This window comes from Dendrobates tinctorius, unplaced genomic scaffold, assembly GCF_039654945.1.
Source record: "Dendrobates tinctorius isolate UK_male_01 unplaced genomic scaffold, ASM3965494v1 ptg000232l, whole genome shotgun sequence".
NCBI classification, from domain to species: domain Eukaryota; kingdom Metazoa; phylum Chordata; class Amphibia; order Anura; family Dendrobatidae; genus Dendrobates; species Dendrobates tinctorius.
Window position 1 is genome coordinate 15,378,539 of NW_027361899.1, and position 243,793 is coordinate 15,622,331.

Below are 243,793 nucleotides of genomic sequence, written 5' to 3' on the forward strand. Positions count from 1 at the left end.
CAGGTGTCTTTTATACAGGTAACGAGTTCATACAGGTGCAATTAATACAGGTAATGAGTGCAGAGTAGGAGGCTTCTTAAAGAAAAACTAACAGGTCTGTGAGAGACAGAATTCTTGCTGGTTGGTCAGTGATCAAATACTTATTTCATGCAATAAAATGCAAATTAGGCTGGTTTCACGCTTGCGTTTTTTTTGCGCTGCATTTTTGCGCATACATGCGCATGCGTTTTTTCCCTATATTTAACATGGCTGCGCATTGGTATGCGTTTGTATGCGTTTTTCTCGCGCTGCGTTTTTTTCCGGTGTGCGTCCATAATTTCCAGACGCTACATGTCGCATTTTTTGGTTCGCCCAACCGCTTTAAAAAAAACGTATGCACACGTTTTGCGCTAAAAATTAACATTATAGTCTATGGGTGCGCATTGGCGTGCGCACGTATGCATTTTTTTGCGCATGCGTTTTTTAGGTCAACATTGTCTAGACACATGATAAACCCCCCCCTCCAAAAAAAACATGTCTATATAAAAGTAGGTGTCTGCCAGAACTGTACCACAACTATAGAGACAGCCTGGAGAGCAGACAGACTGCAAAAGAAGACACTATTTTCAATTCCAGCTTCAGCGGCAAGAATGTGAGTATTATTACATCTAATGTATGCCTGTCCTTTTAAATTGTATATGTACTAATGCTTTGTATTATTTTTACATGCAGTATGTCTTCGGAATCTGAATATTCACCATCCCGGCAGGAACTGGCGCAAGCAGACCGTGAGGTGATTATTTTCGTGTGTTTGGTAAGTATATCTGCTGCTTCTCAAAATATCTAACATTTTTGGTTTTTTATTTTCAGACATCGTCATCTTCAGCGGACGCGACTAGTGAGGCGAACAGCATGAGCAGCCAAGCCAAGTCCCGGTGGTGATACGGAATGTAAGTATCAAATGATTTGTAATGTACTTTATTTTTTATCTTCTATCTTTCCTCTTTTCTGGATCTTTTTTTTAACTTTTTATTCACAAAAAAATTCAAATATTCTAATGAATGTTTTTTCTCTAGGTTCCACATCGGGATGAAGACGTCTACCTGGATAATGAGTACCTTATCTGCCTGGTCCAGGAGCGTGCCCCGTTGTGGGACAGATGTGACCAGCTGTACAAGGACAATGTGGTGACCAGGCAGCTATGGAATGAGGTGGCCGCAGCATTGATGGATGGCTGGCACCGCGCCCCTGCAACCTCCAAAAGGCGTTTAGTAAGTATTTCCCTGCTCTGTTATGCCGCAGTGACTATTGTCCTTGATGGCACTGTTGTGTTTCCTGCTAGATATATTCTAGCAGGAAACCCAACAATGTCATCTGGCTGAACAGTGACTGCTTTGGGTATTGTATTGCTGTATTGTGCCGCATTGACTCTTGCTCGTGATGGCACTGTTGGGTTTCCTGCTAGATATATTCTAGCAGGAAACCCAACAGTGTCATCTGGCTCAACAGTGACTGCTTTGGGTATTGTATTGCTGTATTGTGCCGTGTGATGGTGTGATATGTTATGTGGATATCAATTTTTGTATATTCCTATTTTTAACAATTCCAGTTATTTTCATAGTGTTTTTCTTATTACATTGTAAGTCTACAGCCTCACTGAATCTGTCTCTTGATGACCCCCTGTAGTGCATTAATCCCTAAGGCCCTTTGTTCTCCTCTTGGAGGCCATGAAACCGCCCCAACTGGTTTGACTACCCCTGGACAAGGAAGGGGGTGGGGAGAACAGCAGCTGGACAGTCAGTTCCGGTGTGGACAGGATCGTGTAAAGACTGCATTTCAGAGAGAAGGACCCATTTTATCCTCTGGTGCTAGAGTTTTGGAATCTCGTTTCCCTGGACATTTTATCTTGTTACTGGACTGCATTCTTATTCTGGACTATCTTATCCTTTGTGTGGTTGACAGAATATGGACCTTTTCGTATTTTTGCCTGAATAAAGCTCTTGGAATTGTTCACTCTTCGCTTGCTCTGTTGATTGAGTGATACCAGAGAAGGACCCCGTGACAACTGGTGGCAGCAGTGGGATCAACAGAGCGTAACCCAATGGAGAACCACCCACAGAGTGAGTACAGAAATTGGACTGTATGCAGTTTACAGGAGAGAGCCAGAGACCTGGGCCTGAACTACCAGGGACTGACTAAAGAGGCCTTAATCGATCTACTGGTGGGCGCTAGCCCGGCCACCTCCTCCCAGATGTCTGAAGGACGAGCACTGGAGACAGGGATCCCCTCCCAGAAAAGCCAGTGGTTGGTGTGGTATGAAGAAGAGATGGCGGTTCTGGGCCCTGGCGTCTCTCAGGAGTACAAGGAGGAGGCTGCCCGCCGGGCACAGCGGAGACAGGAAGCAATGGAGCTTGAAAAAGGGAGTAACACAATGTGGAGTGTAACCCCAACAATCCGGGAGCCTGTACGGATCACCTGGACAGAGTTTAAGCCATTTGATGAGGCTTCTGGAGATGTGGAGGGGTTCTTCAAAGACTTTGAGCAGCAGTGTGCTGTGATGGAGGAGCCCCACTCCAGCTGGATGCGTTTGTTAGGCTACTTTCACACTTCAGGTTTTCGGCGTCAGGCGCGATCCGGTGTCGTGCCGGAACGCCGGATCCGGCAAATGTTTAGTAAAACCGGATGTGACGGATCCGTTTTTCTGCCGGATCCGTCTTTTTCTTGACAGACAAAACCGGATCCGTCTCATCCGGTTCATCCGTTTTTCTATCCGTTTTTCGACGGATTACGCCGGATCCGGTTTTTAAAATTGACCCTTGTGGCCTTCCGAACGGGATTGGCTACTGGAAAACTATATATAGCATGTTCCTACAGCCCTTCTTTGACAGGTTGTAGAGGAGAAAGTGCAGGTTGGAGAGAAGAGCAAGTTATTGGCGAAGATGGATGTTGTCATTGGAAATATTTTGAAGAATTTGGCGGATTTTATAGCGGAGGCGAATCGTTTGAGGGTGATTGTTCTGGAGAAGGAGAGAGCGAGACAGCAGCGCATCAGGCATCGTAGACGACGTTTGTGGATCCACCCCATCACAGCCAAGAGAATGACGCGTGGGGTCTATTCTACACTCTGCATGGACCTTCGACGAAACCCGGATAAATTTTTTGGATATGTTAGGATGAAAATGGAGAATTTTGATTACTTGGTGGAGCGCATTGCACACCTCATAAGAAAAGCGGACACCTATTGCCGCTTCTCTGTTTCACCCACAGAGCGTCTGATGGTGACTTTAAGGTAAGCCACATGTATTGGATGTGATCGCATCAGAGCACACTTTCACTGCAATCTTGTTGGTGGTAGTTTGTATCTCCAAGTGTTATAGCTCAGTTTTGGTATGTAATGCTGTGATTTAAAACTAATTTATTGTTTTTTAATTCCCCACAGATTTCTTGCAACTGGAGAATCCCTTTCGTCACTGCATTTCCAGTACAGACTCGGGATTTCCACCATATCTGGAATAGTGAAGTACACATGCCGTGCACTGTGGGACTCCTTAGCTGAAGAGTTTTTACCAGAGCCCACAACAGAGAGGTGGATTGAAATTGCTGACAAGTTTCAACAGATATGTCAGTTTCCCAACTGCTTGGGCGCTGTGGACGGGAAACATATCCGCATTGTAAAGCCAGCTGGATCGGGATCGGAATATTTCAATTACAAGAAATATTTTTCAATTGTCCTCATGGCCATCGCTGACGCGGAATACAAATTTATTGCGGTTGATATTGGGGCCTATGGCCGCTCCAATGACTCTCAAGTTTTCAAACTGTCTGCCATGGGGCGTAAACTGTATGGAAACACCTTCCAGTTCCCACCACCTAGACCGCTGCCGCAAACATCTGGTCCACCTATGCCATTTGTCTGTGTAGGGGATGAAGCCTTCCAGCTGTCAGAACACCTTTTGAAACCGTACTCTAGCAGAGGATTGACAAGACCAAAACGCATTTTTAATTACCGCCTCACAAGAGCAAGAAGAATGGTTGAATGTACCTTTGGTATTCTGACAGCCAAATGGCGGGTCCTATTGACTGCGATCAACCTCAAGACAGAAACTGTGGACGAGGTGATCAAAGCGTGCGTGGTACTCCACAATTTTGTTATCTGCAAGGAACCCATTTCCATTGAGGACACCTCTGAAGAAACCACCTTGCAAGATTACCATGACATTACCACTAGAAGTTCTGTGACGGTTTCAGTAATGAGGGACAATTTTGCACTATACTTTATGTCACCTCAAGGCAGAGTACACTGGCAGGATGACAGAGTGTGAAAGATTTGTGCCCAACCAAACTTGTGTACCTTCTGTACCAACAGTATATACCTTTGCCAACCAAAGTTGGCTATCTTGTCATGGTCTCTATTTTTAGCTTTAGGCCACAGGTGTGTACCTGGTTGTGTTTTATGCAAAGTATTTCACCTTTTAACAAAAGTTGTGTACATTGTTAGGAAATCACCAACAATAAACACAACTTTTTAGGTGAAATACTTTGCTTCAAACACAACCAGGAACACAACTGTGGCAAAAAGCTAAAATTTACCCACAGTTATATACCTAGTTTTGAATACCATTTCACCTTTTAAATACCCTGTATTTAACCTTTTTCGCCGCAGAAAGAAATGACAGACAACCAGTGTAAAATAATTTAACTTTTATTGAAAAATGTTTTTTTTAGTAAACTTTTTTAAAATTTTAATAAACTTGTTTAATAAAGCTTTGAAACTATAAAACTGAAACCATAAAACTGGTCATTTTTATTTAAATACACACATTATAAATCTGTGTAGTGTGTGGTGGAAATACTGCTGGAGGGGCTGCGGGACACTTCGACACTGGGAGTGTGGAGAGAGGACTGGGATCGTGGTGGGGAAGGAACAGTTAGAGGTGAAGGTGTGGAAAAAACTACAGAATGGGTGGACATGTGGGAAGCAGAAGAGGTGGTGGGTGGTGGAGTGGAGGGTTGGGCAGGGACTGTAGGAGCAGATGATGTTGATGGCAAGTTGTATGGGGAAGGAGTTTGGTACGGGGCAGGTTGCTGGAAGTGGGGAGATGTCTGGTACGGGGCAGGTTGCTGGAAGTGGGGAGATGTCTGGTACGGGGCAGGTTGCTGGAAGTGGGGAGATGTCTGGTACGGGGCAGGTTGCTGGAAGTGGGGAGATGTCTGGTACTGGGGAGGTTGCTGGTACTGGGGAGGTTGCTGGTACTGGGGAGGTTGCTGGTACTGGGGAGGTTGCTGGTACTGGGGAGGTTGCTGGTACTGGGGAGGTTGCTGGTACTGGGGAGGTTGATGGTGCTGTGGAGGTTGATGGTGCTGGAGAGGTGGATGGTGCTGGGGAGGTGGATGGTGCTGGGGAGGTGGATGGTATGTAATAGGAGGGGGAGGATGGAAAGTGTCTGGAGGGGGTGTAGATGTAATAGGAGGGGGAGGATGGAAAGTTGCTGGAGGGGGTGTAGATGTAATAGGAGGGGGAGGATGGAAAGTGGCTGGAGGGGGTGCAGGTGGAGAAACTACTGTGGTGGGAGGAGGAGGTTGGGAGGTAACTTGCTGGAGAGCAGCGTGGCATGAATGCATTACATGCATCTGCTGGGCAGGAGAGAGCGTTTCCATGCGCTCCACAACAGACCTGAAAAAGGTGTGGTTTGGCGAAGATCTTGCTTCTGAATGCATGGTTTGCAGAAGTGTCTTCACCTCCAGAATGCTGGAGTTGATCTGCTGATAGCCTGCGGAGATTTGCTCTGACAAGACTTTTAGACAGTTCTGGAAAGATGCATTCAGATGCAAGAACTCTGGCGCATAAGTCTTTTCCTGACCCCTCTGCCGCTGCCGCCCAGTACCCGCAGGTGTACTAGAGGTGGCAGGGGCAGAAGGGTGGGGTAAAGGGAAAGCGATCTCCTCACCAGCAGCTTCATGTAATGTAGGCGGCCACGATGCTCCTGTGCTGGTGGATGGGACTGATGGGTCGAATGTGTGGGAAGGCTGGGAAGGTGCAGATGTACCGGGGCGGTCGAAGTCTCCCTCGGTGCCGGTCTCCTCAGGGATCGCCTCAGAAGGGTCCAATCGTGCAGGCTCCCGAGTGCTGCTCACCGTGCTGTGGAATAAAGAGAAAAAAAAAACAATTAAAATAGTGACATGGTATGGCCCTGGCTGAAAAAAAAAAGTTACATCTAAACATTTTTTTGTCACATGTGGTGTGTAATATTTACCTTCTGGTGAGCATTGTCTCCCGGAGGAACGACAGGGCTCGTGCGTACTTGTACTTGCTCCTGCGTCCTCCAGATCCACTCGGGGCCCGCATCTCTTTATTGAACTCCTTCTTGAAACGATCCCTCACAGACCGCCACCGATTCACAATTCTGTTCCCTGAAACGAGAAAGGACAAAGTGGTTAGTATACAACATCAGTGTTTCCCAAACTCCAGTCCTCATGGTCCCCAGGGGTCATGTTTTCAGGATTTCCAAAGTAAATAGAAATCCTGAACACATGATCCGTGGGGACCACGAGGACTGGAGTTCGGGAAACACAGGTTTAAATCAAGCAACCGGTACTGTATATACTTACGCTCTTTAATCTGGGCCCGAGCTTCGAGGTCCTCCCAGCGGTCCACAAGGAGCGAACAGATTTCCTCCCAGAGTCGTCAGGTAACGATCAGGTCAGCGTGGCGGCGGTCAGCCATATTCCAGAGCGGCTCCCTTTCTCTGACGAGATCGATGAGGCGCTCCACATCAATCCCTCCATCCTCACCGTCAGAGTCGGGAGCACGCTGTGAAGGCTGTTAAAGAAAAAGACAAAAATAACATAATTAGCCTCCACAAAAGAAATGAAATAAAAAGTGCAAAAAAAAAAAAGCAAAAATATTTATACTTACACGCTGGTGACCGCCGCGTTGCTGTCGCCGACGACCCTGGGAGGCACTGCGAGGACCTCTTGGCCGAGCACCAGATTGGGAAGACTAGAGAAGAAAACAAAAAATGTTATGTCTTTGGATGTAGGCATTTGTTTGCTGTGTGTGGTCTGCAGAACATTGTTTTCTATGTGTTGTGTGTAGTGTGATGTTGTGTTTCTGCGTTTGATGCAAAAAACTTACCAATTGTGAGCCCACTCCAAGTGTCTGTCCACCCCTTCCTTCTTCTTCTGGGAGCTCCTCTTCATCTTGTGATTCCTGTTTTGAAATAAAAGGCAATGAATACACATATATTACAGAGATGATGGATTTTGGAAATAAAAACTTACCGTCAAACGCTGACGATGCGAGGGAGGGCTCCCAGAAGATGTGCTGTCTTCCTCATGGCCAGACTCCATGGCTGTGGGTGGTGTTCCAGCTGCTGCCATTGCTGCTGCTGCTGCTGCTGCTGCATCTATTGGGCGGCTGTTGAATAAAGAGAAACAAAGGGCCAATGAATATCTTGATATTCCATAGCCCTAGTTTGGAGGAATGGGGGATTTGATAATTACCGTCTCTCATCTGCTGCTGGACTCCCCTCCCGTTGTTCAGCATGCTGCTCCATTTGGGGTGGTGCTGATGGTGCTGCTGCTGCAGATGTCTGCTGCCTTCTCCTGCTCCTGGTTCTTGGCTTGGGTGGCATGTTGGGTGTGGCTGAGGGTCCCATTGTCTTGCTTTTATATATGTCCTGTGGGCAGAGCTACTGAGCATGCTCAGACCAAAAAAACCGGATCCGGCGCATTGCGGCGCTCATAGGCTTTCATTGTATGAAAAAGCCGGACACGCCGGATCCGTCGTGTCCGGCTTTTTCGACGGATACAAAAAACGTTACAGTCACCGTTTTTTCCAGACGCCGGATCGCGTCACATTGCCGGATCCGGCGAAAATCGGATGAAACGCATGGCCATCCGGCTCGATCCGGCTCTAATGCAAGTCAATGGGGGGGAAACCGGATCCGGCATTGCATTTCGACGGATCCGGTTTTAGTCAAAAGCGCCGGATCGCGCCTGAAGCAGAAAACCTGATGTGTGAAAGAGGCCTAAGTGGGGCTTCTGAACGGAAGCATGGCGGAGGCTTACCGAACCATTGATGCACTGCGGAATCGGGATTATAACATTGTAAAGCGGTCTATCCTGGATTACCATGCTATCACCCCAGACTCATATAGGGCCAATTCCGAGAGCTCCCATGCACCACGGTGGGGATCGTTTAGGATGTATGCACATAAGATGTCCGAGGCATGTCGGAGATGGCTGGAAGCAGAAAACGCCTTTACTGTGGAAGATGTTATACAGGCGTTCCTTATAGAACAATTTCTTGACAAGTGTCCTGCAGAGGTATGGGAATGGGTCCGGGAGCGCACGCCGTGTACCGTGGATAGAGCTGCAGCCCTGTTCGATGAAGCCCTTACTATCCGGCCGCAATGGAGGAGGCTTCTGGACAATGAACCACGGCCTGCTCCCGCGCCCCGTCCCCCTCCAATTATATCTGCCCTTGCACCTAGTCGCAAGCCGATGACAATCACGCCTCACAATCCTAGGCCCCAAAGTGTCAGGATTTAGAGACACGGGGGCATTCTTGACTATCGCTGACCCCCGTGTGGTTCGACCCGAGGCAATTTACCAGGGTCGGGAATTCCCATTGTCCTGGCGGGGGGTGCCCGCAAATATATACAGCGAGCTTCTGTGCGTTTGGATTATGGTTGTGGAGAAAAACTGTGTTGGATTGGAGTTATGGGAGAACTTCCTGCAGATATCCTCCTTGGGAACGACATTGGGGAGTTACAGTGCCAATTTGTGGGAGCAGTCACCCGACTACAGGCCCTTCAAGCACTACGTCATCCGGACCCCACCGGGGAGCAACCACCACGAACCGCATCAGAGTCGGTAAGCAATACTTTCGCTGCTACTTCATTGGGAGAGTCTTGGGACAGAGAGGAGTTTAGGAGAGAAATAGAGGGTGACACTACCTTAGCAGCCCTTAGGTGAAAGGCAGAAACTGGGCACATGGGAGATAATGGGGATGGCTTCACTCGAGAAAACGAACTGTATTATCGTGTAACAAAGGGCAGTGACCAGGGCAACCCTGACGCAACGACCAGGCAACTCATTGTCCCTCAGAAGTACAGGGCACAGCTACTTCAACTGGCCCATGACATCCCCTTGGCTGGGCATTAAGGGAGAAAAAGGACTGAAAAGAGACTCACCCAAAGTTTTTACTGGCCGGGCGTCTCGCAGTCGGTAGCCCATTATCGCCGCACCTGCGATGTGTGCCAGCGAATGTGGCATCCAGGAGCTCGACATAAGGTACCCTTGAAATCCCTGCTTATAATTGAGGAACCATTTCAACGTGTAGCCGTCGACATCATAGGTCCTCTGGCCCACCCCAGCAGGTCGGGGAAAAAATATATCCTGACCGTGGGGGACTATGCCACTAGGTATCCTGAAGCTGTGGCCCTGTCCAGTATTACAGCAGTAAAGGTAGCCGAGGCCCTTGTTACCATCTTTACCCGGGTAGGGTTTCCTAGTGAAATATTGTCGGATCAAGGCACTCAGTTCATGTCAGATCTGGTCCAGTCACTATGGCATACCTGTGGTGTTCGAGTCATTCGCACCACCCCATACCACCCGCAGACCAACGGACTATGTGAACGCTTTAATGGAACCCTAAAAAATATGCTGAGGGTTTTTGTTGACATTGAAAAAGACTGGGAAAAGTACCTGCCACATCTCCTCTTCACCTATCGGGAGGTTCCCCAAGAGTCCACAGGGTTCTCTCCCTTCGAACTACTGTTTAGCCGGAAGGTCCGTTGGCCTCTCACTCTTCTGAAAGAACATTTGGAGGGAGACATCTAAGATACCGGAATGCCCATCGTTCCCTATGTTCTAGAGCTCAGAGACCGTCTCGCCCAGCTAGCTACCTTCGCTAAAGAACATCAGCGAATGGCCCAGTCCAGACAAAAAACCTGGTATGACCGTAATGCCAGGAACCGGGAATTTATGGAAGGACAGCAAGTGCTCATGATTACTGCTTCCCCTGCCAAACAAGCTTCAAGCAGTGTGGGAAGGCCCTTATCAGGTTGTCAAGAAAATTAATGACACTAACTATGTTATTGCCCTGGACTCTAGCGGTCGACGACAGAAAACCGTCCTCATTAACATGCTGAAAGACTACCACGACCGATCTCTGCCTGTTCTAGCTGTCTGCCACCCCCCTAGTGATACCGCCGACGACGAGTATCTCCCAGATCTCCTCCAGGTTGCCCAAGCGGGAGAATCACTGGAACAAGTGCCCCTGGGCCCACATTTATCGGATATACAAAAGGACGATATTGTCGCCGTACTAAGGCCGAGGGCTGCTGCTTTCTCCTCAAAGCCGGGGAAGACTACTCTCACCAGCCACCATGTGTAGAACCCCCGGACAACGCCCCATCCAGCAGGCTGCCTACCGGGTTCCAGAGGCTGTTCAAGGCATGATAAAGAACGAACTGGAGGAGATGAAACAACTGGGAGTTATTCAGCCATCTCACAGTTCTTGGGCCTCTCCTGTCGTCCTGGTCCCCAAGAAGGATGGTACAACACGATTCTGCGTTGATTACAGACGACTAAATGATGCCACCAAGAGTGATGCTTATCCCATGTCCAGGATTGATGATCTATTGGATCGTCTGGCCAGTGCCCAATTTGTTACCACGTTAGACTTGAGCAAGGGGTACTGGCAGATACCCCTAACGGAGGACGCTTGGGAGCGTTCAGCCTTCATTACTCCATTTGGGCTTTATGGATTCCTGGGAATGCCCTTTGGGATGAAAACTGCCCCCGCTACTTTCCAGAGACTGGTGGATCGACTGTTACAACAATGTCAGGACTTTGCCTGTGCTTACTTAGACGACATCGCCATTTTTAGCACAACCTGGGAGGAACATCTTAAACACTTGGGCATAGTGCTGGACTGTATCCTTACTGCAGGACTGACCATTCGCCCTGATAAGTGCCAAATAGGGATGGCTGAGGTGCAGTACCTCGGGCATAGAGTAGGGGGTGGGACACTAAGGCCTGAGCCTGCCAAGGTGGAAGCCATTAGCAACTGGTGTAGACCCCAGACTAAAAAGCAGGTACTTGCATTTTTAGGAACTGCTGGTTACTATCGCAAATTTGTTTCTAACTTCAGCACCTTGGCCAATCCCCTAATCGACCTGACCCGCAAGAACATGCCTAGGAATGTGACGTGGACGACAGCATGCGAGGATGCCTTTTCAGCGTTAAAGACTGCCCTCGTCACTGCTCCTGTCTTGGCTGCCCCGGATTATAAACGCAGGTTCCTTGTGCAGACAGATGCATTCACCTTTGGGATTGGGGCAGTACTTAGCCAAGCGAACGCTGCCGGAGAAGAACATCCTGTTGCTTTTGCCAGTCGGAAACTACTGGATCGGGAAGTTGCCTATGCCACTATTGAAAAGGAGTGCCTTGCCATCGTATGGGCGCTAAAAAAATTGCAGCCCTACTTGTATGGCAGAGACTTTACAATTGTTACAGACCACAACCCCCTCACATGGCTGAATCGCATATCAGGGGACAATGGAAGATTGCTGCGGTGGAGCTTGTCCTTACAACCCTACAGCTTCTCCATCCAATACAAGCGGGGAAGCCAACACCAGAACGCCGATGGACTGTCTCGACAAGAAGAACCATAGGCTCCCCAGGCCGACCTACCCCTGCCACTGTACAAGGAACTATTAATAACTGAGCAATGTGGACTAAAGTGAGCAGGCCAGAGGTCTGTGTAGACCTCAAGGCATGCTCACTTATTATGGGGGGGAGAGGTTGTGATGGTGTGATATGTTATGTGGATATCATTTTTTGTATATTCCTATTTTTAACAATTCCAGTTATTTTCATAGTGTTTTTCTTATTACATTGTAAGTCTACAGCCTCACTGTATCTGTCTCTTGATGACCCCCTGTTGTGCATTAATCCCTAAGGCCCTTTGTTCTCCTCTGGGAGGCCATGAAACCACCCCAACTGGTTTGACTACCCCTGGACAAGGAAGGGGGTGGGGAGAACAGCAGCTGGACAGTCAGTTCCGGTGTGGACAGGATCGTGTAAAGACTACATTTCAGAGAGAAGGACCCATTTTATCCTCTGGTGCTTGAGTTTTGGAATCTCGTTTCCCTGGACATTTTATCTTGTTACTGGACTGCATTCTTATTCTGGACTATCTTATCCTTTGTGTGGTGGACAGAATATGGACCTTTTCGTATTTTTGCCTGAATAAAGGTCTTGGAATTGTTCACTCTTCGCTTGCTCTGTTGATTGTGTGATACCAGAGAAGGACCCCGTGACATGCCGCATTGACTCTTGTTCGTGATGGCACTGTTGGGTTTCCTGCTAGATATATTCTAGCAGGAAACCCAACAATATCATCGGGCTGAACAGTGACTGCTTTGGGTATTGTATTGCTGTATTGTGCCGCATTGACTCTTGTTCGTGATGGCACTGTTGGGTTTCCTGCTAGATATATTCTAGCAGGAAACCCAACAGTGTCATCTGGCTCAACAGTGACTGCTTTGGGTATTGTATTGCTGTATTGTGCCGAATTGACTCTTGTTCGTGATGGCACTGTTGGGTTTCCTGCTAGATATATTCTAGCGGGAAACCCAACAGTGTCATCTGGCTCAACAGTGACTGCTTTGGGCATTGTATTGCTGTATTGTGCCGCATTGACTCTTGTTCGTGATGGCACTGTTGGGTTTCCTGCTAGATATATTCTAGCAGGAAACCCAACAGTGTCATCTGGCTCAACAGTGACTGCTTTGGGTATTGTATTGCTGTATTGTGCCGCATTGACTCTTGTTCGTGATGGCACTGTTGGGTTTAATGATAGCATATATCGTGCATGATATATGCACTCCACAATTGTTAAATGTTGTTTGTTTGTTTTTCCAACAGTGAACAAAGTCCGAACACGTTGGCGCTCGATCAAGGACCGCTTCAACACTGATGTTCGTGCTGAGGGGCAGGGTCGCAGTGGTTCAGCGGCAAGGACCAGAACAAAATACCGGTACTATCAAGCTTTGCAGTTCCTAAGACCGGTCCTTGCCACCAGAGCGTAAGTATTATAACTGTTTGGTTTTTATTTTTATTAATCTGTGTTTTTCTATTCCACAGCTGATGCTTCTTGTAAATGCATGATAGTAATGTTTTTCCTTTCTTCCACAGCACCTGGAGCAGCACCCTGCAACCTGGCCCTGGAGCGGTCCTTCATCGGACGACCTCGGACCCGTTCCACCCATCCAACAGCCAGGAAGCACTTTGCATGTCTGCAACATGGACAGCTGCTGACCAGGAAGCTGGTCAATCAGGTGTTTCCCTGGCCCAGGTCTCTGCCACTGGTTATGCGGACACTACCCGCCAACGGCAGAGGGCCTTGGACAGGAATGTCTTGCCCGAGTTTATGCACTTGAGCGAGGCCTTTAATGCCAGCCTCAAGTCGCTGTCAGAGAGTGGAAAGCGGTTTTTCACTCATGGAACGTGGTTTTAACCACATGGAACACCGCTTCCACTCTGTCGAACAGCGCCTTGACTGTCTGGAGGCCGACCTCAACAGACCAGCACACTATTTTTTTAGTAAAATTGAAAATGGCATGGCGAAACACCTTAGTCCAGAGCAACTGCTGAGTGTGCTGCAGGCCTGCAACAATGATTTTTTGCAGGCTATGCAGCAGAATTGGTACGGCCAGCGGTCAGTGGTGTCATTTCCAACTGTGCCACCATTGACTCGCTTCACCTCACTACCGACTTGTGCTGCATACCACCGCAAGGACACCTCTATTCAAAGCCAGGACACCCACCGTAACACCACCATAAGTTTGCTGCTGGTCAATTCACTGACACCACCATGGCAAGCGCTGCTCCTGTCTGGAGCACCACCGCCACCCCCATGCATGCTTGGAGCACAGCCACCATGACCACTCCTCAAACGTGGAACAGCCCTGCCACCAACACTATAACATGTACTAGCCCTGCCACCACCACTCCGCAAACCTGGACCATCACTGCCGCCACCAGTCCTCCTGCAAGGACGAGCACTGCCACCGCCACCACAGAGCATCAGCAGCAGCCACAGCAGCAGCAGGCACAGCAGCAGCCACAGCAGCAGACGGGGGACCCACATTCCTTATTTGCCTCAAGTTCCAGGCGGGGCCAACAATCAAGGCAGGCATTGGGCCCAAGAGGTCCAGGCAGGCCAGTTTAAGGAGACAAAAAACAGTTAGGACCACTGTAGCTGAACCTCTGTCCTCTCCTCCTAGTGTGTCTAGCTCCATTCCCATCACTGGCCTCCCTTCCCCCACAAGTTTTGTTGCCCCTTCCCCTAGAACACCATCATCCACTATAAGCTGTTCATCTTCACTGAACACCCCAACTTGCAACCATCTGCCACCAGACGCAGAAAAAAATAAAGTTTTTGATAAATTTTTGGTTAAAAATAAATTTAAATTTCTGGTTTAACATAACAAAGCTTGAATAATATTTTTTGCGCCACCTACACACACTGCGCTGTACACACAATGCGCCTTAAAGTTTGCAAGGTGTCATAAAAAATGTTTTGAGGATGGGCTGTTTTTACCATCCTCATTTCACTTATTGTGATACTAGGCCAGGGGGATTATAGATATACCTTGTAATTAACAACATACTCTTATGTGTGTTGAATCAACTGATGGGTAAAATACACATCATATGGCCAATACCCAGGCCTATGGCCAATACCCAGGCCTAGTATCATAAATATTTATCAATCATGGGCTGGTGAATACACATATGATGTTTAACCTGCAGTGTCACTGTGACGCTCAGGGATAGGCAGCGTCTGAGAGTGGACCCTCTGGGTCGCGGATCTGGAGCCCCCGGGCCGAGCGCGCCAGGTGAAAACCGACCCCTATACAGGCATCGTTAGGGGCAGGACCGCAGGGGTCAGAACCGCGACAGCTGGAATCAAGAGGTGCAGCTCGAAGGACAAGCAAGGCTACGAGCGAGGGACCGATATAGGGGAACCTGACGGCAAGTACCCGTAGGGGGTAATAAGAGTAGGGCAAAGAACGCGGAGGGAGGCAGATGTGGTAGCCCTGGAGACAGGTATAGCAATGGACGGGCTGCAGACAGGAGCACCAGGACAGGAATGAGACAGGCACAGGGGCACGTACACCAGGCGAGAGACAGGGAAGACACAGAGAGGAATACAAGGATAAGGCAGGACGAAAGACAGGACGGAAACAGAACCAGTGGCAGAGACGAAACAGGCAGGGTACGGGGAAAACACCAGACAAGAAGACTATAGAAGAACTATAGGCGGCCAGATCAGTGCAGGGAATAGCATACAATAACCAGGTGTCTTCCCCTTACGGGAGATGCCTGAAATACCTCATGCCAGGAAGAGGATCACAGGCCCTGCCCCTCAGCAATGCCCACCGCCAGGTTAAGAAAGCGGTCGGGCGTGCGCCCGTGGCCTAGGGCACGTGCACGGGACCGCAGCAGAGCGGAAGGCAGGATGGAGGAGCGCGGGTAAGAGGAGGGTGCGGCGGATGCCGCCGCTGATGGGATAGTCATGGCTGCCGATGTCATAGTACCCCCCTCCTTACATCCCCTCCTTCTGAGATTGGCCAAAAACTTCTTCAGGATACGAGGGGCATTAATATTTTCTCGAGGTTCCCAGGACCTTTCCTCAGGACTAAATCCCTTCCAATCGATAAGGAAAAGAGTTTTTCCCGACTCTTTTCATGGCTAAAATGTGTTTCACTTCAACGATGTCATCAGTCCCAATTGGCGAGGGAAAAGAAATAGGAGCTGGTTGAAACCGATTGAGAACCACAGGTTTCAGGAGCGAGACATGGAAGGCGTTAGGGACCCAGAGTGAAGCCGGCAACCTCAGTTTATAAGCCACCTCATGGATGCGTCCAAGCACTTCGAAAGGCCCGATGTCTCGGGGACTGAACTTGTAAGAAGGGACTTTCAGATGGATATGCTTGGTTGAAAGCCAGACTTTGTCGCCAGGACGGTAAGGAGGAAGGTCCCTCCGTCTTTTGTCCGCCTGCTTCTTAATCCGGGCACTGGAATTCACGAGGGCTTCCCTGGTTTCCTTCCAGACTTGTGAAAATTCTATGGCAAGGGCATCTGCTGCGGGAACTCCTGACGACGTGGAAATGGGAAGCGGGACACCAGGGTTCTGGCCTGAGACCATAAAAAACGGCACCTTGGCGGATGATTCACTGGGATGGTTATTATGGGCAAATTCAGCCCAAGGTAGAAGTGAGGCCCAATTGTCTTGTGGGCATTGGAAAAGTGACATAGGTAGGTCATCAGGACTTGATTGATCCGTTCCACTTGTCCGTTGGTCTGTGGGTGATAAGCGGAGGAGAAGTCTAGAGACGTGCCCATAAGTCGACAGAGGACCCTCCAGAATCGAGAGGTAAACTGGACTCCTCGTTCAGACACAATCCGTTGAGGAAGACCATGCAGCCAGAAGATCTGGTTGATGACGATTTCGGCCAACCTCGGAGCTGACGGCAGTCTGGGCAAGTGGATGAAATGGGCCATCTTGGAGAAGCGGTCTGCTATGACTCGGATGGTAGTGCATCCAGCTGAGCGAGGCAGGTCTGTCATGAAATCCATGGCGATTTGCCACCAAGGAGCCTCCAGGACAGGTAACGGATGGAGAAGGCCGGAAGGCAGGCTCCTCGGCACCTTGTTCTGAGCACAGGTCGTGCAGGAAGCTACATAGTCCATCACATCTTGGCGAAGAGAGGGCCACCAATAGTAACGGGAGAGAAGCAAGAGGGTCTTCTTGGTCCCAACGTGCCCGGCCACCTTGGTGGAATGCCCCCAGCGCAGCACCTCCGACCGTTTGTTCTGAGGAACGAAGGTTTTGCCTGGCGGGAGAGTAGAGAGATTCACAGGAGCCACGGTGATAACTTTATCAATACAAAAAGGGTGGGGGAACAAGAGGCGCAATAGTGCCCTATCACTAGTGACACTTCAATGTGAGTGGTGTAATGCAGTTCCACTCACCTATTCCAGTTGTGTGACCCACAACTGGCTTGAAGACATGACACAGTATCGGCTGCTGCAGGACTTCCACCGACCACTCCAACGTGGAAAAACTGCCAGAAAATATGGGAAGCAAGGTGTACCACAGTCCGCGCTGCTGAGTCCACAAAATCACCTGGGATGCAAGATGTTGTAACAAAGTACTTCTTTATTCCTTCCTACGCGTTCCGGCGCCCTTCCTGGCACCTTCCTCAGGGATATTACAACAGCCATAGGAGCAGGGAATTTATAGCCCCTTCCATTAGCAATTATGGGTGTGTTATGTTTACATATGATGTCATAATGGTCATCACTGGGGGAGGGGCCAGCATTTTTGGCACAATTTCACACAAATAACATAATAAAACAAGAAAATCCTTCAAAATACTTGCTAAAATGTACATAAAAATCCTACCAGTAAAATGATATGAAGACCTTCATAAAAATTGCAGCGGAAACATTGCCAAAGTATCCAGACTGTCAATGCAAAAACAAAAAAAAAAAAAATTTTTAAAAACATTATCTCCCGACTTTCAGAGTAGTAGAACCCATGTGTTTACTGGTTTCAGATCCACGGTGACTGTGAGCACTAATGAAATTGAGGCAATGGTGAGGAGGAAATAGATAGCAAAGAGGAGTCAAGCCTTTCTCCAGATGAAATATTTGATGATGAGGGTTTCATCTTGATAGAAAAATTACCTAGCAGCATGACAAGATTAATCAATGGGGATATGAATATAAACAAAGAAGCATCCAATAATGAGCCAGCTAGCAGCAATCAAGTCATTACTGTAGCACAAGTACATAATAATGCAGAGGATCCAAAACCTGTTGGAACTGGAACAGTTAATGTTGATGAACATCTTAACAAAATCAAAGAACTCATCGATAGAATCAACAGAGAGAGGCCCCTAGACCCAATCATATTACATGACAATAAGAAGCCATTGAAAAACAATAAAAACCCTGTACCCGACTTAATGATTATTACAGAAACTGATCAGAACCAGGAGGATTTAATCAGTATAGTAACACCAACACCTATAGAAACGGGTAGCAATACCCCTACACAAAAGGTTATACTAGACAACTCAAAAAATCAAAATAATGGCATAGTTCCTTTTTTAGCCGCTGTAAACGTAACAAATCAAAATATAACGAAATTTTTCAGTCCCACTCTTGGAAAAAGAAAAAAAGGGGAAAGAGAGGAAGAGGAAATAAAGAAAAAAGCAAAGATCACTTTCCGGGATTGAAACAGATAACGGTAACTAATAATAATGTCATTAATTTATCAGACTATTCATTGACAGAAGAAGAAAAGGAGCTTCTGAATAAGGGCTTACTTTTCTGCCCCACGAACCAACCAGACGATTTTAAACTTTTTATAGATGTGCATCAGTTTATTAGGAGGTTGACTCTCAAAAGGCATTTCTTATTAAAGCCAGATGACACGAAAGATAACAAAAGTGAAGCACCATCTGACCCTACTCTGAAAACAAAATCCAATTTCTATCCCTTGGAAAGTAGGGGTCATATACTAGAGACGTTCCAAGACTTATTATTAAAAGATCTTAAAAAGGACATCTTATGAAGAAAGCCGGCAACATAAGGGGGGATAAGAATAATCTCACGAAGAAAGAGAGAGAAGCCCTGAAAAATTTGGGTAAGAATAGTAAAATAGTGATTCGGGCAGCCGATAAGGGGGGCGGCATAGTGATACAAAACACCAATGATTATAAAAAAGAAGCATTAAGATTCTTGTCGGACACTAAATACTATGAAAAAGTAAAAAATAACCCGTACCCCACATTAACAAAAATACACAATCAAAAAATAAACATGGCATTCCAACAGGGGATAATCAATAAGGACTTAAAGAAGTTTCTAATAAAAAGGCAACCCCCCATTCCATTCCTATACCACTTGCCCAAGATTCATAAAAGCTTGGACAATCCCCCTGGCCGACCAATAATCTCAGGAATTGATTCCCTGACAAGTAATCTTGCCACCTACATTGATAGAAATTTACAGAAATACGTGGTGAAATTAGAAGGCTATATTAAGGATTCTACGGATATGATCAGGATTTTGGGAGGAATTACATGGAAAAAATCATATAGATTTGTCACCATGGATGTTACATCATTGTACACGAATATAGGTCATGAAATAGGATTACTCTGTACTGAATACTATCTAAAAAGAGACATACAATTGGATATAAGGAACATCAACTTCATTCTGGATGGCCTAAATTTCATATTAAACAATAACTTTTTCACCTTTGATGGTGACATGTACCATCAAAAGTATGGTACAGCTATGGGTTCGAAAACAGCTTGCTCGTACGCTAATCTTTTTATGGGTCTTTTTGAAGACATACATATATATGGAAATAAATACAAGGATGGCTTGGTTTTATATAAAAGGTTTATTGATGACTTATTCCTGATCTGGGACACGGAAGTTGGCGATATGGAGGAGTTTTTCAGTGACATAATTAATAACCACTGGGGGATAAATTTTGAACGAACAATACATGAAGAAAGCATCAATTTCCTGGACCTAACAATTTTCTCTGATGGCACAAGGATACATACAAAAACATACTTTAAGCCTACGGACAGGAATTCATATATTGACTTCAGGAGTGGACATTACACAAAATGGCTGCGTAATATACCGGCCAATCAATTTAGAAGGATAAAGAAGAATTGCACTTCCAAGGATGACTACGCTTCTCAATCTGAAATACTCAGAAAAAGATTCCTAGAGAAAGGATACCCCAAAAAATTGATATCCAGCACACAAAAGCACAGTGGAGAAATCCCGCAAGAAACCCTCCTTATACAGAAAGACAGAAAAGGGACAGAGAAGAACAAAGCATTTAATTTTATAACGACTTATAATAATTGTCACAAGTCAATCAAAAAATGCCTTTATACACACTGGCACTTACTTCTAAGTGATCCAATATTAAAATCCATTGTACCTGATAGACCAGGAATTACTTTCCGCAGAGCGCCAAACATTAAAGGGATAATAGCTCCTAGTAGGCTCAAACAGAAGACAACCACGAATTATGCCAAAGTATTGCAGAAAAAGACATCAAAATGTAGAAAAAATAGATGCCTTTGTTGTCGGAGCATCCAACAGACAAGCAGCTTTAAATCCGCATCAAAGAATGAATCCTTTACCATTAAACATGACATGAATTGCTCTACAGAGTTTGTAATTTACCTACTTGAGTGTCCATGTGGCATGCAGTATGTTGGCAGAACTATCAGACCACTTCATGAGCGGCTAAACAAACATCGTTCAAATATAAAGAGTGGGTATAGAGCACATGGAGTGTCATTCCATTATGACACGTATCATAACAGAGATGCAACAGCAATCAAGATAACCCCGATCGATCATATAGCAGTGAATATACCCAACAGATTTGAGCTGCTCAAAAAACGTGAAAAATATTGGATGTTTAAACTGGACACATTAAAACCGAGAGGGCTAAACATAATTTCAGAACTAATATAAATTATAATCCCCCAACTCCCCACCCTCTCTTGGTCACATCTTGAGTGGGTAAGAAAGGCACACCATAGTAGGAGGAATTCCTGCATCCTTATGTCACACACTTAAGCTAACCTCACTTTATTTTATCTTTTTTCATTTTATTGTCTGACTACTTTCTTGATCACACAGGTATATCTAAACACTTAATGTCTCACATACACCTAATGACACTTTTATTTTGTTTAAATATATATTAAAGTTGGTATCCTATCTAGAATTTCACAATTCCCTAATTTAATATGCATAAGCTCACAAGAATTTATAATTTTTCCTGATTGTCTTTTGTAGTATGTCATTTATGCCTGCATGGAGACCTGCGACTTTCCTGGGGACTAGAACCCAGGTGTGCTAAACTAACAGACACACGTTTTATGGGTGACACCACCACAATTAATATATAAAATAGTGACCATAACTACATGGAAGATGATAGACATTTTTTTCAGGCCATGTTTAATAATACGATTATATAACAGTAATTTTTAGATAATTTTTTATTGATATTAAATAATAAAAATAAAAAATAAAAATGAAAATAAAAATAAAAGTTTTTTAAAAGCAGTTAATCTTAGAAATAATCTATTTTATGGAGTTTACTTAATAGTAGCATCGCTCCTTGATTCCCTCCTACAAAACAAAAATAAAGAAAATTGTTCATTGCAATTTTTTATAATAATTTTTTTAACAAACCATAGTATCACATATTTTAACAGGATAGTTTTGTGAAAAAATAGTTCATAGAACCTATGTTCCAAAAGCACTGATACCAGCAGGACGGTGGCGCTCAACATAAGTCACAAGAGAAAACAATGAAACCAGTAAACACATGGGTTCTACTACTCTGAAAGTCGGGAGATAATGTTCTAAAAATTTTATTTTTTTTTGTTTTTGCATTGACAGTTTGGATACTTTGGCAATGTTTCCGCTGCAATTTTTATGAAGGTCTTCATATCATTTTACTGGTAGGATTTTTATGTACATTTTAGCAAGTATTTTGAAGGATTTTCTTGTTTTATTATGTTATTTGTGTGAAATTGTGCCAAAAATGCTGGCCCCTCCCCCAGTGATGACCATTATGACATCATATGTAAACAGAAGACACCCAAAACTGCTAATGGAAGGGGCTATAAATTCCCTGCTCCTATGGCTGTTGTAATATCCCTGAGGAAGGTGCCAGGAAGGGCGCCGAAACACGTACGAAGTAATAAAGAAGTACTTTGTTACAACATCTTGCATCCCAGGTGATTTTGTGGACTCAGCAGCGCGGACTGTGGCACACCTTGCTTCCCATATTTTCTGACGGTGATAACTTTGGCAGGCTTGATAATATATGCAGGACCTTCTTCCCCCTCAGGCGACTGCAAAGACCTGGAGAGTGCATCCGCTTTGATGTTCCTATTCCCAGGTCAGAAATGGAGCTTGAAATCAAAACGAGAAAAATACAGGGCCCATCTGGCTTGTCTGGAATTGAGTCTTTGAGCGGACGGCAGATAGGCCAAGTTCTTGTGGTCCGTGAAGATAGTAAAGGGGTGCACTGCCCCTTCGAGCAGGTACTGCCATTCTTCCAGGGTCAACTTGATGGCCAGCAACTCCCGGTCTCCAATGGAGTAATTGCACTCTGCAGGTGAAAAGGATTTAGAAAAAACCCTGCAGGGAACCAGACGTCCTGATGGTGTTTGCTGGGAAAGGACCTCCCCAGCTCTGGTGGAGGAGGCATCCACCTCTAGGACAAAGGGCCTACTGGCCACTGGGTGATGTAATATCGGTGCCGATGCAAAGAGCGTTTCAGGGCAAGGAAGGCGTCCTCGGCTTCAGGAGACCAGCAGTTTGACTTAGCTCATTTACGGGTCAGGGCCGTGATGGGCTTGGTCACTGTGGAAAAATGAGGAACAAACTGTCGGTAATAATTAGCAAATCAAAGAAAGTGCTGGATGGCTTTCACTTCAACGGGACGAGGCCACATGAGTACCGTAGAGAGCTTCTCTGGATCCATCTTCAGGCCGGAATCCGTGATTATATACCCCAAGAAGGGTAACGAAGTTTGCTCAAAGAGGCACTTTTCAATCTTAGCGTAGAGATGATTCTCCCGAAGGCGATGCAGGACCAAGCGTACACTTCTCCGATCGGAGGATAGATCGGGGGAAAATGGACTTCATGAAGGACATTATCCGGGTCTGATTTTCTCGCAAGAAGAGCAGTTCCTTCTGCGTAGCGGCCGCAGCACCAGCGGGGTCCATGGCCTGGTTATACTGTGACGCTCAGGGATAGGCAGCGTCCGAGAGTGGACCCTCTGGGTCGCGGATCTGGAGCCCCCGGGCCGAGCGTGCCAGGTGAAAACTGACCCCTATACAGGGATCGTTAGGGGCAGGACCGCAAGGGTCAGAACCGCGACAGCTGGAACCAAGAGGAGCGGCTCGAAGGACAAGCAAGGCTACGAGTGAGGAAGAGGACCGATATAGGGAAACCAGACAGCAAGTACCCATAGGGGGTAATAGGAGTAGCGCAAAGAACGCGGAGGGAGGCAGATGTGGTAGCCCCGGTATAGCAACGGACGGGCTGCAGACAGGAGCACCAGGACAGGAATGAGACAGGCACAGGGGCACGTACACCAGGCGAGAGACAGTGAAGACACAGAGAGGAATACAAGGACAAGGCAGGACGAAAGACGGGCCGGAAGGACGGAAACAGAACCAGTGGCAGAGACGAAACAGGTAGGGTACGGGGAAAACACCAGACAAGAAGACTGTAGAAGAACTATAGGCGGCCAGATCAGTGCAGGGAATAGCACACAATAACCAGGTGTCTTCCCCTTACGGGAGACGCCTGAAATACCTCATGCCAGGAAGAGGATCACAGGCCCTGCCCCTCAGCGACGCCCACCGTTAGGTTAAGAAAGCGGTCGGGCGTGCGCCCGCGGCCTAGGGCGCGTGCACGGGACCGCAGCAGAGCGGAAGGCAGGACGGAGGAGCGGGCGAGTGGAGGAGCGCGGGTAAGAGGAGGCTGCGGCGGATGCCGCCGCTAATGGGACGGCGGCGGACGTGGCCGCCGATGTCACAGTCGCTTACATACCAATATATTTCACGCAGACTAGCGATGCTGCAGTTTAACTCGTATGTGTATTAACCTGTCCAGGTGTGAGAACATCATGAATTCACAGGTATACATGGGAAGTTGTTTATTTTATTGGAGTGTAAAAAGACATAGTGCACTCGTTACTGGTATCAAAACAGGTTTTTTATTAACAAACACACACGAAAACATTTTTACACCATTTCATCTTGCCAGTGCACCCGTCCTACATCAGAGATAAAGTAGGCTGCAAATTGGTCCCTCATTTGGCCAACTTCAACGGATGACCTGAGAGGGTGTTGAGTGAATTTGGGCAATGGGTTAGGAGCAGCATCATCGAGTTCAAAGGTCGGGTGCTCTTTAGCCATCACAAAATTATGAAGAACCACACACGCCTTCACCACCTCATCCACTGTTTCAAGTTTAAGATTAATGGCTGTGCCGAGAATTCGCCATCTGGAGACAAGAATCCCAAAAGAACACTCTACAGTTCTTCTGGCCCTGGTCAGCCTGTAATTAAAGATTTTTTTGGTGTGGTCCAAGTCAAGGCTGGAGTAGGGTTTCAGTAGGTTTGCGCACATTTGAAAAGCCTCATCCCCAACCATTACAAAGGGCAGTGGCGGAGCTTCGGTGAGGGGAAGAGGACGTGGCATAGGGAAATTAAATTGGTTGCCATACAACCTCCGGCCCATGTCTGAGTTTTTAAAAGCCTGTGAGTCATTACCACGGCCAAATGCGCCAATGTCCACTGCTACAAACATACATCCGGCATGCGCAATTGCCATGAGTACTGTTGAAAAGTACTTTTTGTTATTATAGTACTCTGATCCAGTACTTTTGGGTTTGATGATCCGTATGTGTTTACCATCAACAGCTCCCAAACAGTTGGGGAAATTGCAGACTGTCCAGAATTTGTCAGCAATTTCCATCCACTTTTCAGCGGTGGGCAGGGGCATAAATTCTGGACAAAGAACGTTCCAGAGAGCCCGGCAGGTGTCCGCAACAATTCCAGACAAGGTAGAGATTCCAATACGATACTGGAAGTGTAGTGAAGATAGGGTCTCTCCAGTCGCCACGAATCTGCGAAACAGAGAAAGAAATAAAATTAATATTTCTGTATATGGCTTTTTTAAAACAATAAAATAAAAAATTAGTACATTCAAGAAAAATAATTAGGCCAGGTTTTGAATAGTACATGTCACAAAAAAAAAGAGACACCCCTCCTTGGTTTTTAAATATTACAAACCGTAAAGTCACCAGGAGCCGTTCCTCAGGAGGAATCGCACGACGGAGCTGTGTGTCCTGTCTCCGGATGGATTCTTGGACACGAGCAAGCAAATGCCTGAAACTTTCTTGGGACATCCGGATATAATCTGTAATTTCTCCGGGTTTGCCTGGAGCTCGCTGTAGAGGGTATGGTACGCTCCACGGCTCTCCCGGAGTTCAACAATCGGATGTATCCACAAACGCTGCCGCTGCCGTCTTCGCTGTCTCTCTCTCTTCCTTTGTTCATGGCAAGCAACTGCATATGCCATAGCCATCGCGATGTCCAAATCCAAGTTGAAGTGAAAACTCTTCCAGCGCAGATCCATGTTGACACGAGAAAAATCAAGCAAATGTGAAGAATACGGCGGTAGACAGGGTCTATATATTACCATACCACACCGCCACTGATGTCCCATTGGTTGTGACTGTTGCAAGATCGTTATCTTTTTTTTTTTTTTTTTTTTTTTTTTTGGTGAAGACAAACAATGTACAAAAAACCGCAAACGCATACAAACGCTGCGTTTTTTTGCTTCATGCGCAGGAAAATGCTGCAAAAAAACGCAAATGTGAAAGTAGCCTTAATTATGTAAAAATCATACAATGTGATTTTCTGGTTTTTATTTTTCGATTCTGTCTCTCACAGTTAAAGTATACCTATGATAAAAATTACAGACATCTCCATTCTATGTAGGTGGGAAAAGTTGTAAATTGTCAGAGTATCAAATACTTATTTTCCCCACTGTATATACAGCTGGTATAACCTGGGCATCTCCTGTATATAATTATATATGTACAGCCGGTATAACCTGGGTATCTCCTGTGTATAATTATATATGTACAGCTGGTATAACCTGGGCATCTCCTGTATATAATTATATATGTACAGCTGGTATAACCTGGGCATCTCCTGTATATAATTATATATTTACAGCTGGTATAACCTGGGCATCTCCTGTATATAATTATATATGTACAGCTGGTATAACCTGGGCATCTCCTGTATATAATTATATATTTACAACTGGTATAACCTGGGCATCTCCTGTATATAATTATATATGTACAGCTGGTATAACCTGGGCTACTCCTGTATTTAATTATACATGTACAGCTGGTATAACCTGGGCTTCTCCTATATATAATTATATATGTACAGCTGGTATAACCAGGGCATCTCCTGTATATAATTATATATGTACAGCCGGTATAACCTGGGTATCTCCTGTATTTAATTATATATGTACAGCCGGTATAACCTGGGCATCTCCTGTGTATAATTATATATGTACAGCCGGTATAACCTGTGCATCTCCTGTGTATAATTATATATGTACAGCTGGTATAACCTGGGCATCTCCTATATATAATTATATATGTACAGCTGGTATAACCTGGGCTTCTCCTGTATATAATTATATATGTACAGCTGGTATAACTTGGCATCTCCTGTATATAATTATACATGTACAGCTGGTATAACCTGGGTTTCTCCTGTATATAATTATATATGTACAGCTGGTATAACCTGGGTATCTCCTGTATATAATTATATATGTACAGCTGGTATAACCTGGGCATCTCCGGTATATAATTATATATGTACAGCTGGTATAACTCGGCCAGCTCCTGTATATAATATATATGTACAGCTGGTATAACCTGGGCATCTCCTGTATATAATTATATATGTACAGCTGGTATAACCCGGGCATCTCCTGTCTATAATTATATATGTACATTTGGTATAACCTGGGCATTGCCTGTTTATAATTATATATGTACAGCCGATATAACCTGGGTATCTCCTGTATATAAATATATATGTACAGCTGGTATAACCTGGGCATCTCCTGTATATAATTATACATGTACAGCTGATATAACCTGGGCATCGCCTGTATATAATTATATATGTACAGCTGGTATAACCTGGGCATCTCCTGTCTATAATTATATATGTACAGTTGGTATAACCTGGGCATCTCCTGTCTATAATTATATATGTACAGCCGATATAACCTGGGTATCTCCTGTATATAATTATATATGTACAGCTGGTATAACCTGGGCATCTCCTGTTTTTAATTATATATGTACAGCTGGTATGACCTGGGCATCTCCTGTATATAATTATATATGTACAGCTGGTATAACCTGGGCATCTCCGGTATATAATTATATATGTACAGCTGGTATAACCTGGGCATCTCCTGTCTATAATTATATATGTACAGTTGGTATAACCTGGGCATTGCCTGTCTATAATTATATATGTACAGCCGATATAACCTGGGCATCTCCTGTATATAATTATATATGTACAGCTGGTATAACCTGGGCATCTCCTGTATATAATTATATATGTACAGCTGGTATAACCTGGGCATCGCCTGTATATAATTATATATGTACAGCTGGTATAACCTGGGCATCTCCTGTCTATAATTATATATGTACAGTTGGTATAACCTGGGCATCTCCTGTCTATAATTATATATGTACAGCCGATATAACCTGGGTATCTCCTGTATATAATTATATATGTACAGCTGTTATAACCTGGGCATCTCCTGTATATAATTACATATGTACAGCTGGTATAACCTGGGCATCTCCTGTATATAATTATATATGTACAGCCGGTATAACCTGGGTATCTCCTATATATAATTATATATGTACAGCCGGTATAACCTGGGCATCTCCTGTATATAATTATATATGTACAGCTGGTATAACCTGGGCATCTCCTGTTTTTAATTATATATGTACAGCTGGTATGACCTGGGCATCTCCTGTATATAATTATATATGTACAGCTGATATAACCTGGGCATCTCCGGTATATAATTATATATGTACAGCTGGTATAACCTGGGCATCTCCTGTCTATAATTATATATGTACAGTTGGTATAACCTGGGCATTGCCTGTCTATAATTATATATGTACAGCCGATATAACCTGGGCATCTCCTGTATATAATTATATATGTACAGCTGGTATAACCTGGGCATCTCCTGTATATAATTATATATGTACAGCTGGTATAACCTGGGCTTCTCCTGTATATAATTATATATGTACAGCTGGTATAACCTGGGTATCTCCTGTATATAATTATATATGTACAGCTGGTATAACCTGGGCATCTCCTGTATATAATTATATATGTACAGCTGGTATAACCTGGGCATCTCCTGTGTATAATTATATATGTACAGCTGGTATAACCTGGGCATCTCCTGTGTATAATTATATATGTACAGCTGGTGTAACCTGGGCATCTCCTGTATATAATTATATATGTACAGCTGGTATAACCTGGGCATCTCCTGTGTATAATTATATATGTACAGCTGGTATAACCTGAGCATCTTCTGATAAAGATCTGAGTGGACTGGGATTTCTGAACTCTGCATTTTTCTATAAGTAAACTTGCATTTACCATTAATCCAAACAGCAGATTTTCCCATCCACCATATAAAGAGTAAAATATCGTTTTTTCTCACCCAGCCCACTCTCCTTCCTTTATAAAACATAGGGTCATTCTTATTCTGCAGATATCTGTTTATTTAATGTGAGGAAGGTGAATTATGGGAGGAAATGAGATTTTGCCTGTTCATCCAAAATAATGGACTATGGAAACTTTCCCTTCCTTAGACAAGAAATATGTTTGAGGTGAACACTTCAATTTTCCTCTCATTTTCCATGAAGCAGAAGCAGATTTAAACAAATAAAAAATTTCTCACAGTGAATATAACATTTGTCTGGACCAGTTCAATCCGGACGGAGCAATAACATTGCGAGAAATGTTGTTAAATCTCACAGTGTGAAGTCACACAAGCGACTGACGTTAAATAATTCCTAACACACGAGGAAGCGCCGCATAAACACAGGGGCGGCTAATGATATTCCAGATGATTGCTTCCTCCGCTTTCTGGAATTAAAAAAACTCTAGAAGATAAAAATAGGCTTTTCATTTCTCATCATTTCCAATATCTCTGCTTACTTTCAGTTACAGAAAACATTGATTATTACTGTATCTACTTAATTATTGCTCCTGACATCTAGTCTACACAATTTACTTTGAGCCCATCAGCTTAGACTCCAGATGGATACTTTTTACCAGGACTGATACATTGTATACGTGTGTTGTGTAAGCTGAGGCCACCATACCCAGGGTATCTGGATATCATAGGTGATCTTCACATGGAGCAAATCTTATCTAAATTATTCCACGAAAAAAACATTTTAGGGCTATGTTCACATGTTGTGTTTCTGCAGTTTTTTTTATTGCAAATTAAAAGCTGCTTTTTACAATACTAGGATTAAAAACACACATGTGACATGCACAAATGTGAACACGTCGATCAGACAATGCTCACACCACCCACTAACTGAGATACAACAAGAAAACACAGAATGACAGATTTGCAAAAATACTCTGCAATAAAAAATGGCAGTAATCAGCAAGTGCTGGATAACAAATACAGGGTATTTAGTCGATACTTTTTTTTGCGTTTTTTTTCTTCCTTGCTTAGCATGGTTTGAGAGACCCCCACCCCTCTCTTGTGTGACGTGCACATAAGAGCTGTCTCAGACCACAAGCCCATAATAGGGAGCGGCCTGTCTGAATCCTGTTCATATTAGACACTGTTCACATGTTCAGGTTTTTAATACATTAGATAGGGACTGCTTCAATAGGGGTTACTTTGACGTGGTGGAGCAGCTTGGTGTACATTTTTTTTTGCACAAAAAAAGTATCGACTAAATACCCTGTATTTGTTATCCAGCACTTGCTGATTACTGCCATTTTTTATTGCAGAGTATTTTTGCAAATCTGTCATTCTGTGTTTTCTTGTTTTTACAATACTAGCAAGAGCTCTGTGCTGCCCCCATCATCCAGATAATTACACAATTGACTGACGATTAACGAAGGAGGGTGCGGCTGTTTCCACTAAGGCCGGTTATTGGGAAACTAACAGTGAGGCTATGTGCACACGTTGCAGAATTTTCACGGGAATTCTGTAACTCCCTGCCGCGGGAAATACGCTAGAATTCCGCATGTGTAATTCCCGAGTATTTCCCGCGTTTTAACTAGCATTTTGCAAGTGTAATTAGCTTGCAGAATACTAGCGTTTTCCAAGCGATCTGTAGCATCGCTTGGAAAACTGATTGACAGGTTGGTCACACTCATCAAACATAGTGTTTGACGAGTGTGATGACCAACGTTTTACTATTGAGGCTGCCTATGCGGCATCAGTAGTAAAACCTATAAAGTTAAAAATAATAAAAAAATAAAAAATGGTGATATTCTCACCTTCCACCGTCCCATGCAGCATCCCCGATCCTCGCGATGCTCCCGCCAACTCCCATTCCCAGCGATGCCTTGTGACAATGACCTTTGATGACATAGCATCACGCGAGACCGCTACGTCATCACAGGTCATTGTCGCAAGGCATCGCTGGGAATGGGAGTTGGCGGGAGCATCGCTGAGGCCTGGGGAAGCTGCGGTGGATGCCGGAAGATGAGAATATCACGATTTTTTATTTTAATTCTTTTTTTACAGGGATATGGTACCCAGTGCCTGGAGAACAGTCTCCTCTCCTCCAGACCCTGGGTACCATCCGCACATTTTCTGCTTATTTTGCGCATGGTGGCCATAGCCACATGCGGAAAGTAAGCGGAACAATGCTTTCCTATGTGTGCGGAATTCCCGCGATTCCGCACAAAGAATGAGCATGCTGCGTATTTTTCCACGATGCGATTTTGCCATGGAAAAATACGTAGCATTAGCCCAGCATGTGCAGAATGCCATTGAATACAATGGCTTGCTTATTTTATGCGTTTTTGCCCCAAAAAATACGCATAAAATCCGCGGAAATTCCAGACGTGTGAACACAGCCTGAGAATATGGTATATACACCTCCAATTGCAATGCTTGGAACATGTATATACCCCCCGGTACAGTCACTGCTAACTCCACAATTACCCAAGAACTACTCGCTGCCACCACCAGTTGTTTTTATGCAGACTGATTGGACGCCTGGTTTCAGGTAGCATATGGATTCAGAGTGCAGTTTACAGAACAAAAGGAACAGAACTAAATTTTACATTTCATCCAGAATGAAAAGCAGTGTTTATAAAAAGAAATATACAAAAGATTTTACAAAGGGGACAAACAATTCAGCATATACGATTACAGAAAATAAAGAGAATAAACAAAAGAAAGTTACTAAACCTGTCGTTACACCAATGGCTTCATATTCATTGAGGGAGGCACTCCAGGACGATGGACAGCACCCACAGTGAAAAATTTGGCATTTGCCTTTTATTAGCTCCTACGTTACTCCCACACACCTCCCTTGATGACACATTACAGGGTTGGACATGGGATATGGCTTTGGTTTGAGGAAAGTATGAGATCCCCTACATTGACGATATCTTTGCTCCTGAGAGTCGCAGGTGCTCGATATCGACGTCATTTTATTTATCATGATTTTATCTTTATATAGAGACCAAATGTGACAGGTGTGGCCTCGTCTATCAGGTCCTTATTTAATTGAAAGGATTCTGGTCACCGTTTAGCTACGTGAAGCCATGCTTTGCATTCACACTTCATCATGTTTCTGAAAATATGATTTTCCTATCTATTGGAGATCTACACAGTTCATGGGGAAGCCTCCTTTCTTAATTTCTAACAAGCAGACAAAGAGATCCCAGACCATTACAAGTTTTATCTCGATCATAAATCTGTTCCACGTTCCTGGAGTAATGCCCCACATCTGTTAGCCATTAGGAGTTTCCCTTGTTACCTAATTCCAAAGGAGGGGGTCAGCCACATAGAGTAGAGTGCAAGCTCTGTCTAACATCTCTGTAAGCATTTTAATTTTCTCAATGACATTTACTGAATTGGAAAACTCCTGCATTTTTTTTAAACTGCAACATGTCACATTTTTCAGTGTTTTTGCAGCTTTTTTTCACCTACAAAAAGCAACAAGTGTAAAAAAAAGCAGCAAAAATGCTGCCATCAGTTTTTGCTGTGTTTTTGATTAAAAAAAACACAGGTAGAGCAGGTAAAGCAGTGGAACCCATTTATTTTTGTAATTTTTCCAAGTTTAAGCCATAATGTCTTGGTAGCCTCACCTGAGCATGGATGTTAGTATTAGTACAGTTTAATTAAATTAGTGACATGTTTTGAAGTAAACAATGCCCTACCAACTCAATGCCCTATCAATGTGTAAAAGTAAACAATGTCCTACCAATTTCTGAAAATAAATAATACCATACCAATGTATGAAAGTAAATAATACCATACCAATGTGTGAAAGTGAACAATGCTCTACCAATGTGTGAAGGTGAACAAAGCCCTACGAAGTCAATGCCCCACCAATGTGGTAGGTAAACAATTCCCTTCTACTTGCTCCTGCTGTTTTTTACATCTGCATCTATTCATTAATTCATGAACTCATATTAACCTTAGCTCACAGCTGGGCTACATACATGAAACCAACGTGTTTGTTCAGACTAGTCACTATTTTTTCAGACAGTAAAAACATTTTTCTACTCAATAATTAGATCAAATTGCCTTTTTTTCCAAAAATGTTTTATGGTTTCACATCATGTACATCTTGCATTGGTGGCCTAACTCAAAAAAAGCAGCGTGTCAACATAGCCTAGGGATGTTTGGAAAACTGTTGCTATACTATGGAAAATCCACTATGCTTTTCACACAATAATCTTTTTTAGCTTTTTTATTTTCCCATAAAGGGGATATGATATCAGATACTAAAAAAGAACACATGTAGTTGCTAGCAGAGGCAACTACCTGCCTGTTGTACCCGGTGCCGGTCATTGACCACTCCTGCCAGAGATTCAGCTATTCCCTGTCAACAGAGCAGCATTTTCTCTTCCTGTTGACAGGACAGGACTACTGGTGTCATGCTAATTGACAGCCGGCTTCCTCCAATTAGACAGCGGGAGTCGACTGTCAAAGGGATCTCACTGTTGAAAGTTTTCAGTCAGGAGAAGAGTAAAAAAGAATTTGATATGCAATGGAACACTGATAATACATCATCAAAAAGGGACTTACATCTGTCTCTACTGTGACATTGCCTAGAACTGGACGTTCCTTTAAGAATAAATAAAAAGACAAGAAGAATTTTTTCCGGTCGTCTGCCAAGATGCATACAGCAAAATTAAAGCAGCTGCAGGGATTTCTGGCAAGTATTGGTTGCTTACTGCATGTGACAACAATCTCCCAAAATTCTTCATATTTGGGGTAGAGTGGCAAGATGGAAGCCTTCTCTTATAAAAGAAAATGCCTAAACACAGCTATGTTTTGCCAAGACCTACATCAATTCTGACAAAAAAATCTAAAAAACGAATTATCTTCTGAAGAGACCAAGGTTCAACTTTTTGGCCATAATTCCAAAAGTAATTTATTTTGCCTATCACGAAAAGATCGCCATACCCACAGTGAGGCATGGTGGAGACAGCATTGTGCTTTGGGGCTGTTTTAATATAGAATAAACTGGGGCTTTAGTCAAGATGGAGAGAATTATGAACAGTCAATTTTGCAACAAACCCTTCAAGCCTCTGCTACAAAGTTGAAGATGAATTTCACCTTTCAGCACAACAACAATCCTAAGCAATAGCAAAATCAAGAAAACAAGGGCTTTGCCAGAAAAAGAAAACAGTTGTGTAATGGACCAGCCACAGCCCAGACCTGAATCCCAGTGATAATATGTGTATGACGTGAAGTAGGCACTGTACAAAGGAGACACAATTTGACCGGTGTGGAGGTACTGCAAGGAACAGTGAGCAAAGACCGCCAATTCTAAATGTTCCATGCTGATAAACTCCGACCCAAAAAGACAGAATACTGTTGGAAATTCAAAATGGACTTCAGCAAAGTATTAGTGCAAGGGTCTACATATATATGCATCACTATTTTAGTACTTACTTTTCTTTAACCCCTTTCTGCCATCTGACGTACTATCCCGTCCATGGGACCCGGGCCCCTATGCCCATGGACGGAATAGTACGTCACAGCGATCAGCGGCGCTCACGGGGGGGGGAGCGCCGCTGATTGCGGCCGGGTGTCAGCTAATTATCATAGCTGACACCCGGCACTATGTGTCAGGGGTGGTCACGGACCGCCCCCGACATGTTAACCCCTGGCACACTGCGATCAAACACGATCGCAGTGTACCGGTGGTTTAGGGAAGCATCAGCAGGGAGGGGGCTCCCTCCGTGCTTCCCGGAGCCCCCCAGAACAGCGCGATGTGCAGCGCTGCTGCGGGGGTCTCCTTCCCTGCAGGTCCCCGGATCGAAAGCGCCGGCATGAGGAAGCCTCTAGCACTGCCTGTGACAGATTCCTGATCTGTCACAGCGATCTGTGATGTGACAGATCAGCGATCTGTCACATGACACTTATGTCCCCCCTGGGACAGTATAATAAAGTTAAAAAAAAGTGTAAAAATAATTTATAAAAAATCACTAAATAAATTTAAAAAAAAATATTCCCTAATAAATTCATTTTTTGGAAATAAAAAAAAAAACATTAAAAGTACACATATTTAGTATCGCCGCGTCCGTAACGACCCGCCTAATAAAAATAAAAAACAAAGCAAAAAATAATGCTTTATTATCATACCGCCGAACAAAAAGTGCAATAACGCGCGATCAAAAAGATGGATATAAATTACCATGGTACTGCTGAAAATGTCATCTTGTCCCGCAAAAAACGAGCCGCCATACAGCATCATCAGTGAAAAAATAAAAAGTTATAGCTTGCAGAATAAAGCGATGCAAAAATAATTATTTTTTTATATAAAATTGTTTTAATTGCATCAAAGCGCCAAAACATAAAAAAAAGGCATAAATGAGGTATCGCTGTAATCATACTGACCCGAAGAATAAAAGCACCTTATCAATTTTACCGCACGCGGAACGGTGTAAACGCACCCCCCCCAAAAGAAATGTTTGAAATGCTGGTCTTTGTTCTTTCTGCATCACAAAAATCGATCAAAAAATGTCACATGAACGAAAATGGTATCAATAAAAACGTCAACTCGTTCCGCAAAAAATAAGGCCTCACATGACTCGGTGGGTCAAAATATGGAAAAATTATAGCTCTCAAAATGTGGTGATGCAAAAACTATTTTTACAATAAAAAGCGTCTTTTAGGCTACTTACACACTTGCGTTTTTTGCGCACAGAAACGCATGAAAAAACGCATCATGCGTTTGTGTGCGTTTTTTTTTGCCGGTCTTGGTGAGTTTTTTTTTTTTTAAATGCATGCTTTTTTTGCGCATATGTGCATTGTGCATATGTGCATTGCTTGTTTGCTTCCCGTGTATGACCCGGCCTGTTCCCTCACTCTGTACTCCGTCTCTCGCTTTGGTACTATTGTCTTCTCCGGTTCTGAACTCCTGGCTTGGCTATTGTTACTCTGTTACAGTTTGTCCCTATTGTACCGTCAATTGCCAATTCTGGTTTTCTGATCTATTGCTACGTCCTGACTATCCGTTCTGTCTAACCCTTTGGTACTGTCCTGCTATCTCGTGCTTTGACCAGGCTTGATCTTTTCCAGGAATTTTCCGGCAGCTCCTAGCTCTGTGGAGCTTAGGTCACGCCCCCAGCAGTCACGTGCTTCAGGTCCTGATAGTCTGAAGCACGCATCGTCACCGCTGCTGCCCTGCTCCACAGGTATCTTTGAGCACTGTTTTTGTACTCAGAACACGAGCACTGGCTCAGTGAGCAAGTGCAGTGCGGGGCTCCTGACATTAGGCACATCGGAGGCTCTCCAAACGCGACATGACACCCGCAGACCATTCCATCAAAGTCTGCATTCCAAAACATCACTACTTCCCTTCCGAGCCCCGACATGTGCCCATACAGTAGTTTTCTCCCACATATGGGGTATCAGCGTACTCAGGACAAATTGGACAACAACTTTTGGGGTCCAATTTCTGCTGTTACCCTTGGGAAAATAAAAAAAATTGAGGACTAAAAGATCATGTTTGTGGAAAAAATATGATTAAAAAAAGTCAAATGACGCTGCTTCCTTTCCGAGCTCTGCCATGCGCCAAAATAGTTGTTTACACCCACATATGGGGTATCAGCGTACTCAGGACAAATTGCACAATAACTTTTAGGGTCCTGTTACCCTTGGGAAGATAAAAATTGGGGTGAAAAGATAATTTTTGTGGAAAAAATATGATTTTTTAATTGTACGGCTGTACGTTATAAACTTCTGTGAAGTCCTTGTGGGTTCAAAATTCTCACCACATATCTAGATAAGTTCCTTGGGGGGTCTAGTTTCCAAAATGGGGTCACTTGTAGGGGGTTTCCACTGTTTAGGTACATCAGGGGCTCTCCAAACGTGACATGGCGTCCGATCTGAATTCCAGCCAATTTTGCATTGAAAAAGTCAAACGGCGCTCCTTCCCTTCTGAGCCTAGCCATGCGCTGAAACAGTGGTTCCCCCCCACAAATCAGGTATCAGCGTACTCAGGAGAAATTGCACAATAACTCTTGCTGTCCAAATTCTCCTGATACCCTTGGTAAAATAAAATAAAATTGGACCTGAGGTAATTCTTTTGTGAAAAAAAATTAAATGTTCATTTTTTTTAAACATTCAAAAAATTCCTGTGACGCACCTGAAGGGTTAATAAACTTCTTGAATGTGGTTTTGAGCACCTTGAGGGGTGCAGTTTTTAGAATGGTATCACTTTTGGGTATTTTCTATCATATAGACCCCTTAAAGTGACTTCAAATGGTTTTGTAAAAATGAGAAATCGCTGGTCAACTTTTAAGCTTTATACCTTCCTAACAAAAAAAAATTTGGTTCCAAAATTGTGCTGATGTAAAGTAAACATATGTGAAATGTTACTCATTAAGTTTTTTGTGTGCCATATCTCTGTGATTTAAGGGCATAAAAATTCATAGTTGGAAAATTGCAAAATTTTCGCCAAATTTCCGTTTTTTTCACAAATAAACGCAAGTTATTTGAATGAAATTTAACCACTAAAATGAAGTACAATATGTCACGAGAAAACAATGTCAGAATCACTGGGATCCATGGAAGCGTTTCAGAGTTATTACCTCATAAAGGGACAGTGGTCAGAATTGTAAAAATTGGCCCGGTCATTAACATGCAAACCACCCTTGGGGGTAAAGGGGTTAACCATCCAAAAAGATTTCATGGGCGACATTAAAGAAGCACTCCTCCTCCTCCTCCTCTTCCTCCTCCCATCAAATTTTTATTGCAAAAAAGTGCAATCCCATACTTTTTTTTTTTTCACCATGTTCACTAAATGCTAAAACTGACCTGCCATTACAATTCTCCAGGTCATTACGAGTTCACAGACACCAAACATGTCTAGGTTCTTTTTTATCTAAGTGGTGAAAAAAATTCCTAACTTTGATAAAAAAAAAACAATTGCACCATTTTCCGATACCCGCAGCATCTCCATTTTTCGTGATCTCTGTTAGCGTGGGTGGTCAGGAGCTGGAATCTCCAGGAGTGGACCCTCTGGACCGTGGCACCAAGGGGCCCCGGGCGAGCTGCCAGGTGGAACCGACCTATAGTGAAACCTCCACCAGGGGGAGCTGGTGAGGGAAGAGAGGTAACACACAAAGAGCAGCAACCCTGAGCAACAGCACAGGTGCCACAGGTAACGAGAGAGAATAGTCAGACGAACCGAGTCAGAAACTAGCAGGAGCAGACGTACCAGAAGGAGCAGCAATACACGTAGTCAAAATACCAAAGCCAAGAGTCAGAAAACCAGAACATGAGCACGGGGTCCAAAATGTGAGACGAAATACCAAGAGACGGGGTCAGAAATCAGTCTGGGTCATACACGTGAATATCAGTCAGAGGCAGGAGGATCACCAGGGTACAAGGGTCAGCGGCTCTAAACTGCAAGCTTGAGCTATCACTAACACTGGTCAGCAGGCTGTGAGGGATTGAAATAGCCCAGCAAGCTCCAGAACGAGGCTGAGATTAACCCCCGCATGACCGGTCCGGAGTGAAGAAAGCAGAAGATAAACTCCGGACTGGACCATGACAGTACCCCCCTCTCAATGGGGGGCCACTGGACCCCCAGGCTTCCCTGGATGACGAGCGTGAAAGGCCCGGACCAACCGATCCGCATGCACCGAACGCGCCGGCACCCATGACCGATCCTCCGGACCGTATCCTTTCCAATGGACCAAGTACTGAAGTGAACGACGGAGCATGCGAGAATCCACCACCTGTTCCACCTCGTACTCGGTCTGCCCATCTACCATAACAGGCGGCGGGTGCGAGGGAGACTCGTCAGAGGAAGGCACCGACGGCTTCAGAAGCGCTTTATGGAACACATTAGGAATCCGTAATGACGGAGGCAACCGCAAGCGAAAAACCACAGGATTAATCACCTCTAGGATCTCATACGGACCAATAAACTTGGGACCCAACTTAGCCGAGGGAATTCTCAGCCTTATGTTTTTGGAGGATAACCATACCTTATCCCCCACCTGATAAGTCGGCCACACCGAGCGTCGTTTATCCGCAAAAAACTTATATTTGCCCTGAGCCTCCCCAATGTTTCTCTGAACCTCCCTCCAAACCTCCTCCAACCGCAAAAAAGCTGAATCAGCCCCTGAACACTCCGAATCTAGTCTGGAGAATTCACCAAAATGAGGGTGAGATCAGTGAGGGGTTTGACCACTTGAGAGAACCCCTTGATGAATTTTCTGTAATAATTGGCGAAACCCAGAAATCGCTGAAGACCCTTGAGATCTCTGGGTTGCACCCAATCCACAATGGTCTGTACCTTCCTAGGGTCCATACGAAACCCCTCAGCGGACAGGATGACCCCAAGAAAGGACACTTCTTGAGTAAAAAATGAACACTTCTCCAATTTGGCAAAGAGTGAGTTCTCCCTGAGCCTCTGGAGAACCACATGAAGATGACCCATATGACTTTGTCTATCAGAAGAATATATAAGTATATCGTCAAGATAAACAACTACAAAACGTCCAATAAGATCAGAAAAAACATGGTTAATGAAATTCTGGAATACCGCTGGTGCGGTAGTCAAACCGAAGGGCATAACCAAATTTTCAAACAGACCCTCAGAGGTGAGAAACGCTGTTTTCCATTCATCCCCCTCCCGCATACGGATGAGATTGTATGCTCCCCTGAGGTCCAACTTAGAGAACCACCTGGCCCCCGACAATTGATTGTAGAAATCAGGTATCAGTGGGAGAGGGTAAGCGTTTCTTATGGTTATTTTATTCAGTTCTCGAAAATCGAGGCATGGGCGTAAACCATCCTTCTTTTTTACAAAAAAGAACCCCGCTGCCACGGGAGAGACAGATGGCCGTATATGCCCTTTACGGAGGCTCTCAGAGATATACTCTTTCATAGCAGCCCGCTCAGGGCCGGAGAGATTGTACAGCCGGGCTTTGGGCAATTTGGCACCGGGAACAAGATCCACGGCACAATCAAATGGGCGGTGTGGTGGTAGAACCTCAGCCTCCTTTTCGGAGAACACATCCTTAAAAGCCTTTAGGTATTCCGGAATACCCTCCAGGTTGACGGATGACATAGACACAGTAGCAAGACAATTTTCAGAACACCCAGGTCCCCATTTAACAATATCCCGGGACCCCCAGTCAATAACTGGGTTATGCCGTTGCAACCAGGGAAACCCTAACACCAGGCCAGCAGGGAGGTTATCCAAAACAAAGCATGACATGCGCTCCTGGTGTAGGGCCCCCACCCTGAGGGTAAATTCTTTAGAACTGAAATGGAGACCATCCTTAGTGAGAGGTGTAGAATCAATAGCCACAATTTTTAAGGGAGTCCCCAACCTAACTGTCCCTAATCTACAGCGAGCCACCAGCTTAGAGTCAATCAGGTTCAGGGATGACCCACAGTCTACAAGAGCCGAAGTATGGAAAAAGCCGTTCTCAACACCAAGTTCCACCTTTAGCAGTACTCTTGAAAAGGAAGAAAAAGGTACCTGAGAGTCTGGGTGACCTCCACGATTATCACCCAGACTCAGCCGCTTGTTAGTCGGAGGACAGGAGGGGCAGTCTTTTTTCCAATGTCCGGGATCTCCGCAGTTAAAACACAATTTTCCATCACGTTGCCGTCTCCTCTCTTTCTCCTGGGGGTTGGTGGCTCCCACCTCCATAGGTTCAGATGGAAGCAAAACATCAGGGTTAGCAGGGAAAAACGGAAACCCTCGCTGAGTAACACCTCTTTCCCGCAGTCTCCGATCCATACGGATAGCCTGAATCATAGCCTCCTCCAATGAACTGGGAGGTGGATGGAGAGCCAGAGCGTCCTTCAAGCAATCCGACAGTCCCTTCCTGAACAGACATCTCAGTGCAGAGTCGTCCCAGGACACCTCAGTGGACCATCGACGGAATTCGGAGCTGTACCATTCGGCTGAGTGCTTCCCTTGCCCCAGACCCAAAATAGTGTCCTCTGCCACCCTAACACGGTCCGGTTCGTCATAGATAAGTCCTAGGGCCTCAAAGAACCTATCTACCGACATCCGTTCAGGGGCAGTAGGGGGCAACAAAAAAGCCCAGGATTGGGGACCCTCCCTAAGTAAGGAGATAACAAATCCCCACCCGCTGAGTCTCATCCCCAGACGATCGGGGTCTAAGAGAAAACCATAATTTACAACTCTCCTTGAATATATGAAATTTATCTTTTTCGCCAGAAAATGTGTCAGGAAGTTTAACTGAGGGTTCAGGAGAGTGCAAAATAACATCTACAGAGTCACCTGGTGGACAAACAATATGAGAGGTGTTTCCCTGCATGGTCTTAATAGTCTCAGTCAGTTCTCTCTGTAAGTGGGTCTGAGACATGACAAGGGACTGATGATTCACAGAAAAGTCCTGCGCCATCTGCGTCAAACTGGACACTTGATCTGCCAAGTTATGCAGCAGATCCATGGCCAGAGAAAAAAAAAATGCAAAATCCCATTTAAATGTGGGGTTAGTGATAATGTAGTGAAACCTCCATCAGTGGGAGCTGGTGAGGGAAGAGAGGTAACACACAAAGAGCAGCAACCCTGAGCAACAGCACACGTGCCACAGGTAACGAGAGAGAATAGTCAGACGAACCGAGTCAGAAACTAGCAGGAGCAGACGTACCAGAAGGAGCAGCAATACACGTAGTCAAAATACCAAAGCCAAGAGTCAGAAAACCAGAACATGAGCACGGGGTCCAAAATGTGAGACGAAATACCAAGAGACGGGGTCAGAAATCAGTCCGGGTCATACACGTGAATATCAGTCAGAGGCAGGAGGATCACCAGGGTACAAGGGTCAGCGGCTCTAAACTGCAAGCTTGAGCTATCACTAACACTGGTCAGCAGGCTGTGAGGGATTCAAATAGCCCAGCAAGCTCCAGAACGAGGCTGAGGAGATTAACCCCCGCATGACCAGTCCGGAGTGAAGACAGCAGAAGATAAACTCCGGACTGGACCATGACACAACCCCTATACAGGGACTGTTAGGAGCAGGCCCTGGGGTTCGAGTACCACGGTAGCCGGTACCGAGAGGGGCGGCTCAGGATGGACTGGAGTAGGACAGTGGGACTGAAGTGTAGATGACAGAACAGGGCTGGCACACAGGAGACAGGAATGGAGTAAGACTATAGACTGGAACGTGGAGGAACTGAAGTGTAGATGACAGGACAGAGTTGGAACACAGGAGACAGGAATAAAGGAGGACGGAAGGACTGGAGCAGGATGGAACTGGAACACCGGAGGCAGGACTGGAGTAGGACGGCAGGACTGGAACAGGATGGAACAGGAACAGCGGAGGCAGGACTGGAGTTGGACGGCAGGACTGGAACAGGAGGAAACAGGAACACCGGAGGCAGGACTGGAGTAGGACGGCAGGACTGGAACAGGATGGATCAGGAACACCGGAGGCAGGAGACGGAGGAAACAGGAACACTGGAGCAGGACTGAGAATAACTGTTAGCGAACACGGAAGACAGGCTGCGAGGCTGCTGCAGGAAGACTATAGAGAGCACAGGAGGAAGCAGGGCCCAGTGTGGAAGGTAACAACGATCAGGCGCCTCCCTCAGGGGGAAGCGGCCTGATATAGCCCCATCTGGTCTGCCATTGGTCCGAAGATGCTTCCTGGTCAGGGCACAGCCGAAGCACAAGAAGCAGCAGGATGGCGTGGCCGCGGCCTATGGCGCATGCGCATTGCATGCAGGGATGCCGTCGGCCGTGAGCCCGTCAGAGGTGACCGCCGTGGCTGTCGGGTGGAGAGAGGCTGCGGTGTGGGAGCGGGGGCCGGGTGAGTATGACGGAACGGTGTAACAGTACCCCCTCGCCTAAGCCGCCCTCCCTGGAGATTAGCAAGAAATCTCTTGAGGATATTGATATTCTCCCGAGGCTCCCAGGATCTCTTCTCAGGACCAAAGCCCTTCCAATCAACAAGAAAGAATGTCCTACCTCTAACCCACTAACCCATAGCGAGAATATCCTGCACTTCAAAGACATCATCGGCACCCACCGGCTGAGGACCAGGATCAGGCAAGGAATGGAAGCGATTCAGCACCACAGGTTTCAGGAGGGAGACATGGATGGTGTTCGGGACCCGGAGCAAAGCAGGCAACCTCAATTTGTAGGCGACTTCGATGATACGTCCAAGAATTTCAAACGGACCGATGTAGCGTGGTCCCAACTTGTAGGAGGGCAATTTCAACTGGATGAATTTGGAGGAGAGCCAGACTTTGTCCCCAACACGATACGGTGGGGGATCCAATCTCCTTTTGTCGGCATAATTCTTCATCTGATCAGCGGACCTCTTGAGTGACGTATTGGTCTCGGCCCAAATCTTGGAAAATTCAGAGGACAAGGCGTTGGCCGCGGGTACCTCGGAGGCAGGGGTTATGGGAAGAGGAACACCAGGATGTCTGCAAAAAGCAATGAAGAACGGAGACTTGGTCGGGGACTCGCCAGCATGGTTGTTATAAGCAAACTCTGCCCAGGGGAGTAAGTGTACCCAATCGTTCTGGTGGGCATTGGAGAAATTACGTAGGTACCCCGTCAATGTCTGGTTGGTACGCTCTACCTGTCCGTTGGACTGTAGATGGTAGGCCGAGCAGAAGTCGAGGGAAACGTTCATGTGCTTGCAAAGTAAACGCCAGAACATGGAGGTAAACTGAACCCCTCGGTCAGACACAATGCGTTGAGGTAGTCCATGGAGTCTGAAGATTTGGTGAATGAAAACTTTGGCCAGCTCCGGCGCCGAGGGAAGACCGGGCAGAGGGACGAAGTGGGCCATCTTGGAAAAACGATCCACCACCACCAAAATGACTGTGCAGACCGAAGAGCGTGGTAGGTCGGTGATGAAATCCATGGCGATGTTTTCCCAAGGAGCCGTAGGAACGGGCAACGGAAGCAACAAGCCGGACGGAGGTCTTCGTGGCACTTTGTTTTTAGCACAGGATGGACAAGAAGCCACAAAGTCGAGTACATCTTGGCGAAGCGTGGGCCACCAGTAGTGACGCGTGATAAGATCAAGGTGTAATAATTATAGGGGATAACTCAGGAGTCTCTGTGCATGGAACAAGATGACTACAGGACACAGCTTTATAAGTGATAAAGTCTATATTAACACACGGTGATACAACAGATGCAGAAAGAAACTCAAGTCCATAACACTTGGAGAAAATATAAGAAGCAGCTTAGCAGTCTATAGGAACTTTAGAGGAAGATGCAATCAAGCAAAAAGTTTATGAAGCACAGTTATTTCTTGAGGATACTTGGCATGAATAAATCCTTGTCTTAGTCCAGACACAGATAGGTAAGCTTAAAAGGCAGTTCAAATCTTATTTTAGCTTGACCAGGAAAATAGTCTCAGGCTCTTGCAGAGCAGGAACAGCTTACATGTCCAGAAAATGCAGATGGAAGTGAAACACGAGCAGCAGAGGAAGAAGAGTTCTGGAAACTGGAGTATGCAGCAGGAACTCAGAGCAGAGCAGCAGGATCACCACACAGGTTCACAGGAGACGGTATATAGCCAGGGAGCAATCAGAGGTCAGGAGCTGGATGCAAGGCAGAATACTCAAGCACAGACTGAAGGCTGGGGTGGAGTTTTATAGCAGGAGGACACAATGCACATGAGACCAAGGACACCATCTTGGAAAAGGGCAGTAATGCAAAAAGGTAAAAATGTTCAGAGTCCTGACACAAGGGTCTTCATAGTTCCGGCATGGCCGACCAGTTTGGAGGAGTGCCCCCATAGGAGGACTTTTTGCTTGAGGTTCTCAGGCACAAGTGTCTTGCCTGGAGGAGGAGTAAGCCTGTTCACTGGAGCCACTGTGATTATCCTAGTGGGATCAATGATATGCGAAGGTTCCTCCGTTGTTTCATGTGGCTGAAAGACCCTGGACAGGGCGTCGGCTTTGGTATTCTTGATGCCAGGACGGAAACGGAGCTCGATGTCAAATCGGGCGAAAAATAAGGACCATCTGGCCTGACGAGGGTTGAGTCTCTGGGCAGACTGGAGATTGTCATCTTCTCGGACCACAAGAATCTGGCATAAGGGATGAACAGCTTCTTCCAGGAGGTGACGCCATTCCTCCAAGGCCATACAAAACACAAGCCGCGGAGACACCATCACATGTTTCTCAACGCAAGCAATGACTAGCCAGGTCCTTCCCCGGGAAGGAACAACCACGGGAAGGGCAGTCTCCAATGAAGGAAACCACCTATGCCAAAACATGGTATCCATCCACAGACAGCTGTTTCGGGGTATTGCCCCTCATCAGTGTGGAATAGGAAACTGGCTAGTAGGAGCAATGCCAATGCTATTAAAAGACTGGATGTTGATCTCCATGAGTTCATTCATCCTCATTTTTCACATTCCTCCAAGGCCAACTTGATGGCCAGGAGTTCCCGGTCGCCGATCGAGTAGTTCACTCGGATGGAGAGAAGGCCTTCGAGAAGAAGCCACAAGGATGCAGGCGACCGGAGGCGGTTCTCTGGGACAATACTGCCCCGGCACCTGTCGAGGAAGCGTCCACCTCGAGTACAAAAGGTCGATTGCTCTCAGGGCGATGAAGGACCGGAGCCGTGGAGAAAGCCCGTTTTAGAGTCAGAAAGGCGTCCTCCGCCTCAGGAGTCCAATCTTTGGGGGTAGTCCCCTTACGGGTGAGAGCAGAAATAGGTCTTGTGATCGCGGAGAAGTGGGAGACAAATTGCCGGTAATAATTGGCGAATACGAGAAATCGTTGTATCGCCTTTACTCCGACGGGGTGAGGCCATTTGAGAATGTCAGACAACTTCTCGGGGTCCATCCTTAGACCAGCGTCGGAAATAATGTATCCCAGAAACGGCAGAGAGGTCTGTTCGAAGAGACATTTCTCGATCTTCGCATACAGGCGGTTCTCCCGAAGACGCTGTAGCACCAGGAGGACACTCTTTCTGTGGGACGAGAGGTCCGGCGAGAAGACGAGGATGTCGTCTAAGTACACGACCACACAGGAGTACAAGAGATCCCGGAAGATCTCATTGACGAACTCTTGAAACACAGCAGGAGCATTGCAAAGACCAAAGGGCATGACCAGGTACTCGTAATGGCCGTCTCGAGTGTTGAAAGCGGTCTTCCACTCGTCACCTGCACAGTACGGACCAGATTATAGGCTCATCTGAGGTCCAGCTTGGAGAAGACCCGAGCTCCTCTGAGACGGTCTAACAGCTCCGGAATGAGTGGAAGAGGGTACCTGTTCTTGATGGTAATCTCATTCAAGCCCCTATAGTCAATGCACCGCCGTAGAGTTCCATCCTTCTTTTTGACAAAGAAGAACCCGGCTCCCGCGGGCGAAGAGGATTTCCATATAAAGCCTTTGGCGAGGTTCTCTCGGACGTACTTGGACATGGTGGTGGTCTCTGCGAGAGACAATGGGTAGATTCTGCCCCTTGGAGGGGTTGAACCGGGAACAAGTTCAATTGGGCAGTCAAACAGCCGGTGTGGAGGAAGGACCTCCGCTTCCTTCTTATCAAAAATATCGGCGTAAGAGCTGTAGGCTGGAGGAAGACCCGGAAGGTCTGGAGGTGACCGAGGAGCGGCCGCCAGGTGGACAGGAGTCAGACAGCCAGCTTGGCACGGGTGCCCCCAGCGGAGTATCTCCCCAGAAGACCAGTCGAGAACAGGCTGATGAGTCCTTAATCATGGAAGACCGAGTAGAATGGTGTGAGAGATCTTAGGCAAAACGTAGAAGGCTATCTTCTCTCGGTGTAAGGCTCTGACTTGCAACTCCACTTCTTCAGTGACCAAGGTGACGGTCACCTGTAGCGGTTTGCCATCCACTGCGGCAATCTGGATAGGGTTAGATAGAGTAACCACGGGAATTTGGTATTTGTCCACCTCTTCAGGTCGAATGAAGTTAACTGCCGAGCCCGAATCCACGTAGGTCACCTCGGAACCACATCTCTCCCCTGAAACCAAAAGCACAGAAATCGTAAGAGGTTGAGAGGGATCATCATCACCTAGGGAGGCCTCTCTTACCTGACCTAGGTGGAGAAGTTTCCCTGTCTCTTAGGACAGGTGCGGACATAGTGTGACGAATCACCGCAATAGAGGCACAGACCTTGTGCCCGCCTCTGTCTCTGACGCAACTCAGCCAATTTTAGGTGATCTTTCTGCATTGATTCGACCGAGGAGGGAGAAGAGGACCCGGCTAAATGGGGACTGGCAGAACGGGTGAAAAGGGGAACTGGCCTGGTTGTCCTCCTGTCTCTCGCTGACTCGCGAGCTCGCACCAGGAAGCGTAGGTCAATGCGGGTAGCCAGCAAGATAAGGTCCTCTAAGGTGGACGGGGTATCTCGACCGGCGAGTTCATCTTTTATTCTGCCTGAAAGACAGCGCCAGAATGCCCCAACCAAAGCCGCGTTATTCCAGCCGAGCTCAGAGGAGACAGTGCGAAAGCGAATAGCGTACTGTCTGACCGTGAGAGAACCCTGATGTAAGTTAAAGAGTGACTCAGTGAGAGAGGCTAACCAGCCCGGCTCATCGAAGACCCTGCGAAAAGTATCCAAGAAAACCGGGAGACTCGAGACTACAGGGTCGTCACGTTCTCAGAGAGGATTCAACCAAGACAGGGCCTCCCCCTCCAGATGGGACATGATGAAGGCCACCTTGGCCTGATCAGAGGGATATTGCTGCGGCAACCATTCAAAGTGGAGGCTACACTGATCTAAGAACCCCCTACAGAGCTTGGGATCCCCGGTAAAGCAAGGCGGTTTGGCAAGGCGGGGCGTCGGGAGAGCTGTAGAAGCGGAGGGAGGAGTCGGGGCTGCGGTAGCAGCCTGGAGGGACAACAAGTGACTGTCAAAGGAGGCCATGTAAGACAAAATGTGGGCTTGAGTATCTTGTTTTGACCCAGCTCCTGTTGGAGACTGGCCAGTTGAGTGGCATTTCCAGGATCGGCCACCTGCAGGGCCGGCAAACGGGTGTCCATAAACTTCATAATCGACATAATGCATCCCTGATTCTCCCGCAGGAAGAGCAACTCTTTCTGAGTAGCAGCAGTAGTACCGGCGGAGTCCAGGGCCTGATCGTACCGTTAGCGTGGGTGGTCAGGAGCCGGAATCTCCAGGAGTGGACCCTCTGGACCGTGGCACCAAGGGGCCCCGGGCGAGCTGCCAGGTGGAACCGACCCCTATACAGGGACCGTTAGGAGCAGGCCCTGGGGTTCGAGAACCACGGTAGCCGGTACCGAGAGGGGCGGCTCAGGATGGACTGGAGTAGGACAGTGGGACGTGGGACTGAAGTGTAGATGACAGAACAGGGCTGGCAAACAGGAGACAGAAATGGAGTAAGACTATAGACTGGAATGTGTAGGAACTGAAGTGTAGATGACAAAACAGAGTTGGAACACAGAAGACAGGAATAAAGGAGGACGGAAGGACTGGAGCAGGATGGAACTGGAACACCGGAGGCAGCACTGGAGTAGGACGGCAGGACTGGAACAGGATGGAACAGGAACACCGGAGGCAGGACTGGAGAAGGACGGCAGGACTGGAACAGGAGGAAACAGGAACATCGGAGGCAGGACTGGAGTAGGATGGCAGGACTGGAACAGGATGGAACAGGAACACCGGAGGCAGGACTGGAGTAGGACGGCAGGACTGGAGCAGGATGGATCAGGAACACCGGAGGCAGGAGACAGAGGAAACAGGAACACTGGAGCAGGACTGAGAATAACTGTTAGCGAACACGGAAGATAGGCTGCGAGGCTGCTGCAGGAAACACTGAGGATGGCACCGAGAGACTGTAGAGAGCACAGGAGGAAGCAGGGCCCAGTGTGCAAGGTAACAACGATCAGGCGCCTCCCTCAGGGGGAAGCGGCCTGATATAGCCCCATCTGGTCTGTCATTGGTCCGAAGGTGCTTCCGGGTCAGGGCACAGCCGGAGCACAAGAAGCAGCAGGGAGGCGCGGCCGCGGCCTATGGCGCATGCGCATTGCATGCAGGGATGGCGTCACCCGCGAGCCCGTCAGAGGTGACCGCCGTGGCTGTTGGATGGAGAGAGGCTGCGGCGTGGGAGCAGAGGCCGGATGCGGCGTGGGAGCGGAGGCCGGGTGAATATGACGGAGCGATGTAACAATCTCGGGTTGGGTGAGGGCTTATTTTAGTAACACCGCAGAAGAAATGCTAGTCTAAGGTCAGATTCCTTGTAGGAATGCTCGGACCTGACACCCATAATGTGGTGGTGCACCATCTTGCTGGAAAAACTCAGTTAACGTGCCATCTTCAGTGCATAAAGAGGGCAACACATCATCATGGAGCAATGTCAGATATCCAGTGGCATTGAGGTTTCCATTGATGAAGAATAGCCCCACTATCTTTGTACCCCATATACCACACCATCAATTATGGGTGTCAGGTCCAAGCATTCCTACATGAACAGTTCCTGGAAAGTGGATTGGTCGTCGTGGGCCAGTTGAATGTCCACCAAGGTCTCCCGATCTGACCCCCTTAGACCTTTATCTTTGGGGTCATCTGAAGGCAATTATCTATGCTGTGAAGATACAAGATGTGCAGCATCGGAAACAACGGATACTGGATGTCACGCCGTGCCGATATACTCACCCGGCCTCCGCTCCCACGCCGCAGCCTCCCGCCGCCCGACGTCTACGGCGGTCACCTCTGACAGGCGCGCGGCTGACGGTGTCTCTGCATACAATGCGCATGTGCCATAGGCCACGGCCGCGCCTCCCTTCTGCTTTTTGTGCTCCGGCTATGCCCTGACCCAAAAGCACCTCCTGACCAATGGCAGACCAGACAGGGGCATATCAGGCCGCTTCCCCCTGAGGGAGGTGCCTGATTGTTGTTTCCTAGCACACTGGGTCTCGCTGGTTTGTGTGCTCTCTGCAGTCTCTCTGTCGCGTTCTTGTGTGTTCCCTGCAGCAGCCTCGTTGTCTGGCTATCCGTGTCTCCTGCCGTCCTACTCCAGTCCTACCTCCGGTGTTCCTGTTCCATCCTGCTCTAGTCCTGCCGTCCTACTCCAGTCCTGCCTCCGGTGTTCCTGCTCCAGTTCTGCCATCCTACTCCATCCCTGCCTCCGGTGTTCCTGTTCCATCCTGCTCCAGTCCTGTCGTCCTACTCCAGTCCTGCCTCCGGTGTTCCTGTTCCATCCTGCTCCAGTCCTGCCGTCCTACTCCAGTCCTGCCTCCGGTGTTCCTGTTTCATCCTGCTCCAGTCCTGCCATCCTACTCCAGTCTTGCCTCCGGTGTTCCAGTTCCATCCTGCTCCAATCCTTCCGTCCTCCTCTAATCCGGTCTCCTGTGTTCCTGCTCCAACCATCCCTCTACGCTCGTGTCTACTGTCTTACTCCATCCCTGTATCCTGTGTTCCAGCTCTGTCCTGTCATCTACTCTTCAGTCTACAGTCTCATCCTACTCCAGTCTCCTGTGTTCCAGCTCTGTTCAGTCATCTACACTTCAGTCGCATAGTCCTACTCCAGTCCATCCTGAGCCGCCCCTCTCAGTACCGGCTACCGTGGTACTCGAACCCCTGGGCCTGCTCCTAATGGTCCCTGTATAGGGGTCAGTTCCACCTGGCAGCTCACCAGGGGCCCCTCGGTGCCACGGCCCAGAGGGTCCACTCCTGGAGATTCTGGCTCTAGACCAGCCCCACTAACACTGGAAGCCTGTGCTAGCATTTCTTCTGCGGTGTTGCTATCAGTGTGTAAAGAGTGGGAGAAGAGGGTTGTATTGACAATCCAACACAATGGGCAGCACTATGAACACATTTTATAAGTGGTCATAGACTTGTAAATAACTCATGAAAGAATAAAGTTACATTAAAACCAAACACACCATTGTTTTTCTTGTGAAATTCTCAATAAGTTTGAAAAAAAATAAAGTTGGATCCAAAATGGCCGACTTCAAAATGGCCACCATGGTCACCACCCATCTTGAAACGTTTCCCCCATCCCATATACTAATGTGCATGTATATACTGTATATTAATAAACCAAGCCATTCATATGTCTATCTATCTATCTATCAAATCTATTTGTCTATATACAGGTGCTTCTCACAAAAGTAGAAAATCATCAAAAAGTGAATTTATTTCAGTTCTTCTATACAAAAAGTGAAACTCATATATCATATAGAGTCTTGCCTTCTGGACATCTGTCAGGTCAGCAGTCTTCCCCATGATTGTGGAGCTACTGAAACAGACTAAGGGACCTTTATAAACACTTAGGAAGCCTTTACAGGTGTTTATTGTTAATTATTCTAATTTACTGAGATAATGACTTTTGGGTTTTCATTGGCTGTAAGACATAATCATCAACATTACCAGAAATAAACCCGTGACATAGATCACTCTGTGTGTAATGACTCTATAGAATAGAGGAGAGGCACTTCTTGTATTGAAGAACTGAAATAAATTCACTTTTTGATTATATCATTTTGTGAGAAGCATTTGTATCTATCTACCTATCTATATATATTTAGACACACATATATGTATATATCCCGCCAAAGCTCATAAATGCTACAAGAAGAAATTTCACTCTTAAATAATAATAAAATATATTGTTTATTGAATCATTTAAAAACTTCGACCCTGAGGAAGCAAAATGCGAAACTCGAGTTGGAGCACAGGTACCGGGATTGGAGTGGCTAATTATTAATACTAACTCTGATCTTTAACTGATTCACAGACACTTTTATTCATCTGCTATTGGCTATGTATGTAGCACACCTATTCATCATATGACTAGACTTATACAGATACATATTGGTCTCATACAATTATGGTTTAAACATTTATGCACTTGCACTTTATTTATATAGGATTCAATTCTCTCTGAATATACAGTATATACATGTCATGACCTGCGTTACCTCTATTAGTATTACTCATAGTGGTATTATTTTCCATATGTCCAATCACTTGATACCCAATTTTTTTCTGTTACCCCCTCGCAGGAATATTTTTACATATCACTATGACATGTTATTGTTTTTAAATAATTCAATAAATAAAATATTGCATTATTATATTTAATGACATCACAAAAGACCCATCAAAATATATATGGCACAAAAAAAAACTGATTAAATATACAAAACAAAAGAAAACTCCAGTATACCATGCCAGTATAAAATATACAAATTTTATTAACTCAATCAGAGAAATATACATAAAAATAACACAATTAAGGTGTAGATTAAATTCATTCAAGGTCACTATTTAACCACAATTGGGGTTAGTACTAACAAAAAGCCTGACCTACAGCCATTGTAAACAGTGCTTTAATATTACCCTCAAAATTGCCATCTAGATCTCAAGTACCTGGTATATTACATGTCCAACCATGGCATAAAAATGGGGTATGGTAATTAAATGAGCAGTTACAGAAGAGGTGGTCTGCAGGATGTGGTCCCCCCAAGCGCCCCAACGCGCGTTTCGTCCCTTCGTCCCTGGTTTGCCTCCTGACGAAGGGACGAAACGCGCGTTGGGGCGCTTGGGGGGACCACATCCTGCAGACCACCTCTTATGTATAAGTGCTCATTTAATTACCATACCCCATTTTTATGCCATGGTTGGGCATGTAATATACCAGGTACTTGAGATCTAGATGGCAATTTTGGGATAATATTAAAGCAGTTTACAATGGCTGCAGGTCAGGCTTTTTGTTGGTACTAACCCCAATTGTGGTTAAATAGTGACCTTGAATGAATTTAATCTACACCTTATTTGTGTTATATTTATGCACATTTCTCTGAGTTAATAAAATTTATATATTTTATACTGGCATGGTATACTGGAGTTTTCTTTTGTTTTTGTATTATTATAACTTGTAGGATTTATGATTTATCTGCTTTTACCCACCATTACTGTTGTTTTTCTTCAAATTGGTAATCTAGCCTCACCAAAGGTGTAAACTGGAAACAAAATGTTCTAAGTACAATAAAAGGTTGAAATGAACTTTAGTCATCAGGTATCCTCACCGCAGAAGGGGCGAAAGTGAGCCCGCATAAGTCATTGTGTGTGGGAAGTTCTTGGTGGAAAAGAAGTTTATAGAAAACATCTCAATGTTAGAGAAAGTTGTAACAAAGAAGAAAGTTTTTCCATTTCTGGCTGAAAATCAACGATGTTGATCGGAAAAACAAAGCTTGCTCTGCCGCGTGAGTCCTGTCTTGTGGGAAGATTTAGCGGCAGCACCTTCCAGATGTGGTAATGTGGAAGCCGCTACCAAACACGTTCACTTGAATTAGTGACTTTCTATCAAAGTTCACAAACAGGATGAGATTCCATGTAGAGGATGGGGCTTTCCAGTTTAATAAGTGGGTCACCCGGTCTTCACCCACTGAGATCTACACACAAAACAAGTCCAAATTGTTGATTTCGCAGATAGACCGGACAGAGCGCAGCTCCCACTAAATGACATTACCCAGGCGGATCTCTATCGCCCTCCTTGTGGCTTGGTTTATATTGCACTTGAGCCTTTCATATGGGGTTTCTTATGGAAATACACTAATGGAAGGATCTGATATATGTCACTGGATACATGCATCTATTGTTTACATCAAGTTTTATGTTAAATGTGTTTTTTTTTATTTTATTAATTTTAATGATATATTAAAAATAATCTTGCGACTTTTTCACTCTGACAATTGAGCCTAACAAAAAGCAAAACCACTGGAGGGAAATAACAGAAGATGTGAATCTTATGTAAGTGGCCATTGTAAAAAACACACATGGATGTTCTCAGGATGCTATATTAATATTTAAAATAATATTTTTTTTTACTATCCATTATATTTTTGGCTCTAAGAGTAATTCATAGGCATTTATCATTTTGTAGTACTTGTTTATGCTTTCTATTTGTGGTACCAATTTATTATGGGTCTTTTGGTCTCAACTAGGTTACTACAATTGTGAGTCCACTCCCTTGGATGAGAAGCCCCCACACATAGAATCCCAGAATGTTAAAGTTGGAAGGGACCTTCAGGGTCATCTGGTCCAACCCCCTGCTCAAAGCAGGATTCACTAAACCATCTCAGATCTCTGTCAAGCCTCTGTTTGAAGACTTCCATTGAAGGAGAACTCACCACCTCTCGTGGCAGCCTGTTCCACTCATTGATCACCTTCACTGTCAAAAAGTTTTTTTTCTAATATGTAATCTGTTTCATTCCATTGCTTCTCGTGTTTCCATGTAGAAATGAGAATGATGATCCCTGTACACTGTGACAGCCCTTCAGATATTTGTAGACAGCTATTACGTCTCCTCTTAGCCTTCTTTTTTACAAGCTAAACATTCCCAGATCCTTTATCCGTTTCTCGTATGACATACTTTGCAGTCCGCTCACCATCCTGCTAGCTCTTCTCTGAACTTGCTCTAATTTTTCAATGTCTTTTTTAGGCTGTGTGCCCACGATACGATTTTTAAGTGGTTTTGCCGCGATTTTCGGCATGAAAACACTGCGAAAACGTTTAAAAATCTTGTACAGAACGCCCCCCATGAATTCCTATGGCATTCCGCATATGCTGTGCTAATGCTGCGCTTTTTTCCGCAGCGGAATCGCATCGCGGAAAAAATTGCAGCATGCTCATTCTTTTGTTCGGAATCGCAAAGAATTGCCGCGATTCCGCACCCATAGGAATGCATGAGAATCGCTTACTTTCCACATGTGGCTATGCCCACCATGCGGGAAGTTAAGCGTCTCATGTGTGGTTGGTACCCACGGTGTGGAGGAGAGGAGACTGTCCTCCAGGTCCTGGGTACCATACCCCTGTAAAAAAAGAATAAAAAATAAAAAATCGGGGTGTATTTACCTTCCGACTTCCCGCGCTGCCATCCCGGGCCTCAGCGTTCCCAGTAATGCCTTACGGCAAGGTCCTGTAATGACGTAGTCTCGCGTGACTCTAGCGGTCTCGTGAGATCGCTATAGTAACACGAGACCAACGTCATCACAGGTCTCGCAAGGCATTACTGGGAACGCTGTGGCCCGGGAAGGCAGCGCAGGACGTCGGAAGGTAAATATACCCCGATTTTTAATTTTTTTTATCATTTTTAACATTCTATTTTTTACTATTGATGCCGCATAGGCGGCCTCAATAGTAAAAAGCTGGCCATACTTGTCAAACACTATGTTTGACGAGTGTGACCAACCTGTCAATCACTTTCCAAGCGATGCTTCAAATCGCTTGGAAAGTGCTTGAAAATCGCAGCAAAATCGCGGGAAAATCGCGCGGGAAAAAAACGCGCGATTTCAGGGAAGGAGTCCGGTTTTCAGTGTCCGGATTTAAACGCTACGTGGGCACATAGCCTTAAAATGTGGCACCCAGAACGGGACCCAGTATTCCAGATGAGACCTGACCAAAGAGGAGTAGAAGGGGAAAATGAATCCAGAAGGAATGTTTCAGTGCATTTGAAAGCACAGTGAGGCTTTTGGAGGCTGCATGATGTCAAGAAAGGCAGCAAGAAAGCAGCTTCTCTCCAAGAAAAACATCAAGGACAAACTGACATTCTACAGAAGTTGCAGGGTTTGCAGTGCAGAGAATTGGGAAAAGTTGTGGACTCTGATGAAGACCTCAACAGACTCTTTGGGACAGAATGGTTGTCTGAAAAAGAAAAGGTGACAATACCATGAGTCCTGTGTCATCCAACAGTAAAGCTTCCTGAGACCAGTCATGTGTGGGGGCTTCTCATACTTGGAGGGGGATCACACACAATTTTGCCTAAAAACACTGCCATGAATAAAGAATAAAATCTAAATATCCTCAAAGAACAACATCTCCTATCATAAAGAACCTCATCCACAACTACCACAAAAGACTTCAAGTTGTCATTGATGTTAGAGGGGGCAAAACACGGTATTAAGAAATGGGGTATGTAAACTTTTGATCAGGGTCAGTTGGATGTTTTGGGTTGTCATTATGATTTAAAATGAGAAAACACAGTAGTCTGACAAGAAATGGCTTCACCTAATCACTAACCATGAGTGGAGAAAAGGTTTGGTGTTATCATTCATATTCTCTGAAAAAAGGCCAAGAAAGCAAAAATTCTGCCGGGGTATGTAAACTTTTGAGCACAACTGTATTTGTCAATAACAGTGTAAAAAGTTATGAAGTGCTGATAACTGAACTTCAGTAACCAAAGAAACATCTAACTAAAAGATCTAAAGATACTGAAGCAGCAAAATGTAAAACCCAAAATTTGTATCAGTCTGAAAAGTTTTGGCCATTACTGTTCATCCTCTTTCTAGACAGGCGAGCGCTTGAAGTTGAACACTGATCAGACGCGGCTGATTCAATAATTGCTGCAATAGACTAAATCTAGATTTATAGGCGGAATAAAAACAAAATTTGCCTCTGTAATTTTCAATTCTGAGAGGCATTTACACAACTTCTAAACTTCTCTTGCAGCAAAATTAGTTTTAATGGAATTTCTGAAAATTCCAGATCTTTCCCTACCTCCCCGAACATTTACTGGTGGGATCCATTTTTTTCTGTCTCTTCACAAATCATGTAAAATGACCAAATACTAAAGAAAAAGCATTTGACAATGAGTAATGATATTGACCCTGATGACAGTCTTCAGCCCTAGTCTTCTGTTCCTTTAATAAAAGAGCATATTTCATTTTTATAATTTTCTAATAATTCATGTAACAACTTTGCTTTTTTATTATTATTATTATTATTATTATTATTATGCAGACCAAAAGAAAGAGTTTTACAGTTAAACCATTAAGCGCATCCCAGGAACCAGTACAGGCCACAAAAGGATCACATCTGGGATGTATTAGAAACAGACCCTAGCTGCATGGTTAAAATATTGTCCGGAGGATAAAAAGAAAAAAAAAAAAAAAAGGATTTGAGAACAGATGATAACTTGATCCAAAAATGCAACTGTTTTGGAATGTTATTTCTTCCCTAAGTTAGCATGGAATGTGTAAAATTAACTAAAAAAAGGGATATTTTAGGTCTGGGAGTTTCGGTTACCTGGGAACGGGGAAAATGTTGTTTTTGAGCTATGACAACGCACGGTAGTGAACTTAATGCAGAATCCCGTGAGTTGGAGCGGTGCCATTAAACTGATGAGAAAATGACAAGATCTGTAATCTGAACAGGCGAATGATAGGCAGGTGACTTCAGCCTGAACACTAACGAATGCATAGATTTTGGGCTCCAACCATGGCTATATGGCATCAGTTATGGCCTACTGCCATAAATGTAGTAATCCCCTATCATAATGTTTCTGTCTGTGGTCTTGGATGGATCCCATAATGGTGGCCATCTCAGTCTTTCCATGACTCACATGTGAGCAAATGCTAAGTGTAGATAATTAGGATTCAAGAACGCTGGGCCCAACTCATCAAAGCATTTACGCCAGAGGTCTTAAGTAGAAACTTCGGAAAGTCGCACCTTTTTGATGTAACTCGATGTTGGCACAGGAGTAAGATTACCACAAGGAGCACACCATATGCCTCTTAATGAATCAAGAACCTCCCCACCACCACCTCATCAAGATCAACATAAAGATCTCCAGTCTGGATGAATCAGGGCTCATATTTTTGGTTTTAACTGCAGATTTACAGATTTTCTGTGCAGTAAATCAAAAGGCACTTATAGATTCTCAGAAGACATGGTCCCAAGACACCCAGTAGGTAAGAGCATTTGCCTACAGTCACCTTTGCCATTGGTCCAGATTGACATAGCGTCTAACCTTTCCCTTCAATGATCATACTTATCGATCCGTTACCGGCTGTCCTTGATTGTTTAGTTGTTTACAGATCATCTTTTATGATCGAATGGTTTATATTTTACTGCTGGTGATTCAATATCTAATACCTAATCTAAGTGATCCAGTGATTTAGGGCCCATCTGTAGAGATGCAGTAATTTAGGGCCCATCTGTGGAGATGCAGTAATTTAGGGCCCATCTGTGGAGATGCAGTAATTTAGGGCCCATCTGTGGAGATGCAGTGATTTAGGGCCCATCTGTGGAGATGCAGTAATTTAGGGCCCATCTGTGGAGATGCAGTGATTTAGGGCCCATCTGTGGAGATGCAGTAATTTAGGGCCCATCTGTGGAGATGCAGTGATTTAGGGCCCATCTGTGGAGATGCAGTAATTTAGGGCCCATCTGTGGAGATGCAGTGATTTAGGGCCCATCTGTGGAGATGCAGTAATTTAAGGCCCATCTGTGGAGATGCAGTGATTTAGGGCCCATCTGTGGAGATGCAGTGATTTAGGGCCCATCTGTGGAGATTGAGTAATTTAGGGCCCATCTGTGGAGATATAGTGATTTAGGGCCCATCTGTGGAGATGCAGTAATTTAGGGCCCATCTGTGGAGATGCAGTGATTTAGGGTCCAACCCTGGAGGTCTAGTGACTTTTGGTCCATCTCTAGTGGTTCAGTGTCCATCTCTAGAAGTCCGGAGATTTAGGGTCCGTCTCTGAAAGTTGTGATTTAGGGTCCATCGGTGGTGATCAAGTGATTTAGGGTTTATTTGCGATGAATCAGTAATTTAAGGTCAATCTCTGGTGATCCACTGATTTAGGACTTAGTTAAAGGGGTATTTTCATGTGGTCTCTTGAGCAGCCCGGAGATATGCAGCCTTACTTCCTCATTGCTGGGGGGCTACTCCTTTTTGAATGACAGTTCTGGTGAGCAGCTTTGTTCTGCTACAGTGCATTGATGGCCTGTTAGTGTTTGTTCTGAGTCTACACGGTTATCACTGAAATTATATATAGAGGTAACAGGCACTTTAAACAAGCACACGGCTCAAGAAAGTGAGAGCCTTGATTAAGAAACTGCTCTGGAAACTGCCGATGCTGAGAAGAAGAAGGAGTTCAGTTAACTGCTGCATAGAGATGAATAATTTAGTATATAAATTTCTCCAGTGATTTAGTGTCCATCTCCAGTGATGCAGTGATTTAGTGTCCATCTTCAGTGCTGCAGTGATTTAATGTCCATCTCCAGTGCTGCAGTGATTTAGTGTCCATCTCCAGTGCTGCAGTGATTTAGTGTCCATCTCCAGTGATGCAGTGATTTAGTGTCCATCTCCAGTGCTGCAGTGATTTCGTGTCCATCTCCAGTGATACAGTGATTTAGTTTCCATCTCCAGTGATGCAGTGATTTAGTGTCCATCTCCAGTGATTTAGTGTCCATCTCCAGTGATACAGTGATTTAGTTTCCATCTCCAGTGCCGTAGTTATTTAGTGTCCATCTCCAGTGATGCAGTGATTGTGTCCATCTCTAGTGCCTCAGTGATTTAGTGTCCATCTCCAGTGATTTAGTGTCGATCTCCAGTGATGCAGTGATTTAGTGTCCATCTCCAGTGATGCAGTGATTTAGTGTCCATCTCCAGTGATGCAGTGATTTAGTGTCCATCTCCAGTGCTGCAGTGATTTCGTGTCCATCTCCAGTGATACAGTGATTTAGTTTCCATCTCCAGTGATGCAGTGATTTAGTGTCCATCTCCAGTGATTTAGTGTCCATCTCCAGTGATACAGTGATTTAGTTTCCATCTCCAGTGCCGTAGTTATTTAGTGTCCATCTCCAGTGATGCAGTGATTGTGTCCATCTCTAGTGCCTCAGTGATTTAGTGTCCATCTCCAGTGATTTAGTGTCGATCTCCAGTGATGCAGTGATTTAGTGTCCATCTCCAGTGATTTAGTGTCAATCTTCAGTGATGCAGTGATTTAGTGTCCATCTCCAGTGATTTAGTGTCCATCTCCAGTGATGCAGTGATTTAGTGTCCATCTCCAGTGATTTAGTGTCCATCTCCAGTGATGCAGTGATTTAGTGTCCATCTGCAGTGATGCAATGATTTAGTGTCCATCTCCAGTGATTTAGTGTCCATTTCCAGTGCTGCAGTGATTTAGTGTCAATCTCCAGTGGTGCACTAATTTAGTGTCCATCTCCAGTGATGCAGTGATTTAGTGTCCATCTCCAGTGATGCAGTGATTTAGTGTCCATCTCCAGTGATACAGTGATTTAGTTTCCATCTCCAGTGATGCAGTGATTTAGTGTCCATCTCCAGTGATTTAGTGTCCATCTCCAGTGATACAGTGATTTAGTTTCCATCTCCAGGGCCGTAGTTACTTAGTGTCCATCTCTAGTGATGCAATGATTTAGTGTCCATCTCCAGTGATTTAGTGTCCATCTCCAGTGCTGCAGTGATTTAGTGTCCATCTCCAGTGCTGCAGTGATTTAGTGTCCATCTCCAGTTCTGTAGTGATTTAGTGTCCATCTCCAGTGCTGCAGTGATTTAGTGTCCATCTCCAGTGATTTAGTGTCCATCTCCAGTGCTGCAGTGATTTAGTGTTCATCTCCAGTTCTGTAGTGATTTAGTGTCCATCTCCAGTTCTGTAGTGATTTAGTGTCCATCTCCAGTGATGCAGGGATTTAGTGTCCATCTTCAGTGCTGCAGTGATTTAGTGTCCATCTCCAGTGATGCAGTGATTTAGTGTCCATCTTCAGTGCTGCAGTGATTTAGTGTCCATCTTCAGTGCTGCAGTGATTTAGTGTCCATCTCCAGAGCTGCAGTGATTTAGTGTCCATCTTCAGTGCTGCAGTGATTTAGTGTCCATCTTCAGTGCTGCAGTGATTTAGTGTCCATCTCCAGTGCTGCAGTGATTTAGTGTCCATCTTCAGTGCTGCAGTGATTTAGTGTCCATCTCCAGTGATGCAGGGATTTAGTGTCCATCTTCAGTGCTGCAGTGATTTAATGTCCATCTCCAGTGATGCAGTGATTTAGTGTCCATCTTCAGTGCTGCAGTGATTTAGTGTCCATCTTCAGTGCTGCAGTGATTTAGTGTCCATCTCCAGTGATGCAGTGATTTAGTGTCCATCTTCAGTGCTGCAGTGATTTAGTGTCCATCTTCAGTGCTGCAGTGATTTAGTGTCCATTTCCAGTGCTGCAGTGATTTAGTGTCCATCTCCAGTGTTGCAGTGATTTAGTGTCCATCTCCAGCGCTGCAGTGATTTAGTGTCCATCTTCAGTGCTGCAGTGATTTAGTGTCCATCTCCAGTGCTGCAGTGATTTAGTGTCCATCTCCAGTGCTGCAGTGATTTAGTGTCCATCTCCAGTGCTGCAGTGATTTAGTGTCCATCTCCAGCGCTGCAGTGATTTAGTGTCCATCTCCAGTGCTGCAGTGATTTAGTGTCCATCTCCAGTGCTGCAGTGATTTAGTGTCCATCTCCAGTGCTGCAGTGATTTAGTGTCCATCTCCAGTGCTGCAGTGATTTAGTGTCCATCTCCAGTGCTGCAGTGATTTAGTGTCCATCTCCAGTGCTGCAGTGATTTAGTGTCCATCTCCAGTGCTGCAGTGATTTAGTGTCCATCTCCAGTGCTGCAGTGATTTAGTGTCCATCTCCAGCGCTGCAGTGATTTAGTGTCCATCTCCAGCGCTGCAGTGATTTAGTGTCCATCTCCAGTGATGCAATTGCTTATCTGACACTGTACTTGTATCTAATTAGTAGTTGTATTTGTATCCAATTACATCTGCCCAAGAAGTGATAGAAACTCATAATTGCTATCAAAAAGGACATTTTTAGGATAAGCACAGAACATCGGAAAGTGAGCTGATGCAGTCCTTGCCAATCCAAAGTTTTAATATTTGAAAGTATTGACTGTCGTTTGTTTTTTTTTTTTACTTTTGCTCCTGGTGGTTTAATCATCTGCTGTCAGGTAATCTGATGATATAGGGTCCATTTCTGAAAGTACAGAAGCTTGTAGTCGGGCGATTCTTACACAGCGGTACCGGTCATTATTTTGCATCAGTGTTTAAAACCATTAACAGATGTAAAATACAAACAAATATAAAAATAGACAGTAATGAAATAAGTCCTGGTTTTAGCTGTAGCTAAATATTGGCTAAAGCACACACGTGTTGGAGTAGCCTGGATGGATGTATAATCCTGGCTGCCAGTGAATGTTTACAGTCTCTTCTGCTCCCATAATGTCTACTATGTTGTGCTGTGGCTCTGCTGGATTAGGCTGCGATGTTGCGTTTCCAAAGCAAACAACCAAATATGAGGTCAGGCCTGGCTGCTGACTGTGCTTTATTCCCATTACTGACTCTGGCTCCTTGTGCTATTGCTCCTAAATACACCTGATCTGGACCATTACTTTAATTTCCTAGTTCCTCTACAATGCTCTTGCTTGATATTGGCAGGCACTTCACTATATAAGGAAAGTGCCTCTGACTGCAGTGCCCTCCACCCGCCGGTTACTGCTTATGGGATCCTGGTGTTGGTGCCTTCCTCCCCACCCCTATAGTTCTGGTTGGTGTTAGTATATTCCATGTTTGACCAATAGCAAGCATGATTGGCAAGTACAGCCCCTTCCCTGTGGTTTAAGAGACGGCACTGAGCCAGTGTCCTCCTCTTCCCCCCTTTGGGTCCTGGAGGTGCTCGTCAGGGCCGTTCGGAAAAGATTAATGTCAGATCCACTAATAGAGGTCCTGGGTACCAGATTAGCACTAGCTGCAAGTCCTGATAGCAGGGCTCAGCGCTCATCTCCCTGTCCCTGTGACCGTGTCCCCCCGCTGCCGGTATCTGCTCCCCATCACTCTCGGTATTCGCTCCCACCGTCCCAGATGGCTCTCAACATCCATTACCAGCTGTGGTGCAGTCTGGAGGTCGGTGGTCCACAAGGCGTCCTCCAAGAGAGAGCTCCCCTGCTCCGGTCGGAAGCTCTCACAGGCGCCATGCAGGGAATGTGTTCCCACCCACTCTATCCCTGCACCCTCGCTCATCGCATACTACAGTTAAGAGCAGCGTCCATTTTCAAATTTCGGTGTCAAGGGTACTCTCCGCGCTTCCTCACCATCAGCAGCCATCACTTTGTTCAGGTCCTCCTGCCCATCATACACCCAAACAGTTACCTATACTTGCCCCTCTGGTGCCTGTATTAAGTGCAATGGGTTCTAAAAAACAGTAGCTCCACCTCCTGTTCAGCAGAGGAGCCAATGAACTGCCCTGCCTGCAGAAATAAATGCAACCCAGGCAGTATCAAGTCAGTCCAGCAACAGCGTGCTTACACCAGCACTTGGCATGCACAATGGTGCTCAAGCAGAAGGGGATTTGTTAACCCCTTCTGCTATTATCCCTGCATGTTCACCTATACCCTCAGATAATTTAGAAGCTGTTGCCTCTTATGCTCCTCCCCACAGAGTTAGACAGGACAGGCGTAAACACCACAGATCCTCTTCCATTTCACCATACCACTGCCACAGACACCATCCATCTGGCTGGCACAGGAAATGTACCACGCATACATGCTGGACGTCAAGATCCCATAGGACGTGTCATAGATCTCGGTCGTAGTGATGGCACCATCCATCTTCATCATCATCAGAGTTGTCAAGCCCGTCTGCGAGCCTCGATCGCCAGTCTCATCCTCCTGGTAACAAACGCGAGCCAATGGCATCCCACAGAGCTTCAAGCTTGAAACCCGTTTCCGTCCATCCAGATTGATGTTGGAGTTCCTCAATCTGGTGGAGTTACTCTTCCAGCTGCAGACATGGGTGAGTGTGATTTAATGGGAAAAGGGAAAAATTATGGTTCCAGATTGGTTACTGGCCTTAAGGCATTATTAGAGCAATTATCCCTGCCGGTCAGTCCAATAACGACTAGTAATAACAGAACAGCTCAGTTAAGTAGCATGGCAATCACCTGGAATAATGAACACTTGGAGACAGCCAATGCCTCACAGTCTCAGACTGGATAGTTGAGCTGTCAATCAATACACTGACAGCTCAGCACGCCACTGTACCAGATTGACCGGCCGATCTGTCAGTAACTGCATCCCAGACACACTGACGGGTGGAACCGTGACAACAAGGACCCCGGTGAGTGTATCCACGAAGGGCCTTTAGCTAGACCAATATCTTAAAAAAGTTGGGGCTGGATATCTACATTTTGACTTTACTCACAGTTTTTCATCCCGTCGTCTGAAAAAAATCTGTTGGCCCCCGATACTAATTTGCCTTTCTTAGGAATAGAAATCTATTTTCCGTCTACCTATGGATAAAATTTTAAAACCCTACATTTGATTGAAGGTTTATGCTCCATGTGGAAGGTCACTCTCATGCAGATGCAATCATTACTGGGTTTACTGATTTTTGCCTGTCTGATTATGTGCCAGTCGGCAGAGTTTTCTCCCGCCATCTGTCATTAGCAACAAAAGGTACATCCCCGCCCGGTCACAGAATTAGAAATAAAAGGTCATTACGGGTTGACTTAGAAATTTGGAAGACGTTTTTTTCAATCCTTTAATAGTCACACGTGTTTTGTGTCAGCACTAATTTCAAATTATGAGTCAGAATTATTTTCTTGAGCTGCTGAATTAGGCGGTTTCGTTGCGACTTTCTGTAATCAGATTTATTTATTCGATTTATTCGAAAGCGCAAGGATTGTGTCAATCGCACACCCTTCTTGAATTTTTTTTCTATAGTACCAGCGGCAGGACTTTGGGTACGTACCTGACAAATATGAAATTTTGCTTTCAAGCAGAAAACATCAATATGATGCATTGCTTAAACCATTAGTATTCCTCTTTGCTTCCTGTACTGGGCCTTCCCCGCCGGCTAGCACTGTTGTGTGTAAACCACAATGCATGGTTCTGGGCTCGCCACCCCTGAAGTTAATAACGCCCTTGTTAACTCATTAACACATTTTAATCGGTGATAAAATAGCATCGACTTGGCAAGCTTATGATAAGGCTTGGAATGAGTGGTGCCTCTTAATTGGGCGCACACCCGGTAGACAGTTGATGTTTATTTTACAGCCACCTAATAAGGGCATATCGGGGACATCAGCACAACAGCGATCATTGGGTTTGGCATTTTATTTCAGTTATTAGGATGGCCAGTTACGAAATAATTCATTATTAAACAGGACTTGAAAAGGCGTAAAAAGTCTCAACCTAGCAAGGAATGTAGACGCCTCATTTCTTTATCCTTCTTGAACCGCATTATTTCCAACACGGCATTAATATGCCGTTCCCTATTTGAGTCCACACTCCTGTCTGTCGCTTTTGGGATTGCCTTTTTTAGAGCATTACGTATAAGTGAACTAGTTCCACGATCAAAGAATAGCCTAAGTACCAGGGAGGCCCGGAAAGACCCTGAGGGACGATTTGTGTTTGTGCATGCGCTGATTAACTCTCAGAAATATGTTATTCTTTGTATTTATAATCCCCCCCCCCGGCCAATATGTCAATTATCCAGAAGGCATTGAGCTTTGCCCTGAATTACCCAGATGCACACGTCATTTGTATGGGGGATTTCAATTTGGTCATGAACACTCATCTAGATAAATTGAGATTAGATGATGGAGTACAGAGTGGGGCTCCCCCCCCGGTTGCATCCCGACTGTCACAATTCATGGCGGGTAGTGGGTGGCTAGATCTTTGGAGAATGCGCCATTCTGAGATAAGGGACTATACTTGCCATTCCTCCACTAAACGCTCTCTGTCTCGCATAGACTATATTTTTGGATCCAGCAGTTTGGCGGCATGGGTAGATGATATCAGATCATAGCCCAGTTGTTCTTAAACTTAAATATGGACCATCGACCAATAGAATAACTTGGAAGTTGAACCCTTTTTGGCTGAAGTTGATAACATCGCCTGATAGAACGATAGATCAGTTACGTTGCTTCGTCTCATCCCACCCTGAACCCCCGAAATATTAATGTATTTTGAGATGCTCTTAATGCCTATTTACGGAGTTGTTTATCCTCTACGATCTCTCATATTAAACGGGTGACATCGGAGGAGGATGGCGAGATGGAGCGACGTTTGAAAGATTCGGAGGCAGCTTATATATCCGATCAAACTAACAGTAATAGGGTGGAGTGGCTGACTGCTCAAAGGTTATATGCTCAATATACTGACACCAAAACGAAACTTAAGTTATTTTTTGCTCGACAGTCTTATTTTGAGATGGGGAATCAGGCAAGCAAATTTTTGGCCTACTTAGTACGGCAGCACAATGCAACTAACACAGTTCTACAGATTCGGGACTCGGGTGGTACTTTGGTTTCATCAACAGAGGGGATACTGAAGTGCTTTTCTGATTATTATAGTTCATTATACAATTCTAAGACTGATGTGGATGGCCCGGGATGTTTAAATTACTTGTCAGACATAGAGTTTCCTGTGCTGAGTCCTTCCCAACAGGCCTTTATGGATGCTGAGTTTACTCTAGAGGAGGTAGAGGATGCCATAAAAGATATAGCCTCTGGGAAGGCCCCTGGGCCGGATGGATTCCCTGTTGAACTGTAAAGGAATTACCAGGAGATACTGGCGCCCCTTTTGTTGACGGTGTTTCGTGGGTTTTGGGAGGGGGGATGCATGCCGGAATCCTTTTATGAGGCTAATATAATAGTTCTTAAAAAGGAGGGGAAGGACCCTTTAGATTGTGGATCTTATAGACCCATATCATTAGTAAATGTGGATAATAAGATCTTTACAAGAATTTTGGCTAAAAGGGTGAATTCAGTCATATTTGACCTCATACACTCTGACTAAACTGGTTTTATGCCTGATAAGAGCACCTCCATCAATATTAGACGAGTCCAGTCAGTGGTCCAATATAGCTTTCGGGTACCAGATAATGAATGGGCACTGGCATTGCTGGATGCGGCCAAGGCCTTTGACTCTCTTGAATGGCCTTTTCTCCGTGCATGTTTGCAGAGGTATGGATTTGGTGATAGATTCCAAAAATGGGTTAATGTTATATACATGAAGCCCAGGGCCCGGGTCACCGTAAATAACTCCATATCTGAGTCATTTTCACTGCATAAGGGAACTCGTCAGGGGTGCCCCCTTTCCCCGGCCCTTTTCGCTCTTGCTATTGAGGCGCTGGCAATTCGTATAAGATCTTCCCCTGATGTTGCTGGTATAGAAATAGCGGGCTGGACAGACACCATAGGCTTATATGCCGATGATATGGTGATATTTATGGACAAAGCGGAGGAGACTCTACTATAAATAAATTCAGTAAATACTCTGGCCTATATACTGTATAAATTGGGAGAAATCTGCTTTGATGCCTCTTTCCCACACTCCAATGCCAAGAGACTCTCTCCTTACTGCCCATTGTAACCAATTTTAAATATCTGGGCGTCCATATTTCTCAAGGCAGTAAATTCAATCTGCAACTTAATATACAACCATTGCTGGAGATGGTTAAAGGTAAATTCACGATCTGGGGTAAACTTCCACTGTCTGTAGCCGGACGTATTAATTTAATTAAAATGATATTACTCCCCAAGCTTAGCTATTCCCTCCAACATAGTGCTGTAGTGGTGCCCAGATCCTTTTTCGCTAACTTGAATTCCCAGATCACATCTTTTATTTGGGGGAAAACTAGGCCCAAACTTAAGCTATCCACTCTACAGAGGCCCAAGAGCAGAGGCGTATCTAGGCTTCCTGGCACCCGGGGCAAGAATTTGGTTCGGCTCCCCCCTCCACACCAAGTACATATGCGACTTGCACACTTAGCCATGTACCCACGAGCTGCTCTCCCTAATGCTCTCAATGTTCAGTAAAAAACTGAAAGCAGGAAGAGAAGCTCGTTGTCAAGTATGAAAATTGCATATGAGTGAAGTGTCCATGTGATGACTACTGGAACCTGCAGAGCTGAATCCTGACATTGCAGCTTCTGAATTCTCACAACTAATGCACTGCACACTTAGGCCTCTTTCACACATCAGGTTTTCGGCGTCAGGCGCGATCCGGCGCTTTTGACTAAAACCGGATCCGGCGAAATGCAATGCCGGATCCGGTTTCCCCCCCCATTGACTTGCATTAGAGCCGGATCGAGCCGGATGGCCATGCGTTTCATCCGATTTTCGCCGGATCCGGCAATGTGACGCGATCCGGCGTCTGGAAAAAACGGCTACTGTAACGTTTTTTGTCTCCGGCGAAAAAGCCGGACACGCCGGATCCAGCGTGTCCGGCTTTTTCATACAATGAAAGCCTATGAGCGCCGCAATGCGCCTGATCCGGCGACAGCCGGATCCGGCGGCCGGATCCGGTTTCTTTGGTCCGAGCATGCTCAGTAGCTCTGCCCACAGGACATATATAAAAGCAAGACAATGGGACCCTCAGCCACACCCAACATGCCACCCAAGCCAAGAACCAGGAGCAGGAGAAGGCAGCAGACATCTGCAGCAGCACCACCATCAGCACCACCCCAAATGGAGCAGCATGCTGAACAACGGGAGGGGAGTCCAGCAGCAGATGAGAGACGGTAATTATCAAATCCCCCATTCCTCCAAACTAGGGCTATGGAATATCAAGATATTCATTGGCCCTTTGTTTCTCTTTATTCAACAGCCGCCCAATAGATGCAGCAGCAGCAGCAGCAATGGCAGCAGCAGAAACACCACCCACAGCCATGGAGTCTGGCCATGAGGAAGACAGCACATTTTCTGGGAGCCCTCCCTCGCATCGTCAGCGTTTGACGGTAAGTTTTTATTTCCAAAATCCATCATCTCTGTAATATATGTCTATTCATGGCCTTTTATTTCAAAACAGGAATCACAAGATGAAGAGGAGCTCCCAGAAGAAGAAGGAAGGGGTGGACAGACACCTGGAGTGGGCTCACAATTGGTAAGTTTTTTGCATCAAACGCAGAAACACAACATCACACTACACACAACACATAGAAAACAATGTTCTGCAGACCACACACAGCAAACAAATGCCTACATCCAAAGACATAACATTTTTTGTTTTCTTCTCTAGTCTTCCCAATCTGGTGCTCAGCCAAGAGGTCCTCGCAGTGCCTCCCAGGGTCGTCGGCGACAGCAACGCGGCGGTCACCAGCGTGTAAGTATAAATATTTTTGCTTTGTTTTTTTTGCACTTTTTATTTCATTTCTTTTGTGGAGGCTAATTATGTTATTTTTGCCTTTTCTTTAACAGCCTTCACAGCGTGCTCCCGACTCTGACAGTGAGGATGGAGGGATTGATGTGGACCGCCTCATCGATCTCGTCAGAGAAAGGGAGCCGCTCTGGAATATGGCTGACCGCCGCCACGCTGACCTGATCGTTACCCGACGACTCTGGGAGGAAATCTGTTCGCTCCTTGTGGACCGCTGGGAGGACCTCGAAGCTCGGGCCCAGATTAAAGAGCGTAAGTATATACAGTACCGGTTGCTTGATTTAAACCAGTGTTTCCCGAACTCCAGTCCTCGTGGTCCCCACGGATCATGTGTTCAGGATTTCTATTTACTTTGGAAATCCTGAAAACATGACCCCTGGGGACCATGAGGACTGGAGTTTGGGAAACACTGATGTTGTATACTAACCACTTTGTCCTTTCTCGTTTCAGGGGAGAGAATTGTGAAGCGGTGGCGGTCTGTGAGGGATCGTTTCAAGAAGGAGTTCAATAAAGAGATGCGGGCCCCGAGTGGATCTGGAGGACGCAGGAGCAAGTACAAGTACGCACGAGCCCTGTCGTTCCTCCGGGAGACAATGCTCACCAGAAGGTAAATATTACACACCACATGTGACAAAAAAATGTTTAGATGTAACTTTTTTTTTTCAGCCAGGGCCATACCATGTCAGTATTTTAATTGTTTTTTTTTCTCTTTATTCCACAGCACGGTGAGCAGCACTCGGGAGCCTGCACGATTGGACCCTTCTGAGGCGATCCCTGAGACCGGCACCGAGGGACACTTCGACCGCCCCGGTACATCTGCACCTTCCCAGCCTTCCCACACATTCGACCCCTCTGTCCCATCCACCAGCACAGGAGCATCGTGGCCGCCTACATTACATGAAGCTGCTGGTGAGGAGATCGCTTTCCCTTTACCCCACCCTTCTGCCCCTGCCACCTCTAGTACACCTGCGGGTACTGGGCGGCAGCGGCAGAGGGGTCAGGAAAAGACTTATGCGCCAGAGTTCTTGCATCTGAATGCATCTTTCCAGAACTGTCTAAAAGTCTTGTCAGAGCAAATCTCCGCAGGCTATCAGCAGATCAACTCCAGCATTCTGGAGGTGAAGACAATTCTGCAAACCATGCATTCAGAAGCAAGATCTTCGCCAAACCACACCTTTTTCAGGTCTGTTGTGGAGCGCATGGAAACGCTCTCTCCTGCCCAGCAGATGCATGTAATGCATTCATGCCACGCTGCTCTCCAGCAAGTTACCTCCCAACCTCCTCCTCCCACCACAGTAGTTCCTCCACCTGCACCCCCTCCAGCCACTTTCCATCCTCCCCCTCCTATTACATCTACACCCCCTCCAGCCACTTTCCATCCTCCCCCTCCTATTACATCTGCACCCCCTCCAGCCACTTTCCATCCTCCCCCTCCTATTACATACCATCCACCTCCCCAGCACCAGCAACCTCCCCAGCACCAGCAACCTCCCCAGCACCAGCAACCTCCCCAGTACCAGCAACCTCCCCAGTACCAGCAACCTCCCCAGTACCAGCAACCTCCCCCGTACCTGCAAACTCCCCAGTACCAGCAACCTCCCCAGTACCAGACATCTCCCCACTTCCAGCAACCTGCCCCGCACCAGACATCTCCCCACTTCCAGCAACCTGCCCCGTACCAGACATCTCCCCACTTCCAGCAACCTGCCCCGTACCAAACTCCTTCCCCATACAACTTGCCATCAACATCATCTGCTCCTACAGTCCCTGCCCAACCCTCCACTCCACCGCCCACCACCTCTTCTGCCTCCCACATGTCCACCCATTCTGTAGCTTTTTCCACACCATCACCTCTAACTGTTCCTTCCCCACCACGATCCCAGTCCTCTCTCCACACTCCCAGTGTCGAAGTGTCCCGCAGCCCCTCCAGCAGTATTTCCACCACACACTACACAGATTTATAATGTGTGTATTTAAATAAAAATGACCAGTTTTATGGTTTCAAAGCTTTATTAACCCCTTACCTACAATTGACGTAATATTCCGTCCATGTGACCATGGACCTAATTACCATGGACGGAATATTACGTCATCGCGATCAGCGGCGCCCACGTGGTGAGCGCCGCTGATCACGGCCGAGTGTCAGCTAATTATCATAGCTGACACCCGGCACAATGTGTCAGGGGCGGTCACGGACCGCCCCCGACACGTTAACCCCTTGCACACCGCGATCAAACACGATCGCGGTGTACCGGGGGTTAAAGGGAAGCATCGGCAGGGAGGGGGCTCCCTCCGTGCTTCCCTGAGCCCCCCACGGCAGCGCAATGTGCAGCGCTGCTGCGGGGGGCTCCTTTCCTCCAGGCCCCCGAATCCAAGATGGCGACGGGGGCCTTCGGGGGCCTGAGGAAGCTGGCTTCCTCAGTGCCTGCAAAGCGCAGGCATGAGGAAGCCTTCAGCAGTGCCTGTGTCAGATCGCTGATCTGTCACAGTGATCTGTGATGTGACAGATCAGCGATCTGTCACAGGACAGTGATGTCCCACCTGGGACAAGGTAATAAAGTAAAAAAAAAAAAAAAAAAAAGTGTTAAAAATAATTTAAAAAAAATCGCTAAATAAATTAGTAAAAAAAAGAAAAAATATTCCCCAATAAATTCATTTTTTCAAAATAAAAAAAACCAAAAACAATAAAAGTACACATATTTGGTATCGCCGCGTCCGTAATGACCTGCCCTATAAAACTGTCCCATTAGTTAACCCCTTTAGCGAACCCCTTAAAAAATAAAAATAAAAAACGAAGCAAAAAATAATGATTTATTATCATACCACCGAACAAAAAGTGCAATAACGTGCGATCAAAAAGACGCATATAAATATGCATGGTACCGCTGAAAACGTCATCTTGTCCCGCAAAAAACGAGCCGCCATACAGCATCATCCGCAAAAAAATAAAAAAGTTATAGCTCACAGAATAAAGCGATACAAAAATAATTATTTTTTATATAAAATTGTTTTCATTGCAAAAAACCGACAAAACATAAAAAAACGACCTAAATGAGGTATCGCTGTAACCATACTGACCCGAAGAATAAAAACGCGTTATCAATTTTACCGCACGCGGAACGGTGTAAACGCACCCCCCCAAAAGAAATTCATGAAACGCTGGTTTTTGTTCATTCTGCGCCCCAAAAATCGGAATAAAAAGCGATCAAAAAATGTCACGTGCCCGAAAATGGTACCAATAAAAACGTCAACTCGTCCCGCAAAAAATAAGACCTCACATGACTCGGTGGGTCAAAATACGGAAAAATTATAGCTCACAATATGTGGTGATGGAAAAACTATTTTTACAATAAAAAGCGTCTTTTAGCGTGCGACAGCTGCCAAACATAAAAACCACCATAAATAGTAAATCAAACCCCCCGTTATCAACCCCTTAGTTAGGGAAAAATAATAAAACTAAAAGAAAATGTATTTATTTCCATTTTCCCGCTAGGGTTAGGGTTAGGGTAGGGCTAGGGTTAGGGCTAGGGTTAGGGTTAGGGTTAGGGTTAGGGCTAGGGTTAGGGTTAGGGCTAGGGTTAGGGCTAGGGCTCAGATTAGGGTTAGGGGTGTGTTGAGGTTAGGGTTGGAGTTATAATTGGGGGTTTCCACTGTTTGGGCACATCAGGTGCTCTCCAAAGGCAACATGGCGTCTGATCTCAATTCCAGCCAATTCTGCGTTGAAAAAGTCAAATGGTGCTCCTTCCCTTCCAAGCTCTGCCATGTGCCCAAAGAGTGTTTTACCCCCACATGTAGGGTATCAGCCTACTCAGGACAAATTACAAAACAACTTTTGGGGTCCAATTTCTCCTGTTACCCTTAGGAAAAAAAAAAATTGGGGGCAAAAATATAATTTTGCGGAAAAAAATGTTTTTTTTATTTTCACGCCCAGGCGTTATAAACTTCTGTGAAGCACTTGGGGGTTCAAAGTGCTCTCCACACTAGATAAGCTCCGTGGGGGGTCTAGTTTCCAAAATGGGGTCACTTGTGGGGGGTTTCCACTGTTTAGGTACATCAGGGGCTCTCCAAACGCACATGACACCCGCAGACCAATCCATCAAAGTCTGCATTCCAAAACATCACTACTTCCCTTCCGAGCCCCGACGTGTGCCCATACAGTAGTTTTCTCCCACATATGAGGTATCAGCGTACTCAGGACAAATTGGACAACAACTTTTGGGGTCCAATTTCTCCTGTTACCCTTGGGAAAATAAAAAAATGGGGACTAAAAGATCATGTTTGTGCAAAAAATACGATTTTTTTATTTTCACGCCCGGACGTTATAAACTTCAGTGAAGCACTGGGGGGTTCAAAGTGCTCACCACACATCTAGATAAGTTCCTTGGGGGGTCTAGTTTCCAAAATGGTGTCATTTGTGGGGGGTTTCTACTGTTTTGGTACATCAGGGGCTTTCCTAACGCGACATGGTGTCTGATCTCAATTCCAGCCAAAAACGTCAAATGGCGCTGCTTCCCTTCCGAGCTCTGCCATGCGCCCAAATAGTGGTTTACACCCACATGTGGGGTATCAGCGTACTCAGGATAAATTGCACAATATCTTTTAGGGTCCTGTTACTTTTGGAAAAATAAGAATTGAGGGTGAAAAGATCATTTTTGTGGAAAAAATATGATTTTTTAATTGTACTGCTGTACGTTATAAACTTCTGTGAAGCCCTTGGGGGTTCAAAGTTCTCACCACACATCTAGATAAGTTCCTTGGGGGGTCTAGATTCCAAAATGGTGTCATTTGTGGGGGGTTTCCACTGTTTTGGTACATCAGGGGTTTTCCAATCGCGACATGGTGTCCGATCTCAATTCTAGCCAAAAACGTCAAATGGCGCTGCTTCCCTTCCGAGCTCTGCTATGTGCCCAAATAGTCATTTACACCCACATATGGGGTATCAGCGTACTCAGGACAAATTGCACAATAACTTTTAGGGTCCTGTTACCCTTGGAAAAATAAAAATTGGGGGTGAAAAGATCATTTTTGTGGAAAAAATATGATTTTTTAATTGTACCGCTGTACGTTATAAACTTCTGTGAAGCCCTTGTGGGTTCAAAGTTCTCACCACATATCTAGATAAGTTCCTTGGGGGGTCTAGTTTCCAAAATGGGGTCACTTGGGGGGTTTCCACTGTTTAGGTACATCAAGGGCTCTCCAAACGCGACATGGCGTCCGATCTGAATTCCAGCCAATTTTGCATTGAAAAAGTCAAACAGCGCTCCTTCCCTACTGAGGTCTGCCATGCGCCGAAACAGTGGTTCCCCCCCACATATCAGGTATCAGCGTACTCAGGACAAATTGCACAATAACTTTTGCAGTCCAATTTCTCCTGTTACCCTTGGTAAAATAAAGAAAATTGAACCTGAAGTATTTTTTTTGTGAAAAAAAGTTAAATGTTCATTTTTTTTTTAATATTCAAAAAATTCCTGTGACGCACCTAAAGGGTTAATAAACTTCTTGAATGTGGTTTTAAGCACCTTAAGGGGTGCAGTTTTTAGAATGGTGTCACTTTTGGGTATTTTCTATCATATAGACCCCTCAAAGTGGCTTCAAATGTGAAGTGGTCCCTAAAAATAAAATGGTGTTGCAAAAATGAGAAATCGCTGGTCAATTTTTAACCCTTATAACTTCCTAACAAAAAAAAATTTTGGTTCCAAAATTGTGCTGATGTAAAGTAAACATGTGGGAAATGTTATGTATTAAGTTTTTTGTGTGCCGTATCGCTGTGATTTAAGGGCATAAAAATTCAAAGTTGGAAAATTGCGAAATTTTCAAAATTTTCGCCAAATTTCCGTTTTTTTCACAAATAAACGCAAGTTATTTGAATGCAATTTTACCACTACCATGAAGTACAATATGTCACGAGAAAACAATGTCAGAATCACCAGGATCCATGAAAGAGTTCCAGAGTTATGACCTCATAAAGGTACAGTGGTCAGAATTGTAAAAATTGGCCCGGGAGTTAACGTGCAAACCACCCTTGGTAGTGAAGGGGTTAAACAAGTTTATTAAAATTTTAAAAAAGTTTACTAAAAAAAACATTTTTCAATAAAAGTTAAATTATTTTACACTGGTTGTCTGTCATTTCTTTCTGCGGCGAAAAAGGTTAAATACAGGGTATTTAAAAGGTGAAATGGTATTCAAAACTAGGTATATAACTGTGGGTAAATTTTAGCTTTTTGCCACAGTTGTGTTCCTGGTTGTGTTTGAAGCAAAGTATTTCACCTAAAAAGTTGTGTTTATTGTTGGTGATTTCCTAACAATGTACACAACTTTTGTTAAAAGGTGAAATACTTTGCATAAAACACAACCAGGTACACACCTGTGGCCTAAAGCTAAAAATAGAGACCATGACAAGATAGCCAACTTTGGTTGGCAAAGGTATATACTGTTGGTACAGAAGGTACACAAGTTTGGTTGGGCACAAATCTTTCACACTCTGTCATCCTGCCAGTGTACTCTGCCTTGAGGTGACATAAAGTATAGTGCAAAATTGTCCCTCATTACTGAAACCGTCACAGAACTTCTAGTGGTAATGTCATGGTAATCTTGCAAGGTGGTTTCTTCAGAGGTGTCCTCAATGGAAATGGGTTCCTTGCAGTTAACAAAATTGTGGAGTACCACGCACGCTTTGATCACCTCGTCCACAGTTTCTGTCTTGAGGTTGATCGCAGTCAATAGGACCCGCCATTTGGCTGTCAGAATACCAAAGGCGCATTCCACCATTCTTCTTGCTCTTGTGAGGCGGTAATTAAAAATGCGTTTTGGTCTTGTCAATCCTCTGCTACCGTACGGTTTCAAAAGGTGTTCTGACAGCTGGAAGGCTTCATCCCCTACACAGACAAATGGCATAGGTGGACCAGATGTTTGCGGCAGCGGTCTAGGTGGTGGGAACTGGAAGGTGTTTCCATACAGTTTACGCCCCATGGCAGACAGTTTGAAAACTTGAGAGTCAATGGAGCGGCCATAGGCCCCAATATCAACAGCAATAAATTTGTATTCCGCGTCAGCGATGGCCATGAGGACAATTGAAAAATATTTCTTGTAATTGAAATATTCCGATCCCGATCCAGCTGGCTTTACAATGCGGATATGTTTCCCGTCCACAGCGCCCAAGCAGTTGGGAAACTGACATATCTGTTGAAACTTGTCAGCAATTTCAATCCACCTCTCTGTTGTGGGCTCTGGTAAAAACTCTTCAGCTAAGGAGTCCCACAGTGCACGGCACGTGTACTTCACAATTCCAGATATGGTGGAAATCCCGAGTCTGTACTGGAAATGCAGTGACGAAAGGGATTCTCCAGTTGCAAGAAATCTGTGGGGAATTAAAAAACAATAAATTAGTTTTAAATCACAGCATTACATACCAAAACTGAGCTATAACACTTGGAGATACAAACTACCACCAACAAGATTGCAGTGAAAGTGTGCTCTGATGCGATCACATCCAATAAATGTGGCTTACCTTAAAGTCACCATCAGACGCTCTGCGGGTGAAACAGAGAAGCGGCAATAGGTGTCAGCTTTTCTTATGAGGTGTGCAATGCGCTCCACCAAGTAATCAAAATTCTCCATTTTCATCCTAACATATCCAAAAAATTTCTCCGGGTTTCATCGAAGGTCCATGCAGAGTGTAGAATAGACCCCACGCGTCATTCTCTTGGCTGTGATGGGGTGGATCCACAAACGTCGTCTACGATGCCTGATGCGCTGCTGTCTCGCTCTCTCCTTCTCCAGAACAATCACCATCAAACGATTCGCCTCCGCTATAAAATCCGCCAAATTCTTCAAAATATTTCCAATGACAACATCCATCTTCGCCAGTAACTTGCTCTTCTCTCCAACCTGCACTTTCTCCTCTACAACCTGTCAAAGAAGGGCTGTAGGAACATGCTATATATAGTTTTCCAGTAGCCAATCCCGTTCGGAAGGCCACAAGGGTCAATTTTAAAAACCGGATCCGGCGTAATCCGCCGAAAAACGGATAGAAAAACGGATGAACCGGATGAGACGGATCCGGTTTTGTCTGTCAAGAAAATGACGGATCCGTCAGAAAACCGGATCCGTCACATCCGGTTTTACTAAACATTTGCCGGATCTGGCGTTCCGGCACGACGCCGGATCGCGCCTGACGCCGAAAACCTGATGTGTGAAAGTAGCCTTAGGATTCTCCCTTGCTGATGTACAGTCATGTCAGCACAAGTATGTGATTTATATACTTCTGACCACATTCCGACTAGACGTGCCCGGCCTCGCTCCGTTCATATTCACTGAGTGAGGCCACACACGTCTAGTCAGCATGTGACCGCATGTATGTAAATTACCGGCACGAGAGAATCCTGACAGCGTTCAGTGAGCACTGTGAGAATTCAGAAGTCTGCAGTCACATAGAATGTCTGCAGACTCAGCACAAACCTGGACAACCCCTTTAACGTTCCTAACATAAATAAAAACTTGAGAATTAGTCAGTATCACAAATAATATTTACATCCAAGTACCTTATAGATGACGTCTCTGCAGTCATTCTCCTTTTCTTCTTCTTGTCCAAACCCCATGATGAGTTTTCTCATCCACAGCCGTCTCTGCAGATTTCCATCTTCTCCGGTCTTCTGCAGCAAATCTCCACACGATGCCCTTAAAGATAGAAGTGTCATTATAATGCTCCTAAATAAAAATGTCTGCAATATACTGTCGCCTCACACTATTCCCCTCCCTCCTCATACTGTCTCCTCTAACATCCCACCTGTTCACCATACAGTCTCCTCATATATTTACCCCCTCACTCTCTATACTGTCTGCTCACACATACCCCTGACTCCCCATACTGTGTCTGCACTCACTCCCCATACTGTGTCCACATACATTAACCCATTCGCTCCCCATACTGTCTGCACCCAACCCCCATACTGTTTCCTCATACATACTCTGTGTCCTCAAATCTCCCCACACACATTAAATCCCCCCCTATCCCCTCTCTCAAATTCCCCCCCACTCCAAATCCCCCACACATTAACCCCATCCCCACTCATTAACCCCCATCCAAATCCCCCACACATTAAATAACCCCCATCCCCACTCCCAAATCCCCCCACACATTATGTACCCCCCACTCCAAATCCCCCACATATTAACCCCATCCCTACTCATTAACCCCCCCAAACAATAAACCCCATCCCCACTCCCAAATCCCCCCACACATTATGTACCCCCCACTCCAAATTCCCCACATATTAACCCCATCCCTACTCATTAACCCCCCCAAACAATAACCCCCATCCCCACTCATTAATTCCATCCCCACTCATTAACCCCCCGTCCATACTTCCAAATCCCCCAACACATTATGTACCCCCCACACATTAACCCCTTCCCCACTCATTAACCCTCCACAAATTAATTCCATCCCCTCAATAACCCCCATCCTCACTCATTAACCCCCAACCCCACTCATTAACCCCCATCCCCATTCATTAACCCCCATCCCCACTCATTAACCCCCCACACATTAACCCCATCCCCACTCAATAACCCCCATCCCCACTTATTAACCCCCCACTCATTAACCCCCATCCCCACACATTAACCCCCACACATTAATCCCCATCCCCACTCATTAACCCCCATCCCCACACATTAACCCCCACACATTAACCCCCATCCCCACTCATTAACCCCCATCCCCACTCATTAACCCCCCCACGCATTAACCCCATCGCCACACATTAATACCCCCCATCTTCGGTGGTTTCTTCAGCTCCACATTGGAGCACACTTACCACCTGCGCTGAGCATTCACTCTGGGCGCCGGGGAGTGACGTCAGCAGCGTGATCACATGACATGTCACGCTGCTGACGTCGCTCTGGCCCGGCGGTCAGAGCTGCAATTGTTCTGGCGTCTATACAGACGTCAGTACAATTGTTCCCTGGGAGCCGGCACTCGCACCTTCTCTGCATCAGCTTGACAGCTGACACAGAAAACCGCCGACTCCCAGGCCGGGGGGGGGCGGCAAAACGCAGCCGCCAGGGAGGACACTGCGTACCGCTGCATTAGGCGGCCCGGACTGCGCCCCCTGCCGGCTGCGCCCGGGGCAACTGCCCCGGCTGCCCCCCCCTAGATATGCCCCTGCCCAAGAGGGGAGGAGGGGGCAGCGTTACCCGATTTCTTTTTATATTATTTGGCTGGACAGGCCAAGGCCATAAGTGCATGGATGCCTGGAGGTCATCTCCCTAATTCTGAAAATCATTTGCTTCATGCTGCGCAGATTAGTTGCCCACTGGGTTTTTTGGAAATGAGGAAAATAAATGTCTCGCGACTGTTACCCCTGCTTCGTCTGGCACGATCGATATGGAGACAGATAAAAGGGGGTGGTTAGATTTGGGGACATTATAGCTGAAATGCCTCTGTGGAATAATGACTACCTCCCGGAGTTACTTGAACATCCATCCGCCGAGTTTTGGGCTCAGTATAGTGTCTCTACGATAGGTGATCTGTATGACCATGGAACTTTGATGTCCTTTGAACAATTACAAGTTAATCGTAATGTCCCGAGATCCCAGTTTTTTTGTTATTTACAACTAAGGTCAGCCCTTCAATCGCACATGAGATGTATAGGTATAGATAATGCTATTTCGTCTCTACCCTTGATAGGGATCCTTAAATCACATGGCCCCCAGGGTCTCATCTCCTCTTTGTATACTTATATGTTGTCAGTGGGGACAGAATGTGCCTTATATTCCGTTAAGAAGAAATGGGAGAGGCTCATCCCGGATACACAGGGAGAGGAGTGGGAAGAAATCCTGGAGTCACCAATCTGGGTATCTCCGTCTGCCAATAACAGGTGATACAATTATATATTATTAATCAATCATATTTGACTCCAACCCGACTTTTTAAGATGGGCCGATATCCGTCATCGGAATGTTTGAGATGTCACTCAATACATGCAGACTTTATCCATATGATTTAGTGCTGTCCTGTCGTTACACAATACTGGAGGGAGGTGACATCATTATTAACATCTTTGGTGCAAATCCCTGTTCTTCTTGAGCCACTGGTCTGTCTATTTGGAGTGTGGGATGAGGAGACATGGGGACAATATGTTGGGATTTTTCTGCGAGAGACACTGTTTATGGCACGGAAGGTGCTAGCATTACGGTGGATGGGAGGTTCATCTCCCTCTCTCGGGTCCTGGATCAGTTTAGTAAATTCGATTATCCCCTATGAACGTACATTGTACCAAAACAGAGGGTGCCCGGGTAAATTCGAAAAGATTTGGGAGAGGTGGAACTCCTCTCACCCAGGCCCGGATTGGTAATATAACCAATCGGGCATTTTCCTGCTGGGCCGCTGCCATGTGGGCCGTGGGCGGCAGCGCCCGCTCATTTGGCCGCTTGCCAGCTGGCTGTTGTTCCTGCCGCCGGCCCTCTGCGGGCACGGCAGTTATAGTTTCCAACCCTCCCGCACTGCAGGGAGATAAGCCGCCACACCTCCCCACGCACCCCGTCCTCGCCCTAGCTTGAGACATCCCCACCCCCCCAGTCACTCAGCGTCGCTTGCCTGCTCTCTTCTCTGTACACAGGACCTGTGATGAGGTCACAGGAGGGGAGGCGTCAGGGGTCACATGATCAGGAGCCTTTGTCCAGACCCCTGATCATGTGACCCCTGACTCTGACCCTCCTGTGACCTCATCACAGGTCCTGTGCACTCTGCCTTGCCTCTTGGTGTCTGCCAGACTCTGCTGTGCTGGTTGTCAGGGTGCTGGATGAGGTAAATATGTGTGGGGTCAGGAGGAGTTTACAGGGTAGATGTAGCAGAGCTGTGTGTGTATGAGGTGTACGGAGCGGAGCCGTGTCTACGAGGTGTACGGAGTGGAGCCGTGTGTGTACGAGGTGTACGGAGCGGAGCTGGATGTGTATGAGGTGTACGGAGAGGAGCCGGATGTGTACGGAGCAGAGCCGCGCATGTACGAGGTGTACGGAGAGGAGTCGCGCGTGTACGAGGTGAGCGGAGCTGGATGTGTACGAGGTGTACAGAACGGAGCCGCGTGTGTATGAGGTGTACGGAGAGGAGCCGTGTGTGTACGGGGTGTACGGAGAGGAGCCGCGTGTGTACGGAGCGGAGACGCGTGTGTACAGGGTGTACGGAGAGGAGCCGCGTGTGTACGGAGCGGAGCCGCGTGTGTATGAGGTGTACGGAGCGGAGCCGTGTGTCTACGAGGTGTACGGAGTGGAGCCGTGTGTCTACGAGGTGTACGGAGCGGAGCCGAGCCGTGTGTACGAGGTGTACGGAGCAGAGCTGAATGTGTATGAGGTGTACGGAGAGGAGCCGGATGTGTACGGAGCAGAGCCGCGCATGTACGAGGTGTACGGAGAGGAGTCGCGCGTGTACGAGGTGAGCGGAGCTGGATGTGTACGAGGTGTACAGAACGGAGCCGCGTGTGTATGAGGTGTACGGAGAGGAGCCGCGTGTGTACGGAGAGGAGCCGCGTGTGTATGGAGCGGAGCCGTGTGTGTACGGGGTGTACGGAGAGGAGCTGCGTGTGTACGAGGTGTACGGAGCAGAGCCGTGTGTGTACTTGGTGTACGGAGCGGAGCCGCATGTGTATGGGGTATACAGAGCGGAGCCGCATGTGTATGGGGTATACAGAGCGGAGCCACACGTGTACGAGGTGTACGGACCGGAGCCGCGCGTGTACGAGGTGTGCGGACCGGAGCCGCGCGTGTACGAGGTGTATGGACTGGAGCCGCGCGTGTACGAGGTGTACGGACCGGAGCCGCGCTTGTGCGAAGTGTACGGAGAGGAGCCGTGTGTACGTGGTGTACGGAGCGGAGGCGTATGTTTACGAGGTGTACGGAGCGGAGTCGTGTGTGTACTTGGTGTACAGAGTGGAGCCGCGTGTGTACGAGGTGTACGGAGTGGAGCCGCGTGTGTATGGGGTATGTGGACCGGAGCCGTGTGTGTACGGGATGTACGGAGCGGTGCCAAGTGTGTACGAAGCATACAAAGTACAGGAGTACATGGCGGAGCCCCGAGGAGCATTTTAAAACTCACACATGACGTTCCACCGGAAGTGATGTGCTGGAAGCTGACCGGAAATGAGATAATTTCATGAGGAGATTGTGACGGAACTAGGAATGCTTCAGTTCCGTCACCATGTCCTCCTCCGACAGCGCGGACAGCGGGATCACTTTGGAATCGGGGATGCCGGCCATGTGAGCAGATCATGATATGTCCTGCATCGGGAGGCTCAGGTGGGCACTACAATGGGAGCCGGGCTGCTATAGTATCTTTATAGAATCTTTCTTTATTTCTTTCTCTCTTTTTCTTTCTTTCTCTGTTCTTTCTTTCTCATTCTCTGTTCTGTCTTTCCCTCATTTTCTTTCTCTCTCTGTTCTTACTTTCTCTCTCTCTGTTCTTTCTTTCCCTTCTTTCTTTTCCTTTCCTCTCTTTCTTTCTCTGTTCTTTCTTTCTTTTCTTTACTTCTTTCTTTCTCTCTCTGTTCTTTCTCTGTCTCTCTCTGTTCTTTCTTTCTCTCTCTGTTCTCTCTTTCTCTCTCTCTGATCTTTCTTTCCCCTCTTTTTTTTCCTTTCCTCTCTTTCTTTCTGTCTGTTCTTTCTTTCTTTTACTTCTTTCTTTCTCTCTCTGTTCTTTCTCTGTCTCTCTCTGTTCTTTCTTTCCCCTCTTTCTTTCTCTGTTCTTTCTTTCTCTCGCTCTCCTTTCTTTCTCTCTCTTCTTTCTTTCTCTCTCTCTCCGTTATCTTTTTTCTCTCTCTGTTTTCTCTCTTCCTTCGTGCCAGTAAGTGTGCCCATAATGCCAGCCACTGTGCCCTCAGTACCAGTCAGTGTGGTCAGCAGTGCTAAATGGGTGTGGTGGGGTGTGGACATGGGTGTGACTAGTTGCAAAATGGATGTGGCCGGGGCGTGGCCTAAAATTTGCAACAGCGCGCTGCGCGGGCCGCTGTCTTTCTCCCTCTTTCCCTTCTTCAAAAGTTGGGAGGTATGATAGGGGCGGCTATGACCAGGGGGTCTGGTTGCCCAATGGATAGTAGTTCTGCCAGGAATTCTGTCACCGTGCGTACAAAAGGGGACAGAGCTTTGGGAAGAGTACTGTACCTAAAAGCAATAAATAGGACTGAGCTGAAATACTGGGCACAGCTCTGACCACATGTTATATAGTCGTGTTAATCTCCTCTCACTTCTTGTAACCTACAAGTGTACAAAGATATTATATAGTCACCATGTGACTAGTGGGCCTGTGTAACTTCAAATGCCAGGGCTGAATTTTAGTCCCAGTCCGGCCCTGCTCTCACCTCACTTTGCAGAGCAGAGATGTCGCATAGTAAACAACTCATTATGTGGAAGTAGGCTGCGGAATAGTTTGTTTTTGTAGACGTAGATATAGTTTAGAACTAGGTAGGTTTCATCATTGAAATAATAACACAAAACTATTGTGATTTAATTGATATGTTTTGCTTTATTTATATACAATTGATGCGCACACTTTGCTTTACATTTTTATGTCATCTGAGCATATGTATATCTTGTATGAAGCTTAACATCATATACTAAAGTGTGTATTGTATAACTGTTTATGGTTTAATAAACGAATTAAAAAAAAAAAGAATAGCCTAAGTGGTGGTTTACTTTATGAAGATGTGGTTATAAGCCAACAACACAATATGTCTCCATATACGCAAATTAGAAGCCCACCCAACAGTAGGGGCACTTGGGTACTGTAGTATCCGGCAGATGGCTCAGTTTCCCCAGTAAAATTAGTTAGCAACTACTTACTGTTTAAAGGTAGAGGTGGTTTTTCCTTGTCCCACTTGGATGGATCACCATTAAAGAAGTAATAGTTTCAGGCAATTTTTCGCAAATGTTTAAGAGCTACAGGAGTTCAGCCTAAGGGTTACGGGTCACACGGTTTTCACATAGGAGCGGCCACAGAGGCCGCTAGTGCAGGTTTACCTGAAATGGAAGTTCAGATGATAGGCCGCTGGTGCTCTGCTTGTTTTGCGAGATATATAAAACCCGATTAATTAATGTTCTTTTATTTTCATTTCTAGGTGTCGTCAGGCAAGCAGTTTGGCTGTTAGACCATTCCTATATATTCTGGGCAGCACAACGGGCTGAATGTCGCCCAGACGGGAAGGACCTGAGCTCATACAAAATAGCAGAGCTAATTACAATGATGAGATCAGATATGGAACATTATAATGGTTTCTTTCCTGAGCTCATATTAGAATGGTCCAAAATTGTTCCCCGGGCGGTTTGCCTGAGATGGCATGGTTAGGCCTCTTTCACACTTCCGTTTTTGACAATCAGTCAAGATCCGCCAATTTTGAAAAAAAACGGATCCGCCATTTTTCTTTGTGGATCCGTTTTTTTCCCCATTGACTTTCATTATTGGCGGATCCTGACTGATTGCCGTCCGTTGCATCCGTTTTTTTGAGGATCCGCCACAATGTTAGTGTCCGTCAACATCCTCAAAGATTTCCAAACGGAGCTTGCAACGTTTTTTAGGCCAGCGGATCCTCCAGACACTGAATTAACCCCAAATTCTGTCTGGGTGCCGGACAAAAAAACTCTCTCTCTCTCTCTCGCTCTCTCTCTCTCTCTCCCCTTCCTCATTTTCAGGATCCGTCTAAAAACGGATCCTGTGCCATCCGTTCACATCAGTTGAGAACGGATCCGCTTGTCTGCCTTTTTGGCGGATTTTAACTGATGCAAATAACTGAAGTGTGAAAGAGGCCTTATCGAACGCACTAGGTGTACAATTAATGCACATATGTTAAAATTTGTGATGGAAAGATTCGGTGTGGCAGTACGTCACCGTCAGCTTGAAGGAGATAATTCAACTCTGTCAAGACCTGATGGCGTGCACCTGACAGACATCGGGCTCGATATCTTCCTGAATGACCTTCAGGATGGAATCCAACAGGCGCTGCTTTTGATGTGTGGGAGTCGGAGTCCTGTGTAGATGTACACATAATCCTCCGTGGCAGATAAATGGAAAGAACATTTATATGTTACGTCTCGTTGGGTGACTTGCCTGTGAATGTGCAATCGGGCATTTGGCGATGAGTGCGTTATAAGAGTTGAGTGACTTTCTGATTGTTAAAGCAAATGTAATAAAGCTGTGACCGACCTTCACCCATCAAGTCATGTCTTTTGCCTTATTTTGTTATGATACAGTAGTTGTGGGACAGAAGGCGCCCTGGTGCGTATATGTGGGTCTCTGCAATCCCGTTGTTTTACACCTGGCTTTAGTTCCTGCCTCGTGTTCTGCCATTTTGCAGTCGTGACTGCTCTCCTGGTGACAACCCCTATCTCTGTTACTGTCTACATTGCTACTCCAACTGCACCACTGCTGCCAATCCGTGACTATCCTGGGTACCGCAATTTGGGAATCCAGCAGCGAAGTCCGTACTTAGCACCCCAGTCTCGCCAACCCAACACAGCTTGCATCTTAGAGAATCCACATCCCAGACACAAATGATTGTTTTATTAACATGGAATACATAAACATTTAGGATATGTTCCACTCACCTTGTAGGTCTAAGGATATCTACACTAGAGCCTTATTCCATGAACTGTCTGCTTTCAGTTACTCTCTGTTTATGATACTCAACCACAATTACTTCATAGCAGAAATATTTAATAAACAAGAAAACAACGCGATTTAGAACAGTTCACTACACGTTGTGCATCTGAAACTCCTTATAAATGATATTATTATATGTTACTTTAGGGCTGCATCAAGTGAATGACCCCAGAGGGGTTTTTACCACTATGAGTCCAATTAATTATTGCATTTGTACCTTTTTATTGTCTAGGTTTTGGTGTTTTTTGCCTCCTTTTCGTTTGCACCTAAGACATCTTTTAATTCTCCCCTTTTTAAAGTAATGTTATAACAGTGTGACTGTCTTTTCTAATGTCTCGTATTGAGGTTTCAAGATGTTTTAGTCTAATGTATCAAATGCAACTTTAAAAAAAAAAGTTAAATATTTGCTCAAATATACTCCAAGTGTCCCCCCACAATTTTATGTATGTCAAATACCTTTCAGTAAACTTTGCAACTTTTCAGTGGATTGTGTGACTTGTTTTGCACTAAAAAGTCGCTAAACAGCTTAAAGACAAAAAATAAAGAGCAATTTTGGTTTTGCACAACATTCATGAACCACGTGCATTATTTTGAAGAATTTAGTACAAAAAAATTAAAACAAATACTACAAGACAAAAAAAGAAACATGAGTTAAAAAAATAACAGATTAATAATCTGGCTTTATACCCTTATGGTCACTTTTCCACATGGAAACAAGAAACCTTCTAAGGCTGTGTTCACACACAGCGTTTTTTTAGCGGTTTTTACCGCGGTTTTCACTATAAAACCGCTATAAAACCGCTAAAAATAAGCTGCACAGTCATTTCTATGCATTTTGCACTTTTTGTGCACATTGATGCGTTTTTTACCGCGAAAAAAACGCATCGCGGTAAAAAACGCAGCATGCACATTAATTTTGCGCATCAAAACCACGCAAAAAATGCCGCAGAAAAATAGGTGCGGTTTCTGGGAAGGGATTCAGGTTTTTGAGCAGAAATTTTCTGCAACGTGTGCACTTAGCCTAAGGATCAATGCATGTCTCAGGAATTGTTTTTCTCAAACTAGTATAGTATAGAAGTATCGGGGTTCTCAAACTAGTACAGAAGTCCAGGGGTTCTCAAACTAGCACAGATGTACAGGGGTTCTCAAACTAGCACAGAAGTCCAGGGGTTCTCAAACTAGTATAGAAGTGCAGGGGTTCTCAAACTAGCACAGAAGTCCAGGGGTTCTGAAACTAGTATAGAAGTACAGGGGTTCTCAAACTAGTATAGAAGTGCAGGGGTTCTCAAACTAGTATAGAAGTACAGGGGTTCTGAAACTAGTATAGAAGTACAGGGGTTCTCAAACTAGTATAGAAGTACAGGGGTTCTCAAACTAGTATAGAAGTACAGGGGTTCTCAAACTAGCACAGAAGTGCAGGGGTTCTCAAACTAGCACAGAAGTCCAGGGGTTCTCAAACTAGCACAGAAGTACAGGGGCTCTCAAACTAGTATAGAAGTACAGGGGTTCTCAAACTAGCACAGAAGTCCAGGGGTTCTCAAACTAGCACAGAAGTACAGGGGTTCTCAAACTAGCACAGAAGTCCAGGGGTTCTCAAACTAGTATAGAAGTGCAGGGGTTCTCAAACTAGTATAGAAGTACAGGGGTTCTCAAACTAGTATAGAAGTACAGGGGTTCTCAAACTAGCACAGAAGTGCAGGGGTTCTCAAACTAGCACAGAAGTACAGGGGTTCTCAAACTAGCACAGAAGTCCAGGGGTTCTCAAACTAGCACAGAAGTACAGGGGTTCTCAAACTAGTATAGAAGTACAGGGGTTCTCAAACTAGTATAGAAGTACAGGGGTTCTCAAACTAGCACAGAAGTGCAGGGGTTCTCAAACTAGCACAGAAGTCCAGGGGTTCTCAAACTAGCACAGAAGTACAGGGGCTCTCAAACTAGTATAGAAGTACAGGGGTTCTCAAACTAGCACAGAAGTACAGGGATTCTCCAACTAGCACAGAAGTCCAGGGGTTTCAAACTAGCACAGAAGTGCAGGGTGTTGTGAGTTCATTTTCAGGTCCACCAGTTGTGAGTTCTCCTTCCAGGCTTTCTCTGGTGGTAACTGGAGGAGTGAGGCTGATTTAATCAGTAGAGATCTGCCACCTGATAATGAGAATGACGATTGGACCTCAGGAATCTCAGACTGGATTTAAGACAGCCGACGCCCTATTCTGGTACTGGTGATTCCTTCTGCTTGTCAGGTCTTGGTCTTCAGCTCTGTTCCAGTCAATTCAAGCTAAGTTTTCTGCTAATGTTCACACTTGATTTTGTTGGTCTATTCAGTTTTTTGTGTGGTCAGTCAGCCCCGGCTGGGGCTGTGCTGAATTTCCACTCTTATTTATCTGTATTTGCCAATTTGCTTTTTTGTCCTGTGAGAATCATGTGGGAATAGTGGATGAGGGCAGGAATATCTCGCCCAGATTCCTTTCCTATGTGGCCTAATCTGGTCAGTATCGCACCTGCTTACTAATGGATAATGGGAGGTGGATATAAAAGGATGCCAGGTGGTTGTGTGAGTGTCTCAGCCTGGGAACACAGAGAGCCTGTCTGTGTGAGAGACACACACGTGAGTGGAAGCAGTGCCCACTGCAACTGTGGTTTGGCTGGACGGGAGAAGCCCGCCAGTTGGTAGTTAGGTTGTACTTTGTTTAGTTAGTGCCGGACAGGCAAGGATTTGTTTTATGTTTTATTTCCTTTTGCATTGCTTTCACCTTGAATAAACCTGACCCAGTGTCAGTTATACCCGAATCCAGCTCTGCGCCTGAGTTTCATACTGAACGCACGTGACCTTTGACCCCAGCAAAGGAGATCCCGGAGTGTTTTATCACATTGTGGTGGAGAACGCGGGCATCACGTTGCAAACATGAGCATGGAGGACGTGGTGAAAGCGCTGGTACAGTCCACCGCCGTCCAGCAAGAAGCTAATCGGGTGATGATGGCCCAGCTGAAGGAGTTGGTGGACATGACAGCTACCGATCGTTCGCTTCTCCAGCAGGTGGCGCAGCGCCTGGCAAGCCTACATGAGGTTAACCTGGAAGCCGAGTCGAGAGTGATTCACGTGAGTCGGTACTGGCAGAAGATGACGACCGAAGATGACGTCGAGGCATACCTGACCACGTTTGAACGGACGGCGGTACGAGAAAAATGGCCGAAGGCACGATGGGCCGGCCTGATTGCCCCGTTTCTTTCCGGTGAGGCCCAAAAGGCTTATTATGACTTAGAGCCTGAAGCTGCGCAGGACTTTGACAAACTGAAAGCCGAGATCTTGGCCCGGCTGGGAGTGACGACCGCTGTCCGTGCACAGAGAGTGCATCAATGGACTTATCAGCCGGATAAACCACCGCGGTCACAGATGTTCGACCTGATCCACGTGACGAAGAAGTGGCTACAACCCGAGGTGCTGACAGCGCCAGAGATAATCCAGAGAGTCGTCATGGACAAGTACCTGAGAGCTCCACCGCCAGCCCTGAGGAAGTGGGTAAGCCATGGAAATCCTACGACGGCAGATCAACTGGTGGATCTGGTTGAACGTTACTCCGTGGCGGAAGGACTCCGAGACGACGTTACCCCACCTCGTTCTTCATCATCTCCACGTGGAACCGGTAAGACTGTTCCAGGGAGTAGGGGAGATGGAAAAATCCCTAAGACAGTGGGGGAGGAAAACGGGACTGCCCGCACTGCGAGGCCGAGAGTAACGAACTATGGTCTAAGCAAGGGGCCCGTTAGGTGTTTCCGCTGCCAAGAGATGGGACATATTGCTGCGAACTGTCCGGTCACTACTGAACCCATGCAGTGCGACATCACAGACTCTAAAAACCGCATGTCTATGGTTGCACGGGTAGTGAGTGTGAATGCCGGTCAAAAGGATGTGGAAAAACACCTGTGTGATTTAACTGTTGATGGCAAAAATGTGGTGGCATTGTTAGACTCGGGAAGTGTGGTGACTCTGGTGAAGGCCAGTCTGGTGTCAGCCCCGACTGGACCATCAGACAAATTTTCTGTAACGTGTGTGCATGGAGACACCTGTTCGTACCTCACCACGGTCATATGCATTACTACTTCCTATGGGTCTGTGCAAAATAAAGTGGGACTCGTCCCGGCGTTATTGCATGATGTTATCCTGGGCCGGGATTTTCCCCACTTCTGGCAATTGTGGGAGAATCAGTTGATGCCCTCGGGTAATCGGGTACATGATTCTTCTCCCAGGGCGCGTGTGGGTCCAGAACCCCTGGAAGAGGTCTCCCCGAAAGACTCGGGGGAAGAGTCTGCGGGAGATGACATGCAGTTCCCGTTTTCAGTCATGGCAGGTGATAATGAGGAGATCGGGGAAGAGGAGGCTGACAGCCATCCACCTCCCCGTTTGCCGGATTTAGAAGTTCAGAAAGATGACTTCCAAAGCGAGCAAATAAAGGATCCTACCCTTTCTCAGGCTAGGACAAATGTAAAAGTGATAAATGGGGTACCCGTAGAACCTGGCTCTAGGCTGGCATATCCTTACATGGTTCTGGAGAATGATTTACTCTATCAGATAGAGAAAAAGGGGGAAGATACGGTGCAACTATTAGTCGTGCCAAAACCCTACCGGCGGCAGGTGCTGGACCTGGCCCACGGACATGTGATGGGAGGTCACCTGGGAGTCCAGAAAACCACCAAAAGGATATTACACTGTTTTGTTTGGCCAGGCATGCATCATGATATTCGTGTATATTGCGAGTCTTGTCCTGACTGCCAAGCCTCTGCACCTAAGCCCTGGTTCTGTAGCCCTTTGGTACCCCTACCTATTATTGAAGTCCCGTTTGAGAGGATTGGGATGGATTTAGTTGGGCCCCTTCCACGGTCTGCACGTGGACACCAACATATCCTGGTCATCTTGGATTATGCCACTCGTTACCCGGAGGCCATCCCTTTGCGTAACACGGCCACCAAGACGATGGCCAAGGAACTGGTGCATGTGTTTAGTCGGGTCGGTATACCAAAACAGATACTCACCGACCAGGGGACCCCCTTTATGTCCAGGGTAATGAAGGAGCTCTGCCGATTGTTACAAATCGAACCGTTAGGCACATCCGTGTATCACCCTCAAACAGACGGGTTGGTCGAACGGTTCAATAAAACTCTGAAGCAGATGCTGAGAAAGGTGATAGACAAGGATGGGAAGAACTGGGACTATTTACTTCCGTATTTGCTTTTTGCCATCAGGGAAGTACCCCAGTCTTCCACGGGATTCTCGCCTTTCGAGTTATTGTACGCCCGACGTCCTCGCGGACTGTTAGACGTTGCAAAAGAAACCTGGGAGGGTCAGGTCACTCCATTTAAAACAGTGATAGATCACGTCACACAAATGCAGGGCCGTATTGCGGCTGTTATGCCTATCGTCAAAGAACACATGATACAGGCTCAAGGAGACCAAAAAAGAATCTATGATGGGGCGCCAAGATCCGTACGTTTGCACCCGGAGATAGGGTGTTGATCCTGGTCCCCACGGTGGACAGTAAGTTCCTGGCAAAGTGGCAGGGCCCCTTTGAGATCAAGGAAAGAGTTGGTGAAGTAAACTACAAAGTGTACCAGGCAGGTAAACGGAAACCTGAACAGATTTATCATGTAAATCTGATAAAGCCCTGGAAGGATCGGTCTGCCTTGTCAGCGGAGCTGGCCCGTCCTGTCTGCTCGCATACCGTACCGGAGGTACAGGTTGCAGAGACTCTCTCGGAGCGGCAAAAGACTGAGGTCAGGCAGTTTCTACTTCACAACCAAAAGTTTTTCTCAGAAAAACCCGGGCAGACTATGCTAATGAAACATGACATCTTAACGGAACCTGGTGTCACAGTTCACGTAAAGCCCTACCGAATCCCGGAAGCGCGCCGTGAAGCCGTTTCCCGAGAAGTGAAGGCAATGTTAGAGTTAGGAGTCATTGAGGAATCGCACAGTGCTTGGTCCAGCCCGATTGTGCTAATTCCTAAACCGGACGGCACCATCCGGTTCTGCAATGACTTCAGGAAACTGAATGCGGTCTCAAAATTTGATGCCTACCCCATGCCCCGGGTCGACGAGTTGATAGATCGGTTAGGAAAAGCCCGGTATATTACGACTAGAGTTGAGCGATACTGTCCGATACTTCAAAGTATCGGATCGGAATGGATCGGCCGATCTTAAAAAAAAGTATCGGTATCGCCGATTCCGATACCGGAAGTCCCATTCAAGTCTATGGGACTTCCGGTATCGGAATAAGAAAAATCCTGTTTTTCCCTTGTACAGCCTCTCTGGGGTCTGTACGGGCCTTTCGGGGGGCTGTGCCGGCCTGCCAGGGGGTCTGTGCAGGCTCCGGTGGTCTGTGCCGGCCTGCCGGGGGGCTGTGCAGGCTCCGGTGGGCTGTGCAGGCTCCGGTGGGCTGTGCCGGCCTGCCGGGGGGCTGTGCCGGCCTGCCGGGGGGCTGTGCAGGCTCCGGGGGGCTGTGCCGGCCTGCCGGGGGGCTGTGCAGGCTTCGGGGGTCTGTGCAGGCATCGTCCGATGGGACTACAAGTCCCATCGGGCGATGCCTGCTACCATGACAGTGATTAACACATTAGCCAATGATGGGACAGTAGTAGTCCCAACATCCGGCTAATGTGTTGAATGTAAAAAAAAAAAAAAAAAAATTACATGCTACATACATACAACATGCATACTACATACATGCTACATTCATACTACATACTACATACATGCTACATTCATACTACATACACTCACTGGCCACTTTATTAGGTACACCTGTCCAACTGTGTGTTAAGACTTAATTTCTAATCAGCCAATCACATGGCGGCAACTCAGTGCATTTAGGCATGTAGACATGGTCAAGACAATCTCCTGCAGTTCAAACCGAGCATCAGTATGGGGAAGAAAGGTGATTTGAGTGCCTTTGAACGTGGCATGATTGTTGGTGCCAGAAGGGCTGGTCTGAGTATTTCAGAAACTGCTGATCTACTGGGATTTTCACGCACAACCAACTCTAGGGTTTACAGAGAATGGTCCGAAAAAGAAAAAAAATCCAGTGAGCGGCAGTTCTGTGGCCGGAAATGCCTTGTTGATGCCAGAGGTCAGAGGAGAATGGGCATACTGGTTCGAGCTGATAGAAAGGCAACAGTGACTCAAATTGCCACCCGTTACAACCAAGGTAGGCAGAAGAGCATCTCTGAACGCACAGTGCGTCGAACTTTGAGGCAGATGGGCTACAGCAGCAGAAGACCACACTGGGTACCACTCCTCTCAGCTAAGAACAGGAAACTGAGGCTACAATTTGCACAAGCTCATCGAAATTGGACAGTAGAAGATTGGAAAAACGTTGCCTGGTCTGATGAGTCTCGATTTCTGCTGCGACATTCGGATGGTAGGGTCAGAATTTGGCGTAAACAACATGAAAGCATGGATCCATCCAGCCTTGTATCAACGGTTCAGGCTGGTGGTGGTGGTGTCATGGTGTGGGGAATTTTTTCTTGGCACTCTTTGGGCCCCTTGGTACCAATTGAGCATCGTTGCAACGCCACAGCCTACCTGAGTATTGTTGCTGACCATGTCCATCCCTTTATGACCACAATGTACCCAACATCTGATGGCTACTTTCAGCAGGATAATGCGCCATGTCATAAAGCTCGAATCATCTCAGATTGGTTTCTTGAACATGACAATGAGTTCACTGTACTCAAATGGCCTCCTCAGTCACCAGATCTCAATCCAATAGAGCATCTTTGGGATGTGGTGGAACGGGAGATTCGCATCAGGGATGTGCAGCCGACAAATCTGCGCCAACTGTGTGATGCCATCATGTCAATATGGTCCAAAATCTCTGAGGAATGCTTCCAGCACCTTGTTGAATCTCTGCCACGAAGAATTGAGGCAGTTCTGAAGGCAAAAGGGGGTCCAACCCGTTACTAGCATGGTGTACCTAATAAAGTGGCCAGTGAGTGTATATACTACATGCAACATACATACTACATATATACTACATGCATGCAACATGCATACTACATATATACTACATGCAACATACATACTACATATATACTACATGCAACATGCATACTACATATATACTACATGCATGCAACATGCATACTACATATATACTACATGCTACATACATACTACATATATGCTACATACATACTACATATATACTACATGCATGCTACATACATACTACATACATACTACATATATGCTACATACATACTACATATATACTACATGCATGCTACATACATACTGCATGCTACATACATACTACATGCTACATACATACTACATATATGCTACATACATACTACATATATACTACATGCATGCTACATACATACTGCATGCTACATACATACTACATGCTACATACATACCACATATATACTACATACATACTACATATATACTACATGCATGCTACATACATACTACATGCTACATACATACTACATATATACTACATGCATGCTACATACATACTGCATGCTACATGCATGCTACATACATACTACATACATACTACATACAATACATTCATACAATACATACATAGACATACAGTACATATAACATAGAGTAACATACTTACCAATACTTGTCACATTGTTCCCCGAAGCCATTGTCTTTTACGAAATAAATATTAACATAACAAACCACAAAAATACTCACCACGATCCGAAGCAGTCCACGAGTGTGTCCCACGACGATCTTGGGTAGAGAACGGCAGCATCAGCTGTTGCTGCCGTTCTCTACGGGCTGCAGGAATCCAATGACGGAAGGTAGGTATCCTTCCGCACTGTATTCCTCCGCCACTTAAGTCCCTAGTCTCACTTTATGCCATTGCTGTGTGGGAAATTCCATGCAGTATGCATGCAGTATGTATGTAGCATGCATGTAGTATATATGTAGTATGTATGTAGCATATATGTAGTAAACTGTGGTTTGGCTGGACGGGAGAAGCCCACCAGTTGGTAGTTAGGTTGTACTTTGTTTAGTTAGTGCCGGACAGGCAAGGATTTGTTTTATGTTTTATTTCCTTTTGCATTGCTTTCACCTTGAATAAACCTGACCCAGTGTCAGTTACAGTTATACCCGAATCCAGCACTGCGCCTGAGTTTCATACTGAACGCACGTGACCTTTGACCCCAGCAAAGGAGATCCCGGAGTTTTTTATCACAGTCCTTTATTAGAATGGCCTCTTTTTGCTCTGTCTCAGAATATTTCAGAGTGCTGATATAGTGGGAGAAGTCTAGTGACTTCAGGGTTAATTTTGCTATCAGAAGTATTGGACATTATTTTTGTAGGGTTTTTGGCAGATTGCAGACAGTGTCTTTCCTTTCCTATTCTGTCTAGTTAGTTTGTGCCCCATCGTTTGCTCAGCCTATTTTCCTGCCTGTGTTTGTGCTTTCATCTTGTTTCACCGTCAATACATGTGTGGGGGCTGTGTTTCCTTTGGGGTCTGCTCTGGGGCAGTTAGTTTTCCCCTTTTCTTGCTTTAGACTTATGTAGTCCTCCGGCTGTGACGAAGCGTCTAGGATCATAGTAGGCACGCTCCACGGCTGCTGCTAGTTGTGTGGTTAAAATCAGGGATCTGCAATCTGCATAGTTACCAACCTCTCTGGTTTTCGGTGACTTAGGTTGTTTAATCTTTTTCTCCTCGGTGACCAATTCATAACAGCACGGGCTCTCAAACTAGCACAGAAGTACAGGGGCTCTCAAACTAGTATAGAAGTTCAGGGCTTCTCAAACTAGCACAGAAGTACAGGGATTCTCAAACTAGTATAGAAGTACAGGGGTTCTCAAACTAGCACAGAAGTTCAGGGGTTCTCAAACTAGCACAGAAGTACAGGGATTCTCAAACTAGTATAGAAGTACAGGGGTTCTCAAACTAGCACAGAAGTACAGGGGTTCTCAAACTAGCACAGAAGTTCAGGGGTTCTCAAACTAGTATAGAAGTTCAGGGGTCCTCAAACTAGCACAGAAGTCCAGGGGTTCTCAAACTAGCATAGAAGTACAGGGGCTCTCAAACTAGCACAGAAGTTCAGGGCTTCTCAAACTAGTATAGAAGTACAGGGATTCTCAAACTAGTATAGAAGTACAGGGTTTCTCAAACTAGCACAGAAGTACAGGGGTTCTCAAACTAGCACAGAAGTTCAGGGCTTCTCAAACTAGCACAGAAGTACAGGGGTTCTCAAACTAGTATAGAAGTTCAGGGGTTCTCAAACTAGCACAGAAATACAGGGATTCTCAAACTAGTATAGAAGTACAGTGGTTCTCAAACTAGAATAGAAGTACAGGGGTTCTCAAACTAGCACAGAAGTACAGGGGTTCTCAAACTAGTACAGAAGTACAGGGATTCTCAAACTAGTACAGAAGTACAAGGGTTCTCAAACTAGCACACAAGTACAGGGGTTCTGAAACTAGCACAGACGTTCAGGGGTTCTCAAACTAGTATAGAAGTTCAGGGGTTCTCAAACTAGCACAGAAATACAGGGATTCTCAAACTAGTTTAGAAGTACAGGGGTTCTCAAACTAGTATAGAAGTTCAGGGGTTCTCAAACTAGTATAGAAATACAGGGGTTCTCAAACTAGTATAGAAGTACAGGGGTTCTCAAACTAGTATAGAAGTTCAGGGATTCTCAAGCTAGTATAGAAGTACAGGGATTTTCAAACTAGTATAGAAGTTCAGGGGTTCTCAAACTAGCACAGAAATACAGGGATTCTCAAACTAGTATAGAAGTACAGGGGTTCTCAAACTAGCACAGAAGTCCAGGGGTTCTCAAACTAGTATAGAAGTGCAGGGGTTCTCAAACTAGTATAGAAGTACAGGGGTTCTCAAACTAGTATAGAAGTACAGGGATTCTCAAGCTAGTATAGAAGTACAGGGATTTTCAAACTAGTATAGAAGTTCAGGGGTTCTCAAACTAGCACAGAAATACAGGGGTTCTCAAACTAGCACAGAAGTACAGGGGCTTTCAAACTAGTGTAGAAGTACAGGGGTTCTCAAACTAGGACAGAAGTTCAGGGGTTCTCAAACTAGGACAGAAGTTCAGGGGTTCTCAAACTAGCACAGAAATACAGGGGTTCTCAAACTAGTGTAGAAGTTCAGGGGTTCTCAAACTAGCACAGAAATACAGGGATTCTCAAACTAGTATAGAAGTACAGGGGTTCTCAAACTAGTATAGAAGTACAGGGATTATCAAGCTAGTATAGAAGTACAGGGATTTTCAAACTAGAATAGAAGTTCAGGGGTTCTCAAACTAGCACAGAAGTACAGGGATTCTCAAACTAGTATAGAAGTACAGGGGTTCTCAAACTAGTATAGAAGTTCAGGGGTTCTCAAACTAGCACAGAAATACAGGGGTTCTCAAACTAGCACAGAAGTACAGGGGCTTTCAAACTAGTGTAGAAGTACAGGGGTTCTCAAACTAGGACAGAAGTTCAGGGGTTCTCAAACTAGGACAGAAGTTCAGGGGTTCTCAAACTAGCACAGAAATACAGGGGTTCTCAAACTAGTGTAGAAGTTCAGGGGTTCTCAAACAGCACAGAAGTACAGGGGTGTTAGGAGTGACAGAAGACACTAAATAAAAATGTAAATAAAGTGCCTTCGCCACTCGGGGTCCACCGTGCGGCAGATGGAAAAAACGCTCCTAACAGAGGCAGAGCACTATGGCGGTAATGTGCACTGAGTTTAACTGCACCCAATATGCACTAAGGCAAGCTCTGTTCACACACAGAGCTGCAAGCACAGAGTATACAATAACGCTGAGTCTGTTCTATATCACAGACTGCCAGCAAAATAGATACGGTATTTAAGGTCACAGGAGTAGCCTTAAACCGCAGGACTACTCCTTCTAGACCTACCGTAACAAAAGATGCGGAACGTCGCAACTGCGAACGTCCGACAGACTGCAACCGCAGCGCGGCGAGAACTGAGCTGCAGAGAAAGCACCGCTAAGCTGCAAGCGCGATGCAGGACGCTAGCTGCTGGAACAGATGGAGCTTGAGCGCGCTGGCGCTAGCGCTAATACTGGCTGATGCCCAAACACTCACACAATCGTATTATCAGAGAGAAGGGGTTTCATAATAAGTCAGTCACCAGTCCAAGCATCCATCACCATACATACAGCAGCAATATGAAAATACTAGCACATGGCGGAACGGCCATGCGCACTTTTTATAGCAAGCGGGACCTGCTGGAAATGACTAGGTCTCCAAAAGGAGCCAATAGAATCCGGAGCAGGACCTGAGCACCTGACTCCCGAACTCCAATGGGAGCTCGTCCCGTGAGCATGCTCAGAAGATGTTATAAAGGACTTAGCCTCCGGAGATAGATGTGAGAATCTGGCTTCCTGCATAGGCGAAACCAGATTCCTAACATTGGTTTCTGAAACTAGCACAGAAATACAGGGGTTCTCAAACTAGCACAGAAGTACAGGGGTTCTCAAACTAGCACAGAAGTACAGGGGTTCTCAAACTAGCACAGAAGTACAGGGGTTCTCAAACCAGCACAGAAGTACAGGGGTTCTCAAACCAGCACAGAAGTACAGGGGTTCTCAAACTAGCACAGAAATACAGGGGTTCTCAAACTATCATAGAAGTACAGGGGTTCTCAAACCAGCACAGAAGTACAGGGGTTCTCAAACTAGTGTAGAAGTTCAGGGGTTCTCAAACCAGCACAGAAGTACAGGGGTTCTCAAACTAGCACAGAAGTACAGGGGTTCTCAAACTAGCACTGAAGTACAGGGGTTCTCAAACTAGCACAGAAGTACAGGGGTTCTCAAACTAGCACAGAAGTACAGGGGTTCTCAAACTATCATAGACGTACAGGGGTTCTCAAACTAGTGTAGAAGTTCAGGGGTTCTCAAACCAGCACAGAAGTACAGGGGTTCTCAAACCAGCACAGAAGTTCAGGGGTTCTCAAACTAGCACAGAAGTACAGGGGTTCTCAAACTAGCACTGAAGTACAGGGGTTCTCAAACTAGCACAGAAGTACAGGGGTTCTCAAACTAGCACTGAAGTACAGGGGTTCTCAAACTAGCACAGAAGTACAGGGGTTCTCAAACTAGCACTGAAGTACAGGGGTTCTCAAACTAGCACAGAAGTACAGGGGTTCTCAAACTAGCACTGAAGTCCAGGGGTTCTCAAACTAGTACAGGAGTATACCGTCTGATCAGGTCTAGTCACTATATCACAAATAAAACTTTTTAACCAGTCTTAGCTTGTAATAATATATATAGCGATGCATTTTATCTTATTGTTACCTTTTTAAAATTAGTAAATGATAAAGGCTTTCAGCATACAGTTTGAGAACCAGTTTAGGAAACTGTACTTGGCATCCAGCTGAAAATGAAAGGGCTTGTGCACACTTTAAGAATTTGTTGCATCCGTTAGCAAGAAAAACGTAAAATAGGTGCCTTTTTGATGCATTTTTTACATGCATTCTTGGTGCAGATTTTTCCCTACTCATTAGTAGGGGTGAAATTTGCAGCAATAATGCTGAAAGAATTGACACCCTGCAGATGTAAATCTGCGCCAAATTTGCAAATCAAAGATGGGCAAGGTGTGCATGAGACTTCAGGATTCTCATTCACTTTGCTGGAAACAATAAACCTTTCAGGTTTTGTGACAAGTCTGTGCAGAAAAAAAACGCAACAAAAATAAAGCCCATTAATTCAGCTGGAGGGAGAAGGGGCGCCGACTTGCAGGGCATGCTTAGAGTTGTGGTTTTATAATAACTAGACAATCACAAGTTGAGGATCACAGGTTTACAAAGTGTAAAGACTTATCTGGGAAGAGATGCTAACGTCTTCTTTCTAACTCAATTCCATTAATGAAATCCTAGAAGAACAGTGTTAGAATACGTCTATTTTTAGGGCTTCACCTTGCCAGAAATATACGTGAAATGCCCCATGTGTATTTTAGTAGGATAATGTATTACACTAATTTCCTGCTATAGTCATTCATTATCTTAGACCTATGAGATTCTTGTGAACCAATCTTCTTAAGTTACATTTTATGTCCTTGAGAAGTCTGATAAATATAGAGCTTGTCAATATACAATCTGTTAACCTTTACCGTTGAGTTAAAGGGGTTCTCTGTCTAAACATAGTCTTTATAAAATATGATTAAAATCAAGGGAGGCCATTGATCTTTGACCTTTGAAGGGCAGATAGTTAGGGAGAAAGTTTTCAGAAATTCTCCTTTTATAAATTTATTAGATGGATTGCTCCATTGTGTATATTTGTGTACAGAATCCTGCATCTATTTTTTTGTCTGAAAAGTTGTTTTTTTTTTAATTAATTTACAATCTGATTAATATGGCAGATAAAGAGAAATGCGTGAAGTACTAGCAGACAACCCTTCTATGGCAATCTGACTTTGACATCAGGCTAGTGTTAGGCTGCCTCAGAGTAGGATAGGCATTGCTAGGTAGGCTTCATGCCAATCACCCATGTCAATCTGCATTATTAAAGATTTACTATTCACCAACACATAACAATATGATATAAAAGTTTGATGGAGCTGAGGTCAATGGACAACATGAACTGCAGTGGAGTGAGCAGTGTGGTGGTCCTTCTGCAGATATGGAGTCCAACATCACAATCCAAGGACTGTTCTAGAATTCACTTTTGCTTGTTTATTAGCTCTAGTAGTTAATTTATGTTTTCAGAATCACTGTTTTAACCCGACTTCTTTGGCTTTATTTGACTGTCCATCTACCTATATTTGGGGTGACCCCATTTTTGGATACTATACTTATTATTTAACCGTATTAATTTTTACAAATCTTTAAAATTCACCCGTCTTTGGCTAAACTTAAAGTCCATTGTACAAATGTGCTTCTCGTGAGTCTTTTTAGCCAATCAAGTTTAGAGTTGCTAGCACTTTACTGCTGATTAGGCTTCTGACAAATATGATCCAACAAGCTTATTCCATTTGTGCCGCCGTGAGATCCTCTTCTTATTGAAATAATAATGACTGGAAAGGTCTACAGCTATATAAACCTTTGAAAGGAACGAATACTTTTGACTTTCTTTTGGTGGTTGCAGGGTTAGCAGTCCAGGGAGAAACTAGGAGGAAGGTGAGCTCTTCCCATGTGTTGGGAGAAAAAGGTCAATCCCAGACTTTTAGTAGAGTTTTTTGGTCCAGATGGATAAGTAAAAAAGTGTGAGGCTAGTCACTACTTAGGGATAAGACATGAGACTAGGTGATCAAGAGGTCTGAGATCAAAAGCCAAGAGAGTATATCATAGACAGAGGGATGAGACAAAGGCATAGTCAGGAAATGGTCCGAGGTCAGAATTCCAAAAAGTTAGAGGATCATGACAAAAGGGCTAAGCTACGACTTGCCTATTTTGGACACATCATACGAAGACATTATGGTCAAAAGATTAGAAGGAACAAGGTGAACAGGAAGATTAACAACCCGATGACTTGATACTATCAAGATAACAGCGGAGAAAACCCTTGCGGACCTATCTACACTTGCACAAGATCGATCTTCATCCATCAAGTTACCAAGGCTCAAGATCGAGTCAAAGGTTGTTAAAAAAAAAAAGTCAGGCTTTAACACTTGAAAGTTTTCATCAAACTTTGTACGTTCAATTCCAAAACGGTCTTTGATTTTGCACAGTGATGGCGCGAGGTCTCTTATTCCCAAACTGACCTTCCTCTTTCAGACCAGTAGACATAGAACGCAGTCCTCTCTTGTAGGTTTCTTTTAATAAATCTTTTCAGTCCTCGACTGAGTTTTTTTTTTCCAGCAAGTTAAAGTGTGGAATGGAGTACCGTATGTTTGTGATGTTTCCACCCAGGTTCGCAGTCGCTCCTAAACCCTTCACTCACACTCCAGGTTAAGAAAACTCAGTAACATGGCATCACTGGTCGTAACATTCTCCCAGAACTTGCATCATGATGGCAAGAAGCCTCAGTCACACATATCTGCCATCCACCATCTGTTTTTTTGGGCTCCTCTCCTCTTTTGGAGAAGGTTTGAGATAGACCGTATGTTTGTGCGCTGCTACATGTAGCATGCCCTTTTTTTCATTAGTGGTTGCATTCGAGACAGTACACTTTCTGGCTTCCAGTAATATAAGAAAAACCATGACATGACATAAATTGCATGTATTAGACAACTGATTGGAAAACTATTTGTAATTAAAAAAGGAGTGTCATATTATCTGTCTCCGAGCTTTTGATTATTTTGATTGACTTGAACCCCAGTGGCTGCCTGAGAAGTATATCGAGTCCCTCAATCCTGACCCAGATCTCACTAGCGCCTAGGGCACTGCCTGGTACCTTGTCCCCATTATAGTCATGGCCAGCATGCAAGTACAAGCACAGAAGAGAAGCAAAAATAACCCCATTAAGAGGAATAAACCCGATGTACATTTCCTTCATGCAGTTCTACAATGGACTCTGTTTATTTGTGGAGCTGTTTGCATTCTTTATAAGTCGAAAGCTTTGCTAAAGAGTCTTCAAGGCAAAGCATGAAAAGAGCAAAACAAAAGAGGACAGGAAAGGAGAACTCTAATGTCCTCCTGGGTCATCGAGGACTCAGGCAATTACATCTGTCCTTGCTTTGCATTTGTCCTGAGGGTCCCTGTACTCCTTTAAGGATTCAGAAATATTTTTTTCTCTTTTTTTTAACTTTGCTGGTCCAAAGAGTTATTTTCCATTTAACCAGTCAAAATTGTTTTCTTCTTAATTCTGCGCACAAAAAAACACTGTTACCTGAAAGTGTATCGACCAGTACATTTCTTTCCCTAAGAAACAGCAACGTGTGGATAAGGCCAGACAGGGTTACACTGACAAAGTAGATATTACTAGAAAAATCGATTTCATGTTGCCATTACTATTGGATGCGCAGTTTTGCAGGTGAAAATAAAACGTGCCTGGAAAGGCCCAAGTAGAGAGTTAGGGTATGTGCACACGTTGCAGATTTGCTGCGGATCCACAGTGGATTTTCCAAGCGGAATCGCTGCAGATCCGCAAGTGATTTACAGTACAATGTAAAACAATGTATAAAAAAAATTGCTGCGCACATGCTGCGGAAAATTCCGCACGGAATACGCAGCGGTTTATTTTAAGCAGCATGTCAATTCTTTTTGCGGATCCCCATGCGTTCTTACACCCATTCCATTTTAGAAATCTGCAGGGGTAAAAACACATGCCAATCCGCAAAGAATCCGCAGTAAATCCGCACAAAATCTGCAAAAAAAGCGTCGATTTTGACCTGCGGATTCAGCCAAGAGATGCAGATTCCGTGCAGAAAACTGCAGGCAAATCTGCAACGTGTGCACATACCCTTAAGCCGCCAGTTTCCTAAACCTTTGGTAGTAGCCAAGACTAGTTGTTTCTAGTTTGTTGCAGTGGCAGACAGAGACAAGGAAAACTCGCCTTAAGCTTCGAAGAAGGGAGGCCATTTGGCCCTTAAAGGTGCTTTTGGGTCAGATAGTTAAGAAAAACATTTACAGAGGCTTTTTCTCCTTTTAGGAGAGCGCCTAAGATGTACCGCGTCCTTGTACTCATTTTCTGTCCCATTCTGCACCAATTTACACAATTTACGTCCGGCATAATGTTGAGTCGTCACAAATACTCCAAGGACAAATCGAGAAAATCCCTCAAACAAGAATTGAAGGACTCTTGTCTGGCTACAAAAAGTGTTTACAAACTGTGATACCCTCAAAAGGGGGTGCTACTAGGTACTAATCATGCAGGGAGCCCAATCTTTTGCATTGGCTCATTTTTATTTTTGTAATTTTTAAATTGTAAAAAAATTACAATATATTATTTTTTGCCTAAAATACAAAGGAAATGTGTCATTTTCAACTTTAGGCCTTGTAGAGATCATTTAATCTTCTTGCTTAGCTGTTCACAATTACAGTAATTTCGATCAGGGGGTGCCCAAACTTTTACATGCCACTGGTGATTTTATCAAATGTCATAATCCGATTTCTTTATGATTTAACCATGTCCACACAGATAGGAGGAGACCACTATTGAGAAACAACAAGAATGCATGCTGCCAGGCCTATATATTGAATCCAGTGAACGATTCTCATGCACCAATGGTTACTGTGTGCTAGCTCGGTATGACCTCCCACAAGGTCCAATGCAATGCAAATTCCAAAAACTCGGAGGCACAGGAGAGTTAATATAGAGATAAAACGTAGCTTTTATTTCGTCCTTAAAATCACATAGCCAGGGTATAAAAATGAGGTAGATGATGCGACGTTACGGCCATAATAGGCCTTTTCGAGACATAAATACAGATAAGAAAAATTATGTTATGGCTGAATTTTTATTATCTGTATTTCTGGCCTGATAAAGAACTAACTTTTGTACCTTTGCCATGTGATTTTAAGGATGGAATAAAAGCTATGTTTTATCCCTATATAAACTTTCTGGTGCCTCTGAGTTTTTGGATTTTGCATTCACATATATATTGAGAGAGGTGATGAGTCTGGTTTGAGAGGCCTGGAGGTTTGTCAGCAGGTAGGAGTACAGATGGAGACAATGGGGGTGGTGTAGATAATTACCTGGGTGACAAGTTGGGAGACTTTGGTTCAAACAGCAGAACTTTTAGGGCATAGTCACCAAATATCTACGGTGGAGCCAAGATCCGCACATCTCCTAAAGCAGAACGATGAAGACTCTGGAAAAAAAAATTGAAGACCTTAGAGGGAACCCAGTAGGTCTGGTGCAGTATACAAAATGATAATTCAGGGTAAATATTTGGCTGCCTTTAGTGTTTGTCGTGCAGCAGTGTAACCAATGCTGTAATGAAATGTGGATGTCTAGATATTGTTTCTGCACTTTTTTGTAGCTCTTAGATGAGTGAAAGCTCAATATCAGGCTTTTTATAATACTGTATGACAAATATATAAAAGGACATACTATGGAAAAGCTGTGAATCGATAATTGTGTACCCATTTACCAATCAAGTAGTTGTTACCATTCATTGACCATAGTGAAAACCCCCCAGGAAGAAGCTAACGCGAAACGTGCGTCGGGGACCATTGCTGCATCCTCAGGTTGCTTCATTTACTTAGGCTGTACAATGCTATTACCTCCATTGTGTGTGCTTACCTTCAGTGATACTGTGCCGCTAACTCATGTGATCTGCTGCTAATTACTTTCACTATGATGCATCACTATAAGGTACTTTACCTAAGCTTAGCTTAATTGCAGCCACTATATTTATTTGCACTTTATGCATATGCATTGAAAGCGCTTTCAGACCCATTTTGTCTTATGGAAATTTTTTAGGTGATTAATATTGTACTTAATATAAATTTATTTCTTTGACATCAATGCTCCACTTAGGCTACATTTTTTAGGATTTTTTCCCCATGCACAAGATTGAAATATAGGAGTGACACTGGTTCTCTATATCATTATTAAGGCTTTCTGACCTAACTTAACCCTTAATCAGGATGTGTCCATTTGGTTTATCTCCTTATAAATGAATTCACAATAGTCATAGACAAGCTTGTAAATTATTCCTCAAGTTTAATGGGCTAATCATAAAAACATTTGGAGTCATCTAACCTTTGATGAATTTAGTGTACACTCCATGAATGCAGTAAAAAAATTTGTATTTGTATCTACCCAAAAAACTCACTTTTTTAACTACAGTGGGGAAAAAAAGTATTTAGTCAGTCAGCAATAGTGCAAGTTCCACCACTTAAAAAGATGAGAGGCGTCTGTAATTTACATCATAGGTAGACCTCAACTATGGGAGACAAACTGAGAAAAAAAAATCCAGAAAATCACATTGTCTGTTTTTTTTTTCATTTTCTTTGCATATTATGGTGGAAAATAAGTATTTGGTCAGAAACAAGCGATCAAGATTTCTGGCTCTCACAGACCTGTAACTTCTTCTTTAAGAGTCTCCTCTTTCCTCCACTCATTACCTGTAGTAATGGCACCTGTTTAAACTTGTTATCAGTATAAAAAGACACCTGTGCACACCCTCAAACAGTCTGACTCCAAACTCCACTATGGTGAAGACCAAAGAGCTGTCAAAGGACACCAGAAACAAAATTGTAGCCCTGCACCAGGCTGGGAAGACTGAATCTGTAATAGCCAACCAGCTTGGAGTGAAGAAATCAACTGTGGGAGCAATAATTAGAAAATGGAAGACATACAAGACCACTGATAATCTCCCTCGATCTGGTGCTCCACGCAAAATCCCACCCCGTGGGGTCAGAATGATCACAAGAACGGTGAGCAAAAATCCCAGAACCACGCGGGGGGACCTAGTGAATGAACTGCAGAGAGCTGGGACCAATGTAACAAGGCCTACCATAAGTAACACACTACGCCACCATGGACTCAGATCCTGCAGTGCCAGACGTGTCCCACTGCTTAAGCCTGTACATGTCCGGGCCCGTCTGAAGTTTGCTAGAGAGCATTTGGATGATCCAGAGGAGTTTTGGGAGAATGTCCTATGGTCTGATGAAACCAAACTGGAACTGTTTGGTAGAAACACAACTTGTCATGTTTGGAGGAAAAAGAATACTGAGTTGCATCCATCAAACACCATACCTACTGTAAAGCATGGTGGTGGAAACATCATGCTTTGGGGCTGTTTCTCTGCAAAGGGGCCAGGACGACTGATCCGGGTACATGAAAGAATGAATGGGGCCATGTATCGTGAGATTTTGAGTGCAAACCTCCTTCCATCAGCAAGGGCATTGAAGATGAAACGTGGCTGGGTCTTTCAACATGACAATGATCCAAAGCACACCGCCAGGGAAACGAAGGAGTGGCTTCGTAAGAAGCATTTCAAGGTCCTGGAGTGGCCTAGCCAGTCTCCAGATCTCAACCCTATAGAAAACCTTTGGAGGGAGTTGAAAGTCCGTGTTGCCAAGCGAAAAGCCAAAAATATCACTGCTCTAGAGGAGATCTGCATGGAGGAATGGGCCAACATACCAACAACAGTGTGTGGCAACCTTGTGAAGACTTACAGAAAACGTTTGACCTCTGTCATTGCCAACAAAGGATATATCACAAAGTATTGAGATGAAATTTTGTTTCTGACCAAATACTTATTTTCCACCATAATATGCAAATAAAATGAAAAAAAAAAACAGACAATGTGATTTTCTGGATTTTTTTTTCTCAGTTTGTCTCCCATAGTTGAGGTCTACCTATGATGTAAATTACAGACGCCTCTCATCTTTTTAAGTGGCGGAACTTGCACTATTGCTGACTGACTAAATACTTTTTTTCCCCACTGTATATGTATGTATACATCTCAATAAAGATTTCCATATATTTTTATATATTTGACATAAGACTTCCTTTTGTTTATAGGTTTACTTTACTTTTGGAAGTGCCATCAATCTCGGCCACCTATCGGTTTTGTTGTTGCCATTCAGTCTGGCCTTACCATAACTGATGTGGAGCCCTTAATTAATATACATGATAAGGCTCCAGTACTCCATTTCTTCATATACACACATACTAGTGGGCTGCCATTAAACCCATTAGATTTTGGCCCTTTAACCTGTCTAGGACGAACGAGCGGCAGGCATTTACCGTAACAAGACAATCATATCTCTTATGCTGGGGCTACAAACTACCCAAGAAAATGCAAATAACGACATACAGTACATTTTTTGTGTTGCTCCACAATCTTGAGAATGGAATAAACATTATTTATAACCAAATAGATAAAAGACATACAACATCACAATAGTAGAAAAAAATCATAGAGAACTGATAATATAGAAGTCAGCATAGCAAATACAGTATATAAGCGCCATAATAAAGTCACAATGCTGCTGTAAAAAATGCAACAAGAATGACAAATAACGTGATATCCAGTCTGAGAATCACCGAGGGGTAATTGGCAAAGGGGTCCAAAAAGCAGAATAAGGTAGTAAATATTTATATTTGTGGACTTGAACCTGCAACTGTTTGATTGCTTGCACTGCAGTAGATACTGAAAATTAAAGTCCATCCACCATTTACCTCCGCAGGTTTACCACACAACAATCTCTGGCTTATCACTTTTCCAGCACCTCTACAAAAACCACATCGTAGGCAAAGTGCTGCAAGGTAATAATAATGCCCGTCTGGTGCTCTACAAAGTAATAACACATCCCCCCTGTACTGCCAAGGAAATGTTGCCCTCTGTGTGCCTCAGCACCTGGCTACTGCGCCTCTTCTGCTTCCCCGTACACAGTAACCGTGCCCCTGCATGTGGTAACGGTGCCGCCTCCGAGGCCCTGGACATGGTAACGGTGCCGCCTCCGAGGCCCTGGACATGGTAACGGTGCCGCCTCCGAGGCCCTGGACATGGTAACGGTGCCGCCTCCGAGGCCCTGGACATGGTAACGGTGCCGCCTCCGAGGCCCTGGACATGGTAACGGTGCCGCCTCCGAGGCCCTGGACATGGTAACGGTGCCGCCTCCGAGGCCCTGGACATGGTAACGGTGCCGCCTCCGAGGCCCTGGACATGGTAACGGTGCCGCCTCCGAGGCCCTGGACATGGTAACGGTGCCGCCTCCGAGGCCCTGGACATGGTAACGGTGCCGCCTCCGAGGCCCTGGACATGGTAACGGTGCCGCCTCTGAGGCCCCACAAGCTATAACTGTGCCTCCACATACGGTCCCTTGCCCTGCACCAATAAGCGCCTCTTGTTGTCTGTGAATATGGGTGAGATGCCGCTACACCCCAGGAAGATGCCCTATGTGAAGTGGTGCTCCGGTAATATCCAATTGTATTTACATTAAAGAGGCAAATATGATGGTGTCCGGCAAAAGAACCACATCAGCATCCTTTTTACTGCTTTACTGAACCTCGTGCCATTTTTAGGGTGAAACACGAGAACCGGCCAAATCTGATTGTGAAGACACAAGGGTCAGTGGGTACGCTTGTCCGATGGCCTGCCTGTCTTTAGGAAGATCGCATGGACCAGGGCTCATCACACTGAACGCTCATACTCCTTCCCCGTGGGCAGAATACTAATCAGATAACACAGTGGAGTGATATACTTTATTGGATCACCAACAGTCAATAATCTAATCTATAAAGCTCAAAGTGTGTATGTCCGGGATAGGCATCCGCGCCGTCGCAGCTACAGCCACAAAATTTGGCACAGTCACACGTCTGGACCCCGAGTGTCCTAAGCTATGTTGTGAGACGAAATTTTAACCCCGCGCATTCCAATTCACCAATTTTGCCCCTATCTACGTAATGGGGAAAAAGTGTGTGTGGATCAAGCCCCGCCCCTCATTATGATGTCATAATGGTTGACTATGGGATGGAGGATGTGTGATGGGTATATGGGCACTGGACTATGGGATGGAGGATGTGTGATGGGTATATGGGCACGGGACTATGGGATGGAGGATGTGTGATGGGTATATGGGCACGGGACAATGGGATGGAGGATGTGTGATGGGTATATGGGCACGGGACTATGGGATGGAGGATGTGTGATGGGTATATGGGCACGGGACTATGGGATGGAGGATGTGTGATGGGTATATGGGCACGGGACTATGGGATGGAGGATGTGTGATGGGTATATGGGCACGGGACTATGGGATGGAGGATGTGTGATGGTTATATGGGCACTGGACTATGGGATGGAGGATGTGTGATGGGTATATGGGCACGGGACTATGGGATGGAGGATGTGTGATGGGTATATGGGCATGGGACTATGGGATGGAGGATAATTATAATTTGTTATAACTAACCACAGTTAGTTACTATGCCCGGGCAGCGCCGGGCTCTTCAGCTAGTATATAGTATAAATGGTGCAAATTACAGAGCCTCACCCTTCTGCTGGCTCGCCGGAAATTAGAACATCTCCGAATTTGGGGCTTCCTGGGCTAACTACCCCAACCAGTAGCACCCCACTTTTGTAAGTCACCCCCAGAGAGGAGGTAGAGGCAAACTTAGGAAGCTGACAGAGTACATTGACCAAGTGACATGATTGTCCCAAACGTCTCCATGGGTTCGGTGATGGGCAATGGATCAAATCTGTATTCCTCTGGTTGGAGCCATGGTGGCTTGGCTGCTGTCCTCTACAGTCTCTCTGTAGAAGGAGAGAGGTCACTTTTATGCCCACTACTGTCCTTCAGGCCATTATACACAGGTTTTGGGGGAAGGTGGGAGGAAGTTATCACTCATTGTTCGAGGGTTCAATTAACCTGCATATTTTGTCATTCAATGTTGGCAGAATCACCAAACTGCATGGACTGATAAAACAGGTAGTCAGCAGGCATTCACCAAACTAACAAACATCAATTGCTCAATTAACCTGTGCCATAGTTTTCCAAGGATAGCAGAACAATAGGCTGTAGGGGCTGATACAATAGGTAATCAGCACACAAATCAACAAACATCAATTCAACCTACAAGAGTCAACGTTTAGGATCAATGAACAACAGTTCATGTTCCTGGGCCTACTGTATAATACTCAAAGTAATTCAAGCAGGAAAGTGGAAAAATGGCACTCACAAGGTTCTGCAGCAAAAAAAATTATTTAATCCATTAGAAATGCAAACACATTGGTGAGCAGTGAGTGAGCAGGGATACGGTGTCGGACAAGGGCTGCTTCATGCTCTCAAAGCGCTTGTACGGGTCCTACTGAATAATACGTCTGGCATAATTAAGAATAAACGCGGTGTCATCACACCGATCCTTGTTGTTTATATATTTAAAAAAAAAAAACACAAAAATTGAGCTTGGTTTGTGTTGGTACACATGCAGCATATAAATGCATGTTCACATGGCCAAAAAGCATACAAAAACCTACAAAAGACAAAATGGAAAAAACCCTGCTTTAATTAAATAAGTAAAAAGCAAAAGTGCATTTAAATCATACAGAGTGTAGGGGATAGATGTCTGGAGGTTCGACCTCTGGGACAACTATAGTTATGAAAAAACGATGTACCGAGTTAGCAGAGGGCAGGTTTACAGACCGGCAGATGGCTGCGACATTTCACTCACCTACACCTGAACGACATAAACTTGAGAGTCATGACAAATTTGTTGGGCTGTCTCAGGAAGACAAACACACACAAAAAGTGGTTTACAGCCCAAATTACTGTCCGCCTCCCATGTTCACTATGTAGACTGTGTGATTTGCAAAATAATGATAATTTTCTTTCTGTAGCACTAACATATTGCGCAGCACAGTACAATAGGCTGTGAAATATACGGACAATAACGACAATACAAAGTAACAGATAATTCATCAGTTAAAGGACCATGAGGGACTTGCTGCTTGCAAGCTACAATCTGTAAGGAAAGTGTTAATGTTAATTTACTGTTGCTGTATTGTTTATGTACTGTAATATGGATGTATTTTTTCTGTGTTATGTATAGAAGTAGGGATCGAATAGCAGATAACATAGGACAATAGTGGGGTTAGATTAGTGGGGCACATTGGTGATAGGGAATCACAGTCTAGAGGATAGTGAACATTAGGGGTTTTCCAGTTGGTTGGAGCTATAGAGTAGTGCAGCATAGAACAGTGGGATATAGGGAGGCACTTCCTGGTCAGTGTTCAATCAGGATGCAGAAGTGAAGAAAGTCTACCAGCAATGGGGATAAGGCTGCTAAGGCAGGAAGGGGCCCCAGGCCGGGTGTCGTGCAGGTGGTCACCAGTGTAGACAGAACCGTTCCGAGGAAGATCCGAAGCTTATGGCTGGGACTAGGGGGCAGCTGAGATGGTGAGCCTGCTACCCTATAACTTGAAGCTGGGTCAGGGGAATGGCAGAAAGCTGATAGGCCTAAAGGCACGGACGGGACAGAGTCTAGAAGCGAGGCAGGGGTTGCCAGAAGGAACAGAAGGTGCCGGGAAGGCAGGGAAAGCGTGAGAGATGCCACTCTGTGTACACTGTGCTGTATATGTGATGGATACCCTAATGCTAAGGACTGTTGAACTGTTGGGAAAGAACCTTGTCTCTGGAATGGTTTGTGGAGCTCGTGGATATGGAGCTGGAGTGACGGAAGCCAAGGGGACTCTGACAGTAAATGTGAGTGTACTGTTGCTCACGCAGCAGAAGGGATATTGTATTTCATCTGTGGGGCGACAGGGTGTGGGAACACTACAGCTCGCTGCCACGACTACCACCCTGGCCCCCATTACACATCCAGGGAGATTAGAGAGGAAGGGAAGATTAGAGACAGGTCTGTAGTCAGCAGCTGTTCTGGTCCAGGGATGGTTTATAGTAATGGACATATGCTGGTGAGTAGGGAAAGATAGCGGAAGAGAGAGAGTGGTGACAGCCGGGGACCAGAGGAGATGTGAGGGAACAGGGGCACAACTGCAGAAAGTAGGGCGAGAAGATGTCAGGAGCTGGAGAACATCTTCTGTGAGCGGCGGGTGGAAAGCGAATCTGTGGGATCTGCGGGGTCAAGGCTCCGAGGGGGAGTGTACGAAACTGTCCTGACATAAAAGACTACATGACACCCCGACTATTGAGGTAGAATTATAACAGCGGCAAATAACGCGAGTGTGAAAGAAGCCGTAGACAGATGTCTGTGCAGGTGACATCTGATAACACCAGTGACAGCTGAGGTGTCTGTGCAGGTGACATCTGATAACACCGGTGACAGCTGAGGTGTCTGTGCAGGTGACATCTCATAACACCGGTGACAGCTGAGGTGTCTGTGCAGGTGACATCTGATAACACCGGTGACAGCTGAGGTGTCTGTGCAGGTGACATCTCATAACACCGGTGACAGCTGAGGTGTCTGTGCAGGTGACATCTGATAACACCAGTGACAGCTGAGGTGTCTGTGCAGGTGACATCTCATAACACCGGTGACAGCTGAGGTGTCTGTGCAGGTGACATCTGATAACACCAGTGACAGCTGAGGTGTCTGTGCAGGTGACATCTGATAACACCGGTGACAGCTGAGGTGTCTGTGCAGGTGACATCTCATAACACCGGTGACAGCTGAGGTGTCTGTGCAGGTGACATCTGATAACACCGGTGACAGCTGAGGTGTCTGTGCAGGTGACATCTCATAACACCGGTGACAGCTGAGGTGTCTGTGCAGGTGACATCTCATAACACCGGTGACAGCTGAGGTGTCTGTGCAGGTGACATCTCATAACACCGGTGACAGCTGAGGTGTCTGTGCAGGTGACATCTCATAACACCGGTGACAGCTGAGGTGTCTGTGCAGGTGACATCTGATAACACCGGTGACAGCTGAGGTGTCTGTGCAGGTGACATCTGATAACACCAGTGACAGCTGAGGTGTCTGTGCAGGTGACATCTCATAACACCGGTGACAGCTGAGGTGTCTGTGCAGGTGACATCTCATAACACCGGTGACAGCTGAGGTGTCTGTGCAGGTGACATCTCATAACACCGGTGACAGCTGAGGTGTCTGTGCAGGTGACATCTGATAACACCGGTGACAGCTGAGGTGTCTGTGCAGGTGACATCTCATAACACCGGTGACAGCTGAGGTGTCTGTGCAGGTGACATCTGATAACACCAGTGACAGCTGAGGTGTCTGTGCAGGTGACATCTCATAACACCGGTGACAGCTGAGGTGTCTGTGCAGGTGACATCTCATAACACCGGTGACAGCTGAGGTGTCTGTGCAGGTGACATCTCATAACACCGGTGACAGCTGAGGTGTCTGTGCAGGTGACATCTCATAACACCGGTGACAGCTGAGGTGTCTGTGCAGGTGACATCTCATAACACCGGTGACAGCTGAGGTGTCTGTGCAGGTGACATCTCATAACACCGGTGACAGCTGAGGTGTCTGTGCAGGTGACATCTCATAACACCGGTGACAGCTGAGGTGTCTGTGCAGGTGACATCTGATAACACCGGTGACAGCTGAGGTGTCTGTGCAGGTGACATCTGATAACACCGGTGACAGCTGAGGTGTCTGTGCAGGTGACATCTGATAACACCAGTGACAGCTGAGGTGTCTGTGCAGGTGACATCTCATAACACCGGTGACAGCTGAGGTGTCTGTGCAGGTGACATCTCATAACACCGGTGACAGCTGAGGTGTCTGTGCAGGTGACATCTCATAACACCGGTGACAGCTGAGGTGTCTGTGCAGGTGACATCTGATAACACCGGTGACAGCTGAGGTGTCTGTGCAGGTGACATCTCATAACACCGGTGACAGCTGAGGTGACTGATGCGCAGCCGCAGATCCTCTCAGTGAGGCGCCATTACTGACCATGGGACCAGACACCGCCCAGAGCGGCCGCCCCGCCCCTTTCTCGCCCCGCCCCCTACTCGCCAATCGCCTCACATCTTCCCGCCCTCTCCTGTACGTCCCTGACGTTCTCCCGCCTCCACAACCCGCGACGTAATATGTTCAGCGACGTGGTGACGTCATGCATGCAAAAAAAAAGCGAGCAAGGAGGCGGAGCGCGCTGAGAGCGGCGTGTTAACCCTTCTCTTTCCGGAGCGTGGCGCTTCATGGAGTCATCATTGGTCTGCGGGCGGCGACAGGGCGGGGGCGCACCCGAGTGACGGAGCCGGGAGCACCGGCAGCAGGTGACAGCTGCGCCTATCTGTGTGATGTGTACACCGTGCTGGTCTGTGTCTGCCTGTATACAGTTACACACCGTATACCGCCCTTATATACAGTTACACACTATATACAGCCCTTATATACAGTTACACACCGTATACTGCCTTTATATACAGCTACACACCGTATACCACCTTTATATACAGTTACACATTGTATACTCCCCTTATAGACAGTTACACACCGTATACCGCCCTTATATACAGTTACACACCGTATACCACCTTTATATACAGTTACACATTGTATACTCCCCTTATAGACAGTTACACACCGTATACCGCCCTTATATACAGTTACACACCGTATACCACCTTTATATACAGTTACACATTGTATACTCCCCTTATAGACAGTTACACACCGTATACCGCCCTTATATACAGTTACACACCGTATACCACCTTTATATACAGTTACACATTGTATACTCCCCTTATAGACAGTTACACACCGTATACCGCCCTTATATACAGTTACACACCGTATACCGCCCTTATTTACAGTTACACGCCATATACTCCCCTTATATACAGTTACACACCGTATACCGCCCTTATATACAGTTACACACCGTATACCACCTTTATATACAGTTACACATTGTATACTCCCCTTATAGACAGTTACACACCGTATACCGCCCTTATATACAGTTACACACCGTATACCGCACTTATATACAGTTACACATAGTATACTGCCCTTATATACAGTTACACACCGTATACCGCACTTATATACAGTTACACATAGTATACTCCCCTTATAGACAGTTACACACCGTATACCGCCCTTATATACAGTTACACACCGTATACCACCTTTATATACAGTTACACATTGTATACTCCCCTTATAGACAGTTACACACCGTGTACCGCCCTTATATACAGTTACACACCGTATACCGCCCTTATTTACAGTTACACGCCATATACTCCCCTTATATACAGTTACACACCGTATACCGCCCTTATATACAGTTACACACCGTATACCACCTTTATATACAGTTACACATTGTATACTCCCCTTATAGACAGTTACACACCGTATACCGCCCTTATATACAGTTACACACCGTATACCGCACTTATATACAGTTACACATAGTATACTGCCCTTATATACAGTTACACACCGTATACCGCACTTATATACAGTTACACATAGTATACTCCCCTTATAGACAGTTACACACCGTATACCGCCCTTATATACAGTTACACACCGTATACCGCACTTATATACAGTTACACATAGTATACTGCCCTTATATACAGTTACACACCGTATACCACCTTTATATACAGTTACACATTGTATACTCCCCTTATAGACAGTTACACACCGTATACCGCCCTTATATACAGTTACACACCGTATACCACCTTTATATACAGTTACACATTGTATACTCCCCTTATAGACAGTTACACACCGTATACCGCCCTTATATACAGTTACACATAGTATACCGCCCTTATATACAGTTACACGCCGTATACCACCTTTATATACAGTTACACATTGTATACTCCCCTTATATACAGTTACACGCCGTATACTGCCCTTATATACAGTTACACGCCGTGTACCGCCCTTATATACAGTTACACACCGTATACCGCCCTTATATACAGTTACACACCGTATACCGCCCTTATATACAGTTACACACCGTATACCGCCCTTATATACAGTTACACACCGTATACCGCCCTTATATACAGTTACACACCGTATACCACCTTTATATACAGTTACACATTGTATACTCCCCTTATAGACAGTTACACACCGTATACCGCCCTTATATACAGTTACACACCGTATACCGCACTTATATACAGTTACACATAGTATACCGCCCTTATATACAGTTACACGCCGTATACCACCTTTATATACAGTTACACATTGTATACTCCCCTTATATACAGTTACACGCCGTATACTGCCCTTATATACAGTTACACGCCGTGTACCGCCCTTATATACAGTTACACACCGTATACCGCTCTTATATACAGTTACACACGTATACCGCCCTTATATACAGTTACACACCGTATACCGCCCTTATATACAGTTACACATAGTATACCGCCCTTATATACAGTTACACGCCGTATACCACCTTTATATACAGTTACACATTGTATACTCCCCTTATATACAGTTACACGCCGTATACTGCCCTTATATACAGTTACACGCCGTGTACCGCCCTTATATACAGTTACACACCGTATACCACCCTTATATACAGTTACACACTGTATACCGCCCTTATATACAGTTACACACCGTATACCGCCCTTATATACAGTTACACACCGTATACCGCCCTTATATACAGTTACACACCGTATACCGCCCTTATATACAGTTACACACCGTATACCGCCCTTATATACAGTTACACACCGTATACCGCCCTTATATACAGTTACACACCGTATACTGCCCTTATATACAGTTACACGCCGTGTACCGCCCTTACATACAGTTACACACCGTATACCGCCCTTACATACAGTTACACACCGTATACAGCCCTTATATACAGTTACACACCGTATACCGCCCTTATATACAGTTACACGCCGTGTACCGCCCTTATATACAGTTACACACCGTATACCGCCCTTATATACAGTTACACACCGTATACCGCCCTTATATACAGTTACACACCGTATACCGCCCTTATATACAGTTACACACCGTATACCGCCTTTATATACAGTTACACATTGTATACTCCCCTTATAGGCAGTTACACACCGTATACCGCCCTTATATACAGTTACACACCGTATACCGCCCTTATATACAGTTACACATAGTATACTGCCCTTATATACAGTTACACGCCGTGTACCGCCCTTATATACAGTTACACACAGTATACCGCCCTTATATACAGTTACACACCGTATACAGCCCTTATATACAGTTACACACCGTATACAGCCCTTATATACAGTTACACACCATATACAGCCCTTATATACAGTTACACACTGTATACTGCCTATATATACAGTTACACACCGTATACAGCCCTCATATACAGTTACACACCGTATACTCCCCTCATATACAGTTACACACCATATACCGCCCTTATATACAGTTACACACTATACAGCCCTTATATACAGTTACACACCGTGTACCGCCCTTATATACAGTTACACACCGTGTACCGCCCTTATATACAGTTACACACCGTGTACCGCCCTTATATACAGTTACACACGTGTACCGCCCTTATATACAGTTACACACGTATACCGCCCTTATATACAGTTACACACGTATACCGCCCTTATATACAGTTACACGCCGTGTACCGCCCTTATATACAGTTACACGCCGTATACTGCCCTTATATACAGTTACACGCTGTATACTGCCCTTATATACAGTTACACGCCGTATACTGCCCTTATATACAGTTACACGCCGTATACTGCCCTTATATACAGTTACACGCCGTATACTGCCCTTATATACAGTTACACGCCGCATACTGCCCTTATATACAGTTACACGCCGTATACTGCCCTTATATACAGTTACACGCCGTATACCGCCCTTATATACAGTTACACACGTATACCGCCCTTATATACAGTTACACACGTATACCGCCCTTATATACAGTTACACACGTATACCGCCCTTATATACAGATACACGCCGTGTACCGCCCTTATATACAGTTACACGCCATATACTCCCCTTATATACAGTTACACACCGTATACCGCCCTTATATACAGTTACACACCGTATACCGCCCTTATATACAGTTACACACCGTATACCACCTTTATATACAGTTACACATTGTATACTCCCCTTATAGACAGTTACACACCGTATACCGCCCTTATATACAGTTATACACCGTATACCGCCCTTATATACAGTTACACATAGTATACCGCCCTTATATACAGTTACACACCGTATACCACCTTTATATACAGTTACACATTGTATACTCCCCTTATATACAGTTACACACCGTATACTGCCCTTATATACAGTTACACGCCGTGTACCGCCCTTATATACAGTTACACACCGTATACCGCCCTTATATACAGTTACACACCGTATACCGCCCTTATATACAGTTACACACCGTATACCGCCCTTATATACAGTTACACACCGTATACCGCCCTTATATACAGTTACACACCGTATACCGCCCTTATATACAGTTACACGCCGTATACCGCCCTTATATACAGTTACACGCCGTATACCGCCCTTATATACAGTTACACGCCGTGTACCGCCCTTATATACAGTTACACACCGTATACCGCCCTTATATACAGTTACACACCGTATACCGCCCTTATATACAGTTACACACCGTATACCACCTTTATATACAGTTACACATTGTATACTCCCCTTATAGGCAGTTACACACCGTATACCGCCCTTATATACAGTTACACACCGTATACCGCCCTTATATACAGTTACACAGTGTATACTGCCCTTATATACAGTTACACGCCGTGTACCGCCCTTATATACAGTTACACACCGTATACCGCCCTTATATACAGTTACACACCGTATACAGCCCTTATATACAGTTACACACCATATACAGCCCTTATATACAGTTACACACTGTATACTGCCTATATATACAGTTACACACCGTATACAGCCCTCATATACAGTTACACACCGTATACTCCCCTCATATACAGTTACACACCATATACCGCCCTTATATACAGTTACACACTATACAGCCCTTATATACAGTTACACACCGTGTACCGCCCTTATATACAGTTACACACCGTGTACCGCCCTTATATACAGTTACACACCGTGTACCGCCCTTATATACAGTTACACACCGTGTACCGCCCTTATATACAGTTACACACGTATACCGCCCTTATATACAGTTACACACGTATACCGCCCTTATATACAGTTACACGCCGTGTACCGCCCTTATATACAGTTACACGCCGTATACTGCCCTTATATACAGTTACACGCCGTATACTGCCCTTATATACAGTTACACGCCGTATACTGCCCTTATATACAGTTACACGCCGTATACTGCCCTTATATACAGTTACACGCCGTATACTGCCCTTATATACAGTTACACGCCGTATACTGCCCTTATATACAGTTACACGCCGTATACCGCCCTTATATACAGTTACACGCCGTATACCGCCCTTATATACAGTTACACGCCGTGTACCGCCCTTATATACAGTTACACGCCGTGTACCGCCCTTATATACAGTTACACGCCGTATACCGCCCTTATATACAGTTACACGCCGTATACCGCCCTTATATACAGTTACACGCCGTATACTGCCCTTATATACAGCTACATCATAAACTGCCCTTATATACAGTTACACACAGTATACCGCCCCTTGTATACAGATACATGCCGTATAGCGTCCTCTATATACAGGTACACACCATCTACCACCCCGTACCATATAACACAGTGACTGCACCAGCAGAATAGTGAGTGCAGCTCTGGAGTATAATACAGGATGTAACTCAAGATCAGTAATGTATGTACACAGTGACAGCACCAGCAGAATAGTGAGTGCAGCTCTGGAGTATAATACAGGATGTAACTCAGGATCAGTAATGTATGTACACATTGACTGCACCAGCAGAATAGTGAGTGCAGCTCTGGGGTATAATACAGGATGTAACTCAGGATCAGTAATGTAATGTATGTACACAGTGTTTGCACCAGCAGAATAGTGAGTGCAGCTCTGGAGTATAATAAAAGATGTAACTCAGGATCAGTAATCTAAGGTATGTACACAGTGACTGCACCAGCAGAATAGTGAGTGCAGCTCTGGGGTATAATACAGGATGTAACTCAGGATCAGTAATGTATATACACAGTGACTGCACCAGCAGAATAGTGAGTGCAGCTCTGGGGTATAATACGGGATGTAACTCAGGATCAGTAATGTAATGTATGTACACAGTGATTCCACCAGCAGAATAGTGAGTGCAGCTTTGGGGTATAATACAGGGTGTAACTCAGGATCAGTAATGTAATGTATGTACACAGTGACTGCACCAGCAGAATAGTGAGTGCAGCTCTGGGGTATAATACAGGATGTAACTCAGGATCAGTAATGTATGTACACAGTGACTGCACCAGCAGAATAGTGAGTGCAGCTCTGGGGTATAATACAGGATTTAACTCAGGATAAGTAATGTAATGTATGTACACAGTGACTGCACCAGCAGAATAGTGAGTGCAGCTCTGGGGTATAATACCAGATGTAACTCAGGATCAGTAATGTATGTACACAGTGACTGCACCAGCAGAATAGTGAGTGCAGCTCTGGGGTATAATACAGGATGTAACTCAGGATCAGTAATGTAATGTATGTACACAGTGTTTGCACCAGCAGAATAGTGAGTGCAGCTCTGGAGTATAATAAAAGATGTAACTCAGGATCAGTAATGTAATGTATGTACACAGTGACTCCACCAGTAGAATAGTGAGTGCAGCTTTGGGGTATAATATAGGGTGTAACTCAGGATCAGTAATGTATATACACAGTGGCTGCACCAGCAGAATAGTGAGTGCAGCTCTGGGGTATAATACGGGATGTAACTCAGGATCAGTAATGTAATGTATGTACACAGTGACTCCACCAGCAGAATAGTGAGTGCAGCTTTGGGGTATAATACAGGGTGTAACTCAGGATCAGTAATGTATGTACACAGTGACTGCACCAGCAGAATAGTGAGTGCAGCTCTGGGGTATAATACAGGATGTAACTCAGGATCAGTAATGTATGTACACAGTGACTGCACCAGCAGAATAGTGAGTGCAGCTCTGGGGTATAATACAGGATTTAACTCAGGATAAGTAATGTAATGTATGTACACAGTAACTGCACCAGCAGAATAGTGAGTGCAGCTCTGGGGTATAATACAGGATGTAACTCAGGATCAGTAATGTAATGTATGTACACAGTGACTGCACCAGCAAAATAGTGAGTGCAGCTCTGGGGTATAATACAGGATGTAACTCAGGATCAGTAATGTAATGTATGTACACAGTGAATGCACCAGCAGAATAGTGAGTGCAGCTCTGGGATATAATACAGGAGGTAACTCAGGATCAGTAATGTAATGTATGTACACAGTGACTACACCAGCAGAATAGTGAGTGCAGCTCTGGAGTATAATTCAGGAGGTAACTCAGGATCAGTAATGAAATGTATGTACACAGTGACTGCACCAGCAGAATAGTGAGTGCAGCTCTGGAGTATAATACAGGATGTAACTGAGGATCTGTCATGTATGTACACAGTGACTGCACCAGCAGAATAGTGAGTGCAGCTCTGGAGTATAATACAGGATGTAACTGAGGATCAGTAATGTATGTACACAGTGACTACACCAGCAGAATAGTGAGTGCAGCTCTGGAGTATAATACAGGATGTAACTCAGGATCAGTAATGTAATGTATGTACACAGTGACTGCACCAGCAGAATAGTGAGTGCAGCTCTGGGGTATAATACAGGATGTTACTCCGGATCAGTAATGTAATGTATGTACACAGTGACTGCACCAGCAGAATAGTGAGTGCAGCTCTGGAGTATAATACAGGATGTAACTCAGGATCAGTAATGTAATGTATGTACACAGTGACTGCACCAGCAGAATAGTGAGTGCAGCTCTGGGGTATAATACAGGATGTAACTCAGGATCAGTAATGTAATGTATGTACATAGTGACTGCACCAGCAGAATAGTGAGTGCAGCTCTGGGGTATAATACAGGATGTAACTCAGGATCAGTAATGTATGTACACAGTGACTGCACCAGCAGAATAGTGAGTGCAGCTCTGGGGTATAATACAGGATTTAACTCAGGATAAGTAATGTAATGTATGTACACAGTGACTGCACCAGCAGAATAGTGAGTGCAGCTCTGGGGTATAATACCAGATGTAACTCAGGATCAGTAATGTATGTACACAGTGACTGCACAAGCAGAATAGTGAGTGCAGCTCTGGGGTATAATACAGGATGTAACTCAGGATCAGTAATGTAATGTATGTACACAGTGTTTGCACCAGCAGAATAGTGAGTGCAGCTCTGGAGTATAATAAAAGATGTAACTCAGGATCAGTAATGTAATGTATGTACACAGTGACTCCACCAGTAGAATAGTGAGTGCAGCTTTGGGGTATAATATAGGGTGTAACTCAGGATCAGTAATGTATATACACAGTGGCTGCACCAGCAGAATAGTGAGTGCAGCTCTGGGGTATAATACGGGATGTAACTCAGGATCAGTAATGTAATGTATGTACACAGTGACTCCACCAGCAGAATAGTGAGTGCAGCTTTGGGGTATAATACAGGGTGTAACTCAGGATCAGTAATGTATGTACACAGTGACTGCACCAGCAGAATAGTGAGTGCAGCTCTGGGGTATAATACAGGATGTAACTCAGGATCAGTAATGTATGTACACAGTGACTGCACCAGCAGAATAGTGAGTGCAGCTCTGGGGTATAATACAGGATTTAACTCAGGATAAGTAATGTAATGTATGTACACAGTAACTGCACCAGCAGAATAGTGAGTGCAGCTCTGGGGTATAATACAGGATGTAACTCAGGATCAGTAATGTAATGTATGTACACAGTGACTGCACCAGCAAAATAGTGAGTGCAGCTCTGGGGTATAATACAGGATGTAACTCAGGATCAGTAATGTAATGTATGTACACAGTGAATGCACCAGCAGAATAGTGAGTGCAGCTCTGGGATATAATACAGGAGGTAACTCAGGATCAGTAATGTAATGTATGTACACAGTGACTACACCAGCAGAATAGTGAGTGCAGCTCTGGAGTATAATTCAGGAGGTAACTCAGGATCAGTAATGAAATGTATGTACACAGTGACTGCACCAGCAGAATAGTGAGTGCAGCTCTGGAGTATAATACAGGATGTAACTGAGGATCTGTCATGTATGTACACAGTGACTGCACCAGCAGAATAGTGAGTGCAGCTCTGGAGTATAATACAGGATGTAACTGAGGATCAGTAATGTATGTACACAGTGACTACACCAGCAGAATAGTGAGTGCAGCTCTGGAGTATAATACAGGATGTAACTCAGGATCAGTAATGTAATGTATGTACACAGTGACTGCACCAGCAGAATAGTGAGTGCAGCTCTGGGGTATAATACAGGATGTTACTCCGGATCAGTAATGTAATGTATGTACACAGTGACTGCACCAGCAGAATAGTGAGTGCAGCTCTGGAGTATAATACAGGATGTAACTCAGGATCAGTAATGTAATGTATGTACACAGTGACTGCACCAGTAGAATAGTGAGTGCAGCTCTGGGGTATAATACAGGATGTAACTCAGGATCAGTAATGTAATGTATGTACATAGTGACTGCACCAGCAGAATAGTGAGTGCAGCTCTGGGGTATAATACAGGATGTAACTCTGGATCTGGATATGTAATGTATGTACACAGTGACTGCACCAGCAGAATAGTGAGTGCAGCTCTGGAGTATAATACAGGATGTAACTCTGGATCAGTAATGTAATGTATGTACACAGTGACTGCACCAGCAGAATAGTGAGTGCAGCTCTGGGGTATAATACAGGATGTAACTCTGGATCAGTAATGTAATGTATGTACACAGTGACTGCACCAGCAGAATAGTGAGTGCAGCTCTGGGGTATAATACAGGATGTAACTCAGGATCAGTAATGTATGTACACAGTGACTGCACTAGCAGAATAGTGAGTGCAGCTCTGGGGTATAATACAGGATGTAACTCTGGATCAGTAATGTAATGTATGTACACAGTGACTGCACCAGCAGAATAGTGAGTGCAGCTCTGGAGTATAATACAGGATGTAACTGAGGATCAGTAATGTATGTACACAGTGACTGCACCAGCAGAATAGTGAGTGCAGCTCTGGGGTATAATACAGGATGTAACTCTGGATCAGTAATGTAATGTATGTACACAGTGACTGCACCAGCAGAATAGTGAGTGCAGCTCTGGAGTATAATACAGGATGTAACTCAGGATCAGTAATGTAATGTATGTACATAGTGACTGCACCAGCAGAATAGTGAGTGCAGCTCTGGGGTATAATACAGGATGTAACTCTGGATCAGTAATGTAATGTATGTACACAGTGACTGCACCAGCAGAATAGTGAGTGCAGCTCTGGAGTATAATACAGGATGTAACTCTGGATCAGTAATGTAATGTATGTACACAGTGACTGCACCAGCAGAATAGTGAGTGCAGCTCTGGGGTATAATACAGGATGTAACTCTGGATCAGTAATGTAATGTATGTACACAGTGACTGCACCAGCAGAATAGTGAGTGCAGCTCTGGGGTATAATACAGGATGTAACTCAGGATCAGTAATGTATGTACACAGTGACTGAACCAGCAGAATAGTGAGTGCAGCTCTGGGGTATAATACAGGATGTAACTCAGGATCAGTAATGTATGTACACAGTGACTGCACCAGCAGAATAGTGAGTGCAGCTCTGGAGTATAATACAGGAGGTAACTCAGGATCAGTGCAGGATAAATCATGTATTCACGCGGTGACTTTTTGTTTTTACTGTGCTAAAAAGAAAAAAAATCCCGAACAAGTCGAAAGCCATTTCAGCTACGGTACATTTTAGGAGTAATTACCCCGCACACGCCCCGACGCTTTCTGTGTAATGCGCTGGTTACATGACACAATCGCACTGACCGCCCATTATTGCAGTTATGTACTTTAGTGAGTGGCGACACATTACAAGAATAACAGGTCACTCCGCTACAGATTATTGGCAATTTCCAGGTTGTGTGTGGCTGATACAGCGGACGAGCCACATTACCGGCAGCCAGGACCTGAGTGGGTTATTTAGCCGGATACGTCATGGCTGCTACAAATATAAAGATCAGGCAGAGATTCCTTACAGGACTCGGCTCTGCAGCAGCTGCATGTACAGAAGATCTAGAGTGATGTAAATATCGTTCTGAAACTTTGCCCTCAGGTCATTCCCCATCAATAGGCTGCAGCGTTAATGATTAATGCCCCTCTTGGTGAGGCTTCGGGTAGCCAGGGACACTGCGGTTTGGGAAAGACTTCAGGCAGGTTGGCGCAGTTCACACTTGCAGTAAGTACTTGATGTGACCGTCTGATTGCCCACTTTGGTCTTGTTGAAGGGTTTCTCCGGCGGTGGCTCTCACTTCCACGTGGGAAGTTGAGAGGAGCTGATGAAGTGATGTCTATGGCTGATTGCCTTTTCTAGTAGTAAAATCCCTGCTGGGTTCCCACAAATCCTCGTACAAAATCAGTTGATCGTCGATTTCACATCACAGGGCCTGTCAATTTCTGAAAGAGAGAGACCCGTTTCAATCAATAAATTCACGGGCGAAAATACAAGAAACTTAGTAATATATATTGTAAGAGGATTCTGCTCCTTTCTCCACTTATAAGCCACTTCTCCTCTTTTGCTTCCTAATCATTCACTGCTAAGATCCGTCCAGCTTTATACAGAAAGTATGAGCAGGAATCCCTCATGGCTGTGTGTGGGAGACAATATAAAAGCTAGTTTCTACTCCCTAGCTCAGAGATAACAGTAAGAGAATGCAGCGGAGAAACTATCAATGACTGCAGGATAGAAGCCATAGAATGGCCAGAAAGTGTTTTTCTCTAGTCACCTTCCACGACAGCCACCTTGGAGGTTGTCTCCCCGCCCTAATAGGGGACAGGAACACAAAGAGGTTAAATAACCCTCGTACTCACCGAGCTAGGCAGCCGAGGTCGGGAGGTTCGCCTCTCCTCCTCCATGTGCTGCTCCCGTCTCCACCGTCGGTGTGACTCAGGACGTTGACCGCCCCTCCCGCGCCCTCCGGAGTAAAACGCGGCGGTATGGTGCCTGCCGGGGTCCTGCATAGCTCCCCGGCTTCCTCCTTCCTCCCATCGACCGGAAGTAGCGGTGACGCGCACTTCCGGTTTGCCGCCTCCGGCGTCCTGTGAGAGGGAAACGCACGACAGCACCCGGGGGATCCGGGAAATGAATCCAAAGGCGGCGGGGGTCGAGCGGTATCCTCCCCAGGGACAGGGGAGGAAGGAGAAGCGCCCAGCAACCGAACGCAGCATCATCCATAAAAGGGTGCTGCAGCTCCAGGTAAGCGCAGTGTGTCTGTGGTGTGTGCAGACATGGATGGTGAGAAGCCCTCAACTGCAGCATCTGCAGAGCCCAGCGTTCCCCCTCCTACAGTGAGTAGCAGGGCCAGTCCCTTGCCTGTCAAATAGTTGGTGGCACAGGTCTGAGTAAACCTTTTCTTCTTCTTGCAGGAAGACAAGGCCTCTTCCCCTAAAAACCCCCCGCAAGTGTGGTATATGTGGTGCCAGGTTTCCTTCTGACTACAAAAAGAAGTTATGCCAACCTTGTACGTAAAATATCCTGCATACCGAGCAACCCTCCCTGTTTGACAGCATAAAAACTCTCATTAGGCAGGAGGTTCAAGCCTCCATAGCAGCCCAAACCCCGGGTGGCCCAGGGCCCTGCCCCAAAAAAGAGGAAAAGGGCTCCTATGGAAGCCGACTGAGACTCGGGAGAAGTCCGTTCCTCAGGATCGGAGGATATTTGGGAAAATGAGGGCTCCACGTCCGCCTCCAACCATGATGCAAAAAAATGCTATTTCTCCTTGGAGGATATGGAGGAGTTAGTCTCCATGGTAAGAAACACCATGGGGTTGCAGGAGGAGGAGGAGGTCAGGCTCTCAGTCCAGGATGAGATGTTTGGAGGGTTGAAACCCGGGGTTCATGAGGTTATACAGGACCTAATAGCTCAGGAGTGGTCCTCCCCCGAGAAGGCACTTACGGTGCCTTCTGAGCTAAAAAATCGGTTTCCCCTGGAAGGTGATAGTTCTGTTTGGGAGATCCCTAAGATAGACGTCCAAGTGTCTAAGGTCACTAAGAAAACGTCCTTGCCCTTTGAGGATGCTTCCCAATTGAAAGATCCGATGGATCGCAAAATAGAAAGCCACCTTAAAAAGTCCTGGGAAGCTTCTATGAACCTGCTCAAAGCAAATATTGCTTCCACCTGCGTAGCCAGATCTTTGTTTTTCTGGCTACGTACGTTGGAAGACCACCTATCGGGGGTACCCCAAGAGAGGAAATCTTAGACTCCCTGTCAATCCTCCAGAAGGCAACAGGTTATTTAGCTGATGCTTCAGGAGAAAAGGTACGGGTGGCAGCAAGGTCCCTAGTCCTTTCAAACTCGGCCAGGAGAGCCTTGTGGCTGAAGTTGTGGGGGGGGCGACATCACCTCCAAGACGAAACTCTGCGCCATCCCCTTCCAGGGGCGCCACGTGTTCGGGCCTGTCCTGGATGATATCCTTGAGAAGGCTTCTGACAAGAATAAGTCACTGCCAGAACAGAAATCCACCAAGAGGCGGTTTTTTCGTCCCTCAAGAGAACAGACCTCTCAGAGGGCATTCAGAGGAAAGGGCAAGACGGGTCGATGGAGCTACCCGAAAGGGGGTAAAGGAAGAAACACCCTTGTGCCCCAACAGCAGCAGCCCCCAGAGAAGCAGTGACTCCCGGGTCGGGGGTCGACTCACACAGTTTCTTGCCCAATGGCAGGCCACGACCTTGAACCGGTGGGTCCTGCACACTATACAATATGGGCTGAAACTGAAATTCGAGCACCCCCCCCCCCCACCGCATGCCCTAAGAATTACCCCGGCACAGTCCCCAAGCCTGCAAAAAGTCCTGTTACTTCAGATAGAAGAACTTCTACGGGAAGGAGTGGTCTCGTATGTACCTCCACAAGAGGCAGGCAGAGGACATTACTCTCGCCTGTTCCTGATAAAGAAACCCTCAGGAAAGCACAGGCTCATAATAAACCTAAAGCCCCTGAACCACTTCATCAAGTACCGAAGGTTCAAGATGGAGTCAGTGAAATCAGCGATCCCTCTTATTGGGCGAGGCTGGCAGATGGCTACAATAGATCTATGGGACGCGTATTACCACGTTCCCATTCATCCAGACCACCGGAAGTTCCTGAGGTTTGCGATCTCCCACAACCGAGGAATCAGCCACCTCCAGTTCAATGCTCTGCTGTTTGGGGTATCCCCAGCACCAAGGGTGTTCACGAAGATCATGAAGGAAGCAGTCATCTCCATTCGGCTTCAGGGGATATGCATTCTGCCGTGTCTAGATGATCTGCTGATCGTCGCCCCATCGGTAACCCGGCTGAACCAGGACGTATCAAGAACTCTACAGATACTCGAAACCCTAGGGTAGATACCGAATCTCCAGAAGTCGTCCCTCTATCCTTCACCGAGGAAAAAATTCCTGGGGATCCTCCTGGATTCAGAGAAGAGGAAGTCCTTTCTTCCCGAAGATCGTCAAAAAGACCTTTGGCAGAAAATAATCCGATTCAGAGACCAAAGGGCACCGACGCTGAGGGACGCCATGTCCATCCTGGGTTCCCTGACAGCGTGCATTCAGGCGGTATCCTGGGCACAAGCTCATATGCGAGTCCTCCAGTCATACATCCTGATAAACGCGAGGAAGCACCCAAACAACCTATCAAAAAGGGTTCCACTTCCAGGACATGTAAAATCGACCCTCTGGTGGTGGCTGAGCTATCGAAACCTGAGGCGAGGAGTAAGCTGGGATCAGCTTCCTCTAAGAATATTATGTACCAATGCCAGTCTGAGAGGCTGGGGAGCCGTGGTCGAGGATTCATACTTCGGGGCAGTCACTCCAGAACATAAGATCCGGCTCTTCGAACCTAAGGGAGTTGACGGCGGTGGAAGAGTCCCTGAAGGCCGCATCAACCCTTGTCAAGAACCATCATGTTCGGATATACTCTGACAACGTGATCACGGTGGCATATCTCAGACACCAAGGGGGCACAAGGTACGCCAGTCTAAAGAAGGTAGCAGCAAGGATCTTCCTCTGGGCAGAGAAGCACCTGTTATCCATTTCTGTGGTACACTTGAAGGGGTCGGAATACATCCAGGCAGACTTCCTGAGCAGGAATGTTGTCCATCCAGGAGAATGATGTCTAAACAAAGAGGTCTTCCAGGCTCTAGCCTCGAGATGGGGAGACCCAGAGATCGACCTGTTCGCAAATGCGCAAAATACATAAGCAGCGACCTATTTCTCCCTCAGTCCCACATACGGAGCCCAGGGGACGGATGCATTTGCCCATCCATGGGTCTTCAGACTGGCCTACGCCTTTACACCAATCCCGATGCTGGCAAAAACGTTACAAAAGATCAGAGCGGACGGGGTCGCGACAATCCTGGTGGCTCCCATGTGGCCAGGACGAAGCTTGTACAGCGCTCTGTTGGACATGGCCCAGGAAGGTCCCTTGCTTCTACCCCAGAAGACCGACCTCCTTTTTCAGGGTCCATTACTACACCCGAACCCAACCAAGTTATGTCTAGCAGCTTGGTTATTGAGGCCAACATTCTGAGGGCCAAAGGGTTGTCGGATGAGGTAATCCGGACCCTTCAAAAAAGTAGAAAGCCGGTAACAAATGCAATTTACGGCAAAGTATGGAAAAAATTTTCCTCCTGGTGCCTTCCGGGGGCCCCTGACCCCACCCACCCAAATATTGCCCAAATACTAGACTTCCTGCAGAAAAGGTTAGATCTAGGGCTTACTCCAAGTACGTTGAAAGTATAGGTATCTGCCCTTAGTTCTTTTTTTGACCAAGACCTTGCCAAACACCACTGGGTCAAGCGGTTCATGACAGCGGCAGGCAGAATTCGCCCTTCGCTCCCTAATCGGGTTCCTCCCTGGGATCTTAATTTAGTACTCAATAGCCTAACACAGGTCCCGTTTGAGCCCCTGTCAGAAATCCCATTAAAAATTCTCACACTTAAAACGGTGTTTCTTGTGGCAATCACATCGGCTAGACGGGTGGGTGGCTACTGGCCCTTTCAGTACAGGAACCTTACCTCCTACTCAATTCAGACAGTATAGTACTGCATCTAGACCCCTCCTTTATGCCCAAAGTGGTGTCAGACTTTCATAGAAGTCAAGATATTGTGTTGCCCTCATTTTGCCCAAATTTTTTTAATCCGAAGGAAGGAAAATTTCATACCTTGGACGTCCGCAGGGTAGTTCTCCGCTACCTCGAGGCAACTAAGGATTGGAGAATCGATCAGAACTTGTTCCTTCAGTATTCGGGAAGAAATGAGGGGAAGAAAGCGGCAAAGAGCATGATAGCAGGTTGGATCAAGCAGTCCATCTCCCTGGCATATTCTTCAAGACATCTCTCTCCTCCCGGATCGTTAAAAGCCCACTCCACTCGATCAGTCGCTATGTCCTGGACAGCAAGAGGAAATACGTCTTCGGAGCAGGTACTGTATGCAGAGCGGCCACCTGGTCCTCTGTGCACACCTTTACCAGGCACTATACACTGGATTTCAATAGGGATCTGACGTTCGGCAGACGCGTCTTGCAAGCCGTAGTCCCTCCCTAAAAAATTAACGTTGGCATGACTCCAAGGTGGCTGTCGTGGAAGGTGACTAGAGAAAATAGAATTAGACTTACCGGTAATTCGGTTTCTAGGAACCTTCCACAACAGCACTAATTTCCCTCCCTATATAATATCTGATGATTCCTGCTCTACTGGCGGTAACTATTCATGCTAGTACATTCAGAAAAAACACTGAGGTAGCAGGAAGGGGAGGGTTATTTAACCTCTTTGTGTTCCTGTCCCCTATTAGGGCGGGAAGACAGCCTCCAAGGTGGCTGTTGTGGAAGGTTCCTAGAAACCGAATTACCGGTAAGTCTAATTCTATTTTTTGTCTTGACACATGATAGAAGTGCTGTAGGTGGTTGGTATGCATCTCCAAAGCTCCCTACGTCCCCTATTCCTGGCGGCAGAGTCAGTCTCGTGTGCAGCCGCCGTCCAGCTGAAACTCCACTTCTTCTGTGTCTCAGGGCCCATCCATGATGTACTATTTTTTTGATGAGATTTAGCACAACCCCCTGCTATCTTGTATACTTTTCTGTCCTTTAATGTTGGGGTTCCCCGCTGCGATGGTGTGATATGTTATGTGGGTATCATTTTGTGTCTATTTATATTTTACGGATTTCCATAGTGTTCTCTTGTTGCCCTGTATCATTCCGTGTATTCTCCATATTGTCTAGAGTCTCAATTACCTTCCAAAAGTCTGATAATTGAATTAGCTCACTTACTGTCTGCGGCCTGACTGTATCTATGCCTCTTGATGGACCCCCTGTGGTGCCTTAATCCCCGAGACACCTTTGTCAGGTCTGGGAGGCCTGAAAACCACCCCGACCTGTCTGACTACCCCTGGACATAAGGAGGGGGCTGGGGAAGTCAGACCATGTGTGATGATGATCGTGTGAAGACGGACGTCAGTGAGAAGGGGAAGCATATGGACCCATTTTATCCTCTGCTGGATTACTGGACTCTCATCTCCTTGGACATTCATCCTGTTACTGAACTGCTTTCGTGTTCTGGACTATTGTATCCTCAGTGTGGTGGATTGTTTATGGACCTTCTAATTTTGCCTGTAATAAAGGTCTTGGGATTGTTCACACTTCCCGCGCTCTGTTGATTGTGTGATATCGGAGAAGGACCCCGTGACAACTGGTGGCAGCAATGGGATCAACAGAGCGTAGCCCAATGGAGAACCACCCACAGAGTGAGTACAGAAATTGGACTGTATCCAGTTTACAGGAGAGAGCCAAAGACCTGGGCCTGAACTACCAGTTGAGTGACTAAAGAAGCCTTAATTGACCTATTGGTGGGCGCTAGCCCGGCCACCTCCTCCGAGATGTCTGAAGGACAAGCACTGATGACAGGGATCCCCACCCCAAAAAAACAGTGGTTGTTTTGGTACAAAGAAGAGATGGCGGTTCTGGGCCCTGGCATCTCTCAGGAGTACAAGGAGGAGGCTGCCCGTTGGGCACAGCAGAGACAAGAAGCAATGGAGCTTGAAAGAGGGAGTAATACAATGTGGAGTGTAACCCCAACAATCCGGGAGCCTGTACGGATCACCCGGACAGAGTTTAAGCCATTTGATGAGGTTTCCAGAGATGTGGAGAGGTTCTTCAAAGACTTTGAGCAGCAGTGTGCTGTGATGGAGGTGCCCCACTCTAGCTGGATGCGTTTGTTAGTGGGACTCCTGAACGGAAGCATGGCGGAGGCTTACCGAACCATTGACGCACCGCGGAATCGGGATTATAACATTGTAAAGCAGACTATCTTGGATTACCATGCTATCACCCCAGACTCATATAGGACCAAGTTCTGAAACCTCCCATGCACCACGGGGGGATCGTTTAGGATGTACAGTGGCATGCAAAAGTTTAGTCAAAATTACTGTTATTGTGAACAGTTAAGCAAGTTGAAGATAAAATGATCTCTGAAAGGCCTAAAGTTAAAGATGACACATTTGTTTCACATTTTAAAAATCACAAAAAGAAAAATGGTCCAATGCTAAAGTTTGGGCACCTTTGGAGATTTGTGTGCTCAGATAACTTTGACCAAGGTTTCAGACCTTAATTAGCCTGTAAGGGATATGGCTTGTTCACCCTCAATGTTAGGAAAGGCCAGCTGATGCAGATTCCACAGGTTTAGAAACACATAGCCTCCTCTAACCTTGTGCGAAAAAACAGCCACCATGGGTTCTTTTAAGCAGCTGCCTAGCACTCTGAAAATGGTGGAGGCCCACAAAGCAGGAGAAGTGTATAAGAAGATAGCAAAGCGTTTTCAAGTTGTCCTTTCCTCAGTTCAATATGTAATTCAGAAATAGCAGTTTACAGGAACAGTGGAGGTCAAGATAAGGTCTGGAAGGCCAAGCAAAATTTCAGAGAGAGCTGCTTGAAGGATTGCTAGAAAGGCATATCAGAACCCCCACTTGACTGCAAAAGACCTTCAGAAAGATTTAACAGATTCTGGAGTTGTGGTAATTGTTCTACTGTTCAGAGACATCTTATCAAATATGGCCTTCATGGAAGAGTCATCAGAAGAAAACCTCTCCTGCACCCTCACCATAAAATTTAGCATCAGAGGTATGCAAATGAACATCTAAACAAGCCCAATGCATTTTAGAAACAAGTCCTGTGAATCGTTGAAGTTAAAATAAAACTCTTTGGTCGCAATGATCAAAGGTATTTGCAGAGAAAAAATTGCATAGAATTTCAGGAAAAGAACATCTCTCAAACCATTAAGCATGGGGATGGATCAATCATGCTTTGGAGTTGTGTTGCAGACAATGGCACAGGGAACATTTCACAGGTAGAGGGAAGAATGGATTCAATGAAATTTCAACAAATTATTGACGCAAACATAACACCATGTGTAAAAAAGCTGAATTTGAAAACAGGATTGCTTCTACAAATGGATAATGATCACACACATCAAGATCCACAATAGACGACCTCAAAAGGCGATAGCTGGAGGTTTTTCAATGGCCCTCACAGTCCCCCGATTCGATCATCATTGAAAATCTGTGGCTAGTCCTCAAAATAGCAGTGCATGGAAGACGACCCAGGAATCTCACAGAAATGGAAGAATTTTCCAAGGAACAATGGATGAAAATCCATCAAACAAGAATTGAAAGACTCTTGGCTGGCTACTAAAAGTGTTTACAAGCTGTGATATTTTAAAAGGGAGTGCTACTAGGTACTAACTATGCAGGGTGCCCAAACTTTTGCATTGGCCTATTTTCCTTATTCTAATTTTTAAAATGTAAAAAATGACAATATATAATTTTTTTGGCCTAAAATACAGAGAAAATGTGTCATCTTTAAGTTTAGCCCTTTTAGAGATCATTCCATCTTCAACTTGCTTAACTGGTCACAATAACAGTAATTTTGATCAGGGGTGCCCAGACTTTTAAATGCCACTGTATGCACATAAGATGTCCCAGGCATGTCGGAGATGGCTGGAAGCAGAAAACGCCTTTACTGTGGAAGATGTTATACAGGCGTTCCTTATAGAACAATTTCTTGCCAAGTGCCCTGCAGAGGTACGGGAATGGGTCCGGGAGCGCACGCCGTGTACCGTGGATAGAGCTGCAGCCCTGGCCGATGAAGCCCTTACTATCCGGCCGCAATGGAGGAGGCTTCTGGACAATGAACCACGACCTGCTCCCGCGCCCCATCCCCCTCCAATTATATCTTCCCTTCCACCTAGTCGCAAGCCGATGACAATCACGCCTCACAATCCTAGGCCCCAACAGTTCCGACCACGACCTGGGGGTATCACAGAGAGGAGGTGTTATGGGTGTGGGCAACCTGAACATTTGCAGTCTGGCTGTCCCTCCAGGATTCGGAGGGAGCCCCACGCAGCCCCACCTTGTCCAGTGCATCTTTTACATTCCACCACACCTGAGGAAGAGCTACCACCACCCCCACCAGAGTGGACCACCGACCACGGCACCATAGATACCCCTCCTGGAGTGTACGGACTCCGGACTCTGTCCTTTACCTACTCAGAACAACGGCAACGCCACCTGCAGGATGCCTTTATTGATGGATACAAAGTGTCAGGATTTAGAGACACGGGGGCATTCTTGACTATCGCTGACCCCCGTGTGGTTCGACCCGAGGCAATTTACCAGGGTCCGGGAATTCCCATTGTCCTGGCGGGGGGGTGCCCGCAAATATATACAGTGAGATTCTATGCGTTTGGATTATGGTTGTGGAGAAAAACTGTGCTGGATTGGAGTTATGGGAGGACTTCCTGCAGATATCCTCCTTGGGAACGACATTGGGGAGTTACAGTGCCAATTTGTGGGAGCAGTCACCCGACTACAGGCCCTTCAAGCACTACGTCATCCGGACCGCACCGGGGAGCAACCACCACGAACCGCATCAGAGTTGCTTTTAGGGGAACCTTCTTTGCGAGTGGATATAGCAGAACGCAGAAAACAAGACAAAGGTGGCTTTGGGTTCAGGAAAAGTGGATCTGATGACAGAGGAGGATTTAGAGATGACGACTTTTTAGGAGGCAGAGGAGGTAGGGGAGGTCGCGGTGGACCTAGTAATCGATGAGGACCACCAGCTTCACGTCCTGGACGCTGCATATCAGGACCACGTGGAGGTTCGATGGACTTCAGAGAAACTACAGAAGAGGAAAGAGCACAGAGACCACGACTTCAGCTTAAACCCCGGACAGTTGGAACCCCTCTCAATCAAGTAGCCAATCCTCACTCTATCTTTGGCGGGGCCAAACCCAGAGAGGAAAGTGGCGGAACTAAAGAGAAGGATTGAGCTGATCATTAGGAGGGATGGAGGAGAGAGTTAGCTGGTCACTCTGGAACATCAACCCCGCAGTTTCCATTCCTTCCTCCTGGCATTCACTCCTCATCTCCCTCCTGTCTGAAACTGAACCCTGAGCTTGTGAATGCATGTCAGCTGTTAACAAGTGGTTTTTAGTACGTGCTCTGCTTTTCTGTATCTTGTACCTGCATTTTGCTGTTTCCACCTCTATCTCTCTTGCCTAGCTGCAGGGCAATGGCTGCACATAAAGCCCCTTCTAAAAATGGAGGATTGCTGCGGTGGAGCTTGTCCTTGCAACCCTACTGCATTCGTGTTCTGGACTATTGTATCCTCAGTGTGGAGGATTGTTTATGCACCTTTTTAGTTTTGCCAATAATAAAGGTCTTAGGATTGTTCACCCTTCCCTCACTCTGTTGATTGTGCGGTATCAGAGAAGGACCCTGTGACACCCGCCTCCACCTGTCCTCATGGTACGGAGCCGGTCCTGGCTCTGGTGGACGCGCTGCCTCCTTACAATGACCTCACACTCTCTGATTTCAATCTACAGAAGCTTCTCACAAAATGAGAATATCATCAAAAAGTGAATTTATTTCAGTTCTTCAATACAAACAGTGCCTCTCCTCTATTCTATAGAGTCATTACACACAGAGTGATCTATGTCACGGGTTTATTTCTGTTAGTGTTGATGATTATGGCTTACAGCCAATGACAACCCAAAAGTCATTATCTCAGGAAATTAGAATAGTAAATAAAAAATACCAGCAAAGGTTTTCTAAGAGTTTAATAAAAGGATGCTGGATTTTACTGATCCTATATCTTACAGCATGGCACTTGGCCAACCCCACAGATTGGCACACGCATGCCCTGATATTACCGATGGCACGCCCTGATTACTGTGTCACAATCTGCACCGAGATCTGTTGGGAAGGCAGATATCCACCGGGCTGACCAACCCTTAGATACCATCCCAAGGTGGGGTACAGGTGAGCAACCGCCTTTTTGCTCCCTCCACTCTAAAATGTCACCATGCCAATTCCAGCAGGCAGGCTGCACCATGTCCCCATCCGTGACTGCAGCAGGTGCACTGTGCAGTGTCCTCGTGGGCACGTCCATGACCCCAGCAGGTGCACCGCGCTGCATCCCCATGGGCAGCATCCATGACCCCAGCAGTTGCGCCGCTGGGTGTCCCCATGGGCAGCGTCCATAACCCCAGCAGTTGCGCCACTCAGCATCCTCATGCACCGTGCTGCATCCCCATGGGCAGCATCCATGACCCCAGCAGTTGCGCCGCTCAGCATCCCCATGGGCAGCGTCCATGACCCCAGCAGGTGCGCCGTTCAGCGTTCCCATGGGCAGCGTCCATGACCCCAGCAGGTGCGCCGCGCAGTCTCCCCATGGGCAGCGTCCATGACCCAAGCAGGTGCGCCGCGCAGTCTCCCCATGGGCAGCATCCATGACCCCAGCAGGTGCGCCGTTCAGCGTCCCCATGGGCAGCGTCCATGACCCCAGCAGGTGCGCCGTTCAGCGTTCCCATGGGCAGCGTCCATGACCCCAGCAGGTGCGCCGCGCAGTCTCCCCATGGGCAGCGTCCATGACCCAAGCAGGTGCGCCGCTCAGCGTTCCCATGGGCAGCGTCCATGACCCCAGCAGGTGCGCCGCGCAGTCTCCCCATGGGCAGCGTCCATGACCCCAGCAGGTGCGCCGCTCAGCGTTCCCATGGGCAGCGTCCATGACCCCAGCAGGTGCGCCGTTCAGCGTTCCCATGGGCAGCGTCCATGACCCCAGCAGGTGCGCCGCGCAGTCTCCCCATGGGCAGCGTCCATGACCCAAGCAGGTGCGCCGCGCAGTCTCCCCATGGGCAGCATCCATGACCCCAGCAGGTGCGCCGTTCAGCGTCCCCATGGGCAGCGTCCATGACCCCAGCAGGTGCGCCGTTCAGCGTTCCCATGGGCAGCGTCCATGACCCCAGCAGGTGCGCCGTTCAGCGTCCCCATGGGCAGCGTCCATGACCCCAGCAGGTGCGCCACGCAGCGTTCCCATGGGCAGCGTCCATGACCCCAGCAGGTGCGCCGTTCAGCGTTCCCATGGGCAGCGTCCATGACCCCAGCAGGTGCGCCGCGCAGTCTCCCCATGGGCAGCGTCCATGACCCAAGCAGGTGCGCCGTTCAGCGTCCCCATGGGCAGCGTCCATGACCCCAGCAGGTGCGCCGTTCAGCGTCCCCATGGGCAGCGTCCATGACCCCAGCAGGTGCGCCGTTCAGCGTCCCCATGGGCAGCGTCCATGACCCCAGCAGGTGCGCTGCGCAGTCTCCCCATGGGCAGCGTCCATGACCCCAGCAGGTGCACCGTTCAGCGTCCCCATGGGCAGCGTCCATGACCCCAGCAGGTGCGCCGTTCAGCGTCCCCATGGGCAGCGTCCATGACCCCAGCAGGTGCGCCGCGCAGTCTCCCCATGGGCAGCGTCCATGACCCCAGCAGGTGCGCCGTTCAGCGTCCCCATGGGCAGCGTCCATGACCCCAGCAGGTGCGCCACGCAGCGTTCCCATGGGCAGCGTCCATGACCCCAGCAGGTGCGCCGTTCAGCGTTCCCATGGGCAGCGTCCATGACCCCAGCAGGTGTGCCGCGCAGTCTCCCCATGGGCAGCGTCCATGACCCAAGCAGGTGCGCCGCGCAGTCTCCCCATGGGCAGCATCCATGACCCCAGCAGGTGCGCCGTTCAGCGTCCCCATGGGCAGCGTCCATGACCCCAGGCTGCGTCTCCATGTAAGAGGATGTGATGACTCCTTCTCTATATACCACGTCTGGGATTATGGTAATTGCGCCTCGTGTTTCTTACTATTATGTAGTCACCGGGTAATTATCTAATGGTTGTAAACAGGCCGACACGATGTTATGAAAATGAAGCGAGCGACGCTCGGGAGCCGGGTGATTCATCCTTTGTCCCCGGTTTACGTCGCCTTACGTAACAATCGGTGTAATTATTCACAACACACTTTTGCTATAAATAACATAATATGAGTTTAGAAAAGTGGAAGGTAGAACGGGGCGAGAGGAGGTGAGGGGGCGATATATGAACTTCCACATTTCCGCTTCTGTCCTCGTGTACAACAAGCAAAACCTACTTCACGCTCAACTCGAGCGAAAAAAATGAGGTCAAGAGTTATTTAATATTATCAATAATTTTATTAAATAGACAAATTGTATATATCTCAAAAAGAGTAACGCTAAACAAGCAGGAAAAAGGGGAACGTTCAGCCACAAGATAATGCCAATAAAGCTCCTGAACAGTGCCTTGTGAAAGTATTCGGCCCCCTGGAACTTTTCAGCCTTTTCCCACATATCATGCTTCAAACATAAAGATACCAAATGTAAATTTTTGATGAAGAATCAACAACAAGTGGGACACAATTGTGAAGTTGAACGAAATTTATTGGTTATTTTAAATTTTTGTGGAAATTCAAAAACTGAAAAGTGGGGCGTGCAATATTATTAGGCCCCTGTAACTTAATACTTTGTTGCGCCACCTTTTGCTGCGATTACAGCTGCAGTCTCTTGGGGTTTGTCTCTATCAGTTTTGTACATGGAGAGACTGAACCTCTCGCCCATTCTTCCTTGGCAAACAGCTCGCGCTCAGTGAGGTTGGATGGAGATCATTTGTGAACAGCAGTTTTCAGCTCTTTCCACAGATTCTCGATTGGATTCAGGTCTGGACTGTGACTTGGCCATTCTAACACCTGGATACGTTTATTTGTGAACCATTCCATTGTAGATTTGGCTTTATGTTTGGGATCATTGTCTTGTTGGAAGACAAATCTCCGTCCCAGTCTCAGGTCTTTTGCAGACTCCAACAGGTTTTCTTCAAGAATGGTCCTGTATTTGGCTCCATCCATCTTCCCATCAATTTTAACCATCTTCCCTGTCCCTGCTGAAGAAAAGCAGGCCCAAACCATGATGCTGCCACCACCATGTTTGACAGTGGGGATGGTGTGTTGAAGGTGATGAGCTGTGTTGCCTTTACGCCAAACATATTGTTTGGCATTGTTGCCAAAAAGTTCAATTTTTGGTTTCATCTGACCAGAGCACCTTCTTCCACATGTTTGGTGTGTCTCCCAGGTGGCTTGTTGCAAACTTTAAACAACACTTTTTTTGGATATCGTTGAGAAATGGCTTTCTTCTTGCCACTCTTCCATAAAGGCCAGATTTGTGCAGTGTACGAATGATTGTTGTCCTATGGACAGACTGTCCCAAATCAGCTGTAGATCTCTGCAGTTCATCCAGAGTGATCATGGGCCTCTTGGCTGCATCTCTGATCAGTCTTCTCCTTGTTTGAGATGAAAGTTTAGAGGAACGGCCGGGTCTTGGTAGATTTGCAGTGGTATGATACTCCTTCCATTTCAATATGATCGCTTGCACAGTGCTCCTTGGGATGTTAAAAGTTTTGGAAATCATTTTGTATCCAAATCCGGCTGTAAACTTCTCCATAACAGTATCACGGACCTGCCTGTTGTGTTTCTTGGTCTTCATGATGTTCTCTGTGCTCCAAACAGAACCCTGAGACTATCACAGAGCAGGTGCATTTATACGGAGACTTGGTTACACACAGGTGGATTATATTTATCATCATTAGTCATTTAGGACAACATTGGATCATTCAGAGATCCACAATGAACTTCTGGAGTGAGTTTGCTGCACTGAAAGTAAAGGGGCCGAATAATATTGCACGCCCCACTTCTCAGTTTTTGAATTTCCACAAAAATGTAAAATAACCAATAAATTTTGTTCAACTTAACAATTGTGTCCAACTTGTTGATTCTTCACCAAAAATTTACATTTGGTATCTTTATGTTTGAAGCATGATATGTGGGAAAAGGTTGAAAAGTTCCAGGGGGCCGAATACTTTCACAAGGCACTGTATATAGAATGGTTTCTCCTTAATGGGATTTACACAGTATAGCCCACAATCAAAAATTAAATAATTCATCTTAAATAAAGTGCCAATATCATAATAAATACAATGCTAATAAGAAAATATATAATTATAAAGTCTCAGTGCACACAGTCATATCCCTAGAGCAATGTAAACATATATTTACACTTAAAGTGTCTTTAGTGCATACGGCGAAACGCGCGTTGGGGCGGCAGGCGGGGGTTAGAGCTTCATCCACATGTAAGCCCTTTATATTTTTTTATGCTCTTTATTCGGCATTTGCCCGATTAGCATTGTTAACGCTATTATGTACTCTTAAGTTACCTGAACATAATTGGATTCTTATGCACTGTCACTTTACTTTTGGTCTAATTTTTGTATATGGCATTGCCGGATTCCGTCTTTTGAAGTGCAGCGACAGAACCTGCGCCCATAGGCTTCCATTATAGCCAATGACGGACGGCGCTGGATCCGTCACTGTCCGACTTTTCGACGTAGACAAAAAGCGTTACTGTGTGCGTCGTCTCCGGACGACGGAAAAAGAATTTCTGAAATTTCTGACGGATCCGACGGAACGACGGATGAAACGTGCGGCCATCAGTCAGAATCCGTTGCTAATACCAGTCAATGAGAAAAGAAAAAACGGATCCAGCGGCATCAGTCGCTGGATTCTGTTTTTTTCAAAAAACAACGGATTGTGACTGATGACAAAAAACTGATGTGTGAAAGAGGCCTTAGGCCAAGGGGGCAGTGTGGGACTGTGCGGGTGGGGAGGATCAGAAGAAATGGGCTGTGCTGTGACTACTATGGGGAAAGCAGAGGCCAGGCTGCGACACTTGGGGGATGTTACTATTGGAGGGAAATGCGTTTGTTTCCATTAATTTAACTCTGTTCTATTGCATTTCAGAGCCATGGTGTCATGGAGAGGGGTCTACTTTGTCTGCACTTTGTTTTTGGGAAGTTTTTTCGGGAGCATTTTCATGCTTGGCCCATTTCTGCCTTTGATATTTGTGTCCCCGAGCTGGTATCGGTGGCTGACTGATCGGATCGTGGCAACGTGGCTGACCCTCCCCGTGGTAAGAGAGACGTCTGTACCATACAGTCCTGTGTTCTCCCTAGAGACGTGTGCAAATCCTCTCCCCATTACACCCAGCGCCATATGTATTAATGTAATGTATGTACACAGTGACTGCACCAGCAGAATAGTGAGTGCAGCTCTGGGGTATAATACAGGAGGTAACTCAGGATCAGTAATGTAATGTACAGTGGGGCAAAAAAGTATTTAGTCAGTCAGCAATAGTGCAAGTTCCACCACTTAAAAAGATGAGAGGCGTCTGTAATTTACATCATAGGTAGACCTCAACTATGGGAGACAAACTGAGAAAAAAAAATCCAGAAAATCACATTGTCTGTTTTTTTTTTTTTCATTTTATTTGCATATTATGGTGGAAAATAAGTATTTGGTCAGAAACAAGCAATCAAGATTTCTGGCTCTCACAGACCTGTAACTTCTTCTTTAAGAGTCTCCTCTTTCCTCCACTCATTACCTGTAGTAATGGCACCTGTTTAAACTTGTTATCAGTATAAAAAGACACCTGTGCACACCCTCAAACAGTCTGACTCCAAACTCCACTATGGTGAAGACCAAAGAGCTGTCAAAGGACACCAGAAACAAAATTGTAGCCCTGCACCAGGCTGGGAAGACTGAATCTGCAATAGCCAACCAGCTTGGAGTAAAGAAATCAACTGTGGGAGCAATAATTAGAAAATGGAAGACATACAAGACCACTGATAATCTCCCTCGATCTGGTGCTCCACGCAAAATCCCACCCCGTGGGGTCAGAATGATCACAAGAACGGTGAGCAAAAATCCCAGAACCACGCGGGGGGACCTAGTGAATGGTCCCAGCTCTCTGCAGTTCAATGTAACAAGGCCTACCATAAGTAACACACTACGCCACCATGGACTCAGATCCTGCAGTGCCAGACGTGTCCCACTGCTTAAGCCTGTACATGTCCGGGCCCGTCTGAAGTTTGCTAGAGAGCATTTGGATGATCCAGAGGAGTTTTGGGAGAATGTCCTATGGTCTGATGAAACCAAACTGGAACTGTTTGGTAGAAACACAACTTGTCGTGTTTGGAGGAAAAAGAATACTGAGTTGCATCCATCAAACACCATACCTACTGTAAAGCATGGTGGTGGAAACATCATGCTTTGGGGCTGTTTCTCTGCAAAGGGGCCAGGACGACTGATCCGGGTACATGAAAGAATGAATGGGGCCATGTATCGTGAGATTTTGAGTGCAAACCTTCCATCAGCAAGGGCATTGATGATGAAATGTGGCTGGGTCTTTCAACATGACAATGATCCAAAGCACACCGCCAGGGCAACGAAGGAGTGGCTTCGTAAGAAGCATTTCAAGGTCCTGGAGTGGCCTAGCCAGTCTCCAGATCTCAACCCTATAGAAAACCTTTGGAGGGAGTTGAAAGTCCGTGTTGCCAAGCGAAAAGCCAAAAACATCACTGCTCTAGAGGAGATCTGCATGGAGGAATGGGCCAACATACCAACAACAGTGTGTGGCAACCTTGTGAAGACTTACAGAAAACGTTTGACCTCTGTCATTGCCAACAAAGGATATATCACAAAGTATTGAGATGAAATTTTGTTTCTGACCAAATACTTATTTTCCACCATAATATGCAAATAAAATGAAAAAAAACAGACAATGTGATTTTCTGGATTTTTTTTTTTCTCAGTTTGTCTCCCATAGTTGAGGTCTACCTATGATGTAAATTACAGACGCCTCTCATCTTTTTAAGTGGTGGAACTTGCACTATTGCTGACTGACTAAATACTTTTTTTGCCCCACTGTATGTACACAGCAACTGTACCAGCAGAATAGTGAGTGCAGCTCTGGGGTATAATACAGGAGGTAACTCAGGATCAGTAATGTAATGTATGTACACAGCGACTGTACCAGCAGAATAGTGAGTGCAGCTCGGGGGTATAATACAGGATGTAACTCAGGAACAGTAATGTATGTACACAGTGACTGCACCAGCAGAATAGTGAGTGCAGCTCTGGAGTATAATACAGGATGTAACTCAGGATCAGTAATGTAATGTATGTACACAGCGACTGTACCAGCAGAATAGTGAGTGCAGCTCTGGAGTATAATACAGGAGGTAACTCAGGATCAGTAATGTAATGTTCCCATCACTGGAAGTAAGAGGCCGCCTCCTGATAACAGCCCATAGCATTATCCTCCTCCATCATCTGTACAGGGGGTACAATGCAGTCAGGGGGTAATGTCCTTTTGGTGTCACCAAACCCAGACTCCTCCATCAGATGCTGATAGAGAAGTATGGAGGAGACGTGTCCTGTTCCGAGATGCATCAGAGTCCAGTGATGGCGTCTTTCCACCACTCCATCCAACTCTGGGCATTGTGCTTGGTGATGTACGGCTGCATGCAGCTACTCGTCCATGAAGCTCCCGGCGGGGGCGCAGTGTTTGTGCTTATACCATAGGAGATCTAGACTTTGCAGTTTTGGGGTCAGCAGAGCTGTCTCCTCCTCAGCACTCATCCCCCTGCTCAGTAATGTTACAGGGTCGCCACCTCGTGTAAAAGTTGCTGCGTTTCCTTCCACTTCTCAATAATATCAGTCACATGTTATGGAAGATTCAGGAGGGAGAAATTACACACCGCTGGGGTGGGAGGATCGGGGGGGATCAACTGGGGACGGAGGTTATATACGACTGGGGGGTGCGGGGGCGCAACCAGGGACGGAGGTTATACACCACTGGGGGGTGGGGGCACAGTTGGGGACGGAGGATAAACACTACTGGGGGGTGCGGGGGTGCAGCCAGGGGCGGAGGTTATACACCGCTGGGGGGTGCGGGGGTGCAGCCAGGGACGGAGGTTATACACCACTGGGGGGTGCGGGGGTGCAGCCATGGACGGAGGTTATACACCACTGGGGGGTGGGGGGGCGCAGCCAGGGACGGAGGTTAAACACCACTGGGGGGTGCGGGGGTGCAGCCAGGGACGGAGGTTATACACCACTGGGGGGTGCGGGGGTGCAGCCAGGGACGGAGGTTATACACCATTGGGGGGTGCGGGGGTGCAGCCAGGGACGGAGGTTATACACCACTGGGGGGTGCGGGGGTGCAGCCAGGGACGGAGGTGTTACACCACTGGGGGGTGCGGAGGTGCAGCCAGGGACGGAGGTTAAACACCACTGGGGGGTGCGGGGGTGCAGCCAGGGACGGAGGTTATACACCACTGGGGGGGTGCGGGGGGCAGCCATGGACGGAGGTTATACACCACTGGGGGGTGGGGGGGCGCAGCCAGGGACGGAGGTTATACACCACTGGGGGGTGCGGGGGTGCAGCCAGGGACGGAGGTTATACACCACTGGGGGTTGAGTGGGGGGGCGCAGCCCGGGCCGGAGGTTATACACCACTGGGGGGTGCGGGGGTGCAGCCAGGGACGGAGGTTATACACCACTGGGGGGTGCGGGGGTGCAGCCAGGGACGGAGGTTATACACCACTGGGGGGTGCGGGGGTGCAGCCAGGGACGGAGGTTATACACCATTGGGGGGTGCGGGGGTGCAGCCAGGGACGGAGGTTATACACCATTGAGGGGTGCGGGGGTGCAGCCAGGGACGGAGGTTATACACCACTGGGGGGTGGGGGGCACAGCCAGGGACGGAGGTTATACACCACTGGGGGTTGAGTGGGGGGCGCAGCCAGGGACGGAGGTTATACACCACTGGGGGTTGTTGGGGCGCAGCCAGGGACGGAGGTTATACACCACTGAGGGGTGGAGGGCACAGCCAGGGACGGAGGTTATACACCACTGGGGGGTGGGGGGCACAGCCAGGGATGGAGGTTATACACCACTGGGGGTTGAGTGGGGGGCGCAGCCAGGGACGGAGGTTATACACCACTGGGGGTTGTTGGGGCGCAGCCAGGGACGGAGGTTATACACCACTGAGGGGTGGAGGGCACAGCCAGGGACGGAGGTTATACACCACTGGCGGGTGGGGGGCACAGCCAAGGACGGAGGTTATACACCACTGGGGAGGAGGGAGTCAACCGGGGCCAGATGTGAAGCTCAAATCCAATGAATAAGCCGTGTGTCGCGTCCTCTCTTTTCACTATTGTATATTTTGTCACCTGTCTGTAGATGACTTTGGGACTGTGAATAATCTCTTGTTTCGCCGTCTGTTTCAGGCTTTGCTGGAGTTGTTATTTGGCACCAAAGTGGTAATAACAGGAGATGGATTTATTCCGGGGGAGCGCAGCGTTATCATCATGAACCATCGGACCCGGCTGGATTGGATGTTCCTATGGAATTGCTTATTGAGATACAGTTACCTCCGGCTGGAAAAAATCTGCCTCAAATCCAGTCTTAAGGCCGTCCCGGGATTTGGTGAGTTTCGGGGCCGCTCCTTCCACCAGGTGATGTCCTGGTGTGTGTGTGTATATATTATATATGTTACGGTGTTTTCTCTTGCTTTTATCTTGCTCTGTGGAAACCTCTGACAAGCTGCTGATGTTGGATCTGTGACTCATACAGCTAACCAACTTGTTGATGGTTTCCATTCACCAGCAGTTCTCTTGTCTAGAGAGGACATGCGGCTCACTGGCCTGCACTTTGCGCAGCTGCATCGCGCAGATATATTTCTTGTAAACTTCACCCATCTGTCACCATCTATGATGACTTTTTCATCTTAGGCCTCTTTCACACTTCCGTTTTTGACCATCAGTCAAAATCCGCCAGGTTTTGAAAAAAACGGATCCGCCATTTATTTTTGCGGAGCTCGCTGGATAGGAGGAGGGGGAAATGTGCATCCGGGAGAGAATATCCTTCACCACTAAAGATGATGAAGAGAGATTTATTTATTTGTTTTGTTTGCGCAATTACTGCATGCTACAATTTTAACTTAAAAAAGTAAAAAGAATAATAAATTTGCGCAATTAGTAATTGGCAACAATTTTAAGTAGAAAAAAAAAGGTAAAAAAATGCAGTTTGAATCACCCACCCTTTTTTGCAAAAAGAAAAAAAAATACAATGCAAATCTGAGATCGCCATTTTTGGTCTATCAAAATACATTAAGCTCTATAGTAAACAGGTAAAAAAACCAAACAAACTGAAATGCCAGAATTGCTTTGTTTTCAGTCCCGGCATCTCCTCCACAAGTGATCACAACGTTGTATGTAGCCAAAAATGGTACCAATGCGAACAACGGCCCGGGGCACATAACAAAAACACCAAAAAATAAGGCGTCATTAGCGAAAGAATAAGATACCTACAGGTCTTGAAAACTGGCGGCACAAAGGAAAATATTCTTTACTTTACAAATTCCTGATTTTTTTTTTTTTTTTTTTTTTTTTTTTTTTTTTTATATGACGTTTTCCGTTTTCACCTTCCGGCTGTGCAGGCCGGCAGCGCACGTTCCCGTGTTTCTTTTGCGCGGTGGATTCTTCGCTGTTGTCTAGGTTACATCTGAGCTTTCCATGTCCCCAGAGAGCCGGACCTTCCCGTCTGCTCCTCTCCGGACTCCTGCGGCGTTTGTGATCTGTTCTGTTCGGAGCTTGGGTGACAGATGTGGAAAACACAGGATGCGAGACGGACGGCTCTGTTTCCGATCTCGTATATTGGGAGACTGGCCAAGAGCCGAGCCGCCTGGAGGAAATTGTCTATCTTAAAGGGAATGGGGCTTCAGAAAATGACCTATTGTTTTATATCAGGTTTTTGTGTTTAAAGGGATATTCCCATTTTCAAAATTAAATCCCAATATATATTAGGTGTAATAATATTAGCAAGTACCTCCAATTAAAATGTAGTATAGTTCTTCTGATTAACTATGTGAGTGGCCATAACCATGAATATTTAATCTAGTGCAATGCCCTGCACATGCGGTAAGCAGCATAGCTAATCAGAAGAACTATAATAAATTTATAATTGGAGGTATATTCTAATAATGATGATAATAATATTCCTACTAAATATTGGTATAGGATCTGAGATGGGAATTCCCCTTTAACAAGCGGCTGTCTATTGGTGTGTCTGTCTTTCTATTGGTGTCTGTCTATTGGTCTGTCTATCTTTCTGTTGGTGTCTGTCTATTGGTCTGTCTGTCGGTCTGTCTGTCGGTGTGTCGATCTGTCTGTCGGTGTGTCGATCTGTCTGTCGGTGTGTCGATCTGTCTGTCGGTGTGTCGATCTGTCTGTCGGTGTGTCGATCTGTCTGTCGGTGTGTCGATCTGTCTGTCGGTGTGTCGATCTGTCTGTCGGTGTGTCGATCTGTCTGTCGGTGTGTCGATCTGTCTGTCGGTGTGTCGATCTGTCTGTCGGTGTGTCGGTCTGTCTGTCGGTGTGTCGGTCTGTCTGTCGGTGTGTCGGTCTGTCTGTCGGTGTGTCGGTCTGTCTGTCGGTGTGTCGGTCTGTCTGTCGGTGTGTCGGTCTGTCTGTCGGTGTGTCGGTCTGTCTGTCGGTGTGTCGGTCTGTCTGTCGGTGTGTCGGTCTGTCTGTCGGTGTGTCGGTCTGTCTGTCGGTGTGTCGGTCGGTCTGTCGGTGTGTCGGTCTGTCTGTCGGTGTGTCGGTCGGTCTGTCGGTGTGTCGGTCGGTCTGTCGGTGTGTCGGTCGGTCTGTCGGTGTGTCGGTCTGTCTGTCGGTGTGTCGGTCTGTCTGTCGGTGTGTCGGTCTGTCTGTCGGTGTGTCGGTCTGTCTGTCGGTGTGTCGGTCTGTCTGTCGGTGTGTCGGTCTGTCTGTCGGTGTGTCGGTCTGTCTGTCGGTGTGTCGGTCTGTCTGTCGGTGTGTCGGTCTGTCTGTCGGTGTGTCGGTCTGTCTGTCGGTGTGTCGGTCTGTCTGTCGGTGTGTCGGTCTGTCTGTCGGTGTGTCGGTCTGTCTGTCGGTGTGTCGGTCGGTCTGTCGGTGTGTCGGTCGGTCTGTCGGTGTGTCGGTCGGTCTGTCGGTGTGTCGGTCGGTCTGTCGGTGTGTCGGTCGGTCTGTCGGTGTGTCGGTCGGTCTGTCGGTGTGTCGGTCGGTCTGTCGGTGTGTCGGTCTGTCTGTCGGTGTGTCGGTCTGTCTGTCGGTGTGTCGGTCTGTCTGTCGGTGTGTCGGTCTGTCTGTCGGTGTGTCGTCTGCCTGTCGGTGTGTCGGTCGGTCTATTAGTTTTTTGTCTATAAAAATATATAAATGTAACGTGTTGCAATTCTCACATTTCAGGAAATTTACATGAACATTAGCAGCAGTGAACAGACTCTTTTTTTTTTTTTTTTTTTTTTTGTATTGAAGCATCTAATGAGCGTGTGCCAAGGTAATTGCGAAGATAGGAGAGCAGTCGTGACTGCCTGTGTATAGGGGTATCGCCTGTCTTTGTAGCCCTGCCTCTGATGATAATGAGCCTGCTGAAAGCTCTTTCTGAAAGGACAGGAAAAAAGGAATTTAAAGTAGCCCCAGTGGCCAGTGTGAGAATTGCAAGGATACTTTAATGAAAATCAAGAAATAAAAAAGTAAAAACATGCAACACAAAAAATGTCAGGCTCCTGATCATAAGTAAAATTAGATGTTACCGTTCAGAGTTTATTCAGAATCCAACAGAAATGATTTTTGCAATGTTCCACTTGCTGCCATTTTACGAGACCATGGCTTTGAAAATTCTGGACAGAAAAAGGTGAAGTCTGATTTTGCAATTAATCTTAAAGGAGTGGTTTTCATGGGAGGAGAGGGGAGTCCTGTGTTCTTGGTTGAGAGACGTCTCTCACTCTGGAGGACCCAGGTCCCGTCCTTCTTTTCTCAGCCATCTCACTAATATAAATGGACACTGTGTAATACTCCATTTCTCCAGCGGAAGGCGCTGCAGGGAATATTGATCAGTTAACAGCTCGGGTTACTTACAAATCCCAAGGTCCCTTTGTAATCGGCCTATTGTAGTAATTAAGGATTAGAGACCCCTGTAACCAGGGAATGGGGAAATTCATCAAGGGGTGGGTGGGTTGTTTTTTTTTTTTTTCTCTTTTTCTGGCTTCAGAAGGTCACAGATCTTGTTGCATGTCGTCTCTGTCCCTCTAAGATGCCTCCGTCCCTCTCCGCATTCTCCGCGCTTTCTTGTTTTCCTCCCGTCCTTCTGTTTGTTTTCCTTATGCCAAGATTCCAGCAGATTTTCCTCCTTTTCCTCCCGAATCTTCGCTCGTGCAGTCAGCTGGTTCTGTTACATTGCAGCTGGAACTGGTTTTACCTTTAATGGTCAAATGAAGAGTGCGTGAAATCCCAGAAATCCGGGAAAGTGACTATATAAGGTAGAGGCCGCTCCGTGTCCCCCGCTCCGTGCATTCCTCCTCCATGCATACCTGCTCCTATGGGCTGCTTAATCCAGACCTAACCCCTGCGGGACCCCATCCCCCGCAGCTCGGGGATCACGTATGGGCTTTTTTTTAGTTTGTAATATCATTTTTTTTAATTTAGAAAATGAGCTATTTATAACAGGTTTTTACATTTTTATATTTTTTTTATTTCATTTTTTACTTTTTTATAACTTTTTTAATATATTAGTTATTTTGCAGTTCACAAACTGGTCACTGGGACTATTTTAGACTTGTTCTTATTTTTTCAGGAATCGTTTTCAGCAGTTTCCTTATCATGAGAGGCAGGATTACAATGACAGATAACAGCTCTATACATGGCTTATAAAACAAGATCCCACATATCGCAATAGGTGATGTTACAGCTCACCTCCTCCTCTTCCTGTACAATGACAGACACCTCTATATACAGCTGATAACACAGGATCCACCAGTCACAATAGGTGATGTTACAGCTCACCTCCTCCTCTTCCTGTACAATGACAGACACCTCTATATACAGCTGATAACACAGGATCCACCAGTCACAATAGGTGATGTTACAGCTCACCTCCTCCTCTTCCTGTACAATGACAGACACCTCTATATACAGCTGATAACACAGGATCCACCAATCACAATAGGTGATGTCACAGCTCACCTCCTCTTCCTGTACAATCACTGAAAACACATTTAGATACAGTAGATAAACCAGGATCCACCATTCGCAATAGATGATGTTAAAGCTCACCTCCTCCTCCTGTACAGTGACTGACACCTCTATACAGCTCATAACACAGGATCCCACCATTGGCAATAGGTGATGTCACAGTTCACCTTCTCCTCCTATGTTCACACAAGATCATTAGATGCTTCAATACAAAACATAGGGTCTCAGTTTGTTCATGTTATTAATGTGGCTAATGTGCGCGTTTCCTGAAATAAGAAGGTAGGGACTAAAGAAGCCTGAGTCGCCGATGTGAATTTTTTTTTCCGTTTTGAAGGGATTTGTCTTTTAGATATAAATCCTAAAGGGGGATGTATTTGGAGGCACGCTACCTTGCTAAGGAACCAAAAATGTAATATTTATGTAAACTAGGTGGAAAGTCCCCTGTGGGCAGGACCACGCGGGGAAAAAGCTCTGGTTGGAGTCAGAAAACCCTCCTTGCCGAGAGAGTACTGTATCTCGTTATTGTGCCCGCCACTGAAACCCATTGCATGCTCTGTACGCTCCTGGGCCGGCGCATGGTGCAGTAAGTGCCGGACCGTGGACCCCAATGAACTGTAGCCTAGTTAGGCCGATGCCCACGTCCAGTACCAGCTTTCTGCGCCTACATAGCCCCAGGAATCTCGTTCCCTGTTGAGCACTTACAGATGCCAGAATCCAGGGTTTAATGCCAACAACGCATGCATGTACACAGGGGTTCAACGAGGCCAATGCAAATAGACGGGACCTAACTGAACTGCGCATGCACTTCCCTGGGACCGGCTGTTGCATGCACAGGGGTTCACTGCGGCCAACACCTTCAGCTGGGAGCTCACTGCACATCCGCTTCTCTGGCACCGACCAGTGCATGCTCAGGGGTTTACTGAGGCCAGTACCCACAGCTGGGAGCTCACTGCACATGTGCTTCCCTGGGACCGACCAGTGCATGCTCAGGGGTTTACTGAGGCCAGTACCCACAGCTGGGAGCTCACTGCACATGTGCTTCCCTGGGACCGACCAGTGCATGCTCAGGGGTTCACTGCGGCCAACACCTTCAGCTGGGAGCTCACTACACATGCGCTTCTCTGTTACCGACCAGTGCATGCACAGGGGTTTACTGAGGCCAGTACCCACAGCTGGGAGCTCACTGCACATGTGCTTCCCTGGGACCGGCCAGTGCATGCTCAGGGGTTCACTGCGGCCACCACCTTCAGCTGGGAGCTCACTGCACATCCGCTTCTCTGTTACCGACCAATGCATGCACAGGGGTTCACTGCAGCCAACACCTTCAGCTGGGAGCTCACTGCACATCCGCTTCTCTGTTACCGACCAATGCATGCACAGGGGTTCACTGCGGCCAAAACCCTCAGCTGGGAGCTCACTGCACATCCGCTTCTCTGTTACCGACCAGTGCATGCACAGGGGTTCACTGCGGCCAACACCTTCAGCTGGGAGCTCACTGCACATGCGCTTCTCTGTTACCGACCAATGCATGCACAGGGGTTCACTGCGGCCAACACCTTCAGCTGGGAGCTCACTGCACATGCGCTTCTCTGTTACCGACCAATGCATGCACAGGGGTTCACTGCGGCCAACACCTTCAGCTGGGAGCTCACTGCACATCCGCTTCTCTGTTACCGACCAGTGTATGCACAGGGGTTCACTGCAGCCAACACCTTCAGCTGGGAGCTCACTGCACATCCGCTTCTCTGTTACCGACCAATGCATGCACAGGGGTTCACTGCGGCCAAAACCCTCAGCTGGGAGCTCACTGCACATGCGCTTCTCTGTTACCGACCAGTGTATGCACAGGGGTTCACTGCAGCCAACACCTTCAGCTGGGAGCTCACTGCACATCCGCTTCTCTGTTACCGACCAGTGCATGCACAGGGGTTCACTGCGGCCAACACCTTCAGCTGGGAGCTCACTGCACATGCGCTTCTCTGTTACCGACCAATGCATGCACAGGGGTTCACTGCGGCCAACACCTTCAGCTGGGAGCTCACTGCACATGCGCTTCTCTGTTACCGACCAATGCATGCACAGGGGTTCACTGCGGCCAACACCTTCAGCTGGGAGCTCACTGCACATCCGCTTCTCTGTTACCGACCAGTGTATGCACAGGGGTTCACTGCAGCCAACACCTTCAGCTGGGAGCTCACTGCACATCCGCTTCTCTGTTACCGACCAATGCATGCACAGGGGTTCACTGCGGCCAACACCTTCAGCTAGGAGCTCACTGCACATGCGCTTCTCTGTTACCGACCAGTGTATGCACAGGGGTTCACTGCGGCCAACACCTTCAGCTGGGAGCTCACTGCACATCCGCTTCTCTGTTACCGACCAATGCATGCACAGGGGTTCACTGCGGCCAACACCCTCAGCTGGGAGCTCACTGCACATCTGCTTCTCTGTTACTGGCCAATGCATGCACAGGGGTTCACTACGGCCAACACCTTCAGCTGGGAGCTCACTGCACATGTGCTTCTCTGTTACCGACCAATGCATGCACAGGGGTTCACTGCGGCCAAAACCCTCAGCTGGGAGCTCACTGCACATCCGCTTCTCTGTTACTGACCAGTGCATGCACAGGGGTTCACTGCGGCCAACACTCTCAGCTGGGAGCTCACTGCACATGTGCTTCTCTGTTACCGGCCAATGCATGCACAGGGGTTCACTGCGGCCAACACCCTCAGCTGGGAGCTCACTGCACATCTGCTTCTCTGTTACTGGCCAATGCATGCACAGGGGTTCACTACGGCCAACACCTTCAGCTGGGAGCTCACTGCACATCTGCTTCTCTGTTACTGACCAGTGCATGCACAGGGGTTCACTGCGGCCAACACCCTCAGCTGGGAGCTCACTGCACATGTGCTTCTCTGTTACCGGCCAATGCATGCACAGGGGTTCACTGCGGCCAACACCTTCAGCTGGGAGCTCACTGCACATCTGCTTCTCTGTTACTGACCAGTGCATGCACAGGGGTTCACTGCGGCCAACACCCTCAGCTGGGAGCTCACTGCACATGTGCTTCTCTGGACCGCCCAATGCATGCACAGGGGTTCACTGCGGCCAACACCCTCAGCTGGGAGCTCACTGCACATGTGCTTCTCTGGACCGCCCAATGCATGCACAGGGGTTCACTGCGGCCAACATAACTTGTTTCACACTTCAGTTTTTTGTTTCAGTTAAAATCCGCCAAAAAGGCGGAAAGCGGATCTGTTCGTAACTGATGTGAACGGATGCCACCGGATCCGTTTTTTGGACGGATCCGCAGAATGAAGAATTTTAAAGGAAACGTAGCCCGGGAAGGGGGGAGAGAGAGACTGACTTTTTTTCTCTGTCCGCCAGAAATTATTTCAGGGTTAAATTTCCACCTGACGTCCTTCCTCCGGGCATGCGCTGTATGAAAATGCGGATCCTGTAGTAAAAAAAAAGTTACATGGTCCGTCCAGGCATCTCGGCGGACGCAAAAAAATTGACGGATCCGCAAAAAAACGGATCCAACGGATGGCCATCCGTCAAGATCCGCCGTTAATGCAAGTCAATCGGGAAAAAAACGGATCTGCCAAAAAAAATGGCGGATCCTTTTTTTGCAAAAACGGCGGATTTTGACTGATGGTCAAAAACGGAAGTGTGAAACAAGCCAAAAGACTGGCGGAGGCAGAGGTTAAGTAGTGTCCCGTGCCAACAGCTTGTTGTGTTTCCTGATTTGGATCCGGTCTCTCGACACTTGAGACTTAATTTGCACACATTTAGAGTTTGTTATTGAAAGTGACTGTCAGGCTGTGACTCTGCAAACCAAGCACACATGCTCGGTGAACACTTGGAGTGACCCAGCAGTTCATTGCACCTTCCCACCTCCTTGTTTTCCCGCTACCTCCGCCCCATCTTGTTTGACATCTGTGCCTTCATATAGAGAAATGGAAACCAAGTAGGTGGGAGGGCACACTTACATATTTGGGTGCACCGAGCACCTGTGCTTAGTTTGACCAGTCATCCTGTGCTGACAGTCCTCTTTAAGCAGAGTGGCGTATGTAGTGTTTTTAGGCAGATTTGCCCAACTGTTAGGAGTTTCCTACGCAGACCCCTTGCCCAACTGTTAGGAGTTTCCTACGCAGACCCCCTTCTGACGGAGCCGCCTTTCTAATCTTTATGCGTATTTTTATTGTCGAGATCTCTGCTGTCAGTGACTGAGAACATTGTTGTTTCCAGCTACAGACTGCGCGCTTCTGCTAATTAGCCCCCGCCCGCTGACACAATGTCATGAGCCATAGCCGTGCAAGCGTTTTGTTAGGCTCCGTTCACACCTGCAGAAAACCCAGAGAGGTGAGCCCTCCCTATGTGTATAGGAAGATGGCGCTGCATTTACTGCTCCTACTCCTCCAGCAGTCTTCAGCCGCTGATAGTACTACAGCTGACATCAGTCTCTCGCGTGGATGCGTTTGCAGAGGATTGTGAGATCCTACGGTGTCAATATCGCTGAGCGTTTACTGGCTGACAACAGTGAATAACAGAGCGCTTTCCTCCCCTCGTGCTTGGTGCCGGCGGTCGCTGACTGTCATGTTTCTTGTCCCCGTCTAGGTTGGGCCATGCAGGTCGCCGCATTCATTTTCATTCGTAGGAAATGGGAAGAAGACAAGAGTCACTTTGAGGCCATGCTGGATTACTTCTGTGACATTAAGGAGCCGCTCCAGCTTCTCATCTTCCCGGAGGGAACTGATCTGACAGGTTAGTAAACGCGCGAACCAAGAGGATCTCTCTGCTTCCTCCGGATCCCAGGCGGCACAGACAGAGCTGGGAGATCCCTGCAAACAGCGCAGCATAGCGCAGCTTCCTGCGCCCGTGAGTGTGATGGGACGTCCGGGGTGACATTCCTAGATTACGGTTTATTACCTTTCATCTTTTGATGAAGTATAACATGAGCTATAACTGCTATCATCCTCCATTGCATCCCCATCCCCTTTAATGACAGCAGTTTTGGTATATTGTAACAGGCCGGGCCCCTGTGGACATTGCACATTTATAAATTTAGCCCCTTTCCAATATTGGACATCATACCAGTACCTCCAACATCAGGCGCTGGTGTATAGGGTGGGTTCAGCCTGTTATACAGCTCGGCAGCTACCGGAGCTAGCCCTGATCGCCGCTGTCTAACCACTGTCCGTCTGTAGTGGTGCAGTGCCGACGGGGGGGCTGTTCTGTCGCCCCATTCCCTTTGTGGGGATGCAGGGTTTGGATGGACCCCATCGCCGCCGTCGTCCTTATTCTTTGAAGCCTGTGGCTCGACCTTTTTGGAGTTGATGATTTTTGGTATGGACTGAAAAATAAATCGTGAGTCCTTAAAAAGTTGCCAAACTGAGTCTGTAAAGAAGTATTGGAGGTCAAACTCCGCTGTCCAAACTGTGTATTCTGTCATTGGTGAACGTACAGGAACATTCCTGGATAAGCATGGCGGAGGACGTCCCAAAATGTCCACCAGATTTTTTTTTTTTTCCTTTGGGGCCATTTGAAGGGTTTGATGTACAGTAACAAATCACAGGCAGGAAGAGAACATGCAGCGAGAAATTCAGGCCATGACCACAGACCTTCTGATGAATACATTCAGTAGTATGGAGCAAGCTTGGAAGCGAACGGTGCACTTTTTCAACACCTGCTTTTAAACATCAGTTTCTCACGAACCAAGGAATGTACAGCCCAAATTTCAATGTAGTCAACAGTCTCTTTTAGAAGTTATGGCATTTTTTGCGGGTAAATTAGCATCGCCCTTTATTAAAAAAAAAAAAACAACCCTTTTAGGTCCATAAAAATCTTGTCTATCCACATATAAAATGAGTGCATGCCGTACACATCACATCTGCCGCCTCCTCGCCGTGGTTGGCTGAGATTCATTCATTTCACCGACTCAGTTCTGCTGCATTTTCCAGAATCCTGGCACCTCGGAGCACTAACGAAGGTTAAGAGAAGCGTGCCAGGATTCTCCCCTCGCCGGGCCAAGTCCATCCACGTAAGTGACAACTAATCTGTAATGACACTTATCAGGACGGGAGACAGAGGACGTTTGGTCCAGGACTCGGGATGGAAAGATTATCTCACAGGCTTTTAGGTCGCGTCACCAGATTAAGCTTCTACCTGTCTCCCGGAATTAGCAATCAGAACGACGCCAACGGAGAGAGCGGAGTATTAATAGAAGCATTATCCCCCGTGTCGTCCTCCCCTGTGGGGTCGTTATATTTACCGTACCCATGACGCGGCGCGTTGTGCTGTCGCTGCAGATCTGTCCAGCGCCTAATAGGATTTTACCAGTCATCTGCTCTATGTCTCTAGACGCAGAGGATGCTGCGCGCCCCGCTGTGTATGCTCTCTGCTGTTATGGTGGCTGCTGAGCATGCACTGGTTCTCTAGTACTAGTTTGGAATGGAAAATCTGCCCTGACAACTAGGTTTTTGCTTTCTACCCTTAATGCATAAAGTAGCCGACTGCTTCCCCCCGGAGCTAATTGCATGACATTAGGTGCCGCTTGTGCGCATCAAATACCGTCCATTCTGGCAGAAGAAGCCACAGGCCACTGCTGCTGGGGCCGAGAAACGGCCGCCCGCCTGTGTGCTCCGGTGTTACCAGACTGAAGTGCTTACACCGATCAGCCATAACATTAAATCCACGTATGGGTGGAGAGTTTATAAGGTGGTAACATACATTATCTGGTGACGATGGTCCCTACCGGGGGTGGGAAATATCGGGCAGGAGGCAAACAGTCATTTCTAAAGGTCAATGTATTAGATGCAGAAAAAATGGGCAAATATAACTGAGCATCTCCAAAACGGCGGGTCTTGTGGGGTGTTCCCTGTATACAGCAGGTCTTGTGGGGTGTTCCCTGTATACTGCGGGTCTTGTGGGGTGTTCCCGGTATACAGCAGGTCTTGTGGGGTGTTCCCTGTATACGGCGGGTCTTGTGGGGTGTTTCCTGTATACTGCGGGTCTTGTGGGGTGTTCCCTGTATACTGCGGGTCTTGTGGGGTGTTCCCGGTATACAGCAGGTCTTGTGGGGTGTTCCCTGTATACGGCGGGTCTTGTGGGGTGTTTCCTTTATACGGCGGGTCTTGTGGGGTGTTCCCGGTATACAACAGGTCTTGTGGGGTGTTCACTGTATACGGCGGGTCTTGTGGGGTGTTTCCTTTATACGGCGGGTCTTGTGGGGTATTCCCTGTATATGGCGTGTCTTGTGGGGTGTTCACTGTATACGGCGGGTCTTGTGGGGTGTTCCTGGTTTACAGCGGGTCTTGTGGGGTGTTCCCTGTATACGGCGGGTCTTGTGGGGTGTTCCTGGTTTACAGCGGGTCTTGTGGGGTGTTCCCTGTATACGGCAGGTCTTATGGGGTGTTCCTGGTTTACGGCGGATCTTGTGGGGGTGTTCCTTGTATATGGTGGGTCTTGTGGGGTGTTCCTGGTATATGGCGGGTCTTGTGGGGTGTTCCTGGTATATGGTGGGTCTTGTGGGGTGTTCCTGGTATATGGCGGGTCTTGTGGGGTGTTTTCTTTATACGGCAGGTCTTGTGGGGTGTCCCCGGTATATGGCGGGTCTTGTGGGGTGTTTCCTTTATACGGCGGGTCTTGTGGGGTATTCCCTGTATATGGCGTGTCTTGTGGGGTGTTCACTGTATACGGCGGGTCTTGTGGGGTGTTCCTGGTTTACAGCGGGTCATGTGGGGTGTTCCCTGTATACGGCGGGTCTTGTGGGGTGTTCCTGGTTTACAGCGGGTCTTGTGGGGTGTTCCCTGTATACGGCAGGTCTTATGGGGTGTTCCTGGTTTACGGCGGATCTTGTGGGGGTGTTCCTTGTATATGGTGGGTCTTGTGGGGTGTTCCTGGTATATTGCGGGTCTTGTGGGGTGTTCCTGGTATATGGTGGGTCTTGTGGGGTGTTCCTGGTATACGGCAGGTCTTATGGGGTGTTCCTGGTTTACGGCGGATCTTGTGGGGGTGTTCCTTGTATATGGTGGGTCTTGTGGGGTGTTCCTGGTATATGGCGGGTCTTGTGGGGTGTTCCTGGTATATGGTGGGTCTTGTGGGGTGTTCCTGGTATATGGCGGGTCTTGTGGGGTGTTTTCTTTATACGGCAGGTCTTGTGGGGTGTTCCTGGTATATGGCGGGTCTTGTGGGGTGTCCCCGGTATATGGCGGGTCTTGTGGGGTGTTTCCTTTTATACGGCGGGTCTTGTGGGGTGTCCCCGGTATATGGCAGGTCTTGTGGGGTGTTTCCTGTATACGGCTGGTCTTGTGGGGTGTTCCCTGTATACGGCAGGTCTTGTGGGGTATTCCCTGTATATGGCGTGTCTTGTGGGGTGTTCACTGTATACGGCGGGTCTTGTTGGGTGTTCCTGGTTTACAGCGGGTCTTGTGGGGTGTTCCCTGTATACGGCAGGTCTTATGGGGTGTTCCTGGTTTACGGCGGGTCTTGTGGGGGTGTTCCTTGTATATGGCGGGTCTTGTGGGGTGTCGCTGGTATATGGCGGGTCTTGTGGGTTGTCCCCGGTATATGGCCGGTCTTGTGGGGTGTTTCCTTTATACGGCGGGTCTTGTGGGGTGTTCCCTGTATACGGCGGGTCTTGTGGGGTGTTCACGGTATATGGCGGGTCTTGTTGGGTGTTCCCGGTATATGGCGGGTCTTGTGGGGTGTTCCCGGTATACGGCGGGTCTTGTGGGGTGTTCCCTGTATACGGCGGGTCTTGTGGGGTGTTCCCTGTATACGGCTGGTCTTGTGGGGTGTTTCCTGTATACGGCAGGTCTTGTGGGGTGTTCCGGGTATATGGCGGGTCTTGGGGGGGTGTGTTTGGTATACAGTGGTATTTTGGAGTATATTTTGCGGTATCACGTGGTTCTCTTAATGGAGAAGAGGTGACCTCAGGATGTTTTTTGAGAAGAAGACATGTCGGTGGAGGCGGGTCTTGTGGGGTGTTTCCTTTATACGGCGGGTCTTGTGGGGTGTTTCCTTTATACGGCGGGTCTTGTGGGGTGTTTCCTTTATACGGCGGGTCTTGTGGGGTGTCCCCGGTATATGGCGGGTCTTGTGGGGTGTTTCCTGTATACGGCTGGTCTTGTGGGGTGTTCCCTGTATACGGCAGGTCTTGTGGGGTATTCCCTGTATATGGCGTGTCTTGTGGGGTGTTTCCTTTATACGGCGGGTCTTGTGGGGTGTTCCCTGTATACGGCTGGTCTTGTGGGGTGTTTCCTGTATACGGCAGGTCTTGTGGGGTGTTCCCGGTATATGGCGGGTCTTGGGGGGGTGTTTTTGGTATACAGTGGTATTTTGGAGTATATTTTGCGGTATCACGTGGTTCTCTTAATGGAGAAGAGGTGACCTCAGGATGTTTTTTGAGAAGAAGACATGTCGGTGGAGGCGGGTCTTGTGGGGTGTTTCCTTTATACGGCGGGTCTTGTGGGGTGTTTCCTTTATACGGCGGGTCTTGTGGGGTGTTTCCTTTATACGGCGGGTCTTGTGGGGTGTTTCCTTTATACGGCGGGTCTTGTGGGGTGTCCCCGGTATATGGCAGGTCTTGTGGGGTGTTTCCTGTATACGGCTGGTCTTGTGGGGTGTTCCCTGTATACGGCTGGTCTTGTGGGGTGTTCCCTGTATATGGCGTGTCTTGTGGGGTGTTGACTGTATACGGCGGGTCTTGTTGGGTGTTCCTGGTTTACAGCGGGTCTTGTGGGGTGTTCCCTGTATACGGCAGGTCTTAGGTCTTATGGGGTGTTCCTGGTTTACGGCGGGTCTTGTGGGGGTGTTCCTTGTATATGGTGGGTCTTGTGGGGTGTTCCCTGTATATTGCAGGTCTTATGGGGTGTTCCCTGGATACGGCAGGTCTTGTGGGCTGTTCCTGGTATATGGCGGGTCTTGTGGGTTGTCCCCAGTATATGGCGGGTCTTGTGGGGTGTTTCCTTTATACGGCGGGTCTTGTGGGGTGTTCCCTGTATACGGCGGGTCTTGTGGGGTGTTCCCTGTATACGGCAGGTCTTGTGGGGTGTTCCTGGTATATGGCGGGTCTTGGGGGGGTGTTTTTGGTATACAGTGGTATTTTGGAGTATATTTTGCTGTATCACGTGGTTCTCTTAATGGAGAAGAGGTGACCTCAGGATGTTTTTTGAGAAGAAGACATGTCGGTGGAGGCGGTTTGGTGGGACAATGTTCTTCTGGAGACCTCAGGTTCTGGAATGTTGATTTGAACTGTGGGGTGTTCCTGGTATATGGCGGGTCTTGTGGGGTGTCCCCGGTATATGGCGGGTCTTGGGGGGGTGTTATTGGTATACAGTGGTATTTTGGAGTATATTTTGCAGTATCACGTGGTTCTCTTAATGGAGAAGAGGTGACCTCAGGATGTTTTTTGAGAAGAAGACATGTCGGTGGAGGCGGGTCTTGTGGGGTGTTCCCTGTATACGGCGGGTCTTGTGGGGTGTTCCCTGTATACGGCAGGTCTTGTGGGGTGTTCCCTGTATACGGCAGATCTTGTGGGGTGTTCCCGGTATATGGCGGGTCTTGTAGGGTGTTCCCGGTATACGGCGGGTCTTGTGGGGTGTTCCCTGTATACGGCAGGTCTTGTGGGGTGTTCCCGGTATATGGCGGGTCTTGGGGGGGTGTTTTTGGTATACAGTGGTATTTTGGAGTATATTTTGCGGTATCACGTGGTTCTCTTAATGGAGAATAGGTGACCTCAGGATGTTTTTTGAGAAGAAGACATGTTTGGTGGGACATGTTTGGTGGGACAATGTTCTTCTGGAGACCTTAGGTTCTGGAATGTTGATTTGAACTGTTCCAAATAGCAGCACATTGTAGTAATAATAATAATAATAATAATAATCTTTATTTTTATATAGCGCTAACATATTCTGCAGCGCTTTACAGTTTTGCACACATTATCATCACTGTCCTTAATGGGGCTCACAATCTAAATTCCCTATCAGTATGTCTTTGGAGTGTGGGAGGAAACCGGAGTACCCGGAGGAAACCCACGCAAACACGGGGAGAACATACAAACTCCTTGCAGATGTTGTCCTTGGTGGACACCGTACATTACCCCACTTTATAACATTGGAGCCATTAGAAAAGGAGAACATGACATGACCCTCCCCTGCTTAGCGGAAACAGACCTCTGGGGTTGGCTTAATTAAGACCACCCACCTTTTATGGAGCTATGGCAGATCGGTCGATGACCCGAGTCTTCCTCTCTATTTTTATTTAAAATTCTTTTCCACTCTTATTATTTTGGGCTATTTATACATCAAGGAGCGCAGATGCTGCTATTCATGTTTTATGGGGTCAATCCAAGTGAAACGGCTCAGCGCAGTCTCGGGTTGGAAACTACTCGTCTCGTGTCTATATCATCCACTTCAAAGGAGGCGAGTGTTTCTAAGGATCCTTCAACCAAATTCATATCTTCTTCAGACTCTCATGTCGTTCCAACACAAACTGGAGAGGATGAAATGTTTGTGTGAGAAGACTGAAGAAGACTGCCCAGACGCCAGCAAGACTTCCAGATTTCATACATACCCATCGACCATCAGACCTCTCACTGGTCACTCCATTACTATGCTGTACATATTGTCCCAAAATAAGGAGGAGTCTGCTGAGGAGCGAACTAAGGAGAAACATAGATTGTCCGGAGTCAGAGGCAAAACAGATTAACTGTGACCGAGGTGCAAAGAATGAGCTTGGCAGGAGCAGAAGAAACATCCGAAAGTCGTCATCCTGTAAATGTCTGCACTTAGTAGAGATGACAAGTTATTAATAATGTTTGGCGCAAGTCAGAGCTGGAAATAGACTGTAGGTTTAATCATTGCAAATAAAAGTCCTGCTGTGCAATCTCCGAGAGCTGACCACAGATTCACCCTACATATAGTACATAGGGGCAGTATTATAGTAGTTATATTCTTGTACATAGGAGCAGTATTATAGTAGTTATATTCTTGTACATAGGGGGCAGTATTATAGTAGTTATATTCTTGTACATAGGGGCAGTATTATAGTAGTTATATTCTTGTATATAGGAGCAGTATTATAGTAGTTATATTCTTGTACATAGGGGCAGTATTATAGTAGCTATATTCTTGTACATAGGGGTAGTATTATAGTAGTTATATTCTTGTACATAGGGACAGTATTATAGTAGTTATATTCTTGTACATAGGAGGCAGTATAATATTAGTTATATTCTTGTACATAGGGGCAGTATTATAGAAGTTATATTCTTGTATATAGGGACAGTATTATAGTAGTTATATTCTTGTACATAGGAGGCAGTATAATATTAGTTATATTCTTGTACATAGGGGCAGTATTATAGAAGTTATATTCTTGTATATAGGGACAGTATTATAGTAGTTATATTCTTGTACATAAGGGTAGTATTATAGTAGTTATATTCTTGTACATAGGAGCAGTATTATAGAAGTTATATTCTTGTATATAGGGACAGTATTATAGTAGTTATATTCTTGTACATAGGGGCAGTATTATAGTAGTTATATTCTTGTATATAGGGACAGTATTATAGTAGTTATATTCTTGTACATAGGAGGCAGTATAATATTAGTTATATTCTTGTACATAGGGGCAGTATTATAGAAGTTATATTCTTGTATATAGGGACAGTATTATAGTAGTTATATTCTTGTACATAGGAGCAGTATTATAGAAGTTATATTCTTGTATATAGGGACAGTATTATAGTAGTTATATTCTTGTACATAGGAGGCAGTATAATATTAGTTATATTCTTGTACATAGGAGGCAGTATAATATTAGTTATATTCTTGTACATAGGGGCAGTATTATAGTAGTTATATTCTTGTACATAGGAGCAGTATTATAGTAGTTATATTCTTGTACATAGGAGCAGTATTATAGTAGTTATATTCTTGTACATAGGAGCAGTATTGTAGTAGTTATATTCTTGTACATAGGGGCAGTATTATAGTAGTTATATTCTTGTACATAGGAGCAGTATTATAGTAGTTATATTCTTGTATATAGGGACAGTATTATAGTAGTTATATTCTTGTACATAAGAGGCAGTATTATAGTAGTTATATTCTTGTATATAGGGACAGTATTATAGTAGTTATATTCTTGTACATAGGAGCAGTATTATAGTAGTTATATTCTTGTACATAGGAGCAGTATTAAAGTAGTTATATTCTTGTACATAGGAGCAGTATTATAGTAGTTATATTCTTGTACATAGGGGCAGTATTATAGTAGTTATATTCTTGTACATAGGAGCAGTATTATAGTAGTTATATTCTTGTATATAGGGACACTATTATAGTAGTTATATTCTTGTACATAAGAGGCAGTATTATAGTAGTTATATTCTTGTACATAGGAGCAGTATTATAGTAGTTATATTCTTGTACATAGGAGCAGTATTATAGTAGTTATATTCTTGTACATAGGAGCAGTATTATAGTAGTTATATTCTTGTACATAGGGGCAGTATTATAGTAGTTATATTCTTGTACATAGGAGCAGTATTATTGTAGTTATATTCTTGTACATAGGAGCAGTATTATAGTAGTTATATTCTTGTATATAGGGACAGTATTATAGTAGTTATATTCTTGTACATAGGAGGCAGTATTATAGTAGTTATATTCTTGTACATAGGAGCAGTATTATAGTAGTTATATTCTTGTACATAGGGGCAGTATTATAGTAGTTATATTCTTGTATATAGGGACAGTATTATAGTAGTTATATTCTTGTACATAGGGGCAGTATTATAGTAGTTATATTCTTGTATATAGGGACAGTATTATAGTAGTTATATTCTTGTACATAGGAGCAGTATTATAGTAGTTATATTCTTGTACGTAGGAGCAGTATTATAGTAGTTATATTCTTGTATATAGGGACAATATTATAGTAGTTATATTCTTGTACATAGGGGCAGTATTATAGTAGTTATATTCTTGTGCATAGGGGCAGTATTATAGTAGTTATATTCTTGTACATAGGAGCAGTACTATAGTAGTTATATTCTTGTACATGGGGGCAGTATTATAGTAGTTATATTCTTGTATATAGGGACAGTATTATAGTAGTTATATTCTTGTACATAGGGGGCAGTATTATAGTAGTTATATTCTTGTATATAGGGACAGTATTATAGTAGTTATATTCTTGTACATAGGAGGCAGTATAATATTAGTATATTCTTGTACATAGGGGCAGTATTATAGTAGTTATATTCTTGTATATAGGAGCAGTATTATAGTAGTTATATTCTTGTACATAGGAGCAGTATTATAGTAGTTATATTCTTGTACATAGGAGCAGTATTATAGTAGTTATATTCTTGTACATAGGGGCAGTATTATAGTAGTTATATTCTTGTACATAGGAGCAGTATTATAGTAGTTATATTCTTCTATATAGGGACAGTATTATCGTAGTTATATTCTTGTACATAAGAGGCAGTATTATAGTAGTTATATTCTTGTATATAGGGACAGTATTATAGTAGTTATATTCTTGTACATAAGAGGCAGTATTATAGTAGTTATATTCTTGCACATAGGAGCAGTATTATAGTAGTTATATTCTTGTACATAGGAGCAGTATTATAGTAGTTATATTCTTGTACATAGGAGCAGTATTATAGTAGTTATATTCTTGTACATAGGGGCAGTATTATAGTAGTTATATTCTTGTACATAGGAGCAGAATTATAGTAGTTATATTCTTGTATATAGGGACAGTATTATAGTAGTTATATTCTTGTACATAAGAGGCAGTATTATAGTAGTTATATTCTTGTACATAGGAGCAGTATTATAGTAGTTATATTCTTGTACATAGGAGCAGTATTATAGTAGTTATATTCTTGTACATAGGAGCAGTATTATAGTAGTTATATTCTTGTACATAGGAGCAGTATTATAGTAGTTATATTCTTGTACATAGGAGCAGTATTATAGTAGTTATATTCCTGTACATAGGAGCAGCATTATAGTAGTTATATTCTTGTACATAGGAGCAGTATTATTGTAGTTATATTCTTGTACATAGGAGCAGTATTATAGTAGTTATATTCTTGTATATAGGGACAGTATTATAGTAGATATATTCTTGTACATAGGAGGCAGTATTATAGTAGATATATTCTTGTATATAGGGGCAGTATTATAGTAGTTATATTCTTGTATATAGGGACAGTATTATAGTAGTTATATTCTTGTACATATGAGGCAGTATTATAGTAGTTATATTCTTGTACATAGGGGCAGTATTATAGTAGTTATATTCTTGTACATAGGAGCAGTATTATAGTAGTTATATTCTTGTACATGGGGCAGTATTATAGTAGTTATATTCTTGTATATAGGGACAGTATTATAGTAGTTATATTCTTGTACATAGGGGCAGTATTATAGTAGTTATTTTCTTGTATATAGGGACAGTATTATAGTAGTTATATTCTTGTACATAGGAGCAGTATTATAGTAGTTATATTCTTGTACGTAGGGGCAGTATTATAGTAGTTATATTCTTGTATATAGGGACAATATTATAGTAGTTATATTCTTGTACATAGGGGCAGCATTATAGTAGTTATATTCTTGTGCATAGGGGCAGTATTATAGTAGTTATATTCTTGTACATAGGAGCAGTACTATAGTAGTTATATTCTTGTACATGGGGGCAGTATTATAGTTGTTATATTCTTGTATATTGGGACAGTATTATAGTAGTTATATTCTTGTACATAGGGGGCAGTATTATAGTAGTTATATTCTTGTACATAGGGACAGTATTATAGTAGTTATATTCTTGTACATAGGGGACAGTATTATAGTAGTTATATTCTTGTACATAGGGGCAGTATTATAGTAGTTATATTCTTGTACATAGGAGCAGTATTATAGTAGTTATATTCTTGTACATAGGGGCAGTATTATAGTAGTTATATTCTTGTATATAGGGACAGTATTATAGTAGTTATATTCTTGTACATAGGGGGCAGTATTATAGTAGTTATATTGTACATAGGGACAGTATTATAGTAGTTATATTCTTGTACATAGGGGACAGTATTATAGTAGTTATATTCTTGTACATAGGGGCAGTATTCTAGTAGTTATATTCTTCTACATAGGGGGCAGTATTCTAGTAGTTATATTCTTGTATATAGAGACAGTATTATAGTAGTTATATTCTTGTACAAAGGGGACAGTATTATAGTAGTTATATTCTTGTATATAGGGACAGTATTATAGTAGTTATATTCTTGTATATAGGGGCAGTATTATAGTAATTATATTCTTGTACATAGGGGCAGTATTATAATAGTTATATTCTTGTACATAGGAGCAGTATTATAGTAGTTATATTCTTGTACATAGGGGACAGTGTTATAGTAATTATATTCTTGTACATAGGGGCAGTATTATAGTAGTTATATTCTTGTATATAGGGGCAGTATTATAGTAGTTATATTTTTGTACATAGGGGCAGTATTATAGTAGTTATATTCTTGTATATAGGGACAGTATTATAGTAGTTATATTCTTGTACATAGGGGCAGTATTATAGTAGTTATATTCTTGTACATAGGAGGCAGTATTATAGTAGTTATATTCTTGTACATAGGGGCAGTATTATAGTAGTTATATTCTTGTACATAGGGGGCAGTATTATAGTAGTTATATTCTTGTACATAGGGACAGTATTATAGTAGTTATATTCTTGTACATAGGGACAGTATTATAGTAGTTATATTCTTGTATATAGGGACAGTATTATAGTAGTTATATTCTTTATTCTTGTACATAGGAGGCAGTATTATAGTAGTTATATTCTTGTACATGGGGCAGTATTATAGTAGTTATATTCTTGTACATAGTAGCAGTATTATAGTAGTTATATTCTTGTACATAGGGGCAGTATTATAGTAGTTATATTCTTGTACATAGGGGGCAGTATTATAGTAGTTATATTCCTGTACATAGGAGCAGTATTATAGTAGTTATATTCCTGTACATAGGAGCAGTATTATAGTAAATAAAAAAGAAGAGAAGCCAGCGCTGCTTGTAGTCAGCACACAATACATAAAGTGAATATGCACATATTAATTTCTAACTGTATTTCAAAATGAGACATTTAGCAAACAATTGATCAATTCTTTGAGCCACCCCGCTACGCCAAGGCAATCTCATATGGGGCAGTCCTACTCTACGTTTTTTATATTCGCTGTGCCATTGCGGCCTCCTAAATGTATTAAAAGCAAGATCATATTAAATTCAAACTGTACTTGAAGCATTTCTGAATCACTCCCATGGAGCCAGAAAAGCAAATGTAGATAAAGGTTGACCAGGTCCGGAGATAGACATCTCAGGTTTAACCTCCACACCTGCCTGACCAGCAATCACAGATGAAGGGTAATACAGGCACATTACTATATTAATATAGTAATATAAATAAAGGTAACTATTGATTATTGACACGTGGAGTTTGTGGCACATACATTTATTGAGGAGGTCCGATTCTTGCACAATATCATAGAATCGTAGAATGCTAGAGTTGGAAGGGACCTCCTGGGTCATCTGGTCCAACTCCCTGCTCAATGCAGGATTCACTAAACCATCTCAGACAGATGTCTGTCCAGCCTCTGTGTGAAGACTTCCATTGAAGGGGAACTCACCACCTCTCGTGGCTGCCTGTTCCACTCATTGATCACCCTCACTGTCAAAGAGTGACAGTGCGACTTTGTGTGATGAGTCAAAAGGTCCATTGGTAATTGTCGATAGGCGGATCGGGCGGAGCATTGTTGATCGGTGGATTGGGCGAAGCATTGTTGATCAGCGGACCGGGCAGAGCATTGTCCGGCTGTGGGCAGAGCATTGTCGAGCGGCGGACCGGGCGGAGCATTGTCGAGAGGCGGATCGGGCGGAGCATTGTCGAGCGGCGGACCGGGCGGAGCATTGTCGAGCGGCGGACCGGGCGGAGAATTGTCGAGCGGCGGACCGGGCGGAGCATTGTCGAGAGGCGGATCGGGCGGAGCATTGTCGTGAGGCGGACCGGGCGGAGCATTGTCGAGCGGCGGACCGGGCGAAGCATTGTCGAGAGGCGGATCGGGCGGAGCATTGTCGTGAGGCGGATCGGGCGGAGCATTGTCGAGCGGCGGACCGGGCGAAGCATTGTCGAGAGGCGGATCGGGCGGAGCATTGTCGAGCGGCGGACCGGGCGGAGCATTGTCGAGCGGAGGACCGGGTGAAGCATTGTCGAGAGGCGGATCGGGCGGAGCATTGTCGAGAGGCGGATCGGGCGGAGCATTGTCGAGCGGCGGATCGGGCGGAGCATTGTCGAGCGGCGGATCGGGCGGAGCATTGTTGAGAGGCGGATCGGGCGGAGCATTGTCGAGAGGCGGATCGGGCGGAGCATTGTCGAGAGGCGGATCGGGCGGAGCATTGTCGAGCGGCGGATCGGGCGGAGCATTGTCGAGCGGCGGATCGGGCGGAGCATTGTCGAGCGGCGGATCGGGCGGAGCATTGTCGAGCGGCGGATCGGGCGGAGCATTGTCGAGAGGCGGATCGGGCGGAGCATTGTCGAGAGGCGGATCGGGCGGAGCATTGTCGAGAGGCGGATCGGGCGGAGCATTGTCGAGAGGCGGATCGGGCGGAGCATTGTCGAGAGGCGGATCGGGCGGAGCATTGTCGAGAGGCGGACCGGGCGGAGCATTGTCGAGCGGCGGCCGGGCGGAGCATTGTCGAGAGGCGGATCGGGCGGAGCATTGTCGAGCGGCGGACCGGGCGGAGCATTGTCGAGCGGCGGAGCATTGTCGAGCGGCGGAGCATTGTCGAGCGGCGGCCGGGCGGAGCATTGTCGAGAGGCGGATCGGGCGGAGCATTGTCGAGAGGCGGATCGGGCGGAGCATTGTCGAGCGGCGGAGCATTGTCGAGCGGCGGAGCATTGTCGAGCGGCGGCCGGGCGGAGCATTGTCGAGCGGCGGATCGGGCGGAGCATTGTCGAGAGGCGGATCGGGCGGAGCATTGTCGAGAGGCGGATCGGGCGGAGCATTGTCGAGAGGCGGCCGGGCGGAGCATTGTCGAGCGGCGGATCGGGCGGAGCATTGTCGAGAGGCGGACCGGGCGAAGCATTGTCGAGAGGCGGATCGGGCGGAGCATTGTCGAGCGGCGGACCGGGCGGAGCATTGTCGAGCGGAGGACCGGGCGAAGCATTGTCGAGCGGCGGATCGGGCGGAGCATTGTCGAGAGGCGGATCGGGCGGAGCATTGTCGAGCGGCGGATCGGGCGGAGCATTGTCGAGAGGCGGATCGGGCGGAGCATTGTTGAGAGGCGGATCGGGCGGAGCATTGTCGAGAGGCGGATCGGGCGGAGCATTGTCGAGCGGCGGATCGGGCGGAGCATTGTCGAGCGGCGGATCGGGCGGAGCATTGTCGAGCGGCGGATCGGGCGGAGCATTGTCGAGCGGCGGATCGGGCGGAGCATTGTCGAGAGGCGGATCGGGCGGAGCATTGTCGAGAGGCGGATCGGGCGGAGCATTGTCGAGAGGCGGATCGGGCGGAGCATTGTCGAGAGGCGGATCGGGCGGAGCATTGTCGAGAGGCGGATCGGGCGGAGCATTGTCGAGAGGCTGACCGGGCGGAGCATTGTCGAGCGGCGGCCGGGCGGAGCATTGTCGAGAGGCGGATCGGGCGGAGCATTGTCGAGCGGCGGACCGGGCGGAGCATTGTCGAGCGGCGGAGCATTGTCGAGCGGCGGAGCATTGTCGAGCGGCGGCCGGGCGGAGCATTGTCGAGAGGCGGATCGGGCGGAGCATTGTCGAGAGGCGGATCGGGCGGAGCATTGTCGAGCGGCGGAGCATTGTCGAGCGGCGGAGCATTGTCGAGCGGCGGCCGGGCGGAGCATTGTCGAGCGGCGCATTGTGGCTTTTATAACAATAAATGTGAATATGAGCCAAAATTGATCCCGACCGGATGTAGTGCCGTTCAGTTCTTTGAAGCATTTTGTTGAATGCGCCTGTAGGGTTTTAGATGAAGCGATGTCCTCGTTCTCCCTCTTCAGATGTGTTTTCTTCACCCTTTCGCAGGGTCGCGGTGCTCCAGTCCAGGTCACCGTGTACGCTCACGTCGCGCTGGCTAATTCTTGGCTTTGTATTGCACTTTTAGGTTTGTGCAGTCTGTGATTATGAATGAATTTTACTTGTAGCAGAAGAGGTACAGGGTGGACCCCTAGAATTAAGTTGGTGTCCTACGTGTGACCCTGTTACTTGGCTCAAACACAACCATGTGGCAGTCCCGCCTTGGTCCAGAGTAGGGCGCTATTGCAAGGAGCACTGTGACCACGTATATAATTTAGGAGGTGCTCTGCTCCCCTCCTATCCTGTAATAAGGAGAATTAGCGGCTGCTCCTTATTTACCAGATCTTCACATTTAACCTCTTATTGGCGCACAGGACACAGTGTACGAGCCCCTGTTCTAAACTGCACCCCCAAAGGTGGCATTATTCTATACCGTTAGGGAATAACACAATAGCCCCTCTGCTACACAAACCTAAGTAGAGGGAATGTTACCCTAGACCACCAGGGAATAACACGGTCACCTTCTGCTTTCCCAGACTCAAATGTCATTACCCTAGACCACCAGGGAATAATTCACTAACCCTTCATACCTAGACCAGTAATGAAGGGAGCATTGTGTTAGACTACTGTGGATTTACACTGTAACCCCTTTTTCTTATCAAGACCTAAATGATGGGGGGCTTCATACTGGACCATTAAAGAATAGACCACCAGGGAATAAAACACCAGCTTCAGTTCTTCCCTCTACACAATGGTGTGGGTATTATCGTAAACCATCAGTGACTAACATGAAAACGAATCCCGTCTAGACCCCATACACAATGGAGGACTATTATCCTGGTCCACCATGGAAAAACACCAACCCATCTGCTACCGTTGACCAACAATAAAGGGGCCATTTTTCTTGACCACTAGGCAATAGCAAACTTGGCCCACTTCTATCCTAGAACCTATACAGGGGACATGACGCCAGACCACCAGGGAATAACACACATGGCCGTCTTCTACCCTAGAACCTATGCAGGGGTCATGACTAGCCCACCAGGGAACATTAAACTAATTCATTTTCTACCCTAGACCACCAGGAAATAATGCACTTAACCCTTCATCAATGTACCAACAATGGAGGGAGCATTGTGCTAGACCACTATGGATTAGCACAGTAACCTGTTTTCTTCTCAACACTTATTTGGAGGGGGTTTTGTATTTGACCACAATAGAATGGCACACTAGCCCCTCTTCTACCCTAGACCCAATGGAGAAGGAGAAAATCAGGGAATATAACACCCAACACCTATTGTACACTAGACCACCAGGGAATAACACACCCAACACCTATTCTACACTGGACCACCAGGGAATAACACACCCAACACCTATTCTACACCAGACCACCAGGGAATAACACACCCAACACCTATTCTACACTGGACCACCAGGGAATAACACACCCAACACCTATTCTACACTGGACCACCAGGGAATAACACACCCAACACCTATTGTACACTAGACCACCAGGGAATAACACACCCAACACCTATTCTACACTGGACCACCAGGGAATAACACACCCAACACCTATTCTACACCAGACCACCAGGGAATCACACACCCAACACCTATTCTACACCAGACCACCAGGGAATAACACACCCAACACCTATTCTACACTGGACCACCAGGGAATAACACACTAGCCTCAGTTCTTTCCTCTACACAATGGGTGGGCATTATGCTCTACCACCAGGGAATAACACGTGAAACCCCTCCTTTTTTTTTTTTTTTTTTTTTTTCTTTTTTCTTGACCACCAGGGAATAACATACTTAACTCTTTTCTGCGTTAGGCCATTAATGGAGGGCCATGACCTTAGACCACCAGGGAATAACACACTTATTCCACTTCTACCCTAGAACATTTGGAGGGGGCATGACCCCAGACCACCAGGGTATATCAAACTAATTCCTTTTCTACCCTAGACCACCAAGGACTAACACACTACCCCTTCTTCTTCCGTAGACTAGCAATGAAGGTAGCATTGTGTTAGACCACTATGGTTTAATACACTAGCCCTTCTTCTATCCTACACCCAATGGAAGGGGCATTAACCTGGAAATGAGTCACCAATGCCCATTCTACCCTAGACCACCAGGGAATAACACACTAGTTTCAGTTCTTCCTTGTATACAATGGAGTGGACATTATCCTAAACCACCAGATAATAACGCTAATCTTCTACCGTTGATCAGCAAGGAGGGGGGCATTTTTCTAGACCACCAGGGAATAACACACACTTGCCTATTTTTTCCTTGGACCATAAATGGAGGGGCATTACCCTAGACCACCAGGGAATAACATGCTTATCCCTCTTCTATCCTAAAACCTATGGAGGGGGAAAATACTCTAGACCACCAGGGAACATCGGGCTAATTATTTTCTACCCAAGAACAAACAAGGTGACCCTACACCAGACCACCAGGGAATAATATACTAAACCCACTTTTCCTCTAGACCATCAATGAAGGGCACATTACCCTAGACCACCAGGAATTTGTATATTGACTCCCTTTTTGTTACCCAAGAACACGCATAAACTAAATGTTAAGTCTCTTCTACCGTACTTCACCAGTAAGGGGACCACCAAATTTTGACAATGTCCCCCTCTTCTTTCCTGGGCCATTACAGAAGTTACCCCACACCATTAGGGATCATATATTAACCCCATGGTTGCTTGTTATTCCCGTCAGCGCGTTGGCTCAGCGCTAGAGCCTCATGCCAGACCCTTAAGTGGAATGCGCGTTTTGTCGCCTCGGCTATAATTGATGTTCTTCTCGCTCCTCCAGTACACAATGTCTCTGCTCGGCCTCAGTCTGATTTATTGACTTTTTTTTTTTCTCTCTCTCCGTTTGACCGCGTGAAACCATCCGCAGTGTCCGATGCTTTTTCCTGGAATACTTCAGCCGCAGATTCATTAAAATGCGGCCAAATCTTTAAATCTGCGGCACTGAGCTATTTACAGGCAGGTTATTGTGGGCAGGATGGATATTCAACGTCACAACAGGACAGCGCGTTCCTGCCATCCCGTGCCCCTAAATCTACCGAAATGACAGCGCTATAATGACGGGAAGATAATTACTCCAGACACGATGAGCTTACGAAGAAGAGCGAGGAGGCAGAAGGCTCGAAACACAAGCCACACTACTAAACATATATAATATATGCACACATATATATCTAGGAGTGTAATATACATAGAGATCCCACATATCTCTATCAAGCACTGCTGGGTAGGTTGTGTGCCCTCTACTCCCTCGCTAGCCTCCTGAGATTTTGGCTTCATGTCCTGAGTTAACTCCTTTATTATACTCCAGAGCTGCACTCACTATTCTGCTGGTGCAGTCACTGTGTACATACATTACTGATCCTGAGTTACATCCTGTATTATACTCCAGAGCTGCACTCACTCTTCTGCTGGTGCAGTCACTGTGTACATACATTACATTACTGATCCTGAGTTACATCCTGTATTATACCCCAGAGCTGCACTCACTATTCTGCTGGTGCAGTCACTGTGTACATACATTACATTACTTATCCTGAGTTACATCCTGTATTATACCCCAGAGCTGCACTCACTATTCTGCTGGTGCAGTCACTGTGTACATACATTACATTACTGATCCTGAGTTACATCCGGTATTATACTCCAGAGCTGCACTCACTATTCTGCTGGTGCAGTCACTGTGTACATACATTACATTACTGATCCTGAGTTACATTCTGTATTATACCCCAGAGCTGCACTCACTATTCTGCTGGTGCAGTCACTGTGTACATACATTACATTACTGATCCTGAGTTACATCCTGTATTATACCCCAGAGCTGCACTCACTATTCTACTGGTGCTGTCACTGTGTACATACATTACATTACTGATCCTGAGTTACCTCCTGTATTATACTCCAGAGCTGCACTCACTATTCTGCTGGTGCAGTCACTATGTACATACATTACATTACTGATCCTGAGTTACATCCTGTATTATACCCCAGAGCTGCACTCACTATTCTACTGGTGCTGTCACTGTGTACATACATTACATTACTGATCCTGAGTTACATTCTGTATTATACCCCAGAGCTGCACTCACTATTCTGCTGGTGCAGTCACTGTGTACATACATTACATTACTGATCCTGAGTTACATTCTGTATTATACCCCAGAGCTGCACTCACTATTCTGCTGGTGCAGTCACTGTGTACATACATTACATTACTGATCCTGAGTTACATCCTTTATTATACTCCAGAGCTGCACTCACTATTCTACTGGTGCTGTCACTGTGTACATACATTACATTACTGATCCTGAGTTACCTCCTGTATTATACTCCAGAGCTGCACTCACTATTCTGCTGGTGCAGTCACTATGTACATACATTACATTACTGATCCTGAGTTACATCCTGTATTATACCCCAGAGCTGCACTCACTATTCTACTGGTGCTGTCACTGTGTACATACATTACATTACTGATTCTGAGTTACATCCTGTATTTTACTGCAGAGCTGCGCTCACTATTCTGCTGGTGCAGTCACTGTGTACATACATTACATTACTGATCCTGAGTTACATCCTGTATTATACTCCAGAGCTGCACTCACTATTCTGCTGGTGCAGTCACTGTCTACATACATTACATTACTGATCCTGAGTTACATCCTGTATTCTACTCCAGAGCTGCACTCACTATTCTGCTGGTGCAGTCACTGTCTACATACATTACATTACTGATCCTGAGTTACATCCTGTATTCTACTCCAGAGCTGCACTCACTATTCTGCATCTTTTTGTTTATTCTCTATTCTGAAAATTCGGATGTTTCATTTTGCTTTTACATATTTCTTATAATTTTTGGAGAGTGTGAATCCCTTGTGTAGACACTCTTCCTCTCTGCTAGTTGTATACACAAACAGTTGTGCTCAAAAGTTTACACACCCCGGTAGAATTTTTGCTTTCTTGGCCTTTTTTCGGTGAATATGAATGATGACACCAAACCTTTTTCCCCGCTCATGGTTAGTGGTTGGGTGAAGCCATTTATTGTCAGACTGCTGTTGCAGAGACAATCGCTATTAGAACTGACTAGTACATACGAGTACACAGTTCGCCGAGGGTGAAAAAATACAAAGACCAAGGGAATGACACCGTACAATTGAGATCTGACTCTGCAATATGCCAATGGTCGTTCAGAAATTCTCCATAGAAATATCACCGCATCTCACCCTGCAGTAGAGGAAAGCGCTCAGAAGATCAGAAAATCGGGTGTGCGAATCCCCATCCCCGGCGCGCGTTTCTCGTGGATGTTGACCTTGCTTTCTCAAATGGCGGTGTATAGAGATGGTGCTTCGAAGGACCTAAAAGTAACCGTGGCGAGTGGTCACATGGACTCATTACCCAATGGTGTTGCTCCAGCAGTGCGTGTGCACCACACCTCCAGCAAAGCTCAGCCATCAAGTCCAGACTGCGCATGCGCGCCACCAAGTTCAGTGCTCCCGGGCATACGCAGAGGATATCTAGATGACGAGCGGTGCGGTGCAAACGGAGGACGGCGTAGCTCGCACGTGCACTGCAGCGTGAGTTGGGAGCGGAGTACAGATTGTATGAAGTGGCCATGACGGTCAGTTGGCGCATGTTGTCAACAGCTCATTAACAAAGAGAAGAAGCAAATGTCAAACAATCATAAAGCCTCAGAGCCGATGAACGTCCAGACATCCCATAACTGCGCCTGTAGTGAGTGCACTGGCCGCACCACTCTCCTGACACCGTGAAGTCGCCCTCAGAGCTGTATTCGTAATTCACGTGTGCAGTTCTGTATCCGCAGACTAAGGGCAGCGCTTTTGCCATGAGTAGGAAATATTATCGGAAGGGCCGATGCCTCGTTTTCTCCAGGGAATCTTTTTCCGTCATTATTCGGAATATTTCTCTTTCCACCTGTAGAAGTAATGACCGAGAAAAGTCGTGGAAAGTTCCGATCACACCGGGGAGTAATACTGCAACGACGGACTGTGTGACGGCAGACGCCCCTGCCGGAACAATCCGAGATTAGAGTCCCCGTCCCCCAGTCATACTCATAACATACAGCTCAGCTGCTGCAGAACCTCATACTGCAAACATAACCTCAGCCACTACACGCCCCAGCTGCTGCAGAACCTCGTGGTATCTCATCCCCCGTCTATCTCTATTTTCCTGATTTTCCGTACGTCTCGCTCTTGGAGCAGGCACAGCGTTTTCCATTGATTCATGGCTGTTGGCGCAGTCGGCCATTAATCACCGTTCTCCAGTTATCAGCATTGTGCCAGAAGCAACTGCAGCTCTGAGCTCATTACAAGATGCAGTGAGCGCTCCTGCTGAATGAGGGGAGCAGCTGCCAGAACCGGCCTCTGTTAGCTGCAGTCTGTCCTGCCAAGTAATGTGGAGCGAGACGCATCGTCAGGACGCACAAATCTGTTGTTACTGAGCCAGAGTGACACCGGGCAGAGCAGAGGGGATGATGTGCAGATGTCCCTGCAGAATAGTGAGTGCAGCTCTGGGGTATAACACAGGAGGTAACTCAGGATCAGTAATGTATGTATGTACACAGTGACTGCACCAGCAGAATAGTGAGTGCAGCTCTAGGGTATAACACAGGATGTAATTCAGGATCAGTAATGTAATGTATGCACACAGTGACTGCACCAGCAGAATAGTGAGTGCAGCTCTGGGGTATAATACAGGAGGTAACTCAGGATCAGTAATGTAATGTATGTACACAGTGACTGCACCAGCAGAATAGTGAGTGCAGCTCTGGAGTATAATACAGGATGTAACTCAGGATCAGTAATGTAATGTATGTACACAGTGACGCACCAGCAGAATAGTGAGTGCAGCTCTGAGGTATAATACAGGATGTAACTCAGGATCAGTAATGTAATGTATGTACACAGTGACTGCACCAGCAGAATAGTGAGTGCAGCTCTGGAGTATAATACAGGATGTAACTCAGGATCAGTAATGTAATATATGCACACAGTGACTGCACCAGCAGAATAGTGAGTGCAGCTCTGGAGTATAATACAGGATGTAACTCAGGATCAGTAATGTAATATATGCACACAGTGACTGCACCAGCAGAATAGTGAGTGCAGCTCTGGAGTATAATACAGGATGTAACTCAGGATCAGTAATGTAATATATGCACACAGTGACTGCACCAGCAGAAAAGTGAGTGCAGCTCTGGAGTATAATACAGGATGTAACTCAGGATCAGTAATGTAATATATGCACACAGTGACTGCACCAGCAGAATAGTGAGTGCAGCTCTGGATTATAAAACAGGATGTAACTCAGAATCAGTAATGTAATGTATGTACACAGTGACTGCACCAGCAGAATAGTGAGTGCAGCTCTGGGGTATAATACAGGATGTAACTCAGGATCAGTAATGTAATGTATGTACACAGTGATTGCACCAGCAGAATAGTGAGTGCAGCTCTGGAGTATAATACAGGATGTAACTCAGAATCAGTAATGTAATGTATGTACACAGTGACTGCACCAGTAGAATAGTGAGTGCAGCTCTGGGGTATAATACAGGAGGTAACTCAGGATCAGTAATGTATGTACACAGTGACTGCACCAGCAGAATAGTGAGTGCAGCTCTGGAGTATAATACAGGATGTAACTCAGGATCAGTAATGTAATGTATGTACACAGTGACTGCACCAGTAGAATAGTGAGTGCAGCTCTGGGGTATAATACAGGAGGTAACTCAGGATCAGTAATGTATGTACACAGCGACTGCACCAGCAGAATAGTGAGTGCAGCTCTGGGGTATAATACAGGCTGTAACTCAGGATCAGTTATGTAATGTATGTACACAGTGACTGCACCAGCAGAATAGTGAGTGCAGCTCTGCAGTATAATACAGGATGTAACTCAGGATCAGTAATGTAATGTATGTACACAGCGACTACACCAGCAGAATAGTGAGTGCAGCTCTGGGGTATAATACAGGCTGTAACTCAGGATCAGTAATGTATGTACACAGTGACTGCACCAGCAGAATAGTGAGTGCAGCTCTGGGGTATAATACAGGCTGTAACTCAGGATCAGTAATGTAATGTATGTACACAGTGACTGCACCAGCAGAATAGTGAGTGCAGCTCTGCAGTATAATACAGGATGTAACTCAGGATCAGTAATGTAATGTATGTACACAGCGACTACACCAGCAGAATAGTGAGTGCAGCTCTGGGGTATAATACAGGAGGTAACTCAGGATCAGTAATGTAATGTATGTACACAGTGACTGCACCAGCAGAATAGTGAGTGCAGCTCTGGAGTATAATACAGGATGTAACTCAGGATCAGTAATGTAATGTATGTACACAGTGACGCACCAGCAGAATAGTGAGTGCAGCTCGAGGGTATAACACAGGATGTAATTCAGGATCAGTAATGTAATGTATGTACACAGTGACTGCACCAGCAGAATAGTGAGTGCAGCTCTGAGGTATAATACAGGATGTAACTCAAGATCAGTAATGTAATGTATGTACACAGTGACTGCACCAGCAGAATAGTGAGTGCAGCTCTGGAGTATAATACAGGATGTAACTCAGGATCAGTAATGTAATATATGCACACAGTGACTGCACCAGCAGAATAGTGAGTGCAGCTCTGGAGTATAATACAGGATGTAACTCAGGATCAGTAATGTAATATATGCACACAGTGACTGCACCAGCAGAATAGTGAGTGCAGCTCTGGAGTATAATACAGGATGTAACTCAGGATCAGTAATGTAATATATGCACACAGTGACTGCACCAGCAGAAAAGTGAGTGCAGCTCTGGAGTATAATACAGGATGTAACTCAGGATCAGTAATGTAATATATGCACACAGTGACTGCACCAGCAGAATAGTGAGTGCAGCTCTGGATTATAAAACAGGATGTAACTCAGAATCAGTAATGTAATGTATGTACACAGTGACTGCACCAGCAGAATAGTGAGTGCAGCTCTGGGGTATAATACAGGATGTAACTCAGGATCAGTAATGTAATGTATGTACACAGTGATTGCACCAGCAGAATAGTGAGTGCAGCTCTGGAGTATAATACAGGATGTAACTCAGAATCAGTAATGTATGTACACAGTGACTGCACCAGTAGAATAGTGAGTGCAGCTCTGGGGTATAATACAGGAGGTAACTCAGGATCAGTAATGTATGTACACAGTGACTGCACCAGCAGAATAGTGAGTGCAGCTCTGGAGTATAATACAGGATGTAACTCAGGATCAGTAATGTAATGTATGTACACAGTGACTGCACCAGTAGAATAGTGAGTGCAGCTCTGGGGTATAATACAGGAGGTAACTCAGGATCAGTAATGTATGTACACAGCGACTGCACCAGCAGAATAGTGAGTGCAGCTCTGGGGTATAATACAGGCTGTAACTCAGGATCAGTTATGTATGTACACAGTGACTGCACCAGCAGAATAGTGAGTGCAGCTCTGCAGTATAATACAGGATGTAACTCAGGATCAGTAATGTAATGTATGTACACAGCGACTACACCAGCAGAATAGTGAGTGCAGCTCTGGGGTATAATACAGGCTGTAACTCAGGATCAGTTATGTATGTACACAGTGACTGCACCAGCAGAATAGTGAGTGCAGCTCTGGAGTATAATACAGGATGTAACTCAGGATCAGTAATGTAATGTATGTACACAGCGACTGCACCAGCAGAATAGTGAGTGCAGCTCTGGGGTATAATACAGGATGTAACTCAGGATCAGTTATGTAATGTATGTACACAGCGACTGCACCAGCAGAATAGTGAGTGCAGCTCTGGGGTATAATACAGGCTGTAACTCAGGATCAGTTATGTATGTGCACAGTGACTGCACCAGCAGAATAGTGAGTGCAGCTCTGGGGTTTAATACAGGATGTAACTCAGGATCAGTAATGTAATGTATGTGCACAGTGACTGCACCAGCAGAATAGTGAGCGCAGCTCTGGAGTATAATACAAGGTTTTTATATTTTTTGCAAAAAAACGTATCAACTAAACACCCTGTTTTTGTTATCATCTTTTTACTAGCACTTGCTGTTTACTGTTATATATTTTTTACAACAGAGCATTTTTGCACGTTTGTTATACTGTTTTTTCTGTGTTTGAAGGTTTTTATATTTTGTCTGATCTGTGAAAAGATGAAATGTATTATTACTGTTTTTGTTTAAGATAACACCAAAGCTCGCAGCCATGAATTTGCTGAAAAGAATGCGCTGGAGAAGTATGAGTACGTCCTGCAGCCTCGCACTACGGGATTCACCTTCATCGTGCATCGCCTGAGAGCAGGTAATGGTCTCGTTTGCTCTTGTTGTGATGAGTGTAGTGAATACGATCACTGAGTGGAAGGATTCAGGAATCAGATGGCAGAACTAATAGCAGCAGCGCAGAGTATTTCAGGGGAGGAATGTGCAGGGCTACAATGAGGCGGTGGATGAGCGCAGACGTGAGACTGTTTTATATGTGCTCATGTTAGTGTAGAATTATTCAGATCTCGGTCCTAATATCCGTGGCGCCCCGCAGTGCGGGCAGGTGATAGGGCCGCAGTCCGCCGGTGTCCTCCCGCGTGGAGGATTGCAGCCGCTGCTTGGTCTCTGCCGTTTCTCGGTTCAGCTGCTTTGCGTATTTTTTTTCCCATGTTACATTGCCTTGAGGTTTTTCGTCTCTGCGTTTTCCCATCCCCCAAGAAGCGAGAGGTGAAGTGAATGCCGGCTCTTGTTTTTCCTTTCGGTCCAGGGATCGCATTCACTCGCTTCAGCAGAAAACTCTTTTGTTTCAATGACAACTTTCCTCCTCGGTGACTTTCGTGTGAATTCGTTTTGGATCTTAGCAGCCGCCGATCCTCGGGGGAGAAAAGACACCGAGCAGCGAACATCATTTTACTCTAAAAATAGGAGGGTAAATATAGTCCTGGGCACGAAATCTGCTTTCTAAGTCGGCGGCCGGATGGAGCGGTGACGGGGATGTATTACCAGACTCTTCTAAATGGATTAGCAACGTCATGGGAAGATAAATCCTGCGGGATCCGATTATAGAGCCTGCACCCCGGGGAAGGAAGGGCTGTCTGGGGCAGGGGCATTACCCAGGTGTGGGCCGCAGAGGATTGGTGATTGGCTGCAGTGCTGCTTGTGACCAGTAGAGGGAGCCTCATGCAATCAGAATTTGCAGCAGGACATATGTTGAGACTGATCCCCGATCCCCTGCATTGTCTTGTAAAACTTCTATTGTGCATCCTTTTTACAGTTTTCTCCACACAGACTGCAGTGTAAAGAATGGCGGTTTTCATTCTTGTTAAAACCGCATCCACGGAGCTTGGTTTTTAACCTTTTAAGGTCCTCGAAGGCGGGATGCGTCTTTGGTAGGGCAGGGAGGTGAGACCATCAGTAGCGCTCCTGATGGAGCGTGGATAAATCTGTATGTGTGTATGTATAAAGCGTAGAAATCGTAACCTGGATGAAGACCTCCATTCTTTACACTGCAGGCTACACTCCCCTAACACAACCTCTTTTTTTAACAAAGCTGCTCCTGCGCTCAGATCTCATTGTTTTACAGCCATGGCAGTCTCCGTGTTGGCTTCCCTGCCATCAGTGATGACCACCCGATCCCTCTGGTCTTGTAGGTATGACGTGGGGTGGGCAGCTTCTATAGAAGGCTGCCAGGCTTGAGAGCAGGAATTGTGCCGAGCCTCATTAATGTAGAGGAGTAGAGCCCATGATTTGTTGCAGGCTACAGAGCACTTGCATGCCGACCTTAAGCTGTCATACTTAAAGGGGATACTAAGAAGGTCCAGACCACTGCAGCCCCCGACGCACGTTTCACTTGTTTGCTTTCTCTTTTATCTATTCCCCTTTGAGAAAGCAAACACGCGAAACGCACGTCAGGGGCTGCCGGGGGGCTGCAGTGGCCTGGACCCACCATGGGTAAGCTTCTGAATGGGTGCTATGATTTGTGGTAGTACCGGCACATGGATATATCTCACTGGTTTTGTACTGATCTCCATTTAGCATTGTTCATCTGCATTAGTGATATCTAGTCACCCAGCTTTCCCAGGTCCAGCTATTTCTTGACCCTGCGTCCATCCCCTGCTTACCTTCATGTCTTATTTGTATGTACTGTTTCTGTATGGATTTTGTCTAATCTGTTTTTATTGTGATTCTCCAATATTACATGTTTGTTGTGGCTTGTTGTTGCTCCGTTTTTTTCTTCGTTTTTGATACATAAAGGGGATGTGTATTTTGTGATGTGAGCAGTGCCACTGTATGAAGCAGCAGACGCCATTGCGCCAAAATCCGTATTTTGCTCTCACCGGTAGCAGGTGGATGCCCGCCCGCCCGCCGTGGCATTATCGCAGGCATGCCATACATCACGGCAGCAGCTTGTCTCCGAGTCACAGATGATTATAGTACTTATCTGCTAACCTCACGCTCCGCCAGTCACCCGCAGACGTCAGCCGCAGAGCTTTTCTGGGACAGGTCTTGGCATACGTGAGATGACGGGAGGATGGCAGCAGCTTCTTTGGCACAAAGTCAGTCGTGAACCTTCAGATGTCGTAATCATCATCTAAGGAAAATGCAACAACTTTCCATTATACTCTTGTTTCCCAACATCTCTGCTTGGTGACAGTGAATAGAAATAATATCCCAGGCTCTGAAATCCCGCAGAGCCATTGTTACAACTGTATCATTGCTAAACCGTCTGATACATTGTAACAAACAGCCAGGACCGGACAGATCTCTGCTAATACATTGTAACAAACAGCCAGGACCGGACAGATCTCTGCTGATACATTGTGACAAACAGCCAGGACCGGACAGATCTCTGCTGATACATTGTAACAAACTGCCAGGACTAGACAGATCTCAGCTGATACATTGTAACAAATGGCCAGGACCGGACAGATCTCTGCTGATACATTGTAACAAACGGCCAGGACCGGACAGATCTCTGCTGATACATTGTAACAAACTACTAGGACCGGACAGATCTCTGCTGATACATTGTGACAAACAGCCAGGACCGGACAGATCTCAGCTGATACATTGTAACAAATGGCCAGGACTGGACAGATCTCAGCTGATACATTGTAACAAACGGCCAGGACCGGACAGATCTCTGCTGATACATTGTGACAAACAGCCAGGACCGGACAGATCTCAGCTGATACATTGTGACAAACAGCCAGGACCGGACAGATCTCAGCTGATACATTGTATCAAATGGCCAGGACTGGACAGATCTCAGCTGATACATTGTAACAAATGGCCAGGACCGGACAGATCTCTACTGATACATTGTAACAAACTGCCAGGACCGGACAGATCTCTGCTGATACATTGTAACAAACTACTAGGACCGGACAGATCTCTGCTGATACATTGTAACAAACAGCCAGGACCGGACAGATCTCTGCTGATACATTGTAACAAACTACTAGGACCGGACAGATCTCTGCTGATACATTGTAACAAACAGCCAGGACCGGACAGATCTCTGCTGATACATTGTAACAAACTGCCAGGACTGGACAGATCTCAGCTGATACATTGTAACAAATGGCCAGGACCGGACAGATCTCTGCTGATACATTGTGACAAACAGCCAGGACCGGACAGATCTCTGCTGATACATTGTAACAAACTACTAGGACCGGACAGATCTCTGCTGATACATTGTAACAAACGGCCAGGACCGGACAGATCTCTGCTGATACATTGTAACAAACTACTAGGACCGGACAGATCTCTGCTGATACATTGTAACAAACAGCCAGGACCGGACAGATCTCTGCTGATACATTGTAACAAACGGCCAGGACCGGACAGATCTCTGCTGATACATTGTAACAAACGGCCAGGACCGGACAGATCTCTGCTGATACATTGTAACAAACGACCAGGACCGGACAGATCTCTGCTGATACATTGTAAGAAACGGCCAGGACCGGACAGATCTCTGCTGATACATTGTAACAAACTGCCATTACAGGACAGATCTCTGCTGATACATTGTAACAAACGGCCAGGACCGGACAGATCTCTGCTGATACATTGTAACAAACGACCAGGACCGGACAGATCTCTGCTGATACATTGTAACAAACGGCCAGGACCGGACAGATCTCTGCTGATACATTGTAACAAACTACTAGGACCGGACAGATCTCTGCTGATACATTGTAACAAACAGCCAGGACCGGACAGATCTCTGCTGATACATTGTAACAAACGGCCAGGACCGGACAGATCTCTGCTGATACATTGTAACAAACGGCCAGGACCGGACAGATCTCTGCTGATACATTGTAACAAACGACCAGGACCGGACAGATCTCTGCTGATACATTGTAACAAACGGCCAGGACTGGACAGATCTCTGCTGAAACATTGTAACAAACTGCCATTACAGGACAGATCTCTGCTGATACATTGTAACAAACGGCCAGGACCGGACAGATCTCTGCTGATACATTGTAACAAACGACCAGGACCGGACAGATCTCTGCTGATACATTGTAACAAACGGCCAGGACCGGACAGATCTCTGCTGATACATTGTAACAAACGGCCAGGACCGGACAGATCTCTGCTGATACATTGTAACAAACGGCCAGGACCGGACAGATCTCTGCTGATACATTGTAACAAACTACTAGGACCGGACAGATCTCTGCTGATACATTGTAACAAACGGCCAGGACCGGACAGATCTCTGCTGATACATTGTAACAAACTACTAGGACCGGACAGATCTCTGCTGATACATTGTAACAAACAGCCAGGACCGGACAGATCTCTGCTGATACATTGTAACAAACGGCCAGGACCGGACAGATCTCTGCTGATACATTGTAACAAACGGCCAGGACCGGACAGATCTCTGCTGATACATTGTAACAAACGGCCAGGACCGGACAGATCTCTGCTGATACATTGTAACAAACTACTAGGACCGGACAGATCTCTGCTGATACATTGTAACAAACGGCCAGGACCGGACAGATCTCTGCTGATACATTGTAACAAACGGCCAGGACCGGACAGATCTCTGCTGATACATTGTAACAAACGGCCAGGACCGGACAGATCTCTGCTGATACATTGTAACAAACGGCCAGGACCGGACAGATCTCTGCTGAAACATTGTAACAAACTGCCATTACAGGACAGATCTCTGCTGATACATTGTAACAAACGGCCAGGACCGGACAGATCTCTGCTGATACATTGTAACAAACTGCCATTACAGGACAGATCTCTGCTGATACGTTGTAACAAACGGCCAGGACCGGACAGATCTCTGCTGATACGTTGTAACAAACGGCCAGGACCGGACAGATCTCTGCTGATACGTTGTAACAAACGGCCAGGACCGGACAGATCTCTGCTGATACATTGTAACAAACGGCCAGGACCGGACAGATCTCTGCTGATACGTTGTAACAAACGGCCAGGACCGGACAGATCTCTGCTGATACGTTGTAACAAACAGCCAGGACCGGACAGATCTCTGCTGATACATTGTAACAAACGGCCAGGACCGGACAGATCTCTGCTGATACATTGTAACAAACGGCCAGGACTGGACAGATCTCTGCTGATACATTGTAACAAACGGCCAGGACCGGACAGATCTCTGCTGATACATTGTAACAAACAGCCAGGACCGGACAGATCTCTGCTGATACATTGTAACAAACGGCCAGGACCGGACAGATCTCTGCTGATACATTGTAACAAACGGCCAGGACCGGACAGATCTCTGCTGATACATTGTAACAAACGTCCAAGACCGGACAGATCTCTGCTGATACGTTGTAACAAACAGCCAGGACCGGACAGATCTCTGCTGATACATTGTAACAAACAGCCAGGACCGGACAGATCTCTGCTGATACATTGTAACAAACGGCCAGGACCGGACAGATCTCTGCTGATACATTGTAACAAACGGCCAGGACCTGACAGATCTCTGCATCTCACAGAGGATTTTCTGGACGATTCCATTGTAACCTCAGATGTGCGGAAGACAGGGATTTTTTTTTTTAGTACTTGTGGTTCACTTAATTTTTTTTGTAGCACTGTGTCCAAAAATCATCCTGATCCACCTGTTTCATGTGAGCAGTGTGACAGATACACGGCAGAACAAGAGGTGGTGTTAGGGAAGTAAATGTGCCCCGTGTGTGTGTAAAGAGACGTTGTAAAGTAAGTTGGGGGGCTATCTCCAATCCATGAAGTGTTAGGAGATGTCATCTACTGTGGTCCCAGCAGCAGCGCCCCCTGGAATCAGGAGCTACACCCACACAAAAAAAGCATTGGCCACAGCGGCTGCCGTTTTAATAATTTGTAGTATGTCTGTACAGGAGGAGGCAGAGCGTGCACTATAACCCCGTGTCTGTACAGGAGGAGGCAGAGCGTGCACTATAACCCCATGTGTGTACAGGAGGAGGCAGAGCGTGCGCTATAACCCCGTGTCTGTACAGGAGGAGGCAGAGCGTGCGCTATAACCCCGTGTCTGTACAGGAGGAGGCAGAGCGTGCGCTATAACCCCGTGTCTGTACAGGAGGAGGCAGAGCGTGCGCTATAACCCCGTGTCTGTACAGGAGGAGGCAGAGCGTGCGCTATAACCCCGTGTCTGTACAGGAGGAGGCAGAGCGTGCGCTATAACCCCATGTGTGTACAGGAGGAGGCAGAGCGTGCGCTATAACCCTGTGTCTGTACAGGAGGAGGCAGAGCGTGCGCTATAACCCCGTGTCTGTACAGGAGGAGGCAGAGTGTGCGCTATAACCCCGTGTCTGTACAGGAGGAGGCAGAGGGTGCGCTATAACCCCGTGTCTGTACAGGAGGAGGCAGAGCGTGCGCTATAACCCTGTGTCTGTACAGGAGGAGGCAGAGCGTGCGCTATAACCCCGTGTCTGTACAGGAGGAGGCAGAGTGTGCACTATAACCCCGTGTCTGTACAGGAGGAGGCAGAGTGTGCGCTATAACCCCGTGTCTGTACAGGAGGAGGCAGAGCGTGCGCTATAACCCCGTGTCTGTACAGGAGGAGGCAGAGCGTGCGCTATAACCCCGTGTCTGTACAGGAGGAGGCAGAGCGTGCGCTATAACCCCATGTGTGTACAGGAGGAGGCAGAGCGTGCGCTATAACCCCGTGTCTGTACAGGAGGAGGCAGAGCGTGCGCTATAACCCCATGTCTGTACAGGAGGAGGCAGAGCGTGCGCTATAACCCCGTGTCTGTACAGGAGGAGGCAGAGCGTGCGCTATAACCCCGTGTCTGTACAGGAGGAGGCAGAGCGTGCGCTATAACCCCATGTGTGTACAGGAGGAGGCAGAGTGTGCGCTATAACCCTGTGTCTGTACATGATGAGGCAGAGTGTGCGCTATAACCCCATGTGTGTACAGGAGGAGGCAGAGCGTGCGCTATAACCCCGTGTCTGTACAGGAGGAGGCAGAGTGTGCTATAACCCCGTGTCTGTACAGGAGGAGGCAGAGCGTGCGCTATAACCCCGTGTCTGTACAGGAGGAGGCAGAGCGTGCGCTATAACCCCGTGTCTGTACAGGAGGAGGCAGAGCGTGCGCTATAACCCCATGTGTGTACAGGAGGAGGCAGAGCGTGCGCTATAACCCCGTGTGTGTACAGGAGGAGGCAGAGCGTGCGCTATAACCCCGTGTCTGTACAGGATGAGGCAGAGTGTGCGCTATAACCCCATGTCTGTACAGGAGGAGGCAGAGTGTGCGCTATAACCCCATGTCTGTACAGGATGAGGCAGAGTGTGCGCTATAACCCCATGTCTGTACAGGAGGAGGCAGAGCGTGTGCTATAACCCCCATGTCTGTACAGGAGGAGGCAGAGTGTGCGCTATTACCCCATGTGTGTACAGGAGGAGGCAGAGCGTGCGCTATAACCCCGTGTCTGTACAGGAGGAGGCAGAGTGTGCACTATAACCCCGTGTCTGTACAGGAGGAGGCAGAGCGTGCGCTATAACCCCATGTGTGTACAGGAGGAGGCAGAGCGTGCGCTATAACCCTGTGTCTGTACAGGAGGAGGCAGAGTGTGCGCTATAACCCCGTGTCTGTACAGGAGGAGGCAGAGTGTGCGCTATAACCCCATGTGTGTACAGGAGGAGGCAGAGTGTGCTATAACCCCATGTCTGTACAGGAGGAGGCAGAGAGTGCGCTATAATCTCATGTCTGTACAGGAGGAGGCAGAGCGTGCACTATAACCCCATGTGTGTACAGGAGGAGGCAGAGCGTGCGCTATAACCCCGTGACTGTACAGGAGGAGGCAGATTGTGCTGTTACCCCATGTCTGCACAGGAGGAGGCAGAGTGTGCGCTATAACCCCATGTGTGTACAGGAGGAGGCAGAGCGTGCGCTATAACCTCATGTCTGTACAGGAGGAGGCAGAGAGTGCGCTATAACCCCGTGTCTGTACAGGAGGAGGCAGAGCGTGCGCTATAACCCCATATCTGTACAGAAGGAGGCAGAGCGTGCGCTATAACAACATGTCTGTGCAGGAGGAGGCAGAGCGTGCGCTATAACCCCATGTGTGTACAGGAGGAGGCAGAGCGTGCGCTATAACCCTGTGTCTGTACAGGAGGAGGCAGAGTGTGCGCTATAACCCCGTGTCTGTACAGGAGGAGGCAGAGTGTGCGCTATAACCCCATGTGTGTACAGGAGGAGGCAGAGTGTGCTATAACCCCATGTCTGTACAGGAGGAGGCAGAGAGTGCGCTATAATCTCATGTCTGTACAGGAGGAGGCAGAGCGTGCACTATAACCCCATGTGTGTACAGGAGGAGGCAGAGCGTGCGCTATAACCCCGTGACTGTACAGGAGGAGGCAGATTGTGCTGTTACCCCATGTCTGCACAGGAGGAGGCAGAGTGTGCGCTATAACCCCATGTGTGTACAGGAGGAGGCAGAGCGTGCGCTATAACCTCATGTCTGTACAGGAGGAGGCAGAGAGTGCGCTATAACCCCATGTCTGTACAGGAGGAGGCAGAGCGTGCGCTATAACCCCATATCTGTACAGAAGGAGGCAGAGCGTGCGCTATAACAACATGTCTGTGCAGGAGGAGGCAGAGCGTGCGCTATAACCCCATGTGTGTACAGGAGGAGGCAGAGCGTGCGCTATAACCCCGTGTCTGTACAGGAGGAGGCAGAGAGTGCGCTATAACCCTGTGTCTGTACAGGAGGAGGCAGAGTGTGCGCTATAACCCTGTGTCTGTACAGGAGGAGGCAGAGTGTGCGCTATAACCCTGTGTCTGTACAGGAGGAGGCAGAGAGTGCGCTATAACCCCGTGTCTGTGCAGGAGGAGGCAGAGCGTGCGCTATAATCCCACATCTACAGGAGGAGGCAGAGCGTGCGCTATAACCCCGTGTCTGTACAGGAGGAGGCAGAGAGTGCGCTATAACCCCGTGTCTGTACAGGAGGAGGCAGAGTGTGCGCTATAATCCCACGTCTACAGGAGGAGGCAGAGCGTGCGCTATAACCCCGTGTCTGTACAGGAGGAGGCAGAGAGTGCGCTATAACCCTGTGTCTGTACAGGAGGAGGCAGAGAGTGCGCTATAACCCCGTGTCTGTACAGGAGGAGGCAGAGAGTGCGCTATAACCCTGTGTCTGTACAGGAGGAGGCAGAGCGTGCGCTATAACCCCGTGTCTGTACAGGAGGAGGCAGAGAGTGCGCTATAACCCCGTGTCTGTGCAGGAGGAGGCAGAGCGTGCGCTATATCCCCGTGTCTGTGCAGGAGGAGGCAGAGCGTGCGCTATAACCCCGTGTCTGTACAGGAGGAGGCAGAGAGTGTGCTAAAACCCCATGTCTGCGCAGGAGGAGGCAGAGCGTGCGCAGCAAAAGCGCACAAAAGAAGTGACATTCTGCTTTTTTCATTCTGTACCAAATCCGCGCGGAAAAAAAAGCAGCATGTGCACAGCGGATTTTGTTTCACATAGTCTTTAATGCTACTGTACATCACATGCAGTTGTGCTGCGTATATGCAGCAGAAACGCACCGTGTGCACGTAGCCTAACATCAGATAGAATACATGGAGGCAGCAGCCAAACCGTTTGTTTCAGGCCATGTTCACATGATCAGTATTTTACATCCGTATTTGTAGCCAAAACCAGGAGAGGAACAATCAGAGGAAAAGTGTAACAGAAACTCGTCACCTCTTCTGTATTTATCACCCGCTCCTGGTTTTGGCTTCAAATACTGATGTAAAATACTGACTGTGTGATCGAGGCCTGAGGCTGACAATCTGTACGAATCTAATACTTTCCCAGCACAGCGCCATCTGCAGCTTATAGTGGAGCAATGATTACAGAGCGTTCAGTGACATCCCCCGGTGACAACAAGTGCAGATAGCTCACAATGGAGGCTCCACAGGAAGGAGGCGATAAAGGGCCGGACGCTGGGCCATGTCTCCTGCCAGGTGCATGAGAGGAAAACACCGCAGCAGTGTTAGTAAATCCATGATATACTGGAAACCACATCACTAAGTGTATAACAATATGGAGCATGCTGGTATAACCTGGGCATCGCCTGTATATAATTATATATGTACAGCTGGTATAACCTGGGCATCGCCTGTATATAATTATATATGTACAGCTGGTATAACCTGGGCATCTCCTGTATATAATTATTTATGTACAGCTGGTATAACCTGGGCATCTCCTGTGTATAATTATATATGTACAGCCGGTATAACCTGGGTATCTCCTGTATATAATTATATATGTACAGCTGGTATAACCTGGGCATCTCCTGTATATAATTATATATGTACAGCCGGTATAACCTGGGCATCTCCTGTATATAATTATATATGTACAGCTGGTATAACCTGGGCATCTCCTGTGTATAATTATATATGTACAGCTGGTATAACCTGGGTATCTCCTGTATATAATTATACATGTCCAGCCGGTATAACCTGGGTATCTCCTGTATATAATTATATATGTACAGCCGGTATAACCTGGGTATCTCCTGTATATAATTATATATGTACAGCCGGTATAACCTGGGCATCTCCTGTATATAATTATATATGTACAGCCGGTATAACCTGGGTATCTCCTGTATATAATTATATATGTACAGCCGGTATAACCTGGGTATCTCCTGTATATAATTATATATGTACAGCCGGTATAACCTGGGCATCTCCTGTGTATAATTATATATGTACAGCTGGTATAACCTGGGCATCTCCTGTATATAATTATATATGTACAGCCGGTATAACCTGGGTATCTCCTGTATATAATTATATATGTACAGCCGGTATAACCTGGGCATCTCCTGTATATAATTATATATGTACAGCTGGTATAACCTGGGCATCTCCGGTATATAATTATATATGTACAGCTGGTATAACCTGGGCATCTCCTGTATATAATTATATATGTACAGCTGGTATAACCTGGGCATCTCCTGTATATTATTGTATATGTACAGCTGGTATAACCTGGGCATCTCCTGTATATAATTATATATGTACAGCCGGTATAACCTGGGCATCTCCTGTATATAATTATATATGTACAGCTGCTATAACCTGGGCATCTCCTGTGTATAATTATATATGTACAGCCAGTATAACCTGGGTATCTCCTGTATATAATTATATATGTACAGCCGGTATAACCTGGGTATCTCCTGTATATAATTATATATGTACAGCTGGTATAACCTGGGCATCTCCTGTATATAATTATATATGTACAGCTGGTGTAACCTGGACATCTCCTGTGTATAATTATATATGTACAGCCGGTATAACCTGGGCATCTCCTGTATATAATTATATATGTACAGCTGGTGTAACCTGGACATCTCCTGTGTATAATTATATATGTACAGCCGGTATAACCTGGGCATCCCCTGTATATAATTATATATGTACAGCTGGTATAACCTGGGCATCTCCTGTATATAATTATATATGTACAGCTGGTATAACCTGGGCATCTCCTGTATATAATTATATATGTACAGCTGGTATTACCTGGGCATCTCCTGTATATAATTATATATGCACAGCTGGTATAACCTGGGCATCTCCTGTATATAATTATATATGTACAGCTGGTATAACCTGGGCATCTCCTGTATATAATTATATATGTACAGCTGGTATTACCTGGGCATCTCCTGTATATAATTATATATGCACAGCTGGTATAACCTGGGCATCTCCTGTATATAATTATATATGTACAGCTGGTATAACCTGGGCATCTCCTGTATATAATTATATATGTATAGCTGGTATAACCTGGACATCTCCAGTATATAATTATATATGTACAGCTGGTATAACCTGGGTATCTCCTGTATCTAACTATATATGTACAGCCGGTGTAACCTGGGTATCTCCTGTATATAATTCTATATGTACAGCTGGTATAACCTGGGCATCTCCTGTATATAATTATATATGTACAGCTGGTATAACCTGGGCATCTCCTGTATATAATTATATATGTACAGCCGGTATAACCTGGGCACCTCCTGTATATAATTATATATGTACAGCTGGTATAACCTGGGCATCTCCAGTATATAATTATATATGTGCAGCTGGTATAACCTGGGTATCTCCTGTATATAACTATATATGTACAGCCGGTGTAACCTGGGCATCTCCTGTATATAATTATATATGTACAGCTGGTATAACCTGGGCATCTCCTGTATATAATTATATTTGTACAGCTGGTATAACCTGGGCATCTCCTGTATATAATTATATATGTACAGCCGGTATAACCTGGGCATCTCCTGTATATAATTATATATGTACAGCCGGTATAACCTGGGCATCTCCTGTATATAGTTATTTATGTACAGCCGGAATAACCTGGGCATCTCCTGTATATATTTATATATGTACAGCTGGAATAACCTGGGCATCTCCTGTATATAATTATATATTTACAGCTGGTATAACCTGGGTATCTCCTGTATATTATATATGTACAGCTGGTATAACCTGGGTATCTCCTGTATATAATTATATATGTACAGCCGTTGTAACCTGGGCATCTCCTGTATATAATTATATTTGTACAGCCGGTATAACTTGGGCATCTCCTGTATATAATTATATATCTACAGCCGGTATAACCTGGGCATCTCCTGTATATAATTATATATGTACAGCCGGTATAACCTGGGCATCTCCTGTATATAATTATATATGTACAGCTGGTACTACCTGGGCATCTCCTGTATATAATTACATATGTACAGCTGGTATAACCTGGGTATCTCCTGTATATAATTATATATGTACAGCTGGTATAACCTGGGTATCTCCTGTATATAATTATATATGTACAGCTGGTACTACCTGGGCATCTCCTGTATATAATTATATATGTACAGCTTGTATAACCTGGGTATCTCCTATATATAATTATATATGTACAGCTGGTATAACCTGGGCATCTCCTGTATATGATTATATATGTAGAGCTAGTATAGCCTGGGTATCTCCTGTATATAATTATATATATATATATATATATATATATATATATATATATATATATATACAGCTGGTATAACCTGGGTATCTCCTGTATATAATTATAGATGTACAGCTGATATAACCTGGGTATCTCCTCTATATAATTATATATGTACAGCCGGTATAACCTGGGTATCTCCTGTATATAATTATATATGTACAGCCGGTATAACCTGGACATCTCCTGTATATAACTATATATGTACAGCTAGTATAAACTGGGCATCGCCTGTATATAATTACCGTATATATGTACAGCTGGTATAACCTGGGTATCTCCTGTATGTAATTATATATGTACAGCTGGTATAACCTGGGCATCTCCTGTATATAATTGTATATGTACAGCTGGAATAACCTGGGTTTCTCCTTCGTCTCATTGGGGGACACAGAGACTGTGGGTGTGTGCTTCTGCCGTCTGGAGGCCGACACTAAGTGTACAAAAAAAGAGTTAGCTCCTCCTCCGCCGCATACACCCTCGCCCCTAGGCCGGGCGTAACTCAGTTTTTGCTTAGTGTCTGATGGAGGCACACGCAGTCTGGAGCTCCAGACTAGATTTTTTTTTTTTTTTTTTTCCCCTTTTTTTCTATGAAGATAAGACAGGGGCGACGGATCCTATAGAGAGGATCCGATCTCCCCAAATCATCAACGGGCGACCACGTGTGAGTAACCCTCCACGTGTCCTCTCCCGCACCGAGGGACACATCTGGGACTTTTTGCCAGACAACTATTTTTTAAAAGAGGGGCAACGCGTCCTGATAAGAGGATTCGGTTTCCCCATAACTTCATCAGGCGAGCACGTGTGAGCAGAACCCAGGGGTCAGCCTCCACGTTGTTCCTCTCCTACAACAACAATGTATGGAGGCCCCTTCCACCCCTTGGTAGTGAGTCCAGGGGCTGAATTGGAGGCGCAGGTGAGCCGATCTAGTTAGTGGACGTGGCGAGTACAGGGGGAAGAAACCGGTACCAGAAGTCCCCCCCCCCCCCTGCCGGGGATGGAGCCCACGGCGGATGGCCCTGCTCACCTTTAATATTTGGGGGGATCCGCTCCTGGAGCGCACCGCAAGTTTGCCCCGGTGAGTAACGGTAGCCAGAGTGGCGTTGCACCCGGACGCCGCACACCGCGTGTACCGGAGTGCGGCCGGAAGCCCGCCGGCGGCCGCGGCCCCGCTGCAGGAGGAGGTCCGTGAGTATCGCGCGAGGGCGCGCGCCGACTTCCGGTGGTAGCCGGAAGTCCCGCCCACTGACGTCGGGGAGACGCTCTGTATAGGAGCAGGAGGCCTGGAGGTCAAGGGGTGGAAAACGGCGGGCGCACAGGTCCCGGAGAGGAGACTTCCGCCCTACCACCTCGCGTCCACGCATCCGGAGCTTCCCGGGGTACTTCAAACAGGAGTGGGACCCTGCCGGTGGGTGAGTGTAACTCCGTTTGGAGAACCGCACTGGTTGTCGGGGAAGGGGTTACCCTCCTCCTCCTTCTACCCTGCCTTCAGCTTGTGCAAGTATGTCTGCCAAAGGGAAAGCTCACTCTTTCCTTTACGCGGTTTGCATGTCCTGTGGGGTCAGGCTGCCAAAGGCACAGGCGGGTAAATATTGTGAAGCCTGCGAGTCGGAGCGCGCCCAGGAGCCCCCCACTGTTTCTGAACCCAGGGGTCAGGACCCCCCGGAATGGGCGGTGTCCTTATCGCATTCTATGCTGTCCCTTACAAGGGCAATTGAATCCCTTCAAGGCCCGGGCAGGAACAAGGATGGTGGTCTGCCAGCGGAAGATAGCTCGTCCTCGTCTCAGGACCCTCCAACCATTAGAGGTCGCTCCAGTACCAGGCAAGCTCATATCAAAAGGGCTCGTTCCCCGTCGGCCGGGCCCTCCGGGGCTTCGGCGGCGGGTATTAGGGCATCCCGTTCCCCGTCGCTGAGCTCAGGGAGCGATCAGGATGAAGGCGAGGAGGAGGAGGCCTGGAATCTAGAAAGCCTGGGGTTCCAGGACTCGGTGGACAGTCTCATTGAGGCAGTCAACCAGACATTAGAGATCGAGGACGATGTGCCCACAGCCTCAGGTCACAAGGTCTCTTTCAAGAAATCCAGGCGACCACATAGAAGGTTTGCCACGCATCCGGAGTTTGAGGAGCTAGTCCAGAAACATAGAGAACACCCGGATAAGCGTTTTGCAATGCAAAAAGCGCTGCAAGCAAAGTATCCGTTTCCTCCTGAGCTCCATAAGGGTTGGGTAGAGTCGCCAGTAGTGGACCCACCGGTATCACGTTTAGCATCAAGATCGCTATTGTCGATACCCAGTGTTTCTTCTATAAAGGACCCAACTGATCGCCTCATGGACGGGCTTGCCCGCTCGGTATATGAGGCAGCAGGGTCGGCTCTGGCCCCCTCCTTTGCGGCAACTTGGGTGGCTAAAGCCATGGTTTCGTGGGGGGACGCTCTGTATAAGGCCCTCCAAGACAGGGATCTGCCCGCGGAGGTCTTGGAGGTGGCAAATCAGATATCAGGAGCGAGTGATTATCTTGTCAGCGCCTCACTGGACGCGGCCGAGTGTTCGGCTGTGGCGGCAGCGAATGCGATCGCCATTAGGCGTGCATTATGGCTGAGGCTGTGGAAAGCGGATTCTATCTCTAAAAAATCCTTAACCTCATTGCCTTTTCAGGGCAATCGGCTGTTCGGTGAGAAGCTGGATAGGCTTATCTCAGAAGCCACAGGGGGGAGAAGTAGTTTCCTCCCGCAGCAGAGAAGTTGCCCGGCATTCAGGCAAACGCAGAGGCGTTTTCGACCCTTTCGTAGCCCCTGGGGGGGGACTTCGGCCAGGGCATACTCCTCCGCAAACGATGGCCAGAGTAGGGAAAAGCAAGCCTCTTACAGGGCCAATCCGCTGGGTAGAGGCCGAGGCCGTTTGCCCAGAGCGAGGGGGGCCAGGTCCCAAAAACCTCCAGCTAAATGACTGGAGGCGCTCCGTACCTACGGACGACAGAGTGGGCGGACGCCTACTAGGGTTCAGCCACGTTTGGGTCGCAGTGACACGCGACACTTGGGTGGCAGAACTAATATCGTCCGGGTACAAGATAGAGTTTGTCGGACGGCCACCACAGCGATTCTTCCGTTCCCGACTTTCCAAGACAGATTCGCAGGCGGAAAGTTTGTTACAGGCTATAATGACGCTACAGCGCAAAGGGGTCATCGCCCCAGTGCCGCAGGGCGAAGAGTCGCAGGGGTTTTACTCCAATCTGTTTTCGGTCCCCAAAAAAGACGGGACTGTGAGGCCAGTACTGGATCTAAAGATCCTGAACAGATTCATCAGGGTCAGGCGATTCCGGATGGAGTCCCTCCGCTCGGTCATTGCAGCCATGGATCCAGGGGAATTCCTGGCCTCGATCGATGTGCAGGATGCATATCTGCATATTCCGATATTTCCCCCACACCAGAGGTTCCTGCGATTTGCGATCGGAGGACGACATTTCCAATTTGTGGCTCTGCCCTTCGGCTTAGCCACTGCCCCCAGAGTCTTTACAAAGATAATGGCGGTGGTTATGGCCATCCTGCATGCACGGGGCATAACGGTGTTACCTTACCTGGACGACCTTTTGGTAAAGGGGCCGTCGTTTCAGGAGTGCCAGGACAATGTCAGTATCACTCTGGATACCCTGGCCCGTCTGGGCTGGTTGATCAATCGGAGCAAGTCGTCCTTGGTTCCAGCCCAAAGAATCGTGTTCCTAGGCATGATTTTCGACACCTCCCGGGGGCTGGTGATCCTCCCTCAGGACAAGGCGCAAAAAATCAAGCAAGGGGTACGGAACCTTCTACAGCCGGGCACCAGATCCATCCGGTACGGCATGAGTGTGTTGGGCAGAATGGTGGCGGCGATGGAAGCAATCCCGTTTGCCCAGTTCCATCTCCGTCCGCTTCAGCATGCGCTCTTGACAGCATGGGACCGGAGGCTGCTGTCTCTCAGTCATCGGTGCAAGTTGTCTCCGCTGGTACGAGGTTCACTCCGGTGGTGGACTCGCGACTCGTCTCTGGTCCAGGGGAAACCCTTTCCCCCGGAACAATGGTTGGTGGTGACGACCGATGCAAGCCTGCAAGGTTGGGGAGCAGTTTTCCAGAGTCACATAGCCCAGGGGCGGTGGTCCGTTCAGGAGATAGTTCTCCCGATCAACATTCTGGAGATACGGGCAATACGATTGGCCCTGCAACATTTCCAGTGTTTCCTGAGACACCGGCCGGTGCACATCCAGTCGGACAATGCTACAGCAGTAGCATATGTCAACCATCAAGGGGGCACGCGCAGCCAGGCAGCCATGCGCGAGGTCGGACTGGTACTGCGTTGGGCAGAGAAGAACCGCGTGGTAATTTCAGCGGTGCACATTCCAGGAGTCGAAAACTGGGCGGCAGATTTTCTCAGCCGACAGGGGGTCGCGGCAGGGGAATGGTCCCTGCACCCCGAGATCTTTCAGCAGATCTGCCAACGGTGGGGGACACCAGACGTGGACCTTATGGCATCCAGAGAGAATGCCAAAGTACAAAGGTTTGTCGCTCGATCCCTCGATCCGCAGGCAATCGCAGCAGACGCTCTGGTGCTCCCGTGGAGCCAGTTTCGTCTCCCGTACTTGTTCCCCCCGCTGCCGCTGCTTCCAAGAGTTATCAGGAAAATAAGGAGAGAGAAGGTTCCAGCAATTCTGCTAGCCCCAGACTGGCCCCGGCGGGCCTGGTATGCAGATCTGGTCCAACTAGTGGTGGACGTACCCTGGCGTCTTCCAGATCGGCCGGACTTACTGTCCCAGGGGCCGATCTGCCATCCGAACTTAGGGGCCCTGTGTTTGACGGCGTGGCCATTGAATCTTGGCTGTTAACACAGGCAGGATTCAGGCGCGATGTGGCGGCCACGATGGTGAGTGCCCGAAAGCCTTCCTCGGCGAGAGTATATCATCGAACTTGGGAAGTTTTTTTCCGTTGGTGTAGGGATCGTGAAGTGGCTCCTCTGGTTTTTTTCGATCCCCAACGTACTGGCTTTTCTACAGGCAGGGCTGGACGCAGGGTTGGCTCCGAGTTCGCTCAGAACGCAAATCTCGGCCCTGTCGGTGCTTTTCCAACGAAAAGTCGCTTCCGTCTGGCAGGTTAGGACGTTTATGCAAGGGGTCGCACATTTAGTACCCCCCTATAAGGCGCCGACGGAATCATGGGACCTGAACTTGGTGCTCAGGGCCCTTCAGGAGGCTCCTTTCGAACCATTGCAAGAGGTCTCCTTGCCTTACCTGTCCAGAAAGGTCGTTTTTCTAGTAGCTATAACGTCTATTAGGCGGGTTTCGGAATTGGCGGCCTTATCTTGTAAACCGCCGTTCCTGACCTTTTATAAAGATAAGGTAGTTTTAAGGCCAGCTCCTCCCTTCTTGCCGAAGGTTGTGTCTGCATTTCATATCAACGAAGACATTGTCTTACCCTCATTTTGCCCGGCACCGGTGCACAGGGTAGAGAAGGCTTTGCACACCCTGGATCTGGTAAGAGCTCTTAGAAGGTATGTGACAAGGACAGCGCCATTCCGCCAGACAGACTCTCTATTCGTGGTTCCAGAGGGGTGGCGGAAGGGGCTCGCTGCGTCCAGAGCGACTTTGGCCAGATGGGTTCGCCTGACGGTCCAAGAAGCTTATCAAATCAGTGGCACGCCTGTTCCGGCAGGGATCAAGGCTCACTCGGCACGGGCAGTGGGTGCCTCATGGGCACTGCGACACCAGGCTTCAGCGGAGCAGGTATGCAAAGCAGCTACCTGGTCCAGTTTGCATACGTTTGTCAAACATTATAACGTACATACCCAGGCATCCTCGGATGCAAGCCTGGGAAGAAAGATTCTCCAGGCAGCAGTTGCGCACCTCTAATCAGGGGCGCAAATTAGCATGGATTGGGTGAGCTAAGATCCCGCCCAGAGGACTGCTTTAGAACGTCCCACAGTCTCTGTGTCCCCCAATGAGACGAAGGAGAAACATGGATTTTTGTGAGTACTCACCGTAAAATCCTTTTCTCCGAGACACTCATTGGGGGACACAGCACCCACCCTATCAGCCAGTTAGCATTTACTTATTTTGAGTTACAGTGGGGGAAAAAAAGTATTTAGTCAGTCAGCAATAGTGCAAGTTCCACCACTTAAAAAGATGAGAGGCGTCTGTAATTTACATCATAGGTAGACCTCAACTATGGGAGACAAACTGAGAAAAAAAAATCCAGAAAATCACATTGTCTGTTTTTTTTTTCATTTTATTTGCATATTATGGTGGAAAATAAGTATTTGGTCAGAAACAAGCAATCAAGATTTCTGGCTCTCACAGACCTGTAACTTCTTCTTTAAGAGTCTCCTCTTTCCTCCACTCATTACCTGTAGTAATGGCACCTGTTTAAACTTGTTATCAGTATAAAGAGACACCTGTGCACACCCTCAAACAGTCTGACTCCAAACTCCACTATGGTGAAGACCAAAGAGCTGTCAAAGGACACCAGAAACAAAATTGTAGCCCTGCACCAGGCTGGGAAGACTGAATCTGCAATAGCCAACCAGCTTGGAGTGAAGAAATCAACTGTGGGAGCAATAATTAGAAAATGGAAGACATACAAGACCACTGATAATCTCCCTCGATCTGGTGCTCCATGCAAAATCCCACCCCGTGGGGTCAGAATGATCACAAGAACGGTGAGCAAAAATCCCAGAACCACGCGGGGGGACCTAGTGAATGAACTGCAGAGAGCTGGGACCAATGTAACAAGGCCTACCATAAGTAACACACTACGCCACCATGGACTCAGATCCTGCAGTGCCAGACGTGTCCCACTGCTTAAGCCTGTACATGTCCGGGCCCATATGAAGTTTGCTAGAGAGCATTTGGATGATCCAGAGGAGTTTTGGGAGAATGTCCTATGGTCTGATGAAACCAAACTGGAACTGTTTGGTAGAAACACAACTTGTCGTGTTTGGAGGAAAAAGAATACTGAGTTGCATCCATCAAACACCATACCTACTGTAAAGCATGGTGGTGGAAACATCATGCTTTGGGGCTGTTTCTCTGCAAAGGGGCCAGGACGACTGATCCGGGTACATGAAAGAATGAATGGGGCCATGTATCGTGAGATTTTGAGTGCAAACCTCCTTCCATCAGCAAGGGCATTGAAGATGAAACGTGGCTGGGTCTTTCAACATGACAATGATCCAAAGCACACCGCCAGGGCAACGAAGGAGTGGCTTCGTAAGAAGCATTTCAAGGTCCTGGAGTGGCCTAGCCAGTCTCCAGATCTCAACCCTATAGAAAACCTTTGGAGGGAGTTGAAAGTCCGTGTTGCGAAGCGAAAAGCCAAAAACATCACTGCTCTAGAGGAGATCTGCATGGAGGAATGTGCCAACATACCAACAACAGTGTGTGGCAACCTTGTGAAGACTTACAGAAAACGTTTGACCTCTGTCATTGCCAACAAAGGATATATCACAAAGTATTGAGATGAAATTTTGTTTCTGACCAAATACTTATTTTCCACCATAATATGCAAATAAAATGAAAAAAAACAGACAATGTGATTTTCTGGATTTTTTTTTCTCAGTTTGTCTCCCATAGTTGAGGTCTACCTATGATGTAAATTACAGACGCCTCTCATCTTTTTAAGTGGTGGAACTTGCACTATTGCTGACTGACTAAATACTTTTTTTCCCCACTGTATACAAATCCTTGTACAAGGTTTAGGGTGGCCCCCTTTTTCAGACATATAGTTTCTTGCCTGAGTTTAAGGCGCGTTCTCCTACTGCTTATGCACTAAACTGAGTTACGCCCGGCCTAGGGGCGAGGGTGTATGCGGCGGAGGAGGAGCTAACTCTTTTTTTGTACACTTAGTGTCGGCCTCCAGACGGCAGAAGCACACACCCACAGTCTCTGTGTCCCCCAATGAGTGTCTCGGAGAAAAGGATTTTACGGTGAGTACTCACAAAAATCCATGTATCTCCTGTATATAATTATATATGTACAACTGGTATAACCTGGGCATCTCCTGTATATAATTATATATGTACAGCCGGAATAACCTGGGTATCTCCTGTATATAATTATATATGTACAGCTGGAATAACCTGGGTATCTCCTGTATATAATTATATATGTACAGCCGGTATAACCTGGGTATCTCCTGTATATAATTATATATGTACAGCTGGTATAACCTGGGCATCTCCTGTATATTATATATGTACAGCTGGTATAACCTGGGCATGTCCTGTATATAATTATATATGTACAGCTGGTATAACCTGGGCATCTCCTGTATATTATTATATATGTACAGACGGTATAACCTGGGCATCTCCTGTATTTTATTATATATGTACAGCTGGTATAACCTGGGCATCTCCTATATATTATTATTATAAATGTAAAGCTGGTCTAACCTGAGCATCTCCTTTATATAGTTATATATGTACAGCTGGTATAACCTGGGCATCTTCTGTATATAATTATATATGTACAGCTGGTATAACCTGGGCATCTCCTGTATATAATTATATATGTACAGCTGGTATAACCTGGGCATCTCCTGTATATAATGATATATGTACAGCTGGTATAACCTGGGCATCTCCTGTAAATAATCTCTTGGTGGGGATGCAGCGCAGTGCTACACATGCTCCTGTACACGCCTTGTGCCGTTTTCTTGCACCCAGCTGTGAGTGCCGCGCTCTTCAGCTGGTCCCCCTGGCTGCCGTCACTTATCACGTTGGCTCTGCTGATCTGTGTGCGGCTCCAGGACCCAGTCTGCCAATTACAGCAGACCATTGTCCGTCTCCCCTTGCAGCAGTCGCTTGTCCAGGTGCCGTGTTCATCCCTTATTTCTCATTTTCTGCTGCGTTTGTTCCGGACGAGGGCAGAATGCTGCGCCTCCATATCGCATTGTTTTCTATTTCCACAGTGACGCTGCACCTCGGATGATGATTGTGTTTGTCTTCCGGCCCTAGACCTTTTTTTTTTTTAAATTTGATTTATGTGTAGGAAATAATAAATCTTGCTGCTGATTGTGTGCCGCTGTCGGTGTGCCGCTGTCGGTGTGCCGCTGTCGGTGTGCCGCTGTCGGTGTGCCGCTGTCGGTGTGCCGCTGTCGGTGTGCCGCTGTCGGCGTGCCCCTGTCGGCGTGCCCCTGTCGGTGTTCTACTGCTGTGTGATCTTATAGAGGAGAGTCACAGTAAATGTAACGGAGGACAGGTAGCGGCCGCTCTGCTTCCTCTGTCCATACGTCTGTCCTCGGACTGGTATAACCGCGCGTAGCGGCTGCAGAGCGCAGTTCACACCGTTGAAGAATCGTGCAGCCAGATATTAATCGCGTCTTTTCGGCAGCTCACACATCCATGTTCGGCAGCACTTCTTCTTCTCTTCTATTTGTCACAGTCAGTTTACCGGTCCGTGTCATGAGACCCTTAATAATATTTTTGATGGCGGGTCGGATGCTGATGGATCTCGTTTTTTTTCGGCATCGTTCGGTGACCTCCATGCTCGGAGCCGCTGCTCCTCAGTTGTTTTGATCTGATCGGCTCTTGACTTTCCACGGAGAATATTTCTCGCCCCTAGTAAATATCCTGATTCCCATCGGACCCTCTATAGACACGCTGTGTCACTCAGTGACGCCCCTCACTAGCGAGTAACGCTTATGGAGCGTCCAGTGGAAACTTGTAAAGCCGCTCTTACGTTTCATCCCGTGAAACACAGGAAGGGTTCGGGGAGCTAATTAGCCAACAAAGCCACACAACATGGAAATAGATTAAAAATACATCGTGCGCCGGCTATGAATTGTTAATGCCAGCAAAGGCCAGCGCTATTGTGCTGCGGCGGGCACCCAGCGCCATGGAGGGGTCTATTGTGTGCCCGGAAGGCGGCACATAATGCTTGTCAGTCTGCGCTGTGTAAGGTTTCTCCACACCGAGCCAAGGCAACAGTCTGGTGATGAAACGCGGAGGTCACGGCGTCCAAGTCCTTCTGTCTGCCGGCACACACAATGGCGGATCATTGTAATGTTCCACTATGTTCCTCAGTGTCGACAAAGCTCTGCTCGCTGTGCAGCCAAGTGTCAGGAGACGACTTCACCTCTCCAGAGGGCTTGTTCCATTTTACTTGTACTTATACGTTGTATCAGTCTGGAGTCTAAATAGCACACAGAGGACTGGATACAGCTGTAACAAAGCCAAATTGTAAAGGGGACTCCCCCTAGTGGTGGCTGCAGATAAAATCTTATGTATCTCTGTATACAGGGAGCTCCCCCTAGTGGTGGCTGCAGACAGGATCTTATCATGTATCTCTGTATACAGGGAGCTCCCCATAGTGGTGACTGCTGACATGATCTTATCATGTATCTCTGTATACAGGGAGCTCCCCCTAGTGGTGGCTGCTGACATGATCTTATCATGTATCTCTGTATACAGGGAGCTCCCCCTAGTGGTGGCTGCAGACAAGATCTTATCATGTATCTCTGTATACAGGGAGCTCCCCCTAGTGGTGGCTGCAGACAGAATCTTATCATGTATATCTGTATACAGGGAGCTCCCCCTAGTGGTGACTGCAGACAGAATCTTATCATGTATCTCTGTATACAGGGAGCTCCCTCTAGTGGTGACTGCAGACAGGATCTTATCATGTATCTCTGTATACAGGGAGCTCCCCCTAGTGGTGGCTGCAGACAAGATCTTATCATGTATCTCTGTATACAGGGAGCTCCCCCTAGTGGTGGCTGCAGACAGGATCTTATCATGTATCTCTGTATACAGGGAGCTCCCCCTAGTGGTGACTGCATACAGGATCTTATCATGTATCTCTGTATACAGGGAGCTCCCCCTAGTGGTGGCTGCATACAGGATCTTATCATGTATCTCTGTATACAGGGAGCTCCCCCTAGTGGTGGCTACAGACAGGATCTTATCATGTATCTCTGTATACAGGGAGCTCCCCCTAGTGGTGGCTGCAGACAGAATCTTATGTATCTGTGTATACAGGGAGCTCCCCCTAGTGGTGGCTACAGACAGGATCTTATCATGTATCTCTGTATACAGGGAGCTCCCCCTAGTGGTGGCTACATACAGGATCATATCATGTATCTCTGTATACAGGGAGCTCCCCCTAGTGGTGACTGCAGACAGGATCTTATCATGTATCTCTGTATACAGGGATCTCCCCCTAGTGGTGGCTGCAGACAGGGTCTTATCATGTATCTCTGTATACAGGGAGCTCCCCCTAGTGGAGACTGCAGAAAGGATCTCATCATGTATCTCTGTATATAGGGAGCTCCCTCTAGTGGTGGCTGCAGATAGGATCTTATCATGTATCTCTGTATACAGGGAGCTCCCCCTAGTGGTGGCTGCAGACAGGATCTTATCATGTATCTGTGTATACAGGGAGTTTCCCCTAGTGCTTACTGCAGACAGGATCTTATCATGTATCTCTGTATAAAGGGAGCTCCCCCTAGTGGTGGCTGCAGACAGGATCTTATCATGTATCTCTGTATACAGGGAGCTTCCCCTAGTGGTGGCTGCATAGAAGTGCGTTTCAGAGAAAACCATTCTTTAAAGGCTGGACAATAGGTCAGGGACTAGTCGGACAGGCAGTTTCACAGCATCTTCTCACCTGCTCTTTACCTTGGAGTGACAGGTCTCTCCCTTTACAGTCACACAGGGACACAAACTGACAATCCATAGAGTGTGCATAGAGAAAGCAGCTAGGGATCTGTTTGTTTGATTTGACTCCAGGGCGGCTCTGTTCTCAGTGATCGTTTTTTTTCCCTGAACTGTTAGTGTGTCTGCCGGGATGCAGTCAGGCCTGATGCGTGGTGCCCGTGTATCCGGCACAGATGAGCGGTCAGGTTCCCTGTAAGCGCCGTGCCGGTGTGCACAGAAGCATGAGGATGTTGGGTTTTACATCAGAAAAATGGAGAAACGTTTCCTTTAGAGACGTAGGGGAAAGCGGTCGGCTCGGTGCTTCTGGGCGCGGATTGTGCCACACTCCGTGTCCTGTTGTCATATCCCTTACACAATGTTGCTGATGTGTAGTGCTGCGATAGCGACTGTGCTGGAAGTTGTGCTGTAACACTGTACACAGGGCGTCCAAAGCCGCCAATGGACGCTGCAGTCCTTTCATTTCTGCGCGGCGTTTTTCTTTAAGAACCCAGAGTGAAGGTTATTCGCACCTTCCGGGGACATAATGTCTTGAGCCCATCTTCCCGGGGTGAGCTACATTCTTGGCTAACTTTTCTAACAATCCTCAGCTAAATGACTTGGCAGCAGATTTGCATATTATTTCCTGCTGGAGTAATTAACAATGGATCATGAATGGTCAGTGGTCCCGAATTCTGCTGTGCCCGCGAGAGTGCCGGCATTGTAGTCTCGTCTCTGCTCGTCTGTCGGAGCTCTGCCCTGCCGGCCAGAAACCGGGAGCTTCATGGAGTTGGACCACCAATGCAAGTTACCTTTTGGGACCCCCGGTGTTCACAAGCCAAAGCCCCATTCTCAGAATCTTGGGGGCTTCAGCTATAGGACAGCAAAATAGTTATGCTGTGGATAGGCAAAAATAACTTTTATAGTCCAACCTGAAGGGGCTCAGTCATGTCTCATATCTGAGAGCAGCAGTGGAAAGCGGGATCTTGGGGAGCCCCTGGTCAAATGCTTTTCTAGGGTTTGAAAAAATATAATTTTTCCAGGACTGATTGAAAAAGCCTGAGGGTCCTGGTCACCACCACGGCCACCCATAAATAAGCTTGCGAGTCCGCTTCCTCTGTCCACTCATAGATCAAGCATGTGAATACTGCTTATTCATAGAAAAAGCATGCGAGTCCTGTTTTCCGCTTACCACTTCTAGAGAGAGTCTGAAACCTGCTTCCCCACATACAAAAGGCCTGCAAGCCCTGCACTTCTTTCTCCCACTCCAAGAAAGCCTGTGAGTCTTGCTTCCCTCAGTCCAGGCATAGATTAAGACTGTGAGTCCTGCTTCCCTCAGTCTAGTCATAGATTAAGACTGTGAGTCCTGCTTCCCTCAGTCTAGTCATAGATTAAGCCTGTGAGTCCTGCTTCCCTCAGTCTAGTCATAGATTAAGACTGTGAGTCCTGCTTCCCTCAGTCTAGTCATAGATTAAGACTGTGAGTCTTGCTTCCCTCAGTCCAGGCATAGATTAAGACTGTGAGTCCTGCTTCCCTCAGTCTAGTCATAGATTAAGACTGTGAGTCCTGCTTCCCTCAGTCTAGTCATAGATTAAGACTGTGAGTCCTGCTTCCCTCAGTCTAGTCATAGATTAAGCCTGTGAGTCCTGCTTCCCTCAGTCTAGTCATAGATTAAGACTGTGAGTCTTGCTTCCCTCAGTCCAGGCATAGATTAAGCCTGTGAGTCCTGCTTTCCTCAGTCTAGTCATAGATTAAGCCTGTGAGTCTTGCTTACCTCAGTCCAGGCATAGATTAAGCCTGTGAGTCCTGATTCCCTCAGTATAGTCATAGATTAAGCCTGCAAGTCTTGCTTCCCTCAATCCAGGCATAGATTAAGCCTGTGAGTCCTGCTTCCCTCAGTCTAGTCATAGATTAAGCCTGTGAGTCTTGCTTCCCTCAGTCTAGTCATAGATTAAGCCTGTGAGTCATAGCGAGAGTCCAGGAGCCTTGTTTTCCGCATCCCACTTGTAGAAAGAGCCTGTGAATCCTGGTAAACACTGACTCGGAGAGAGAGAATAGAAAACCTGTGAGTTCTGCTTTTCCCACCTACTCATAGGTTAAGCCTGTGAGTCCTGCTTCACCTGGCCATTCATGTAGAAATCTTAGGAGTTTTCTTTGTGTGGGTAGGAGACGCAGGACTCTCAGGCTTTCCCTATATGGGGTGATAGGACTCTCAGGCTTTCTCTATATTGGGGGGAGCAGGACTCACAGGCTTTCTCTGTATTGGGCGGAGCAGGACTCTCAGGCTTGCTCTATATGGAGTGGCAGGACTTTAGGCTTTCTCAATATGGATGGGCAAGACTCAGGCTTTCTCTATATTGGGGAGGAGTAGGACTCACAGACTTTATATGGGGGGGCAGGACTCTCAGGCTGTCTCTGTATGGAGAGGGGAAGCAGGACTCTCAGGCTTTATATGGAGGGGGAAGCAGGACTCAGGCTTTCTCTGTATGGAGGGGGGAAGCAGGACTCTCAGGCTTTCTCTGTATAGTGGGGAAGCAGGACTCTCAGGCTTTCTCTGTATGGAGGTGGGGAAGCAGGACTCTCAGGCTTTCTCTGTATGGAGGGGGGAAGCAGGACTCTCAGGCTTTATATGGAAGGGGGAAGCAGGACTCTCAGGCTTTCTCTATATGGAGGGGGAAGCAGGACTCTCAGGCTTTCTCTGTATGGTGGGGAAGCAGGACTCTCAGGCTTTCTCTGGGGGAAGCAGGACTCTCAGGCTTTCTCTTTATGGAAAGAGGAAGCAGGACTCTCAGGCTTTCTCTGTATGGAGTGGGGAAGCAGGACTCTCAGGCTTTCTCTATAAGGAGGGGGAAGCAGGACTCTCAGGCTTTCTCTGTATGGAGGGGGAAGCAGGACTCTCAGGCTTTCTCTGTATGGAGGAGGAAGCAGGACTCTCAGGCTTTCTCTGTATGGAGGGGGGAAGCAGGACACTCAGGCTTTCTCTGTATGGAGGGGGGAAGCAGGACACTCAGGCTTTCTTTGTATGGAGGGGGGAAGCACGACTCTCAGGCTTTCTCTGTATAGCGGGGGAAGCAGGACTCTCAGGCTTTCTCTATATGGAGGGGGAAGTGGGACTCTCAGGCTTTCTCTGTATAGGGCGGAAGCAGGACTCAGGCTTTCTCTATATTGGGGGCAGGACTCTGTCTTTCTCTATATGGGGGAGCAGGACTCAGGCTTTCTCTATATTGGGGGGCTGGACTCTCAGGCTTTCTCTGTATGGGGGAGCAGGACTCAGGCTTTCTCTATATTGGGGGGCTGGACTCTCAGGCTTTCTCTGTATGGGGGGTCAGGACTCTCAGGCTTTCTCTGTATGGGGGGTCAGGACTCTCAGGCTTTCTCTATATGGGGGGTCAGGACTCTCAGGCTTTCTCTATATGGGGGGGCTGGACTCTCAGGCTTTCTCTGTATGGGGGGGCTGGACTCTCAGGCTTTCTCTGTATGGGGGGTCAGGACTCTCAGGCTTTCTCTATATGGGGAAGCAGGACTCTCAGGCTTTCTCTATAAGGGTGGTATACATTGCCACCATCTTTTCTGTGGACGCACATCATCGGCGGCCAGCTGGACTGTACCACATGTCAATCTGTGGGGGAGGACGGGCCTTGGAACATTTGGTAACGTTTTCTTCTTGGTAATATTTAATAATAGCTTAGCAGAAAAGTCTTTCGAGCTGTAAGCGGCTTAGTAGCCGCTCATTAAACACCCACCGCCAGGAATAGCTCCGCTTCACGTGATCCTCAGGGCTGCTCGTTGCGCTGCCATATTTTTATTTTCTGCTTATTTTGCAAAAATCTAGCAAATGTTGAGGTTGATCGCTGGAGAGGGATGAATAGTCGTTGACTGTTCCCGGAGGATTGTGTCCTGACCGCGTTGCAGCGCAGCTCTGAAGCACATACTTTCCCATACAGGTCAGCCAGCAGTTACTCAGCGGAGAGGAGGCGACGGCAGATCCTGGCGGTTCGGGCCCGGGTTAATTTTACGGACTCTTATCCTCCGCAACTGCCGGATGAGAGTTATCCTACCCCTTCTCATCCTAGATCGGGCATTGTTTTTTTGTCAGTCCCATGTAACACACTATATATTTTTTTTATCCTGCTGTAGATTTGTCTGCAGTCCTACGTAAAAACAACAACTTATTCATTACTCTTAGCGTAGTGGATGTTACTGCAGTCCTATGTAAAACCACAGATCATGAAGTAGGCACCATAAAATGTAGTAAGCGGTTCTATCTGAGCACATACAATGAAGTAGGAAAACCAGCAGTCCTATGTGAAGCCACCGATAACACATTGTGATCTCTCTCTGGGGGGGGAGGCAATGAACTAGATTATCCTGCAGTCCTATGTAAAGCCACAAAAAAACACATTGTGATATCTCTCTGGGGGGGGGAAGACAATGAAGTGGATTAACCTGCAGTCCTATGTAAAACCACAAAAAACACACATTGTGATATCTCTCTGGGGGGAGACAATGAAGTGGATTAATCTGCAGTCCTATGTAAAGCCACAAAAAACACTTTGTGATATCTCTCTGGGGGGGAGACAATGAAGTGGATTAACCTGCAGTCCTATGTAAAGCCACAAACAAACACATTGTGATATCTCTCTGGGGGAGGGAGACAATGAAGTGGATTAACCTGCAGTCCTATGTAAAGCCACAACAAAAACACATTGTGATATCTCTCTGGGGGGAGACAAAGGACTGCAGGTCAATCCACTTCAATGTAAAGCCACAAAAACACATTGTGATATCTCTCTGGGGGGAGACTAAGGACTGCAGGTTAATCCACTTCAATGTAAAGCCACAAAAACACATTGTGATATCTCTCTGGGGGGGGGGGGGAGACAATGAAGTGGGTTAACCTGCAGTCCTATGTAAAACCACTAAAACACATTGTGATATCTCTCTGGGGGGGGGGGGAAGGACAATGAAGTGGATTAACCTGCAGTCCTATGTAAAGCCACAGATAAATCCGTGTCACCTTTAAAGGTACACTTATTTCACCCTCGTTCTCGATTCTCCCATTTAATATCCGATCCGGCGCCCGTAAAGGCCGCACAGTGTTCAGGACGCGCCGGCGTGTCTTTTCCCTGACATGATGCCTCCATTCCGGCGGCGCGGTGTGAAGCGGCTCTCAGCCATGTTTGATTAGAAGGCAGTGAGCGGCGGTTTTCATTTTCTGACCCAATATTCCGGGACTTTCTCATGTTTGTGCCACGTTACACCCTGTTGAATGTAAGTAGCTGTTCGGGGGAATAATTCATCCCCTGCCACAGTGGAGGTCAGAGGACACACGTTACTGTAATGGCGAGGTATAGCGCTTGAATGTGCATGATGGCCGAGCTCCGCGAGTGAAGAGGGCGGCGCTGGACAGCGGGTGTGGGACTCGACAGCCCCTTATATTGGAGAGGTGACCCCCATAATCTAATACCGCGACCTGAGGGCGGCACAGAGCAGCAGGGGAACATCTGTCTATGTCAAAATCGTTTATACCGCCATATAGTGAGCATCCCCGATTAATGCTACGTCGGGGCTGAAGAGAGACGACCGCGCGGAGCAGCTTCGCTGTAACGATCTTCAGTCACTTTGCATCACATCTTGCGCTGCAGTCGCATCCAGAGCTGCTTTCAAAATTCTGCTGGCTTCCTGTTAACGCTCAGGCTCAGGATTTATTGCGCCAAATCCTTCAGAATGCCGCATACGGTTCACACATGTGGCGCAAAGTAAAAAAAAAAAAAGGACTTCTTTCCTGTCATTAACCATTTTTCAGACTTTTGTGAGCAACTTTTTTCAAAATGTCCCTAAAGATGTGAGTTTTGAACAGAACATGCGTAAAGCTACAGCGTATCGGCGGGGGGGGGGGGGGGAGACTGGAGCGAAGTTCTGCCAAAGTTTTATAAAAGTTGCAATTGATGAATCGGTTGAAAATATCTGGAATAACCTAACTCAGCCCACGAAGCAGAAAACAGGCGAGTACATATAAAATAAACCTTAAAAAGGCTCAAATAGATTAATGGGTGCAAGCAACAAAAAAAGCACAAAACTAAACAAACAGGAGCAAATGCGATGAGGAATCGGGGCCGTGGTGTTGTACATCAGAGGTTGTCGGTGATGCACATCAAAAATAAGTATTTACACGGTGCCGATTAATTATGTAAAAATCCTACAATGTGATTTTCTGTTTTTTATTTTTTAGATTCTGTCTCTCACAGGTGAAGTGTACCTACGATAGGTGCATAAAATTGCAAAATCGGCAGAGGATCAAATACTTATTTTCCCCGCTGTATGACTCATATTGGGCTAGGCATGATTGTATCCTTCACAGATTGTATATTTAGGGGTGTCCGAGAGGGCTTGGTACTAAATATACAGCTACTAGGCAGAGTTCTAAAGCCATATTGTGAACAAAACCATGAGCCTCCCTTGTTAATGTGACACTCAGTGATCTGTGTGTAGCCCTCATTGACACAGACCATTGTTTCTGCAGCCTTCTAATGTTTTCTGTCATCCTAGTACTGCATTCACAGCTACACCGCTCAGTACTGTTGTATAATGTCCTCCATGATACTGCTTCTTTCTAGTAAGCGTTTTATCTCATCTTAGAGTTTGGTTCACAGCTAATCTGCTCAGTGTTACTGTATAATGCCCTCCATCATGTTGCTTTTCAATAAGTATCTCATCCCTGAGCCGGATTCGCAGCTTCACCGCTCAGTATAAATCTGTAAAATGACTCCCATGTTTCTGCTGCTTCTTCTGATCATGTTACATAGAGACAGAAGAGCAGAAATCCATCATCATCATAGCAGCTACTCTTGACCCTCAAACCCAGAGAAAGGTCCTGCAGAGGGGAAAAAGCAGGATACGGGTCACAACTGCCAGAGATGGTGTTATTCCTCCTGTGCACACACAGAGCGGCTTATTCTGAAGTCACCTGACTTGATTATAAGTTCAGACCCAGTTCTCTGACCAGTGTAACTTGTGCCCACAGCCACGGGGCCTCGGAGCCGTTCCCATGGAGTCTCTGGGAATGAAGGCCGGCAGCCATGATCCCCGCGGAGAACGCTTAATGAGGAGCATAACGAGCAGCTGATCAGCCCCGATGCACCGAGCGAGCGGCCACTCATGTGACCTGCGCCCTGTACAATACATAAGTGTTAGCCAAGTCGTCCCTCTCAGCAGGAAAGTGGCCACGATGATGCTGGAATGGAAGAGTTGCACGTCCCGAGGAGCGAGGGGTCATCGGTGGTCGGTCTGCAATCACCCATGTGGAAAGGAAACCTGGAGCCAAGGACACTTCTGTTTATAAAAAAGCGAAATAATTGAGATTTTTGGAAAATTCTCACATTTAACCCCTGGAAAATGCAAACCCAAGTGGCTCCTTAGATCGATGCTACACGGAGACCATTTGGTAGCGCGGTGACGGCTGCAGTCGGCCGGGACATTGATCTGAACTGCAGACTGCAGCCATCACTCTGTCGGAGCCGGACACACACAGATCCTGGCAGCTGCAGATGGCGGGCGCCATTACTACGGTCCCTATGGAGTGGAGCCTTGGAGGGGACACCGTGGTCAGGGCCATGCTGGGAGTTGTGGTTTCATAACAGATGAAGAGCCGCAAGTTGGCGAGCACTGGCCCCAAGGGATGCACATGGGGTCCCGACTATTGGGGGACAGCCCCCCATGTCCAGCTCCGCTATAGCCCGCACTGATCGGCCCTGCAGCAGAACATCATAAGACGGGAAGTAAAGGCATGAAATGAAGGTTTTAATGAAGTGGGCGAGCGGCTGACGTCAGGCCGGCTCACTGATTGCGGCTTCCAGGTGGCCTAATGAAATGAAAATGAAGTTTATACCCTCAGCGACTTTAAGCCAGGCTTGTGTTCTGCCTGTGATTGAATCTTAATGAGAAGACGCTGCTGTGTGCAAACATGCCTGGGCTGGTGGTGGGCTTGTTAGATGGAGACACAAGACATGGACCTTGTGATAGAAGAGCCGCTGCCTCCATCCTCTCCGGGTAATGGGAACCGACGGCCTGGAAGGTGCAGCTCTTTATATTCCCGGGGTGTCGGAGCTATCTATAGAATATCATTACCGAGGGTCTGCGGGGTACGCCAGGCTTCTGCTCCTCCTGTACATGCTATTAATACCAATATACTGCTGTACGAGCCATGGAGACCGGCGACTGAGCAGCACCGAGCATATATGAAACGGCGGCTACTGGTCTCCATCACTTGTGAACCCCCCACAGTCATACATACTGGTATATCATCCACTGGTCCCCCCCATAATGGTATATTATCCACTGGTCCCCCCCATAATGGTATATCATCCACTGGTCCCCCCCCCCCATAATGGTATATCATCCACTGGTCCCCCCCATAATGGTATATCATCCACTGGTCCCCCCCCCCATAATGGTATATTATCCACTGGTCCCCCCCATAATGGTATATCATCCACTGGTCCCCCCCCCATAATGGTATATCATCCACTGGTCCCCCCCCATAATGGTATATCATCCACTGGTCCCCCCCCATAATGGTATATCATCCACTGGTCCCCCCGATAATGGTATATCATCCACTGGTCCCCCCGATAATGGTATATCATCCACTGGTCCCCCCCGTAATAGTATATCATCCACTGGTCCCCCCCATAATGGTATATCATCCACTGGTCCCCCCCATAATGGTATATCATCCACTGGTCCCCCCCCCCCATAATGGTATATCATCCACTGGTCCCCCCCCCATAATGGTATATCATCCACTGGTCCCCCCGATAATGGTATATCATCCACTGGTCCCCCCCCATAATGGTATATCATCCACTGGTCCCCCCCATAATGGTATATCATCCACTGGTCCCCCCCCCATAATGGTATATCATCCACTGGTCCCCCCCCCATAATGGTATATCATCCACTGGTCCCCCCGATAATGGTATATCATCCACTGGTCCCCCCCCATAATGGTATATCATCCACTGGTCCCCCCCATAATGGTATATCATCCACTGGTCCCCCCCCCATAATGGTATATCATCCACTGGTCCCCCCCCATAATGGTATATCATCCACTGGTCCCCCCCCCCCATAATGGTATATCATCCACTGGTCCCCCCCCCATAATGGTATATCATCCACTGGTCCCCCCCCCATAATGGTATATCATCCACTGGTCCCCCCCCATAATGGTATATCATCCACTGGTTCCCCCCCCCCCCATAATGGTATATCATCCACTGGTTCCCCCCCCCCCCATAATGGTATATCATCCACTGGTCCCCCCCCCATAATGGTATATCATCCACTGGTCCCCCCCCATAATGGTATATCATCCACTGGTCCCCCCCCATAATGGTATATCATCCACTGGTTCCCCCCCCCCCATAATGGTATATCATCCACTGGGTTCCCCCCATAAAGATATATCATCCGCTGCTCCCCCATAGCATTAAGGTTTTGTCTTGTTTGTCTTTTTTTGGCAGCGATAAGTAAATGTTGGCTTTTTGGAGTCGAGTGTAAGGTGTGAACAGCGAGCAATGATCGTCATCTTATTTGTCAATCAGTAGAATTTATTTGCGGTTGTGCGTTTCCGGCACTTTCCCATCTCGCCCGCTGCCGGCAGGACGCCATCGTCAAATATTGTAAGAAGCGAGGATGTGCCCAGCGTGCAGAGAACGCCGCCGGCCAGGAATTATTATTAATCGTCCTGCTGCTTTATGCTAGAAAAGAAAATCGTTCCTCCCTTCTTACATTTTCGGACTTTTTTTTAATCTTAAAAAGTCATGACTTGTGGGTCAGCGCGCCTCGTTATTAAAGGGGTGGTTGGTTTCCACCGCTGACATCTGTCTTTGTCGAGGTGACTGACACAAGACATAAACGGGTTGGATTCGGTCCTAGGACACCTCAGAGCGTTACATTCGTCTCTCAGCATTTTTATCGAATTTTTGGGTAAAAATTTTCCAAACCTTCTCTGCTTTACACATGGGACTTCCATAAATCCTTTATTAAGGAGGCATCCTATGACCTTTTGTTTGCTTTGACCTTTTCTCCATCCTTTGTCTTCCCATCTCTGACTCGGGCACACTTTTGGCGCAGCGATCCATCATCATCTCCACGTTATCATTTTTTCTTTATACTCAGAATTGGTTGAGATTTGGTGGCTCTCGTCCATATTCATGAGTCGGCTGACGAGGGCGGCGGCGATGGGTCGACACTTTTTATGAAGGTTTTCCGTGTTTGATCTGCCGGCTCAGCACATCGCACCCGAACACCGGCCCGATCCCCGCGCTGCCACGAGGCGGCCATTAATCAAGGTACTCACTCCGAGCTGACGTCACTCATCCCATGTCTGTGTGACTGATGGCGGAGGCAGGCGGAGGGTCTCGTTCCCCCCATAGAGACCGGGGGAGGGGAGCGTATAATGGAATTTTATAAGAGAAGCGCTGAGCGTTCAGCCGGCACTCCACGCCGCTCCAGAGACCTCTTGGCCTCGATACGTTAAAGAAAATTGCAGGCGAATCTTCAAAGCTGCAGCTCAGCGGAGAAAATTTGGGCTTTTTTGTTAAACTGGTCGACCATTGAAGTAAATGGAATCTATAAGTGTCGGCGCGTCTGCTATAAATAACCAGAGAGACTGCGGCGGAGCAGAATACAGGGACGTACCGCCATGATGTGCTGCTGTAAGGCGCACGGCGGCATCCTACCCTGATCTAGTATCTGTAACGGGCAATACCCCGGAACCACAGCCACATGGGAAAATGCAGGATCACTGTATCTAAGCCAATCATGTGTGACACTGTGTGCAGAGAATGTATCTAATCCTATCCTATGTGATACTGACTGCTGAGCCGTGTATCTAATCCTCTCCTGTGTGATACTGTCTGTTGAGCTGTGTATCTAATCCTCTCCTGTGTGATACTGACTGCTGAGCCGTGTATCTAATCCTCTCCTGTGTGATACTGACTGCTGAGCTGTGTATCTAATCCTATCCTGTGTGATACTGTCTGCTGAGCCGTGTATCTAATCCTATCCTGTGTGATACTGACTGCTGATCCGTGTATTTAATCCTATCCTGTGTGATACTGTCTGCTGATCCGTGTATCTAATCCTATCCTGTGTGATACTGTCTGCTGAGCCGTGTATCTAATCCTATCCTGTGTGATACTGTCTGCTGAGCCGTGTATCTAATCCTATCCTGTGTGATACAGTCTGCTGATCCATGTATCTAAAACTATCTTGTGTGATACTGACTGCTGAGCTTTGTATCTAATCCTATCGTGTGATACTGTCTGCTGAGCCATGTATCTAATCCTATCCTGTGTGATACTGTCTGCTGAGCCGTGTATCTAATCCTATCCTGTGTGATACTGTCTGCTGAGCCGTGTATCTAATCCTATCCTGTGTGATACTGTCTGCTGAGCCGTGTATCTAATCCTATCCTGTATGATACTGACTGCTGAGCCGTGTATCTAATCCTCTCCTGTGTGATACTGACTGCTGAGCTGTGTATCTAATCCTATCCTGTGTGATACTGACTGCTGAGCCGTGTATCTAATCCTCTCCTGTGTGATACTGACTGCTGAGCCGTGTATCTAATCCTCTCCTGTGTGATACTGACTGCTGAGCCGTGTATCTAATCCTCTCCTGTGTGATACTAACTGCTGAGCTGTGTATCTAATCCTATCCTGTGTGATACTGTCTGCTGAGCCGTGTATCTAATCCTATCCTGTGTGATACTGACTGCTGATCCGTGTATCTAATCCTATCCTGTGATAGTCTGCTGATCCATGTATCTAATCCTATCTTGTGTGATACTGACTGCTGAGCTTTGTATCTAATCCTATCCTGTGTGATACAGTCTGCTGATCCATGTATCTAATCCTATCTTGTGTGATACTGACTGCTGAGCTTTGTATCTAATCCTATCCTGTGTGATACTGTCTGCTGAGCCGTGTATCTAATCCTATTCTGTGTGATACTGTCTGCTGATCCGTGTATCTAATCCTATCATGTGTGATACTGACCGCTGAGCCGTGTATCTAATCCTATCCTGTGTGATACTGTCTGCTGAGCCGTGTATCTAATCCTATCCTGTGTGATACTGTCTGCTGAGCCGTGTATCTAATCCTATCCTGTGTGATACTGTCTGCTGAGCCGTGTATCTAATCCTATCCTGTGTGATACTGTCTGCTGAGCCGTGTATCTAATCCTATCCTGTATGATACTGACTGCTGAGCCGTGTATCTAATCCTCTCCTGTGTGATACTGACTGCTGAGCCGTGTATCTAATCCTATCCTGTGTGATACTGACTGCTGAGCCTTGTATCTAATCCTATCCTGTGTGATACTGACTGTTGAGCCGTGTATCTAATCCTATCCTGTGTGATACTGACTGTTGAGCCGTGTATCTAATCCTATCCTGTGTGATACTGACTGCTGAGCTGTGTATCTAATCCTCTCCTGTGTGATACTGTCTGCTGAGCCGTGTATCTAATCCTATCCTGTGTGATACTGACTGCTGAGCTGTGTATCTAATCCTCTCCTGTGTGATACTGTCTGCTGAGCCGTGTATCTAATCCTATCCTGTGTGATACTGACTGCTGAGCTGTGTATCTAATCCTATCCTGTGTGATACTGTCTGCTGAGCCGTGTATCTAATGTCCGTCCTAGTAGCGCCCTCCATGGCAGCGTCCGTCCTGGCAGCTCGGGTGACACACCAGCCTTGTACTCGGCCGCAGGATGAGTTGTGCTCGGTCCGTCGTCCTCTGGTCCCGGCGCTGGAGCCGTCTCCTCCTGCAGGTGCTGGATCCCGTCAGATCTGCTGCTTTGTCCCAGGGTTGTGTCTGGTCGCGCAGAACGCCTGGTAGATGTCAGTTTGCTGTCAGGGCAGCGGGCACAGCTGGCACTTACTACACAGAAATAATGGATACATTACAGAGAACAGATTTTATGCAAAGAGTGATGGACCATGGCCCGCGCTGCTGGTGATTGCTCTGCAGACCTGTACGTGCACAGGAGCTGGGGACTACGGGGCACGGCCACCGGGAATAGAAATTACATTAATTCTGTGGGGGGATGCTTAACAGTAATTATAAGGATAAGACCGTTGGCACAACCCTCTTAAGAATTGTGGTGCACAAGTAGGATCCCAATCCGTGAATTGCTATATGGAGAAACTTTGCACCACTAATAGATTCTGATGCAGAAAGGTGGTTTTAATAAAGTACAGTACATACATTCAGCCGTTTCGGTCTGTGACCTTCATCAATGTACTATATGCTGTACTGTGAGCTCCAAAGCACCTGGGCATAAAGAAAAAAACGGTGGGTGAGGAGGCATCGAGGGCCGTCTCTCGTTGTTAGATGTGGCTGGTGGACCCGGTATCCGCCGCAAATCAATTGCGGATTCTGTAGTCTCAAGCTCGTGCAGTAAAGAATCCATAGTCTTACTGCTTTAACTGTAAATAATCCATAGTTTCACTGCTTGTAAAGTAAAGAATCTTTAGTCTCAGGCTCATAAAATAGATTCTGTAATCTCTGGCTCATAAAATAAAGAATCTGTAGTCTCGGGCTCATAAAATAAAGATTCTGTAGTCTCGGGCTCATAAAGTAAAGATTCTGTAGTCTCAGGCTCTTAAAGAAATATTCTGTAGTCTCGGGCTCATAAAATAAAGATTCTGTAGTCTCAGGCTCTTAAAGAAATATTCTGTAGTCTCGGGCTCATAAAATAAAGATTCTGTAGTCTCAAGCTCGTGCAGTAAAGAATCCATTGTCTTACTGCTTTAACTGTAAAGAATCCATAGTTTCACTGCTTGTAAAGTAAAGATTCTGTAGTCTCAGGCTCATAAAATAAAGATTCTGTAATCTCAGGCTCATAAAATAAATATTCTGTAGTCTCAGGCTCATAAAATAAAGATTCTGTAGTCTCGGGCTCATAAAGTAAAGATTCTGGAGTCTCAAGCTCGTGCAGTAAAGAATCTATTGTCTTACTGCTTTATCTGTAAAGAATCCATAGTTTCACTGCTTGTAAAGTAAAGATTCTGGAGTCTCAGGCTCTTAAAGAAAAGATTCTGCAGTCTCGGGCTCATAAAATAAAGATTCTGTAGTCTCAAGCTCGTGCAGTAAAGAATCCATTGTCTTACTGCTTTAACTGTAAAGAATCTGTAGTCTCGCTGCTTGTAAAGTAAAGAATTCATAGTCCATGCCCTCACAATAAAGAATCACAGTTTGAATATAGAAGAAAAAAGGGTTTCGCCCTAATGAAAGTATGCCCCTTGTCATTGTTTCAGGCCTTGGTGTGCAGTCCCTCCATGACCTCGGTCGCTCTTCTATACACTCTCCAGTTCGGCTGTGTCATTTTTGCACGGCGTGGGTCTGTACGATGAACTCCAGATCAGACATGCCTCGTCTGTGTGTGATGTCCTCAGACCCCTCCGAGCCGGTGAGGGGTTTCCATGTCCAACTCCACTAATGAGTTGTGGGCTCCAGTTTATGGATGAAGTGCCTCCTTCCAGCCCCTTCCGGTTGGTGATGCCCCTGCTTTATCTTATGGCCCGTATGTTAGCATGAACCTGCTCCTTGGAGGGACTGGCTACTCTATAGGTGGATAGTTCAGTGCTCTTAGTGTAAAGAACCCTTTCCAGTAGAGATGTACAGAGTGAACATCTTTTTCTTGTGATAATGGTGCGCACTGGTTTGTATGGGGACGTTGTTTGGCAGTTCACCAGTAACTTGTAGCTGGTACTGGGATTGTACTGGGGTGATATAAATGGAGCTTGTGGGAACATAGTCCCAGGTCTGCATCCAGCGCGTCGCTGTCATGAGATGTATCGCGTCCTTCAGCCTCAATTATTCGTCTCCCTAACGATTGTGTGCTGCTCCTGCGGCCGAATGATGGAATTATGGAGATTCCACTTCAAGCTGTTTATGTAAATGACACAAATGATGTGATTGCGGATTTCATCAGATCTACTCTTATTTCTCGGCTCTGGAGCGAAGTAGGCGCCGATTATTATTACCTACATGTGTAGAGCGCTAAACGGAAGCGAGCATCAGAGGGGAAAATCGGGGATTTGTGTTGCATGTAACTTGTTTACAGCAGGTTCATTATCATCAGGATTACAAAGGCTAATAACACCTCCATATACAGCTGATAAGACAGGATCCACCAGTCACAATAGGTGATGTCAGAGCTCACCTCCTCCTCCTGTACAATGACTAATAACACCTCTATATACAGTAGATAACAGAATTCACCATTTACAATAGATGTCACAGCTCACCTCCTTCGCCTGTACAATGACTGATAACACTTCTATATACAGTAGATAACACAGGATCCACCATTCACAATAAGTGATGTCACAGCTCACCTCCTCCTCCTGTACAATGACTGAAGACGCCTCTATATACAGTAGATAACACAGGATCCACCATTCTCAATAGATGTCACAGCTCACCTCCTCCTGTACAATGACTTATAACACCTCTATATACAGTAGATAACACAGGATCCACCATTCACAATAGGTGTCACAGCTCACTGCCATCCTGTCCTGTACAATGACCTTGGCACATTAGTTGCATTAATACGATAGGGTCAGAGTCTGATCATTGCTGCTCATGTTCATGTGCATTTCCAAAAACAGATAATCTACAAAGGCCCTAGAGGCTAGTTTGGAAATTGCAAGAATTTTTATTTTTAATAAAAAAAATTGTGATATGAAAAAACAAACAAGCATGTAACAGAAAACCTGATTTCAATAATAGGCGATTTTCTGTGTCCACTGACATAGAGCAGATACTTATAAAGGGTCGACCCTGGTGTCCAGCTCAAAGGGCGGAGACCAGTTACTAACAGCCAATGAGAGAGCTCTAAACCTATGTGCCTAATATGCCCCTCCCCTTTGGCTTCTCAGCCATTGAGCAGAGCCCAGTAAATTCACAGGAAACTTCCATGGTTCTTAGTCGGATGTCGGTGTGCCCCTGTGACAATGCCGGCTGCTCCCGGGAGGAACAGCGTTCTTTTTCTCCCTGTAGCCGGTCGTTCTGTACGGCGGCCGGGGACCTTTCCTGACTATCAACCCTCAGATTAATCCCATATCTGCAGGTAAATGGCGCCGTCTGATGTCACAAGTGAGCGGATCAGTCCCAAGGCCAATGATACATGTTATCTGCTCTGACACATTGTAGCAAACTGTCAGCACAAGAGAAAATTGTGCTCGCTCTGGACTGGATGCAACTGTAACAGAGCCCCTGCTGTGTGAAGTGTCAGTTCTGTACTGGTTCACACCCTGCAGACGACAACTAGACGGTTTCATAAGAAAATGTCCGATTGTCGTTATCTGTCCTCCTGATCGTCTCTTCTGTGGGTGTGTAACCCTCGGCCCGTGTCATCCTCGGCCTGTGTAACCCTGGGGTCGTATAACCTTCAGCTCGTGTAATCCTCGGCTCGTGTAACCCTGGGGTTGTGTAACCCTCAGCCCGTGTAATCCTCGGCCTGTGTCACCCTGGGGTCGTATAACCCTCGGCCCGTGTCACCCTCGGCCCGTGTCACCCTCGGCTCGTGTCACCCTCGGCTCGTGTCACCCTCGGCTCGTGTCACCCTCGGCTCGTGTCACCCTCGGCTCGTGTCACCCTCGGCTCGTGTCACCCTCGGCTCGTGTCACCCTCGGCTCGTGTCACCCTCGGCTCGTGTCACCCTCGGCTCGTGTCACCCTCGGCTCGTGTCACCCTCGGCTCGTGTCACCCTCGGCTCGTGTCACCCTCGGCTCGTGTCACCCTCGGCTCGTGTAACCCTCGGCCCGTGTAACCCTCGGCCCGTGTCATCCTCGGCCCGTGTCACCCTCGGCCCGTGTAACCCTCGGCCCGTGTAATCCTCATCCTCGGCCCGTGTAATCCTCGGCCCGTGTAATCCTCGGCCCGTGTCATCCTCGGCTCGTGTCACCCTCTGCCCGTGTCACCCTCGGCTCGTGTCACCCTCGGCCCGTGTCACCCTCTGCCCGTGTCACCCTCTGCCCGTGTCACCCTCTGCCCGTGTCACCCTCTGCCCGTGTCACCCTCTGCCCGTGTCACCCTCTGCCCGTGTCACCCTCTGCCCGTGTCACCCTCTGCCCGTGTCACCCTTTATGTACTGACTGCTCAGCGTACAGCGTCCGGCATCCCACTCACCAATATCCCACCCTCTGATGCAGGAGCTCTCTGCTTCTATACACTGCCTTCTCTGCTCAGCTCCACTGTGACATATGACGGCGCCACGCTCAGCTTCATGTCTTACACTGTCAGTAAGTGGTGGCATTGTCGGTATAACCCGCGGAGGGTCAGGACCAGGTGACTCCACCATGGATTCAATCTAGAGGATTTTCATATGCAAAAAATTATCATGGCCTCATCTCTTGGAGTCCTAATCTGGTCTCCCGGCCTCCGCCTACAAGCAGGTTCCCGTTCTCCGCGTCCCTCTGTACTTCTTTTGTTCTCACTCTTAGATGCAGCGCGACATCTCTGCAGGAACTACCCAGTGTCAGGAGGACTGGAATATGTAGTGCACCGGAGGTCCCGGCAGGGTAGTACCGACCCATATCCCAATACCATGTCCGTCTAGAATAAAAGCCACTGAACAGGCAGACCTGTAGTGTAAAGCATGGGGAACAGCAGAGCATCAGACTAGATCTTTGATAACAAAGGAAGGAATAGAAACTACCGTACATACTGTATGTCTCCGCTATGATCAGTGCCCCCAGCTCAGCTGCAGGGTGTATTAATCAGTAATAGTCAGAATTCTCCCTCCGGTCTCATTAGATACTAAGACCTTGTTCACACGCTGCATTTTTGCTGGGTAAAAATAAAACTCCAGCATTTTACGCAGCTTTTTTTTTTCCTGTGTTTTGGTGCAAACAAATCTGCTGCAAACACTCAATGTGTGCACACTGCCTTAGGCTCTTGCTCATTTACTCCACGCTGCTTTTCACTGCAGCTCTGCTTGTTCAGATTGGCTTCTGGGTGTTAAATGCAAGGCCACTAGTAAATGAGAAAAAGGGTTTTACTAGGAAACTGCTGCACAAAGACCATGACGGAGGAGCCTTATAGGTGTTCTCAAGTTTTACAAACCCCCTTTCCCCATCTGAAATTTTGTTTCAGAAAACAAACTCTGGTTTAATCACCCTCCCGGGGTCCAGTGCTGAGCGTCCACCATCGCTCCCAGATTCTGTTCTAACCGAGCTCAGCGGCCCTGCCAGGATTAAGGAGCAGCTCAAAGCCGCTGACCTCAGTTATTGGCTGCAGCACCGTTCATGTGACGTCAGCGCTGCAGACAATAACTTGACACTGGAAGACTATGCTGGACCCGTGGAGCGTGAGGAAAGCACAACATCGAGGAGAAGGGAGTGGGCAGTTGTTTTCTGAAATTGGAAACCCCCTTTAATAACTTGGAGAGGGGCCGGAGATCTGCCAAACATTTAGGTTGAGTTTACGTAGTCTTGGTCTCCTCCAGTTTTGCGTGTGACTTGCTTCTGGTTGTTTGCAGTGAATCTGCCCATGGTGGACGTCTCCATCCCTACAAGTTCTTCTCATTATTGATCTATGCTTTTCTGCTCTCCTTTAGGTAACAACCTCGATGCCATCCATGACATAACCGTGGCTTACCCTCACAACATTCCTCAAACCGAGAAACACATCCTTCACGGCAACTTCCCCAAGGAGATTCACTTCCACGTCCGCAGGTATCCGGTCAGCAGCCTGCCCGCCTCTAAGGAAGACCTCCAGCTATGGTGCCAGGAACGCTGGAAGGAGAAGGAGGAGCGGCTGCGGACCTTCTATGAAGGAGAGAAATACTTCGACGTCACAAGACGCAGTCGGATCCCTCCTTGCAAATCGGAGCTCAGGGTGCATGTGATAAAGTTTGCTTCGTTGCTGTACTGGACAACCTTCATTATTGTGTCCTTTTACCTCATCTACCTGTACAGCATAGTCCGGTGGTACACCGTCGTCATGATTGTCATCTTTGTCCTTCAGGAAAAGTACTGTGGGGGACTCGAGCTCATCGAGTTGGCATGCCACCGCTATCACACCATCCGGCAAGCCGCAAGAGGCAAACAGGAGTAAGGAAGGGCTGTATATGTATGATACTTCTGTAATGTCTACCATACTGTGCATGTGAACCAGGTAACCCAAGGCTCTCGAATACGCTGAGATTGGTAGCGTGTCAGCTCCTGGAAAGCCTCAGGTTGCCCACACTACATGAAAACCCTACAAGAATTCCATAGGATAAAATTAACGTGAGTCCCGGAGCAGCCTCCTCCACCCAAGGCGAAGAGATGGTCTTCATCAAACCAGTCAAAGGTCTTTGAAATCTTGACTTCTCGTTAATGTTGCCAGTCCTTGAAGAAGACTATTTTTGGAGGTTCCGAAGAAAAGTCTTGTCGGGTCTCTGATCAGCATCAACGCGATTTCGACTCTTACTAAGTCTCCATATTTCGGGAACGATCGTAGAGTTGTGGGAAGCATCGGATAAAAGCTGGATTTCCCTTTTGCATATTTCCAGATACTGTTGTACTCTTGAGGAACATTTTAGACGCCTTCATAGGAAAAAAATAAAAATAATCTTGCAGCCTCATGAAATGGAGTTAGACACTTTCACAAAAGTTAAGCATGTTATAGCACCGAATGTTTTCAAAGGGTTAATCGGTCGCCCTTGTGAAGGGATCTCCAGTAAAATACTGGGAAAATGTAAAAAGTTGCGTGTTCTTAACGAGAAAGTTTTTTTATGTAATGTTATCTGTTCACTCGACAATCAGGAGTTTTCTTTATTCTGTGTTTGTTTGTGCAGCAATGGTTTATCTTTTATATCTTGTTTTATTATTTTTTTTTTTTTTTTTCATAAAATACTGCCACAAAGCTTTGCAGCTGTTGAGCGGCCGATGCGCCCGTTTATAAAGTTGCGTCCATTGAGGTAGATCCAATGTAAGCAGATATTCCTCATGCCCAGTTTGTGGTTTCATAGGGGTAATAGAGGACGGTAACCAGAGCTATAAACATGGCCTAGTTTTTCGAGATTGGTTCTAACCAATTCATTGGTGTTGATCTTGAGGAAGTGGTCCTCACTTACGGGTAGGTTCCTTCTTGGAATAACCCTTCATTAAAATACTGTAGACCCACCGCTTTGGGAATTAGAACATGTTCTATGATTCACACTATTTAGTTATATCGGAGCATGCATAGGACCGTGAATATCGCGGTAGTATCGGTATATGGACCATTATCTTCTAGACATATTCTCATCTAGTCTACCACAAAAATGATGAATGGGAACCTATAATTTTACAGTCATCATGGAACATACAGGTCTCATCATGGACCTGGCAATTATCCAGGGCCTTGTAAATCTCCACTGTCCAAGCAGTGGCCTTGGAGGTACGTATTGAACTTCATGGTTTCATTAATGACCCAAGGTTGAGGTCTCCGATATTGGCGTGTGAGCTCTGGGTAATGTGTAATGACTCTTCTGTTTGGTCGAGTAGTGTACTTGGTCCTCCGTCTTCTGAAGCACTGATCTGTTTCTGGTCGTCCCTCTTTGTTTTAGCTCTCATCTAGCTACCGACACTGTGTTACTATTGTTGAAAATGACTTGGAACCGTCTATCGGACAATGGCGCTTTTAGAAGTTTATGGTTAATTCACAATTTTTACATTTTAACTAAACGTGCGACAATCCAGACTTTCTGACAATCCGGCTTTCGTTTTTATTATCTGCTATTGAGTAATCCACACGTAGGACGATGCGGACGATGTCTACGTTGGACTGCGTGGCTTATGTAGCTCAAATTTTTTAACACCGTTCTCTAAAACAATACCGGACGTCATCAGATCTGCCTTCAAGGGTCACATAAAAAATATGCTACAAAACCCTCAAAGTTTACACAACCAAAAAAAAGACATAACTTGAAAGTCCATAATTCTTGTGTCATCTTCCAAGATTATCTCTAACTCATCACTTCTCAAAGTTGCTTCCTTGAAGTCCTACCTTGACGAAATCTTATTTTTCATTGGAACGCGAGGATTGTCTCCAGTCATAAAAAGCTCTGTCCAAAATGTATTCGGGACCCTATCTAACTCCACCCCCCCGTGTTAGAAGGTGTTGGGACGTAGGCTTGTCATGCCGTCATCTTCCAACTTTTTTTTTTTTTTTTAAGTACCGTCTTTGTAGACCTTTAACACTTTTTTCAAAGGCCGCCTAGTGCCTCTTCCTTTTTCTCGTATATAAACGGATGCTTAAGGAAACGTCTTTTTTTATTTTTCCTGCAGACTTTGTTTCCTCATCACTTTGCAACCAGAAGCTTTGTGTGGAAAAAGAAAGTGAGACTTGAGTGAGAATTATGGTTTTTCTGCTTCATTATTACCGGTTGTTACCCATGAGACCACAATGAATTTTTTTTTTTTTGTAAATGGCCATATCACAAGCTCATACGTAGGAATAAATGTCCTGCTCTGGACTAAGACCAGGAACATTTGTCATGAACTTCTTTACTGCTTGACCACCCATCGTTATATTTGCAAAATGTCATAGGATTCAGTATACATGAGGAGAAAAATCAATATTGACCATTGGAGAACTTAATATGTATTTGGTAAAACCAGATCTGGCGAACACTGGTAACACACAATGGAGTCGTTTTTGGTGTGCGCCATAGGCTGCCAAAGGAGTTGAATCGGAACTTTAGCAAAATGGTCTACAGAGGCGAAAACCAGATGGTCATCCACAAAAGAAGATATGGCGACAGAGAGTTTCCTGTGGGAAATCCTTATCTGGCCTACTATTTCGTATGAATGTTCATTCAAGTAATATATTACTGGCTTAAGCCCAGTAGACCAGAACCTTCTTTTTGGCTATAAAGAGGAGCCGCGCAGAGAGGTCTATATCAATGATATGTTCTAGTTGGGCTGGTGGATGTCTTCATGGACTACCTTCAATTTCCTGCTGTAGATCTTAGCTCTTGTTTTTGAGAGAATCTAAATCTCAAGATCTAGACATAGTGGAATGGCTAGGTCATGACAACAGATGGCTCTCGTTTTTCTCAAGATTGGTGGTGAGGAGACATCAGGGAGCTATTTCTCTTCTCCCCTTGCACCATGAAAGAATCAACCAATTCACGTCCAAAGTCAATTTTTGACAACATTACCGGAATGACCTCCATGATGATGAGCCGTGGACCACTTATGAAAGACTATGACTCGACTTGTTGGTTGCTGTAGTTACTCTTTAATTTAGTTCACCCAACTTTGATGGCTCTGTTTATGCAAGATGGGGTCATCTAAAGTGCCGTTTACGCAGAACAGTGCCGTACCGATATTCTTAGTCTGGAGATGGTTTAGATTTATGTGCTTGAACAATCAGTTTCCTTAATCGTGAACGATGATTTTGTTATTGATCTTTGTGTAACAAGACCTTAAGACTTTAAACAGCCTAATGCAGGACAATCCACCACCTGTCCCAGATATAGTACTTTGCTCCCATGCCAATGTCGTGCACAGTCTAATCGCCACACAATTCAACCGGTGGATGTCCCGTAATGCACCGAGACTCTGAGCTCTGATGATCCGCAGGTTAGATCATCTATCTAAAGACATGAATGCCTGGGATAAAACCTGACCACTGCCTTGGTGTAAGCCGTCCATTTCATTTGGGGCAAGATAGATTTTGATGTCCCGAATAAACCCCATCAGGAACTGAAAAAGCATCTCCACCGTGGCTTCTGCCAACACAATTCACCCTACTAAGTTTTCCACAAAAAGAAAGGTGCAATGGAGGTTTTTTTTTTCTTAATTTGCCCATTTGGTCATCTTGTCGTGAAATAAAAATTAATAGGAGCCCCTAATTGGAGCAATTAACGATTTTCAGATGGTCTCCGTCCAAGGCGAAGAGCTGATGTTCTTCAGCCTGGTGAAGGGTCTTCGAAACTTTGACTTCTCATCGATTTCGATTTTACGAGTCCTCCCAAGGAACCAATATTTGGAGGTTCCCAAGGAACATCTTTTCAGACCGCTGACCACCACCAACAGGACCTGGACCACTTAGCACCAAGTCCCCTTATTTCTGGGAACCATCTTCGAGTTGAAACCCATCGGATGAAAAGTGGAACTCTCTGGTGCGTATTTCCAATTATCTTCACATTTTTTTTTATTTTTAAGGAACTTTTTGCCCATCTTCATAGGAAAAAAAGTGAATTTAGACAGTTCCACAAAACTAAAGCATACTGTATTCATGAATGTGTAGAAAAGGTTAATATAACGTCTCTTTTCAATGGATCTCACACAAAATGCCGAAATCCACAAATTGGTGTTTCTACTGGAAGGTTTTGTTTGGTAGAGTTTCGTGAGTTTTCTTTATACTGTGTGTGTGTTCGGTTTACCTTTTTTGTACTTTTTATTTTGTGTTTTTTTTTTTTTTTTTTTTCATAAAATCCTGCCACAAAGAATAGCGGCCATAAGGCGGCAGGCATGAAGGTCATGAATATGTAAAGTTGCGTCCATTGAATATAAACCCACCATTACAAGCCGAGCTAGATAGCTACGAAAAATATTTGAGAGTGATTGATTATTTTTATATTTGCCCCTTTTGAAAGGGTTATTCCCATTTCCAGGGATGGGGGTATTTGTTGGATAGGGCTAGTAAAAATAAATACATTAGCAATTTAATCTTTTGTTAAAATTTTTAGCCTTTCTTGAGATGTTGATATTTTTTGTATACAGCATTTTGCTGGGCGGTAGCTGCAGCGGTGGTCGGTCTCCTAAGCAACGAGTTGTAAAGAAAAGCGTTAATATCTCAAGAACGGATGCAAATTTTAGTAAGCTGAAAATTGCAAAAGTGCTGGTATCTACTAGTAGTGCGACAGCAACACTCATCCAGGAAGACGGGAATAACCCTTTAAGTCCTGGTACACCACTGGAAACGCCATAGTTTTTAGTGTGTCTTTTTGACATTTAGTTGCACACTCCTGCCTAATAGCCTAATCTTATTCAGTGATTGATCCCATAACCTCCTATCACCGCAGGGTGGTCGTGGGATAAGCGCCGTGTCATATCCATCAATGCCCGGTAGTAAATACGTGTATTTGCACTTTATATTACTAATGAGTTATAATATTTTATACACGCTCCCTCTTCCTTCCCCATTGGAATAAATAAAGTCCCTTCAGTGTGTTATTTTTTTTTTTTGTCTTTTTAGCATTTATGGTAATGGAGCCCTCCATAGTGGAAGTGTTGTGCGGCACTATAGCGCCATATGGCGCCTATATGAACTGGGAAAAGTCTTCCATCGAGGGCTTTTTATTGGGTTTATTTATATTGTTCTGCTTTTCATGATTGTTTTCTGATCCTCTTTCTTTGTCCCATAATCCATGTTTCATCCCTTTATCAGCCGGCACAGTCCCTTCCTCTGATGCGTTCACTCATTTCACTTTGTAATCATTTGTGAAGGGATCAAATGTGTTGTAGACTCTTTTTGAAAAGTGCATCGCTATTGTATACGAATAATAAAAAAAAAAAAAAAATTAAAACTTTTCACATCCTCGCTTTCAATATTTTGCATATGAAATCTGTAAAATGGCTCCGGACATGGAGAAGACAGGGATGTAGCTATACTAGGTGCACAAGTATCTGCTGCTGCTGCTAGACCTTAGTGCCACGGGAAGCACGTAGGGCTGGAACAATACTATTATAAATGGTATGTGGCGGACTGACTGGTGCAACGGAGATTCAAGTTACACCTCTAGAAGATGACGACGTGTACTGACCACACAATGTACTTAGAGGTTGTCCACTACTTGTACATTGAGGACATATGGTTAAGATAGGTCTTCAATATCTGATCGGTGGGGGTCCGACACCTAGCACCCCCTCCGACTAGCTTATCCCTGGCAGTGGTTGCCAGCAGGAAGTACTCACTTGCCAAGCTGCCCTGTCTACTTGTAGCGACTGCCGCAGGATACTACACATTCACCTCATTGATTTGAATAGGAAGTGGATGTGCAGTACCAAGCTCTGGCCATTACAAGTAGACTGAGCAGCTCGGCTAATGAGTGCGTCTGACATGTGGCCACTGACCCCGGTAACAACTGTTCGCTGGGGTGCCTGGTGTCAGACTCCAGCCAATCAGACTTTGAAGACCTTTTCTACGTATAGGCCATCAATGTAAAAGTGGTGGACAACCTCCTAAAAAATTTCAGCTACGTTTGGAGACCTATAATACACTCCAGAGCTGCACTCACTATTCTGCTGGTGCAGTCACTGTGTACATACATTACATTTCTGATCCTGAGTTACATCCTGTATTATACTCCAGAGCTGCACTCACTATTCTGCTAGTGCAGTCACTGTGTACATACATTACATTACTGATCCTGAGTTACACCCTGTATTATACTCCAGAGCTGCACTCACTATTCTGCTAGTGCAGTCACTGTGTACATACATTACTGATCCTGAGTTACATCCTGTATTATACTCCAGAGCTGCACTCACTATTCTGCTAGTGCAGTCACTGTGTACATACATTACTGATCCTGAGTTACATCCTGTATTATACTCCAGAGCTGCACTCACTATTCTGCTAGTGCAGTCACTGTGTACATACATTACTGATCCTGAGTTACATCCTGTATTATACTCCAGAGCTGCACTCACTATTCTGCTGGTGCAGTCACTGTGTACATACATTACATTACTGATCCTGAGTTACATCCTGTATTATACTCCAGAGCTGCACTCACTATTCTGCTAGTGCAGTCACTGTGTACATACATTACATTACTGATCCTGAGTTACACCCTGTATTATACTCCAGAGCTGCACTCACTATTCTGCTAGTGCAGTCACTGTGTACATACATTACTGATCCTGAGTTACACCCTGTATTATACTCCAGAGCTGCACTCACTATTCTGCTAGTGCAGTCACTGTGTACATACATTACTGATCCTGAGTTACATCCTGTATTATACTCCAGAGCTGCACTCACTATTCTGCTAGTGCAGTCACTGTGTACATACATTACTGATCCTGAGTTACATCCTGTATTATACCCCAGAGCTGCACTCACTATTCTGCTGGGGCAGTCACTGTGTACATACATTACATTACTGATCCTGAGTTACATCCAGTATTATACCCCAGTACCCCAGAGCTGTACTCACTATTCTGCTGGTGCAGTCACTGTGTACATGCATATTACTGATCCTGAGTTACATCCTGTAATATACTCTAGAGCTGCACTCACTATTCTGCTAGTGCAGTCACTGTGTACATATATTACATTACTGATTCTGAGTTACATCCTGTATTCTACTCCAGAGCTGCACTCACTATTCTGCTAGTGCAGTCACTGTGTACATACATTACATTACTGATCCTGAGTTACACCCTGTATTATACTCCAGAGCTGCACTCACTATTCTGCTAGTGCAGTCACTGTGTACATACATTACTGATCCTGAGTTACATCCTGTATTATACACCAGCGCTGCGCTCACTATTCTGCTGGGGCAGTCACTGTGTACATACATTACATTACTGATCCTGAGTTACATCCAGTATTATACCCCAGTACCCCAGAGCTGTACTCACTATTCTGCTGGTGCAGTCACTGTGTACATGCATATTACTGATCCTGAGTTACATCCTGTATTATACTCCAGAGCTGCACTCACTATTCTGCTGGTGCATTCACTGTGTACGTACATTACATTACTGATCCTGAGTTACATCCTGTATTATACTTCAGAGCAGCATTCATAAGAGGTGCTATAATACCAGACCCAATCTGTGGTCAGGGGTGGCACTGTTTATGACAGTAAGTAGCCATGTTTTTCTATTGTTAACTCATTACTTCTCAAGCAGAAGTGACTACAGTGTTTAGCTCTACAGTGTCAGGACTCTGCAAACATCTCTTCATATCTCAGCTTCCTGGACATCGGAGTAAGATTTTGGAATTAGCTGCAGCCCTTTACATTTTTTTTTTGGCCTATATCACTTGGTGGTTGCGCCTGGACACATCTGGAGACTTCACGGTTGGCGAGTGCGCTGCCGGCATGTGACTGCAGTGGAAACGTTTGCTTTCGCAGCTCCAACAATTACAGGCAGGATCTGTAGATAATTAAGGTCTGAGCCGCATGCAATGTTATAACCCGCGGAGAATATTGGAGTGCAATTAACTCTTAAAGAGTAAGGGTAGTAAGACTCTTCCTTTTATCAGCCTCAATAGACGTTGACTATGTGAGAGGCGGTAAATGGAGAGGTCAAAGCTTAACTGCAAGAAGTCCTCTCTCACTTGGATATGTATGCACTGAATGGGAGAGTCAGAACCCACCATAGCCGGCTTCATTGCTGAGTATTCCTCAAGTCAAGGCTGCGAGGATTGTGGCTTCTAGTTCAGCAATCTAGTCTAATATTTCTAAACACTTTTTCGGTGATTACTTTGTATCTCATGCGCACACACACAAAGGATACACCATTTGAAAGGTAAACTTGCCCCCTTCAGCAAGAAAATAGCCAAACAAACCACACATTCACGAGTTGATCACAAAATACAGTTTAAACATTAATTTTCATAAACCTGCAGTAAGGAAATCTGATCTGCAGGTGAAAGCACACTACCCCAAAGCACACTACCACAAAGCTGCTTACAGACATCACAAACAAATCCAAACATTTGCCTTGGGCTCTTTCCAGATTGCTCAAGTACGTGCCCAGCCTATTTCAGGCACACTGGAGTATTGCACACTTCACTGCAGGTGAGTCACATATGCAAGCACATTTGTATACATGCACTGCTTTTTCGCTGATTACTTCGCCCCAGCACACAAATGATACACCATTTCAAAGGTAAACTTGCTCCCTTCAGCAAGAAAAGAGCCAAACAAACCACATATCCACGATTTTATCACTAAATCCAGTTTAAACATTCATTGTCATAAACCTACAGGAAGACACAATGACTTGCAGGTGGCGCCTCAACCGGAAGACAATTTTTGGCCTCTGCTTATCAAAACAATTTGTATTACCAATCTACATATATAAATATCTGTCTGTATTCATCAGCTCATGAAATACATTTACATTTGACCAGCTTGCTTTTTCTGAAATTGCCTGCGCCCCCGATTACCAAAATTTTGCACGGGCCAAGCTAGTATTAGTGTTAAACTGGTTAGCCCAAGCTCCGCTTCCTTCCCCTGGGTCTGCTGCCCTCTGTTGTGCTCCACATTGGGTTTTCCAAGTTGCATGACCAAAGTCCGTCTATTAAAAGTCATCAGGTCTGTTCTTGTGGACGCCTTCGAAGTCTATAACTGGCTACTTGGTCATCTTCTATGGGGATGTGGTTGTCACGTGACTGTCGGAATATGGCTGCTGTAGTCTTTGGTGGCAATCTGGTCATGTTGAGGATTATGCAAGGGAGTAGCTGTAGGAGGTATGAAATGATGGCTGCCGCTAAGGTCTTTAGGGACAGGGCAATAAACCAAACCAGGTGAAGAAAACCTAAATACATCTATGAGAGTAAATAAGGTGTAATAGTCTCCATTCATGGTTGGATGCCACTCGCCCTTCCATGTCTCCATATTGCCAGGTTCTCCTAGTCATCCATGTGTCCTCATCTAGGGGCATGGATCGCTCCAGTAGTGGGATACTACGGGCTCCTGATCTGGCAGGTAATGTACAACTCAGACCTTTGGTTCCTGGAAAGTTTTCTCTTTCATCCTGATAATCCCCTACTGATGACTAATAAAGAATTTTCATAACCTTGTTAATCTGTTTATCTTAATCCGGTGGAATTTGGCGTTCTCCCATAAAGTCCAGTCTCCCACAGGTCTAATATTAATGACTAGCGAGAAACATGATCCCATGGATGACTTTTTTGGCACTTTGCTGAGATTACGGAAATAGTCTTGCTCCAAAAATAGTAAAACAAAATCTCATTTCTTGTTTCCTTGCGCCGGGTCCAAGTAACACGCTTGGATAATCCAATTTACTGCATAAAGATGGGATAATCTAATGGAACATTTGCAAAAATACCCGACTTCATGTTGTTTCTTATTTTCCGGTCTGACATAAAGGAAGCTTCGGTCTAATTTCAATTCTTTGTGTCTTTCTTGACATTTGTTTGGAAGTCTTTGTCTTGTTTTTCCTAACACTTTAGACAGAATCTTCTTTAGGAGAACCATTGGCCGTACAGAACTGTGTCCCAGGCATCTCATCCCCCCCAACGAGCGCCCCCAAAACAGATGTACGATGATGGCTGCCTGGTTTGGAGAATTCGTTTTTTGTCTTCCTGAAGCATTGCTTGTAATTCTCCACTTGCCAGCCGGATTTCCTAAAGAGAACCACTGCCTCTCCGAGACTTGTCAGTAATACAACTATGGATTGGTTTCTGGAATGTAATGAAACTCTGGAAGAGGTTACTGTAATCTAAAGCTTATGGTAATATCTGGAATTTAAACTGAATAATCCCCCCTAAATTATTTTTTTTCACTCTAGAACAGACCAAACTTTATTGGATATGCCCCAAAATTCTCCATCATCCCATATCCAGTTTCAGCATTGCAAAAAAAAATCTATATTTTCCATTTGCTTACTAAGAGGAAAGTTTTCATTGAGAGACAGTATTTTTCACCAAGTATATTACCTGGTTCTTCTGTTCATTCCACAACTTTTGAGAGGGACAATACACGGGGACAGGTGCAAAACTAGAGTTAAATAGTCAATTTTTGGAATTCCTTTCCCTCAAGCTTGTATCTCGGATGTCAAATTGAAATCCATGCTGCTCTCTCTGTACCTCCAAATGATAATAATCTTTTCTCTGAATACTTTTTCATACCTGGCTTCATAATAATATAACCCCCTTCTTTGCCCCATATGTTAAAAAGTTTGTCCACTACTCGGACAACCCTTTCCCAATCACTTTCTTCCCTCCCAAGTACAATGACAGCTTTACTTGCTTCCAGTGCGGACGCCATTCCAACGGTTCCGGCAATAGCTCGTGTGACGTTGTTCTGCCACATGAACCATGCTGGCAATCCCTGGCCACTTTACTCTCCCCTGCTGTGCCCAAATTTGACATTCGGAGGAAGTGAGAGCTGATCCATTCGGAGGAAGTGAGAGCTGATCCTGCTCTCTTCTAGTCTTGACATCTCCATCACCAACTCTGTTAGAAGGCACCGGATTTTAAAAAAAGACATAAAAAAAACTGGAGCAAGTTAAGAGAAGAGCGACCAGGATGGTGAGTGGACTGCAAAGTATGTCCTACGAGGAACGGTTACAGGATCAGGGAATGTTTTGCTTTAAAAAAAAGAAGGCTAAGAGGAGACTTCGTAGCTGTCTACAAATATCTGAAGGGCTGTCACAGTGTACAGGGATCATAATTATTCTCATTTGCACATGGAAACACGAGAAGTAATGTAATGAAACTGAAAGGGAGAATGTAACGGGGTCTTCTGTGCTGTAATACCTCTTACATTACCACCCCGTTTCTCAGGAGGTCCACTCTGCTTTTCCTCACTTCTGTATGAAGGACGCTGGCTCGAAAGGCTTTGTAACATGGGAACATATAAAAGATCACTGCTTCTCCAGTATTTCCAGTGTGACAACATTTTACTCATCGGTCTCAGAATATATAGACATACAGAGGGCAGGACAATCAATATGTGTCGGGCCAGTAGATAACAGGCTCCAATTAAGACACCAGATGTACATTACAATAGCCGTGGGATTTACAAAGGTGGGGGGAGGTCAAAAGTGGGATATCTCGTTTACCTCTGCCCAGGGGGGCAGCCGGTCAGTTGCTGCATTAAGGGCATACATCTCACATTACACCTATCATACATGCATCTCCTATTCGGGGTGCTGGGGGGTTCTGTAACACGGCTCCCCCTTTTCAGCAACACGATCGGCATACAGAGTCTGATCCTTAACGGATCGGCTTGGGGATGACCGAAGTCTATGGGGTTGGTGCAAGTTCCGTTTGTCAACTTAGTCCATCGGCGTTACCATTTTGTTTGCCGGGTCTGTAGTGGATGGTGAAGTCTAGAGGTTGTAGGGCTAAACTCCACCGCAGTAATCAGCGTTGTCTCCGGAGACCCAATTAAGCTACACTAGGGGATTATGGTCCGTTAGGAGTGAAAATTGTCATTCATACAAATATGGTTGTAACTTCTTGAGTGCCCATACTACTGCCAGGCACTCCTTCTCGATGGCCACATAGCTTACTTTGCGGGGCAATAGTTTCCGACTCAGGTAAGCTACAGGGTGGTCTTGACCGTCCGGTCCGACTTGGCTCAGCACTGCCCCCAGTCCAAACATAGAAGCGTCTGTGTGAACAAGGAAACATTTAGTTGGATTGGGTGCGGCCAATACCGGGGTATTTGTGAGGGCGTCCTTTAGCTGTTGTCGATTATCTGCCCGGGCTGCCTGCACGGGGTCTACTTTATGCAGCACTTCCTCCATCTCTTTCATCCCCGGATTAGTCATAGCCCCCAAAGCCGGGTCAGCTTCGCCCTGGTAGTAGTGTACAGAGGCCCGGTTGACGGTAGCTGTTCCCGCCTTTGGCCACTGGGAACGCTGAGTCCGGTTGGGACATTGTCTTTGCAGGTGGCCCAGCTGATGGCAGGTGTGGCATCGCACCCCAGGGGGACTCTGGTAAGCCGGGGTTTTAGCTGGTCCCCCGACAATCTTCTGTGGTTTAGGGGCTCCAGACCCATGGGAGGGCCCCTAGTGACAGTCTTTGATCCTGACAACTGAGACCTCTTGGCATCATGATGTTCATCGGCCAGACGAGCGGCCTCCTCAGAGTCATTGGCCGTCTGTCCCGAAGCCATTCTTGTGTCTCGGGGTTTAGTCTCGTAAATAATCGCTCTAACAAGAAGAGCTGGAGGACGTCCTCCTTAGTGGTTGCTTGGCTCCCTTGTACCCACTGTAGCAGTGACCGCCATAGTTTACAGGCCCATTCAGCGTGGGTATCTGTTACCTGTTTTATAAGTCCGCGGAACTTTTGGCGGTATGCCTCTGGTGTCAGTGCATACCGGGCCAAGATCACTTCTTTGACCCGCTCATAGTCCATACAGTTCTCATCAGGTACCGTGCGATAGGCGTCCGCTGCCCGGCCTGTCAGCTTGCTGGCCAGAACCTGAACCCAATCCTCCGGCTTCACTTGATGAAGGGCACACTGCCGCTCAAAGTCCTGCAGAAAGCCATCAATGTCTTCCTCTGCCTCCCCCAACTGTCGGAAGGCATTATACTGGATTTTTTTCTGGCTTACTGCTGACGGTACCTGGGCGGAGACCAGAACTCCCCCTGCTCGCTGACTCTCCTCTCCCCATCTTGGCTAGCTCTATCTTGGCTAGCTCTACTTTGGTCCGCTCTGCTATCTCCATCTTGGCTAGCTCTATTCTGCTCCGCTCGGCCATCTTTTCCTTCAGATCAGTACGCACATCAGCTATCACCTCTCGTACGATCTCTACTGCAGGGTTTAGGCCATAGAACGCCAGTCTGCTCTTTACCTCCCTCTGGAATTCGGTCTCCTCCACGTTCACATTGGGGGGCGCTGCACTGTCGTGTTCCATGATGACTGCTATCAAATCCGCTTTTGTTTTGTTGCTGGCGATTAACCCTCGGGCTTCCACCAGGTCTTTTAATGTAGTACTCTTTAACTTCTGGTAGTTGTTTTCCATTCAGTCCTTTACTCCTATAGAAGGGGTATCAAATCCCACTGCTGCCACCAGTGTAACGGGGTCTTCTGTGCTGTAATACCTCTTATATTACCACCCCGTGTTTCAGGAGGTCCACTATGCTTTTCCTAACTTCTGTATGAAGGACGCTGGTTCGAAAGGCTTTGTAACATGGGAACATATCAAAGATCACTGCTACTCCATGTATTTCCAGTGTGACAACATTTTACTCATCGGTCTCAGAATATATAGACATACAGAGGGCAGGACAATCAATATGTCGGGCCACTAGATAACAGGCTCCAATTAAGATGCCAGACGTACATTACAATAACCGTGGGATTTACAAAGGTGGGGGAGGTCAGAAGTGGGATATCTCGTTTACCTCTGCCCAGGTGGGCAGCCGGTCTTTTGCTGCATTAAGGGCATACATCTCACATTGCACCTATCACACATGCATCTCCTATTCAGGGTGCTGGGGGGGTTCTGTAACAGAGAAGATACAGATTAGATATTAGAAAAAAAAGCATTTTGACAGTGAGGGTGATCAATGAGTGGAACGGACTGCCACGAGAGGTGGTGAGTTCTCCTTCAATGGAGATTTTCAAACAGAGGCTGGACAGACATCTGTCTGAGATGGTTTAAAGAATCCTACATTGAGCAGAGGGTTGGACACGATGACCCAGGAGATCCGTTCCAGCTTTAACATTCTAGGATTCTATGATAAGAATGAACACAGTGGTGCCAGAAAACAGAAGCAAATGTAGCAGGTCCAAGTGGAGATATGACACCCAAGTGACCAACTACTTTTTGTAATTTGTGGTGAGGAGCACAATTTCAAGCTGCTTCCAACTAGCTCCAATTTCCTTGTCACTTTGTATCCACATTGACTCTCTGACGACAGAACGGTAGTGAATCTACTACCCATGGTAATCTGTAGAGCGTTGGTCGAGGCGGCATACAAGCTCTGAACAGTCGGAGGTTGTGGAGAAGGTTTCACAAAGCTCATAACAGGCTGTAAACATCTGTTGGTGATTAACGTTACAACCCGACTTCTCACCTTTACTACAAAAAGATGCCCGATTAAAATCCATTTTTCCAGACCCCCCATTGCTGTGTTTTAGGCAGCCCCCAAATTTAAGAAGCATCATTGTCAGAAGCTCCCTGTCCTCTGCAACAGCTGCAGGAACCTTTCCTTGCAACCAGAAAAAATTTAAAACCTGTCCATCTATAATGACCACGGACAAGATAAAGATCCCCAACTCACATCAGGACTACAAGATCCCAGGTACTTTCAGCTGCATTACATCTAATGTGGTGTACTTAATTATTTGTACTAAATGTCCAACTGGGGGTCTGTATGTGGGGGAGACAGGGCAAAAGCTTAGAACAAGGATGAATGCTCATCGTCACACAATAAGAGAAAAAAGAATGGATCTACCTGTGGCAAAACATTTCTGTATCCCTGATCACAGCAGCGTGGATATGAAATTACTGGTATTGAAAGGTAACTTCAATTCTCAGAGAGAGAGACGAGTTTGGGAGTACAAATTTATGATGACCTTTGACACGCTCAGTGCTGGAATGAATGTCTCGCATGGATTTATGTCTTTTTACATCAATTAAGGAATTTCCCTTTTAAAACCTTGTGGGGGCATCACAACACAGAACTAGACCCCAATCAGAGGACCATAAAACATCCGGACTCCTTATCTATGAACTGGTCCAATGTTTATAGTTATGTTTCTCCCTCTCCCATATTGATAGTTCTGCTTCACTTCACTTGTCTTGTCTATTGCATTTTTTCTGTGCTGTATTGTGCATAAATATGTGACTTCAGATTTTGTATTAGATAAGCCTGATGACGAGACCTGAGTAGTCTCGAAAGCTTGCAATGTGTTACCATCTTTTCAGTTAGCCATTAAAAGATATGAACTACTGAGGACTCTCAATCTCAAGACTATCTACTGGCTAACACGGTACAAAGATATACATCTTTACGGTATCAGCATTCACCCCTAATTCTAGAATGTCAGAATGTGTTGCAGTAATCTTCAATCACAACTTGTCTTCAGGACTCCGCACTGCGTTGGCTTTTTTTTTTTTCCTACCCTGTAACACAATAAACTCATTAATCCTCTTCGATTATAAATCCAATAAATACTTGGGTGTTGAGTTTTCCAAATGCTCCACTCCAGTGAAACCTCCGCTTTCCTTCTAGCTCCACACTCAGCAGTTTATTATGTTTTACTCTGGCAAGAGAAAACTTTCTAATAACTTAACACAGGAATTCACTGGCAGAACCTGGTATAAGAGCCACAAAGTATCTGACCAGGCAGTATCTGCGGGATTACGGAGAATTAGTCAATAATCCACAAAGCTTACCTACAATGGAATTTGAAAAGTGCCGTCTGATGTCATGGACATCCTTACAGGACATGCTTGGGTATCACTAATTCACCATGGGACAACCCAGCGCTGAAACTGTGAAGAGACCCACCATTAGAGCCATATTGTGGATCACTGCTCAGTAAATCTTTGAAGATCATGTAATAAATTTAACTGCCACATTATATTGGTATTTTATAATCCCGGCCACAGATCTTGCTCCTGGAGGGCGGGACAAGTTCAGATGTCTAACCAATCGGAACTTCAACAAGCATGGCAGTCCGCCTAGGAGCCAGTTTTGGCTAAGCATTCGCTGTTGGAAAATTTTTGTGTCACTGTGACGTCCATCCACTGTCACATGGCTTTTAGGGGAGGATCACCTTCCATTCCAGTTGAGCTCTGTTCATACTACCAGCAATGGCTTTGCTTGGAGCCGCTTTCATCAGTCTTGACAGAATTGTGCTGCACTTGTATCATTTACATCCTAGCTCAAGAAGGAACCTGACAGACCTTATTGTAAGTCATTGAGATCTGTTGTGGCATGTTGAAGCCCCATCAGTAGTGTGAACACAGCCTAACACCAAGTACCTTGTAACTTGTCCAGTATCACTTCTCTGCTAGTCATGGTGGAAGCTACTCAACTCAATGCCTTTAATGTTTAGTGACTAGTGATGAGTGAACGTGCATTATCAGAGCGTGCACGTGTGCTCACCGAGTGTCCATGCATGTCTCGCGGATGTTAGACAGCTGCAACACATGCATAGTTTGCCTGGTTCTTTGGCGATCCATGTATGTGTTGCGGTTGTCGAACATCCGTGAGACATGAAGCCACAGGGCCTTGAACATTCATGTATTTTTTGAGCCCGTCGAAGACACTCGGTTAGCAAACGAGCATGATAACACCTTATGACCGTACCTGGGGTCACATCTGAAATTTATTGAAAAGGAAAACCTTTTACCTGTAATACCCTGCCTGGCCATACGGAGTGCTGTTAAAATAAGCCTATCCTAGAAGTATACCAGGGCAAAGCCATTTAGGGCAGGTATCGGCACAGCTACATAGGTTGAAAAAAAGACCCCAGTCAATCAAGTTCAACCTTTCTCCAAAAACTGGGCATTTTGTCACTAAATTAACTTTAACCCACGCTTAGTAGAATTGTTTTTGACTATTAGACAAATGAGTCACCGGAATGTTTTGCCGCAATGTCCCAGACAGCAACAATACAAATATTGCACGATAACAGAATGCGTAGAAAATGTTACAAATTGGGTAGCTAGAAGTGACTGTACCCAGCAATAAACATCTACGATAAGCGAACAATGAGCGCACGTGCCGGAAATCAAAGCTGTCAGACATGAAAGCCTCTCCTTTTTGATATGTAATTGTTATTTTGTCCCGTGCACATTGCTAAAAAGACACAAAAGCTAATTTCCACGGACTCAACGATGTATGAAAGGCCCGACGCCCTCACCGAGGATGGGGCCGCTACCGCCGATATCAAGTGATTTACATTCCAGCTTTGTGTTGGGTCTCCATGCAGAATAAAGTCACTAGATCAGAAAAATAAAATCAAAAGCCACAAAGGACAAAAATGATTTATCAGTCATTGATGTTCCATCTGCATGAAGGACTGTGCGGCCGCTACATAGGAGATAGCAGAAACCAAGGCTGAGTGGTCCCAAAGACAAAACAATGGCCCATTGTATCATTTTGAATGCGTATTCTTTTAGGTAAATGAAGCCTCTTCAACTAGAATGTGCCCCCCTTTAAAAATAAGTAAGTGAACCCTTTGGAATGACCTAGAATCACCTGCATTGATTTCTTTTAAAATGAGGTCTGATTGTTTTCTAAAACCTATTTATATATATATATAAAAAAAAACCCCACAAAGTAACTAAACCAAAAACACATTAAAAAGGTTGTATCGTTCAATGTCTTTTATTGAGAAAATATTTTCAACCCAGGAACAAAAAGCATCAAATCCTCTCTAAATGGAAAAGGGTGATTCAGGTAAAGACGTGAGATTGTGAGAAGTTTGAGTTTCATAGGTTTTTTGCCCATTTGATAAAGCCTGGTTACGGACTCATCTGTGTCTCTCATTCTCATAAAGGTTGGTTTTTGTGAACCAAGACTCAAGGGAGACAAGGTTCAGAAGTCTTCAGAAAACATCTTCTAGAGCAGTGTTCCCCAACTCCGGTCCTGAAGAACCACCAACAGGTCATGTTTTCAGGATTTCCTCAGTGTTGAACAGGTGTGGGAATTCTTGCCTGTCCAGGTACTGCAATTATCACCTGTGCAATACTAAAGAAATCCTGAAAACATGACCTGTTGGTGGTTCTTCAGGACCGGAGTTGGGGAACACACAAAAAAGCTATAAAAGGTTACAAAAGCTAAACTACAAGTAGACAGATGGTGGTTTGCAAGAACAGAATATCCAGAACTGTTCCTATCTTCTCCAGAAGTTGTTTTCCTTCACAGGTTGCTCCAAGAGCAGAATTGGCAATCCTGAGAGAAGAAGAAGACCCACTGTAAACCACAAACTACAAGAACCTCTATTCATGTGTCCATTATTCCAAGAAAGAAACCTATTCTGGTATTCATGGAAGGACACAAGAAGCTGCTGCTGTCCAAAAAAACAAATCATCGCAGTCTTTCGCAAATTTGTATCAAGCCTCGTGGATGTCTCACAATGCTTCATGGAAAATGTTCAACAGCTCGTCCCAACTGTGTAACGTGGTGGAGAAAACATCATGGTGAGGGAGTATAATGGTTGAGGTAGCATTATGATTGCGAGAGCATTAGGGTGAAGAGATGTCCATGGTTTGGGGCGGCTTCTCAGCATGGATGCTTTGCAATCAGTGAGTGTTATGGTTAGGGAATATCATGGTTTAAGAGACATAATGGTGGAGAGAATGTCATGGTAGAGGGACAATCATGGTAGCGGGAACACTGGGAGAAAGCAACGTGGTGCAGGGAGCATCAAAGTTTGGGGCTGCTTGACCTGGACACCTTGAGTCAGTGAGTGTTATGTTTAGGAAGCATCATAATGGATGAAACATCGTGATGGAGAGATTGTCATAGTCGAGGGAGCAACATAGTGGGGGAAAAATCATGGTGGAGGGAGCATAAGGAAAAGCAACATAGTGGAGGGGGTGCATTATAGTAGAAAGAACATCATGGTTTGGGGAGAATCAAGAATAGGAGCAAAGTAGAGGGGACCGTCATAGTGGAGGGAACATCATGATGGAAGAAGCATCAAGGTGGTGGGAGAATTATGGTGGAAGGAGCAG

The 243,793-nt window shown here is 46.3% G+C and overlaps 1 protein-coding gene and 1 pseudogene across 1 annotated transcript; both read left to right on the top strand.

Annotated features, from left to right (window-relative positions):
• Positions 1–113,394: 113,394 nt before the first annotated feature.
• On the top strand, positions 113,395–229,964 carry LCLAT1 (lysocardiolipin acyltransferase 1). Its single transcript, XM_073556359.1, has 6 exons — positions 113,395–113,577; positions 140,819–140,987; positions 145,150–145,348; positions 154,555–154,701; positions 180,357–180,473; positions 224,012–229,964. The coding sequence occupies exons 2-6, from the start codon at positions 140,823–140,825 to the stop codon at positions 224,509–224,511; spliced, it is 1,128 nt and encodes a 375-aa protein (XP_073412460.1). The 5' UTR covers positions 113,395–113,577; positions 140,819–140,822; the 3' UTR covers positions 224,512–229,964.
• Positions 133,845–136,259, top strand: LOC141059985 (eukaryotic translation initiation factor 4H pseudogene; annotated as a pseudogene).
• Positions 229,965–243,793: the final 13,829 nt, after the last annotated feature.

What these genes read in the sequence shown, in the direction of transcription:
- LCLAT1 (XM_073556359.1), top strand. Translation starts at nt 140,823, where the DNA reads ATGGTGTCATGGAGAGGGGTCTACTTTGTCTGCACTTTGTTTTTGGGA. An exon ending in CGTGGCTGACCCTCCCCGTG is followed by an intron (nt 140,988 to 145,149) that starts GTAAGAGAGACG and finishes CGTCTGTTTCAG; the next exon opens with GCTTTGCTGGAGTTGTTATT. An exon ending in CGTGCATCGCCTGAGAGCAG is followed by an intron (nt 180,474 to 224,011) that starts GTAATGGTCTCG and finishes GCTCTCCTTTAG; the next exon opens with GTAACAACCTCGATGCCATC.